At 49.7% G+C, this 245,435-nt stretch overlaps 11 protein-coding genes across 41 annotated transcripts; 3 read left to right on the top strand and 8 right to left on the bottom strand.

The window, feature by feature from the left end:
- Positions 1–5,291: 5,291 nt before the first annotated feature.
- Positions 5,292–34,185, top strand: KCP (kielin cysteine rich BMP regulator). Of its 15 annotated transcripts, XR_014016589.1 has the most exons (44): positions 5,292–5,403; positions 7,919–8,085; positions 8,975–9,164; positions 9,253–9,329; positions 9,937–10,021; positions 12,389–12,456; positions 12,672–12,768; positions 12,909–12,991; positions 13,197–13,290; positions 14,155–14,243; positions 16,386–16,479; positions 16,611–16,690; positions 16,767–16,860; positions 17,210–17,295; positions 17,370–17,451; positions 17,697–17,849; positions 17,939–18,045; positions 18,123–18,216; positions 18,891–19,064; positions 19,197–19,279; positions 19,432–19,525; positions 19,646–19,834; positions 20,097–20,267; positions 20,859–21,035; positions 21,728–21,813; positions 22,070–22,160; positions 22,267–22,349; positions 22,432–22,525; positions 23,563–23,736; positions 23,960–24,042; positions 24,630–24,750; positions 25,688–25,767; positions 25,971–26,070; positions 26,578–26,666; positions 26,987–27,089; positions 27,192–27,334; positions 27,590–27,762; positions 27,848–27,959; positions 28,054–28,155; positions 28,943–29,107; positions 32,512–32,598; positions 33,665–33,732; positions 33,819–33,910; positions 34,108–34,185. XR_014016589.1 is itself a non-coding variant. In XM_081243549.1 (42 exons), exons 1-42 carry the CDS (start codon positions 5,325–5,327, stop codon positions 30,259–30,261), a joined length of 5,082 nt encoding a protein of 1,693 aa, XP_081099675.1. In that variant the 5' UTR covers positions 5,292–5,324; the 3' UTR covers positions 30,262–30,925. The 15 variants fall into 15 exon arrangements, 6 of the variants coding, with proteins under 6 accessions (XP_081099675.1, XP_081099680.1, XP_081099679.1 ...); XR_014016590.1 differs by lacking the exons at positions 33,819–33,910; positions 34,108–34,185 and adding an exon at positions 29,548–29,854; XR_014016591.1 differs by lacking the exons at positions 33,665–33,732; positions 33,819–33,910; positions 34,108–34,185 and adding exons at positions 29,548–29,854; positions 29,993–30,391 and having other exon boundaries at positions 32,512–32,576.
- A 1,977-nt stretch (positions 34,186–36,162) lies between these two features.
- Positions 36,163–38,592, top strand: LOC308623018 (uncharacterized protein). Of its 2 annotated transcripts, XM_081244851.1 has the most exons (5): positions 36,163–36,234; positions 36,535–37,733; positions 37,805–37,894; positions 38,121–38,212; positions 38,297–38,428. In XM_081244851.1, the coding sequence occupies exons 2-5, from the start codon at positions 37,179–37,181 to the stop codon at positions 38,397–38,399; spliced, it is 840 nt and encodes a 279-aa protein (XP_081100977.1). In that variant the 5' UTR covers positions 36,163–36,234; positions 36,535–37,178; the 3' UTR covers positions 38,400–38,428. The 2 variants fall into 2 exon arrangements, with proteins under 2 accessions (XP_081100977.1, XP_081100978.1); XM_081244852.1 differs by having other exon boundaries at positions 36,169–37,733; positions 38,297–38,592.
- Positions 38,593–38,598: 6 nt separating this feature from the next.
- Positions 38,599–41,145, bottom strand: SPMIP1 (sperm microtubule inner protein 1; the record flags this gene model as incomplete). Its single annotated transcript, XM_081244853.1, has 2 exons — positions 40,263–41,145; positions 38,599–38,708 (listed from the first exon to the last, which is right to left on the bottom strand). Exons 1-2 carry the CDS (start codon positions 40,684–40,686, stop codon positions 38,599–38,601), a joined length of 534 nt encoding a protein of 177 aa, XP_081100979.1. The 5' UTR covers positions 40,687–41,145.
- Positions 41,146–41,232: 87 nt separating this feature from the next.
- ATP6V1F (ATPase H+ transporting V1 subunit F) lies at positions 41,233–43,819 on the bottom strand. The gene is made up of 2 exons (XM_081244854.1): positions 43,586–43,819; positions 41,233–41,701 (listed from the first exon to the last, which is right to left on the bottom strand). The coding sequence occupies exons 1-2, from the start codon at positions 43,741–43,743 to the stop codon at positions 41,500–41,502; spliced, it is 360 nt and encodes a 119-aa protein (XP_081100980.1). The 5' UTR covers positions 43,744–43,819; the 3' UTR covers positions 41,233–41,499.
- Positions 43,820–47,178: 3,359 nt separating this feature from the next.
- On the bottom strand, positions 47,179–75,455 carry FLNC (filamin C). Of its 3 annotated transcripts, XM_081244682.1 has the most exons (48): positions 74,763–75,455; positions 70,176–70,424; positions 68,509–68,606; positions 68,207–68,357; positions 67,994–68,112; positions 67,740–67,817; positions 67,369–67,531; positions 67,019–67,219; positions 65,460–65,597; positions 64,979–65,105; positions 64,689–64,825; positions 64,263–64,456; positions 64,059–64,172; positions 63,274–63,417; positions 62,922–63,045; positions 62,599–62,759; positions 62,288–62,378; positions 62,030–62,199; positions 61,687–61,804; positions 61,328–61,590; positions 59,972–60,569; positions 59,131–59,304; positions 58,856–59,018; positions 58,446–58,606; positions 57,507–57,674; positions 57,304–57,427; positions 56,598–56,754; positions 56,333–56,522; positions 56,221–56,244; positions 55,858–56,105; positions 55,330–55,410; positions 54,912–55,011; positions 54,450–54,590; positions 54,044–54,172; positions 53,792–53,965; positions 53,044–53,205; positions 52,718–52,921; positions 52,121–52,273; positions 51,902–52,024; positions 51,513–51,758; positions 51,085–51,354; positions 50,849–50,986; positions 50,458–50,573; positions 49,665–49,797; positions 49,401–49,577; positions 49,014–49,232; positions 48,186–48,395; positions 47,179–48,079 (listed from the first exon to the last, which is right to left on the bottom strand). In XM_081244682.1, the coding sequence occupies exons 1-48, from the start codon at positions 75,115–75,117 to the stop codon at positions 47,892–47,894; spliced, it is 8,166 nt and encodes a 2,721-aa protein (XP_081100808.1). In that variant the 5' UTR covers positions 75,118–75,455; the 3' UTR covers positions 47,179–47,891. The 3 variants fall into 3 exon arrangements, with proteins under 3 accessions (XP_081100808.1, XP_081100807.1, XP_081100806.1); XM_081244681.1 differs by lacking the exon at positions 55,330–55,410; XM_081244680.1 differs by lacking the exon at positions 55,330–55,410 and having other exon boundaries at positions 53,792–54,172.
- A 5,696-nt stretch (positions 75,456–81,151) lies between these two features.
- CCDC136 (coiled-coil domain containing 136) lies at positions 81,152–107,799 on the bottom strand. Of its 13 annotated transcripts, none has more exons than XM_081244683.1 (19): positions 107,672–107,799; positions 106,790–106,897; positions 105,007–105,264; positions 104,849–104,923; positions 98,916–99,239; positions 96,577–96,688; positions 95,827–95,995; positions 95,437–95,577; positions 94,958–95,116; positions 94,508–94,678; positions 93,912–94,097; positions 91,859–92,053; positions 91,170–91,397; positions 89,221–89,682; positions 88,628–88,849; positions 87,288–87,548; positions 86,294–86,605; positions 84,377–84,437; positions 81,152–81,493 (listed from the first exon to the last, which is right to left on the bottom strand). In XM_081244683.1, the coding sequence occupies exons 1-19, from the start codon at positions 107,727–107,729 to the stop codon at positions 81,192–81,194; spliced, it is 3,804 nt and encodes a 1,267-aa protein (XP_081100809.1). In that variant the 5' UTR covers positions 107,730–107,799; the 3' UTR covers positions 81,152–81,191. The 13 variants fall into 13 exon arrangements, with proteins under 13 accessions (XP_081100809.1, XP_081100814.1, XP_081100816.1 ...); XM_081244688.1 differs by having other exon boundaries at positions 87,267–87,548; positions 95,848–95,995; XM_081244691.1 differs by having other exon boundaries at positions 81,400–81,493; positions 84,377–84,483; positions 87,267–87,548.
- An 8,106-nt stretch (positions 107,800–115,905) lies between these two features.
- Positions 115,906–120,982, top strand: OPN1SW (opsin 1, short wave sensitive). The gene is given in 6 exon segments (XM_081244142.1): positions 115,906–116,617; positions 116,620–116,710; positions 117,011–117,179; positions 117,487–117,652; positions 118,070–118,309; positions 119,302–120,982. Coding segments are annotated over 6 exon segments (1,038 nt in total). The 5' UTR covers positions 115,906–116,365; the 3' UTR covers positions 119,422–120,982.
- Positions 120,866–149,054, bottom strand: CALU (calumenin). Of its 2 annotated transcripts, none has more exons than XM_081244139.1 (7): positions 148,951–149,054; positions 139,643–139,874; positions 134,930–135,123; positions 130,854–131,020; positions 130,114–130,174; positions 124,884–125,083; positions 120,866–123,243 (listed from the first exon to the last, which is right to left on the bottom strand). In XM_081244139.1, exons 2-7 carry the CDS (start codon positions 139,861–139,863, stop codon positions 123,139–123,141), a joined length of 948 nt encoding a protein of 315 aa, XP_081100265.1. In that variant the 5' UTR covers positions 139,864–139,874; positions 148,951–149,054; the 3' UTR covers positions 120,866–123,138. The 2 variants fall into 2 exon arrangements, with proteins under 2 accessions (XP_081100265.1, XP_081100266.1); XM_081244140.1 differs by lacking the exon at positions 134,930–135,123 and adding an exon at positions 134,663–134,856.
- A 7,515-nt stretch (positions 149,055–156,569) lies between these two features.
- Positions 156,570–170,870, bottom strand: GARIN1B (golgi associated RAB2 interactor 1B). Its single transcript, XM_081244923.1, is given in 8 exon segments — positions 156,570–157,137; positions 160,059–160,096; positions 162,963–163,084; positions 167,105–167,221; positions 167,225–167,235; positions 167,238–167,356; positions 168,332–168,516; positions 169,881–170,870. Coding segments are annotated over 8 exon segments (1,083 nt in total). The 5' UTR covers positions 170,130–170,870; the 3' UTR covers positions 156,570–156,895.
- Positions 170,871–186,210: 15,340 nt separating this feature from the next.
- On the bottom strand, positions 186,211–197,139 carry GARIN1A (golgi associated RAB2 interactor 1A; the record flags this gene model as incomplete). Its single annotated transcript, XM_081244922.1, is given in 6 exon segments — positions 186,211–186,409; positions 191,042–191,115; positions 191,117–191,164; positions 192,728–192,974; positions 193,924–194,108; positions 196,987–197,139. Coding segments are annotated over 6 exon segments (906 nt in total).
- A 9,515-nt stretch (positions 197,140–206,654) lies between these two features.
- Positions 206,655–208,831, bottom strand: HILPDA (hypoxia inducible lipid droplet associated). The gene is given in 3 exon segments (XM_081244236.1): positions 206,655–207,376; positions 207,379–207,594; positions 208,673–208,831. Coding segments are annotated over 2 exon segments (189 nt in total). The 5' UTR covers positions 207,527–207,594; positions 208,673–208,831; the 3' UTR covers positions 206,655–207,335.
- Positions 208,832–245,435: the final 36,604 nt, after the last annotated feature.

Genomic DNA, 245,435 nt, shown 5'->3' with positions numbered 1-245,435 from the left:
TCAGATATGCACTCTGATTGCCCTGGTCTTTCTTTGCCAAAAACAAACACAGAAAAATATACACACACTCCTAAGATCCCAGCAGGTTCCATCTGACAAGGAAGTACTGCATTCCGCTTGTGATATTAACCTGTGAGTGGTGTTGGTCTAGTGTGTGAGCTGACGCTGGTACTTGAATAGGCATGCTGCAGCTTGGCACAGTCCCTGGAACACAGTGAGGTGGACCCCTGAAGGCCTTTTAAGGGGCAAAGGAAGTCCTTCCTGGAAGGGGGCTGGCGACCTAGTTATTCTGAATTGTGGGGAGAGGTGGCCGGCTGTGGGGTACAGCTGTGGAATTAGAATCTCAGATCTGTGATAAACAGCACATCTCCGCTCCCTGTCCCCCTGCCGCAGCTGCTCAGCTGGTCAGGTCAGCCGGGGTAACCTTCTCCTGGGGTGAACATGATGTTGTGAGCAGGGAGAGAGGGTCCTAGGGGAGTAGGGAGGTGGAGACAGGAGCCACTGAGGGAGGTGACTTAGGGGTAAGTTGGTGACTCGCAGGGGCAGATGGGGATGGGGGTTGGGATGCTGCACAGCCTGTCCCCAAATACCACGTCCAAACGACATCATGTGGTGCACACATGCTTGCACGCAGTTGTGTGGGCCACATGAAGGGTGTGGAAGAACAGACCTTGTTAACATTGGTTACACCAGATGGGAGTGATGGGCAAGGAAGGGCTGGAGCAGGTGTAATGATGGGCTTTGCCTTTATTCCCTTGTGGTAGCTTATTTCATTTGTTACAACTGGTGTGGCTTGAAAGGTCAAAATTTAAGTACAAAATTTAATCATTTACAAATCCCTTCTCTCCCTCCCTCTTTACAGCAAACTTTTGCTTCCAGCCACCAAAGCCAGAGGGAAAACCAAGCTGCTGCTATTGACAGTACAACCTGAAGGAGGTAAGGAACAGAAAGTAACTATGTTGGGACCTTCTGTGTACCAGGTGCCGCACATGCGTCAAGCACACATCACATGTTTGTTGCCTCATTAGACTCTCCCAGCCTACGGTAGCGGTTATTACTTCCTTTTCCAGATGAAAGATTTTGGCTTAGGGAGGTAGATAACTTAGTAGAATATGTGGTAAGGTTAGCATATCAGCTAAGGGCCCAGGAGAAAAGAGAATTCCCCCTCAAAAGGGTTTAGCTAAAGAGAACTTAAAGGAGGGACCATTTACAGATCTGCAGACATGGTATAAGAGAATCACCAGGGGGCTTCCCTGGTGGCACAGTGGTTAAGAATCCACCTGCCAGTGCAGGGGACACGGGTTCAAGCCCTGGTCCGGGAAGATCCCATATGCCGCGGAGCAACTAAGCCCATGAGCCACAACGGCTGAGCCTGCACTCTAGAGCCTGCGAGCCACACCTACTGAGCCCGCGTGCCACAACTACTGAAGCCTGCGCGCCTAGAGCCCTTGCTCCACAAGAGAAGCCACCGCAATGAGAAGCCCGCGCACCGCAACGAAGAGTAGCCCCCGCTCGCTGCAACTAGAGAAAAGTCCGCGCGCAGTAACGAAGACCCAACGCAGCCAAAAATAAATAAATTAAAAAAAAAAAGCAGCAGCCAACCCACAGCTGCAGCCAGTTTAAAAAAAAAAAAGAGAGAATCACCAGGGTACTAAAAATAGTAGGGAGCCATTGCCACTCCCTGGGCTGAGTGGATAAGGGGAAGGAATAGTGGTACCATGGGAGCTGTGCTGAGCAGGAGGAGGCCAAGAAGAAATACCCCAACCGCTCTCCTCCCCTGCCCTTCAGGCCCTGCCTGCGCCTCTCATTGGCTGACCCAACAGGAAGCCAGAGGGCACGAAAGCCAGAGTGATGCCGTCTGTAGGGGGTGGAGAGGGAGAATGAATGGAAGAGGTAGAAAGGGAGATCAACCAGCACAGACAGTCAGTGGTGGAGCAGGATTTGAACTCAGGACTCACTGACTCTAAACCCTGGAGCCCTTCTGCTGCTCTACAGAGCCACGCACGCTACTGTGCCCACACACCCGGCTGGGTCCCAAACACCACTCCATCCATGGAGACATCCTGTCAAATAAGGACTCAAGCCTGAGCCTGAGATATTCCTTCTTTCTCTAGCCAGAATGTTCCTGTTCTAAAGAAAGTACTGGATTTTGGTGAGGATGGTGACATCTGGCTCCACTAGCCCAGCAGAGAAATGTGAGCCCTTTATTCTAAGCCTGACATTTGAGTGCACCTGCGGTCATGTGCTCATGCCCTTCCCTTTGCCAGGATCCACATTCCCCTTCCCTTGGCCTGGCCCGGGCATTCTGGCCATTGCTATTCCTGATTCATTCATCCCTATATTCCTGTGTCTGGCTCAATACCTGGCACCAAAGAGGCTCACAGTGACCAGTCATGGTGGAAACTCAGCTGCTCTCCAAATAACACCCTTTCCTCAGCGATCTGGGATTTTATTTCACAGAGCAAGTTTTCCAGACGCTTCTGTACCTTCTGTTGCAGATAAAGAATGTGAATATTGCCTTTTCAGGTTGGGCCTCAGCAGGAGGTGATGATGATGTCAATAGAAATAATAATATATTTGGGGAGTTTAAAATGTGCCAGGCACTGTAAAAAGACTTTTATACTCATTGTCTCATTCGTCAGACACCGCTTATGCAAATTCTCTCAGCTGCACCTTATTCCAGTTCTCCACAGGCTGCAAGCGGCTCTGCACAGGTGCATCCCAGTGGCGTCTTGCCTCAGGCCCTGGCTATAAATCTCTCCTGTTTGGTGTTGGAATTTCCCTGTTGCACCCTTGGTAGCCCACTTGAGCACTCATTCACACCTAACTGGGAGCAGCTAATGCCCTCCGGTGCTACCCTAGACCAGTGGGGCACTGATGTCAATGGATAAGTGCTTCCGCTTTCTGGCTGAGCTGCTTTCATACAGATGGTCCTGTGGAACTGGACACACACATGCCCACAGCAGTGACCAGCTACTCCATGAGGCAGTCTTGTATCGGCTTTTCATCCTTCCCTGTTTTGCTCTTGCCACCCCTCATTTCTGCTCCCTGGGATCATATTCCAAAATAAACTTGCATGTAAGCCTTTGTCTCAGGCTCTGCTTTCAGGGAACCCAGGCTAAGACAATCCTTATAACAATCAGGATGGAGGTACTATTATTATCCCCACTTCACAGGGGAGGAAACTGAGGCTTAGGAAAGTTTTGTAACCTGCCAAAATCATACAGGGGGTAAGAGCAGAACCACTGAAACGTTTAGGAAGGAAGGAGAGGGTGTGAAATGCTCCTCTCCGGAGAGGGAGATTGGATTTACCAGGGAATTGTAATAGAATTTCTGGCAGTCTTGTGTGTCTGTTGAGGTTTGTGGCCATGAATTTGAAGCAAATCCAGTCACCCAAGGGCTGGGATGTTCTCCAGCGATACTCAGGTGCTCCGACCAAGGCACTGTGGGAGGGCAAGGGTGAGGCGTTGGGCAGAGCAGTAAGCAGCTGGGAGCCAGGGTGACCAGGGGTGTCGGGGGCTTGGGCTCCTGGGGATGATAAGGCATGTGGGCCCTGGGACCCCAAGGACCTGGCATTGAATCCAGGCTCTGTGGTTTACTCCCAGCGTGACTCTGAACAGCTCACCTGACTTCTCAGATTCCTCATCTGTAAAATGGGAATAAAGCCATCCTCGCCCGCATGGCTGGGGGGACAGTTAGAGATCCCATAAGTAATAAGAGCTAATGCCTACGTGCCCAGCCCCGTGCTGAGTGCTCTTTCCAGCCGTTAATTTACTAACCCTCACAAACACTCTGTGAAGCGGGTGCTGTTAGAGCCACAGGTCACAGAGAAGAAAAATTAGCCACTGTAAGTTAAATGACTTGCCTGAGGCCACACAGCAGAAAGCATCAGACTCCGGATTTGAGCTGGTAGCCCTCACCAGTCTGCTCTTAGCCTCTCCTCCACCCAGCCTCCCAGGAGACCTGCCTTCTAACAGGCACCATTTTCCTTAACCCTGGTGGGAACAGAGCTGCCACTTCCTAGCTCCTTTTCCAGCAGCCGGCTGGCCCTGGCTTTCCTCTGCTCCTGTGAGCCTAGCTCCAGGCCAGCTGAGGCCAGGTCTCAGCACTGGCTCACATTCTCCCCGTCCCCTGCCGCCAACTGCTCAGGGCCTATTAGGGGCCCACACTTCTGAGGAGAGACACTGCTTTCCCTTAAGGTGCTTGGAGAGTGGGCTCGAGGGACCTTTAGCCCTGACGTGGGCTGGGGGGTGGGAGCAGGGAGCAGGGTGGCTCTGATTTGCTGGCCTTTATGGGGAGGGAGACTGCTCTGGCGGGCTTCATGGCTCCACCCTCCATGTCCCTTTGCCTGTGAGCTTGGGGCCCATCCCCACCTCCCCTGCTTCCAGCTGCACTGAGGAGTTTCCCAGCCTTGTGGCCCACGTGACCAGCTTCTCCCACTTCCTCCCTTTGGCCCCCTCGGCCTGCTGAGCCCAAGGCCCAGCCCTGCCCCCCGCCCGGACTCACCCCCCTACGCACACACACAGGCCAAGCCTGAGCCCAAGAGCTGGAAAATGGGCTGGAGAAGAAAGGCCTTGGCATTTGGGGCCAAGCCTGGGGCTGCCGGGGTGGATAGGGATGGTGAGTAGAGTCCAGGAAAGAAATGTAGAGGTGGAGAAAGGAGACCGGGAGCCCTTGACTTCGGAGACCTGGAGCAGCACCTCTTGTTTTTATTTATTTACTGAGCACTTAGTCTCTGCCGACCACTACCCTACCCTAAATTCTTTATCTACCTAGTCTCTCTTAATCCTCACTGTAAGTTTATAAAGTAGATGTTATGATCCCCAGTTTACAAACAGGGAAACTGAGGCAACTAGAAGTTAGAGGCCTGGTGGAATTGGCCGAGCAGGGATTTGAACCCAGCTCAGTTTGCTTCTCCTGTAAACAGGTGAGGAAGGGAACCCCAGGGTGACGAAGTAACCCAAGGGGCTGGGAGACCAGCTGTCCCAGAGCCCAAGAGTGATGAGTCTGTGGGGTCTTTCGAGCCTGCTCCTGGATCACATGCAGGAGAAGTCTCCCCCAACCCCTCCCAGCTTCCTGCTCTCCCGGGGGCTCCCCTGCACCTCTGAGCCAGGTCTGGGGTCAGGATGGGGCTGGGCCCCGGGGTCGGGTCGAGGTGCCCATCAGGAAGGCAGGCGCCACGGGGCGGGGTGACAGACACCAGAAGCCCTCCCTGAACAAAGGCTGGGTGGGAGGCGGTCTGGTGTTTCCACACCCCGCCTCTCCCAGCGCCTGCTGAGCTGCGACCACGACCGTAGTCAGCAAGCCAGCAAGGCGGGGCGAGCATGGCCAGGGCCGCGGCCGCTCTGCTGCCCCTCGTCCTTCAGCTCACGGGCCTGGCACTGGCCCCGGGGACCGGCAGAGGTAGGTCGGGGCACCGAGGGCTTGGGGGCAGCCAGGCAGGACCTCACCTCTTGCTCAGCCCAGTCTGAGGGAACGGCTGGGGCCGGGGGCCGCCTCCCTGGGCCCTGCCTCGGGGTGCGTGCGCCTCCCAGGCCAGCCTGAGTCCTCCCCGTCGGTGGAGGAGCCAGCATGGTCGGGGCAGCACGGAGACTGTGGCATGGGGTCCCGGAGCAGGACGGGGCTTCCTGCTCTGGCCTCGGGAGGAATTCCTGCAGGCAGCAGTGGGGGAGAGTCTGCCCTGGAATCTGGGAGTCTGAAGTTAATTATTTGTCTTGAGAAAGGGGAAAAAAAAAAGAAGGCCCGCCATGGGAGCTGACTTTGAGTCTCTGTGTCTGGCTTTCATCCAGAAGGACAGGCAGGAACAGAGAGGTCAGGGCCGGGACTGTGCAGGGGGGAAGGGAGGGGGGCCGAGGACAGGTCCATGGGGAGCAATCAGGCTTTGTGCAACAGTCAGGAGCTCTTTCTGCAGGTCTCTCCAGGCAAAGGACCGGCCCGATCTTCCCTGAGGGTCCCAGAGGACCCTCAGCTTCTCCCCGACCCCTTTCTTGTGCCTGCTTAAGCAGGCCTGGAGGGAGTGGCCTGAAAGGAGGACTCATGGTCAGGGGGTGGGGGTGCGCTGTCAAGCTGGGGTGGAGGGTTTAAGATACTGGGACCCCATCCTTGGCCGCCCGTCATGGGGCTGGGAAGGAAGCAAGATACAGGGGCCATACCAAGACAGAGAGCCATTCCAAGTGACGACACCCTGCCCAAGGTAGGGGTGTGGGCGGGGGCGGGGGGGGTAGCAGCGTGGGCTGAAAAGATGAATGGCACCTGGGAAAGCTCACATTTGGACTTGCTGCTGGGAACCTTCAGATGTGTGATTTAGAAAGGCTGTGAAAGCAGAAGAGGAGTGCGTGGAGGCAGGGAGCCTTCAGCCTCCTGAGTGGCGACAGAGGGGAGAGGAGAGGAGCTGGGGGGATGGGGTGGGGGATGACTGGCTGAGACCAGAGACTGATGGACTCTGGGAGGGGTACAAAGAGAGAAGCTGAGCCCCAGATTTCTGGGTAGGTGGGGGTGGCATTAACCAAGCCGAGGAACTCAGGACAAAGCAGGTTTGGACAAAAGAAGATCATTTAGGTCTTGGACGAGAATCTTCAACCCCCTTTGGTGGAGGCAGTGGCGGGGTGGGGAGTGAGCAATATTGTTCCCCTGCTTCACGGGGCTAGTGTGCACGAGAAACCCTTTTAACCACCCCCAGGCCCAGCCTCACTAATGAGCTGCCTCGGTGGGAAGACCCTTCCCTCTCCCTCCTCCTCTTCCTCGTGCTCACTCACTTCCTGCTCCAGAACCTCTGCTGCCCCGCCCACCTCTGCTGGGAGGAGGGATGATGTTTGGGGGAAGGACGCCTGGAGTCAGACAATGACCCCCCCCACCCACCCACCGCCTTTATTTTCCCTACGGCAGGAGGGGGATCAGAGTCAGGTGAAAGTGGCCGTCCCCAACCCCAGGCCTGAACTCAGGGGTGCCCCCTCCTAGGACCCAGTGTCCTCTAGAACCCGGGACAACGTGTCTTCATTCTCATGGTGCCTTGAAATCTAGTTGGGGGCCCTACCAGCACCCTCCCCAAACCCTTCAAGAAATGCAGCCAAGGGCTTCCCTGGTGGCCCAGTGGTTGAGAGTCCGCCTGCCAATGCAGCGGACACAGGTTCGTGCCCCGGTCTGGGAAGATCCCACATGCCGCGGAGCGGCTGGGCCTGTGAGCCATAGCCGCTGAGCCTGAGCGTCCGGAAAGAAATGCAGCCAAGTCCCGCTTTCTGGAGCCCACTGCCCTGGGTGGAGTTCCCAGGCCCCTCTGCCACAGGCCTGGAAAACAGTGGCAAGGCTTGGGCGTGGCAGCAGAGGGGAGAGTTGCCCCTCCCTGTGCACGGAAGTGGTGCCCTTTCTGAAGGTGAAGACAAGCAGAAGGAGGGTGGGGTTTGCCCACAGACCCCAGGTACCTGAAAGCAGCCCCGCCTTTCACTCCCCTGTTTCCCTCTCCTGCACTTCAGCCTGTGCTGGCTTGTGGGCCCTCCCAGCATGACACATCAGCTCCCCAGGCTGCCCCTGGCCAAGTCCATGGCCTGAGTGAGGCTGGATGACCCTGGCACGGCCCCCGTGGCTGGGGACCCCTGCAGAGTCAGGGCAGGCTACAGAGAGGCCCTGATCTAGATCCTCCCCCCAGGCTCCCAGTGAGGCAGGGTCCCTGGGGCTTGCTTATACCCGCCTGAGGCTCTTACTACTTGGGAAAGCTGGTCTAGGTCACTTCCGTGCACCCAGGGCTCTCTCCTCCTCCTCCCATGCTTTCACTCCAGCCCCTCACAGACCACCTCTCCTTCCCTGGATGGGGGGTGGCAGGTGGACAAGGGTGGGCACAGGATAGACATCATTGGGAAGACAAACCCAGGAAGCCTTGCTAGCCCCTCACTGATAGGCCCTCCCTGGATTCTTGTGCTTTCAGGTGGGGCCGTCCCCAGGGAGCCTCTGGGGCTTGCTGACATCCACGAAGACCAGCTGCAGGCGCCGGCCCACTCCTCAGCCCCTGCTGGGGCCCCCCAGGAGCGGTGGCGCCCCCTGGAGGAGCGACTGGGAAGACTGGAGGCTGAGGTCACGGAGCTCAGAGAACAGGTACCACTGGAGGCAGTGGGTGTGCGTGGGGCAGGGCAGGCCTCATGCAGTGGGAGGGAAGGAGAGAAGGGGGGCCCGTGGGACCCTGAAATAGACTTTTATTTTAAATGCACATAGAAAGATTCTTATCTGAACGGTTCTTTTTCTTTTTTTAATAAATTTATTTAATTAATTAATTTATTTGTTTTTGACTGCATTGGGTCTTCGTTGCTGCGTGCGGGCTTTCTCTAGTTGCGGAGAGCAGGGGCTACTCTTCGTTGCAGTGCGAGGGCTTCTCATTGCGGTGGCTTCTCTTGTTGCGGAGCACGGGCTCTAGGCACGCGGGCTTCAGTAGTTGTGGCTCACAGGCTCTAGAGTGCAGGCTCAGTAGTTGTGGCGCACAGGCTTAGTTGTTCCACGGCATGTGGGATCTTCCCGGACCAGGGCTGGGACCCGTGTCCCCTGCATTGGCAGGCGGATTCTTAACCACTGTGCCACCAGGGAAGCCCTGAACAGTTCTTAACATCGGTTCTTTCATACCAGCGAAGAACCTCCGGGTATTTGTTTTGTCAGATTTTCATATTCTTTCATGTATTTGGCAAACATTATGGAGCATTATCAGGAAAGATTTTGGATAGATAAAAGTCTTTAACTGTTGGGTCACAGGGACTGAGTCCCCTTTTGTCTAAAGGAGAGGACTGGGGGCCCGTGTTCCCCTGGGAGCCTATCCAGACCCCAGGCTATGAGAACTGGGACTGTTTGAGCTGGATGCTGCCTGGAGGGGGACCCACCTTGCTCTGGAACTCTCACATTTCCTTCTCATCCTGGCTTGGCTTTCACACCCCACAAATCTGTGGGAGTTGGTGGGGGAAGCTGAGCCAGTGCATCTTACCCCCACTTCTCTCCCCAGAACAAAGACCTGCAGGGGAGGGTGAGGCAGCTGGAGTCCTGTGAATGCGCCCCGGCTTCGCCCCAGTGCTGGGGGCTGGGTCGGGCCTGGCCCGAGGGGGCTCGTTGGGAGCCAGATGCCTGCACAGCCTGTGTCTGCCAGGCCGGGGCTGCACACTGTGTCCCCCAGCCTGGGCTGCCCCATTGCCATGGTGAGTGCCATCCGCCTGCCCACTGGCACCACCTCAGGGCCCGGAAATGGCCCTGAGTGCCTGAGCGACAGCACCATCTCCTCCTCAGGCTGCAGCCACAATGGTCAGGCCTATGGCAATGGGGAGACCTTCGCCACAGATGCCTGTACCACCTGCCGCTGCCTGGTGAGCTCCTGTGACCCACCCTGGATATCCCATACCTGTTCCCCTCACCTGTCTGCCTCACCTCAGCTACCTGTCGCTGCAGCCTGGTGTGCTGAATGTTTAGAAGTGGGGTCTCCCTGCCCATCCCCCCAAGCCTTGCCACTGGCCGCCTTCAGCTGATTCCAAGGAGTTCTGCTTTCTGGAGCTCAATCCCCACGCACACAGTGGGGTTCTTGTCTTCCTATACCTGCCCCCTCGCCTGTGGACCCTCAGTGTCCCCAGTCACCCATCTGTCCCCGGCATCTACCTGCCTCTGCTCCCTCACTTCACTCCACACCCACCTATTTCTTTCCTCACCTTTCCACGGAGGAAGCCCTTGGTTCCCTTCCTAGGATCTCTCCACGCTGGGGAGTTTGCTGGCACCTGGAAGAGATGGCTTCCGAGGGTCGAGAGTGGCAGGAGATGATGGGGGAGGGGGGAGGATGTCTCTTTTCAACCCTTGGGCCAAGGGTAGCCCACGTAGTCTGAGCCAACTCAGCCTCTTGCGCCTCTGGTGGGTCCCAGCCTGGGGAGAGGTGTCGGTTCTGGAGGCCCTATCCTCCAGGGTTCTGATGCCTGCTTTCCACAGGAAGGAGCCATAACCTGCACCCAGAAGCCATGCCCAAGAGGACCCTGCCCGGAGCCGGGAGCGTGCTGCCCGCACTGTGAGCCCGGTCAGCCTTCTGCCAGCCCCAGACCCACCTCCTGCACTCATTCTGGGGCCCCAGAGCCTGGCCTGCCACCTGGCATGTGTCCAGAGGGCGTCTGCCCACTCGCTCTGGCAGTGGCTAGGGGTGTTCAGAAGCAAAGCCCAAGTCAGCAAATGCTGCCTCTGACCTGGGACTGAGCCAAAGGCTCTACATCAGCGGTCCCCAAACTTTTTGACACCAGTTTCATGGAAGACAATTTTTCCATGGACCGGGGTGGTAGTGGGGGGAGGTTTCGGGATGATTCAAGCTCATTACATTTATTGTACATTCTATTTCTATTATTATTACATTGTAATATATAATGAAATAGTTATACAACTCACCATAATGCAGAATCAGTGGGAGCCCTGAGCTTGTTTTCCTGCAACTAGATGGTCCCTTCTGGGGGCGATGGGAGACAGTGACACCAAAAGTGTGTTGCTTATGTCCAGTCTATTCCATAAGATACAGCTTAATTGTCACTTGCCACCCACCGATAGGGTTTTGATATGAGTCTGCAAGCAATTGATTTATTAGGGTCTCTGTGCAGTCAAACCTCTCTGCTAATGATAACCTGTATTTGCAGCCACTCCCCAGCGCCAGCATCACCGCCTCAGCTCCACCTCAGATCATCAGGCGTTAGACTCTCATAAGCAGCGCGCAACCTAGATCCCTCGCATGCGCAGTTCACAGTAGGGTTCGCACTCCTATGAGAATCTAATACCACCGCTGATCTGACAGGAGGCAGAGCTCAGGAGGTAATGCAAGCGATGGGGAGCGGCTGTAAGTACAGATGAAGCTTCACTCACTCACCTGCCGCTCACCTCCTGCCGTGCAGACCCGTTCCTAACAGGCCATGAACTGTTACCTGTCCGTGGCCCGGGGGTTGGGGACCCCTGCTCTACCTGATCTTTTTCCTTTCCTCAGGCAGCTTCTAATCTAGTGAGAAGATAAATGTCTAGAGCTAGTATAATACAAGATTTAAGAGCCAATGAACAGATTAAGAGGAGGTGGAGAGAGGTCATAAGTGGTCAATCGCCAGAGGAGGGGGCAGGAAGGCAGGGGAAGCCCACCCAGACTAGGTGATCAGGGAGGGCTCTACATACAACAGGTCATCCGAGCTGGATCTTCAAGGGAAAGTGGGTTTTCACCAGAAGGAAAGGGTGTACTTGAAGGCCCTCTAGGCACACAGAGTGGGGAAAGGTGTGTTGCAGGAAATCAGACTGGGAAAGCCAGTGGGAACAAACTGCCGTAAGCCTTACAGTTTGGACTTTCTTCTGTGGACAGTGGGGAGCCACTGAAGGCTGAAAAGCCAGAGTGTGTCATGTTCAAAGAGGCATTTTTGGAATTTTCATGTGGTATGGGCTAGATGCAGAGAGACCAGTTAGGGGGCTATTACAGTAGTTGCCTAGGCACAGAGCCAGTGATGGCAGTGGGCTGCAGAAGGAGGGGTGTTTCCAAAGAACGTAGTTGGATCCCATGGAATAGTGGACTCTGAGCTTGGGAAACTAGTGGTGCCAGTGACAGGAAGACAGCTGGAAAGGAGTGGAGGCAGTGGCTATTACTGGTTCATAGTCAGGAAGATAAGGTTGCCGGGTTTAGCAACTAAACATATAGGATACCTGGGACTTCCCTGGTGGTCCGGTGGTTAGGACTCCATGCTTTCACTGCTTAGGGCCCAGGTTCAATCCCCGGTCAGGGAACTAAGATCCTGCAAGCGGCACTGCCAAAAAAAAAAAGGATGCCCTGTTAAATTTGAATTTTGTATAAATAACACATTTTTAAATACAAGTATGTCCTGTGCAATATTTGGGACATACTTATACTACAATATTATGTGTTGTTCATCTGAAATTCACATTTAACTGGGCATCCTATATTGTCTCTGGCAACCCTACCCCGGGAAGAATGGCAGCTGCTAGTTTGAAAGGTGGGACAGAGGCTTAGGGACTGGTGGCGTCTGGAAATGTAGCCTGAGAGTCTTGGCCAGAGATGAGGAGTAAAGTCTTGGGAGTTGTTGGATCTCCCAACAAAGAAAAGGGACACACACACACACACACACATCGCTTGTAGGATATGTGGTGCCTCAGGGCCACTGCTAGCCCATATAATGTCTTTGATGAAAGTTTTAAAAAGGCACGCTTTCCTCAATGCTTCCATGTGTTGTAAAATAATGGGAATCTGGTGATTATTCGAGGCAGACACTATACTGCCATCTGCTGGAAAGTTGCAGTAAGTATACAAATCTCTGAGAATCACCTGAATGGTGCCCCTTTGATGTGGCGCCCTTGCCCGTGCTTTCGCCCCAGTTCTCTGGGTCTCTTACCTGGGGGCCTGGCCCCGGTTTTTCAGGCTGTACTGGAGGCCACAGGAGTGGGGAAACGTGGCAACTGGAGCCCTGTGTCATCTGTACCTGTCAGGTAAGGGAATCAGAGCCTTGTCCCGTCCACCACCCACGTCCCCACCGCCCGGCTTAACCCCAGGCCTGGCAGCGCCAAGCCCAATCTGGGGTCCTGGCAGGGCTACTGTTGCCACCCCGGCATTGAGGCCTGGAGCCTGCTAGGCCTGCTAGGCCAGCAGAGTAACTCGGCTTGGGCAGTAGAGGAGGAAGGAGGGCTCAGTGTCTACCCTGCAGGCAGGGACGGTGCAGTGCCAGGGGCCCTCATGCTCAGAGCTCAACTGCCTGGAGAGCTACACCCCACCTGGGGAGTGCTGCCCCATCTGCCGGCCAGGTGACCTCCCCCCACCCTGTCCCGCCATCCCCTCGGCCCCAGAGGGTTCCGTACCTGCTTGGGGTCATGCCTTCCCTCGGGTAATGTCCACCCACCCTGCTCTCTGCTGACCAGTCCGTCACTCTGGCAACCCTCCCCAGGCTGTGAGTATGAGGGGCAGCTTTATGAGGAGGGGGCCAACTTCCTGTCCAGCTCCAACCCTTGTCTCCAATGCTCCTGCCTGGTGAGTCCCCCGCACCTTCGCCCAGACCCTGATCTTCCTGGGACACCCCCGCCTACCCTGGGTCACACCTGCCACACTTTCAGCCCCTCACATACTTTCCGAGGCCTGGTGCCAGAGAGATTCTCCCTCCTTCTCCATTCTGTGGCCCATCCTGCTGTCTCTGGGAGCCAGACCCAGGGGCAGTACAGCTATGGGTGCATTACAGAGGAGCCTGGTTCGCTGTGTGCCCATGAAGTGCCCACCCATCCCCTGCCCTGAACCAGTCCTGAGGCCCGGGCACTGCTGCCCGACCTGCCAAGGTGAGAGCCCTGCCCCTTCCCTGGTAGAGCTCCAGGGAGGGCTGTTATGCCACTTCTTCAACCCAAAGCCCACTCTGCTGGCCTCTGACCTGCGGGTTCCGTCAGTGGGGGGAGCCATGCCTGGCCATCCCTGCTCCGGAGCTGCAAGGCCTGGGCTCAGATTCCGCCCTTGTCAGTGGTTATGTACCTCTGAGGGAGTTACTCCATGCTTCAGTTCCCCATTTGTAAGATGTGTGTAATGATATGTACGTCAATAAACACTGACTATTACCTGCTTTGTGCACAGAAGACACGGGGTGGACCCTCAAGGCAGACCACTAGAGGGTGACACTAAGTCCATGCCAGTACTCTCGCAAAGGCAGGATTAGATTACGCACAGATACTATGGAAACTCAGAGGAAGGAGACCTAATCCAGCCTGGGCACAGAAAGGAAAGCTTCCTGGAGGTGGCGTGTCGGGAGCGAACCTCAAGGTTAAAGAGCAGTTAGCAGGGTGAAGGGCGGAACACGGTGGAGGGCATTCCAGGAAGAGAGGGCAGCTTGGGACTGACACTCAGTGTGAGGTGGGTGTGTGTTAGTCAGGAAGGTGCAGGCAGGCAGGAATGGCCAAAGCTTACAGTGAGGCGTGGGGAGGGGCCAGAGACACGTGGGTGTGGCCATGCTGGCTCTGGAAGGCCTGGAAGGGCAGGCTAAGGAACTTGGGCCTTATCCTGCCTCGGGTGCTGGGAGGCTGAGGCGAGGGGTCCAGGCAGAGGCAGGATCTGGTCTGGTTTAGGCTCAGAGGAGAGCCCTCAGAGGGCATGTGAAAGAGGGTGTTCTGGCTGAAGCTCCCACCAGGCCTCCTCTCTGCCCATCGCCCCCCCAGCCCAAGGCTGCACAGAAGGTGGTTCTCACTGGGAGCATGGCCAAAAGTGGACCACACCTGGGGACCCCTGCCGGATCTGCCAGTGCCTGGTGAGTCCCAGTGCTGCTCCTGGGCTGCCCCCACCCCTCCGCGACCCCAGGCCCACCAGATTCATTCCTTCATTCCACTGAACACATCCCAAAAGGCACTGTGAGGGGACAGAGATGGAGGAGACCTAACCCTGAACACCATGAGGGTGGGAAGGGGTCGCGCCCTCAGTATGTCCAGTTCTGAGCACAGTAGGTGAGCAGGATGTCTGTGAACCAAACTCGAGGAGCTTCAGGTTACAGGAGGAGTGAGGCTGGGACAGGCAGCAGGCAGCACAAGCTCCAGGGAGGGAGAAACACAACTGACCTGAGGCATCTAGAACTCTGCTGTCTGATTAGGAGCCGCTACATGTGGACACTGAGCCCTTGAAATGTGGCAGTCCGGTTTGAGATGGGCTCTAAATGTAGAATATACATTGGATTTCAAAGACTTAGTATGAAAGAAAGGAATGTAAAATATCTCATTAACACTTCATGTTGATTACATGTTGAAATAATTTTTTGGATATTTTGGTTTGAGTGGAACATAATATTAAAATTTAGGTCCATCTGTTTCTTTTTACTTTTTGAAATCTGACAACTAGAGAATTTAAAATGACATATGTGGTTTGTGTTATATTTCTATTGGGCAGAACAGATCTAGAATATCTTCATGGGGGGGATGTTTACTTAGGTCTTAACAGGTGAGTAGGATTTGAGCAGGGAGAAATGGTGCTATAGACTGAATGTTTGTGTCCCGCCCCAAATTCATATGTTGAAATTCTAACCCCCAAAGTGATGGTATTAGGAGGTGGGGCCTTTGGGAGGTGTTTAGGTCATGAGGGTGGAACCCTCATGAATGGGATTAGCGCCTGTATAAAAAAGACCCCAGAGAGCTCTCTCGTCCCTTCCACCATGTGCAGACACAAGCAATTAGACAGCCATCTATGAACCAGGAAGGAGACTCTCACCAGACACTGAAACTCCTAGCACCTTGATTTTGGACTCCCCAGCCTCCAAAACTGTGAGACCTAAATTTTTGTTGTTTATAAGCCACCCAGACTATGGGATTTTTTATTACAGTGGCCTGAATGGGCTAAGACACCAGGCATAAGGGAAGAGTCAGGGCAAAGCCTGGGGGAGGAAGGGGGGCACACGGAGACCTAATGTCCAAGCAGGGTGCACGCCAAGGAGGGCTGTGGTTCATGGGGGCTGAAGCCAGTCACAAAGCTTCCTGACAGCTTGCCAAGGACTAAGGACTCTATTGTGAAGGCCATGGGGCACCCAACCCCTTGGCAACCATGTGCTTCCCCTCCCTGTTCACACTGACACCCCACCGCCCCACCCCCACCTGTGAGGAGAGTCACTGGCAGCCCAGACACTTATGGGGCTAAGGTAGTGAGCCCAGGTATAGGTGTGAACTCCAGGGATGGGGTCTGTCTGGGAAAGACCATGGGGAGTAGCAGCAGCTAGTATCTGTTAACTGTCAGCTTCCAGAAGTGGATGCCATACCGCACACTTATCTTATCCCCATAACAAGGCTATGAGGGCAAGTCTATTATTGTCTTTTTTTTTTAGATGAGTAAACTGAGGCACAGAGAACTTAAGTGGCATGCTAGGTTATACACCTACATTAGTTTCTTGGGCTGCTGTAACAAAGTACCACAAACGGAGTGGCTTAAACAACAGAAACCTATTATCTCATGGTTCTGGAGGCAGAAGTCCAAGACTGAGGTGTCGGCAGGGTCAGTTCCCTCTGAGGGCTGTCAGGGAGAATCTGTTCCAGGCCCCTCTCCAGCTCTGGCAGTTGGCTGGTGATCCTTGGCATCCCGTGGCTTCAGTCTTCATCTTCACATGCTTCTCTCCCTGTGTGAGTGTGTGTCTGTGTCCAAATATGCCCTGTATATAAGGACACCAGTCAATGGATCAGGGGCCACCCCACTCCAATCTGACCTCATCCCAACTTAAGTGATTACATCTGCTACGACTCTATTTCCAGATAAGGTCACATTCTGAGGGGGTTAGGACTGTAACATAAGAGTTTGAGGGGGACACAACTTACTCATAGCAATATCTAGTAAGTGGATAGCTGGGATTCGAATGCTGTTTCTGCCGCTTGGATGAGCTCTGATGGCCCATTCCTTTGCCTGCTCTGCCCCCTACCAGGAGGGCCACATCCAGTGCCACCAGCGAGAATGTGCCAGCCTGTGCCCATACCCTGCCCGGCCCCTCCCGGGCACCTGCTGCCCTGTGTGCGATGGTGAGTCAGCGGGTGGATCCTGGAGGGGCTCGGAAAGCTGATGGATGGCCCAGCTCGAGCCTCCCATGAAAGCCAGGACGCTGAATGGCATGGGTCCCTGAGGAGGGACTAAGGTACCCTCTTCCCAACAGGCTGTTTCCTAAATGGGCGAGAGTACCGCAGCGGGGAGCCCGTGGGCTCTGGGGACCCCTGCTCCCACTGCCGTTGTGCCGTGAGTGTGTCTGCCCGGCAGGGAGGGCCTGGCTTCTGGGCCTGCCTCTCACATGCTGACCAGGTCCTTTTGGCAGAACGGGAGTGTCCACTGTGAGCCTCTGCCCTGCCCACCGACGCCCTGCAGACACCCAGGCAGGATCTCTGGGAAGTGCTGCCCAGTCTGTGACAGTGAGTGGGGGGCTCAAGTCACCAGGGGGAGGGGTGGGCACTGCCCCGAGAGAGGCTCTGGGTCTCGGCGTGGGGTGGTTGCTTCCGGTGGACTAACAGGAAGCCCCCTTGAGCTAAAGTACAGGGGAAGTCCTTTCTAAAGCTACGCTCTGTTACCACGCGTGAGGGATGAGTTCTCACCCCGCCTCATGGCACCCTGGGCACGTGTGGGCTGGGGGAGGCTGGCAGGGCCTCCTGGAGGACAGGGGTGGCTGTCCTTGTCAGGGTGGAGGGTGGATGCCTCAGGTGCTCTGAGGCTTCCCCATCAGCCTCCAGCCCTGTGCCCCAGTCCCTCTGTCATCCTAGCCAGGCTGTGAGTACCAGGGACACCAGTATCAGAGCCAGGAGACCTTCAGACTCCAAGAGAGCGGCCGCTGTGTCCGCTGCTCCTGCCAGGTAGGCGGTGCCGCTGTCTCACGCCCCGGATCTGTCTTGTCCCTTGAGGGCCACTCACCCAGCCTCCCTCCTAGGCCGGCGAGGTCTCCTGTGAGGAGCAGGAGTGCCCGGGCGCCCCCTGCACCCTGTCTGACTCTGGCCCCCAGCTCTGCCCAGGTGTGTGTGTTGGGGGGCAATGACGAAAGGGTGCTGCTTCCAGCAGCTAGAGATGGAGGAGTGTTCCTTCACCGTAAGGGGAGGCATTCCTAAGTCCACCAGCCATTCCAGAGTGTGTTCAGAGGCTGCTGTGGGGATGGCAAAGCCAGGGTCTTGGGAAGGGTCTTATGGTCTGGGAAGGACAGGGATGGGTGGATGTGTCCAGGTTGCCATGGTGACAGCCCCCCCCCCGCCCCTTGCTGTAGCCTGCGTGCTTGGTGGAGAGGAGTTTGCTGAGGGGGCCCAGTGGGAGCCTGATGGTCAGCCCTGCACAACCTGTTCCTGTCAAGCTGGGGTGCCCGTGTGCAGGGCTTTGCTCTGCTCTGCAGCCCCCTGCCAGCACCCCACCAAGCCCCCCGGTGAGTGCCCTGCCCCCATCTAGCTTTCTTCCCCTGCCTTGCCCGGCCCACCCTGATCGGCTGGGCTGTGATCACCCTGCTCTACCCAGGTGCCTGCTGCCCCAGCTGTGAGAGCTGCACCTACCACGGCCAAGTGTACGCCAACGGGCAGAACTTCACAGATGCAGACAGCCCTTGCCACACCTGCCACTGCGAGGTACCTCCCCAGGCTGGCTGCTGCCCTGCTGAGCCCCTCCCGGGGCCCACCCCCATTGCCTTCTCACCTGCTCCCAGGATGGGACCGTGACATGCTCCTTGGTCAACTGCCCTCCCACAACCTGTGCCAGGCCCCAGAGTGGACCCGGCCAGTGCTGCCCCAGGTGCCCAGGTACGTGCTTACTGTACCTGTCTGGCTTGGTGAACCCTTGACCCTGCCACTCCATGGCCCCGTGGGCCCAGTGGATACCTTAGAAAGCAATGGCCTTCCGAACTGTTTTCAGTCTGACAGCTTGGGACTCTCTGGAGCTCACAGGGTACGGGTGGGAGAGAAGAGTAGACATTCGTTTGTCCCTTCATGTTACGACACCACCCTTCCCTCCTTTCCTACACTTCCTCTTCCAATACCCCCACCACGCACATCTATTCGTATATCTACCTGTTCATGCAACAAATGTTCAGGTTTCCTGCGCAAGAGACTGGGAGCTGGGATGCTGTGTGCCCTGATCCCCGCCCACACGGAGAGTGTGCAGGGCGCGTATCACAAACACAGGCAGGCACATGCATGAGCCCTTCATCCCTTCACCCTCAGAGGCACACACAGCTGCCTGCAGGTAAAGGAACTAAACACACACACACACACACACACACATGCACAAGTGTGTGCTCAGAGAGAGATCCTTGTCCGCGTACACAGCCCCTCCCCCTCCTCCTCTCCCTCCATGGGGACAGCTTCCAAGTGGCACTTCTGCAGTGGCTCTGGACTCAAGGGTAGAGGGACTGTCAGCCTGCTCCTTGCACTGTCAGTCTTTGTCCCCACTCCTGCCCCCCCGCCCCACTGCCCAGACTGCATCTTGGAGAAGCAAGTGTTTATGGATGGCGAGAGCTTCTCCCACCCCCGAGACCCCTGTCAGGAATGCCAGTGCCGGGAAGGCCATGCCCACTGCCAACCTCGGGCCTGCCCCAGGGCCTCCTGTGCCCACCCGCTGCCTGGTCCCTGTTGCCAGAACAACTGCAATGGTGAGGTGGACAGGATGGGGGGTGGTCCCTCGGGATGGCTTGGCCCCATCTATAGGCCTTTAGGGCTGGGAGGGCAGCATGCCCTGGGGGAAGGGGGGCCTCTCCCAGGCCCATAGCTTCCCCCTCCCCCAGGCTGTGCCTTTGCTGGGAAAGAGTACCCCAACGGAGCAGACTTCCCCCACCCCTCCGACCCCTGCCGCCTGTGTCGCTGTCTGGTGAGTCTGCCACCTGGATGGGAAGGAAGAGTGGGTGGGGTGGCGGGGGGCACTTGGGGAGACCAGGAGAGATCCGCCAAGGTGAGGGTGAGAAGGGGCGGGGTCTCCTCCACCTTCTACCACTGACTTGGCCTGGCCTCGTCCATCCGCAGAGCGGCCACGTGCAGTGCCCGGCCCGCCGCTGCCCGCCCTTGCCCTGTCCAGAGCCGCTCCTGTTGCCAGGAGAGTGCTGCCCGCAGTGCCCGGGTAGGAGCCGCACCCCTCGCCGCTTCTCCGGAGGGACCCCCTCAGCCTCCCTCCCCACGCCCCCCACGCCCCCCACCCACCCCCAGCCCCGCCTCGCTGACGGTTGCTCTCTGGCTGCAGTACCCGCCTCTGGCTGCCCTCGGCCCGGGGGCGGGGTCCCCGTCCGCCACCAGGAGCACTTCTCTCAGCCCGACGACCCCTGCCGCCGCTGCCTCTGCCTCGACGGCTCCGTGTCCTGCCAGCGGCTGCCCTGCCCACCGGCGCCCTGCGCCCACCCGCGACAGGGGCCCTGCTGCCCCTCGTGTGACGGTAACGCCCCGGCTGCACCTGCCCGCACTCCTTCCAGCTCCACCCCGGAGCCTCACCTGCTCGGTCCCCTCTTGCGCGGAGTCCCTCTTTACCTCCAGGCGGGGCGCCTCCCCTTCTCCCCCTTCCTCCTGGCCCGCCCCTTGGGGGCAGGGTTCTCACCAAGAAAGTGCCGGAACGGTGCCCACCCAGCCCTCAGGGTCCGGGAGGTAGTGCGCCTGGTGCGTCGCCTCCACAGCCCCCCAGCCCCTCGCCTGCCCCCCAGGCTGCCTGTACCAGGGGAAGGAGTTCACCAGCGGCGAGCGCTTCCCTTCGCCCACTGCCCGGTGCCACGACTGCCTCTGCTGGGAGGGCAGCGTCAGCTGCGAGCCCAGGGCCTGTGCCCCAGCACAGTGCCCCTTCCCTGCCAGGGGGGACTGCTGCCCTACCTGTGATGGTGAGGGGACGGGAACTGTACGCGTTGGGGCACAGGAGGGCGGGGTCAAAGTCATCTTTACTGCCCTAGAGTGGGTCAAAAATATTTATTATCATAAGACAAAAGCCCTGGACCAAATTCTGTGTGGGTTTTCCCTATAGATTGGACAGGGAGGTTTTTTTTGTTTGTTTGTAATATTTATTTATTTATTGGCTGCGTTGGGTCTTAGTTGCGGCGCATTGTGGCGCACCGGCTCAGTAGTTGCAGGCGCGAGGGCTTAGTTGCCCCACGGCATGTGGGATCTTAGTTTCCCGACCAGGGATCCAACTGGCGTCCCCTGCATTGCAAGATCGATTCTTAACCACTGGACCACAGGGAAGGCCCTGGACAGGGAGCTTCTTTACAGGCTGAAGGGGAGAAAGTTTGCCCTTTGGCCAATCCAACTGCCACCTCCCAGACCCCTTTACCCACCGGCCAAGACTGAGCCCTCTTCCCTCCCCACCAGGTCTTTGAGGCCTTGGGCTCGGGCCAGACCCAAGCTCAGAGCTGGATGACTGGTCTCCTCTCCCTGATTTCTGCCCCTCCGCCCGCCCTCCCTGTCCTCTCTCCAAGGCTGTGAGTACCTACGGGAGTCCTACCTGAGCAACCAGGAGTTTCCGGATCCCCGAGAGCCCTGCAATCTGTGTACCTGTCTCGGAGGCTTCGTGACCTGCAGCCGCCGGCCTTGTGAGCCTCTGGGCTGCAGCCACCCGCTCACCCCGTCTGGGCACTGCTGCCCGACCTGCCAGGGTAGACCTGCCCTCCCACTGCCCCTCTCGACTCCCGGCCTCCCTTCGGCTGCGAGTCCCCTGGTCTGGTCACTGTCACCCCTCCCCCGAGACAGCCGCGCAGCAAGCCCACAGCCTGGGTTTTCCTGGGGTTCCTCACCCCATACTCGTGCCCTCCTCTCCGTCCCTGCTATCACCTCGGGGCACCACATAACCAGCCCTGTGCTGCCAGACATTCCTGCTCTTCAGCTGCCCCCCTGCCTTCCTAAAATGTCACATCACCAGACTCAAAGCCACTCAGGGGCTTCCACTGCCCTTGAGTCACCCAACCACATTTGGGCAACTTCCTTCCCCCGTGGCTTCGCCCAGCCCACCTCTCGCCTTCATTTCCAGTGTGCCCGTCCCTCTCATCTTCCTCTCACAAGGGCCCGTGCTCTGTGATCCCACCCTCAGTCCCCCCTCCGTGCTTCACGCGTGCAGGTCTCACCACCGTGGTCTGGCTGAGGTCTTTCCTCCCGCCCCTCACCTTCCCAGCCACTCATCTCTCTTTCTGACTCTCAGCTAAGCTTTGGTAGAGGACCCCAGGCCCGGCTGTGTGTGTGTGTGTGTGTCTGTGTGTGTCTCTGTGTGTGTGTGTCTGTGTTGGCGTGTATGCGTGTGTCAGCAGAGGGATCCACTGATTGCGGCTCTGCCTTGTATTCCCCCCTCTGCCAGGATGCCTCTATCATGGGGTCACCGCTGCCCCCGGAGAGACCCTTCCTGACCCGCTCGACCCCACCTGCTCCATCTGCACCTGCCAGGTGAGGCGGTCCTTTAGGGGCTTGGAGCCCTTCATCCCTTGATCCTCCTCTCTGGCCAGAAAGAGGTCATCTCCTCCTCCCAGGGTACACACTGCCTGTGACATCCATCAGGACAGGATTGGGCTCAGGCCTCCCGGGCTGAGGGAGGGGGTCTGGGCCTGGCAGGTCAGTAGGGGCACACCCCCATGAGGCCACGTGTGGCCTGGTTCGAGGGTGTGATGACATGGGAAGTGGCAGCATGACCTCTCTCCCCCAGGGAGGCTCCATGCGCTGCCAGAAGAAGCCGTGTGCTCCAGCTCTGTGCCCCCATCCCTCCCCAGGGCCTTGCTTCTGCCCTGTTTGCCACAGTGAGCACACATGCCCCGCCACCCCCCGCGCCTCCCCCTCCCGCTCTGCCAGGCCTGACGCTGGACTGGTAGCACAGCCCCCACCCAGGACACATGTCACCCACAGGCTGCCTCTCTCAGGGCCGGGAGCACCAGGACGGGGAGGAGTTTGAGGGGCCCACAGGCAGCTGTGAGCGATGTCGCTGTCAGGTGTGGTAGGGAGGTGGCAGAGGGGACAGGGGCGGGGTCAGCTGGCCTGGGGAGCAAGTCACTGACCATGTATCTCCTGCAGGCTGGCCAGGTCAGCTGTGAGCGGCTGCAGTGCCCACCTCTGCCCTGCCCACTCCAGGTCACAAAGCCGGGGAGCTGCTGCCCTCGCTGCAGAGGTATGCCTGGCCAGTGGGGCTGCTGCCTTGTTTCCGCCTCTGGGTCCTGTATCCCTCCATCGGCCCTACCTCCCTCCCCTCAGCTCTCCTCCAGACTTCCCACCTCCCTGTCCACCCGTCTGTCCCTCCCACACCTCAGCCCTTGAGCTCTCACCACATTCACCTTCAGCTCTTCCTACCTATCCCTGCCCCTGGCCTATCCAGACCGTCTCCCCTTCTAGGTGCTTATTAGAATCTCCTAGAAGCTGCCCATTCCTAACCATGCCCCATTCATAATGATAATAATGATAATTAACATTTATTGAGCATATACCGTGTGCCAGATAATTAACATTTATTGAGCATATACCATGTGCTAAGCGCTTTGCACATACCTCATTTGATGTACACAACGATCTCATCAAGTAGGTAGTATTATTAACTTTTCCCATTTTACAGATGAGAAAACTGAGGTAACATAACTTACCTGTGGTCACTTAGCCAGTAGATGGCAAAGTCAAGATTTGCATCTAGGCCATCTGGTTCTAGAGTAGGGGACTTTTTCTAGCCTGTGTGGGCCCTCGCCCCATACACTGCCCAGCATGGTATAGGAACTGTCAGTGTCTCCTTGCCCTGAGATGAAATCCCCATTTAACAGATGGGGAGACTGAGACTTGTAGAGATTGAGTTACCTTGGGCACATGGTTACTGATGGAGCCTCTCATTCATCCCACGTGCATTTATTACACACTTGCTGCAGGCCAGGTACTGTTGCTGGCGCTGGGCTATAACACACAGTGCCTGCTGCCTGGCACTGGGTCTAGCAAGCAAGCAGACAAGGAATAGGATTAGAATCCAGGTGTTCTGACCCTGACCCAGTGTCTTTCCCCTCCATCACAGGCAGGAGTTCTGTCCCAGGCCACCTTTCCACTATATCCCTGCAGAAACCCCTCCTGGCACCCACATACCCTACTGAGCACCCAGGGTGAGAGGGGTGGGTCAGGGGCAGACATGCAGAACCCAGACTGAGAGCTCATCCCTGCCCACCTCGGACACAGGTTGCCTGGTTCATGGGGAGGAACACCCTGAAGGCAGTAGCTGGGAGCCCCCCGACAGCCCCTGTTCCTCCTGCGTGTGTCATGAGGGTGTCATCACCTGTGCCCGCGTCCAGTGTGTCACCTCCTGTGCCCAGCCTCACCTGGGGCCCCGTGACTGCTGCCCTCGATGCTCTGGTACTGGGAGCCTGGGGTCAGGGGGCGTGGGCAGGGAGGCAGTGCCCCATCAGCATCTCCCTGCCATTGCCCTGGGCTGGGCGGCAGAGATGCGTCGTTCCAGAAGTGGCCCCCATTCTTATGCACACCCCAATCTCTGAGGCTGGGGGGCCTGGCATTGCTGCCAGCCTGAAAGCTCCCTGATTCTGTTCTGCTCTTAACCCCCCACCCGACCCCTGCCAAGCCTGTGAGCATGAGGGTCGGAAGTATGAGCCCGGGGAGAGCTTCCAGCCTGGCGCAGACCCCTGTGAAGTGTGCACCTGTGAGGTAGGGGAGCGCAACACCGAGGGGCAGCCTGGACCCTGCGGGGAGCAGGCATTGTGGGGTCTCAGTCAGGAGTGTGTCCCTGTGGCCAGGGAGTGAGGCAGGGGCTTGGGGTGAAGAGCCGGCAGGGCCAGCAAGTCGGGGGGGGGGGTGGGTGGGGGGCGGGCAGTGGGCAGGCCCTCCTGGCTGGAGTGTAGGGTGGTGTGGGGAGAAGGTTTCGGGGAGATGCCTGGGACTTGGTTGGGGGCCATATTGGGGAACTTCTGTTTGAAAGGTAAGGGTGAGCCAATGAAAGGGTTTTGAGCAGGCGAATGACATCATAGATCAGGAGATTAGGCGTGGGATTGGGGAGGGGGATGGCATGGGAGTGCAGAAGGGTCAAGAGCCACATGAAGGTTCAGGCCCCAGTGCCTGCAGGCAGCAGGCACTGTCCTCTCTGGGGACTGGGGCATGGGGTGAGGAGACGCTCAGTCTCTCTGCACACTGTCGTCTGACCTGCCCAAGGCAGATGGAGGAGCCTGGTGTCCAGAGAAAAGAGGGTGGCTCTCGGCTTCCATGGCCTGGGACCCACCCCCTGCTCGCTCGTTCAGCTGCAGCCTGAGGGAACTCCCAGCCTTCGCTGTCACCGGTGGCAGTGTCCCAGCCTGGTGGGCTGTCCCGCCAGCCAGCTCCTGCCCCCTGGGCCCCAGCAGTGCTGCCCAACCTGTGCCCGTGAGTCCCCGGACTGGGGGATAAAGAGGGCAGGGCTGCCACCCCCAGAGTGACACTGGAAGGGCCAGCCAGCTCTCCTCCACAGTCCCAGCCCCAGCCCTTTCTTGAGTCCAGTGGATTGTTCTGGAAACCTGTACCCTGGAGGGTGAGACCTGTAAATACCCTAAGGGGAAACGGGAAGCTAGCAGGACCCCTTGACTCTGAAGCCTGGTGCATCTTGTCCAGCAGGTGGCGCTGCAGGGCTGCAGCTGTGCTGGCTGCTGGCTTCTTGAGGGCAGGGATATTAGGACCAGAGGGGCAGTGAGTCGCCCAGCTACAGAGGTGGGGAGAGGTGTTCTTGTCAACACTTGCTCGGATGTGCTGCTGCAGGGAAAGAGGAAAAGCACAATATTTACTAAGCACCTACTACATGCCACGCACTGTACTTGGTGCTTTTAATAAACAGCATCACATTTAATTCTCACAGTTACCCAGTGAGGAGGTGTTATTACTCCTTTTGTTAACAGATGAAGAAATTGAGGTTCAGAGAAGTTGATTAATTTGCCCAAAATGGCACAGACACTGAGCGCTGGAGCCAGGATTGGAACCTGGGGTGACTGGCTTATTGTGCTTCCTTTCGGACGATAAGTGGGAGGGTGAGCAGGGCAGGCAGCCCAGTGGTCCTTCGTGACCTCAGGCTGAGGAAGCCACACTTTGTCCGTTTTCAGGCCCTCCATGCTAGCAGCCTAGCAAAGTTCTTTTTCAAAAGTCCAAACTTTTCTTTGCTGGAACAAAAGGAAAAGGGATCTGTCATTCCTGGAATCAAGGTGTTAGGGCCATAAGTATGCCCTGGGCCCAAAAAGCCCGGACACGCAGTAAGGGGATAAGGGGTCAGTTAGGCTTTGTCCCCCACCCCCATCCCGGCAGCATCTCCCATACTGCGTTCTTGTCTTCACAGAGCCGCTGAGTCCCTGCACGGAGCACCTGCGGGGGTCTAAGCTGGCCCCACCAGACCCCTGCTACACCTGCCAGTGCCAGGTGAGCCCTCCTGCCTTGGGGACTCCTCAAGCCCCCTCTTCCTCCTCCGCTGTGGGCTGTGGCTGCGACTCCTCTCCTGCAGCAGCTCTGGGCTTCCTACTCACCCCCGACATTTGCCCACTTGTCCTGAATGTCACATTCTGCCTAGACCCTGCCCCCTCCCTGCTGTTCTCTACCTGTAGTGTTCCTGTGCCCTTCCACAGGACCTGACTTGGCTCTGCACTCACCGGGCCTGTCCTGAGCCCAGCTGTCCCCTGTTGGAGCGCCATACCCCCCCTGGGAGCTGCTGCCCCGTGTGCCAGGGTTCATGCCCAATTTTGTTCTGCATCCTCAGAGCCGGAGCCAGGAGGGAGACAGGAGGGGTGGCGTCCATGGGCCAAGTGGGCAACCTGGGGTGTGCACTCAGAATGCAGGCTTTGTTCTTTTGTAGAAAGGGAGGGCTGTTTGTTGGGGTGGAGGAGGGACCCATGAGGTAGAGGGAGGCAGGGAATGAAGCCTGGATTCTCAAGGCCTGGCCTGAGGCTTGGCTCAAGGACCCGAGGCCCACTAGCAGGGCATCACACTGCTGAGCGGGCAGCCGGCCCAGAGGAAAGTTCCAGCTTCTGGCTCTTGCGGCTTCCGGGACACTCTGGACATCCTGAGCAGTGGTGCCGGGTCTGCCATCTAGTAGGCCCCATGGTGCTGGTTGAAGAAATCAGCACCATCAGGGTGCTAATTGGATGGGGTGGGCACCACCTTGCCCTGGCCTTCAGGGTGAGCTCATGCAGGCGGAATGACAGTGTTCTCCCATCCCCATTTCTTCCTCCTCAGAATGTGTGGTGGAAGCTGAGGGCCGGAGAGTGGTAGATGGAGAGAGCTGGCAGGACCCCAGTGACGCCTGTATCACTTGCACCTGCCGTGTGAGCTGGGGGTGGGAGGGTGAGGGTGGGGGACCTGAGAGATGGATAAAGGGAGGAGCCTCCGGTCACTGGACCAGAGAATATGGGGTCTTCGAGGTAATCAGAAAAAGGCACCCCCTCTGGGCATCCCTGTGTGAGGGCAAGTAGCTGAAGGTGCATTTCATCCCCTACTTGAACATGAAGTGGCTGTTCTTGTGGGGCAGGGGCAGAGAGAGAGGGGGCTCCCGCCCCAGTCCCTGATCCAGAAGGTCTCCAAGAGTGTGAGGCCAGGGACTCCAGACCCTGCCGGAAGTCCCTAGAGCAATGGCATCTGTCCTCAGCGGGGCCGCATGGAATGCCGCCTGGAAGAGTGCCAGGCCCTCTCCTGCCCCCACGGCTGGGCGAAGGTGCGGGAGGCTGGCAGGTGCTGTGAGAGATGCCAAGGTGCGGGCCAGGGAGATGGGGGGGGGTCGGGGAGTGGGGAGGCGGGAGCGAGACCCAGTGTGAGGGATGGGCAGCGGACCCTCGCCCTTACTGTCCCCTCAGCCCCCGCCCAGTCGTGCGCGCACCAGGGCCGGCAGGTGGCCTCCGGGGAGCGCTGGGCCGTGGACGCCTGCACCAGCTGCTCCTGCGTAGCCGGTGCCGTGAGCTGCCAGAGCCAGCGCTGCCCGCCGCTCTCCTGCGGGCCCGTGAGTGCCGCTGTCTGAGGCGGTGGGGTGGGTGGCCATTTGGCACCACCCCCCTGGGTGCCCCGGGGAAGGAAGAGGCTGGGCTTGCCCGGGTCGTGCAGTTCCCGACGTAGCCACGAGGTGGCGCTCTGACCCCGCCAGCAGTAAGCCCACGAGCCCTGGAGCCTCCCCGGCAATCCTCCGTGCCCCGGGAGGCGCTGCGTGGGGCACGGCAGGGAGCGCACCGTGTCTGACGGTGTCTGGGGCGGAGGCCAGGACGAGGCCCCCGCCCTGAGTCCCGGCAGCTGCTGCCCCCACTGCCTGACCCGGCCCGCTTCCTGCATGGCCTTCGGAGACCCTCATTACCGCACCTTCGACGGCCGCCTGCTGCACTTCCAGGGCAGCTGCAGCTACGTGCTGGCCAAGGACTGCCGTGGAGGCGACTTTAGGTGCGCAACTCCCTCCCTCTGCCTTCTCCCTGCCCCCTTACACCCGTCCCTGCTGACCACTGCATCTGGGCCTCCCACGCCGCAGCGTGCACGTGACCAACGATGACCGGGGCCGGAGCGGCGTGTCCTGGACCCACGAGGTGGCCGTGCTGCTGGGAGACGTGGCCGTGCGGCTGCTGCAGGGCGGGGCGGTCACGGTGAGTAGAGCCAAGGACCCGGGGAAGGTCGGTCCCGCGCTTTCCTCTCCGCTGTCCCGACGTCGCTCCTCCTCCCGCCTCCCTTCTCCTCCAGGTGGACGGGCGCCCTGTCGCCTTGCCCTTCTTGCAGGAGCCTCTGCTGTATGTGGAGCTGCGGGGACGCACGGTGATACTACACACCCAGCCGGGGCTCCAGGTGCGGCTGGGGCGAGTGGGGTGCAGGGGATCCTCGGGCCTGTTCAGGTGTCTGTATCTGTAGAGGGAGTGGGGATACCAGCTACCTCCCAGGCCAAATGAGGCCACAGAGGTGAGAGAGTTCTGCTGGATTCTGAAGGGAGAAGAGGAATCCGGGTTAGAGACCTCCACGTGTGATGAAAGGAGTTCTGAGCCTGGTTTGCGATCTCGGCTCAGCCACCCACACACTGGGGCTCTTAGGCCATTACCTTAAGCCGATCCTCTCTGGGCCTCAGCTTTCCCATCAGTCAAATGGGGGAAGGGTTGGGAGGGTGGGCAATGTCAACTGCCGTCTCCTGGGTGGTTTCAGAGATTTCTTCCAATTCCCATGTCAAAGAGTAGTTCACTCCCTGGCCTCCAGCAACAAGCACATTTGTAAATTCATAAAATAAGGCTTGTCTACTCTTATAATACAGACTCTAATTATGCTTTGTCCTCGGTAGGGCCTGAATGCCCATGAGAGAGTGACTCTCTGGAAGTGGGTTGCATTTCATGGGGGCGCCGAGTTCATGGAGGTTGAGGGGAGAAGGTGCCCTTTTGAGGGAGCTGTGGGTGGCTCTTCATGTCTTCTGTGTTTGCCCCGGGCTGACAGGGCAGGTGCCTACTTGTATCCTCCCTTCCAGGAGACACCTCCACCCGTCCATTCTCCTCCCCTACAGCAGGGGGCGTGCTGACGCCGCCAGGATGGGCACTGGGCTTCCTGGGGCCCCTGCCTTTCCCTACTCTCCAGTCCCAGCCTCTCTGCACAGGTGCTGTGGGATGGGCAGTCCCAGGTGGAGGTGAGAGTGCCTGGCTCCTACCGGGGCCAGATTTGTGGGCTCTGTGGCAACTTCAATGGCTTTGCCCAGGATGATCTGCGGGGCCCTGAGGGGCTGCTCCTGTCCACTGAGGCTGCGTTTGGGAATAGCTGGCAGGTGAGTGTCACAGGAGCTGGGGGGCAGCGGGGAGGCACAGTTGAGCATGAATCTCAGAGCAGCCCTCCGGTATGGAAAGGGAAGTTTGCACACAAGGTGGGCTTTGGGGCTTTCAAGGAGGTTTGGGGATTTCTTGCCTGCTGTGGTGCTGGGGGAGGCAGGATGGCCTGTTGAAAGCGGTCTCATCTGAATCCCCAAGCCCTGCTTTACCGCTCACGGATTGTGTGACCTTGGACAAGTCACTTACCTGCTCTGGGCCTTGGCTTGTCCATCTGTAAAATGGGAACAAAGGAAAAGTAGCTGATGCTTCCTTTGCTGTTCTTATAGGGAGGTTTATGAGGCTAAAACAAAATATTTGGTGGAAAGTGCTTTGAAGAACATAGCACACAAAGGTCGGTTGCCAGTGGATGCTGCCATATGGAGCCGCTTTCCCCACCTAGGTCCCAGAAGGGCCAGGACCTGGTCGGCCCTGTTCCAAGGGCCGTGAGGTGGATCCATGCCGGGCAGCAGGGTACCGTGCCAGGCGTGAGGCCAACGCCCGGTGCGGGGTGCTGAAGTCCTCCCCGTTCAGTCGCTGCCATGCTGTGGTGCCACCAGAGCCCTTCTTTGCCGCCTGCGTGTATGACCTCTGTGCTTGTGGTCCTGGCTCCTTGGCTGACACCTGCCTCTGTGACGCCCTGGAAGCCTATGCCAGCCACTGTCGCCAAGCAGGGGTGACTCCTGCCTGGCGGGGCCCCACACTCTGCGGTGAGGGGGCAATGCCCAGTGCGAGTTGGGGGAGGGGTGACACGGAGGGCTCAGGTCTGGACAGCATAGGTACAGGGAGGGTCACAGCGGGTGGACCTGGGGACTGGACAGTGACTGTGCTTTCCACTCCACCTGCAGTGGTGGGCTGCCTCCTGGACCGTGGCTTCGTGTTTGATGAGTGTGGCCCACCCTGTCCCCGCACCTGCTTCAACCAGCATGTCCCCCTGGGGGAGCTGGCGGCCCACTGCGTAAGGCCCTGTGTTCCTGCCTGCCGGTGCCCCGCAGGCCTGGTGGAGCACGAGGCCCACTGTATCTCACCCGAGGCCTGCCCCCCAGTCCTACTCACTGGGGACCAGCCACCCAGCACTCTGCCCAACCCCAGCCGGAAGCCCCAGGGGCCACCCTGAGCCAGGACGACACCGACCAGGATTCATCAGGCTAGAAGTCTCCCCCCGGAGAGAAGCTCCCACACTGCCCAGGCATCGGGAGCCTGGGTCTGGGCCCCACAAAGACCCCAGCCGTGTGGAGTCAGAAGCAGTAAACTCGGAGACTGCCCTAAGGTTTCTCTGTGTGTATGTGTGCTGCCTCTGGGAGCTGCGCTGGTGGTGTGGGCTCTTTGGAACATGGGGTCCAGAGGTCAGTGTCCCCAGAGTCAGGGTGGTAGCAGCTGTGGGGTGGACCTTGCCCACTCTCTGCGCCTGCATCTCTGGGCTGCCCCTACCTGCCACACCCTGGTGCTGCCTGGGAAACCCTGAGATGGGCAGAAGGAGAACCCAGGTGTCCGGGTCCCAGCCCTGTGTTTACAGGTAGCAGGCACGGCCTGTGGCCCCCGTGTGCGGCCCTCTATGGGGCCCTCTGTGGATCCATGCGGAATCCTGCAGGGGCTGAGGAGCACTGGGAAGGGGCTCAGTGCCCACATGGCATCCCCCTTTCCTTGGGGATATTGAGTGCTCAGGCACCTCCTGGGCCACCCTAAGAGCTGGTGACACAGGGACCCCACGCCTGGGTGGGGAACAGGAGAGACAATATGTCTGTGATTACATACAGACACATGTGATGAAACACACACACACACACACACACACACACACACACACACACCCCTCAAAAACCCAGATAAACACATGCATGTATCCCGCGTGTGTTCACAGCTACACCCACCCCTGACGGACATGTGGGCAGGGGACACACATGTGACTTTCGAAGACATCCTTATAGGGGAAAGAACATGGGTTTTGAAAGAGGAAAGAAAAATCTTTCTTTGACAAGAAAAGTCTCTTTTCAAAGAGAACTGTATTTTGAGTTCTCTCTGCCACCTACCAGCTATGTGACCTTGGTTGTTTTAGGGACCTTCGCTAAAGATTGGGGTTGGGGGGACCCTAGTATTCCAACAGGGAGTGAAGGGAGGGCGTTGGGCTGAACCAACCCCCCCCCACCCCGCCTGCTTGCTCAGCCTGCTTCTGCTGGGGCCCCTTTCATGGAGTGGTTACAAAGCGGCAGGCAGGCCAGGCTGCTCATGACGGCAGGGGATGCGAAGACTACAGACCATCACATATGCCTGTTCCCTCCCCTTGTCATTTCTTCTACAAACTGTGTCCTCATCTGCTGTATCTCGTGTGTTGCGGAGAATAAACAGAGTGACCCATGGACAGCCTGGAGCACGCACTAGGGAAGCGCGTTACTACTCACGCTCGGGACCACATTTTCCCAGAGCCTGTTTCTCGTGTTGTCTGTCCCCAGATGAGGGAGACAGTGCCATGTGTTAGGTAGGACAACTTACTCTCTGGGGCCCAGTTTTCTTTTCTGTGAAATGGGGCTGAAAACGATACCACCTACTTCATAGAGTTGCTTCAAGGAAGGATTACATGTACGTAGCATTTTGTGTCCGGGCATACAGTTAGTTGTTGGAAGCTGCTGCCTGTATTGGGCATATATCACATACCATATAATGCAGTTGCAAGCTTCATATATACAGTTGACATTTGAACAACACGGGTTTGAACTGCACGGGCCCACTTATACTCAGATGTTTTTCAATGGTAAATACTACAGCACTACACCACCCTAGGTAGGTTGAATCCTCGGATATGGAGGGCAGACTATAAGTTATATGTGGATTTTTGACTGCAAGGAGGGTTGGGCCCCTAACCCCCGTGTAGCTTAAGGGCTAACCATATGTATAAAATAGATGCTCATTTGGGACTGCAAACACATGCACACACGTCGTTCTCTATCAGGGCCACAGTCCTCACCCCACACTGCCACCCACGTGGCCGAGAACCCTGCATCAGAGTCAGGTTTCTATGAGACTTGGCTGAGGCCCAGGCCCTGGCTCAGATGTCAGGGCCCCTCGTTACTGAGCTCAGGAGCCTTTGTCTCCTCCTTGCGCCTGTCCCCAGCTCCTCCTCCTCCTCCTCCTCTCTCCAGGAGCAGCTGGGGGAGGGGAGGGGGGTGGACGTCCTCCCTGGCCCCCTGCGCCTGGGGGCCTAGGGCTCCCCTGTAGCCCCAAGCAGGCCTTGGCCCTGTACCAGCACCTCTTCCGGTGCCCTGCAGGCCCGGGCCAGCTCTGGGCTGCCCTGCAGCAGGTGAGGGTGGCAGGGCACCGTCTACGAGGGGGCAGGCTCTCCGTGGGGTCTGACTCTATCTTGCCTCCCCAGGTGGGAGACGGCCGGACCTGTCCCTCAGGCCTTGAACTGCCCACCGTGCTGCTGCAGATGGAGCCGAGCCGGCGGGCCCAGGAGCAGGTAGGCGGCCGTCGGCCAGGGAGGGTGGCAGAGGGCAGGGTGCGTGCCCGCTCACATCCTGGCACCCCACCTTCCTGCAGCTCCTGTGGGATTTGGAGCTGCTGACCGGGGCGGGGCTGGGCCTCTCCTGGCCCCCCTGGGCCCAGTTCTGTGGTCTGAGAGACCAGGCCCAGTGTGCGTGGAGCCAGTGCAGCAAGCCCCGTGGTAGGAGGGATGGGGGCTCTGAGCGGCGGACGAGTGGGGTGAGCTGGGGTGTGGCTGAGGGCGGGGGCGTCAGTGAAACACTGGGGCACTTGTAGTGGTTGAGAAGTAGAAGGAATGTGGGCTCTGGAGACAGATGAATCTGGGTTCAAATCTCTGCTCTGACGCTCCCTGCGGACTGTAAGCCTGTTTCCTCAGCTACAAAATGGGGAAGATAACAGCACTTTTTCAGAGCGCTGCTGGGAGGGTTGTGTAAAGGATTTAGCACCATGCCTGGCACACAGGACCATTCTGGCTTGCTACCATTCCACAGTGAACTATCTTGGTCAAATCAACAGTGTGGTGACATCCAGAAGCCTTTAGACATGGCTGCAGCAAGGGAGGAAAGCAGGCCTGGCAGGGCCCAGAGGGCAGAGGCACTGATGCCCAGGGTGCCCCAGAGATGAGACCCTGAGCAGCCCCAGCCCCAGGCCCCTCCTTCCGGGGCTGGTGGCTGGTCCCACCTTTCTAGGAGGGAGGGTGCTGTGGTGACTGGGACCTAGGATGTGCCTCGAGTCCCGGCTCAGCCACCAACTGCCTGAGGCCCTTTGGGCAGGTTAGTAGCTTGTAGCAGGAGGGGGTGTTAGTCATGACCACTAAGGAAGTGTCCAGCCAACACTTTTAGCCAAGACTGCAGTCTCATCTGAAGGCTTCAGTGGGCAGGAGGGATCCATTTCCAAGCTCCTTCACTTGGAGGGGAAGGGTGGGGGGATCACACAAAGGCACAGATGCCAGGAGGAGCGATCACTGGGGGCTGTTTTAGAGGCTGCCTGCCACATTGGGGGATGATGCCCTGTAGACTAGGGAACCCCCCCAGTCCTTCCAGAATTCCAGGCTGTGCCCATTGCCCCAGGCTGAGGACTCCCTAAGCCAGGACCGTTAGCTCCTGGAGGGGTGAGTCTCCCAGGGAATTCCGTCCACTCCGTGTTGCCACACAAAGTGACCAAACACTGGACCCTTTGCCCCGTCTCCCTCCACAGCCCTGCCCAGCGACCCCTCCTCATGCCCCCAGATCCTCCTGGGGTTCTCACTCAGTTGTACCCATATGGTTGCCCCACAGCCTCTGGACAGGGTAACCTTGAGTTCCAGCTCCTGGAATCCAGTGGTGGGTGCAGGTATGGGGAAGGCCTCCATGGACTGAGTTTCGGTCTTGGGGTGGGAAGGTTCCGCAGCCTGCTGTGGATGAGGAGTCTGGCAGACAGGCTGCCCCCAGCCGATCGGAGCCCAGATGCAAGAGGTGCACCTGAGGCAGCCTTTGCATTCCTGCAGGGGGCTGGCAAAGGACCCATCATCAGCCCTGGATCTGAGTGAAGCCAGGTTCGATGCAGACCCAAGGTGGGAGAGCCCTGGCATGCCTGCAGAAGGCATTGACCCTACGTTGACAGCAGGGGTTTGCAGCCAGGAGAACAGGAGCCCCTGGGCTCGAGTGGCCAGCCTAGGTTGGGAGGAGTGGGGAAGCCCTCACCCCAAGTCCCAGGATTCCAGTCCATCCTCACCTATTCTTTGCCTCATACCTTTTTGTGGGCTGCCAGGGGCACCCAGAGACAGCAAGTAGGTTTTCTTTTATATGCCAATTCCACCTGATTGGTGCCAGCTGTCTCAGGCACTGTGTCCAGGAGGATTCTGAAGCTCAGCTGGGGCTCAGAGGAGAAAGTGCTGGGAATGACTGTCCGTCCTCCCTGTCCTCCAGCGAGGAGGGAATGGAATGGCAGCTCCAAGCTGCCTAGCTGCCACCCTCATGCCAGGCACTGGGGAGATACAGGGCACAAAAGAGACTTGGCCAGTCAGTTGTCCTCATCCCTGAGGAGATCACAGCCTAGTGAGAGGGTGTGACAATAAACAGGCAATTAGAATTCAGTGGGATGGATGCTGTGAGCCCTGGGCCTGTTAATTTAATTTAAATGAAACAGGCTGTCAAATGATTTGTTAAATAATAAGCCTAGCAAAGTCATAAGCTTTTTTTATTTTTATTTTTTTTTATTTTGGGCTGCGTTGGGTCTTCGTCACTGCACGCGGGCTCTCTCTAGTTGAGACAGACGAGCGGGGGCCGCTCTTCGTTGCAGTGCGCGGGCCTCTCACCGCAGTGGCCTCTCCCGTTTCAGGGCACGGGCTCTAGGTGCACAGGCCTCAGCAGTTGTGGCTCGCGGGCTCTAGAGTGCAGGCCCAGTAGTTGTGGTGCACGGGCCCAGCCGCTCCGCGGCATGTAGGATATTCCCGGACCAGGGCTCGAACCCGTGTCCCCCGCACTGGCAGGCAGACTCCCAACCACTGCGCCACCAGGGAAGCCCGTCATAAGCTTTTAATTGTGACATCATGCATGGGAGAGAGGAGGAAAGTGCTGATGATTATTTTCTGATTGACAGAAAAATTTTTACAAGTATATTATCTCTTGAAATACATTGATGGGAGACATCTATTACAACATTATAACCAGTGAAATAAATGATCTAGTAAGACAACAGATCAGAATTACAGAGGGACAGGGTTGGAGGTTATTTTCACAGTTCATGGCAATAATTTCTGAGGGCTTGGGAGTCTTATCAGCCCTCTTTGTTCAGAACTCTTCAAAAGACAGATTTGTTTTCACAGAGAACATTCCCATTTGGTTACTGTTATGAATATTCACACGTCCATATTGCATAAAGATGGTATTTCTTGCGAGAGTTCTCAATTTAAGACCTTACGAGATCAGGTTCTTCTAAGTAGTTTCATGGATGCAAAACGATGCTCCTTCCTCCACAGCTGCAAAGGAGCAGCGACATTTCATCTCTTTTTTTAGATTCCTTTCGTTAATTATGAAGACTTGCAGTTTTTAGGCTAGCCTCTGGCCTAAAATTCCACTTCTTGAATTTCATTTGGTTTTGCTGTCGGAAACCAAGAAAGAGCTAAAGAGGATTATCCTAATAATAGGAAAGTCAGGTGCATATTGTGGGGCTGGACAGGCACACAAGGACAGAGGGCGGGTGTCCTTATGAGGGACTGAGGAGCCTGGAAACCAGTCCCTTCCTGCTCCTGGGCCTCCCCTAGCGGTTTTGAGGAAGAGGGTGTGCAGGTTCCCCGGAGGTGGTCCTTGGCTGGGAGGATGAGGAAGATGGGGTCGGCTGCTGGCAGGCAAGCCTGAGAAGCAGGCACATAGCAGGCTGTGTAAATAAAGGTGGAATGAACTGCGACGGCCTTGAAGTTCCAACACCAGCCCTCAGGGTACCCCACCACCACATCCCCTCACGTGCTGGGGACTCCCTAGGCTTCTTGGTTCCAGTTCTGTGGGATGTGTGTGAGGGCCTGGGACATGAGCAGAGGGCTCTCAACATCTGTCTCTCTCCCTCAGGTTGCTCACAAGAGCTGAACCTCACCACCAGCAGTAGCTTTGGAGAACCCGGAAGCTCAGAGTTCAAGGTGAAAGGGTCGAAGCGTCCTGGGCAAGACCCCTCTCAGATTGGGGATAGCAGAGGTGGGGTCTGCCTGGGAGGAGACTGCAGGGGTGAGAAGCCCACAGCCAGGTGGAAGAAGGGGCCATCACTGAAGCACCTTTTACACTACATAACATGGGTTTTACGAATGTAGGAATCGGGCAAGGGCCCTAATGGAAGTGAGGCCCACTGGGGCAGCCACTGGGGTCTCCAGGCTCCCCTGGGGGAAGTGGCTCTGGCATGAGGATTCCCTCACAAACCTGGGAAAGGTGCTCTTCCTTCCTAGGAGCTGGCCCAGAGGGAAGACAGGGAGCTAGCAGGGCCCATGCCCCAGAGGCCGCATCAACCACCGTCCAGAAGCCTACAGGAGAAGCTGGCTCAGGGAGCCCCAGGGCCCTCAGGCCTCCTCTCCCAGAGCCTGCCAGAACCCCAGGATCCCCTGGAGGGGCTGGGCTGGAGCCTGGGCCAGGAGAGAGCAGAACTAAAGAAACTGCTAAGCATTGAGATTCCTCAGAGTCAGAGAGAGGGGGGCCCTCAGGATCAGAGGGGGAAGGCCTTCCAGAGGGAGGACAAAGAAGTTCCTCCAAGTAAGAGAGAGAAGACAAACGAGGGTCAGAGTGGGGAGGCCCCTCAGGCTCTGAGGGAAGAGGTCTCGGAAGGTCAAAGGTGGGAGGCCTCCCAGGGTGAGAACAAAGAGGCTCCTCAAGTCAAAGCGGAAGGCGCCTTAAGTGCCGGAGAAAGGAGGCCCTCCCGGAGCGGAATGAAGATTCTCCTCAGGGCCCGGAAGTGAAGACGCTTCAGTCTTCCGAGGGCAGAGGCCGTATCTCACAAGCCTGGGAGGTGGCTCCGGGAGAGGCACCTACACCGCCCCGGGAGGAAGGCGGCTCCCTGGGAATTCCGGGGGGCTTCTGCAGGCCCCTGGGAGAACAGATGCTACAGCCTGGGGGAAGGGAGGGCCCGGACCCGCGGGGAAGGACCACCCAGCTGAGGCAGGTTAAGAACGGTGGCCCGAGAGGAGAGAGCGCAGCGGCCGTGAGAGAGCAGGGGCCCGCCCGGGAAGGGGCGCCGGCTCCCCTTACGCCCCCGGGGCCTCCGGCCCGGCCGCCGCTCCCACGCCCAGGAGCGGTGTTGCTGGCGGCCCTACGCACTGGTGGTTCCGAGCAGCGGGAGCGCTCCGCAGCTCTCCCAGGGCACCCGGGCCTGCTGAGCGATCCGCACTCGCTTCGGGGCCCGGGAGGAAGCCCTGGCCCCGCGGAGCAGGAGCTGGGCGGCTCCATGGGGCTCCCGGGCGCCCTCGGGGGGCGGAGGGGAGGTGCCGAGGCCCCCAGAGCCTCGAAGACCGCGTGGCCCGAGTCCCCGAGCAGGGACAGGCGGTCGGCGGGCGTGAGCGCGGCGCAGCAGGGGACGGCTCTGCAGCGGCTGCTGAAGCTGCACAGTGAGGCCAGGCGTCGGCGGCAACAGGACCGCGAGCAGCAGCGGCTCCGGGTGCGCTGCCGGGCCGGGAGGGCGGGGCACCGGGGGGCGGCCGATCGGCTGCTGACAGAAGCCTCCTCCAGGTCTTGGGACGCCTCCGCATCGCCAGGAACCGCCACTGCCGCGTGCACCCCTTGAGATCCCCACCGAGCCCGGCTCAGCTCCCACCACAGGCAAGACCCCTAGGAGAAGGCGGTGGGGCCGCCAAAACCCTGCCTGGGCGGGGGGCGGGGCGGGGCGCGACCTGGGTCCCTTTGACTTGCTCGCACCGCGCACTTGCGATGACACCTGCGGAGCGGGAAGGGCCGGCCTGCCCGGGTGCTGCCCTCTGCTGGCCGCGTCGAGCCCCGGGGCTGGGAGGCGCGGGCGCTCAGCGCTCGGCACTCGGCCCCGCCCCAGGAGGACGCAGCCGGGCAGCGGCGCGCACTGCGGGAGCAGCCGAAGCAGATGCAACGGGGGAGGACCGGGCGGCTGCGAGCCCTCGGGGCCAGGTGAGGGGGCGGGCGGGGAGGCTTGTGGGGTGGTGGCGGTCCCTTTTCCCTGGCATCTGGGATGAAAGGCTACTCTTTCCGCAGGGACACCCAGAACTTCCAGCAGCTACTGTGGCCCCCTGGCTCTGAGGAGCCTGCGCCTGGAGAGCATCGCTCACTCTTCCTAGCCCCCTCTGGTCACTGCTGAATCCTCAAAGGGACGACTAAAGAGACGGGGATTTAAGGAAAAAGCAAGAGGGCAACCTGTAGGTCAGAGGTAGCTTCAGAAAGGCCCAGAACGCAGCCTCAGGGCCTGGGAGAGCCAGACACAGACACACATGGCACTTTCGGCCCACCAGGTGTGTTATTTCTTCTTCCCTCCCCTAAGCCCACTGCCTGGCCCAAGGTCAGAGGGCCAGGTCCTGGGGGTCAAGCAGTGCGAAGGCCCCATTCTTGCGGAAGAAAGATTCAATGCGGCACATCTTGCAGGAGACCAGTTCTTGCTTCACTGGGGGGCCTGGGAAAAGATGTCAGAGGCCAAGAATGGATCCCTGGGAAAGGAACTCGCAGAGCCCGGGAGCCCTGCCTGCATAACCCTAGGAATCTGCCTGTGTTGTATCCACTTTGTAAGTGTGAAAAAATAAAAAGAAGTGCTTCTGAGGAGTGGGGGCTATGGGGAAACAGGGAGCTGGCTGGCTGCCCGGATCAGCAGTGATGGCCAAATGCCAGTCAGCTGTGTGCCAGCATTTCCCCCAGCCTCAGAATCCTCCATGGAGGCGGGTGGTGGGACTCCCAGCCGTGCTTGTTACAGACAGAGCTAGACTTCTCTGGGGCAGACAAGGCTTCTTTCTACCTCCTGCTCTCATTTGGAAATTGCTCCCTTTCCTCCCCATTTAGGGCCCTGGGGAAAGTAGGGGGATTTTTTTTTAGGCAAAATTTCAACTGTGTTTATCACCAACCATCCACCTTTTCTGTGCAGGAGCTGGAGAAAACATGTGACTGAGTAGTCTCACTTGAAATGCATGACCACAGACAGCAAAGGGACATGTCTCATCACCCAGCAAACCCACAACACCCCCTGGCATATTCTTTTCCCCACACCTTGACTCTTCATCTCCAACTGCACCATTGCCTTCGCTCCTCTCCTGCCCAGCTGATGACCATGACTCAATCCAGATGGACAGCCTTCTGGCCAATACCATCTCCCTACCGCTCGCTGTGTCCTTTGCCTTCTCCAGTTTGATCCAGCCTCTGGAGCTCCCTGGGTAAGCCCACCCAGTCTCGGGGCTTTAAAGAGTACCTATATTCTGATGACCCCCAAAACTGCATCTTCAGCTCTGACCTCCCTCCATAGGGCGACTCCCATACACAGCTGACTCGCCGACACCTCCAGCGCAGAACACCCAACACTGACCTGTCTTCACACAGCCCCAGCCCTGCCCCCGCCCCAGTCTCCCCTGCTGTAGCTGCTTCAGCCAAACACCTGGGCATGGCCATTGCATTCTCCTTCCTTGTCTTTTTCAAACCAGTAAGTTCTCTTTGATTCTTCCTCCAAAACATATCTGGAATCTATTTCAGCTCTACCGCTAATCACCCTAGCCCAAGCCATCATCATCTCTTGCCAGGATAGCTCAGCCATCTGCCAGAGCCTACTCTTGTCCCTAAAAAGGCCATTACCTACAGAATATTCAGGGTGATTTTTTTTTTAAAAAGTGTATCAGTATCATTTGCCTGCTTAAAACTCTCCATGGCTTCCCCTCAAATTTAGAGTAAAACCCAAACTCCTCCTACTTGTCATTTAGCTCACTCAGCCTTTAGGTCCCCAGAGAGGCCTTTCCTGAAGGTCCAGTCTAAAGCCGCACACGCCCCCTGTCCCCCTCCCCCACCAGGCCTAGTTTCATCATGGAACCTGGCCCTCTCTTGCTCTTATGGCCTGGACCCTCCACTAGAGTGGACGTCCCCAGAAGGAGTGTCCACGTGCCTTGTGTGTCTAGTGCCGAGAGCGCTGCCTGGCTTGTGGCAGGTGCTCTGTGTTTGTGAGGCGAATAATTTCTGGGAGGTTAGGGCTCACCCAGCTGCCAGCCATATGTGAAGTTGGTGGTGACGGGGAAGAGGTAGCGCCTCTCTGGCATGTCCAGTTTTCGGGTGTTGAGGTAGCGGTAGCGGCCCTGAAAGTCGTGGGAGATGCCTTCATACAGCAGGGCCCGGGTGGCAGGCAGGACTGGGTACATTTCTGACTGAATAGGAGCCTCCAGGGCAGGGCTGGGGGCCTTGGAAGGAACTGCTTTGGGGGCGGGCGGGGGTGAGAGTGGGGCTTTGGGGGGCAGGGTGGGCAGCTTGAGGGGTACGTGGGCTGCAGTCTTCTTAGCCTTCTGCTTGGCCTTCACCATCGACCCATACTTGTGGTGCCATTCACAGCGCAATATCTTCTCCCTCAGATACTCCTCCTTCCAGAAGTTCTGCTGCACTGTGTCCATGTTAAGTTGCCGAGACATGGTGGCAAAGGAAGGAGCAGGACCAGGGTGACTGCAGCTGAGGGGTGAGCGCAGCAAGCAGAGCCCTTCTGACAGCAGGTGGCTGCCCAGCAGCCAGTGGTCGCTAGGCAACCGAGCCTCACCTCACACAGGGCCATGCCCTCAGCACGCCTCACATGCCTTGCTTGCTGAGGCAGCCTCAGGCCGGGGCCCACTGGCTAAGAGCCTTGATCCCCAAACCTCTTGCTTGACCCAGGCTAGTATCACAGGCTTCCAGGTTTCCTGTGATTTCTGCTTCCTTCCCTTGAGGTCTGGTCCCCTCCCAGCCAATACAGACTCAAGCTGGGGTGCCAGGGGACTGGACGCGAGCCTCCTTCCCTTCCTCCCCGCCAGAGCTGGCTACCTTTAATTCAGAGGGCCAATCTGGCACAATCTTCCTGGTCCAACTCCTCTATGCCTGGATCTTTGGCAAAACCTTTTCCAGCCCTGCCAGTCGAATCCACTCCCCCACCGCCTCCCCACAACAGCCTCATCCCACACGTGTCCTTTCTAGCACCCAGCCTCAGATCAGAGAGAAGCAAGAACTACTTTAATTTAACATCAACAAGGACACTGTATAACAGCACAGGGAAGAGGTAATGGAGAGAAGACACTCAGACTTCCTATACCCTAACCAGCCTTGATTTGAATGGCAGAGCCCCAGCAAACTGGAAGCATCTCACCTAGCCTCTCAGTGGAGTGGGAAGGGGCAGGGAATTGGAACTCAGAGGATCGAATCTTAGAGGAGGGCTGATGGCAAGCCTGGGGAGAGGCCACATGGCTGAGGGGAGTCCCCTAGCGCAGGTCTTCGGCCGTGAACATGCCCCTGGCCCTGCGCAGGATGGAGTCCTTGGCAGCATCATAGGGGTGCTCCTTGGATGGGATCTCCAGCACGGCCGGAATGGAGCGCTGGTGGGCATCGAGCGCGTGCCGCACCATCTCTGCGATGTACTGGTTGATGAGGATGATGCCGATGTCGTCCCGGCTTAGAAACTGCCTGTAGGGAGAGATGAGAAGGGAGTCCAAGGCAGCCCACTCTGAGTTGGTGGGCTGGGCTGCAGAGGGGAAGGAGCTCGATCCAGAGAGTGCAGTGGACAAGGATGCTACACTAAACTCTCTTCATTCTATTTAGAATCAATTTCAGTCCAAAGCTAAGGGCCATGGCTTCTACCTCCCCTGCCTGGAAGGCTCCCAACTGAACTGCTAATGAAGATGAGGGTGCATGCTGGTGTATTCCTTACACTGCCTTCGGGTAAAAAAGGGAGAGGATAAGAATATATACATTTGTCCCTTTGTATCTGCATAAAGAAAAAGAAAGATAAGGAAAAAACTAAGTGGTTACAGGGTGGAGGAAGGAGGTAATGAAGTAGAAGAGGTCGGGGTGGGAGTGTGACTTCTCAATGCATGTGCCTTTTAAATATTAATTTGTAAACCACATGAACACATTAACCTTTCAAAAGAAAACATTAAATTTTTTAAGGTTGAGGGGGCGCTGTACAGACTACTCAAGGTCTATGCTGATGAGGGCAGGGGGTGGGTCAGAGGGGAAGTTTGGCCTGAGCCAAGAACACAACACAGGAAGAAGAAAATTGGTAACGAAGGAATCACACAGAGAGAACCCCACACTGGGCTCTTACTTTCTTGTGATCAACCACCCATTCATTAATTTATTTACTCGTTAAAAACTGAGCAGCTTACTCTGTGCCAGACACTAGGGCAGGTTAGACTTAATGATTTCTGAGATACCTTTGGGTTAGAAAGTTGGAAAATTCTTGAAGTAAAATTTGTCCTTCTCTCATGAAAACTTGGGTCACTTTACCAGACTGCTTAGAGAGCGGCAGAGATCAGCCTCCCGGGTCAGGGCCTATCACACCCCAGGCAGCAGGAACCAGTCTCAGCCGGTAGCTCAGGGCTGGGCTGTTTAGGGGGAAACAAGCGAGAGTGGTTTGTTCCTGGGACTTGGCACAGGGGCCCTAGAGAAGGGGTGTGGGAAAGAATAGGGGGCTGGCACCCTCAACTCTAGTCACCAGGACACCTCCTGGATTAAGGGACATGCCTGCACCCACATTTTGAAACTATTGCTCTTAACCCAGAACAGGAAGTGAAGATTTGAAGTGCATGGTCTCAGCAGAAGGTAGGACAGTCCTGATAGTGTCCGCTGGGCTCAGGACAACGGGAAATTCCGAAGCCAACTGAGGAGAGCTACACAGAGTGTAGCCCTGGCTTAAGAAAGGCAGAAAGGGTGGGACGGGGCTCAAATCCCTGCTCGCTCTCGTCTGAATCACAGAGTGTGCCTTAACCTCTCTGAACTTAATCTTCTCACCAGTAAGTGGGAATAACCCCTACCTCACAAGACGATTGTGAGCCTCTGAGGGAGATGAAAATACAGGAAAGCCCGAGCCCCCTGCCCGTGTGTTCACTGAGTGTGTGGTTCCTTTAGGTGTCAACTCGCAAGAGAGTCGAGTGCTTGCAATGCCCGGAGCCTGCTCTGCGGGTGAAATGGGGGAGCCCCTGCAGGGGAGCTGAGACTAGCCCCCTCCGGGCCTGGACCCTCCGAACGCTCAGCTCTGGCGGGCCCGGTTGGGCCAAGGGGCGGCGCCCGCCCGTCACGAGCTCTGTTCCCCTTCTTTCCTGACACACGGTCATGTGACAGGGGGGAGTTTGTGGACCCGACATAGCCCCGGTCCCACCGAGGCCCAAAAGGGAACTTGGGACGCAGAGGCCCCCTCTCCGGAAGGGGAGGTGGACCGACTTCCTCGACCCTCGAGGACGGGGTCTGACACTTCGGCCAAGGTCTGGAAGCCCAGGGCCGCCCCCGCCTTCTCCCCGCGCTCCCACCAGGCAGCTGAAGGTCCCGTTCAGGCCTCGCGGGTTACCGTACCGGAAAGTGTCTTCGATCTCATTGATGGTAGTATCTTTCTCCACCACCAGGAAATTAGGGTGGCGGTTCTTGTTAAGCTCCCCTATGCCGCCCAGCAGGAAGCCAGTCACCGTGTCCTCGTCTCCGATCACCGCAATTAGCTTCCCCCTCCCCGCCATCCTCACAGTCCGGCAACGATCAGCCGCAACCTCCGGGTGTCACCAAAGCCCCGCCTCGGCAGTGCACCTCCTTTTCGGCCGCCCCCCCCCGCCCCCGCTCTTTAGACATGCGCAGTTCCACCACTCCGCCTCCCGGGACATGCGCATTAAGAGCAAAAGCGCCTGAATCCGAATACGGCTGCGCCATATAAAGGGAGGTCCGAACCGGGGAGCTACGGTTCCCAGAAGTCCGCGCGGCACAGCCGTCTTTCGGAGGCGCGTTCGATCGGTAAGTTCGACAAACGTGTTGAAGCTACTGCTGTTAGACGCCGAGACGCCAAAGAAAAGACGGTACCTGTTCTCGAGAGTAAGGTCCGAGTCTGTATCGTGTATGTATGTAACTATGACACAACTAGTGTTATTTATTCAGTTAGTAAAAGGATGGGCAAGTAAATGATACTCTCTAGTGAGGTAGAGCGTTGACAAAGCGCTGTGTCAATTGCTAAAACGTTAGAAGTACGTGGAAGCACACATCAGGTGTAACTAACCCATGGGAGAGGCGGCGCGCAGAGAAGGTCGCCAGCAGGATGAAGGGCTAGAGATGAGGACGAGAGGGTGTTCTCAGGAAGAGGAGCAGCACGTGCAAAGACTTAGCGGGGACTAGAGAGAATAAGTGCCTTTAAGAAAAGATAAAGAATCTGGAAGTTATCCTGAGGACAAAGTTGTTCTGAAGCCACTGAAGGATTTTAAGCAAGAGAATGATACGGCCAGGTTTATGTTTTAGCGATAGCATTGAGATCGTGCTGTGTGTGGAGGTAAGACTAAGGTGGAGAAACCATTGTGGTAAGAGATGGTGGTGGCCAGAAAGAAGCCAGGGAGTGGGGATGGGGAATGTGAGAGTCAGGTGGCGTCAAGAGATATTTAGAGACAAAAATGGACAGAACTGAGTTTGGGATTGGTTATGTCTGGGGAGTTAGACCAGATGACTTCCAAGTTTCTGGCCTGTGCAGCTAGGTGGACAGGAGTAACATTCCTCAGAGAGTGAACTCTCTGTATGAGATGAACATGTCGAAGGAGAGAGGTCCGCTCGCTCCTCCACCCTTTTAACAAAAAGGCATCCTGCATCTGGCATGTGATTTGCAAGTTTAGAGCACTTGAGACATCCAGATGGTCTGGTCTAGTGGTGATCTCTGTGATGGGCCTGGGATTTGGACATACCTGGTTTGAATCTCGACCCTGCTCCTTAGAGGTGTGATGTGGGACTCATCACCAAAGTTCTCAGGACCTTGATCTCTTCAGATAATACTATGCCCACCTCATAGGCCGTTAGGATTAAGTGAGGGAGAGGCACTAAATGCTCAGCACCTGTGGCCATACTGCAGTTGGGGGAGAGCAGCTGAGCTGGATATCCATAAACACATCCACTCACAGGTGGAGGGCAGCTGAAGCTGAGGAGGCCAGCAAACCTCCCATCTGGGGGCGAGGTGGGAGGGAAGGCAGAGAGTGAGGAAGAGTGTGTGTAGAAGCACCTGGCTCAGTGCCTGGCACAGAGCTGACCCTTAACGGCCACGAATGGTTGGGTACTTGAGAAGGGATTCTGCCTTTAAAGGGTCTGTCAGGTAAAGTAGGGAGCTGAGACGGTGCCACGTTTATCACACACGCCTTCATTCAACCAGCATTTGTCAAATGTGGTCATGGAGAGGCTGAGGACACAAGATTGATAAAATACAATTTCTGTCCTCAACTCCCTCGGGACTGAGGGGAGAGTAAAAAATATCACAGGGAGGGAGGTAGACCTACAGAAGAAAGTGAGGCCCTAGAAGGGTCTTGCAGGGGAAAGGAAAGAAGAAACTTAAAGAGGAGCCAGGAGGCAGACAGCCTGTTGAGTGAAGAGGCGGGGGTGGGGGGTGTTTGGAGCCAGGCCACGTGTGTTGGGTTTTCTTTGGCCTACCCACCACCGTGTGCCGAAATGTCTGGGATGAATTTAGAGTTGGGGGATCAGTTGAGTGAAGTGCTGCTTTGCCCTGCTCTGGCTACTCAGTTGCTCATTTACTCATTGGTCACACTTGTCTGTGTTGGACCTCCCAGGGTCAGGGAGCACAGTCTGGTGAGGGACACAAGGTCACAGATGAGGGTAGTAAATGCAGCCAGAGATGTGCCCCAGGGCAGTATGAGAGCTGGGGGGCAGGTCTGGGAGGACAGGAAGGGGTTCGGGAAAGCTTCGTGTTGGCCAGGAAGATGAGGAGGGTGGAGAGGCAAGGGTGTTCCTGGGCAGAGTCCCAAACTGCAGCACGGCTGCCTGGGAAACTAGAGGTTGTGGAGAGGGTTAGAGGTTGTGAAGCGGGTTAGAGGTGGAGGGTGCAGTGAGGAATGGGCACAGTGCCCGACTGGGGGCTGGGGGGCTTTTTTTTTTTTTAGATGTTGGGGGTAGGAGTTTATTAATTATTTATTTTTGCTGTGTTGGGTCTTCGTTTCTGTGCGAGGGCTTTCTCTAGTTGTGGCAAGCGGGGGCCACTCTTCATCCGCGGTGAAGCGGGCCTCTCACTATCACGGCCTCTCTTGTTGCAGAGCACAGGCTCCAGACGCGCAGGCTCAGTAGTTGTGGCTTACGGGCCTAGTTGCTCCGCGGCATGTGGGATCCTCCCAGACCAGGGCTCGAACCCGTGTCCCCCGCATTAGTAGGCAGATTCTCAACCACTGTGCCACCAGGGAAGCCCCTGGGGGGCTTTTTGAATGAATTGGGTAGGAAGGCTGGTGTCTGAACCTATAGGCCTTGGAGGCCTTGTTAGGACACTTAGACTAGCCTGGAGAGAAGGGAACCACAGAAGGGCCCTGGACCAGAGGGGTCCATAGTCCCTGTGATGTGACCCCGCCCTCTGGCTGCAGTGTGGAGGGCTAGTTGGAGGGAGCTGGCTGGTGGGCCAGGAAGGCTAGTGGAGGGGCCAGTTCAGGAGGGAGGCCCTAAGCCAGGTCAGGGCTGGAGGTGGGGAGGGAGCAGGCCCAGCTTTGACCCAGGACCTGGCTGGAGTGAAAGGTTCCTGGGTTTGTGCCTGCCTGCTGGGTGGGGAGCATTCCTGCTTGAGCCAGTGCTGTTTTAAGGTCCTAAAAATTTTGAGAACATGCTTGACATCAGGCTGAGTGGAAAATGGCCTCCTGGTGGTCCTAGGGCAGTCTTCTAGAACATAGTGTCCACCTCCCTCTCCCACCCACCAGCTCTCCAGGAATCTGAGGACCAAGCCCACATCCCTGGCATGCCCCCCCAGCCCCTTCTTTCAAGCATTCTGTCAACATTCCAGACCTTCCCAAACAAACAGATGGCCCAGAGGGGGGCTGCTGTCTGCCCCAGGCCCTCCCCCTTGACCTGACTCAGTCCTCCAGGAGAGAGGCAGCCAGCCTCTGCCTCCCAGGGCCTGGTGGCCAGCCGTAGGGAGCACACACACAAGGAACAGCCAGGTCTCTGCGACAGGCCGCACTTTATTTGTTTTCCACCTAAACGGCTCCCAGCTGAGCCGCATGACATGTGCAAAAGCCCCCCAGAGAGCTGGGCCTTGCAGTGGGTAAAAAAAGGCCCCCCATGGGGCAGAGCTGTGCAATCTTAAAAAAAAAAAAAAGAGAGAGAGAAATCAGTCCCCCAGGAAGCCTGGCTGGGATCTCAATTGCCCGGGGCCAGGACACGCACCAAGCCTGCTGCTGCTGGGTCCATTTTTTCCTGCGATTGTGCTTTCTCTTCCAAGTCCTTAACGCTCTGGGGTTGTGGCCACCAGAGGGGCCGGACGCAGTCCTCAGCGGTAAGGAGGCCCCGCTGGCGGTGCGGTTTGAGGGCGACCTCTCTCACACATGCAGACACCCCCAGACATGTGCTCCCCCACTGGCCTCAGCCCCGCCAGAAAACTCAGGGCTTCCCTGGCCCCCCAACCTCCAGTTCGCCCTCATGTCACGTCTGAGGCAGGGACACTGCCCTGAGACGGACGAGGTCTTCCAACCTGGGAGCCCGGCAGGGAGGGGGCAGTGCCACTCCTTCCACCCCCAGGGCAGGTGTTTGTGGTGTCTGATTCTGCGTGCGTGCATCTGGGTGTGGCCTATTTGTGTGTGTGTGTGTGTGTGTGTGTGTCTGTGAGTGTGTTTGGCCAGGAGGTGGGGGCCGAGGCTGGGGGAGGCACTTCTGGGATTCAGGGCACGTTGACTTTGAAGGGGCTTCCAGGGACACTTTCGTCGCCCCACTTGACGATGAGGATGTAGTCCCCTTTCTCCTTGACAGTGTAGGTGACATTGTACACCCGGTTCCCCATGTGCTTCACATACACCTCCTCACAGGGGGTCTTGGGCCCGTGCACACCCACCATCATCATGTTGGTGCCTGGAGAGAGAGGGAGAGAGGGACAGGCTCACCCCAGGCCCTTGGGCCCACCTTCCCACGCACCTGCCCACCCTGGGGGTCTGCCCCCTTTCCCCCCGCTGCCTGCCTGCTTTGCTGCAGTCCACGGTGAAGGAGTTCTTCTGGCCCACAAAGGCCTGGGACAGCCCAGGGCCCCGTGTCACCACCTTGCTGGCATCTGAGGAGAACTTGGGGATGGAGCTATAGCTGGAACCCCGACTTGAGGACGACTTGGTCACAGTCTCCACCAGGACCGTGGATGTTTCGTGAAGGCTGTGGCCTCCAGACAGCCGGGGACCTGAGAGGCAGAGTGGGGTGGCCACAAGCCTAATCAGAGGCCTGCTCTTCCCCAGGCGGTAGGCCGTGTGCCAGCACCGACAGCCCCGCGTTCCCTTCCTCAGCCGCAGCATGCTAGGAGTGGCAGCCCGTTCCAAACAGGGCTCCAGGGCAGGCTTATCTCGAGGTCTGGAGCCTCGATGGCTCCCCCCCCCCCCCACTTCTGGGCTTTGCCTGGGACCCCAAGTCACAGGGCAGCGTCCTGCTTTAAAAAGGAACATGTATCCAACTAATCCTTCACGCAGCTTCCAAAAGGAAAGCTGGCTGAATCTTTACTGAGCTCTGTCTTCTTGGAAGCCAGAAATGTGGGAAGAGGAGGGCAGCAAGTTAAGTGAAAGCTTGGGGAGCCGCCGCAGGGAAAGATTAGTCAAGTGATGGACAACAAAGAGGAAGGATTTGAGTTTTTTCAGTGATGTACCTGAGTCCACGTGGAGGATGGGGTGACGTGTAAAGCCAGGCCCACTTTATTCCTGGTAACCTGACCCCGGTGTTTGGGGCCTATGACCCGGATGTGAATGGCTACTGGAGCCAGCCAGTATGGAATGAGCTGGAGGGACCTTCCCCCACCCAGGACACTCACCTGTGACTTTGGCCTTGAAGGGGCTGCCCACAATGTGCTGGGGGCCACCATACTTGATGGCAATGAGGTAGTTGCCAGGGGCCATGGGAGTGTAAGTGACCACGTGGCCCTCAGGACATTCCCGACAGTCCAGCTGCACCTTGGAGGGGCCGTCGATGGTGACAGACAAGGCCCCCGAGCCCGCATTCAAGGTGTTGACAATGAACTCCGATGACACTCCTGGGGACCAGAGGTAGCAAGGGTGTAGACAGGAAGGGCTTGGGGCCCAGAACGGGGGTGGGCCCAGGCTCCCCGGAGCAGGTCTGTGCCGGGACTCGGGCTCATCAGCGCTGCCCCGCCTCTGGGGCAGACCAGTGTCCAGCCCTCCTCCCCAGCCCAGGCGCTCACCTGTCGTGCCTCCCTCGAGCCCAGGACCACAGGCTGACACCAAGCCTGGGTCCCCAGCCTGGCTCTGCTCCCCAACGCGGATCTTGAAGGGGCTGCCAGGGATGTGGGCGCCGCTGAACTTGACGTCAATGGAGTGGACGCCATTCTCATGGGGGATGAAACGGATGGTGTGCTTGTCTGTGGGTCAGACGTTGGTGGGTGAGCCTTTGTCCTTTCCTCCCCTTCCCAGAAGGTCCTAGCCTGGCAGGGACAGGGCCACCTCACCACTGTCCAGCTCGGAGACGTAGCACTCCTCCACCGCACCCGAGGGCGTGTGCACCCTAGCATCAATCACGCCCCGTGCACCGTTCAGCTGCACCGCAAAGGACGCCGGCTGGTTCACCTTGAGCCCCGTCTCCTGCAGAGGCCACAGAGGGTGCTCAGACTCCTGGGAGGGTCTGGAGGGTTCGTCTCTGCAGCCCGGCACTGATCTCACTGCACGCCCAGCCCAGCTCAGGGAGGCTCTGAACAGGGCTGTGATGGGAGGTGGAGGCTGGGTCTGTGGCCTTGGTATCCACCTGCTATGAGGTGGGGCCACCTGGCTGTGGCTGGGCATGGTGGGGACGACACACGATGTACCCTGTCCTGGTTGAGGAGGTAAGACCCAGAAACCATAAAGCAGGCCTGCCAGCAGAGAAGCCAGTGCTAGGACGGTGCTGTGTGTGGACTGCAAACACTCAGTAGCTGGGATGAGGAAGGAGGGGTGTGGCCTAGACTGCCCTGGGGGCACTCGATGGGGGAGGTGGGCCGATGGGGAGGCTCCCAGGGGAGGTGAAGATTGGGGCACAGAGCCCAGTTCTAGAGTAGGGGTAGGGGACAGGGGAGGAGAGGCACAAGGGCTCCTGAGGGGCAGCTAGAAGGGGGAATGGAGCCCCCTGCTGTACAGACACTGGGAGAGAGGGGACATCTGTCTGGACCCTCCAAGGTCACCGCTAAGTCCCTGGCCACATGGGCCTGCCATCCTCTACTTCTGCCCATCTCTCAGGGTGGCAGAGGGGCCGCACCCCCAGGCACACACCTGGAGGCTAGTGACAGTGAGACGGCGAGCGTCGTCTGAGAGGGAGGCCACGGGTACCACAAAAGGGCTGTCTGGGATGTGCTCATCGTTGAACTTGATGGAGACCTCATAGTCACCTGGGGAGGGAAGGCCAATCAGCACAGGCCCCAGGACTGGGGACAGCAGGGTGGAACCCCCTCCACCCTGGCCTCATCCCAGAACAAGCTCCTGGGTCGGGGCTCAGCTCTGGAGACAGACGTGCATTCCCAGGAGTGTGGGGTGGAGGGAGACAGGACGGAAAAAGAGCGGCAGCCCAGGTGAGGAGTTGGTTCAGTAGCCCCATCTCCTGCCTGGGCGAGCAGAGACCCAGTGTGGAAGGTCAGGCAGGCCCAGCCCCGTGGTGGACACCCACCTGGCTCCTGGACAACATAGGAGACGCCACAGGAGCCATCTTTGCGGTCCTCAAATGCAATCTCCGCCTTGCTGGGACCCTCCACAGCAATAGACAGGCCCCCGGCACCCGCTTCTCGGGTCCAGATGCTGAACTCGGCTGGAGATGGAAACGGGACAGGGGCAGCTCCTCAGCACCATCGTCCACCCTGGTGGCTGCCCTGCCCCCGCCCCCCGTCCTGGCCCCCTGCCCCTTACCTGGCATGCCGGCCACCCCTCGCTCCAGCCCTGTGCCTCCAGCTCGCACCTTGTGGGCACCGCCTTCACCCAGTGGCCCCACGGTGAACTGAAAGGGGCTGCCTGGCACATGCTGGCCGCGGTACTTGACAGTGACCGTGTGGGGCCCCATCTCCTGGGGCACAAAGCGCACACTGTACGCGCTGTCCTCCCCCTCCACGATCTCTGCGGCTTCCGTCTTGCCTGACGGGCTGGTCACCTGTGCAGTCATGTCCTGAGAGCTGGCCTCACCTGCAGCAGGTGGGGAGTGTCAGGGCGACACGGGGGCTGCTCCCGGCCCTGGCCCTGGCCCTTCCCTTCCTCCCTCAGTAAAACCCCCTCCTCCACTCAGACCAACAGCCTCCCCCTCTTGTCCCGAGGAACAGAGACCCCAGCCCTGCCCCACTCACCCTCCTGCTGCCGGGTGATGCTGCCAAAAGAGCCCAGGCGTTCCCGGCCCAGGAAGTCCCCGAAGACGGTGGCGGGGAAGGGGTCTCCGCCAACCTGGGTGGACTCCTCCACCCGCACCTCGCGCTTGGTCTCCCCGCCCCGAGTCTTGCTGATCTCCGTGCGCTCTGTGCGGGTGTACGTGTGGCTGCTGCGCGTGAAGGTGCGCGTCAGGCGCTCCTGGGCCGACACCATCTGGAACCAGTTCCCTGTGGGACGCGTGGAGCCCAAGGCGGGGAGGGAGGTGAGAAACAATCCAGCAGGACAGAAACCGAGGGGGCAGGCCCTGGGCCTTCCCCATCGCCCTGCCCCCCCCCCACCCCGCCCCGCCCCGGCTCCCTCTGCCTCCCACCTGGGATCTTGAGGTTGAGGTCACAGGTGCTGCCGATGGTGGCAATGGACGGCGCCTGCCTGCGCCGGGTGATGCTTTCCTTCATGCGGCCTTCGCCGGTAACCTTCACCGTGAAGGGGCTTCCTATAGGGGAGAAAGGGAGGGTCGGGCGTCTCAGGGCATCTCAGGTCACTCATCGCTGGCCTCCTGGCCTGTCCCAGCAGCAGCCCAGCACCTTACCAGGCACGTGCTTGTCGGCAAACTTGATGTTGATGATGTAGGTGCCGGGTTCCGTGGGGCAGTAGGTAACTTTGCATGTGCCGTCCTCCATGTCCTCACAGTTGATGTCCACCTTGCTAGGGCCTTCAATACTCAGCCCCAGGCCCCCATAACCTAGCGGGGAACAAGGGACACGTCTCCCTCAGTCCCCACTGCTGTTCTGCTCTCCCCTCCCCAAACTACAGGCTCCGTCCAGAACAGGCACCCAAGGTGTATCATAACCACTAACAAAAGATGCCTCAGCAGGAGAAGGGGTGAGCTGGGCACTGACCCAGAGGGTCGGGGATAGGTAGTCTGGAAAATTCCTTAAGGCGGGCTTCTTGGGTTCTAGTGAGCAAGGGAGAGACAAGCTCAGTAAAGCTGAGCTTTCTCTGAAACATGGGAGAACTGACGTGGGGACATTCAGTCTCCCCAAAGGGGCCCCAGAATGTGAATCTCAGCAGCGACGGGGCCAGGAAGCTCAGGGAGGAGTGTATGGCCAAGGGGCACTGGGCAGGAAAGGACTAGTCGTCACCGGCAGCACCAGCTGAAATGAGGGGTCTCTGGGGCAAGAAGCACCTGCATTACGCGTGTCCACGATGAACTCCGCCACCTGGAACGTGTGTCCCTCGGACAGGCCCTTGCCCCAGACCCGCACCTTGCTGGCATCCCCGATCTCAGACGGTCCCACCAGGATCTTGAAGGGGCTGTTGGTGACGTGCTTGCCGCTCTTGCGCACACTCACCACGTGCTCCCCAACCTCCTTGGGGGTGAAGGAGATGCCTGTTGGGGGGGGAGGTCAGGCATGAATGGAGCCCTGGGCCTGGCAGTGTTCCTTTGCGGCTGCTCCCGCCTTCCTCTCCCACACCGCCCCCGCCGGGCCCCTCCTGTGGCCCTGTGCTCACCGATGTGCCGGTTGGGCAGGCGCTTCAGCAGGCAGGGCTCCTCGTTGCCCGAGGGGGCGCGGATGCTGGCGGTCAGCAGGCTCAGGTCGCTCTCGGTGATCTTCAGTGACACATCCGTGGAGGTGCCCACGTTCAGCTGTGACGTCCTCATCGAGTCATCGCCTGGGGGAGAGTTGGCAAGTCAGGCAGTGTGACTCCAGGCAGGCCCTGCCCTCATGGAGATCAGGAGACTTCCTGGCAGCCCCTGCTGGACTCAACAGAGACTGGGGACCACCCAGAGGCACAGAGAGACCAGGGACGGTGCAGTCTCCATTCGCACCCAGCTCCCCTAGGGATGCCCCAGTCCTGAATGGGTTAAATCCCTAATTTACACGAATGTAAATCCTGAGTCACGTGATTGTGTGGAACCAAAAAACTAGACTGGGCCAGACAGCCCAGACCCCTTTCCCGCTGTGTGGCTCTGATCAAGTTGCTTAGCCCCTCTGGGCCTGCTGGCTTCCTCATCTATCAAAAGGGATTATCAGTACCCTGACCTAAAAGACTCAACAAGATGTGTTTTCAAAGGCTGGCTGGATGTTTCTCACCTGCTCTAGAGGATAGAGTGTTCCTTACACTTATCCAAAAATTGACCTCTTCCACCTTGAGGGGGCCCTACCCTAATGCCCCGGTGACTTGAACATGCTGGGCTTGCACATCCGTTGTGTGCTGGGGTGTGTGTGGCAGGCCATGTGCCCACACATCCACCCACCTGTGATCTTGGCTGTGAAGGGGCTCCCCGGAATGTGCTTGTCGTCAAAGCGCACGATGATGCTGTAGTCCCCAGGCGCCGTGGGGAGGTAGGACACGGTGCAGGTGCCATCCTTGTTGTCCTTGCAGGTGATCTCTGCCTTGGACGGGCCCTCCACGGCCAGGGACAGACCCCCTGTGGGTGGAGGGAGGGCTGAGATCAGAGGTCCTGCCCTCACCCCTGCACTGGCCGCCCTCACCCAGCTCCCCTCACCTTCCCCAGCATCCTTGGTGACAATGGTGAAGGTGGCCGGCTTGTTGACCATGCCATGGCTCAGGCCTGGCCCATAGGCACTGACGTGGCGGCTGTTGATGGCATCGACGTAGAACTGCAGGGGGCTCCCTGGGGGTGGTCGGAGAAAGGGGGCTGGGTCAATAGTGAGGACAGGAGCTGCCTGAGCCCACCTTGGCCCCTGCACCTCCCCACAGGCTCCCTGCTGAGCCCTGCACCTCTGCCACAGGGGTCTCCCACCAGGACACCAGACTTCCCAGGCCTCACATGGTGTCTGCACACAGCAGGTGCTCAATAAAGATGTGTTGAAAGAAGGCAGATGAGGATGAAGTCACCATGGGCTCCTCTCAGCCCAGCCCAGCCAAGCCCAGCCTGGCCCCCGACTCACCAGGGATGTGGTTGCCGTCATACTTGATCCCCATCTGGTGCAGGCCTTTCTCGGTGGGTGCGTACCTCACCGTGATGGTGCCATCCTTGTTGTCAGTGATGCTGGGCCGGGCGGTCTTCCCAGAGGGCATCCGTACCTCCCCTGCCAGGCAGAGGGTTAAGTCGGGGACGCCAGTTTCTCCTACCTCAACCCCCTTTGCTGTCCCAGGCTCCCACTCCTGTGTGGTTCTGCTTCTACCCCAGAGGTGAGGCACCAGGAGACAGCCTGGAGCATCAGGATGAACCCTGAGCTGGGAGACAGAAAGCTGGAGTCTGAGTTCCAGCTCTGCTCAACTTGCTGTGTGACCCTGGGTAGCTTGCTTCCCTGCTCTGGGCCCCAGCTTTCATCTCTAAAGAAGGCGCTGGGCCTGGACGCAGGTGTCCTCCCTTTGAGCCCTCATGCCTCAGGGCCCCGGGGCAGTACCTGTGAGCTCCCCTTTCTGCACAGTGAAGGGGATGACCAGGTTGAAGGGTCTCAGCATGGACTCCATTGGCTCCACGGGCACCACTGGCTCCTCTGTGGCCTGTGGCAGGTGAGAGGGAACAGTCATTGGCTGGGGAAGGCCTGGGGAGCTTGGCCTGAGCCATGACTGAAGTCAGAGAAAATGAGCAAAGAAAAAGATGGTTAATGGTGAAACCAGAGGGCAGGAGAGGCACGTCAGCTGCAAGAGAAGACGTGCCGTGCCCAGCTTGGGGATCCGTCTGCCCAGCCTGACTCCCGCCTGCTCCCCCAAGATGACCCCCAAACCATGCCCCAGTCCTGGCCCCTGAAGAAGAGAAGGAAGAAATGAAGGAAGAGGAGGAGGGGGGCGAGGTGTGGCCCGGGTGGGCGGTGGCAGTACCCAGTGTGCGGGGTAGGTACTGGGCCTGTGCAGCTGCAGCAAGTCAGAGGGCTCCTCCACGCAGGGCATGGAGTCACACGCCTGGGAAGCCAGGCGCAGGAGGGCACAGGATGTAACACGCCGGTACACGCCAGCTCGAGTGACCACGAGCTGACAGAGAATGGCCCAGGGACCTGAAATCCCAGGCTGCCCACAGGGCAGGATGGATATCTTGGGTGTTTTACCCTCTGGGGGGCTTCATCCTGCAGGGCCACCCTGGGGAGATGTACAGGGACAGTGGGCCTGAGGGTCAGAAGGAACACGGCATGTTCCACCAGAGAGCTGACCAGCCACCAGAGGGGCCAGAAGCAGACCTGTGCTCACCTCCTGGGTTGGGAGACTGCAGGGAAAGCAAAGACTCGACTCTGGGGCACTCTGGGTCCCGGATCCATCAGACGTGGGGACAGGTTCTGGGATCCCCTGCTACCACTAAGAGGGCCCGGCCCACCTCCCCAGCCGCCCTAGTCCCACTGTGGCCGCGGAGCTTACCAGCACGTGGAAGGGACTGTTGGGGATGTGCTCGCCTCCAAAGCGGATGGTGATGACGTACTTGCCCGGCTTGGGCGCTGTGTAGTAGATGTCGAAGGTGCCGTCGTGGTTCTCAACCACATCCACGTCGAGCTCCGCCCCATCCGGCGTGGACACTGTGCACGTCACCTTCCCCTTGCCTGCTGCCTTGGCGTCCACCGTGATCACCGTCTCCTCCCCAATCTGGATGCGGGGGCCCAGGCAGGCACCTGCCACACAGGAGTGTCCGGTCAGGGGTCCGTGGGCCTGTGCCCAGCCCCCTGCAGTTCCCAGCTCCCCCACCACCTCAGCCCACAGCAGGAAGAGAGGAGAAGGGGCACTTACCCAGGCCATGGCCTCCAATGGACACTGGAAATGGAGAAGAGTGTAAGCCACGCAGTGCTCAGGATGGGGGGTGGGGAGGGGGAGGGGCAGGGGAGGCGGGGTGAGTGCTCACCTGTGACCAGGCACTTGCTGGCGTCCCCAGTGGGCAGGGCGTGGATGCGGAAGGGCGAGTAGGGGATCTCATCGCCGCCATACTTGATGGTGATGGTGTACCGGCCACTCATGTCCGGGAGGTAGGACACGGTGTACGTGCCATCCCCATTGTCTCGGATGTTGGCCTTCTTGGGCTTACCCTCAGGGTCCTGGGCGAGGAACAGAGGTCAAGGCCGGCCTGTGCCCAGAGCCTGACCTGAGAGGGGGGCGGCACATGGACTCACCAGGATCTGGACAGTGAGCAAGCCCTCCCCAGCATCCCGGGCATCGATGGTGAACTCCACAGGCAGGCTGGCAGGGATGCCAGAGGCATTGAGCCCGGGGCCGCTGGCCCGCACCTTGCTGGCATCGTGGGCTGGAAGCACCTTGATCTTGAAGGGGCTTGAGGGGCAGAAGGGATGGACAGTTGGCTCAAGCTCTGGGGCAAAGGGAATCCCGTCTCGTTTGGGGCCTGGAGTCCTCCCCACATTCATGAGCAGGGGAGATGACTCCTGGCAGGGAGGAGGGACCAGGTCACAGCCTGAGTCTGGGGGAGGGTCACACAGGTGTGCCCCTGTCAAAGCCTGAGCAGTTCTTCTCCATTCTCCAGGAAGATGCCGTGAATTGTTTAGAGGAGGATGCAGGAGGCTGCCCTCTCCCACCTTGTTGTAGCTACATGGTGCCTTTTCCCAAGGCACTAATTTTGTAAATTTTGTATCTACATGGGGGGACAGCCCAGCCAGAGGAGAGCCCCTGGGGCTGTGCCACCTCCAGGGTGGAGAAGACAGGCAGGGGGCCCTGAGGAAGAGCGGGATGGGGCAGCAGAGATGGGATGAGGCGAAGACAAGTAGGAGGGGTGTTTCCAGGCCGCTGCAGTGGCCCTGCAGGTGCGGCCCTGGTGGGAGCTCCCCAGAGCTCAGCACAGCACAGGAGCCCAAAGCTGGGCCTCACCTGCGTGGCACCTCCTGGTCGGCATACTTGACAGCTACTGTGTAGGGCCCATCAGTGGCTGGGGTGTAGTGGACGGTATGGGTGCCATCTCCATTGTCACGCACCTCCACAGGCTCAGCCACACCTGGGCAAGGGGAGCAGGGTCATCAAAGCCTCTTGGCATCCTTTCTGCCTCCCTCCACCCTGCCCCAGACATTCCATACCTGTGGGGCTCAGCACGGCCACCTGCAGGGCGGCCCGGCCAGCTTGGCTGCAGTCCACCTTGAAGGTCTGGGGTACCCGGGCCCTGACACCGGCTCCCAGCCCTGGGCCTGAGCACTTCACCTTCCCAGGGTCCACCACATCCTTCACTGGCACCCGGAATGGACTCCCTGCAAGGAGAGGGACATCAGCCCCTACCCACCTGCCCGGGAGGCTCTCCCTGACACCGAGGAACGAGGAGGCCGCCTTCCCTGCCTTTGAAATGCCCCAGGGAGACCAGACCGAATGTGCAAACGCTTAGGGACTTGCTAAGAAAATGTAGACAAGGAAAATAAACTTGGCTACTTGGCTACAGACTGCGGCTGGGCAAATCCACTTATTTAGACCACAAGCCTGGAAGAAGGCCTTCCTAAATTAATAAAATGTTAAAAGTGGAGTATTTGTAACAGAAAATGCATTTTTGCCAAAGTGAAATTAGGTAAGGAGGAGAAATGTCCAATTTCAGCAGGCCCGAGTTATGCGATAATTGAAGACATAACCCCGCCCTCCCCACCCCTACCCCTGCCCTGAGCAACTCGGCCATGCAGGAGGGCAGGGGCGTTCCTTGCTTTGCACAGTGAGAGGGAGAGGGTGTGAGAGGCTGTCCTTGCTGAGCCAGCGACAGAGGCTTGGACTGTGTCTGAGTGACCGAACCCACGAGGTCTGGCGCTCCAGACAAAGGGCCAAGACACCAGTGCTGGACCTCTGGGAATGAACTGCGCCCACCGCCCTGCCTCTTGGCCGTGACCGCAGCACCTGCCTGCTCCACGTCCTCCCTGCTGGCTGGGCTCGGGGCTTTCCTGCTCTAGGGATGAGTCCCCACACCCGACTTCCTTCCAGGTTCTTTCTCGCTGAGCAGGCCTCCTGCTGCCCTCCCCGAGTCCCACCCACCCCGGGCACACCTGGGATGGGCCGGCCCCCGAAGGTGATGTTGACGTCGTAGTCTCCAGGGGTGAAAGGGATGTACTCCACGGTGCAGCTGCCATCCTTGTTGTCCTTGCAGGACATCTTGGCTTCCGACGGGCCCTCGATGGCTAGGCCTAGGCCCCCAGTGCCAGCTCCCCTACAAGATGACACCCCTATATCAGCTCCGCTAGGACCAGTGAGTGGGGATGGAGAAGTTGAATGGGGGCTGGGGGCCCAGCTGAGAAGGGACCAGCTACAGGGGTTGGGACACTGGGGGAGGTTTGCACCCTTGACAGGGGATAGGCCGGGGATGAGGCACACACAGAAGGATTGGGAGGCCAGGTGGCTGGGATCAGGGTGGCCACAGCATCAGGGTCAAGGTTAGGAAAGGCAGGGGGAGGAATACCTCGTTTCCACAGTGAAGCGGTTAGCCTTGTTGACCAAGCCACCCTCCAGGCCTGGCCCAAAGGCCCGGACGCGAGTCGGGTCACAGCCCTCAGTCACGCCCACTCGGAAGGGGCTCTTGGGCACAGCTACATCATCATACAGCACCTCCACCAAATGCACTCCTGGAAGCCAGCCACACGGTGCAAGTCAGGGTGTGCGAGGCCCTTACCTCCCCAGCCCCGTGAAAATGCTGGCATCAGACCCCCACCGTCCCGGCTCAGCCCAGCCCCTCACCCTCTTCATAGGCTGTGTACTGCACTCGGTAGGTGCCATCCCCGTTGTCTGTCACGTAGGTGTCCGTCTTAGCGCCCGAGGGGTTGAGCACGCGGGCCGTCACGTGGTTCCCACCCGTGGCTGTTAGGGATCTTGCGTCCACAGTGAACTCAGTGGTCACCTCACGCAGGACACCTGGCTCCCAGGAGACGAGAGCTCAGCATAGGTTGGGGGCAGCCTTCACACAGCTGCTCACTCCTGCGCGCCCTCCCTCCCTCCCCAGCTCCGAGGCCTCTCCTCCTCCCCACCTGCTGCTCCCCAGCCTGAGCCCTGCCCGCCTCGGCCCTGCGAGCTCCGGGCCCCGCCTCCCACTGCCCACGCCTTCCCTCCCCTCACCACATACTGACTCTGTTCACCTGAGTCTCCCCACCAGGCTGTGCACCCCTTGAGGGCAGGTCTGGGTCTTATGTTCCTTTGCACCCCAGCCCCCATGCCTAGCCCAGGGTCTGGCCCCCAGCAGATGGTAACTCACAGGTACCGAGCTGAGCTGAACTGTCCCCTGACTCTCGTCACCCTCAACCCCAAAGCTTTCCCTCTGTGCCATGGAGAGCAAGGTCCTTAGCTTTCTCAGATCAGCTGATGAAAGTTGAGAATCTCCCCAGGAAAATGCAGTTTTGCCACAAGACCAGAGGTGAAGCTCCACGTCCTGCCTTTGGCTTAGGCGCCTTCTTCTGGGGTATCTGAGCCCTAAAGACTCAGCGCTGCCCCAAAGCCCTCCCTTCCCCCTGCATAAGCCCTCAGCCCTGCTTCCCTCCCTCCCTGACTGGCGATGTGACCAGCTCCAGGCTCCTCTCTCACTCACCGTGGGGCTCCACACCGGGTCCCGAGACCTTGACTCCACTGGTGTCGACAGCGGGCTGCACATGGACTCGGGTGGGGAATTTGGGTACGGGGTGCCCGCCATACTTGATGGTAATGGTGTAGGTGCCGGGGAAGGCGGGGCTGTAGGTGATGTGGTAGGTGCCGTCGGCATTGTTGTGGATCAGCACCTCGGCCTTGACGCCGGCGTCCGACAGGATCTCGATGGTCAGCTCAGCCTCGCCCGCCTCCGAGCAGTCCACAGTGAAGGTGGCTGCCTCGCCAGCCTTGCCGCGCTCCAGGCCTGGACCACTGGCCCGCACCTTGCTCGGGTCGAACACGGGCCGGATGGTAGCCTTGAAGGGCGAGCCGGGGATGTGGGCTTCGGCAAACAGGATGTTGATGGTGTACTCGCCCGGCTCCGTGGGCAGGTAGCTGACAGCACACGAGCCATCGCCATTGTCCTGGCACTCGATCTTGGCCTCGCAGGGGCCCTCCACGGTCAGCCCCAGGCCCCCTGTGCCCGCCCCCTTGGTGTCGATGGAGAAGGGCGCTGGTGCGCCTACCAGCCCGCCCTTGAGACCAGGGCCGTAAGCACAGACCTAAAAGGAGGAATAGGCGTGTAGGTTACCTACACCTGACCTCGCCCACGAGGTCTTCATGGCTCTCAAATCAGCTAAGCGCTTTCAACTGTAGCAGCTACCACAGGCTGAGTCCTTATAACAATTCCAGGCGAGGAAAAGCAGGTAGAGCGATTAAATAATTTGTCCCAGCTGGTGGACCTGGGATCGAAGCCCAGGTCGGATCCAAGGCCAGGCTTTTAATAGCTGAGCTGTCTCGATATAAGCTTTTACATGTAGGATGGATAAACAACAAGGTCCTACTGTATAGCACAAAGAACTATATTCAGTAGCCTAAGACAGGGACTTCCCTGTCCGTCCAGTGGTTAGGACACTGTGCTTCCACTGCAGGGGGCACAGGTTTGATCCCTGGTCGGGGATCTAAGATCCTACATGCTGCTCAGTGTGGCCAAAAAAAAAGAAAAGAAAACTCCTACGACCAACCATAATTGAAAAGAATATTAAAAAAAAGAATGTACGTACATGTATAACTGAATCACTTTGCTGTACAGCAGAAATTAACACAACATTATAAATCAACTATACTTCAATAAAAATACAAAAAACAAAACGAAAAAAAACTAAGCAGTCTCAAAGGCAGGTCCTGAGGTGGGGGACTGCCTCGGCCCTGGGTCCTTGGCTATGCTCACTCCAGGACACAAGGACCTCTGGCCTCTGCCCCTGTGACTTACCCATCTTCGCTAGAAGCCCCCAACTCCCACCAGCCCCTATTTCCTCACCTTGGAGGGGTCAGGGGGCAGGACACCCTCCACGGTGAAGGGGCTGCCAGGCACCGGGTGACCATCGTAGGTTATGTCCACCTTGTAGGGCCCCTCCTCAGGGGGCATGTAGCGCACAGCCTGGGCTTCAGCTCCACCCCCGGGCTCCAGCTTGCAGGGGATGGGTCGTCGGGAGGGTGAGGTCATCCGCACGTCCAGCTGGCCCTGACCGCCAGCCCCTCGTGTGTTCACAGAAAATGCCTGTTCTTGTCCTACAGCCACCTCTGTGTAGACAGCAGGGGACACCGTGAGCAGAGACTGCAACCCACTGCCCCCCACCCAGCTCTCCTCACTCCCAGGGCAGCTCTTGCCCCACTTACTGCTGTTGAGGCCTTGAACTTTGACTTTGCTGAGATCCAGCGGGGGTGCCACATTTACCACAAAGGGGCTCTTGGGGACAGGGTCTCCACCATAGGTCACTGTCACTGCCATGTTGCCCTATTGGGTACAACAGGAGGTCAGAACTGGGTGGCTGAGGCACAGCCTGGCAACATGCCTTTGGCCGATGTGGACCAGAGTCTCAGAGATCCACAGCAAGAGGAGGGAAGGCAGGAAAGGGCTAGATCTAGGAGGCTAGATGCAGAACGGGCCCTGTGAGACTGAAGGAAGGAGACCCGCAACCCCATAGCCGGGACGGGTGGAGCATGGAGGGGGCGGACACACCTGCTGCACGGCCGTGTACTTGACAGTGTAGGAGTAGTCGTGGTTGTCGATGATTTCAAAGTCTCGCACAGCTTCTCCCTTGACAGCCCCGGCAAAGTGCACGTCCAGCTTGGCCTTGCCGGCTCCCTTGGTCAGCACCGTGAAGTGAGTGGGCTTCCCAACTTCCACACCTGGGGAGTCACCCCGAGATGGTGGTGAGGGGCTGGCGGCCACCTAGCCCCACCCCCAGCCCAGGCCAGCCCCGACTCAGACACCTACCTGTGCGGTTCAGCCCAGGGCCCTCAGCCTTGACCTTGCTGGCATCATGGGATGGGTCCACCTTGATATGGAAGGGGCTGGCAGGGATCTCCTGGAGGGAGAAAAAGCTTGGTCAGGGTGGACACGAGCAGTCTCTGAAAAAGTGCCCTTTGTTTCCTCTGAGGCACGCTGCCTACACATAGGAAGTGCGCAACCAGTGGCTGTAGAATTGTCCCCAAACGACTGCCTCTTAAGCTGCTGACTGAGACGTGGGCCGGGGCAGGGTGGGGTGTGCAGCCACCCGTGACAACCAAAACACAAGCGTAGGGTACCTGGTTGGCAAACAACACCATGATGGTGTAGCGGCCGGCCCCTGGGGGCGTGTACTTGACTGTGAAGGTGTCATTGTCATTCTTGATGATGTCAAAGTCGATGTCAGCCTCTGCAGGGCCCACCACACCGGGGGCACACTTGATGCCAATGCTCACGTCGCCTGAGGGGAGGCAGGCACGAGGCCATGAGTGGGGGGCTCAACAACCTCCTGCACTTGACCAGTCCCCCCACAGCTGGGACCAGGTGGAGGGTACCAGCGCCTCCCACCCAGACCCCGCCCGGCCCCGCCCGGCCCTGCCCCACTCCCTGGTCCTCCGCGCACCTTGCCCCGCCTCACTGCAGTCCACCGTGAAGTAGGTGGGCTCATTAGCCTTGAGGCCTGTCTTCTCCACGCCAGGGCCGTACACCTTCACCCGCTCGGGGTGACTGCCCTCTCCCACGTTTACCTGTGGGGAAGAGTCGATGGTCAGCACAGTGCCCCTTCCTCAAGATCTATCCCTTTCCCCAGCACTTCCGAGCCCAGCCTTAGCAGGACCAGTCTTAGCATCTTCGCAGGGGCCTTGAGGTGGGGAGCGATGACAGGGCCCAGGGACAGCCAACATCTCCTGCGTGAGGCTCTGCCCTCCCTCTGGGGCCCCTGGCAGTGGGCACGGGGCAGGGAGCAAAGGACATACCCGGAAGGGGCTCTTGGGGATGTTGACGCCTCCCCAGGAGATGATGATGGTGTGCTTAATGGGCTTGGTGGGCACGTAGGAGCAGCGGAAGGTACCGTCGCCGTTGGGGATGACCTTGATGTCAATGGGGCAGCCGTCTGCGTCCTGTGGGCATCACCCAAAGCAAGGTTCTTGGAGTGCCCCGGACTCCTAGAGCACCAGCGCCCTCTGCTGGCCGTGGGCCATCCTCCTTACCCACCGCCAACCCACTCACAGGCCCCGCCCAGCCACAGAGCTCAGACCAGGAGAGCCTAGTGCCACAAGCTCTGGTGGCCAGGGCGCACCCTGGGAACAGGGAGGCCAGGCTCTAGGCCATCTGTGTGGCCTGGTCTCGCAGCCTAGGTCTCTGAAACGTGTTGTCAGGGGAAAGGCTCAGCTAAATCAATGTTCCTAAAATTGAATAAATAACCTTTTAAAGAAGAAATCCTCTTGGACCCAAGAACATATTCATTAACCTCTAGGGGTCAGTGGACACCACTGTGAGAAACTCAGCTGGGAAACCGATGTCTTACTCCGTCAAATCATCTTTCAATTGCAAATTATTAGTACAAAAATATACATTTGGTAAAATATGTTTTTAAGATTATCATCAATAAGAAAACACAAAACTTTAAATTTTCCATAGCTCTAATGGATCCATGAGAATCAGTCCTGTGATGCCTGGAGGCCCCTTTCTCTAACTTGCCCCACCCTCCCAGGGTCCCTGCTACAGCGGCGAGGGGCACAGAGATGGGGCAACACCCCACCTGGGCATAGAGCTTCAGGTCTCCCTTGCCAGCAGCACGGGCATCAATGGCGAACTCTGCTGGCTTGTCCACGATGCAGCCAGTGGGCTCCAGGCCGGGCCCAAAGGCCTTCACCTGCACAGGGGCAAGAGCGGAGGGCTGGGTTGGGGACTGGAGGAGGGCCTGTTCACCTTGTCCCAGGCCCACGGGAGCTGGGACCCCCACCTTGTCCGGGAAGCAGTCGGGTGGAGCTGGCTGGATGTGGGCAATGAAGGGCGAGTCTCGAATGTCCTCATCGTCGCAGATGACGTGCACGGCGTACTCCCCTGGTTCTGTGGGCCAGTACCGCACGTCGCAGGAGCCATCTCCCTTGTCATCACACTCGATCTTGGCCTGTGAAGGGCCCTCAATGGAGAAGCCTAGGTGAAAGATGGGGAGGGTCAGAGGGCACAAGAAGCAACTTGGACACTCAGGCAGGTCCCCGGGGCATCGCTCTCCCGGCGTCACCACCCCAATCACCCCACGTCCCATCTCCCAGTCTCATCTCAACACTCGCTAGCACTCCCGCCTCCTGACCCCAGTCACCCCCACAGTGTCCTTCCATCACACCACTCCCCCGCATTCCCACCTGTCACCACCCCAGCCACTTACCCAGCGTCCCCACCTCCGTGCCAATGGCCTCCACCACAAAGTCGGCTGACTTGCCCACCTGGCCAGTTTCCAAGCCAGGACCCCAGGCCCGCACCTTCTGCACTCCTGCCTCTGGGCTCACCTGCACCTCAAAGGGGCTGGGCAAACAGGGGGCTGGTGTCCATGCTGGGAGCTGCCCCCACCAGAGGTACTCGTCCCCCTCCCTTCCCTCAGAGTCCCAGGCAGCCCGCCTCCCTCTCCCACCCTCTGAGGGCCCAGACCTGGAGGCACGGGGGCCGCATGGTGCTTACCTGCGGGGAACGGCATAGCCGCCCCATGTGATGGTCACCGTGTACTTGCCAGGCACCACGGGGTAGTACTCGCACTCGAACACACCGTCCCCAGCCTCCCGCACCTTCACCGGCTCCTCTGTGCCTTCTGAGGAGGTGTGGGAAGTGGGGGGGTCAGTGCTCTGCGAGTCCCAGCTGCTCAGTCCCCTCAAGGACCCTGGGGACCCAGGCCCAGCCTGAGGATAGTGCTGCTGGAGGGCACTGTGTAACAGCCCAGAGCCGCACACCGGTGAGAGCAGCATTCCCAGCTTGCACACTGGGAGACTGAGGCAGAGGTCAGACAGTGTGCCTAAGGTCCCAGGGAGCCTCCAGTCAGGGTCTCTTTGGAGCCCCCCAGGGGGGCGTGGTGCTGGCCGTCACTGCCCTCAGGGGCTCAGAACCACTGGCTGTATTTCCTCCCTGTGCCCCGACTCCCACCACGGCCCTGGGCCCTGGCACTCACTCGGTCCCTTGACTGTGACCTTGAGCTCTCCGCTGCCAGCACCCTTGGTGAACACCTTGAAGTCAGCCACCTCTTTGACACGCACACCCTTGGGCTGCAGGCCCCGCCCAGAGGCGCGGCAGGCGTTGGGGTTACAGGCTGGGAGGGAGAAGAGAGGCGAGGCTGGGGGCGCCGAGAGGCCCTAAACATAGAGCCTCAGCCCTCACCTCTCATCCCCCACCTCACTGTGCACAGTCCTCCTGACGCCCCCCAGGCACAGGCCATGGCCTCATGCAACCCTCCCCTGTGCTCCCTGGTGCCCCCGACACAACTAGGGCTGCCGAGACCATGCTGGGCAGGGAGCTGGTCACGGTGCCCCCAGCCCCCCTCATCAGGCTGCTCACAAGAAACCCTCCCCATCGGGCTCCTCGGAGTCAGTGTCGCTTGGGACACAGGCAAGGCAGAACCTGAGCAGAGACTGGAGCAAAGAGAGACAGGGAAGGGCCTTTCACCTACCCCAAGGCCACCCACCTAAAGCCATCTGAGCCTTCTCAGAGCCACCAGAGCAGCTTTAGGAACTAAGTCATGCCACAAAACACTCAGCAACACCATGGAACAAGAGCTATGCATATAACCAGAAGCCTGCCACAGATCACAGGCAACGCATGGAAATCAGCCTGCCACAGAACACTGCTAGTGGCAATGAACCCAGACTTTGCTACTGCACACAGGCCAAAGAACAGTGATCTCAGCCTGCCACGGGACCCATAAAATGGCATGGAACCCACAGGCTGCCACCAAACAGGCAATGACATATAATCCAGGCCTGCCACGGGACACAGACAATGGCAGAGAATCCAGGTACTGCCACAGAACAGGCAACGGCACAGAACCCGGAGCCTGCCACAGAACACAGGCAATGGCACGGAATGGAGGTCTTATATCACGGAAATCATCAGGCAAGTGGCAAAGAAACTAGATCTGCCACAGAACATAGGCAAAGGCACGGAACTTGGGGCCTGTCACGGAATGCCAAGGAAGGGGGTGGGGGCGATTCCACACCGCTTGGGCCATGCCACACAGCACAGGTGAGGCCAGTCAGCTATGGCCATGCCCGGCTCCGCCTTCACTGGAGTGTACTAACGTGGCGCCACTCTCTTGGCCTGGTGGACGATGGGCACGGAGGGGGCGAGCGGCGGCAGGGGCTCTGAATGGCAGAGAGAGAACCAAGTTGGGGGGGTCACTGCTTGAGGGCCTGGCGTACAGGTGCTCACGTAAATGCCCCCCACCCACGTGGCCCCGTCGCTTCCCCCTCAACCCTTCCACAGTGGCCCCTGTCTGGTATCCTTCACTGTGGCCTCCTGAGCCTCCTTGGGGGCAGGGGCTGGACAGACGAGCTCTCGAGAGCCCCACCCCTTGGCTCGCTCTTCTGCCCATTTTAAGCCTTCAGATGGCTCCCCACCCGCCCCTGGAGGTAGTGCATCATTTCCCGTAAATCCTCAGACTCGGAATTCGATGGCAACGCTCTCTGTGTCCCGGCGTCAGGGAGGGGATCATGTGGATGGGTGGAGGGCCTTTACCTTCTGCCACGTGGACAGGGAAAGGGCTGCGGGTGATGGGGGCACCGGCGAAGGCCACGTGCACCGTGTGGGGTCCCTCCATCACAGGCCTGTACGTGCAGCGGAACGTGCTGTCGCCCTTGTCCTCCAGGGCCACCTCCACTGTGTCCCGCCGGCCCTGCGGGTCCACGATCACCACGGCAACATCACCAGTGCCGGCCCCTGTCGCGACAACGGCCATCAGCCCTCATTCTGCTTAGGGCTCCCTCACCCTGAGACCACTGCCCTCTGGCTGGGACTCTGCCCCAGGCCCCTATGCATACGCCCCACGCCCAGTCAGGGGGTGTCAGGTATAAGGGGGCCGTCCTCACCCGCGGTGTAGATGTCAAAGTAGGTGGGTTTGTTGGCCACGTTGCCCACGGGCTCCAGGCCAGGACCACGGGCTGATACCTTGTTGGCATCCCCCAAGGCCATGCCCACGTTCACCTCAAAGGGGCTGCGTTCGATGTTCTGGCCAGCAAAGAGCACGGTCACCTGGGGGTCAGAGGCCAAAGGTAAGTTTTTAGAGGACAGCAGCTCTGAGAGGGGATGGAGGAGCATAGCAGAGCCAAGGAGGGTGGGAGGCGGTGGCCGATGCACGGGGGTGGGCGGGGTGCGAGCCGAGACAGGGGTCCATTCAGCCAGAGCCGAGGATGTGAATGGAATAGGGAAGACGGCGGCGGGGGGGCCTATAGGGAGATACCTTGTGCAAGCCGGCGACCTTGGGCACGTAGGAGACAGCGTAGGTGCGGTCCTTGTCGTTGTTGGGAACCACCTTGGCCTATTGGGAAGGGAAAAGATGGGCAGTTAGAGCCCTTCCTGAGCCCACAGCTCCTGCAGCCCCCATGGTGAGGCGTCCCCCATCTCCAGCATAGAGGGTAGCCCTGGCAGCCATCTCCAGGCCACTCCGGTTGTTGGCCTGTGGTCTCTGTCCAATCCCCAGTGGCCTCTCCATACCTCCTCGGTGTGGCCCTCGGGGTCCTCAATGTAGACCAGCACCTCACCCACGCCAGCATCCACTGTCTGCACGGTGAAGTGCGCGGGCTGCAGCACGGTGTTGCCCTGGGGCTCGATGCCTGAGGGGCAGAAGGCAGAGCCAGGGAGTTTAGGGAGATCCATCCTAGCCTGTGCCCAGCTGCCCGGGGAGGGCTGTTAGGGCTCAATACATACCAGGTCCGTAGGCAATGGCCTTCTTGGGGTTCAGCTGCTTGGAGCGAACGGGGGCACCAGGTTTGAGTTTGGCCTTGGGGAACTGGGACAGGTAGGTCATGACAGAATGCTCATCCACGTTGGGGTCCACGATCTCCTCGGGAGCAATCACCTGCCATGAGGAGGAAGGGAGTTAGAGGATGCCCTCTTTAGCCAGGAACCCCGGTTCTCACCCACATCCTGACCAGGTACCCTTATAGACCCAACTCCACCCTTGGCCCACTGGCCCCTTTACTCTCCCACCGCCCCGTCCGCCAGTGTACCTGGGGCACCCCGAGCCAGTCGTCCGCCTGCTGCATGGCCTCCCGGGCGTTCTCCACAGGCTGGTTGGGGTCCCAGGCCTCCCAGTCAGGGCAGAGGCCTGGAGAGATGGCGGAGGGAGGCGATGATTAGGGGAAGCAGTCAGCCATCATGCAGAGCATTTGCTCATCCAACACCCTCATAGGCTGTGGGTTCACACTCCCTCCCATGCAGCCCTAGGTCCCTGACCAGCCAGGTTCCTGCTGACCCCCGATGTTATAGCCCATCAGCTGGGATGCCCATCGCTGTTTAGAGGCACGGCAGCCCTCCCTAGCACCAACAATGAGGGCTTTCTGCCCCGGCTGACGCAGCCTGGCACCAGCCCTGCCAGCCGGCCTCCTGCCTACCAGGCCCCAGCACCGACCCTGAACACCAACCCCCTGTGAGGGCATCCCTCGCAGACCTCTCCTGCCTCATCCCAGCTGCCTCCGGGTGGGCAGTCCCCGTGCCACACATGCTTCTGCCCCATCGCCTCAAAGGTCTCCTCACAGCTGCCCTGAAGTCCTAGGTCTCCAAGCACTTCCCACAACAGCCTCAGAGCATAAGACTCTCTCTCCTTCCTGACTTCCCCCTTGGGGAAGTGGAGGCACTGAAGGGCCTGTTTGGAGAGGATGAGTTCTTCTCTCCAGCCACCCAGAACCCAGCCCTTCTGATGGGAGGAATGCTGAGGCGGCCGCAGGTCACTCCTGGGAAGGGGTGCAGGGGTTAGGGTGTGCTTGGTCCAAGCCAGAGCTGGAGGAGGAGGGCGCTGCTCACTGGCGGGGAGGGGGCCAGCTCAAAGGCTGGAATCCATGACTGGCCAGAACAGCTGAGCTCACTGCTGGCAGCCGCACCAGCCGTGGGCAATGGCTCAGCAGCTGGGAATGCTTCCCAGGCGGCCAGTGCCCCCGCCTCCCACCCCCTGCTCCCCAGCTGACCCCAGGCTGGGGGAGGATTCACCCAAGGGGACATGGCTCCCCAGAGGCAGAGCTGGCTGATAGGGGTGGAGAAGACCTATGTTCTCAGGAGATGAGGGTCAGAAAGGGAGCCGCACGTGGGGTACGGCTCTCGCCTGTGATGCCTCAGTCTTCTCATGGGCCCTCAGCTGCCCCCACCTGAGCAGGCCAGGGCCTACATCGAGAGAGGGCAGGGCTGGGTCACCTGCCACTGGGCAGTGTCACATCAGCCCCAGCCCACATCATCCTGGGCTTCAACTCCTTCTCAAGGCTGTCCCAGGGGCTCACAAAGAACAGCCTTCTCTGGGTCTAAGTCCTGGCCTTCTTTGGAAAGCCAGAGTCCCACCACACTTGCTTTCTGCTGGCTGAGCAGAAATGACACCCATGTGGCAAAGTAGGAAGCAGGGAGTTGAGGCCCTGGGCTCTGGTTCAGTTCTGCCACAGATAAGCTGTGTGATCTCGGACAAGTCACTGGCCTTTTCTGAACCCCAGTGTCCTTGCCTGTAAACCCTTTTCCTGCCACTGCAGGATCTGGCAACTCATCAGGAAGGGTCTAACTCCAGCAGTGATTCTCAGCTGGGGCAGGGGGTCCTGATCCCCCAACCCTGGTGACAAACACAAGCCTCGGCATCACCAGCTCACCCCAGCTCCCCTTCCGGGCTCAAGGATCCATGGTGTGCTGCCGGCCCACTTACCAGGGGCACAGTTGTCCACCAGGGCGCCCAGAGCTTTGCCATCCTGCCAGTCACGGTTGAAGTTGGTGATGGGCAGCTGGGGCACCTTGTTCTGGATCCAGCCGAGTAGACGCTGCTTGGGTGTCTGCTTTCGGGCATCCTCATCATCCTCATCCTCCCACATGGGCATGGAGATGGAGTAATGAAGGATCAGTGTCCAGATCAGGCCCAGGATCAGCTTCAGGTTCCCATCTACGATAGCCTTGCTGTCTGCAGAGCGGAGAGGCAATCTGGGCTCAGGAGGGCTCCACTTCTAGCACAGTGCCCTCCCCTCCCCCGCCCAGCTCCTGAGGCTGCTGCTTGAGCGCTGGGTCAGGCCTCCTTCTTCTGGAACCTACTCCTTCTCTGACTACCAAATTCTCCATCCTGTGAGGCCCGGCCCTTGATGGACCCCTCCTCTCCCTTCAGAATGAGGCTGCCTCCCAACGTGTTCCTTCAGCGTGTAGTTTCACCTCTTTCACGGCACTTGTGCGAGGCTCCTAGCAGGCTACAGGCATCCATGCAGTTATGGAAGACTAAGCCTCTCAGGGGCGGACGGACCCTGTTTTGTTTCGTTTCCTTTCTTTTTCAAACAGTTTTAATGAGGTATGCTTGATGTACAATAAACTACTTATTAGAAAGTACAACTGGGTAAGTTTTGACACGTATATACCCACAAAGCCATCACCACAAATCAGGATAATAAACATATCCGCCCCTCCTCAAAGTTTCCTTTCCTTTGTGATCCATCACTCCTGGCCCTCCTGGTCTATCCTTCCCAGGCAACGACTGACCTGCTCTTGGTCGCCATAGATTAGTTTGCATTTTCTAGAGTTTTCTATGAATAGAATCATACAGTATATACTTCTTTTGTCTGCCTTCTTTCCCTCTAGATACTGTATTTTATGTCTACTCGGAGCCTAGAACTGAGCAGAATCTCAATAAATACTGGTTGAATGAATGAATATTTTAAAAACTGAAGTTGGAGAGGAGTGGGACCAACCTGGTTCCAGCCAAATTCTACTCTGGACGCTATAAAAGGTTTTTGGAATAAAGTTCTTGGAGGAGGGGGTGGGTACAGTGCACATTCTGTTAAGGCTTGAAAATCATGTTTTCAAATGATAGGGACCGGTAGGATTTCACAAGAGCCGGGGGGAGTGTTACCCATGTGGACCCAAGTCCACATGGGGGCAGCCGAGGCTCTCGACCCCTCCCCTCCTTTGAGGAATACTATGAACCAGAACTGGTACCCCAAGATTTTGGGGGCCTAGTTCCCTTTTAACAGCCAGAGAGAAATATCCAGGAGCCAGGAGTGGCCTGGAGTATAGATCATTGGAAACCAGCTTACTTGTAAAGGACAATGCAGGCCTGAAATCCATCAGCTTCCCTGAGCACTGCTCTTAGGAGGTTGGGAGGAGGTGGAAGACTCAGCCTTGTTTACTGGTGTCGCCCAAGAGATGGGAAAGGGTGGAGCTGAAGGTGCCCCCTTATGTATCTTTTCCTGCCCCCCACCAGATCTTGGGGGATGGCCTTTGGAGGGCAAGGCCTGGGGAACCCCAGTATCCCCCCTCAACCTGCTCCCAGGAGGGGAATCTCAGTCTCTCTGTCCCTCTGGCCTCGGGCTCTGGTCCCCTTGGCTCCACCACCCTTTCACTGATTCATCCTTCCTTCCCCAGCAGCTCCCCAGGCCCGCCCCCTCTACCCCTGGCTCCACTGCAGCACAATGGTTTGGCAGCTTGCAGATTCCATGACACACTCACTCCCAGCCTCCTGGTGCTTTGGTGCGGTCTCTCTCAAACACACACAGGCCCACAACACGTTCACACAGTCTTGACACCCCGGGCCTCCTCACAGCCTCTCACAACCCTGACGGCCTCCAAAGCTGGTGCTCACCCGCCCAGAGTGCTACTTGCAAACTACAGCCAGATCCCTGGGAGGGAGGCCTTGAGGCTGCTGGGGCGGGGGGCGGGGGTACGGGGAGCGGGGGCGTCAATCCCATCTGCCGCAGGGAGAGGTTTCTCCCCAGCAACTGGCCCTGGGCCAGACAGCAAGTGGTCCTGGTCGGCAGGAGAGGGGTGGACCCGGAGTCCCACTCTGGGAGCAGTGACCTTCTTCTCCCTCCTCCCCCTCAGAGGCCAGGCAGAGGAGGGGAGCTCTGCTCAGGCCAGGTTCCCTCCTTCCCACCCCAATGGGGATGCCACCAAAGGGGTGGGAGGAGCCCCAGAGCCAGTCCCTGGGCCACCCCAGGCCTCGAGTGGAGGGGGAGAAGAGAGGGCCCAGTGAGGGAGGTGCCAGGACAGCTGCTGCCCCCTCCAGCCCCTCCCTCGGTGGTTGGCTCCAGGAGAAGGAATAGCAACTGGGGAACAGCTGCGGGAAAGAGCTGCCGCATAGGCCTCTTTGTTCGGAGGGGCTGGCGGGGTAAGGAGGGCACACAGCTCCTTCCAGCCCGGCTGAGTACCCCTACCTCCTTCAGGGGGACCGCTCAACGCCCAGCTCCCGCCCCACTCCTAGAAAAGGATGCGGGGAGCCGTTCTGACCTCCTCCCAGGTGCCCAGATGCTCAGTTTCAGTCCTGAGACGATGCCCAGAGACGGCCCCTGCCCCAGCCCCTTTCCTACCACTTAGCGGGACAGAGGAAACTCGAGGAAGCACGATGCCCGCCTGGCGGGGAACCATCCGTTACACCTTCTCCGGGTTGGGCAGCCCCTGCCGCCTGTGCCCCCTCCCATCCAGCCTCAGCCTCAGCCTCAGGCCCCAGCAGCTGAATTGCTGACAGCTTATCTCATCGGGCGGCGGGAGCGAACCACTTGGCCCAAATGGGGAACAATTCCCTGCAGGAACGGGAAAGGAGGGTTCCCTCCCGCCCCCAAACTAGCTTTTGCTTCTTCCCCCTCTGTTCTGAGCCGGCCTCTCCAAACACAGTTGAGCCAAAGGGGCCGGAGCCAGGCACCACCATGGGGGAGGGGAGAGGTGTGCTCTCAGGAAGGACGGGGCCTGGAGAGGGGCCGAGCGCCCTGCAGAGGGGAGGGGAGGGGAGGGAAGGCTGAGCCATTTCCTACGAAGTCTTGGTGAGGCCCCAGGCTCTCCCCTTGAGACCCCACCTGGGACCGTCAGTCCAGTCGGTAAAATCCCAGCTGCTGGGGGCTGACAGGCCCAGGGCTGACTCCTCTCTGACCTCGGCCCCCAGCAATCCCACGCGCTCTCAAGCAGCCCTCACTCCCACTACACACACCAGGGCCCCTCCCCACGCCCTGTCCTCAGGCTTGTCCTTCTGGAGAGCTCAGAGACATCTGCTGTGTCACAGCGGCAGGGCTATTTCCAGGCCAGAGCGGGTGGGGTGGGGGGCAGTATTGGGGCAGGAGGGGCTGAGGCCTAGAGAGGGGACTGGCCGGGGCAAAGGGCCCCGGACTGAGCTCAGCTGCTAATTCCGGAGGCCTAGCGATGCCCCGAGGGAGAGTGGAGGTGGACAGACCTTCCATCATCTGAAGAAGTCTCTGGGGCAGCCTGGGGGGCACCGGACGCCCTGTGAAACTCCCCTCCTGTGGCCCTGGGGTGCACCCCGCCAAGGGGCCCTTTCCTGCAAATCCCATCAGGGCTCTTAGGAGCTCGCCACAGGGGTAGGGCTCTGTCCCAGGCCCCCGGCCTGCAGGGATGACGGCAGGGCGGTGAGGGGAGGGCCAGCTCCTACCCTCTCAGAGCCCATCCCGGGTTCCCCAGCTCCCAAGCCTGGGGTGCCTCCCCACCCCCACCCAGCGCTGACACACCTTCCAAATCTGGTTACACTCAATGACTTCCTCCCTTTTTCAGGCCTTCCCTCCCTCCCCTCAGCCCAGACCATTTGAGCTGCAGCCAATCGGGGCTTAGGGGGTGGGCGGGGGCCGGGCGGGGACGGAGGGAGCCCCCTCCCCGGCCGGCTGAAGCTGGTAGAGGACAGGCAGGGGTTAACGCTCTCGGAGCTCGCTCAGAGCCTTTTTAGGTTTCCGAGGCTGGGCCCTGCCGGCCCTGGCCCCTGGGCCTGAACCCAGCCGCCGAGAACATATGCCCACGGGGGACCCGGGCCCCGCGCCCGCCCGGCCACCAGCTCTCCCCCTGCTCCCTGGGATCGGGCAGCGATTGGGACCCGCCTTCAGCCGCTCCTCCCCGGTGGAGGTGCTGGGAGGCTGGGAAGCCATTTGCTTTGTTTGGGGGGAGGTGCCCCCGGGAATCAGTAATGGGCATTGGCCCAGTCCTCTCAAGCCTGGGCTGGGGGTGCGGGTGGCAGGAAAGGGGACGAAGGGGAGAGGCGGGTTGGTGAGAGTGTGCGAGGGAGGCTGAAGCTGGAGGGCTCAGAAACTGTCGGGTCTGGACTCCCCCGGGGCCCCCTCGGGATGCCGGCCGACCAGAGAGGGGTGCGAAGGCAGGACCCGAGGGGGCCTGCGTCGGCGGGCGGGAGAGCGGGGACAGGGTCCTCTCCCGGCGCCGGGGCTCTCTCTGCCCTCTCTCGGCTCCCCGCGCGCCCACCCAGCACCTGAGTCCTCTGTCCCCGTGGGCCAGCCCCTCGGGGCACTTCCCCCTCCCCGCCCACACTGACCGATGGACACGAGCTTGATGTGCTCGCGCTCGAGGAACTCGAGGGCCACGGACACGTTCTCCAGCTTCATCTGGCGGAAGTTGGGGCGCGGGTGGAACTTGCGGTACATGCGTTTCTGGCTGAGCACCTCGAGCAGCGCGATGAGGCGCAGCCCGTCGCTGAGGTCGCGCTGCAGGTCGGTCAGGCGCTTGCCCACGCACTTGAGGTGCTCGTTGCACCAGCGCGTGAAAGTGTTCTGCTGGATCTTCTTCCACGGCGCGTCCTCCGCCAGGTCCTTCTCCGTGGACGGCATGTCGTCCGCCTCGTCGCCCAGGCCGAGGCCGGGGGCCTCGGAGTAGCCGCTGTTGTTCATCATGCTGGCGCGGGCTGGGGCGGGGGCTGCGCTGCCGGCTGGGCTCCGGCTTGGCTGGGCTCGGGCTCGAGGCGCTGTCGGGGCGCGATCGCGGGACTCGCGGCTCTGCGCTGCGCGGCTCTCAACTTCTTTCGCGCCCCTGGCTGGCGGGACTCGGCGGGACTCCTCGGCTCCTCCGCCGCGCTCTCTCTGTCTCTGTCTGTCTCCCTCCGGGGGCGGAGCGGTGCTCTGGAAGTGCGGGCCGGGCAGGGGCGGGGGGTTTAAGAAGCCCCCGGGCCGCGTTCCCCCCGCCGCGCCTGCGGCCCCCGGCTCCACGTCAGAGCGCCGGCCTCCCAGGAATGCCGCTCGGCCCGCGGGTGGGGGCCGAGGCGAGCCCGCCGGCCCCGCCTCCCTCCCTCCCCTCCCCCACGCGGCCCGCCGGCGGGAGGGGGCCCACGCCCCTGGCCCGGGTCTACTACCCCAGGGAGGCCCGGGCCCCGGAGCCGCCACGCTGGAGAGATGACTAGCGGAGCTGGAAAATGGGAGTGAGGGCTCCCAACACCCCAGAACTAAGCTTCGCCGGTCAGAGATGAAATATACCCCCGCCCCGCAGGACTAAAGAGACACAAGGGGAAACTGAGGCCAGTGGTTAGGGCAAAACACACTGATCTGGTGTTGACAGAATCTTCTGGGTTGTTTGGTGGCAGGGCTGTTCACAGGGCCTGGGAGTCCTGGCTCCTAGCCCAGGGTATTGTCCACCTGCGGACAGGGAAGGGAAGTGTGTGTGCTTGTGCGCAGACGCACTGAGAGGAAGTAACGACACTGCCCACGCCAATTAGGGAGAAGGCTTGGGGTGAGGGTGCCCCACTTTACAGGTAGAAAAGTTTCACTTGAAGCCCAAACCCAGGGCCCCAGGGAAAGGACTGCGTCTACCCCTGACTCAGTGTCCCTGTCACCAGCCCTTTTGTCCTCATCCTCTCAGAATGGAGCTGAGCTCAGGAAAAGAGTGCCCAGTGAGTCACAGTGTGCTTCCCCGCGCCCCACCAAAGTCTGACTCAGCCAAGGTGATGAGAGGGGAGGGAGAGCCTCTGCCCTGTAGTACCAGGGACCCCCCTGGGCGATGTGCCCATTTGGGTCACAGGGCAGATCCTTCCAGTCAAAGGCAGGTTAGCCAGCCAGAGACAGAGAGAGTCCTGCCCAGAGTAGTCAAGGGGAAACGTGACAGGGGCTGGTGGGCAGGGAGAGCCCCAAGGAGCCAGCCAGGATGCCTGGGCAGGACTGGGCTCAGGGTAAGCCAAGGGCAGCTGACAGCAGGGAAACTGAGGCACTCAAACAGAGGAGCTGGCCTGGGATGAGGTGAAAGAGCTGTAGAACCTACTTTATATAAAAAGAATATATATTCTGCAATTCTGTAGGATACATGTATTCCACACCTCCTGGCACCCCCTTTAGGCCAAACTTCCTCAGCTTTCCCATGCTTCTGGACCCATAAGTTTGGGCCCCAACTCAAGTTGTGTGATGACTGAAATTTGGCAAGTTTCTGGTGAATCATCTGACATTCCTCTTCCCCCACCAGGCCCGGTGAAAAGGACAGGGAGAGTGGGCATCTTTGGGGTCAGAATGAGGGCAGTCCTTGTTATAGAGCTTGGGAAGAAGTGCAGGAGCTTTGTGGGGGGCAGTGCTTATGGTGAAAGGGGTCCTTGAAGGCTTTCTTTCCCTTCTCACTACTGAGGGAGGGGGAGGAGTAGAGAAGGGACCAGAAACAGAAAAGGGACCTGCTGTGCGTGACTTAGGAGGGGGGAGCTCTGGGGGCCCTGATAGTGACAGGCGAGATATAAATAGCTTGGGCCCTGCGGCTCATGTTCTCTCGGCTGCTTGTGATGAGGCGCTTAGGAATTCCACCCTCCTGCTGGCACCCCCTTCCCTATCTCCAGAACTCCCATTCCCCCATGCCACCTTTATACCATGGCCAAAACCAACCATCAGGCATCAGTGCCGTCGGTCTACTTGAGAGGCTGAGCTCTCCTGTGCAGAGATGCCCACCTCCTGGGGACACATGACATGTAGCTGGGTTTCATAAGGGAAGTGTGTGTGTGTGTGTGTGTGTGTGTGTGTGTGTGTGTGTATAAAAAGGCAGACTTCTGATACCCAACCTGAGGTGCCAGCTCAGGGTTCAGTGATGAAGAAACTGAGGTATAGATCCAAGAAAGGATGGATTCCTTTCCCTGAGCCTCTAGGGAGAAGAGAAAGGGGTAAAGAGGGTTTGCCTGGAGCTGACAGCCCTGCACAAACCCTAATGGCTCACACTCCTGTTTTGTGGGCGTTACCTGAGGTCCCTCAGTAACTTGAAGGCCTTGCTTAAGGTGGGGGAGTTCAGAGGGAAGCCAGCAAGTGGACAAAGAACTCCCTTCTCCCCCTTCTCATTCCCTTCCTCCGAGAGGGGTGTGTGTGTGTGTGTGTGAGTGTGTGTGTGTGAGTGTGTGGCCCCAGGGGAGTGAGTGAATGGTCGGCAGAGGGTGCCCAGTGCCAAGGATGGTTCCTGGCACCCTTCTCACCCTGCCTGCCCCAGAAACCAGAGCCCGTTACTCTCCAGGATAAATCAGGGCCTGACTCAGGCCCCAGCCAGCCAGTCAGAGTCAGCCTGCCCAGGCACAGGCTGGTGACTCAGCCCTCAATATAGCCCATGAGCCTAGGCCCCAGGCCTCGCCATGAGAGCTGGAACAGACCGTGCACAATGCTGGTCCAGGGACCTGCCAAGTGAGGGCCCCTCCCTGAGGAGGGCTGACGTGCTCCTCTCAGAGCCTGGCAGGGGCTCAGAGAGGGGCTTACAGTGGGTTTCATCAGCTGAGTTTTTGCGGCAGTGCTGGCGGTGGCCAAGGCTGTATATAGCCCCCTGACTCACCACCCGCTGACCTGTTTCAGGAGACCTGGTTGCCTGGCCGTTCACCTGGCCCTGCCTCTCCCATCAAGGGGCACTGCTGGTCAGCCAACATTGGCCATATTTAACTTGAGCTGAGCAAAATCTGAGTGAGCGTGTCCAATGGGCCATGTTTGAAAATCCTGCTTTTCTGGAACCAGGGACATTTCCATAGCCACCTGTGATGGCACCAGGCTGGCCAGGCTCACAGCAGGCACTCTGTTCAATCCGTGATACTGACTGTGGCCCTGGCCCAGGTGTGGCAGGGACAGTGTAGTAGGGTGGAAAGATCCATAGGCTGAATTCCAGCCTCTTCACCTCTGGTTCTGTAGCCTTGGTCAGGTAATGGAACTCTTTGGGGCCTCAGTTTTTTCGTCTGCAAAATGGAGTTAATAGTACTCTCATAGGGATTTTTTTATGCGTGAAGATGAAAGGAGATAACATGTAAAGTGATTAGCATGGTGCTGGGCAGCTAATAGGTGATCAGAGAAAACCAGTTTGCTTCCTCTGCTGGTATCCTGGGGACCACATGGGTTCTGGTGAGCTAGGCCTTCCTCACAGCTGCCTCTGTCCCCTGTAGAATCCACTGCATCTCCCACTGCTCCCCTCTTCCCTTCCTTGCATCCTAACACTCCACCTGCCAGAATCAGAACCAGAGTACTTCTGATCTTTAGAGCTACCCACCATGCCCCCCGAGAGCAGCTGGGCCTTGACAGGGGTGGCAGGTGGTGTGCTCTACCATGTAGCCTGGGAAGGGAAAGCAGAGGGGTCCGTGGTGCAGGGAGAGGGCAGAAAGGAAGCAGTTATGCAGAGGGCAGGAGAGGGGGGAGATGGAGGCCACTGGAGGTGTTTTGAGTCCTTGGTTCTATCTGTACCTGGGCGCCTGCCTGCCTGTGGCTTCTAAGAGACACCCCTGTGGACTCAAAGCTAACTCCAGGGACTGTTTCACATTCAACACAGGCAGACCTGTTAACTCTGAACAGTGTATCTACAAGACCAGAGAGCACAGAGCCCAGATCAGTGAAGAGGATGGCCTTCCAAGATGAGCCGACACGGGCAAGTGACCTAAAGGGAAGAGCTCTGTATTCTAAACAAAAAGGCTGAAGAAAAGGACCACTTCCCTGTCATTGCCAGCTCTGGGTTTGGGCCTGAGAAGCACCAGATGAAGTCCTGACTGGGGGCCGACTGCCTACCAGACCATGACCTCCATGTTGGCTTCAGATACGAAGTTAAAACAGTGATGCTCAGTGGTGGGTAATCTTTCAGTCCTCTCCACCACATATGTTCTCCAGCCAACTGGTGGCCGGAGTAAAGTTGGTAAAAAGCAGGGTCTCACTACACTCAACAGCAAGGGGACAGTGGTAGCAGGTGGATTGTGAAGGAATTTCAATTAGGTTACAACTGAGAATACACAGTCTAATATAGTGAGGGGCAGTGCTTCTCAAATTTTATCGTGTGTACTAAGCAACTGGGGATCGTTAAAACGTAGATTCTGTGTCAGTGGGCTTGAGCTGGGGCCCGAGATTCTGCCTTCCTAACAAGCTAACAATGCTCATGCTGCAGGCCCGTGGGCCACAACTTGAGCAGCAAGGAGCTAGGCCACCCTAAATGAGCCCTATCTTTAAACAGGAGTCATTTAGAGGGAGCAAAGGGGACCCACGGCACTGCCCTCAATCTGCCTAGGTACAGCCCTGCGATAAGGGCAGGTCACGATTTCAGCCCTGGCCCCAGGTCTGCTAGGAAGACTCCCAGTCAGCCTTGTCACTCCTCTGGGCTGCACACAATTTAAAAACCTCCTCATTCTAAATGTCCTTGCTCCCACTAGGAAAACACTGTGGAAGAAATGAATTCATTTAGTGCTCAGCAGTGCCCACCTCAGTACACACTCTATAGGTACGTGTTTTTTTGTATATTGGGGTGAATGAAACAAACTCCTTTGGTATCAGGTAGAAAGGAGGCAGAGAGAGGGTCCCAGGAAACCAGCAGTCACGGGGGCCATTCTGCCCACTATGGCTTATGAATATACTTGGGGGCTTTCATATGGAAACATTCATGATGAGAACAACCAATCACAAAAGCTTCCGCAGGAATGAAGGTCAACGGGAACACTCATAAATTATCCTCATCATTCTGCTTATTCCCACTTAGATCCATTCTCAATCCTCTGCCTGGCTGGCTCTGAACTCCAGGAGGCTGACCCTGAAAGACTATCACCTGAGCATCTCTGCTCTCTGGCTCCCAGGTGGGATCAGCCAATGAGACACACCAACAGGGAACTGGAGAGTGGGAAGAGAGGGTGGGGGGAGCACATAAACTTCCCACTTCCTCAGGGCTCTGATAAGGGCCACACCCCCCTATGGCCACCATGTGTGTCTGGGGCCCCGTGCCAGGCCTCCAGCTCTTGCTTCCTCCCTTTTCCCCTTCAGGCCTGCGACGGTTGCCAGATCCCCCGACGGTTGCCAGTTCCCCCCGTTGCTGGTGCCTGGGGACTTCACTATTCCTCGTTGGTTCTCCTGCCTTCTGTACATAATCTGTTCATTAACAACCCTTAGGTTAAAGCCTTTTTTTTTGGCTGCACTGTGCAGCTTGTGGGACCTCAGCTCCCCAACCAGGGATTGAACCCGGGCCATGGCAGTGAAAGCCCGGAATGCCAACCACCTGGCTACCAGGGAACTCCCTTCAGTTTACTGCTGGGACCCTGAGTGATCATTGAGTCATCTCCGAGAGCAAATCCCTCGAGAAGTCGTAAGAACGAAGCCACGAAGGCCTACACGCAGATCTTCTCAGGGCACCCTTCTCACAGTAGACAGACGTGGGCACGAGACCCAAGGGCAGGTCATTTGGCCCCCCATCACACAAGTACCCAGATCATTCCATTTCTCTGTGCTTAGATAAGTTCCTTGAGATTAGGGTTAGTAGGTACAGACCAATCCAGCTGTGATTCGGCCGGCAGCACAAGAAGCCAGCATCATTTCTCTCTTTCTTTTCTTTTTTTTCCTCAGCCTCATTTCTGAGGTCATTTGTAGGGTGAGAAATCGTACGTAGGAGCCAGAGCCTTAATTGAGCACCTGGTTAAAGGGGAACTGCTCTGTTCTGGTTGTGCTGTGAGGTAGTTAACAAATAAAAAGCCACAAAGTCTCATGTGATTCAGTCGATATTTAATTACAAGGAACCCAGGTTCTTACACGAGGCAGGAGATGGGAGCCGGCAGTTCCCCACAACAAGCCTTTCCGGCCTGAGTGGCTGAGGCTAAGGAGATGGGGACACATGGAACACACGGGTGGGGTGGGGGCTCTGGCACAGTGTGTCCTGCCCAAAGCTGAGGGTAGTGGCCACTGCGGATCTGCCCCCTCGGCTGGCCCAGGCCTGCCATCACTCCATGAGGCAGAACTCTGTCTCCTGCGGTCGCATGTTGGGTAACACATACAGAGCCACAGCTGCAAGAGCCAAGAACACCATAGGCTTCCACATCCCAAACATGTTCTGTGGGGACCAAAGACAAATGGTGAGTGCCCAGCCTTCTGAACTCCTCCCTAAGCTAGAGATCCCCTGCCTACTGGTGCTGGAGAGATACCTCAGGAACATCCTAACGGTCCAGTCTCTCTTATCTCCTGGGTGACTGCTGCAGACAATGTGGGCTTAGTCCTGGCACCATCAGGTATCTGGAACAACACTACGTGGATGACCTGAGCTGGCTGCCTGTATTCATGCCCCGTGGGGTGAGAAGAACCAGCTCCTGCGTGTAGGAGCAAGCTCAGAAGCAGATTTCAGAGAATCCAGATGGTTGCAGCAAAGGATCAGATGCCACGGCAAGAAAAAGAGGGTAAATTTGGGCCCTTGGGAAATGCAGCAGCATCATTAACTGCTTGACGGAGGAAAAGTGGACTCAAGAGGATGGTAAGACTAGGGGGGAAGCGAAGAAAGTGCACCGGAGTATGGCAAACATGAGGTTCTCAGGCAGCCCAGACCGTCTGTGGAGAATGAGGTCCTTGAAGGAGACTGAAGGAAGTTGGTCACTGGCCCCGGGAGGCAAACACCAGGGTCATTAAAACACCTCCTTGGAGAAAACAGGAGAAGAAAAGAGCAGGCTGATGGCAGCCTGCTGTACAACCATTTGTACGTGACTGATAAGCTGGATGAGGGCCTGGAGAGGAACACCCTAGAGGCTCGCCCTCACCTGTAACTTGGGTGAAGATAAGAAGGTGGCTGGTCACCCCTGAGGATGAGGTGAAGTTGGCTGTAAAAGTGAGTACTTTGAAACTACAGGGTCAAGATTAAAAATAAACACAAAGCTTCATAGGTGAGAACAGTGGACAGTGGACTAGATCTAATAGAGATGAATGGAACATTCTGCCTTGGATCCAAAAAATCAACTGCAGGCAGAGAATGGGGAGAGAACGCTTAGCATATGCAGTGTGCAAAGGGCTTTTATAAACAATACATGAAATAAGTTAGCAATGTGATATTAGTTATCAGAGAGCTAACGTGATCTAAGGCTGCACGAAGAGGCTGCTGTATGGTGTCTTCCTACTTACTTGGGAGCAACCAATGAAGAGAGACGAAAAGGGGAAACAGGATTGGAATTTTATCTGATGCTAGTATTAAGTCCTTAGAATCTGATTCACAATTTACTGGCTGTATTACATAACCCCTCTACGCCTTAGTTTTATCACACGTAAAATGATAGCTACCTCAATGGGTTATTGTGAGAATTAAATGAGTTAATACTTGTCAGATGATTAAACAGTGCCTGGCATATAGTATGCATTACGTAAGAGTATGCTCTTTTTATTATTTATGTGGTGTTCTATCATTTATAAAGTACCTTCATATAAATGAACTCATCTGTTCCTCACATGAGGAAGCCAGAGGATTTATCATCCTTTCCTTACATTTGAAGAAACTGATGTTCAGGTTATGCATTTTGCCCACTGGGACTAAGCTCTAAGAAACAGAGACAGACTCACCCAAGTTGTCTGCCCGCTTGTCAGCCGCACTTTCTACTCTACTCTGCTGCCTGAGTTTCTGGATGGGAGCTGCATGCTGGGCCATAGCCAGGCTCTGGGTATAACAGGCTCCTCCAAGAGGACGCTTACCCAGGAGTTCCTTCCTCTCACTCTGGTCAGGCCTGGCTGGGTTTGAGTTGGTGAAAGGTTATGGCTGAATGCTTTGGGTCTCATCCCATACGGACCCAGAAATCTGGGAGTGTACAGGGAGCAACAGGTACAGGGAGAGACCCCTCTCACCAAAGGAGTTAAAGACTGACCGTGGTGAGTAACTGGAATGTCTAAAAGAAGAAAGGAGAAGGGCTGAAGAGAAAAAAAAAAAAAAAGTGAGGAGGAAAAAAGGCAGGACAGAAAAGGAAATAGCGATAAATGCTACCCACAAAGGCTCCAGCGGTCACTCTGAACCTATGCAGTGAGCCAACTCCATTTACAGGGATGTTAGAAGAGAGGGTGGGGGAGTGGGAGTGGCAGGGGGAGTGTGGGAAAGGAGCCAAAACAGGCCAAGAGAGAATAGTTTATGGGTCTGGAAGGGCTCTACCTTGGGCCATAAGACTACATTCTGCCTCCTGAATTTGGTGCCCTGTTGACAGATCAGATTACATGGACTGGTGCCCAGAATATATCAGTTTGGTTCCCTGAAAACACTGCATTTCTGGTTAGTGGAAACTTCTCACCAATACCACATTCTCTCCAGAAAGCCTAGCTTGGGAAGCCAATTACAATAGAATCTGACCCCCAAAAGGGATGTGGCATTCTTGTTCTGATTTTTTGGAGACTAGAATCCCCAAACGAGAGAACTTCTCAGTAGAAAGTATATAATATGATGAGTTTGATGCCAAGGCTGAAGGACGAATCGAGGTTGTCCTCATACAAATGACCTTTGGGGAGCACAACTCTCCAGACCTCCTCTCTCACCCAAGTGGGGAGGCAGCGATTCCTTATCTTGCCATCCTGGGTAGTGACCATAGTGAGAGCTTGGCTCTGGGGCTAAACAAAGACAAAGAGCAGCCGGGCCAGCCTTGCAGTCAGACATCAGCTCATCAGAAGTAGTCGAGGGAGCTTTGAAAGTAGCCACAGTGCTGGGATCATTCAAATTTTTCCCAGCCAGAGTACAGAAAGTCAAACTATGTCAATGGCGAGCATTCCAATTCCGTACAAGTTAGGGAGACGTTCTCCGAGATGTTATGGGCTTTGCAGTAGCCCAAGGAAAAGCCAGGGCTAAAACTCAGACCTGACTATCACCTGTTGTAAAACGGCAAAAGCAAGAAGCAAGCGGCTCAGAGAAAAGGGAAAGAGGAGAGGCCAGGGCAACCTGCACCCTCCCTCTATCCCTCAGAAGGAGGGGACGCAATACCAGTACCTGCGTTAGGACGACGTCTCAGCCCACCAGCACCAGAGCAAAGCCGATATGACCACCAGGCCTACGAGAGGCAAGGAGAAGATGGGGGGATCGGGGGCAGGGGATGGCTGCAACATATCAAATGAGAAAGAGGCACGAGGAGAGACCAGAGATGAGAGATGGTATAAAAAGACATACACACATGAATCCAACAGATAATGAAGATGATAAAACAAAGGGAAAAGAGAAAGAGATCAAGAGGTTAAACAACAGGTAAGCGAGAGCAGCGGTATTTCTTCTCCGCTACTCGGGCCTGGTTCTCCCCGTCGGTCGCCTACAGGAGATGCAAAACCGCACAGGTTAAGCAGCGGCGTGGGTCCAATTCGGGGCCACATTTTTGGCTTGTCATATCCCTCTTATATCTTGTCAAGCAAGGGTTATCTGCACCTAGACCTTTCTTGTAGGTCAGTAACTGGAAAAGTGAAGCTCCAGAGAGTAAAGCTGGGCTTTCCAGAGGAGCAGGACGTCTACTTTGCCTGGGTCACTCTAGGAAGGGTAGCCTCCTGCCAGGCCACCTGTCCCTTTGTTAGCCGCATGTTCTGGCTGTTTTCCACCAAGTCTCAGTGTTCTGGGACATCCCCTAGGAGTCTGATGCTGTCGTTGTGAGACAAAACGCACTAAAACAAGCTGACAGTGGAGAAGGGCTAGTTCTTAACTGCACCCATCTTCCAGGGAGAAAATGAATTTGCGGGCGGTAACACATGCTACCAGAGCTGCCTGGAAAAGATGCAGGACCCACTGAGGCAAAGGGACACCTCCATATGCAGACACAAGGAATGTACTTGATTGTGATGTAGAAAAATCCAGTTTCGTGTTTAGAAAGCTGGCACATGAGGCAAGGAAATCTATGAGGCTCTGAACCAGCATGTGGCAGGGTATGAAGAATTCAAAGAAACAGAACACTGGGGAAGGGGCTATGGTTACTCCTACTTTTCACATCCTGAACAATGGTCCTCTGCCATGAGGTTGACAGAGAACTGTAACTGGGTCCGTAGCCAGTGCTGCAGACTGAACTGACTGAGCTGCTGAAAATTCCAGATAACCTTTGAGCTGACTGGGACATCCCACCACAAGAGACTTATTTTCTTCCCCTGTGTTTAAAAGGACAGAAAGAACCTGTACTGCAAACTGAGGACTTATTCAGGTACTACTCAAACCCTTCAGAAATCAGAGCCCCCAGTTACCTTCAACCAGGGCAGAGATTCAGCTAGTATGTTCCTGTATAGATGTACCAGTTGTTAAAATACAGAAATATTTTTGTACAGTTGGTACATTACCCAGGATACTCCCACCCGACCTCTCCAGATCTGGTAACTAAGGGGTCAGGGCTCTGGCTGGTCTCCCAAGACTGGCCAACGGCCCTGCTGTAGAGACGGAAACACTCTATCACTTCCGATCGGCCCTGCTCCCCGCTCTCATGCCCTGTAATATCACACAGACCCCGGCAGGCGACAGTAGCCTCTCCACACCCCTCACGGCAACAGAGGTCAGCCCTAATAGGGCACCTCGGGAAAGCAGGACTGGGTGACTTGCCCAGGCTGACAGAAATGCGTGGTGCGGTGCTAGGGGAGGGTGAAGAACCCTCCAGAAGTGAGTAACGAGGGGTATTACCACATAAATGAAAGGAGGCAGGACTCCGACCAGCACGCCCCGGTTCCCAGAGAAGGTTCTCTCCGTTAGACAGTTCCACAGCCTTTCCCGCAGAGACTGCTCTCTCCGATCCCACCTCCACCTCCACTTTCCCCAGTGCGATGCCTCAGAGCTTGCTGGCCTCTACTCCTGTAGAAGTCCATCCAAGGGCTGGGTCACACCTGAATGCTGGGCACCTGCGCCCAAGAGCCCATTTCCCACGTGATCCTGCCTTTGGGCTGTGGTTACCTTTTTGCTCTCAGAGGGCTTGAGGGGGTTGCTTCCCTCTGAAGCTTCATCCTCCTCCTCCTCTTGGTCGTCTTCTTCTTCCTTACCCTCCTGGCTGTGGAACTCTTCATCTCTCTCCTCCTGGTCTCCTTTGAATTTAACCTCTCTAGGACCTGATGGCTCAGAAACTAGTTCATCCCAGGACTCCTTCGTTTCATCAATTGCCTCCTTCGTTTCATCAATTGCCTCCTTCGTTTCCTCTTCTATTTCCTCTTTCGTTTGATCTTCCAAGGCCATGTGGCTGGCCTTGTAGTACAGCACCACCTCCAGACTCTGTGGGGCGGAGGCAGTGCAGGATGGGGGATGCTGTTACCTGGGAAGATGCCCACCCTCATGACGATGCTTAACTACCTCAAGAACACGCTGCTTCCCACAGTGCACAGACAGCACTGTGTCCTGGGACTGAACTGATGTCCCGCACAGTGTGGAGGGTAGCCACACCCGGACTCTCTGGACCCGTACCACATCTATCTGGCCAGTAGCCACTTCCAACCGTTCCCAGAGCTAAAGATTCTGCACCTCAACTGCTGCTTCCTACCCCTGCCTGGTGACCCCCCATTTTATCCAGTCCTCTTCCACCTATATGTACACAACTGCTTTGAGTAAATCCCTCTTTCCATCCGTTTGGTCCTTCTCTTGGGCATGTGACCCAAGAAGAAGAACAGGGGCCCCAGAAAATTGTACTGGTCTAACTGAGACAGTCACCCAGCCTAGGGGCTCCAGGTCTGAGTGGTCTGTATTCCACTCTCCCCTTGACCTCACAGGAAAAGGGAGTACCAACCTGCTATTAAGATAGAGCTACTCTAGACACATTAGAGATCCCAGAAGCTCCTGTACAAATACCTCATCTGGTCGGAATGGTGGTGAAGGTGATTTTCCTTCCTAGGATCCCCTTTAACTTTCTGCTTATCTGGCTACCAAGGTTGCTACTCACCCTTCTGGGCTCAAAGCTGACCTCAGAACTCTCCAGGCTTGGCTTGGCCACCTTTTTACTATTAACCCCATTGGCATTCTTGTGCGTGTTCTTATTGCCATTCGTTCCCTTGGTTTCTTTGGTAACAGAGGACCTCTTCTCTTTGAGCTGGTGAAACTCTTCCTGGCAGCACTGCAGCTGCCCCTCCAACTGCTCCTGCACGGCCAGGAGCCGCCCCTGCTCATCCACGCTAGCCTGGTACTGTAGCTGCAGCTCCCGCAGCTTGGCCTGCAGTTCTTTGATCTGTTGGTAGTGGAGGCCCAGTTATCCACAGCTGGGCCTACATGCTCAGCCTGGCCCCTGCTTCAGAAATCTGCCTGCTAAAGCCCAGGGGGATGTAGGTAATACAGAAAACATTAAACTGTTGAAAAGGAGCCTCTAAAGCAGTTTTAGAGGTTCTCCCTAACTTGAAGTACTTGATGATTTACATCTAACATGATCAAAAAAGGATGACTAAAATTATGTTTTTACTGTGAACTGTCAGGGGAATGACAAAAGGGCTAACCCCTTCTGAACCGTGGGGCTTTATTACGTAGTTATTTTTGACGGGAACTCCTACTTTGCCCAAGCTATTTCTCTAATAGGTACAATCATTACTATAGGAACTGTGTTGTATACTCCTGAGACTGGGCCTGGGCTCCTGCACCTCACTCTGGAAACAGAGGCAAGTGCCAAGCCTGCTCCCTACTCCCTGGTTTTGTCTTTCCTGGCCTCTGGCAGCACATCATGGCCTCCTTGGGTAGGTACCAATACTAAGCAACCTAGGCCCACGTGTTTCTTGCTCTCTGAGCCTCTCCCATGCGTACAGCGACCCCCACTGGACAGAGGACTTCTCTTCGTCAGAGACAATGCCCTCCGTCCCATTCCTAGTGGATGCAGAACACTCTGCTTGGCATTACGAGAGATCCAAAAGAAGACACAGCCCTGGCCTTGAGGTGCTTACAATCTAGTTGAAGAGAAAAGGTGGAACACACACGAACTAAAGAAAATTGGAGGTAACAAAGATACAACTCTACAGAAGTGCTCTAGGACAAAAGAGAACAGAAGCGGCAAAGGGGAAAAAAAAAAAAACCATTCAAGGAGTCTTGATGATCAGTAAATCCCAGCACAGTGGGCGCCTGACAAATGTCCCTCAGTGGCACAACAGACTGCCCAGCCTCTTGGGGCTCAGCCCCTGCTCTGTCCCTCTGACCAGGAGGAGGGCAACTGTACAGAGCTGGCAATGAGCTCCTGTCTCTCTCCTCAGCCTCTCCGAAAGGGCTCCGACCTCCTCTGGCTCTAGGGACTCCTACCTGAAACCCTGCCTCCCTGAAAGCAGTTACCTCGTGCTCCTCATTTTGGGAGGCAACGGTGTTCTCGAGGCATTCCACGCACTCCTTGAATTCCTTCTCGCAGGCATCCAGCTCTGCCTTCAGCCCTTTCTGCTGGTCTAGCAGGTTTCTCATCTGCTGCTGCAGCAGGTCGTGCTCCTCCTGGCTGAGCTGGTACATGGCCTGCACTCCCTGCAGCTTGATCAACACCTTGGCAACCGTGTCCTCAAAGCGCTGTGGAGGGCAGGGGGGTGATGACGGCACCCCGAGAAGCCCCTGCCCTCCGCCCGCTCTCTTCGCTAGGCCCTTTCTTGGGTACAAAACAGTGGTCACAAGGATCTGAAGCTGCCCAGGGGGAATCCTGTATTTCTTCCCATAAAGAGCACCATGACTGTGTTGATGCAAAGTCCTGAATCTTAGACTTCCATCCAGATGGAGCATCTCCGTATGAGGCGGGCAGAGTACCTCATTTATTTCCTGTGAGTTTCCCTGCTCAGCTCTGAGCCCACTGCCCACTTCACCTCTTGTGCCCTTCCCCGTGACTTCTCTCTTAATAAGACAAGCACCTTCTTCCCCTATCTGACCTGACATCTGGTGACTTTTACCTCCATATCTTCAGGCTCGGCAAGTTCGTCGTCCGTGCTGCTGCTGACATAACTCTTGTGACAGGTGTCAGAGCTAATGCTGGTGCCGTCACTCCTCCCATAGGACTCCCTGGTACTGGCGCTCCTGTCATAGCTCTTGAGGAGGCTCTCTTCGCTGGCCTGGCTGCTGTTGTAACTCCCGTGATAGCTCTCGTTGTCATCAATGTTACAACCTCTGCGACAGTTCTCGTTGCTGGTGGCCGTGCTCCCATAACTCTTCTTGTAGGACTCAAGGCTCATTTTCACAGACGGGGACTGGACGTGGAGCACGTGCATTTCTTCCAGGCAGAGCTGCAAGTCGGTCTGCAGCCTCTTCCGCTCCTCTAGAAGCCGCTCCTGCTCCTGCTGCAGCAGCTCCTGCTCAGTCTCACTGGCCTCGTACAGCTCCTGCAGAGCCTGCATCTGGGCGATGATCATCTTGGACTGCCAGGAGTGGGCGGGGAAACAGCATCGTTACTCTAGACACTGCGCTCCTTCTAGCTGCACCCCTCCTGGTGCGGATGTCTGAGAGCACAGGTCAGAGCACTGCACACCTACCCTCCCGTCTCACCACAGCCTAGATCTTTGACTTTGCCTACAGGTAACTGGCATGGGTCAATTTCTTGCTCACTGGAGAAAATCTCCCTGGGACAGATAGTCGACGATTTCTGGCCTCCCATTTCTGCTGGTTTCCATATGCTCTGGTAACTTCCTCTCTCCCTGGAGCAGCACTGAGTGGATCTCAAGGTCACTCGGGCTCCCTCCCCTCCCCTCAAGTCAGGTGTATCCATTATCCTGACCTCTGGGGCTCAGTCCTCTCCGCCACCCCCAATTCTAAAATCAGCCCTGGCCTTGAATGTGAGCATATGAAGAACTTCTTCCTCAGAAGATGCAGACTTGGAATCAAGGTCTCACTACAAGTCCCTGTCCGTAGTGAGGGACTCCTCCTGCCTCAATTCTGAATCTGGCCCCTGGGCATGTTTCCCAGGCCCTCGGGGCCTGGCTTCTTGGGAGCTGATGCCCAGGATGAGATCTGATTGGTTAAGGGAATATTTTATACCTGGTTCCTGGTGTCTGCTATCCAGGCTGAAATCTGACACCCCTGGAATCTGACCAAATCTCAGTTTGGACTTCCGCTATTCCCTACATATATCTGCCTGTCTAGGCTAATATCTGAACGAATAGATTGAAATTGAATAAATTTCTATTTCAATAAATTGAAACTGTCTACCTGCTCTTCCTTGTCCCCACTGAGGCCTCAGACCAAATGCATCTCCCAACCCTGAACAGACTTGTCTAGAAATCTCCTTCAGTGTGACCCCAGAGGCATGACCACTTGCTGGTGCTTGAGACCCATGGATTCTCTAGCCCAACGCCTCTGACCTGGCTGTTATTGCCACAAAGTTCCAATGAAGACAGTGAGGTCAGTACCAAGAACCCCACATGCTGGGAATTCTTCCCTTGGAAAAAAACGGCCTCAGATGTGCCTCATGTAGAACGCCAAAAGGTTACAGATTTTGATCACTGGAAAGCTTACTTCTCGATTACCAACGAGTTCATGAGGAAAGGATGGCATGTTTAGTCAGTCCTAAGGAATCCAAACAAACACTAAGTTCATCTACTTCCAAATACATCTGGAAAATGAGATGTTGAAGAGACTGAGTCAAATTATCAGGAGATCACAAACTTCCAGGTCATCTGGTTTCTAAGTGTTCACAGTGCTTCAACTGGGCATCCATCTGAGGGAGCAGCTAAGGCCGTACCTAAAGCCACATCTTAATGAGCCCCTGAGTGGCTGAGAGGGAGGAGCTTTAGCTTCATCCTTGCGCCTGGCAAAACAGGGCTTCAGAACTCTGACCCCTCTGTGGAGCCCCATTTCCCTACCATGCTGTTGCCCTCAGAACTATCTCCCTGCCTCTTGCTATAGTTACCTTGTTATAACCACATTTTGAGGACTTAGGCCATTTGGGATCCTTCGGATTCTCCAACACTTCCTGGAAATCAGACTCCTTGAAACGTTGCAGCGCTCCGTGCAGTTCTAATTGTTCCTTTAATACACTTTCTTGATTCTCTATCAGTTTTTTCTGCTCCTCCTGCATGCCTTGGTAGAGCATCTGTAGTTCACACAGGTCTTGTAACTTTGTAAGGAGCTCCTGACTCTGTGAAGCAGAGTGGAAGGGGGCTAGAACTGTGGTGGTTACACAGCAAGACCTCTGCCTCCTTCCTGCCCGGGACCCTTCCCTTAGGGGGGCCGGCTCTGCACAGCCCATCTGGGACAGGAGGGGAGTCTCTCTTTGGAGACCTGCTAGTTGAGTAGTAAATGACCTCATATGTTTGGAGGCATCTTGCAGTTTGCAAAGTGCTTTCAAGTACATTTTCTCCAGACGGACTGAATATCTAAATATAAAATGCTGGACAGATTCCAGAGCATAGGATGTATTTTAAGATTTAGAGCCCTAATCAGCTATATTGAACAGTTCTGTTTGAGGAGGTTGGTGAGAAAGGAAGGAGTGGTTGGTTAAGAAGAGAAAAAGTTCCATCCCCACCCTTCTACTTCTCCCAAGCACAGTCACATCTGGGCAGCTCCTCACAGCCAGCAGCCGCCCCTGGCTGTGATTACCTTGTGGAAGAGACCAGATCTGGGGAGCGGGAACGTGAGCCTGTGCAGCTCTTCGTGCAGCTGGCCCTGCGCCTCCTGTATCCTCCTCTGCCTCTCCAGGAGCTCGCGCTGCTCCATCTGCAGCTGCGCCATCTCCTGCTGGCTGGCCTTGTACCTCTCCTGCAATTCTGTCAGTCTGAAGAGCAGTGCGTCACACTGTGGACGGGGCAGGGCGCGCAGGGGTGCTTACTCTGGGAGGCAGGCTCCCTGGCGTTTCTCTGCCCCGTGCGGTCAGCAGAGCACCCCGTGTGCTCTTACCGCTTGTGATTCACCAGGGTCTCCCACCCTGTAGTCACCTTAGACTCATCACCCCAAGCCACATTGCGCCCATACAGGCCTAGATGCTGAATGGGCACCCCAGCAGGCTTCTCAGGACTGAAGTTTGGCTGTGCTCTAAATTTTGCCTACTAGTTCTTTCTGAGGGCGGTTATCAGCGCCCCTCCCTTCTCATTTCCCCACCTCCACTTCCTCTGGTAGATACCATTTTCTCACCCTGCAGGGAATTCTAGTTCCTGTTACTCTCCAGTTGTTTCTATAACTAATTATGCTCCTATGCTCCAGTAAGGACTTACTTTCACCCTAATTTTTCCCATTTTTGTTTTCATAATCAGCTTTAAGAATCTTTAGAGAAGTATGAGCTATTGCTGAATTTGGGTTGAGAGGACTAAATCATCCCATGATTCCAAAAACCCAAATCTTCTAATATCAAACTAATCTCAGTGTCCTTTTAGGAGGAGAGAAGAGGCTGGCTCTGTAGGCCAGCATGCTTCTCCCTTCCCATAGTTTCTTCCACTAGGAGAGAAAGTGATGAGCAAGTTATGGACCCCCTGGACCTCTAAATGGAGTGGGAGTGGCGGGGTGTGGAGGGAAAGTGAGCCTGGGTGTAGAAAGGCAGGTGTACTATTGGGGCAGCCCATATAACGTCCCCAGTTCTGTGTCTTCTGAAGGCCTTTCCCTGGGGACATAGCCTACTGTTGGCTGTGGCAGGAGCTACTGAGTATTCTGGCGGAAGGCGACCAGCTCCACCATCGTTTGGAATCTTGTACCTTTTTTGCATCATGCTTCAACACTTTTCCATTTCCTGTCAGTGGTCAGGAGCTGAAGGTACTCAACAAGGCTAACTAATAATGACTCGCATTTTACACACTATGGAAAAAAGGCTAGGGCCTCCCTGGTGGCGCAGTGGTTGAGAGTCCGCCTGCCGATGCAGGGGATACGGGTTCGTGCCCCGGTCTGGGAGGATCCCATATGCCGCGGAGCGGCTGGGCCCGTGGGCCATGGCCTCTGGGCCTGCGCGTCCGGAGCCTGTGCTCCGCAACGGGAGAGGCCGCAGCAGTGAGAGGCCCACATACCGCAAAAAGAAAAAAAAAAAAAAAAAAAAGAAAAAAGGCTAAGTGAAGAAGGCAGGCCTTATTTATCACTACCAGGATTTTGTACTAAAAGAAGGTGAGATAACAGTAGTATTCTGTTCAATTTAAAGCGGGTAAAATTCAAGTTTAGAATTTAACTACTCTGAAGCCACAGAATAAATCCTGAAAAAGCCTAGGTCCTTCTAGTACCCAAGTAGCACTCTGGGCACAGACCATGCCTTTTCACAAGAGCACCTACAATCTGCCTCAGAAAACTGGACCTTCTCTTTCTAGTTCTAACAATCATAGTTGTGTATATGGGCCTATGTATATGTTCTTTTCCACGAATGACAAGGTATCACTACAGTTCTAACAACAAGGTATAAATGTCTACACACGTGAAATCATGTGTGAAATCTTCAGGTGTTCAGACTGGATCCAGAGGTATTGATTCTACTAAGCTGTGGCTTGGGCTCAAAGTCAAGGTCAAGGCAAAGTTTTAAAGTTAACAGCATGGGGCTCTGCCTCTGTTTTCTGCCTTTCCACATTCATCTGTGATTGGACAGGAAGTCCACCGAGCCTCCTGGTTGGATGACTTCATCTTTTGCCTCTATACCTCCTCTCTCCAAGGCTCAGGAGATCTCACCTCTCTTAATTACAATTACCTTATCAGCACACATTCCCTTGTCCTCTGGCGTGGACTGGGTGGTCTTGAGCTGCTGCAGCTCCTGCTGGCAGAGCCAGAAGTCCTGCTTGAGCTGATCATACACGTGCCTTTGCTGCTCCAGCGCATCCTTGCTGGTCTGGTACAGCCACTTCATCTCCTGCAGCTGCGCGTGCATCTCTGCATTCTGGGGCAGGGGGGGCAGACCCCGCCGTCATCCCAGAAGCCCCCGTGGCTGCACTCTCTCCTCTCAGGCAGGGACTAAAGGGTCCTGTCCTTTCCAGTTCCAATTTCATCCCAGCGGGGACTACCTGAGATGGACCAATCCCTAACAGGCTCTATACAGAGACCTGGGACTTCCTCTTTTGGAAGGTGGGGAAGGGAAACGGCTTCCTTTTTACAGCCCTTTCTGATTTAAAATCGAAGGAGGCTGAGCGCATCGTGACCCTGTGAGATCACGTTTCCATGAAGCACTTTTTTATCTCCCTCATCGACAGCTCCTCCACAGAACTCCACCACCCCACTCCTCCTGTGGGCTTGTCCTCTCTTGGGAGGCTCTGCCGTGCTACGTTCTCCCTCATCTGAAGCTTCTTTTACCTTCTCTCTGCTCTCTTGGAAGGAGGCCACGATGCCCTTGAGGTGCTGCACCTCTGCCTTGTGGCAGCACAGGCTGTCCTGCAGCTGCTGCTGCACGGCCAGCAGCTTGTCCTTCTCACACGTGATGTTCTGGTACTGCAGCTGCAGCTTCTGTAGCTGGCACTGTAACTCCTGCAGTGGAGGGGGCCTTGGGCAGTACCTCTGGGATCCTCAACCCACTCACGCTTCTGCTTGAGTCACTCTCAGACACAGACAGTCTGAGAATCCACTTCCCCCTGCCCTGCACTTACGGGTGTCCTCTCACCTAACAGAGGACTCGAGGGTGGCTGGAGTTCTGTACCTGTGGTGCCGCACAGCGGGCAGCTGGAGCTATTTCAACACTCAACTCTTATCCCCCTCCCCGCAAAACTCTGGCACCTAAGCAGCCCCTCACCTCGGGGTCGTTGTTACCTTCTCACTCTGGCTTTCTACGACTGTGGGTTTCATAACTTTGAGCTGCCGGAGCTCAGCCTGAAGTTGTAGCTGCACCTTCAAGAGCTCATTCTGCTCATCCTGGCTAGCATCATACTTTTGCTGCAGGGCACAGAGTCTGGTCCTCAGCTCCTCGCTCTGCGGTGGGGAGGATGTGGGAAGAACGGTTACTCTCATGCATCAGCTGACCCCTCTCCAGACCGGAGTGGTTCTTTTCCAGACGCAGACATCTTGAGGCACTCCCACAGGCCTATGGTTTAGTTTCTTTTCTGCGGCAGACACTCGATAGCGACTACCATTTCTAGAATGCGATGCTGTGTGACTTCTCCAATTGCTCTCTGGTTGCAGGGCAAGAGTCAGCAGAGCACAGCCTTCCTCTGCGTGCATCCTCCCCTGAAATGGCGACTCCACGTAGGCCCTTCTGCCCTCCCCGATGCCCTTCCCCCGTCAGTGTTTACCTGGGTGACACTGTGGGAAGTCTGAAACCGAAGCACCTCATTCTGTGCACACTTGAGCTCCCTCTGCAGCCGCCTCTGCTCCTCCTCACTGGTCCGGCGATGATGCTGTAGCTCTTGCAGCTCACAGCTCAATTTCTCACACTGTGTGGGAAGCGGAACAGGAAGGCGGATTTACGACAGGTACCACAGGCTCTCTGGGAACAGGCTTGGGCAGAGTATGTCATTCCTTTTACCGGAATATTCAGGAAAAGGCAAGCAAGGGAGACCCTGGAGTCCCATCTCTTGCCACAGCACCTGCTTCCTTTGTCAGCCTCGTGTCTAAGGAGATGCTGCTGCTACAGGCCAGGAGAAGGTGGGAGCGAGGCCGTAAAGGGGCCTGCCTTTCCCTACCTTGTCCTGCATGTCATGCACCTGCTCCTCAGCTCCCAGCAGCTGCTGTCGCAACAAGTGCATTTCAGGATCAGGCTCCAGGAAATCCTCTTCTGAAGTCTGAGTCTCTGCTGACTTTGTACTCCGTAGTGCTTGGGACTCCAGCCACCTTTCTGTTGCTTTTTGTGTCCTGTAATCCAGAACCCCCGAGTCACGTTTGGGAGAGAGCTCTGCCCAGCACCACCTGCCAAGTGTGCTTGGTCCTGATGCCTTCATTTTAGGCAAAAGGAGCCTTCTATAGTGATTCACCTCTCAAACACACCTAGGAGATTATAGAAAAAGTCCCCAGCACCTCAATCTGCAAAGGCATGTCTGGCTCTGGGAGACCCTAAGAGTACTAATCCAGTCGGGCTCGAGGCTGGGCCTGGAGACACGCTAGCTCCAATCTGGAGGTAATATACCATTAGACTGAATCAAGCCTGGGAGGACAACAAAGGAATTGCTTCTTATCTGCTCTAGGGCAGAGCAAACCAGACCTAATGCCTAGAATGGAAGAAAACTAAATTTTAGAACTCACTCAATTCTAGTCCTGAGACATCTGGGTTGGACCCCAAGACCTACTTCTTGGCAGTATCCATATCCTTTGGATACCATGGAAAGGACCGGCTCACCAGGACCGGAGGGAGGCTCATTAGCCTGGCATCTGCCTTCATCAGTTCTACTCAGGGGAAAGCCCAGTCCTAAAGAGCCCCGCCAGCCTCCAGGCTGTACCTCTCACTCTCCAGATCCGCAAGCTGTCCTGTGAGGCTGCTGTTGCTCTCCTGAAGGGCCTGGTACTCCTCGTTCAGGGAGTGGTAGCGGTCCCGCAGTTGCTGCAACTCTTCTGCAGAGGACAGGCAGAGAGGTGAGATCCCAGGGAGGAAGCACTGATGACCAGCCCCCCATTTTCCTGCCTAGAAATCTGGCTGCAGAAAGCTGAAGAGTTTCTTTTTCTAAAGACAGATGAGATACCACATGCAGAGGCTTAGAAGACAGGGCCCGGAAAGTTCCACGCTGCAGTGAGTCTTTGTCCTCTTTCAGTGAGCTGCCCTTCTTTTCAGCTTCCCAGAAGATTGCCCTGTGTGCCCATCTTCAAAACCCCAACCAAGGGGTTGGGTAGGGGTGGCAGGGGGTAGAAAACCAACCAAGACAGCCTTGAGATTTTTGGGAGCTTGTGAGGGTTTAAGTAAGTTTTTGGTTTACTGTGTTGAAAGCTTCCATTCAACTGTTTACAGTTAATCTCCTCTTACACTTTTAGTACAAAAAGCTGAGAGTGTTAACTGCCAGATGTCATACTGCCAGTGCCAGGCTTTCAGAGACAACCCAGGCATCCTTTTACTTCCTTTATGACCACACCAAATCCATCGGCCTGCACATGGCCAAGAATTCTTTCTAATGATCTTTTATCTCTGACAAAAAAGCCCACCCCAACCAAACCTACAAATCATCCACAGGCATCAGCAGAGATCTGGTTGAAATGTCCCAGCACATGTCCCTGAGTTCCAGATACCAATACTTTTTAGTGCTGTGATAATATCAACACCCATATCTGTTTTGTTTCTTCATGATTAAGAATTATTTCTCTCAGAATACTAATTTTGTTGATATTTAGAGAATACTAACTTGCTCGAATTAGAACACAAGGCCTATCTTACCTGCTTTGAGATTCAACACCCTGAAATTCACTTCTAATGTTCCCTCTTTAGTCCAATCAAAAGTCCTCGGCATACTCCAGATTATCATAGAAGGAAGGAAGGAAACTAATCTTTAATGAAAACCACCCATGTGCTAAGCATTAGACTTGATGAGTCCAGCCTCTGATTCAGTTGTGTGTGAGCGCCTTCAATACACTAGGCATTTCATTTAATCCCCAAAATAGTCCTATAAGGTTTTCTTTTTTTCTTTCTTTTTAAATAAACTTTTAGTTTTAGAAGAGTTTCAGATTTACAGAAAAGTTGCAAAGATAGTGCATAATTCCCCAGGAATGTTCTCACCTAGTTTCCCCGATTGTTAACATCTTCCCATGGGTACATTTGTCATGACTAAGGAATGAACACTGGTACTTTACTGTTAACTAAACTCTATACTTCATTCAGATTTTTCTACATTTTCGCTAAGGTTCTTTTCCTCTTCCAGAATCCCATCCAGCTATAAAGTTTTATTAATCAATTTTTATAGCTATGTAAACTGAGGTCCAGGGAGATAATAACCGGGCTATTTATCCTGCTAATTAGCAGAGCTGAGATTCTGAACTTGGGTCTGTTTAACTCCAGCCCAAGCGTTCCCACTGTGCTGGCCTCCCTCTCCTAGTACACCAGTCCAAAAGCGCTTCTGAGAGGCCTGCTACAGCTGGGAAAACTTGCAGTTCTTTGATTCCTCGTTGATTGCCTCTGCTTGACCTGGCCTAGTACAGGGCCTCGCATTATACCCAGATCATAAATCTAGCCGCAGAATAAAGGCAAACACTCTGATGTCATGAAGCCTAGCAGCTAGCTGGGAGACTGAGCAGAGCTCTTAAGCTTTTGAGGACTCACGTATTACTGGAAATAACCTCTGTTCCTCTCCAGCTGTCTTGTGCTCTGGTTTGCTGCCCCCTAAAGCTTCTACTTGGGGAGGACTAAAGAAGGCTAAAAATTAGCATTGTGGGCATTCTGGGACTTGGGAGCAGGACTGGGAACCCCTCACCCCAACCCACACAGAAAGTGACCCAAGCAAAGCACCATGATGCCAGAGCAGTGGGAAGCTTTCCAAGGTGACAGGCCCCTATACGCCCACCCCAGAAATGGAAACTTTCCCAGGAAGGGCTTTAGCACAGGCAAATCAACAAATGCCCAATGGCTCTCTGAGGAAGAATTCTCAGGGTACAGCTCCATGGTGCTATTTCTTACACCATTATGGACTGGTTATATGACATCAAGTTTTTCTCTCTTACAGTCTTGAATCCAACATGGAAGCTTTTTCTAGAGGCTCCCAATTCATGATCTAAGCCCACCTTCCACCATCTTCTTGAATATTACTTCCCTCTGCTTGATTTGACTGACAGACCAGGAGGAGGGCTGGCTTTCTCATACCTTGCATCTCAGAGAAATCTGAGAGACTTAAACTGTTGGATGGGTCAGAGTTCTTCATTTCTATTTCTGCACGGAGGGAGGTGATCTCCATCTCATACTCTCCTCGGACGCGCTCCATGTCCTCGAGTTCATTCTGCATCCGGCAGAGATCCTCCTGCAGGGAGGCTATGTCACTCTCATGTTCAGTCGCAGAGTCCTCCGCTGCTTGCCGCAGATTCTGGATCTCAGCCTGGGCCAAATGCAACTCCTGCTCTACTTCCTGAAGTTCACATTCTTTTTCATGCTCTAACAGGGAAATCTCCTCCCGTAGAGACCGCAGCTCACCTGCAAAGCCCAAAGACGATCTTGAGATGATCAAGAGGACAAGTGAACTGATCTACCATATTCTAGAAGCACAAAGTTAAAGGCAGACTTATTTCTTAGCTGGAAACTCCTGACAACCCGCTCTCTACCCCATCAGAGAAGTATAGCTTCACCTGATATGGAATAAAGGGAATACCTAAGAAGAGAACAGAGTGAATCTACGTAGCAAGGTGCAGTAGAAAAGTAGATCTTGAGGTCGGGCATCAAAAACAAATTAGGCTACTCCAAACAAAAAGTATTAAGTGCTTCTATGAAATCGCCTGACAGTTAAAGACCAAACCTAATTTACAGCATTTTACTGATGCCCTGAGTCTTTCCAAAAAGCCCCTTACTAAAAAAATTTACACAGACTATTCTCATCTATTCAGTCTGGGAGCTTAGAAATCACAGAGCCTCAGATCTCCCATGAACTGCCTGTGTAAGTACTGGTCCCAAAACAATGTGTATTTAGAGCTCACAGCTGAAATTCAAATATAGGTTCATCTCATGAGAACCAAACATGAGAAATAACCTAGATGCCAATCAATAACGGATAGCTTAAATTGAAGAAGGTAAAACAGAATATTGGCAGCCATTTAAAGGAAAGTGGCAGATCTATAGAGAAGACATGAGAAAGTTTCCATAATATACTAACTAGGAAGAAAAATGAGCTGTAAAATACATGGTATTATCTTATTTTTGCAAAAAATATTCATATGTATAATATATAACACAAATATACAAAGACATAGAAAAAGTTCTGGAAAGATATATGTCCTAAACCATACAGCATAGCTGCTTCCGAGGAATGAGACAGCATGTGAGAGGGGCTTTTACTTTCCACATCATATATATCAGTGCTGTCTGACATTTCACAAGCCTATATTTTATAATAGGTTTTAATTTACAAAAGAAACGTGTCAGAGCTCTCAGTATCCGTGGAGCATCTCAAGGTTTCTGGACAGAGGTACCCATCCAGGATCAGGAGAACCTAAAAGTGGAGCGAGAGTAAAAGGCACTGCCACCAACAGAGAATTCAAAATTTGGGAGTCAGGATTCAGGAATTAGTGAGGATTGGATTGGGAGGGTCAGGACCTTCCCACAAACTCTTTGCAAGGCACACTGTCCCCATCCCTTGCCCCCAACTCCTGTTCATTCTACAGATTTCAACTTTCCCTAGCCTCTCCCCCAACCTCCTCAAAAAATTAAGCAAAGCCCTCCATTAAATGCTCTCATAGCCCCTTGTACTTTTTGCAGTGTGTGTGTGTACATAAAACGTTGGTCTCCACTTGTAAGCTTCAGGAAGACAAGAAACATGTCTGTTTTTCTCACCATTACAGGTTCAGGATCTGCCAGAGAACCTAGCATAATGCACTCAATAAATATTTGTTGTATTCATGCATAAATGAGGCAGGGATACATTTAGTCCACACACTTTTACTGAGGACCACGGGTACAGAATTACATGTTCGGGGTGGGAAGGAGACTCAAGAGGGAGGAGATATGGGGATATATGTATATGTATAGCTGAGTCACTTTGTTATACAGCAGAAAGTAACACACCACTGTAAAGCAATTATACTCCAATAAAGATGTTAAAAAAAAAAGAATTACATGTTTGGGTATTTTTTTAAAAACTAGAACAGAACATGGAGGTTTGAGAAGAAAAACTTGGACACACTGCAGACATAAACGCTGAGCGGACCAGGTGTCTCAGAGGCAAGGGTGCGGGGTGGGAGTGGCACGGGGGTAGGTCTTCTGCCAACCTCACACGGGCGGCTCCGGCCACATCTTTGCCAGTCTCTCCTTCTCTACAACCATCCAACCATCCTAGCTGTCCCCTCTCTTCAGTCTATTCGACAAGTATTAACTGATCACCCCTGTGCCAAGTCCAAACATCTCCACTTAGATTCTCTGACTTCCTTCCTGTTTGAAGGAAACAAAGTCCTTGCTCTTTCCACTACTGAACGGACACACAAGTCAACCGGCCATTAGGATAAAGGCCTGGGTGGGTTTTCTGTTGGAGGGCTGACCAACGTCTACTTCCCCACTTTTTCCTCAATGTTCGGGTTCAAAACTCCCTTAGGTTCTCCTCTGGGGTCTAACCCTAAAAAATGACATTCTCAGATGCACTGGGGAACGGAGAAAGGTCGCGCGCTCAGCCTCAGAAAGCTCTTAACTAGAAACACAGAGGGGCGGAGGGGTGGGGCTTGCAGGCAGGCCCCAGGGAGGGGCTTATCGGGAAGATGGGCGGGGCGGGCCCGGCTGGGAGGTGGAAGGGCCTGACCAGGGTTCCGAAGAGCTGGCGCCGGTTGGCAGTGAAGCTGGGGCCGTCGGGGCGAGGTCGAAGACCCGGGGAGGGGGACACAGTGAAGTCAGTTCTCACTCACTGGTTATGGTCTCCATCTCGCCAGAATCCACCCCCTACCCCGCAAGCTGTCTCTCGGGGGGCCTCCCGCCGCCCACCGGTCCCAGCCCCCAAGGGGCTGTGGCGGCCAGAACGGCCTCTCAACACCAGCTACCTCTGAGGCCGCGCGCGCCCCCTCTTGGCGGAAACGGGCAACGCGCGTGCGCAAGGACGGTTTCCTCCAGCGAGGTGGGGTTTGGGCGCCTTCACCAGACCCGCAGCCCCAGCCCCACCCCCACCCCACCCCCGCGCTCAGATGAGATCCAGTGCTCTACTGGATCCTTTCCTCCATCAGACCAACATGATCTACTGTGACCCATCCCCCCCAAAACCCAAGCACCAAAAGCCCTCCCTTGACTTCATTTCCCTTATTTCTCTGCTTCTCTTCAAGACATGACTACGGGAACTATGGGTACTCACCTTCTCCATTTCACCTCCCCTTTCCTCTTCGATCCCGATACAATCAGGCTTCTATCTTCACTGAAATGTCTCAGAGCCCTCCATCTTGCCAAATCCAATGGCCATCTTACTTGACTTAGCAACTTCTGACACCGCTGATCACTGTCTCCTTGAAGCACTTTCTGCTCTTGGCTTCCAGGTCATCAGATGCCTCAGTAGTTCCTCTTACCTCAGTCTCTTGTTCATTTCTCCTCCTCTATTGGACTTTTAAATTCTAGAGTATCCCTGGGACTAGACCCTTTTCTCTCCTCTTTCTATATCTCTCCATGTGATTTCATGGTGATCTCGCTTGGATTCAAATGTCATCTATATGCTAATGACTCCCAGATTTATATCTCCAGTCCTGATTTCTTCCCTGGTTCTAGATTCATATATCCAGCTGCTTCCTTAATATATTTACTTAGATGTCAATAGCCATTCCAAACTCAACATGTAGAAAACGTGTCTTAAATGGTTCCCCTAGCCCCAAAATTTGTTCCTTGTCAAGTTGTCCTCATTCCAATAAATGACACCACCATCTATTCAGTTTCTCAGGGCAAAGTCATCTTTCATGTCTCTCTTATCCCCCAATCCAATTCAGCAAGTCCTGAGAACTCCAACTTCAAATTATATTCTCAGTCATCTCCATTTCTACTGCTCTAATCCCTCTAATCCAACCAACCATCATCTCTTGACTGGACTATTGCAGTTATTTGCTGACCAGATTCACTGTTTTGACTCCTTTCTCTTCATCCAATTTCCACACAGTAGCTGAAGTGCTCTTTTAAAAATGTAAAGTGGGGACTGCCCTGGTGGCACAGTGGTTAAGAATCTGCCTGCCAATGCAGGGGACACAGGTCCGAGCCCTGGTCCAGGAAGATCCCACATGCTGGGGAGCAACTAAGCCCGTGCGCCACAACTACTGAGCCTGTGCTCTAGAGCCTGCGAGCCACAACTACTGAAGCCCGTGTGCCACAACTACTGAAGCCCACGCACCTAGAGCCCGTGCTCCGCAACAAGAGAAGCCACCGCAATGAGAAGCCCACACACCGCAACGAAGAGTAGCCCCTGCTCGCCACCAGCCCGCACGCAGCAATGAAGACCCAACGCGGCCAAAATAAATAAATAAATAAATAAATAAATTTATTTTTAAAATAAATAAATAAAAATGTAAAGTGGATCATATCCCTCCAGCCCTGGCTAATACCCTCCCATGTTTTTCCACTATACTTAGAATAAAAGTCAAACCTCTCAGCTGACCTATAAGGCTCTCTGTAATCTGAACTCTGCCTGCTTCTCAGAACTCTCTCTTACCCAAGTCCTCCACGTGCACTTTGCTCCAGCCACAATGGCCTTTGTTCTGTCCCTCAAACACATGAAACTCATTCTTGCCTCTGACCTTTTGCAGTTGCTGGTTCATCTGCCTGGTGTGCACGTCCCTCAGATCTTCCTCATTATTCAGGTCTTAACTCAAATGTCCTCTTCTCAGAGGACTTTTATAACTACCGTATCAAAAATAAACTTCCATCTTACCCCGTCTCTCCATATCATATTGTTATATTTTCTTCATAGCATTTATTGCCACCTGAACTGGTGGTGTTTGTCTATTTTCTGCCTCTCCCCATTAGAATGTACTCTTCATTAGGGGAGGGATCTGGTCTATCTCGTTCATAGCTGTTCCTCCAAGTATACAGGCACTCAATAAATGGTTGACAAAACATTTAAATTAGCCCTATTTCACAGTTAAGGAACTGAGTCTCAGAGAGATAAAAGTGACTTGCCCAAGATCACAAAGCTTGTTATGTGGCAGAGCTGGGCTCAAGAATCTAGGTGACCTGAGACCAATGCTCACACTCTTTTCCCTGAGCAACATAGCTCCTGCAGTTTCTCTCCTTCCCCTCCCCTCCCACCTCAGCCTGTTTACTGTCTACTTTTCCTGCATCTACCTTTGCTTACATCTTCCTTCCCTTCTCTTTCCCTCCTCCTCTCCCAGCTTGGCTTGCTCCTCTCCAGGCCTGCTTGCCGGCCTTCCTTTTTTTTCCATTTATACTTCTCTTTTGGCTTGATCTCAGTTCTCCCTGGAGAGTCCCTGCAGTTTTCTAGGACAGCTCCCAGGAACCTTCCAAAAGCCCACAGATATAACAAAACCTGCCTCTTTATTTGGCGGCGCATGTGGGACGACTGCCTTGCTGCTTCCCAGACAAAGGCACGTGGGTGTTAGAAGAAAAGGCTTTTGGGGCCACCAGCTCGGTCCTAGGGAGCAAAAGAAGCGTTCTCATCTGCCTCCCTTAAAAGATGCAGAGTCCCCTCCAGGCACTTCTCATTGGCTCACTGCTCTTCCCATGATGCCCTTGGAGGGACAGGCAAAAGCAATCTGGTTTGGAATTCAACCTTGACTACCTACCTGTGGCACTGACCAGGAGAACAAAGAAAAAGGGATGCAGGTGTGAGGGGGAGAGACTGAGGAGAGAAAAAGGAGAGAGCCTCGGAAAGGGGGTGAAATGGGAGGGCAAGAAAGGGAAGGAGGGGGAACAGAAGAGCCAGTTAGAGGTGGAGAAAGAAAGGAAATTAGGTAAAGAGGAGGATGGAGAGGCAAGGAGAACAGGGCAAGAATAGTAGAAGAAAATGAGGAGAAAGTACCGAATTCGGTTCCGATGGTCTGCTATGTCTGCTATGCCTCAGCCACACCCTCAAGAAAAAAGTACTTGGATGACCACCTGCCTCCAGTCCGAGCGCTAGGATTTACCTTGGAGCTGCTGAATCTGCTTGGTGAACACCTCTGCCTGCTGGGCGCTGGCCAGCCGCTCATCCTCCAGGAGCCCTGCAGTGACGGGGAAGCTGGCATCAGGCCTGGGATCCAGTGCCTTTGGGCCCAGGCCCTCCGGCCCCAACACAGGCACTCACCCTGCAGCTCCAGCGAGTCGTCCTCATGCTGCCCTGCCAGTTCCCGGGTCTCCTCCAGCTCTGCCACCAGCTGCAGCACCTGAGCCCTCAGCTCCTCCAGCTCCGTCTCCGTGAGGCTCAGGCCCCGGTGCTTGCCAACCGACAGGGAGCCCACGTTGCCACCTTTCTGCACCTGATCATCCTCTTCTTCCACCTCTTCTTCCTCTTCTTCCTCCTCCTCCTCTTCCTCCTCGTAGAGAGCTGGGAGTAACACTTCCCCTAGGAGAGACCCACCCCCCCGCCACCAGCGAGTAAGAGCCAACTTCCTTTCCACAGTCCTTAGAGGGTCCTCCAACTCACTGTCCCAGGGCAGAGATGGTATAATAGTGCCACCTGGTGTCCCCCAAGGAGCCCCTGGGCAGGACGTGCATGCATGAGGAGCCCTCAGGTGTGAGAGTCAAGTTTGGAGGTAGCCCATCCCCCTCCCGGGCCTTTTCTGGACCAATGTTGCCCCTGGTGGCCTCCAAGTACTGCCTCGGGCAGACTGGGCAGCCAGGTGCTGGCTCAGCCATGTGAAGCTGGCACAAGGATACCTGATTCTTCCATCCTCGTCTCTGGGTAGCAGGACAAGTAGTCAAGAAAGATTCAGACACTGGGTGTATCTTTAAGCCAAACAGGGCAAGAATTATAGTTCGGGGGTTTGTACAAAGTTTACAAATGATCCGGGTGGCTTGTGAGAAATTAGCCTTTCCATAATAAGAAAGGGTTGCCTGTCAGTAGGTAGAGAAAGAGAACATCTGAATGAAATGACTCTATATGTTTTATTGGACAAACACTAGGCCCCTTTCAAATATACTCTATTTAATAGTCTTTTTGGAATTTTCTACCAGGTCCACTTTTCATTTCCCTGCTGAGTGTCAGGAGATCTCCCTGCTGACCACAAGGCAGTTTTAAGGGGGAAGTCATAGGTTGTACTTGGGTGTAAAAGATAGCCTGACATTTCAACGCATTAAGAAACTGGGGTGTGCTAGTCCTCAGCCTCTGGCTGGCGAGCACGCCCTCCTTTGCTGCAATGCAGTTCCTCTAAATAGAAAATCTTACCTGGATGGTAATAGTTTGCTTTGTTTTAAAATTTGGAATCTCTGATCTTTGTCCAATAACCACAGCCTAAGGTTCACCTGGGACCCCTTGCATCATCTGTCCCCCTTGGGGGAGCAGGGTTGTCCATACTGAGTGTGCATAGGGACCCTTCACAGGAAGTCCTGGAAACGGGACCAGCATCCTTCCAGGCTCCTGGTGTTGGTGGAGATACATGTGTGTTGGGAGGTTGGCCTTCTCACCGGCCCCGCTCCCAGGCTCCCTCTTTCAGGCGGTAAGATAGCCTAGAGAACCAAAGCCGCAAGGCTTCCATTTGAAGTTAGTGGTGGTGGCACCAGAAAGACAATTCACATGCTCACTTCCCTGCTTTTCAAAATAAGAGACAGCTTGGGATCTGGGTCTGGAGGCAGTGAGAACAAACCCCCTACTGACAGGCTGCTTCAAAGCTCTGTCCAACAAGGCCTCTTTCTCTGTCCGGCAGCTCCCCCGGGACACACAACCTGGTTAGCTGGTGATTAGGACTCCAAAGGGATGTACCCTGAACTTCCCTCAAGGCCTGAGCCCTGAGGAGGGGTGGAGGGGGCTCAGCTGAACTGCGGGGAAGGGCTATGTCCTGGCTTAGAGTTTTGGGGGTCAGAGGGAGGAAGGAGAAGTGAAGGGAAATTGGGTGAGGGGGATGGAAAGAACGCTTTTTGGGAAAACTCACCCTCCATAGCTTGCATCCCCCGCCGTTCCAGGGGCCCCCAGCGTTGGCCTTTCTTCCTCTCACAACCCTCTGACACCTCGTAGGAGCCTGAAGTGGTCACTGTGGGTCCTGTGAGAAGGGAGAGAGGAGGGCCTGTAGGGGAGGTAGGGGAGGCTGGGGCGCAGAAGGGACACACCTTCTAGCCCTTTGGAGCCCTGGGTTTTTCATCCCGGTGGAAGTACTTGGCTCACTCTGCCAAGAGCTGCGATTCTCCTCCCCAGGCCGCCCCTCAAGCTGGGCCTACGGAGACAGCGCCCTGCACTGCCCAACCTCGCCCGCATCCCCGTTCCAGGCTCCTGTCCCCTGCACAGGCAGAAAGGGTGTGTGTCTCTTTAGCCCAGAGGGGACAGGGGGGAGATGGGCAGGGATGGCAGAGGGCGCGACCCAGTACAGAAGAGGCTGAAAGAGTGAGGTGGAAGGGGAAGGGGTTGATGGCGGGCAGGGGTCGTGTGGGAAGGGGCTCTGCACCGGAGCCGCTCCCCTGCCCTACATTCTCTCCCTGGACTTCGTCCACCCCACCCCCGCCCCGCGCTCAGAATAGTTGGGGGTCCGAGCGGGTGCAGGGTCTGGAGCCCCCAGGGCTGGAAGCACCGTTGGTCTGGAGAGACGAGACTGACAGGGCTCAGGGGAGGGACTGCTAGGGAGGATGCGGCCGGTGTGGGGAAGACCCAGCCCGGAAAGATGGGAGACCGGGCCTGGGTGGGAGGCGGGATGGAGGGAGGAAGACTTAGGACGTAAAGGTGGGGAGCAGCGGAGGGGGGAGAGGACGTGGGGGTCTGGAGGGAGGAGAGATGGAGAAGAGGAAGGAGCGGCGATGGAGTGGTGAGGGAGGGGCGCTCTGACCTGGGCCCGGGCAGCTCCAGCCCGCGGCGCCCGCGCCGGCCCCGGCGCCCGCCTCCATGGCCGCTCGCGCCGCCGCCGCCGCCGCCGCCGCCCGGAGCAGACGCCGCCGCCGCCGCCGCCGCCGCCGCCGCCGCCGCCGCCGCCGCCGCGAGGCCGGGGACCGGAGCCGGATGCTCAGGGGAAAGGAGGGCGGGCCGGCCGAGGGGGCGGGGCCTGGCCGGGCCACCTGACACCTCCCCCGCCGCCGCCCGGAAGCTGGCCCACCACCGGAGCTCCCGGACCCTGTGCTGGCGGGAGGGTGCCGGGAGGCCGAGCGAGCGTGTCCCCCGACACGCCCCAAGGCCCGCGCCGAGGGAGCGACCAGATGTCCTGGTCTGGCAGTGGGTCCTGCTGGCAGTTGGCTGAGCGGGGAGACCGCTCTGCGCCATGTGTCAGGGCCCCGTTCTGCTCGGTGATGGGGGAGGAAAACCACAAGGATGGACAAATCCTCCCGGCCTGTTTTCTCCAAAAGCACGGATGCTTACATTCCCCTCGCTTCCTACGGAGCAGGTCGGAGCTGCCGCCCAGCTCGGCAGTAAGCGCGGACCCCCGGCCGCCGGCCTCAGCCTCAGAGCTGCGTGAGGGCAGGAGGAGGGAAACCAAGGCCAGGATACTCGAACCTCGGGGCCCTGATCCCTCTGCTGTCCCCGCGCCTCCACCAAGCCAGAAGCAGGGACCCTCTTAAGAGGGGCCGCTCCGTGGCCCTACGCAGTCTTTAGTGTCCGAAGAGCGCTTTTCTCCACCGCCTGCCTTCCCACCTGGCCCCATGCCCGCGGGGCTGCGAGCCATGACCCTCACTCAACCTGCCCCTCCCTGTAGCCTGCTCAGAGTGGGCACTGCTGATTTTCACTCTCATGGAAGGGAGATATGAAAGCTCATAGAGGGCTTATTCCCTTACTTCATCATTCACTCAAGGAACGTATATGCCAGATCTTGACGAAGCAATTGCTCTCACATCTCTGCAGGTCTCAGCCAGGAAAAAAAAAAAGGGTACACTTGGGAACCGGGGCGCCCCAGCACATCCAGAAAAGCATTGGGAGATTCCTAAGCCAGGGGCGCACACCAATCCCTTCTCTTGTGCATCCACTCACAAGGTCATTGGGCATATATTGTCAGTGTCACCCCCGCCCCCAGGCTCCCAGGTTCACAAGCGCTCTATATTCCTCAGAAGGGAGCCCTTCTTTGCCTGGACATCCCCTACTTATCCTTCAGCACTCAGTGGGGAGTCATCTCTAAGCAGCTGTGCCTGATGCCCCACTCCAACCCCATTATATGCCCCTGCTGTGCTCTGCCCTGTCCTTCTTCCCTCTAGGGCAGCGCCAGTCACTCTGGGTTGTCAAGGTCAGGTTTTTAATTTTCTGTCTGCCTAGCTTCTTGAAGACTGGGAAGTTATCTTAGTCATTTTTTGTATCTCCAGCATCTAACAAAGTCCTTTACACGTAGAATAAATGAGTAAAGGTAAATTTCCCAACAACACAGTCAATGCTCTGCTTATTTTAACATATGATCTCACACTTAAGGAGTTCAATGTTGCCTCTTAACCATAATGTTGCCTCTAAGCCTCTCTCTGTCTCTGTCTCTCTCTGTCTCTCTCTCCTCACCTTTCTTCTTCCCTCTCATACCCCCAGCCTCGTATGTGCTCTGAGAGATGGTGAGCACAGATCAAGATGTTTCGTTTGCTCCCCAGAGGACAGGGCTCCACTCCAGACCCTGTGGTTAAGGTGATGGAGTTGTGGGGAAAGACTGTTGAGCAGGCCCACCCAGACCCTTTCCAGAGGGTCCGCTGCCGATTTCAGGCCTGTCCAGACTTGGGGAGCAGGGCAACTTGTCAGGGATGATGGAAAGGGGTCGGCGTTAGGAGGGTGGAGGGCATAGGGCTCCTGGGAATGACAGAGTCTAATGCTGGAAGCAGAGTGGCTGTTTGTTCTGCCCCAGCACAGCTCCTTCTGGTCCTGACTGAACCAGCAGGGTCAGATAGCAGACCTTGACTGCTGACCTCCTGGCTAATGGAGGGAAGGACAGGAGAGAAAGTTGTCAACTGTAACATCTAGAGGTCCAAGCTCTCCTCAGGGGGCTCTCTTCCAGAGTATTAGGACTAATCTCTCCCTGGCTCCAGGGGTGCAGGTCACGATTCACCCTTGATTTGAGGAGCATTCAGAGGAGATCTGAACCAGTCTATTCTCAGGACCCAAATATGAGTAAAACCCAGACCAGTACTGGGTTGAGGGTGAGAACGAAGATAGGAGGCTGGAGGAAAGGGCTTAGCAGGTATGGGGGGGAGGTGGACTGTGGTCCAGGGATGCATCTCTGAAGGGCTAGGAGTGGTGGGGATGCCAGCCAAGTGATCACTTTAGGGGGATAATCTCAATTAATCCTTGTAATCCATGGACCCAGGATTCAGCTTCCCTCCTAATCCCATCCCAGCAGATCATCCTCTCTGAGGACTGATGCAGCCATTTATCCCCCTTTACCCTGATTTCTAAATGCCTAGATTCTTTCATTAAAAAGAAAAAGTGAATCTTTTAAAGATGCAAAAAGTACAGTATATTATACACATTCTTCTGCAACCTTTCTTTTTTCCTTAACTTTTTTTTCTTTTTACATTTATTCATGCTGTTTCGTACAGCTCTAGTTCATGGATTTTAACTGCTGAATTTTGTTCCATTGTTTGAATATACCACAATTGATTTATCCATTCTCCTGCTAATGAGCACTTGGGATATTTCCAATATTCCCTATTGTAAACAATGCTGTGATGGACAGTGCTGTGCATGCCTCCTTGGCATATATGTAAGCACATCTCTAAGGTAGATACCTAGAAGTGGAATTTCTGGGTCATAGAATATGTGCACCTTAAACTTTACTAGGTATTGCCAAATTGCTCTATAAAGCAGCTGAACTGATTTTTACTCCACTAACAGTGGCTGTCAATGCTTTTTTATTTTATTTTTTTAATTAAAAAATTTTTTTAAAGATTTTTTTTATGTGGACCATTTTTAAAGTCTTTATTGAATTTATTACAATATTGCTTCTGTTTTGGTTTTTTGGCCACGAGGCATGTGGGATCTTAAGCTCCCTGACCAGGGACCGAACCCGCACCCCCTGTATTGGAAGGCGATGTCTTAACCACTGGACCACCAGGGAAGTCCCTCAATGCTTTTTTAGATTCACTAACACATTTATAAATTTCTTTGCTCACCATTCCTTCTTGCATTTCATTCCTTCCTTCTTATTTCAGTTTCCTTCTTACGAAGTATATCCTTTGGTAGCATTTCAGTAAAAGTCTTTGAGTGGTAAACATTCTCAGTCTTTGCCTTAAAAGGTCTTTATTTCACAACACTTAAATGGAAATTTAGTGGGCATAAAATTTTAGGTTGACAATTCTTTTAGATATACTTTTGAAGATATTCTATTTTTTTCTGTAATCTTTTGCTGCTAATAAGAAGTCAGCTGCCAATATAATTGTCTCTCTAGGCAAACAAGTTTTAAATTTATTTTTTGTTGCTTTTAAGATTTTTCTTTTTCTCTTCAGTATTCTCCAGTTTCAGCACAATGTGTTTACAAGCTCAGTTCTCAATCTGAGGACTGTGTCTTTCTTTTATTTTGGAAAATTATCAATCATTATCTCTTGGAATATTATTGTGTTGGCCAAAAAGTTCAAACATAAATCCAGATGCAACACAAGCATTTTCTCAGGCTCAGACTTCAATTTCTCAGGGTTGACTTGGATTTCTAACCCTTTTCTCTGCTTCGTTGAACTGGTGTGTGCCATTTTAGTCTTCTTTCCATGGATAAGGTAGATCTTTGATGTTCTGAGCTTTATGCAGGGGGTTCAGTACCAGCTCTTTGTCTCTGGTGGGCTGAGGGCCCATAGCCTATAACTGAAAGCATTAGAACACATCTCTATGTCCCTGGTATATGTCTGTGATCTGTGTCTGAAATGAACCATGGGCTTCTGTGATAGTCCCTCCTCCTTCTCCTCCTCCTCCTTCTTTGTTTAGTCTTATATTCTTTAATTCTGATATCTGGGAATTTCCCTTTTTAAACCAATTTTGCAAATGTTCATACGTTAGTTTTTAAATTCTGTTTTATGTAGTATTTCTGTGTGTGTTTTAGGGGACACTGGGTGAAGAGAAACTACATTAGTTCAGTCTGTCACGTTGTCAGAATTTCCTTTCCAGATTCTCTTTATCTTTAGTAGTATTCCTAACAATCCCTATGTCTGTACGGTGTGTTATAGTTTGAAAAGTGTTTTCACATACAGTTTCTGATTTAATCCTCTCAACTTTAAGAAATGAATATTATTGTTCCCATTTTACCAAGAGGAAAGCTGAGACTAAGAATTGTAACTTTATTCCTAGCTTTTGGACTTTGAAGCCAATGCATTTCATAGCTTGGGTTTTACATGGGGAGTTTGCCTTTTCTTGACCTCCAGCTCAGGCCCTGATTGTTCTGACCACCCGCTCTTTATCTGAGGCTCTCTGAGAGGCTTTCTGCCTAACACGAGGCAACCCTTTGGCTCTACCATCTCAGGTTCAGCTCCTGGAGCTATGTCAATCCCCTTCTGCTCGGCTTGGCCTCAGTGGAAATAATGGGGTATATACAGGCCATGACTAATGGGGAGACTGACTGGCAGCTTGTCTTCAGGGTCCTTTATTCACTCACCACTGGGTCATCTCTGTTTCAACTTGAGAAAGGGCAGGCAATGTATACTTGTGTGGCGGGGAAAGGGGAACAGAAAAAAAGAAAAATCCAGGAAAAGTAGGACTCGTCTGGGATTTGAACCCGGGACCTCTAGCACCCTAAGTGAGAATCATAGCCCTAGACCAAAGAGCCACTGAGGGTTACTCTTTGCCAGCTGTGTCTTCTTTGCCACATCAGCAGTAGCCGCAGTTTGTGGTTCCTAGAAGGGCCTCTCTTCTCCGTCCAGGCTGGCTCCCAGCCCAGGTCGGCTGCACTGCAGCAGGCCTTGCCCCTCGGCTCTCTCCACTGCTCCCTGGCCCACTGTGGAGCCACACAGTGATTAGGCAAGGTCCCATCTTCCCGGTGACCATCCAGTTCTCCCTCAGGGCTGCCAAGTGGAGTTTCGTGGGGTGCTGCTGGGGAAGGGCAGGGAGGGAGCCAGTCTCCAGCCAGCCCCCCTTCCGGGAACCCCAGGGCTGAGGGGGTCTGCCTGGCATCTCCTGCACCCATGAAGAACCACTCTTCTTTCTTACCTCATGATCAGACCACCAGAAAAAATCCTCCAAACTCATCTGCCTCCTAGGTGAGGACTAAGAAGTCTGTCCCAGATCACCCTTGACTGGGTGATATTTGCTAAATTACTCAGTTTCTTCATCTGTGGATGAAGTCACACCTGCCCTGTCTGCCTTACAGGGTAATTTGAGGATCAGGTGAGTAAACGTATGTGAAAGCACTCTGCAAACTGTAAAGTGCTGTACAAAGGAAAGGGGTTATTATGATGGCAACATGAGGGCAAGGAGAAAATACATGAGAGGAAAGCTGCCACTTAATGCTTACTGTGGGCTGAGCAGTGTGATCTGTGCTTTACAGATCTTACTTAACCTCGTAACAGCCTTGTGAGATAGCTGTCACCCCACTATAAGAAAAAGAAACGTGCCCAAATTCGACTTATACGAAGCACATTTATCTGAATCCAAAGCGTGTTTTAAATGCGATACACACTGCTATCCAGACTTTCTAGAAAACCAGAGATGGGAATACATCCTGTAAATACCCACAATTCCTCCCTCACCCCAGCCTGCCCTGTTCATCCCACCCAGGGAAGCTTCAGGGAAGAGCCTGCCAATCAGCTAAGGGTGGCCTGGGTGGGGTTCTTCAGGCTGGGATTCCCCAGATGAGAGTGAGGGGAGAGGTCACACATCAGAAACGGGGGCCTTGTAGGAGACCCAGTAGGCTCTGTCTGGCTCTCTCTTTTGTGCTGCTACTGTACCACATCCATCACACCCCCAGGACCCTTGTTTGCCTCCGGGTGGGGGGGTCCCCTCTAGGAGGCTGGGAGCTTCTGGGGGGACAGAGATCTGTCTTATTGATCTTTGGATCCAGCCTTGTGTCTGGCACTTGGCAATCCTGCTGACAAAACAAACAACTCCCAAGCATTTCTGTGTACCCGGCCTTAGATAGGCACTCTACCAGATTAATCTCATGTCACCCTCACAGCACAACTGCTGTTGTAGGCATCTCTTAGCAAATGTCTGTGGAATAAATGAATGCGTGAATGAGGGAAAGAAAGAAAGCCAGGAGTGTGCACCAAAAAACCACCAGGGGCAACAGATATTCAGGTGGATCTTCATTACTTGGCTCGGGGTAAAAGCCATAAACCTAAAGAAACCCTCCCACCATCCATGCAAAAGCAGGCTTCCTAATAAACCAACGCGTCTGTTGGATATGGGGAAGAATGGCCCTCGCTTTAGAGAACATATTGGCTGACATTCCTTTGTACCCAGGGGATGAAGTTTTATTTTCCCCATCCAGGAGTGTCTGGACCAGATGACTGGCTCCACTAACCAATCATGGCCAGAGAGAAAAGCAACACCTCATCTATTCTCAAACCAAAGGGAGTTTTTGGGTAGCTGTTTCCCAGCTTTAAACTGGCTTATAAATAAAAGCCACTCAACGCGTCATTCCATTACCTCAGTACACATTTCCTAATTGTTTCTCTCGCTGGGTGTGCCAAGGAGTGAGGTGGCTCCAAGCAAGGGCACCAGGGGGACTTTGCTGAGAATGTTTCAGGGCTGAGACCGGGATTGGGTCCCAGCCAGTGCTTCTCTCTGGGGGTACTATTGGAATTTGAGGCAGGATCATTCTCAGTGTGGCCTGTCTAGAGCAGTGTCCTGCCCACTCAATACCAGTAATTCCCTTCTTTGCCAACAGCCACAAAACACCCCCCTCCCACCCCACACACCTCCAAATGTCTCCAGGGTAACAGGGTGGGGGAGAGGAGTGCCGCCCTGGTGGAAATCCCTTGCCATCTACCATGCATTGTTTTCCAGGCTAAAAGTACTGTGGCCTTGATCTAGGCTGTAGGAGTTTAGGCCCTCAGTGGTTCATTTGTCTCTGTATTTCAAAGCCAGCAGATGAAATTCTCTAGGAAGCTTCATGGCTCTACCTCGGGGTGGGGTGCGGGGGTTCTGCTCTTTCCTCCCAGGCGTGAGGATGGCATTCATTCAGGCAAATCCTTGGACGATCCCTCATTTTCACAAGAGCATGTAGAACTTTCCCGTATCTCGCCACTTGTCTGGAGAGTCTGACGGGTCAGTATTTAACAGACAACACTGTCACAACACATTTCAAGCTCAACACATCATTTCATCCTACGTATCAAAAACACAGCAAAAAGTGAACACTGGTTGCTTCTGGAGAGGGGAGCTGGGAGCCTGGGTGGGAAAGAAATGTATTTTTCACTGTATATTCTTTTGTACTGTTTGAATTTTGAGCCCCAGGCATATACAATCCACTTGAAACAGAAATCCACTTGAGAAAAAACTAAGCAGGGAGAAGCAATGATTAGAGAGGCTAGGGAATAATGCCTTTCAAGCCTCTAGAGAGTTGAAATGTCCTCTGGATTAGAGTAGCCTGGCAGAGCTGGTTATTTGGCCCCCAGCCGAATGGTTCTGGTTTATGTCCAGTTCTGAATCGTGCTTTGTGTGGAGCCCATATTGAGGGTAAGTCAGCAGGAGACCCAATCCTGTGAAGCTGCTTGTTGTGCTACTCAGGAATGCTGTTGAGGACATTGTTGATTACGTCACACCGATGTCTCCTTTGTGAAACCCCATTCTTGTCTGTCATAATCTGAAGAACAGTTGGTTTCTGTTGACTTTCTGGACAGTGAATTATGTAATTCACTGGGCAGGTCTTGGATGACTGGCAGCTTGGGCACTGCTGAGCTAAGGGCAGGGGCAGGTGTGAACATGGTGTGAGAGGGACAGTGAGCAAACTAACCTCGATCTGGCTGGGGGAGGTCTGAGTAGGAAAGGTACCCTCTCTGGGTAGACTCACCATGAAGAAACTGGCAGCCTGGGATGCCTTAGACCTCTAGGCATTGTCGAGTTGCCCCTGAACTGTTCCATGAGGGCTGTTACTAAGGTGCTCCAGGGAACTCTCCATTCCCTGCCCCTTCCTGCAGCCTGAGGCTGCTTCCCAGGCTGGCTGTGAGCCCAAGATCCCTGGAGAGGGACACTTAGGGGGCACCTTCCACAAAGGGGCAGATGGGGTGTAAACACCTACAGGGATATAGTAGTGCCTGAAGTCAAAGAAGGGTGCCTTCCATAGGTCCACTCAAAGGGGAAAAAAAAAAGTGATGGAGGGTCTTCATTAAATATGGGTCAGCATCTCCCAGGCCCTAATGAGCCCACTCCTATTCATTCCAGCACCTGACCATTGCATGTCCGGATTCTTTGAGCCCACTCTTTTATCCTCTGAAGAACATACAATCGGCTTTGGGGCCACAAAAGGTTTAGGTGGAGGCTTAGGGTCTTTAATCCCAAGCTTTGTCCTTAGGAGGCTTAGGATCAGTACTGATCTTTCAGGGAGCTCCAAAGTGGCTTTGGAGGAGAGGTTCTTTGGCAGGGTCGGGGAGAAGTGGTGGCGGGAGGATGATCTGTAAGAGGAATCAGAGCGAGTGGCGGACATCCCATGAGCAAGATGTCAGAGGAGGAGGAGTTTTTTCTGTTCATCTCCTTGGTGGGGCCGTGGGATGGGCCTCAGCACTACCTTGCCCCTGTCTGGGCCTTCCACCTCCAGGCAGCCTTCACGGGCTTTGTCTTCTTTGTAGGGACGCCACTCAATGCCACAGTGCTGGTGGCCACACTGCGCTACAGAAAGTTGCGGCAGCCACTCAACTACATTCTGGTCAATGTATCCCTGGGGGGCTTCATCTACTTCAACTTCTCTTTGTCGTCTTCATCACCAGCTGTCATGGATACTTTGTCTTCGGCCACCATGTTTGTGCTCTGGGGGCCTTCCTGGGCTATACAGCAGGTATTGCAGGAGAAGGGGGCTGGGGGGAGGCAAAGGACACTGCTCCATGATTGGGACCAGGGGCCAGGCTGTTGGGTGAGAGTGGGCCCCAAAGAGGAGTCTGGGGGATAGAAGTTTGGTGCTCTTTTGAATACTGAGATATAAAGCCACCCAGACTAGAAGTTTGACCGAGTCCCAAACTCTACTTCACTCACCACTCCAATCTTCCCTCCCTGTGCTTTCTCCACCCCATCTGTATTCCACTCTGCCTGCCAGGATGAGTGGGGCTGTTTACCCTCTTACCCTCACATTTCATCACAGGTCTGGTGACAGGCTGGTCACTGGCCTTCTTGGTCTTTGAGCGCTACATCAGCATCTGTAAGCCCTTCGGCAACTTCCGCTTCAGTTCCAAGCACGCACTGATGGTGGTCCTGGCCACCTGGACCATCGGTATTGGTGCCTCCATCCCACCCTTCTTTGGCTGGAGCCGGTGAGAGTGTGGGGCCGTTGTGCTGACTTAGCTAGAAGCTCAGGCTGCGAGGGCGGGAAGAGAGTTGGGTATAGTCTTTGACCTCTAATTTTTAAAGAGCTGGTGGAATAAATAAGGGAAAGGGCTGTGGGAGACAAGTGCTAAAGTTTACCCTGCAGTTGCAATTGCTAAAGGCTCGCTGGTGAGGACAGAAAATACCCACTGCCTGAAGTCACTCTGGGTTCTAAGTGGAGAACACAACCCAAGAATCTCATCTCCCTCTCTACTAACTGAGCCTCACAGTGAGCAAGTGCTTGGTCCCTTGCAGGTTCGTCCCCGAGGGTCTTCAGTGTCCCTGTGGTCCCAACTGGTACACTGTGGGCACCAAATATTACAGCGAGTACTATACCTGGTTTCTCTTCATTTTCTGCTACATTGTGCCTCTCTCCCTCATCTGCTTCTCCTACTCTCAGCTGCTGGGGGTCTTCAGAGCTGTGAGTGCCTTTCGTGAGGGTCAGGGAGGAAGGGATCACAAGGCTCTAGGTGAGAGGGAAGAGCGGGTAAGTGCTCTAGAACATAAAACATTTGGAAATGTCCATAGTCAGGTAGAGGGGTATCAAAAAGCAGTGAAGGAAGTGGGGACAGGGAGATGATGAAATGGAATGAAGAATAAGGCGGAGTCATCCCTGCTCAGGTATATCAAGAGATGCATGTGATCTTTTCCATTGTCACAGACCAGAGAGCTGCCTCCATCTTGCCTTCCTCAAGGAGGGGGCAACAGAGGGACTAGGCCAAAAGCTGGGACAGCAGAGAGACAATTAGAGTAGATGGCCCCCTAGTTGAAGAGTCCAGAGATCTGGGAGTTCAGGGCCAGGGATAAGAGGGTGTGATGTTTTCTGTGTTCTTTCCAGGTTGCAGCTCAGCAGCAGGAGTCAGGTACAACCCAGAAGGCTGAGCGGGAGGTGAGTCACATGGTGGTGATGATGGTGGGGTCCTTCTGTCTCTGTTACACGCCCTGTGCTGCCCTGCCCATGTATATAGTCAACAACCGTAACCACGGGGTGGACTTATGGTTTGTCACCATTCCTGCCTTCTTCTCCAAGAGTGCTTGCGTCTACAATCCCATCATCTACTGCTTCATGAATAAGCAGGTAAAGCTCTCTATTTATATTCCTAAGACCTGGTTCTTCCCAACAACGACTTTTAACTCCAAGCACCTGGGACTCCACTCAAAGGGTTTCTAGGGGTGAACAGGGAAGGCATGGAAACCCTCAGCAGGCTAGAAAGCACTTGGTAAGCAAGCACAGGGATGAAGGCGTGGTCATCCAGACAAGATCACAGAACCCAGGGAAGACAACTTGAGCCATAAAATTCAAGTTGCTCCAAAGGGCAGGATGAGATGTGAAAAGGCTTTCCGTTTCACTGAAAAACTGATAGATCAACAGTGACCCTAAATTTCCATTTCACGAGTTCTTAATCCTTTCCAACTTCTAGTCTGCACGACCATTTATGTGAAACACAGAAATCACAACACATGCATAAGTTTCTAAAACAGCTTATCATCTGAAGGTACCAGGTGGCTTCCTATCCCAAATCCTGAATCTAAGCTAATAACCCAAACTCAGACAAATCAAGGAGGGTTCCTGTCTTGTAGAGCTAACACTCTGCTTTGAGAATTGTTACTTTGTTTCCTCAATTCCAGAGATGGATTCAAAACTAATGTGAAACCTCCTGGACAGAAACAGAATTGGCAGTCCTTCCCCATTTGGGAGCCCTTTCAAGTAATGGTGGGGTGGGTGGGCGGGGCTATTCTGGGGTCACTTTTGACAGTGCTCTTATGGGGCAGGGTGGTTTGTGAGGTTTCCCAACAGTGAAATTCTACACATTCTCAGAGTTAGCCAGAATGTGTAGGGATTATCATTGTAGACCCAAGAGTAGTGAGTAGTCTTAGCCTGGAATATAGCTAGCTCTCAGTATTGGGAAGATATAATCAAAACCACCTGAGGAGATCCTGTGTCTAAGGCATTGTGCGAGGCTTTGAGGATACAAAGAATGAGATCTTTTTTCCCCTATGCTTCCTGATGTTATCTCCTCTGTACTGGTCTAGCAAGGGGACTATCTCCAATTCTGCTCTTTCCTCCAGTTCCGAGCTTGCATCATGGAGATGGTGTGTGGAAGGTCCATGACAGATGAGTCTGACCTGTCTAGCTCCCAGAAACTGGAAGTTTCTACCATCTCTTCTAGCCAAGTTGGCCCCAACTAAGGAGCCATACTGGCCTGTTTGCAGCAACAAGGATTTTACATTTAAGGAAACTTCTACTTTCTACCTTCCCTGTCAAAAACCAAACTACTACAACACCGAAAATGGGAAGGGGAGTGACAGCAATTTGAGGTCAATTTTCCATTTTCCTACTATTTCCTTCCTACCTACACAAAGCTACTGTTCCAGCTGGGTCTACTTCAGACCACCCCAAAGGCCATTTCAACAATCATCAGTTTCTACTCTTAAGTGGCAGAATTTATAGCACTTGGAGAACAGATTTCTACATACAAGGCAACTGTAAAGCAGTCTGGCTGATGATTTTTCAGTGTATACACAACAATTATTTTCCTTTTTAGTAACATTTTTTCCCTACTGGGGATCTGTTCAAAGATGATATATTTTGAATTAAAACAAACTTATGAAAACACTTTAGAAATGGGAGAGACATTAAAAAAAAAAAAACCTTTAGGGTTTCCCTGGTGGCGCAGTGGTTTAAGAATCCGCCTGCCAATGCAGGGGACACGGGTTCGAGTTCTGGTCTGGGAAGATCCCACATGCCACAGAGCAACTAAGTTCGTGCGCCACAACTACTGAGAGCCTGTGCTCTAGAGCCCGTGCTCCACAACAAGAGAAGCCACCGCAGTGAGAAGCCCACGCACCACAACGAAGAGTAGCCCCCGCTCACCGCAACTAGAGAAAGCCCAAGCAGAGCAACGAAGACCTAATGCAGCCAAAAATAAATAAATTAAATAAATTAAAACAAAACAAAACAAACCTTAAAAAAAACCCTTCAGTAGGTCCCAAATGAGTTTGGAAGCACTTTCTTATGCTGTCACTGCCAGTAATTTCTACCGCTTTGGCTGCGACAGCCATGCCCACAAACCCCTGTACCAGCATGAATATTCCAGGTGCTTCCTTTCCCCCCACACCTCCTATCTGGCTAAACCTATATATCTGTCTTAAGCTGTGTATTTACTAAAGTTAATAGTTTAATTCCCTTCATGTTCTCAAAATGAATTTGCACATCTCAATACCATTTATAAACTATACAAAATGTTCAAAAAACTGTTTTACCTTATACTCCCTCTCCCCACCCCCTGAAGAAGAGACTTTTTGAAATAAAAATCAAGATAAATGTGTGTACATTCAGAAATGGCTTGTGTTTGGTATCAGGCAATTATGTAATGAGCAGCTGGGCTCCTCTCCAGTTATATGGCCTAAGGGAAGCAGAGAAGGGTTACAGCTGTAGAAGGATGCTAGAAGACTTCAGGAATAGGAAGAAAAAAGTAACCAATTCGGGAGAAGGCAGTAACTTCTCTGGGTTGGGGTGGGGGGTATGATAAACCTTTTAGGAGAGCTCTTTTTCTGTGCCATTTTATAACACCCATAATTCTAAGCAAGAGTTCCATTTCTTAAGAAAATAAAGGACATACATAACCCACAGTGAATGTAAACAGTTTTATTTAGAAACAGATAGGTACCTGTTTGCATTATAGAATATAAAACTGGGTTTACACTCTATAAAAAAAAACCAATATCCAAATTCAAGAGAGCTAGCATTCACAGAACACACAATGTGGGTGTGCAGCTACTGTTCACCAGCCTCAGGCTTGATTTAAACCAAAAGAAAAAAAAAAATCCAGGGGGATCATTAGAGATTAGAGTACAATGCTTACTGATGAGCACCCAGCATCCAGAAGTTGCTGTCTTAGCAGATGAAGGTTTGCTTTCTAGGTGCGTGACTTTAACATAAGGCCTGGGTTCTCTGTACCTAGTGACCTATGAGGATCTCCTGCCACACAATTCATGATGTGCCCTCTCCAAGCCAGGGTTGGTGGGCATTATTAATTATCCCTGATCTTCTTAACAATAAAAATGGGGAATCTGGAAGGCAGAGAATTTCCACTCCCTTATATTGGGGCTAAAAGAATGTATCCACTCTCAAGAGCTCAATGCAAAGGCTGGGGTGGAGTTACACGATATCCGGCTTTTTACCAGGCCAAGTAGCCCACCTCAACGTGATTGTGGAAGACCAAAGGACACACCTAGGTTCAGATTATAATAATCACCCAGCACCACCTGAATGTATTATCCAGAAAGATATATGAAATAATAACAGATATATATATATATTTGTCTTAGTAACCTGAGGGCTAAAAACTTGGAATATAATAATTCTTCTCAAAAGAGGTCCATCTGTATGAAAGGGACCAAAAAAAGACAGTTTCCTGTTACGTAAAATATAGGTAAAGTGAGTTGGGAAAGAGGTGGTTTCTTCAGCTCCTTCTACAATGTCCCTCTCTTTGATAAGGGTTGGCCATGTTGATTCATGATAAACTTTTTTTTGGCAGTGGGGAGATGGGGACATAGCGGGTGATGGGTCAAAGGCAGGAAGGGTGAGCGATGGTCCTCAAACCAAAGAGCCCTCTCGTCTTTGAGTCTTAGCTCAGGCTCTCCAGCTGACACAGAAATAGGCCTGGTAGTAAGTGGTTAGCATTCTGAGGTATGAGGATCCCTGGTAAATTCAGCAGCATGTGGTTTTTGGAAACCAGCCCACAAGATAAGAACACTGCAACCAAGCCCCTAACTAATACTGCTATTTAACCACCATCCAAAAGAGAAAGGAAAGAAAAAAATCCCACCACACTAGGAGGTTCTAAGCTTTCATTTAAGGTGGTCCAAATAATCTTCTCTTTATCTTCGAGTTTCTTAAGAGAATCCTCATTCAGTGATCATTTCTCTCATTAAAGGCACTTTCAATGACATGATTGGAAAGGAGTACATTTTAACTGCAGTGCAGATTAATGCCTTGGAACACCTGGGGAAACAGGAGCTGAATGGGGGCACTTACAGTGATTCAATAGGCAAGACAGTCTTGAGCACTTCAATAGATGCATACCCAGAAAAAAGCATGTGCCCTAAAAACACTTGTACTTTTCCTTTAGTTTTCCAGCTGTTTCTATGTATAGCTCTGTAAAGAGAACACACTCAGTACTTGATTGATTTTCAAGACAGTGGCCCCAACTCTTCCCACCACAGCTGTGCTTGACAAAATTAGCAAACAGCTAGTCTTACAGGGAAGGAAAAAAACGAATGAATGAAATCAAGTTGAGCCAAGCTTTCTTACAGCACAGGGATCGGTCCTTGACCAGACAATGCCAGGACCTGGACGTGGAGCAGATGAATGAAATATTCGGCCCCTACTCCTTATGCAGTATACTTTTCAATAGGCAAGTTTAAGGGTTATCTCTCTAAATATAAATTGTGGGGACTATTTCTTCCCTTTTCTCTCTCTTGAACATTTCTTATTGATCTCAGGCTTAAAATTAATTAAGTCAGAATTATAAAAATTATATGATAAGGGTTGAGACAGAGTGAAGGGCTAACGTTTGCCTACAAAGTGTGAGTTGAGGATCTTGATCCTTCATATCATACTCCCAACCAGAGAACAAATACAAAAATAAACACACATGTTATACATAATACAAAGTGTAAATCTACAAACACAAGTGTACTAATTAGAGTTTTTCCTCAGAAGCACAGTTTCCCTCCAGTCCCTCAGAGAGGAGGAGGAATGGGGACGGGATTTTTAAGACAGCTTTTCATGTCTTAAAAAGTTTGTAATAACAGTCTCAGTAGCGCAAACAATTTCATGTGAAACCAGAAGCTGTAAAAATAAATTACTTTTGAAGAAATGTAGGTTCCTCTGTCTGCAGCTCAGAACTCGTCATGTCGTACTAAGGCCTCACCAAAATCTGTGGCCTGGCTGCCCACAAATAAATCATACTTGTCAACAATCTCCTCCTTGGTAAGCTTGCCATCCTGAAAGTAGAGAGAACAGTGAATTGATGCAAAATATATTTCTCATTTCAAATTTAGAACACTGTTAACGTACAACAGGGGTTAGTCAAGATTTACGATTCTAATTCCCACTAAATTAAATGTGAACTCAATCCTCACTGCCCACCCCCAACACACACACACACGCACACACGCAAAGAGGGAAGAAAACAGCAGTTGATACATTTTTCTTATCAAGGAAGTTAAAAGTGGAAGGATGGAAATAATATAGCTCAAGAGCTCAGTGCTAGGGATATGGGTTTGTTTTTTGAGAAGAAAATGCTCCCTTCCAAGCAAAATGTGGGACATCTCCTAGATATGGGTAAGAGATAGTCAAGAAGAGCCAGGAAAAATACTTCAAAGTGAATCAAGTCTTTGTCTAACAGGAACAATGAAATATGCTAATATCAAGCACAGTCTTCAACTCCAAAATGACCTAGTCACCAATCAGATTCCAGACAGAACCCCAAATGAAGGCTCAGATACTCATCTCAAGAATTATCTAGGCCAGATTCCCAAGGGATGACTACATGAGTTTCCTTTTCTCACATGTCTCAGGACATAGCACCTGGCTACTGAAGTGACTGAGTAAGAACTCAAAACAGACTGACCCTCAAAAAGGCTCAATAAGAAACTGCATTAGGGGCCTCCCTCGTGGCGCAGTGGTTAAGAATCCACCTGCCAATGCAGGGGACACGGACTCGAGCCCTGGTCCGGGAAGATCCCACATGCCACGGAGCAACTAAGCCCGTGCACCACAACTACTGAGCCTTTACTCTAGAGCCCACGCGAGCCACAACTACTGAAGCCCGTGCCTAGAGCCTGTGCTCCGCAACGAGAGAAGCCACTGCAATGAGAAGCCTCTGTACCGCAACGAAGAGTAGCCCCCGCTCACCACAACTAGAGAAAGCCCGCGTGCAGCAACAAAGACTCAACGCAGCCAAAAATAAATAAAATAATTTAAAAAAAAAAGAAACTGCATTAAAACCGAAGATCAGTCTAAATAAAAGAACATTTAGAATTCTAGAATCCCCCAACTTTAGACTGATTTTCAGTTTGCTCTAAGGAGAGCATTCAAATCTCTGAAAAAGGTGACAGGGGTCAGTAGTAACACCACTCTTTTAATGAAATGAATGCCTTCTCAGATAACTGATCAAGGGTAATTTTAACAGGTTTCAGAGAAAAGCTGATTTATAAGCTCCTACAAATGACTTAATTTTAAAAAGCATACTTGATTTAAGAAGGAAACAACCAGCTTTGAGTAGGCAAAATGAGCCTGTAAAAGATAAAAGAACAAAGGAAATAACAACAAAAAAGCAAAGAAGATTTCTTGAGGTTCCAAAGATAGCAGATGATGCATGCTGGGCACAGGCTATATCCAGAGGCTCTTTCTGAGGCCTAAATTTCTCCAATGCTGGGAACATTGGGCAAAAGGATTTCTAAAATGAGATCAGAGAGCTAGCACTGCCCTGTAAGTTTTCAATCGCCAACTTTAGATCCATAGCAGACTCAAACTAATTAAGACCTTAAATGCTCTATGTACCTCAACAGGAATTTTTTAGGCAATACCCTAGAAACAGACTTCGATCACTGATAGATTGTTTGGACCTGGACAGACTTACCTTGTTTTGGTCGGATTCGTAGACTAGGTGCCTGGCTTCTGCCTCTGCATGATCATAGTCTGAGGGAAGGATCCAGTCTTTGGTCTCTTCCTTATCCATCTTCCCATCACGGTTCTTATCTCGAAACTCAACAAATTGTTCTCTCTCAGTCTTTACCCATTCTGGCTCATCAGCATTTCCATCATGGCTGTACATGTCACCTGTGTGAATACACATCCATACAAAAGATGAGTTTGTCTTTTCTCAAAGACTGCCCCATACAAATCTGACCTGACCCTTTTTCCTCCTTCATCAGTTTGGAACCTAATAGCAGTTGTAAGGGTATTTTAGGTCAGATAGACCTTAAGAAGCAAGGCGTTTTCCTGATGTGTGATTATTGATCTTGCAACAAAAATATTTCCAGCTGTTGGTCTTGAATGATATGAGAGCAAAGAGAATCCTTTAAAAAAAATGCAGAAACAAAGGGAGATGACTAGCGTCAAGAAAGGTGAAGACCAGGACTTCCCTGGTGGAGCAGTAGTTAAGAATCCGCCTGCCAATACAGGGGACAATCAATCCCTGGTCCAGGAAGATCCCACATGCTGCGGAGCAACTAAGCCCATGTGTGCCACAACTACTGAGCCTGCGTGCCACAACTACTGAAGCCCACGTGCCTAGAGCCCGTGCTCCGCACTGAGAGAAGCCACCACAATGAGAAGCCTGTGCACCACAACGAAGAGTAGCCCCTGCTCGCTGCAACCAGAGAAAGCCCGCGCAGCAACGAAGACCCAACACAGACAAAAATAAATAAATTTCTTTTTAAAAAAATAAATAAAAAGGTAAAGACCAACTTTCATAAGATAGTTGTTCCCTACATTTCATTTCACTACTAATTAACCCGACCACTAGTTTTAGAAAGATGTGGTTTTAAATCCTCAAGAAAACTTGAGAGGTCTGTAAGTCAAACTGTCCACCAACCAATTACAGAGTATACTTTAATTTTTTTTTTAAGTATTTAAAAAAAAATTTTTTTTTTTTTTTTGGCCACGTTGGGTCTTTGTTGCTGCGCGTGGAGTTTCTCTAGATGCGGCGAGCAGGGGCTACTCTTTGTTGCGGTGCACGGGTTTCTCATTGCAGTGGCTTCTCTTGTTGTGAAGCACAGGCTCTAGGTGCACGGGCTTCCGTAGCTGCAGCAAACGGGCTCCGTAGTTGTGGCTCGCAGGCTCTAGAGTGCAGGCTCAGTAGTTGTGGCGCATGGGCTTAGCTACTGTCAATATTTTTTTAGGAATTACCTGAGTGAAAGTCTGAAGACTCCTAAATTATACTATATCAAAGTAAGTGTACATGCATTTCATGTAAGGTATGGGAACACACCTAATATAAGTCTAAGTAACTTCTAAAGAGTTATTTACTTGTGATAAAAGTAATTTGTATGTTGGGACCCATAAAATGGAGGCTGCCCCAGTGGCCCGGCCCATGCCACAAATCTAAACCTAAGTCAGCCCACACTGCCAAGAAAACCTAACATATATCAATCACAACCCTCCAGCTCAGCTTCAGTCAACTTACCTTACCCTTACAAAAGACGACCTGCTATCTTTATATGGAAATCCCTGACTTCCTAGCCAATCATGTCCTGCATCTAAGTTGCCCCTTTAATGTTTTATAAAGCCTGCTCTTGCCCAAAACCCCCTAGGAAGAATGCTCTACTGCTTGTGAGGTACTTGACTCCCCCAATCCATGAATTGTTTTCCCTTGAATAAAGGACATCAAACTTGTTATTAAATTCTACTATTTCCAGCATTTTACAGTTGGCACTGTCATCTTCCTGAACTTGAGGGTTAAGAGTAGAACTACTCCTTTCTGTCTTAAACACAAATTGGGAGTCTCAGAGCAGGTCTTGCCAATTCTTTTTTCATGTTACAGCACATTCAGAAAACACAGTATTTGGGGCTTCCCTGGTGGCGCAGTGGTTGAGAGTCTGCCTGCCGATGCAGGGGACATGGGTTCGTGCCCCGTTCCGGGAAGATCCCACATGCCACGGAGCAGCTGGGCCCATAAGCCATGGCCGCTGAGCCTGTGCGTCTGGAGCCTGTGCTCCGCAACAGGAGAGGCCACAACAGTGAGAGGCCCACGTACGGCAAAAAAAAAGAAAAAAAAAAAAAAGAAAACACAGTATTTGTATGATCCACTGGCCAGCACCCTGCTCTAGCTGTCCTGAGGGTCAGGGAGACCTTTCACTGCATACAGACTGGGAAATTCTGAATTAGGGAATATGTGAGTATTAGGAAACACACGTTAGGAAAACATGTGTTTAAAAGACATATTTTTCTTTCTTTCTTTCTTTTAATTTGGCCACACCACACGGCATTCGGGATCTTAGTTCCCCAACCAGGGGTCAAACCCGGCCCCCACAGTGAAAGTGCCGAGTCCTAACCACTGGTCCGCCAGGGAATTTCCTGAAAGACATACTTTTAATAGAAGCTAGAATATACAACATAATGTACGTGCATCTTAAAGCTAGAAAAGTAAGGATAAGAATTAATACTATTTAATTTTCTATTAAAAAATTCAACCTGGGCTTCCCTGGTGACACAGCAGTTGAGAATCTACCTGCTAATGCAGGGGACACGGGTTCGAGCCCTGGTCTGGGAGGATCCCACATACCACGTGGCAACTAGGCCCGTGAGCCACAACTACTGAGCCTGCGCATCTGGAGCCTGTGCTCCGCAACAAGAGAGGCCGCGATAGTGAGAGGCCCGCGCACCACGATGAGGAGTGGCCCCCGCTCGCTGCAACTAGAGAAAGCCCTCGCACAGAAATGAAGACCCAACATGGCCAAAAACAAACAAACAAACAAATACAAATAAAAAAAATTCAACCTATATAATGATATTAAGGAATTACTAATTTTTTTATTTTATTTAAAAATTTTTAGAGATACATATGTATCTTAAGAGAGATATAACCAAATGTTTACAGATGAAATGAGATGCTGATTGGGATTTACTTCAAAATAATAAAGGAGGTAAGACGTGGATATGGATTTAAAAGGATTGGCCATGGGTTGATGGCTGCTGGGACTGGGCGTAAGTACGGGGGATTCATTATACTATTCTATTTAATTTTGTGTATGCTTGCAATGCTGTATAATAAATTTAAATGGTTCAACAGTATAACTCTGGGGACTTATTAATGCTAAATGTAAGAGGCAAAGACCATTTGTTTCTTTTTGATCTTTCTCCTCAACAGGGCAGAAACTAGCATACCCCAGGAAACTGGAAGATACTGTTTGGGAGACTTTTTAGCTTTACAAAGCCCAGCACCCAAGATGTAAAAGTGTTTGCATTAGTTGATGATTTGCAAAACAAAGTCATACACACACAGTTGATAGTTTTAGTAGTTTCAAGAAACAATTGATCTATATGATGGGAGGGAGATAGAAGTATCTCTTTATTTGGCCCCAATGCTTGATAAATGATGGTACTTAACCGTTATAAAACTTAATTCCTCTCAAGAGGTTCAAAATGAGCTCCTCCGTTTTAGCAATGGTGATAAAATGGCAAAAACCAAGAATTAAAAGATAAAATATTAAAAAAAAGAAATAGTCGACTTTGAAATGGGCTCAGTAAATGCACCAGACGTTTATTTCCACTGTGCTGATGAATTCCACAAAAAAGTCATTTTGGAAAAAAATTCCATCTTCCCACTGCTCACCCCTCTCAAAGTACATCATGGAGTCTTAGAAGAAAAGAGTATTCAAGGAGTAATTCAACTGGAATAACTCTAGAAAATAAATAGCAGGTATAATTAGACAAAATTTGAGTAAAGGAGTGACTTGTTCAATGGGCTGAAGTGACATACAGGGATAGAGGTAAGGGCTTAAGTCTCCCTTTCACACTTAAACATTCCAGGTAAAGATTAGAAGCATAAAAACAAATTGTCTTAAGAAACACAAAACCAGTGGTGCACTAGAATTAAGTTACTATGAGTAAAAATCATAATTGGAAATATAAAATTATCTAATATCTTTTAAAATGGAAAGACATTTGTAACAAAGACATTTGTAGTATCTTCCATCTCTTCTCCTTTACTTATGCTAATTTCCATCACACTAATTGTGAAACGATTTGCTCAACTACTTGGTAAGAGGCAGCTCCTTTTTTTAAAGCAATGGGAAAATCTTGAAATTATTTTGAGGATAATAAAAATAGCTTTAGGGACTTCCCTGGAAGTCCAGTGGTTAAGACTCTGCACTTCCACTGCAGGGGGCACGGGTTCGATCCCTGGTTGGAGAACTAAGATCCCACATGCTGCACGGTATGGCCAAAAAAAAAAAAAAAAAAGCTTTACTTGAGAGAAAGGTATAGCATCTAAAATAAACAGACAACTTGAAGGTATAGTAGCATCTAAAATAAAACAGACAACTGGGAATTCCCTGGCAGGCCAGGGGTTAGGACTCCGAGCTTTCATTGCTGAGGGCAACGGTTCAATCCTTGGTCAGGGAACTAAGATCCCACAAGCTGAGGTGTGGTCAAAAAAGAAAAAAGAAAACAAAAAGGAAAAGAAAACAAAACCAGACAACTAAAAGGAAAAATGGCAGAAAGGAGTGATTTTTAAAAAAAGACGAAAGGAAACAAATTAGAGAACCTAGACAGAAAACATGAATAGAATACAGCGAAAAGGAAAGACTAAGAGGAATCAACAGCTCTTAGTCACCCAACTGTCTCTTTTGTTCTATTTCCGTTTCCTAATGCCAGTATAGGCTCCCTGCAACTCCTTACTGTCGATTGCCCAGGGCATCTGGGATGCACTATTTCAGTGCTGTCCACTACAGTAGCCACTGGCCAATGTGACTGGTCCAAACTGAAATGTGCTATAGTGTAAAATAAACTTTTGAAGATTTGTAGAAAAAAAAAAAACCTCAATGATTTATATTGACAACATGTTGAAATTATAGTATTTTGGAATCTTAGGCTAAATAAAATATACTATTGAAATAAATTTCATGTTTCTTTTTATTGTTTTTGATGTGGCTACTAGAAAAGTTAAAATTATATATGTGGCTCACATTTACATTTTGATTTGCCAGTGCTGCTACAGACACTTTATCATGACCCCCTATTCCTCACGTTGGTCTGACTTAATGATGTGCTAAGAGTTGACCCATGGGGTAAATTGTTTCTATTGGTGAACGTATCTTCCAAAGCTTCTCAGCTTCTTCTAAGAAAAACACTAGAAATAGACTTACCAATATACTCCTCCAGATCAATGAAACCATCAGCATTCTTATCTATATCTTCCATTGTTTCCTAAACAGAAGAGAGTAATTAGACTTAGTATCTGGATGAGTTAGTTTAGGCAATTATTTGTCATTCATTAAAATACACACACACACACACACACACACACACGTTTATGTAGATGTGTGTGGGTATGGTTAATCCATAGGAAATTGTGGTTTTTCTAGCTGAAAGAATGGTAAAATATTATCAGTTTTTTATGCTTCAGCTTAAAATAACCAACAGTCTTCTTGAAGGAACACTTAATAGTGAACTACCCCATGAAGCCCATGATGATCTGGTAGCCCTAGTCATGCTTAACTCTAACAGGAGATGTGACCAGTGAGTACATCTACAGCTACAGTCTATGTTTTATCAGTAACTGCCTTCTGTGAAAATTCTTTAGTATCACTGTCATTACTCAGTGCCTGATATTTTAAAAAATAGGATTTCCCCTCATGCTTACAGTATGAAGCCACCAATGAATGGCAAAATACATAATCTGATGGTACATATTGTCATACTAAACAGAAAGCCTAAAGCACCATCGAGATCACAGAAAAACAGAGTGACAGAGCTTGGACTCAATCTGGCCAGCACTTGTATAGCAAGTCATTCTTCTAAATACAGAGGAAAGGCTAAAGAGGAAAGCGTTAAGCAACAAAAAGAGAAAGTTTCCACTGAGAATCCTTGCTCTCACCCCACCCACCTGTACTACTATATCCTTCATGTAGTCATACTCCTCAGGGTGCAGGAAAGCTGTGAATTCCTCCTTTGTGGCAATGAGGTCTCCATCCTTGTCTGCCATTTTAAACCTCCGCTCATCTCTAACCATCATCTGTTTATAGTTAAATCCATCATCAGGGTCTGGATCATCTAGAAAAGAAAAATTTAGGTCAAATCTTAAAAGACTTCCAGAAAACATGAAAATGTATGGGGAATCAATTTCCAAGAAAGATAAACCAAGCACTGAAGAATTAACTCTTGATTACTCAGGTAAAATCGCAGCAGTATAAAGACATTCAGTTTTGGTAATCAAAGACCTCAAAATCAGGTCTGAGTTGAATGTAAATGCTTGCCATTCAACATGGAACCCTGGCTCCTGGACTGTGTAATCCGTTATGTAATGCTTCACTGTCACTGCTCTTGGGGCAACCAAAGAGCTTGAGTTTTCTAGATATATCCAAGGGGCAGCGGTGGTTCTAAAGTCATACTGAGTTTGAATCCTAACTCTACCACTTCTTAGCCATGTGACCTTGGGCAAGCAACTTGACTGTACTTCAATTTACTCATCTGTAAAATGGAGATAATAACAGTGCTGGCCTCATAGGATTGTTATGAGGCTAAATAAGCAAATAAATAGAAGTGCTAGAACAGTGCCTGGCACAGAGTTGGCTTTTAATAAATGTTAGCCATTGCTATGTTGATTAAACATTAGGTTCTCATTAAAAAGCCAGATATCAGGAATTTCCCGGAAGTCCAGTGGTTAGGACTCCGAGCTCTCACTGCCGGGGGCCTGGGTTCAATCCCTGGCCGGCAGAACTAAAATCCCACAAGCCGCGCAATGCAGCACCCCCCAACCGCTCCCAAAAGAAGCCAGACATCAAAGGCCTTCTATCCCATTATAGGCCATCTGGATTCAAGTACCAGAACAACACCACTTTGAATGGTCACACTTTAGTTTCTTAAGCCAACTCAGAAATATACCATGATATACAAATACTGTTCACTACCCCCCCTCCCCAATTTTTGTAAAATTCTAGAAAATGCAAATAAACTCGAGTTACAGAAAACAGATCAGTGGTTGCCTTGAGGATTATAAAGGGACACAAGGAAACTGTTGGGGGTGATGGAAATGTTCATTTATTTCGATTGTAGTGCTGAGCTCACTGATACATACATCTGTCAAAACTCATCAATTGTGCATTTTAAATACGTGCAGTGTATCGTATGTCAGTTATACTTCAATAAAGCTGTTACAAAAGATAAATATTAGATTACAACCAAATTAAATTTGGATTTATCCATCTGTTAGGATGTTGAACTGCACAAGCAGTAGTTATTTAGTCTCTCCGTAAGATTCTAGAAAAATGAAATTTTGTTTCTTTAAGTTGAAAAAATGTGGACTTAATGGCAGAAAAGGAAAAAAAAAACTTTTCAATCTGAGTTGCTGTATGGACCTAATAAGGTAACATGTGAAGATATTCTGAAAGGAAAAGACACCATATTAAAGGTAAGAAATGATTGTTCCTACAACATATTGGTCAAATTTTTTAAGATACAGCACTAGTTTTATAAAAATGACCCACAGGGTCCCTTAATAACATTACACTGCTGACTTTCGATACTGTAGTTCAATCTTTCCATACTTTAAGCACAGTCAAAAACAACAACAATAAACTACTGCTCTATTTTGAGAGGTGAGCAACTTGAAGTTTCATTCTTTGTTGAGTGTCAAAATTCAGTGAGATAGTTGACTGAATCATGAGGCTTTGCGGACCCTATACGTGTATACTCAAAGCCGTAACAGGTTAGAAACAAAGAATTTAAGGAAAGTACGATCTTTCTCAGATACTAAGTCATTTCTTCTCAACAAATAAAGCTTCAGTACAAACTACGTAACATAAATAAGAAAGATAACAGAAGACAACTTATAGATTAAGAGTAGATTCTTAGCTAAGAGCCCTTCTCTCCTCAATTAAAACATGGTGACTGGAATCAAGTAGCCCGATAACATGCACATATATAAGGATGAAAAAGGAAGCTTTAAAACTTTATATTTAATGACTAAACTCATGTGCGTATCATCACTGCTCAGAGTGCCATTATCTGTCTTAAGCACCAGTTTACTGGGCTATCTGGCCTGGGTAGGCTCTTGATCTAGTTTTGGTATAGGCAGGGTGGATCGTAGTATCTCATATTTCATTTGTGGCAGAGACAGGGTTAATGTTCCTTTTGTGGAAAGCAGACTAAAAGCTAAAATGATTTATACCTGAACTCAGCTGAACCAAGAACACGCTTTCACAAAAACTCCTCAGCACTTTTGTAAGGCACCTCATTACCCCGAGCACTGTCCAGCCACAGGACTCCAGGGAAAGATGCCTTATAAAGACATTGTTTCTCCAGCCAGAGCTTCAGCTTATGCAGTCTCAGTCAGTAGAAATACCCATTACATTGAATCATTTGCCCTGTGAGGCAACAAAGCTCTCAACAGATTTTTATGCACATAATCATACAAAGAGTTTAAGATTCATTCTGGACAGCAAGTGAGTGACTAGGTCTGAGCTGAGATTCATTAACACACCATTCTATTGAGATCACCAATAGCCTACCCACTGCTTTACATTTATAATTAATTCCAAATAAATCAGGAGGGTGTTGGGTCTCAGCCAGAGAGCAAGAAGCATGGATGCCTCTCTATCTGCACTGACTTTTTAATACACGTGTTTTTAATTGGGTGAAGGATATGTTTGGTTCTTGGGTAAGTGTCAAGCGTAGAGAGAGACTGCCACTCTAGTCTTAGGAATGAGAACAAGCCTGATACAGAAATAAAAATCTGTTCAACAGAAATGCATGCAGTCCTGTAATTAACAGGGACAGCTGGCTATCCAGTGGGGGAAACAGACCATCATACACTCACTGCTTGTTAGTCGGTGATGGAGAATGCCTGCTTTAACCCAGAAATTTACTTAATTTCCAGAATAAAAATGCAAGAAGTAACATTTATACATTCTTGCCTCAAACTGTAACCATGTGCAATAGAGGAATCTCACTAACAAAAACACCCTAAGTCATCAACTCAGTAAGATCGCCACCTAGCATTCAACAGCAGGCAAGTGTAATAAGTAAAAGAAAATTACTAACAGGTGGCCCAAGCATACAAGCTACCAAATCAACAGAAAGCAATCGAAGTCACATTTATTTGCCTTGAAGCATTTGCAAAGCAGGCTGATAAACTCATGTGCCAGAGAACACAAATGGGAAATAATTCATTTCTAAACTACACTAAGCAGACATACTGAAATAGTTAAATTTCATCAAGGAAAGCTATTATATTTGATCTTTATTTTATTAAGGGAAAACAGTAATTTTCCTTCTATTCTCACAGGTTACAAAGAAATCTAATTTGGTTTGAATTTCAGGTCCAACACTTTAATGTGACCATGTCAGGCTTTGAGACATCTCAAAGCCTCTTGCTTTGCATTGTTGGAACAATGCAGCCTTTTAAACAAGATCTACTACAAAAATGGTCTCTCTGAGGGATGACAGCAAGAAAAAATGGGGAAATATATCTGAAATGCTAATGATGTAAAAGATGTCAGACCTTAGAAAACCAAAATAAAACAAATTAAAAAAATACATAATATACAAATTCAAAATTAATACAGGGAAGGAGAATCAGCTCAGCATCAAACTATCTCAGATAAGCATAATTTCTTCCTTTCCTTCACTGTGTGACCCATTTGTTTCTTTGACTCAAGACCATGGTCTCTGCCAGGCTGACATCTTGCCCCTTACCCAGGTAAGTGCCATAAGTCACGTTTCTGTACTCATCCCAGGAGATTAAGCCGTCTTGATTCAAATCAAACTCCTGCCATTGGTTTTCAACATTGTCATATATGTATTTCTTCTGGGCGTGCTTAATCCAGGATTTCAGCTCCCCCTCCGTCACAAACCCATCTTTATCCGCGTCTATTTTATCTACAATCATTCTACAAGACAAAACAGTTACGTTTCAAGGTGCCGGCTCCACAAAGCTTTTTCCCCCAGATAGTAGGGACCTACCTAAAACGTAGCCGTAGGTGGCATTTTTATACTCTTCCCAGGAAACGAGGCCGTCCTCATTGAGGTCATGCCCCTTCCACTGTCGCTCTACATCCTCGTAAATCCAGCGCTTTTGTGCAAATTTAATCCAGTCTTTGAGCTCATCCACAGTGACAAACCCGTCCTTGTCGCCATCTATTTTACTTACAATCTTTCTGTAGAAAATGCAGAGAAATCCAGCAAGAGGTTAAAAGGACACTAGGCTCTGGACTTAGCCAGGTGCGTGCTGTGGCCACAGGTGTTGCCCAGAGCTAAAGCATGGAAATAAAAATTGTTTCCAAAACAAAACTGCCAGACAGGCCATTGAAAATTTTTCTCTTAAGTGCCTGTTGCTGGTCTGAAATGAGCCATCCAGACAAGGCAAGCACAGTCCATGGCTGGTGTGCTTGGATTCAAAAGTGAATCCGGACTATCCCTTTAGAGGTAGGTTTCAGCCGATGGTCAGAATTCAGGAGTGAATATCCATTCCTATCTGGGTTCTCCACTCTTAGTATCAAACAACACACAAATCTTTATACTTTTTCTTTATTGATTTTACGAGAATCTCAATTTCTGGGTAAACAATCACAACCACTGACTTGGTTTTCTAAAAATTCAAAAATTTAAACCAGACTTTAAAAAAATTCAGCTGTGTTTAAAAAAAAAAAAAACCAAAACACTTCTGTTAAAAATACAAAGATATCAAATATAGTTCCAGGATCACTTATACCTAAAGTCAAGATTACTTTTTTTAAAACCCCCAAACAGGTACACAGAGACAGAAGCATGCTTATTTTTAAAAATGACTAGCAGTTTATTATACACTATGTTGAAATGGATTTTTACATATAACCACAAAACCAGAGAGCTCTGAAGAAGTAATGTGGTAAGAATGTATATCCCTCATTATGAGAATGTTAATAAGCTGAGAGGGTTAGGGTGCAGATGATAAAGCAAAACTACAAAGCTAAAGAATCAATATACTTTGCCCTCCATGAGTTTCTTTCTTCTAGATCTGTTATGTTAATGACAGACATTTTTAAAAATGATTTATTTAAGGATTTCAAAATATGTGCATGATATGAAAACTTCTGTTTAAAGATGCAGTCACTTACTTATAGAAGCTAAGACAGCCTATGTAAAGTCACAAGAACTTTAAATCAAAACTTCCAGTGGGGGACTTCCCTGGCGGTCCAGTGGTTAAGACACTGTGCTTCCACTGCAGTGGGCACAGGTTCGATCCCTGGTGGGGAACTAAGATCTGGCATGCCGCACAGTGCGGCCAAAAAAACAAAACAAAGAAAAAACCCCAACAACTTCTAATGGAATTGAAATCTTGGCATACTCCTATGCTCTATTATTTGTAGGATTGAAAAAGACTGTCATTTGGTAGCAAATAATGTTTTTCTCCAGTTTGTATTCAACTCATGAATACAACACTGGAAAGTGATTAGAATCACAGAATACAAGCAACACAAATTCGTCTTGATATTGACATGCTGTTAGCCATGATTGCCTATTACTTAAATCTTATAATTAACAAGCATTTTCCTTCAGAGAATCTTACAGCTTTTGCTCTAAAATGTTAAAAGGTAAAGCAGTAGGAAGTCACCTCAAATATCCTCCTCTATCTACATGGACACGGGACAAAAATTTTTTGCAACTTGAACCTGTATAATTTTAACAATATTAATAAATTAAGTTTTAACCGCCCCCAAACTTCTGCATTATCTATTATCAGAAAAAATGGGCAAGGTACTTATTCCCGAAAGAAAATTTTAAACTATTAAAAACAGCCTAAAGAGAAGGAACACTCAGATAAAAAAGGCATATGACTGTTTAAGATGGGCTTTTCCTAATGAAGTTGGCTAAATGCCATTCTATTCATCCCAACAGAAATATCCCAAATGGTCTAAATCAGAAGTTAGCAAACTTTTTCTGAAAAAGGACAGATAAGAAGAAATTTTCACTTTGTGGGCCACATATGGTCTGTCACATATTTTAAAAACAACAAAAATAACCACAAAACCACTTAAAAATAAAAAAGCCATCCTTATCTTGCTAGCTATCCAGCCTGCAGGCAGTTGTGAAAGTACATTGGAAGTGGGCATGTCCTATTTTAGGCATGAAGCTCTAAACTCTGATCTTTGAAAGCCTGTGTAAATTTATGAAGCTAATGGTGTTATATTTCTATGACACTGGAGAACCCTACAGATCCATGATGCCACTAAATAAGCACTCACTCCAGGACAGACACAATGTACCTAGTGGATCTTATATTATTTCTAAGAGGTAACATATGCGTCTACATTTCAAAAGGCACCAAACAAATCCTTTGACTTTTTAAGAACTGGGTCAATAAATGGGCTCCAGGAGGGTTCAAAATATTCCAGAAATTTTCAGCATGCAAAATTTTATATATATTCATATGTATGCACTTTCCCTTAGCTTTCACTAGACTGCCACAGGGACTGGGCTTGTGACCCAAAAAAGGATGATGAACTGCTCTAGTTCATTTCTACAGCAACTATATCAAGGGTGAAAACTTTATTAAGGACCACCACCTCAAAATAAATAATCGTTTGAAGGACACATAAATGAAAATTAAGTATATGTAGACTTCTTGGGGGTGGGGTTGAGAATACATACACAAGAAAAAATCTTCTATCTGTCAACATTCTTAATAAGAAAAAGGAACAAAAAACTGGATATTAAAATTGTTTTTAAGTGCTTCCTGAAGTCTTATATAGGTATTATAACTAAGGATTTAAAAACAGTAGTGAATTTTTGCAACTAGACGTATAGACAATGATCTTATCTCCTAATAATTACTGGCCTCCTAGATAGATGGAAAAGGGGGAATCTGTTGTTCCCAACCTCTGACGTATAGTCACGTACCAAATAATGTTTAGAAATGCCACAGTAAGTTAAAAGAAAAAAAAAGTTCACCTGGAATTCTTGCTTGCAACAGTACATCACCTTATAAACTGGAAATATTTGCCATTATCTCCAATTTGGGAGAGAAAATAGTACTTGGTTCATTCATACATTCCATGAAAAACATGATTTTAACCATCTTATTCTAATCAAATATGGAGTCGCTCATGTGTTGAACTTTTGATATTTACTGATGACAAAAAGAAACATTTTCTCTCTACTGAAGACTGTTAGCAGAGCTATTCCAGTACCTACACAGAGCCAGAACACCCAGATTGACACCAAACCTAAGGGCCCTTCATTATTTAACAGTAATTCTGCACAGAGACATGTGCAGACCAAAATGTAGGCTGGACATGCATGTTATGCAAGACACGAAGACTGAGAACGCCCTCATGCATCCCTATTTTCAGCCTGGAATGTTAGCACAGTTATAAGATTAAAATTAAAAGTGAGCATGGTCCCTCAAAGTTAGAAAAACAACCTAACAGAAGACTAACTCTTTGATAAATTTCTATTTTCTCTATCTACTTTCAAATGTTTTAGGAGTTTCTCATTCTACACAGCAAAATCTTTTGATTGTTTCTGTGAGTGTTTAAGAATAAAATATTATATCCTTCAGTTAGCAGAAAACCCGTTGAAAGAATAAATTTATTTTGAAGTACCACCCAAAGCAAATCTTATAACGTCTTCTAATCACAGCACTATCCATGGGCAAAATATTTTTGGAAATTCCTATGTGGTATAACTTTTCAGACAAATCTCTTGAATATAGTTCAGAAAGTTACACCAATGGTAGCCTTTCATTGAGGAGAAAATGTTCACTGAATTAACCTGCATTTCCTTAAAAAGCAAGGCTTTGAAAGAGCTAAAAAAGACATTCTCAGATCCTCAGAAATAATCAACTGGAATTATACCAAATCAACTCTTTAAAAAAAAGATGCCTGCTGAGAGAGCCACAGAACCTGACTACGGCCCAGCTGTTACTGAAATAGCAACACATGCTCTGACGTTAAGACCACTGCTTATTACAACCTTCTAAAAGGCAAGGTTGAGGGACTTCCCTGGCGGTCCAGCGGTTAAGACATCGCCTTCCAACGCAGGGGGTGCAGGTTCGATCCCTGGTCAGGGAGCTAAGATCCCACGTGCCTCACGGCCAAAATACCAAAACATAAAATAGAAGTACTATTGTAACAAATTCAATAAAGACTTTAAAAATGGTCCACATTTAAAAAAAAAAAAGGCAAGGTTGGTTTTGTTTTGTTTTTGGTTAAGCAAATATCTGACAGTGAAACCAAAGAGGGTGAAGGACATCCTTGGAAACCATAAACTCTACAGAAATTAGTCAGTCCAGGAGTCTAATTTGCAGTTTATTATCCACTCAAAGACTTGGTATGGTCAGTAATAAATAGGTCCCAGATAGTTTTTAAAAATTAAAAGCAACAGGTTTGAGAAAACCCCCATGTAATGCTCCTTTGGGGTCAAGATGATGCAGTTTAAGCTGAGTCCTATAGTATGTGGCAATTCTATGCATAAATGACTTTGCTTTGTAGAACGAGGTAAAAACTATTATTCAATGGAGAAATGCAGGAAAGCGCTTAATTAAATTTTAGTGGTAGCAATTCTATGGTTAGTTTTCAGAAGATGTAGTTCAATACAGCTTTACTGAGTGACTGAGCCAAAAGAGAAAAAAAGAATGAGTTGATTTATAAAGAAATGTCATTATTCTAACTAGCTCCCTGAGAGCTGGCACCTTACCCAAGTCTTTCCTTGCTCTCTTCTGGTGTCAGCTGATCAAAGGTTTTTGCTTCTTCAGCACCCAAGAAGGCATCATGGTCATAATCAAAACTCTGAGCATCATTGTGAACTTTGTCACTGAGCTGAGGCTCATGGTGTACACGGTCCTTCTTTTCCGTGGGCTTGCTCAAGGCAAAGGCTGTGCACAGGGACAGGCATGTAAGAAACTGTCTCAGGTCCATGATAATCAGATCTTAAAGAAAAAAGAAAGGTAGTTCATTCAGGAAGCAGTATGCTTAATAATGAAACAAGAAATTAAAAGCTCACATCCAGTTACAATATTAATTTGATACTATCCCAAATATTATTACTTAATCCATAAAAAAAAGTATGGTAGAACATCAGACTTTCCAGTTTTACTCTGAGAAATATTCACCAGTTTTCTTCATCTGATTGTAGGCTGACAAGGAATTACTAGGAACATCCACCTTGTAAGTGGTCTCATTTCAAAAACACCAAAGTAGAACTTTAATCCTTTTGCCCAAGTTCCTAAGATTTAAAAGTGAAAGGACCAAGATTTAAATCCAGACCTACTGACTCCAAATACTTTACCTTTGTACTACATCAGTGGTCTAGAGGTCTTCAAACCTGGCTGGTTATTAGAATCACCTAGGAAGCTTTATTAAAAAAAAAAAAAAAAGTTTCCCCTACTGAATTAGAATCTCTGAGGCTGAACCCAAGCATTTGTAGTTTTAAATGGTTCCCAGGTGATTCTGATGGTTGTCAGATAAGAACCAATGATCACCTTCAAAGATCAAACCACTGAGATGGTACAGTGATGGATAACTGCCTTATCATTCCGTATACTTGTGTTTCCCAAACCTACCCAGGTATAAGGACCACCTGGAATACTGTTCAAAGTACAGATTCCCCAGCTCTACACTGTACGTTCAGAATCTCTGCAGTCACAGGTGATTCTGATGAACAAGCACAAGGCTGGAACACTTTATCGAAAACAGTGACAAAAAATCGCAGAGAAGCTGCAGGATAGAAACTGTTTAGAACTCTTGACAGATAACCTATAGTATTGTCCAGAGAGGTTAAGGTTTTAGAGAAAACAGTAAAATTAAAAATCAAGGTGGGGGGTGGGGCGGGGGCGACTTCCCTGGTGGCACAGTGGTTAAGAATCTGCCTGTCAATGCAGGGGACATGGGTTCGAGCCCTGCTCTGGGAATATCCCACATGCCATGGAGCAACTATGCCCATGCGCCACAACTACTGAGCCCTCGTGCCACAACTACTGAAGCTCTTGCTCCTAGAGCCCGTGCTCCCCAACAAGAGAAGCCACCGCAATGAGAAGCCTGCGCACCACAACGAAGAGTAGTCCCTGCTCGCCACAACTAGAGAAAGCCCGTGCACAGTAACGAAGATGCAACACCGCCAAATATAAATAAATAAATAAAATTTAAAAACCACAAAAAAAATCAAGGGGGGACTTCCCTGGCGGTCCACTGGTTAAGACTCCATGTTGCCACTTGCAGGGGGCATGGGTTCGATCCCTGGTGGGGAACTAAGATCCTGCATGCTGTGCAGTATGGCCAAAAAATAAGATAAAAAATAAAAAAATCAAGGGGAAAGAGTTTCCCAGGCTTTCATATTTTAACTAATCCTTTATCAGTAGAACACAGATTCTGAAGGCTTCTCCCCTTGTGGTGAGTATAAACTTTAATAATTTCATATTATCACTTACTCGTTTCCTCTTATGATCAGTGACTCCCTTACTGGATGCGTAGGTGGTTACTGGGCATGAGGCCTGTTGTAGGTTGAACTGTGTCCCCCCAAAAGATACGCTTTAGTCCTAATCCCTGGTGCCTGTGAATGTGACCTTATTTGGAAATAGGATCTTTGCAGATGTAATCAAGTAGGATGGGCTCTAATACAATGGCTGGTGTCTTTATAAAAGGAGGGAAATTTGGATACAGACACAGAGAAGATAGTGCCACATTATGAAAGAGGCAAAGATCAGAGTGATCATCTATGAGCCAAGGAATGTCAATGATTGCTGGCAACCACCAGAAGCTAGGAAGAGGCAAGGAAGGATCCTCCCTTAGGGCCTTCAGAGAGCATGCCCCTACCAACACTCTGATTTCCAATTTCTAGCCTCTAGAACTGTAAGAGAAGAAATTTCTGTCCTTTTAAGCAATGTAGTTTATGGTAATTTGTTACAGCAGCCCTAGGAAACTAATACAAGGCTACAGTACAGAGGGACACAGCATCACATGAAAGTTAAATGCATTATCTTGTCCTAATCTGCAGATTAAACTAGCCACAGGCTTCACCTTCCCCAGGATGTCACCAGTGGAACTACCTAATCTAAGGCTCATTTTTTATATATAAAATTTTTTTTAATTATAAAAACTCTTTCAGCATTGCTTGTAACTCAGTGATCTCAACCTAGACTGTACCCTAAAATCACCTGGGGAGTTTTTATAAATGATCACTGAACCCCACCCTTAACCATAAATATTTTTAAAAGGCAGCCAGGTTGAGAACCAGCATTCTAACCAAGTTCTCAAATGGCCATAATAGTATCTTAAGAAATGTGACTTGAGAGTACACTTAATACGAAGAAACTGCACGCATCTGATCCTGCCTCAAAGTTTTGGGAATTAGAAGGAAGAAAGTGAATTGTGTCAAGGGATAAAGAAGTCAAATACGCCAATAACTTAGACATATTTTAATGTATCCATCTCCTTGTAATCCCCCAAATAGTAACTAAAAGAAGTTACATTGTATTTGCTTGGATTTACAAAGCATTTTGGATTTAATAAACGAAAAAATGCTTAGCGCAGCTAATGGTGAGCACGTTACGTTATATAAAAATTCCTTAAAAGTGGAAGGAAAGCAAATAGAGGAATATGTTTAATGCTAACACAATTTAGCTGATTATACAAAGGCACAACCTGAGGCCTCCTTGAGTGACTTTCAGGCTGTAAAAGGGCATACAAGGGCACTATTTGTGTACAATAGGAAAGCAGCTAAGCGGGGAGGTCCAGAAATGGCAGAGAAGGATACATCAGTAGAGAGCAGAAAGTGTTCTAGAGTAACTAGGACAATGCCAAAAAGACAAACAGAAATGTTAGCTAAGGAGATACTGGGAGGCAGTCGCTTCCCCAAGAGCCCATTTCAAAAACACACAAAAACGGTAATTTTGCTGGACAGTTGTTAAGACTGATGAAAATCCATCGGAGGAAACAATGTGGCAGCACTGTCCTAAGGCCCACAGAGAAAGGGGAAGAAGGTGGTACTATTCTGAAGCTGTTCACCAGTGTTAGGACTTGGCTATGCTTCTGAAAGTTTATCAATGTTCTGTTTCCTGCTATCCCAACAAAATACCCAAATGTGTATACAAAGATGCTTCAATTCAGATGTTCAATGATAAGTTTATAATGATTTTTTAAAAAAGGAAAATGAACTAAACCTAAGAAGTGGTAAATACATATTAAATCTATACTGTGGAACACAACACAGTTTAAGAAGAATGAAGCGGACCCATTCACACTGAAACTGACAAGGCACCAAGATATGTTCAGTGAACAAAAACAACAACAATAAGAAAGCATGTTGTAAAACAATATCAAGATCTCATTTATATAAAGAGCAAAATCCAACAACCTCCCCAGCTTGTTTATATTTGTATAAAATATAACATATATGCACGAAAATGGTGTGGAAGGATAAACATCTACCTGTAAACAGCAATAAGCCCTAGGCTGAAGGGAGAAGAGATGGGGTGGGGAGGTAAGGTTCATGGGGAGTGAACTTCACTACTGTACTGCTGTGTTGTCTTATTTTTTGTAAATGAGCACATAGTCATGTGTATTATCTTTTTATGTGTATTACTTTCTAAACAATAGCATAAAAATTCTTTGCATTTTTAGGTAGCAAAGCAAACATTTTCAAGCCATTTCTCCAGACTGGAAAAGGAGACTGAAGGACAAACACATATTTATTCTTAAGACACAAACCCTATTTTATAAAGTAAAATAACACTGCCCTAGGAGAATAACACTCCAGCCCACTCTTCAATAATTGAATCTAATCAATCAGATCAGTGGAACAGTAAAGAGAAAATTAGATTCAGTGGCTCTCTCAAACATCACAGTATGCCTTTATTTTAGGACAAAATGAAACTTCCATTTCAAACTACAAATAATTCTTTAGACAAATAAAATCCTTTACAGAGATAAGGAATAAGATTTATGTTGTTATTTTGTGATATATCCAAATAATATCTATAATGTTAGAGGCTTACAGAATCAAGTAAAATCAAGAGTCACTGCAACAGATGATTTTCCTTATGTCTATTAACAAGGGGGCTTCCCATTCAGGAAAATTTTATAAGTGACTAATTACATCCCGAGAATAATACTCTAACAACTCTTGCATAATACCCTGACAACTTCTGCAAACCCCAAATGTTTTAATATGAATTAATGCTTAAGCCCACTAACACTATCAGGGCCTGGGAAGGATACTGTGTAAAGTTTTGATACTGTGTAACATAAAGAAATGCAACAGATTGACTCACTGTGATTCTAGAGGGAAAACTACATTTAAGATTGAGGTGTGACATCTTGATACAGTGATAAAAGAAGAATTTCAGAAAAAAAGCCAAGTGACTCACCTTTATCATTTATCCATCTCTCTATCCTTTCCCTTCTCAATTAAACTTTCAATCCTGCCCCTCTACAGGTTCCTCCATTCTGTCAATCAATACTTCTCAGGTCTTCATAATCCGAAATCAGTCTTTCTCAGACCCCGTTATTCCTTCAAGCATGCTCTTCCCTTTCCTTCACCCATACGGTCTCTAGAAACTGCTCTCTCTGCTTCCTCACCACCTACTGTCACCCTGAAATGTGGGTTTCTATCACTACTGATGAAACTGCCTAAAAAGGTCATTAAGGACCACCTGCTGGACAAAGCAATGGTCCTACCTTTATCTCTCTGCAGTGGGCAATGAAAAATCTGCATTTTAGTAAGTTTTAAAAACTATGCACTTTGTGCCCACATATAATATATCAACTCCTGACTATTAGAAACTAACAAAAGGCCCCTTGTTTTATGATTACAGACACTAAAAAAAGAGACTACTAAATGTATCTAAATCCATATACACATAAAAATGTCCAAATAGAAACAAAGGATATCTCCCAAGACAAAGGATATATAATGTGGGACAATGTGAGAAGGAGTATAAAACAACTTCTTACACAAGGCATCTGAAGAACTACATTAGTGCAGTTATTTCTGAAGCATCTTTCTCTTTTCAACCAAATGGAAACCAAATAATAGAAAGCTAAGACCCTTCTCTTTCTCCGTCATGAGAGCTATTCATCAATGGATAACAGAACATTAGGAAAACATAATATACTACATAAATGAAGGACTTGGTTGTATGAGTTTTTACCATATGGTCTAGGTGAGTCTGGCCACAGGTTTGTCAATTTTGTTTACCCTTTCAAAGAACCAGCTCTAGGTTTTGTTGACTTTTTCTATTGTTTTTTAAATCTCTATTTCCTCTCTGATCTTTATTATTTCCTCTTTCTGTTGCCTTTAGGTTTTGTTTGTTCTTCTTTTTCTAATTCTTTCAGGTGGTAGGGTTAGGTTATTTGATATTTTTTTTCTTTTCTGAGGAAGGCCTGTGAACTTACCATGTGATCTAAAGGTAAATCAATGGCTGTGAAAAATGCATCTCCCCATCTCCCATTTCTCAAATGACCTATAAGTTTCTCTTCCTCAAATTCTGTCCCTCCCCCACCAAGGGTAACATTTAATATTTTTTCTTAAACAAACAGAAAACTAGACCTGCAATGTCCAGGACAAGAGCTACTAGCTACATGTGGCTACCAAGCAGTTGAAATGTGGCTAGTGTGAATTAAGAAGTGGTGTGTTACACTTTATGTCAAAAGAATGGTATTTTTGTATGTACTGGATTAAATTATTAAAATTAATTTCACATGTTTAAAATATTCACCTGTAAATCTAAAGTTACATATGTGGCTTGTATTATACTTCTTATCTACTGCATCACACGATGTTAGAGACACAAATAAAGGGCTAGAACAGAAAAGGTATCAAGTTACTATCATACTTTTGCAGCATGTCACCAATAACGGTCTCCTGCAAAGTTATTTTCATGAATTGTTCCACTTAATTTATAAGGAAAAAAAGGTAACAGCATAGACTTGAATTTCTTTCAAAAACAATGATAAGCCTTAAGAATTAATTTTATCCATTCAAAAATTTCCTTGACGGCTCTAAATTCATGCCATTTCTCCCCTCCTTCCCAATCATTTTTTATAAAAATCCATAGGTCACAGAACACTTAAAAGTAAGTTTTTTCAGGGGAATTTAGATGTCTAGATTAAATTCAACTTCTCAAGAACATTAACAGTGGGTGACTCCACAGTTATTCTGGTTGACCAAAGACCCACTGCTCAATGTTAATAGTGGGAGAAATGGGTGTGGTGGTAGAATTCCAGTTCTGTGAGTTGGATATTTGGCTGGGGGGGGCGGTAAGGCATTCCTTTATAGTGCAGCAAAAGCAGACTCTCAATGCTTAAGTGTCTACTTCAATTGGGGATTGAGGACAAGAGCCTGACAGCAATTTAACTATACTAAGGCTCAGGTTATAAAGTCTAGGAATTAAAGGTATCTGGTTATCTATCTGACATTCTTCACTTACAGACTTTAGTACAAGTACCACCAATGGATTATCATATTAAAGTAATAATGACACCCTTCATGATTTGATAAAAGTTATGATAATGACAAACCATTTATTCAACATTTCTCTAGCGATCAATGGAACAAATTTACATTAATATATTCTAATTCATTCTAGTTCATTAATATATTCTAATTAAACTATTTGTGTAACTGAGGGCATACGTTTATAAGATAGTTGAGTATATAAAAGTGCAAACTTTGGCTGTAGAAGAAAAGCTTTGAAATGACAAACTATTACTCAGGTTTCATTAGTTCTATAACCAAAGCAACCCAGTACAAACTTAAAATTTTTCTTGCTACAGAGTAAAGAAAATTTTCTTTAAGAATTAAGTTCTTAGAAACTCTGGAGAATCAAAGTTTCCTTTTGGCAGATGAAACTTCAATACATAATTAATTACTATAGGAATACCATGTAAAATGTAGGGAAAAGAGTTTTGGTTTCTAGTTGTAATTTGCTGTGCATGTGTAACATGCATAAAATGCTTGGGAATCCTTGCTTTAGTGCCAAATGTAAATAAATGTAATTTAAAAATCCTAGGTGAAAAGACCTACCTACTATGATCACTCCAGCTGGAAATGATCTGCACACATTCCTCTCAACTTTTATAAGACTTGTTTGTACCATTCCACAATAAGGATCATAGGCTATCTTAAGTTGTCTCCTTAGCTCCTCTGTAGATGTACATTTTTGGAAGGCAGGGATCTCAGCTAATATAAATTAATTCCCCTCTGTAGTCCTTAACACAGTGTCTTGCACTTTCTGTACACCAAAACATTTTATTGGATTAGTTGGACTGTACTTGGGAGCAACAAAGTTCCTGCCAGCTGCCAGTGCTCCCCAACCCCCAATTCCCCTTACCGGATCTGGCCATCAGCCAACAGCAAGAAAAGTGTTATTTCAGCTGTCTTAACTCTAATACATAAATCACAGCAGCAACAACATCCATATTTAAGAGTTCATAAAGACAGGGAACTAGGACCTTACGGCCTAGCAAGCATCTCCAATGGCTATCCCTGGCTACACCATGCGTGTGCCACACACAGAGAAAATGTGTGTTAAAATCAGTGTACTGATCTCCAGTACTGGTGCAATGTACCTAAAATGCCATAAGTATCTTTTGACACGTCATTGGATGAATGGAAGCAAACGAATATATTAACAGTGATGATTAAGAGTTGATTTCAAAGCTGTATCTGAGTACTACTATCTATCCACTCAGGCATACTCAATTCATCTTTGTTAGCTCATGTTTCTCCTAGTTGTGATTCTCAAAAGAATCCTATTGGAGACCACTGAACCCCTGTAAATCTCAGATTAGGCCCAGGTAAACTCAGATCTCTCGCCACACAAATACAATTTACAGGTTACCTCTGGACCCTCATTTGTAGTACAATACATAAATTCTTCAATGATGACCACCGTTTGGTACCCGGTTAACTAAATCTACTGAATGAGATCAAACATGCATTTGTCTTGTGTCAAGTCCCATTCTATGGCAAAGAATAAATTTATCAGAAATTCCACGGTTCTCTACCTCCAGGCTACAAAAACAAATCAGAAGCAATCTTATTCCTGACTCATTAACGTAGACTTTATGGTTCATGCCAGGAAGTGAATGTAATTCAACTCTCAAAGACACTATTCTGGGACTTTGTACACTTAGGAATTCAGATCAAAGGCCCTGAAGTTTTAGTAGGAGACCCAGGGAGCTTTTTGCCTTGATGCAAAAGCAGCTTTTGGAACTGCAAATCACACGACTCTTAATCAGGGCAGCTGTAGGGAATTAAGTTTATTGATGAACACAGTATGCCAAAAATCAGAACTAGGGTGTGGAGCTAAAGCAACAAAACAAGGTAAAGATACAATCCTTTAATGAAGCTTTTAAAACTACTTTCCTTCGCTGACCGAAGCATGCGGCCAAACATGGAAGCTCGAAATATTCCGTCTTTTCTTTAAAATTATAGAGTTAAAAAAAAAATCACATAGTGTCTTCATGCTTTCTTCCCCCTTGTTTCTACACCCTCAAAGTCAGCGAACACGACCTTCTTGGCAGATGCAGATGTCCTCTCGGGATGTGGCCCTGGGGCGGAGCTGGCGGACACAAGCAGGCCCAAGTGTGGGAAGTGGCAGGGAGCTGTAACAATAACGCTATCTGACTGCACTCTGACCTTCAGGAGGTAAACAAGAGTGACCTTTTCGGACGAGGGGCTTGCTGACTGGCGGGGCCCAGGGCCAGAGGACGTGGCAAGCCAGGCACGAAACTGTACCCCACAGGACGCAAAGCCGGGAGCCGGAGTTCGCAGGGACCCAGGCCCCTTCCCAGAGCGCAAGGGAAGGCGAGAGGCGGCCTCCGACCCACGCTGCGCACCGAGGGTCGGGCAATCGCGAGCAGCCTCAGGCCCCAGAACCCCGAGCTGGCAGAAACAGGGGCCCTGAGACAAGGAGGCCCTGCCGCGCCGGGAGCGAGGCCCAGAGAACAAAAAGAAAGTGAACAAGGGGGAGGCGGCGGCGGAGAGATGTGCACCGTGGTACTTACCTCTCCCCGTTGCGCCCACTGCCCAGGATGCCGCGGCTGCAACTCACCCACCGGCTCAGCTCTGGCGCGCAAGCACCGCCCAACCGGAAGCGGTTCCGCGCCCCGCCGCTGTCCTCCACGCCAGCAGCCTCCGGACCAATCACCAACAAACCCGCCGCGGACGCACAGCTTCCCCGGACAGCCATTGGCCCTACGGTCTCGTGGTCCGGATTGGCTGGAAAGCGCCACGTCCCCGCGAGCGCGCCGAGTTACGTGGACAGGATTGCCTCCCAGCTCTCGTCCCTGGACTTGTGGGGTTGGCGGGCCACAGCCCCTTACTCCGGGGGGCGTGTGGGCGCGGCTGTCCGACCGCCACGTCCTGGTTCGCAGCGCTTGACTCGGCCTCCATAGGGCTTCTTAAATTATCCTAATTATCTTCATGCCCACAAGAACCCAGGGCCGAATTAATCCGACTCTGTCAGTCGCCAACTATTGATATATTGAATAATCCCATTCCCTCCTTTCCCTTCAGCTCTACCGCCTAAATGGGGTATCGTACAGAACTTCAGTCGCTGGCTCCGGCTTCATCTCCCACCACTTCTCGGGTGTCGCGCTCGGTCCACCACCATCTCGGTGTTTCCTAACTGCCCGCCCTTTCACATCTCCATAGTCTTTTATTATCAACCAGGAGTGAGGGCGTTTTCCAGATTCTCTGCCTTGTGAATGACAATAGAAGTCCCGGTTCACAGAAATCACGGTTTAGATGTTAGCTCTAGAAGCCTTTCCTGACCTCACTAAGCATAGTAATTCCTCCCTTATTTACCTTCATAGCACTTTGCATCTTTGGTACACTTTGCCAAATTTTGCTATATAATGCTGCTTATCCATTTGTCCTCCTCCAGACTAAGCTCCAGGGGAGAGATCTTCCTTTATTCATCTTTGTACCTACAGCTTTGAGCTTACTGCCCAGTACAAAGTAAATGCCTAATAATGTTAAGTGAACTGAATGGGTGGAACCCATAGAATGTCCCTGATTGAAGAGGAACACAGGAAATTATTAACTTATTCATTCATTTTCACATCATGAAATTAAAGTTAAATAAGGGCTACTATGTTTGCAATGTCAATGGACTATAAACCTGTGTTCTTAGCACATAAAGCCTCTATAGTTTAAAATCCAGTTGAGACATGTAGTATGCTCATGAGAGAGTTAAATAGAAAGCAACTTAGTTTACTTTAAACATCAAGATGAGAGGTTGACAACCAGTGGGAATTCAAAGTTGTGGCCCTGACCCTTGGTGGCAACCAGAGAGGGCTTCCTAAGAAGGTGTGACTCAGGCTAGACTAAGAAATTCCTGAATGCCCTATTCATCAAAAGGAATAACAGGAACAAGGGTAAGCAGGGGACAGAGTAGGAGGTAACTTCTTAGGTCAGGTAGGGGATGAGGGAGGTAAAAAAAAGGGGGGGGAGGGGGGAGCCTGAGCTCTGAGGAGCCTGAGCTGAAGGCAGTGGGAATTGTGGGTCTTCTTCTGAAGGTTTCTAAGCTTGTACCTTTGTGGCAGATGGAATGAGGTTGAAAGTGTTCTTTCAGGGAGGTGCATCTCCTAATAGGGGTTAACTATAATAGAATAGGTTGCATCAGGAGATATTTTAAAAACTATTTTGAAAATGCCTCCTTGAAGTCAGGCACTGCACTAGGTGCTGGTGAACCCACAAAGAATAGGACATGGTCCCTGCCCTCAAGGACCTGCAGCCTAGTGGGAGAGCCACCATCCTGGAAGTGTCCTAGAAGAGGCTGGATAAGCTAGTGGGACTCTGCCAGAATGGGGCCTGTCAACCCTGAGATTCCCTGTGGATGAGGGCTTGGCCTAGGCAAAGCAAGAGAAATGCAAATGAACACTTCTATACAAGGGAATTTTAAAAAGTGGGAACAACAATTTCCTGGACTCAGTCACTGCTTGGAAGAAGGAAATGAAGAAGGAGCACTCAAAAATTTAAAGCTGTAATCATAGGAAACTGGGAGAACGAGCTAGATGAGTGGAAAACAGGGGAACTGAGTTGAGTTCAAGACATGATGAGTTAAGGTGATGGCAGAACATTGAAAAAGAAAGAACCAAAAGGCTGGAGGAGATACTTAGGGTCACTGGCCAGGCAGCAGCTGGTGGAGCCATGAGAACACATGAGCTTTCTGAGGAGAGTAAAACAGATTAGGCCTCATGGGAGCCCAAGAGTTAGAAGGAAAGCAGAGGAGGAAAAGGACATGAGGGCTGACACACATAAGAAGTGTCACCATAGCTGTATCAAAGGCCCATCTAACCGTGGATTCTGTCTCTGAGAGAAGCACTGAGGGACTGTTTATGGCAGGTATCGTGATGTCAGCCTCAAAAGGCTGATGGTGTTCTTCAAGCATCCCAACTCTGCTCATGTGGCGCTACTGAACATTCACTCCACAAATGAATGTATTGTTTCCTGTATGCAAGACACTGTTCTAGGCACTGGGGATACAGCAGTGAACACAATGGAACAAACTCTCTCATGGTGCTCATATTCTGCTATGCGGCCAATAAACAAGATAAAAAAGCAAAATATGTAGAATGAGAAGTGGTGATAGGTACCACGGAATAATAGAAGGCAGGAAAGGAGAAAAGCGGGTGTCAGGACTGTCAGGAGTGGTGCTGCAGTCTTTGAGAGGGTGGCCAGGGACGGCTTATGGAGAGGATGACATGTGAGTGAACATCTAAAGGTGGTGAAGAACATCCCGGGGAAAGGGAAGAGCAAGGGCAAAGGCCTTGAGCTGAAGCCTGCTGGAGTGTTTGAGCAGCAGCAGGAAGTCAGGGTGGCTGGGTACAGTAATTGAGGAGAGTGGAGGACATGAGGTCAGGGAGGTAGTAGCAGGGATGGCGGTAAAGGGGTCAGGGACACCAAGCAGGGCCTTTAGGCCATTGTAAGGACTACAGCTGCTACTATGAGTGAAGTGATGTAGAAGACACTGGCTAATTATTTACCAAATTGTTTCTTCTTCATCCTGTGACACAGCTAGACTACCTTTCCCAGCCCCCTTACAGCATGGCCATGTGACTGAGCTCTGGCCAAGGGAAGAGAGGCAGAAATTATGTCCACTACTTCCAGTACTGGCCATGCAAACCTGCCACATGCCATTCTCCAAGCTCTTTCTCTGTCTGTGGCAACCCTGGAAACTGTGTAGTGCAGATAGCAAGTCACAGGATAGAAGGAGCCCAGGGTCCTGTTAAAGAGCCACTCCATGAACAGGAACACCCTTTCTGGACTTTTCTGTGTGTGAGAAATGAACTTCTGTTGGTTATTTTATGCCATTGATATATCGGGGTTTTTTATCTCTTACAGAGGTAGCATTACTTTAACTAATACAGATGGGAAGCCATGGGAAGCCACTGGAGGGTTTCCACTTCTCATTGGAGCAGAGAAGTGACATGACCTAAGATTTTAAAAGGGTCACATTAGATTGAGGAGGTTAAGATTAGAAACAAGCCACCCACTTAGGAGGCTTTTGCAACAATCCAGGTGATGATGGCTTGGTCCAAGGTAGTAACAGTAGAAATAGTGAGAAGTGTCAGATTGTGCATATATTTTGAAAGTATCAATAGTTTAAAGGGGTTCCCTGATGGGTTGGAAATGGGGTGGAGAGAGAGGAGTCAAGGATGAGGCAAGGTTTTGAGCAAGTAAAAAAATGGAGCTGCATTTACTAGGATAGAAAAGACCTTGTGGGGAGCAAGTCTCGAGGGATACTACTGAGAGATTAGTTTTGGACATATTGAGATGCCTATTAGATATTCAAATGGAGATGTCAAGTAGGCAGTTGGAGCTCACAGTGTCTGGACTAGAGATATAAATTTGGGAGTAACTGGTTTATGTGTGGTATAAAACCATGTGTTTTGATTAGAAGGGACCCAAGACTGAGTCCTGGAAATTTCTAGTGTTTGGAGATGGTGGTGGGGGTGGGGGTGTTGATGAGAATGAAGTAGCAAAGGAAACTGAGGAGAAAAGCCAGTGAAGGAGGAGGAGAGCATAGTGTTCTAGACGCCAAGTGAAGGAAGTGTTTCCAGGAGAAATCACGTATGTTACGTGCTAACAGTGAGCTGAGGACAGATTGACCATTGGCTTTAGCAATGTGAAGATCAGGTTTGGTGGGGTAGTGGAGGGGTTAGAGAGAGAATGCGAAGCAGGTTGTTGGAAACCCTTTCAGGGAGTTTACTATAAAGGGGAGCAGAGTGGGCAGAGGGGCCAAGAGAGGTTTTGTTTTATTTTGTTATGTTTTTAAATGGAAGAAATAACAGTTATGTTTCGGAGAAATACCAGCATGTTTGTTACTGATGGGAAGGACCTAGGAGAGAGAATCAAACTGATGATGTAGGGAGAAGGGAGAGTTGCTGGAGCAATGTCCTTGAGAAGGGGAGATGGGATGGGATCCAGTACAAAAGGGGAAGAGTTGGACTTTGCTTAGAGTGAGACAGTTCCTCTATATTAATAAGGAGAGAAACTCGATCTACTGGTCCAATTCCAGGTAAGTGGTAGGCATCGTGGTGAGAACTTGGAGTTCTCTTTCAGTTGCTTCTATGTTCTCAGTGAAATGGGAAGCTGGGTCATCAGGAGGCAGTGGGGGGTTTAAAGAGGGAGAAGATGTGAAATAGCCATTCAACAGAGAGAACATATGAGGGGAACATAGTATGATCTCCAGGCAACATTAAGGACCCTCTTGAGGCCTGAGATGATGACTTTGAGGTGAAAATGGTTAGTATGGCATGTGATTTTTCTCCAGGCAAGTTTAGTGGCATGGTGCAGTTGGTGGAGAGTTGGACTTGGTCGGTGAGTAGAATAAAGTGGAAGAGACACAAAGGTGCTGAGGGTACTTGCAAAGGGGTGATAATATTCAGGATGGATTCTGGAATCTAGGCTGGAGGGGAAGGGACTGAGGATGTGAGGAGAGTGAGGGATAGTGAAAACCCAGAAGGAGCAAGAGATTGCAGGATTGGTGAGGTTGAAGGATTATTGAACTCAGGGAAATATAGGAGATGGTATAGTTGGAGGGTAGGAATAATGGGGTGGGGTGCCGTTATTAATGACAAACTCTAGGGTAAAATCAGGGGGGTCAGTGGCTGAGGAGGGTGAAGGACAGTAACAGCGACCAGGGTATGGGAAGGATCATCTATGTGGATATTGAAAGCAGCAAGAATTAGGACATAACTCATCCTTGGCAAGAGTGATGGTGGTCCAGGAACTTACCTTTTAGCCCTCCAACCATTTCAGTCTGAAAACCACTTCAGTGAATGGGGGGAAGGGATAGTTAGGGAGTTTGGGATTGACACGTACAGACTGCTGTATTTAAAATGGATAACCAACAAGGACCTACTGTATAACACAGGGAACTCTGGTCAATATTATGTAACAGCCTAAATGGGAAAAGAATTTGAAAAATAATAGATACATGTATATGTATAACTGAATCACCTGAAATTATCACAACATTGTTAATCAACTGTACTCTAATATAAAATAAAAAGTTAGGGCTTCCCTGGTGGCGCAGTGGTTGAGAGTTCGCCTGCTGATGCAGGGGACACGGGTTCGTGCCCCGGTCTGGGAAGATCACACATGCCGCGGAGCGGCTGGGCCTGTGAGCCATGGCCGCTGAGCCTGCGCATCTCCGCAATGGGAGAGGCCACAACAGTGAGAGGCCCGCGTACCACAGAAAAAAAAAAAAAAAGTTATTTTGTCACTGCATCCCCCCCAAAAAACCCCACCACTTCAGTGAAGAAAAAGACCCTCCTAGGGTATCCTAAATCAAAGCAAGACATCCAAAAAAGCTTTCCAATTAGAAGGTTGGGTAGCTTTACTGAAATACTCATAGTCTGGTTTTTATTGAATGTGAAATATTGTGCATTTTAAATAGAGGCCAGTCCATGGGCCGTCTGGCAGACCCTCCCTAGTGACTCTCTTGATCTATAATTTGTGAACCCCTGAGTTTACCTATACTTCAAGCCTGGAACCTCTGATTTACCTGTGCTTTGAGCCTGTGTCTCTTCTCCTTGGAATCTCTAATAAGCATTAACAAGATATGTCAACATTTCAAGGGGGTGTCATATGCAAAAGAAAGTGAGCCAGTGTTTGTAGGGCTGAGACAATAGTAAACTTTGAAAGTTTGAACACAAAAGAGAAACTCCGCCTACTTCACAGACCTTGTCTTACAACCTCCTGCAGGAACCTTTCTTCAGCCTCAAACCCAAACCGCCATTTGGAACAGCAGGGCCAGGCTAGCAAGTTCAAGTTAGGGAATGCACTAAGGAAGAGAAGGTCTAAAGCTTGAATCAGAAAAGAGGTATTAACAAGAGAAACTGGCAAAAAGGGACATTTAAGGAGAAGCCTTTGGCTGGAATTCATTTCTGTCTCTTCATCCTTATCCAGAGGAATCTGAGCGGAGAAGAAAACACATATCTCTTTTGGTATACGGCCTTACTTTCAAGTTTTAAATTAGATAAATAGAAGCTCGGTGAAGCCTCTCTCAGAGGTGTACTTCTCTTGTCCTCTCTTCTGTTTCTTTCTGTCACCACTTTTCTGCGTCTTCCTTCTTCTCTGATTTCCACCCTCCACATTCCTCTTCACCCCCATTTTGTTCTCTTCCACCTCTCCTCTGGTCCTGGTTCTCTTTCCTTCCTTCTCTCCATCTCTTGGTCCTGGTCCTTCTGAGAGCACGTCTTCTTGTGCTGGAATGGAGGTGAGGTGTGGTGATGTGCAGTGGTGAGGACATGAAGTTATGGACTGGAATGATGCTGGAATAATGCTTCTCATCCAGGAGCCATGCTCCCAAGTGGTTCTCCAGGGAAAGGCTATGTTGTCAGCGTGAGATTATTCTAGTTTTTCCTTAGTTACAGCTTTCTCCACCCCTCCATCCAGATAGAGTCCCTCAGAAAGCTGAATGCTGCAGAGTGGCGTTGGCGAGGGCTGCATAGATTCTCTCCAGTGTGAAAGTGTGGCTCAAATATAACTTCCTGTAGGTGTAGGAGAGAAAAACTTTCAATAAGATATAATGCCTTAAAAGCTCTTCTGTGGGCACCTAGATACTTCTGTTAATTTTTAAAATTGTCAACTACTAATAACAGGTAACTTGTAAGAGTTAGTGATTTATTGATAGTATTTTACTCTGGAAAACATATAACCACTTCTACCTTCTTTAAGTATCTCCCTCTGGTCAGACAGAGGCACAAAGGAAGTACTTAATGAATAACTGTTAAATGAATACATGGATGGGTGGATGAGGGTTGGAGCTTGGGAAGATAAGGGCTGCGCCCCAGCTAGGGCCCCTAGCTCCTTCCCACGCTCCTCAGTGGAAGGTTGGGGCTCCCAAGGAGCTCAGGGAAGGAAAAGGAGCTTCCCCCTCCCCGCTGCAGAGGCAGACCCTCATGCCTCCCACACTGCAGGGAGAAGGCAGCTCTAGTGACGACAGCGTCCTGCTAGTCTCTGTCCCTTCAGAGCCACTTGCAGGAACTCCCAGGAGCCTCTGGTGGCTCTGGAGGTGTCATACTTAGGGTTTCACTCAGGCCAGTTGGAGGTAAAGAAGAACAGGGCAAGAAGAAAGAGGGCTGAGGGCTTCCCTGGTGGCGCAGTGGTTAAGAATCCGCCTGCCAATGCAGGGGACACAGGTTCGGGCCCTGGTCTGGGACGATCCCACATGCCACGGAGCAACTAAGCCCATGCACCACAACTACTGAAGCCTGAGCACCTAGAGCCCGTGGTCCACAACGAGAGAAGCCACCGCAATGAGAAGCCCACGCACCACAACGAAGAGCCCCCGCTCGCCGCAACTAGAGAAGGCCTGCACGCAGCAACAAAGACCCAACACAGCCAAAAATAAAAACAAATTTATTAAAAAATAAAATAATAATTAAAAAAAAGAAAGAAAGAGGCCCCCCACTCCCACCCCACAGCCTCCTGGAATCAACCCCAGGACCCTAGGACCTGAACCCAGACCTGAGGTAGAATTCCAGGCCTGTCCCAGGAAGGCAGCTGGATTAATCCCATCACCGTACCTGTGAGTGGTGCCTGCTGGGGCCCGGTGGAGGCTGCCAGAGTGCTGAGGAGTGAGAGGGGCTGCGGCCAAGCGGGGTTCTCTCTTTCCCACTCCCTCCAGCTGAGGTCACGGGTGCAAGGGATGGAGTCTTCACTGGGACGGTTTTTTTCTAGGTCAAAAAGGGAATGAATTTGTGTACTTTAGTTCCCAGAGCACTCTCACAGAGGCCAGCCAACATTTGTGAGGTGCTTATTATGGGCCAGGCACTGTTTCAAAAAGTTATAGGCGTTAATGCTCTTTTAATACTCACAACAACCCCCGAGAGGTCAGTGCTGCCATAGCCCCCATTTGATGCATGAGGTTTCTGAGGCCCAGCAAGGTTAAGTCACTTACCCGTGGTCACAAAATGAGGAGGAAAGGCCAGAATTCAAAGCCAGATAACCAGGCAACAGAGCCCATGTTTTTACCACTATGTCATGTGAACAAGGCAGTACCAGTAAAAGGAGGCAACCAACGTGGCTTGGAGAGGTTAACCAAGTGAATTTCCCTAGGAGATTCAGCTAGCTGAACTGGCAACGGCCTTGAACCCAGATGGCCTGAAGCCAGAGCCTGTTCCTGGTCCACTTGGCTTCAGCTACTCAAAGGGTGGCTTGCAGCCTAGCAGCCTTGGCATCACCTAGAGCATGTGAAAAATGCAGTCTCAGGTCCACCCAGACCCACTGAATCAGAATCTGCATATTAACAAGATCCCCAGGGGATCATTTGCACGTGAAAGTTTGGGAAGCACTGTGATAGGTCACACCACCCACTGATAGGGAGTTGAAAGATTCAACTACACAGGTAAGCTTGGGGAAGCTGGCTTTTCCAAATGTAGCGCCCACGCTCTCTTTCTCTCTCTCTCTCTCCTTTCTCTTCTCTCTCTCTCTCTCTCTCTCTCTCTCTCTCTCTCTCTCTCTCGTCATCCAAAAGTTCCAAGAGGCTGGGGTGTGACTGTCCTTCCAAACTGAAAGGGTACACTACCTGGCCCAAAGAGAAAAGAGGGGTTCCTTCAGCTCCAAGGAAAGAGCAGGGTCTTGAGGACACCCCAGGATGATTAATTGAAATCAGCCTAGGGGCATCTTGGGAACAACAGTTCCCATGACACAGATGTCCTATGAGTCTGAAATTCTAGCTGTTCTCTCAAGTCCTAGAAATAAGTTTGAAATATTCTCTGTCTTCTTCAACTCTAATCTCATGCGGTATGTTTTGAGTGTATGTGTATGTGTGTGTGTGTGTGTGTGTGTCTGTGTTTGAATGTATGTGGAAAAACATTAATGAATCACCATTGTATTAGCAGTCACATAATATGAGAAAGCACTTCTAGACTTGGAGAAAACGTGGGCCAGCAATCAGCTCTATTTACCATATAGAACAGGGGTTGTGAACTGGCAGCCTCCAGGCTCACTTTGGTCTGTGGATACCTTTGTTTGCCCACTAAGTGTTGGCCTGTACTGTACTTTAGTATTTTATGAAGCGGGGGGGGGGAGGTATGTGATATAAAAATTCAGATTTTTGTTTTTTCTTGAAAAATCAGAGTATCTGACAACCCCAGGCTTGTGTTGCAGCGTGGCAACAATTAGTTGAAGCTTTAATTGAAACGTTCACTTTTTCATGCCACTCTCCCCACCACTCCCTATTGTCTCCTCAATGCTGAAACCAAGTGTCAGCCCAGCTGTTGTTTTACCAATGATAGAGTTGAGAGAAAACCCAGCCATTTCTTATGACACTTAGACTCTTTACTCCTCTATAGCCCCTGCAGATGTTTGAGTTGCAACCCCTGGTTTGGATAAAAGTTGGCACAGCTCCCCTGGGACCTACACATTCCTCTAAATCTCTAAATATAACATGATATTCTGGCTGCCTCCTGAGCCAATTTGGAGGAATAATTTCTTAGTGGTGTGGTGCACAAATATTTATTGAGCTCCTATTGTGTTCCCAGCCCTGTGCTTGCCACTGGAGAAATTCAGAGGCACCAGAAAAATCTAGTATTGGTTGAAGAAACAAGACTTAAGCCTATGAAACAATTAGGGACAGTATGTTGTGCCAGAGAGGTTATGAGCAAGGAGAGATTTGTCTGGGCAGGAAGGTGTCGTGAGTGGACCTGAAAGGTTAGGTAGGATTTAGGGTGGCGTCAGGAGGAAGGGAGGAGAGGGGGATGAATAAGGCATGGGGAAGGGTAGCTGAGGTTTGACCAGAGCAGAAGATTTGGGCTGGAGAACAGGAGGAGTCAGAGGGCTCCCATTTGAGGAGGGGACAGTGATCAGGTGAGATGGGTACGAGGGGAAAGTTCATGCAGGATCATCCATGCCAAAATGAGTGGATCTGGGGTAAACTAGAACCCAGAAATAAATCGGGAACAGGGCTGCTGTTCCAGAATGGGTCATGCTGGCTCACACAGACTCTGCGTCTCTTCCTAGAAACCCCGCCTCCTCTGCCTTGGCCAGCCCACGCGTACTCATCCTCTCTGACTCAGCTCAGACCCCAGGCCTTCTGGGACAGCTTCCCGGGAGGAGTGAGGGAGGCCTGCCTTTGTGCTCCTGTGGCACCCCAGGCTTGAGCTTTGAATGTTGCCTGGAAGGAGAGGTTATGTAATTTGGGGATTTACCCATCTGACTCCAGAAATTATAAACCCCTTGAAGGGGGTGCTGTGTCTTTCTTCACTGTGATTCCAAAGCCTTCAACAGTGTTTGGCACTTACTGAGTGCTCAGTGCATGCTTTTGAATGAATAAATGAATGAATGAACTAGCAGAAGATTGCTGCCACGGTCCAGGCAGCAAAGAGATGATAAAGTGGACTAGGGTGTGATCTGTGGGAGTAGAAATGAAGTAAAGAATATAAGAAACATTTGAAAGAAAGGAATTAATAGGATTTGATGCCAAATTGACTATGGTGGCCAAAGATCCTGGAGGAACTCAAACTAAGGTACAGGAGGATGATGGCAAACCTGACAGCACCAGGAAAGCTGGGATGGGGGACTAGAGGCAATCTTACTCCTATATCTGCAGAGCGGAAAATTCTCCGAGACAAAGGTGCCCCGTGCCCTCCGTTACCTGGACTGTCCTTTTTTTTCTCTGTCTTTCTGCTGCTCCTGGAACTCCAGCCATTTCAGGATCAAGGAAATGGAAGTCCAAAGGAAAAGAATAGAGGATGAAGCTCTCATTTTAAATCTTGTTTCTAGTTATATTTTTCCTGATGCAACAAAAGCGTTAGAGGCAGATATAAATGTGAAAAAGGCCAGCTGTGACTATACTGGGTGGGTGTGACGCATATTAAAGTACCCGAAGAAAAAATAGGGAAGGGGGAGGCGGGATGGGGTGAAGTTTGGGCAGCAGAACCCAGGCTGCTGATTTTGCTGAGGTGGAGTGGGTGTGACTCCATCTGTTTGGTCCTGCGTCTTGGCCATTTATTTTATTTGCTGTACGTTGCATGTTGCTGCCAACGTGCAAAAACTGCTATAACCGCAACCAGACTAGAACCTGCCTAAATGAGGAGAAAAATCATCACTCAGGGCTTCATGCTGAAAAATTAAAGAGAAGAAACTAAATGTCTGTACAAAGCAGTTATTGAGATAAGGAAGCAAAAATTCCACGTTCCCTGTTTCTCACATCCCTCTGATCCGTCTTGTACGTGACAGCCCAGACTCGGTTGCCATAGCTCCCTGGCTGGTCCCTCCACACCTAGCCTCCCTCTCTTCAAATCACTGTCACTGCAACAACCAGCATGACCTTTTAAAAATGTAAATGGGATCACGCCACGTCCCTGTTTAAAATGCTGCTAAGGCTCCCATTTACACTTAAAGTCTAAATCCATTCGCATGGCTTCCCAGCCCCTGCCTGGCTTGGTCCCTGCCCACTTCTACGTGTGTCGTCCTACCACCATCCCCACTTCCCTACTGGCCTTCCTTCCCTTTCTCAGCACTCACCAAGCTTCTTCCTCAGGGCGAAGCCTCATTTGTTCCCTTACCCTGCACAGCTTTCTCTGCCCTTTATCTGGCTTGTGCATGTTTCTCCTTCAGGTCTTTGACTCCTCTGACCTCCCGGAGATATTAAAAGCTGTCTGTGCCAGAGATTGCCAGTAGGTCCCCAGCATGCCCTTTTCCCTTCTCCCTCCAGGGTAGATCATCTAATTTTTATTTATTTATTTTTTTTTTTTGCGGTAAGCGGGCCTCTCACCGCTGTGGCCTCTTCCGTTGCGGAGCACAGGCTCCGGACGCGCAGGCTCAGTGGCCATGGCTCACAGGCCCAGCCGCTCTGCGGCACATGGGATCCTCCCGGACCGGGGCACGAACCCGCATCCCCTGCATCGGCAGGCAGACTCTCAACAACTGCGCCGCCAGGGAAGCCCAGATCATCTAGTTTTGTGTTGGGCCCATGGCTATGTGGAATGGAGGCTGCATTTCCCAGCCTCCTTTGCAGCTGGGTGTGGCCATGTGACTGAATTGTGGCCAATGAGGTATAAACAGAAGCAGTCCTTCCCAGAGTAATAAAGAAAATCTGTAAGTTAACATTCTGAGACAGTCAAAATATCTTGCTATTAGATACCAAATATCTTCCTCCATTAGAGTCCAGGGCCCTCCAGCTCAGCAATGTGACATCTTACCATCTTACATCTTCCTTCATTACAGATCTCTGTATGATATACAGAGTGACAACCCCAGTATAAATTCTTTAACAGCGGGCAACTAACAAGTCTTTTTCCTGTGTTAATACTTTTTCTACTTCCCGCTCAAGTTAGAATTAATACTACAAGCTAATTTTTTTTTTTTTTTGGCCGCGCCTCACAGCTTGCGGGACCTCAGGTCCCTGACCAGGGATTGAACCCGGGCCCTTGGCAGTGAGAGTGCAGAATCCTAACCACAGGACCGCCAGGGAATTCCCTACAAGTTAATGTTAATTGAGAGTTTATTACATCCTCCTGTAAATTTGCTGAGGATGGGCCAAGCACTTGATGCATGTGAGCTCATTTAGTCCTGATACTATCTGCTTGAGGTTGGCAGTACCGCAGTTTCTACTTTATAGGTGTAAAAACCGAGGCCCAGCAGAGTTAAGCAATATGCCCCCAAGGGCTCATAGTCAGAGTGGTGACTTGGGCCCAGGGTTGTGTGAGCTCTTACCCATTATGAGAGATTGCATCCTCTGAGCTCTCCTGGTTTTTAGTTTATTACTGGCATTCACAAAGAAAACTTTCTTTTTTTTAATTCTGTCTCTGAGTTGCTGGTCCCTGTTATGACAAAAATCTCCTTCTCTCTGACACCTCGTTTTTCTCTTCTGGTGACATTTACTAATTTTTTTCTGTTCTTCCTTTTCTTTGACACCACAAATCAAGTTCACTAGGACCCCGGTTCCCGTTTTATCTTTGCTCTCTGGCCGTGGTGCCCTGTGGTCTAAGTGCTCTCGACCTCTGTTTCTCTCATACCAACCAGTCTTAAGACGCAACCCTAAGTCATCTGTACGTGTAAGGATATTTCCTCAGGCATGGAGAAGACAGGCCTGCATGAGGGAGCTTTCCAAAAAACATTAAAAAAAAAAAAAAAAGTGACCATAGAAGCTCCATAAAGTTCAAGCAGAGGCCAGGTAAGTAGGTAAAGGAACCCAGTGACAGATGATGACATTTTAAACAATGTTTTGATTACTTTTCTGTAGGACTAGAAACTAGTTTAGAAATTAGCTTTTACTTTTCCACCTGTGTTACTAATTTATTCTTAATATTGAAGAAGCTACTTTTCATTTTTTATAAAATTCCTCCTCTGGGGTCAAGCCCACGATGCTTGTGGAGAAGGAGAATTAGGCAAAGAGACCAGGCAAAGGTTGCCCTGAGTCAAGAATACAGACTGGATACTGAGGGGCAATACTTCATGCATCTCCCTGTGCCCATTAACCAAGATAACTTGGTTTCTGGATCTCACCGTGCAGACCATCTGGGGACGTCATGCTGGCTGGATTTGAGTCATGCACCTGAACTGGTTGTGCTGGTGCAAGTCGGGAAAGATCTGAGAGAGGGCCTCACTCTCCCCCTTGGCCATCAGCTGCGTGAGGCTCTCGCTGGGCTGGGAGGCTTGGAGTTTCTTCTGCACTAACTAGATGGAGGAAAAAAAGCAAAACCAGGTGGTTAAGTTCTCAGCGTCTCTGCATTTTCCTAATATCATGGTCCAGACCCTAAGGGTTAGAACTCAGCTGTCCTATCAGACAGAGCCACGCCAACTGCACAGAGAGGCAATTCTGAGGCCATACCTGTTTGTTTATACCCCCGTACTGTTATAAAGATCCTTTGGTGTCCCAAGAAGAACATTGTCTCTGAAAACTTTAAACATATTTTAGTAGATAAGCTATTCTTATTAACATACTTTCATATGTTATTGAATAGCCTATTAATATAAACTTTAATAAAGCTCATGCTACTTGGTTTTATATTTAAATGGAAGGGGATTAAATGTTTATTGTAGGAATTTAATGTTTTTCAAATTCATTTCTCTAAGAAATATCCTACGTTGAGCTACTTTTTATGCCAGAGTAAAACTGCCTTTTTTCCTGTTGCCTGTGATACCCCACAGATGCCCCAGTTGTGCACACTGCTCATACTCATTCGATATTTATTGAATATCAACTACGTGCCAGGCACTGGGGAATCGAAGTGAAGAAAACAGATAAAAATCTCGGCCTTCATGGATTTTGTGTTGTAACTCAAGTCAGGCTTCTGTTCATTATACTCTAAGACCTGGGGCAAAAAGGCCCAGGTGGCTTCCCTGAATTCTATCAAATATTTAAAGAAGTAGTAACACCAATCTTCACAAGCTCAGAAATAGAGGAGGAGGGAACATTTCCCAAATTACTCAATAAGGTGAGTATTACCCTGATACCAAAGCCAGGCTATCACAAGAAAACTACAGACCAATATCTCTAATGAACATAGATGCAAAACTCCTTAACAAAATGCTAGTGAACCAGACCCAGTTATATATAAAAAGGATCATACACACCGCAACCAAATGGAATTTATTGCAGGAACACAAGGCTGGTTTAACATCTAAAAGTCAATTAATGTAATATACTATATTAATAGAATAAAGGACAAAATATGTGATCATCTCAGCAGATGGAGAAAAAGCATCTGACAAAATTTAATACCCACTCAAGATAAAAATTCTCAATAAACAAGGAATAGAAGGGAATTTCCTGAACCTTATAAAAGGCATCTACAAAAATCCCATGGTTAACATCATACTTAACAAAAGACTGGATGTTTTCCCCTAATACGAGGAACAAGGCAAGGATGTCTACTTTTGCTACTTCTATTAAACATTGTACTGAAGGTTCTAACTAATGCAATAAGGCAATAAACAAATAAATGGATCCAAACCGGAAATTAAGTTAAGCTGTCTTTATTCGCAGATGACATGAATGTATGCACATATGTAGAAAATCCCAAGGAATCCACAAAAACTACTACAACTAATAAACAAGATTAATACACAAAACCCAATTGTATTCCTGTACACTTTCAATGACTGATGCAAAAATTAAATTAAGAAAACAATTCCATTCACAATAATATCAACAACAATCAAATACTTACTATATTGAACGAAAGAAGTGTAGAACTTGTAAACTGAGAGCTACAAAACATTGCTAAGGGAAATTAAATTAGACTGACATAAATGGAAAGACATTCGATACACATGTATTAAAAGACTCAATATTGTCAAGATGGCAATTTTCCCCAAATTGATATATAAATTCCACATGTCCTTATCAAAATTCCAGGAGGCCTTTTTTTTTTTTGTAGAAATCGACAAGTTGACCCTAAAATTTACATGGAAATGCAAAGGATCTGGAATAGCCAAAACAATTTGAAAAAGAGCAAAATTGGAAGATTTACAACATCCAATTTCAAAACTTAATATAAAGCTACATTAATCAAGACATTGTGGTATTGGCACAAGAATAGGCAAACGAATCAATGGAACAGAATTGAGAAGCCAGAAATAGATCCTTACATTTATGGTCAATTGATTTTTGGCAAAGATGCCAAGACAATTCAATGTGGAAAGGATAGGCTTTTCAACAAATGGTACTAGGACAGTTGTATAGCCACATGCTAAAAAAAAAAAAAAAAGTACTTAAAAAAGTACCCCTACCTCACATCATACACAAATATTAATTCAAAATGGATCAGAGACCTAAATGTAAGAGCTAAGTCTTCTACACTTCTAGAAGAAAATATAGGATAACATCTTAGTGACTTCGGGTTGAACAAAGAGTTTTTAGATACAACACCAAAAGCCTGATCCATAAAAGAAAAAATTGATAAACTGCATTTCATCAAAATTTTAAACTTTTGGGCTTCCCTGGTGGTGCAGCGGTGAAGAATCCACCTGCCAATGCAGGGGACACGGGTTCAAGCCCTGGTCCGGGAGGATCCCACATGCTGAGGAGCAACTAAGCCCGCACGCTGCAACTACTAAAGCCTGCGCGCCTAGAGCCCGTGCTCTGCAACAAGAGAAGCCACCACAATGAGAAGCCCGTGCACTGCAAAGAAGAGTGGTCCCTGCTCGCCGCAACTAGAGAAAGCCTGCGTGCAGCAACAAAGACCCTACGCAGCCAAAAATAAAAGTAAAATAAATAAATAAAATAAAATTTTAAACTTTTGCTCCTCAAAAGACATCATTAAGAAAATGAAAAGACAACTCACGGACTGGGAGAAAATATTTACAAATCATACATCTGATAAAGGACTTGTATCCAAAATATTCAAATAACTCTTACAACTCAATAAGAAGAAAAAAATCAATTTAAAAATAGGCAAGGGACTTCCCTGGTGGTCCAGTGGTTAAGACTGCGTTTCCACTGCAGGGGGCCTGGGTTTGATCCCTGGCCAGGGAACTAGATCCCACATGCATGCCACACTAACAGTTTGCATGCCACAACTAAGAGTTTGCATGCCACAACTAAGGAGCCGGCGGGCTGCAACTAAGAAGCCGGCCTGCCTCAACTAAGACCTGCCACAACCAAATAAATAAATAAAGTAAATATTTTTTTTTAAGTTTCAAGAAAGATTTGAATAGAAATTTCACCAAGAAGATATATAAATGACTAATAAGCCCATGTAAAGTTGCTCGACAGGAAACCCTAATTAAAAACATAACACATCCACTAGAATGACTTTAATTAAAAAGATAATACCATTGTTTTGTTTTTGTTTTTGTTTTTGGCTGTGTGGCTTGTGGGATTTTAGTTCCCTGACCAGGGACTGAACCCAGGCCCTCAGCAGTGAACAGAGTCCTAACCACTGAACCGCCAGGGAATTCCCAACAATACCATTGCTGGTGAAGAATGCAGAGAAACTGAAACCCTCATGCATTACTGGTGGGAATGTAAAATGGTACTGTCACCTTGGAAAACAGTTTGCCGGTTTAAACATAAGCTTACCATATGACCCAGCAATTCCAATTCCTTGGAATCTACCCATGACAAATGAAAACATACCCTAACATACATCTATACAAAAATTTGTACACAAATGTCCACAGCAGCATTATTCATAATAGCCCCAAACTGGAAACAATCCAAATGTCCATCAACTGGTGAATAGATAAAACATGGTGTATCTATACAATGGAATACTATTCAGCAATTGAAAGGAATAAATTATTGATAATCTGTGACTCTACCCTAGAGTTGGCCCCATGCTATGATATGGATGAACTTGAAAAACCTTATGCTAAGTGAAAGAAGCCAGACACGAAAGCCTATATATTATAGGGTTCCATTTATATGAAATGTTTCAGAAATATGAGTAGAGATTGAAGACAGATCAATGGCTGCCTAGGGCAGAAAGTAGGAACAGGGAATGACTGCAAATGGGCATGAGGGAATTTTTTAGGGTGATAGAAATGTTCTAAAACTGGATTGTGGTGATGGCTGCACAACTCTACACATTTACTGAAAAATCTGAACTGTACACTCAGGTGAATTTTAATCAGTAAAGCTGGTTAGAAAAGGCCTAAGGCAAGGCTTCCCAGGGTGCTGCCGTATCAGCTCACCGAAGCTCTACAGCTCAGCTCTGACCTTGGCTGGAGGAGCCAATGGTGCCCACTTACCTGTGAGTCTCCTGAGGGACTGCAGCTGTTCTTGGGTACCAGGCAGTGAGTGACGAGAATCCTAGGGTCTTTGGTGGTGATGGACAGGCCCTTCTGCAGAATTTGAACCAGTCGGATCTAGAAGTGGAAGACGTCTCAGGATGGTCAGGGTGGAGCCTTAGGTAGTAGATCTTCTCCGTGACTGTCCTCAACCGCAGGATATGCTGAAAGCGGTCACAGACCTGGAGCTCCACAAACTTCAAAGGGAGAATCCTGAAGGCGTGAGGGAAGACACACACTGACAACCCCATTGCTTCTGATCCAACACTGTCTTCATTAAAATGAGGAGTGTCTCCTTCAGAACTGAGGCTTTGGTGGGTAGGAGAGAGAATGCTCAGCACAGTGGTGCTCAAACTTTGGGGAGATCAGATTCACCTGGGGAGCTTGTTTAAAATGCAGACGCCTCAAGATACCCCCAGAGATTCAGATTCAGTAGGTCTGGGGTGAGCCCCTGGAATCTGCATTCTAACCTCTACCCCTCCTGCCATGATTCTCATGCTGGTGTTCCCTGGATCCTGCTTGAGAGGGACAGCCTGGGAGTAAGGTAGCTGGGATCATAGGGCTTTTCGGTTTCCTTCTTGACGGCACAACAGGAGCTGGGTCCCACTGTCCAGCTTGTCCATTCATTGACCTCAATGCCTCAATTACTCTTCCTAAAGGAGCTAAGATTCAAGGGGCTGGCTTTGGATCTAGTATTAGTCAGCTGGATCTGGGCTGTACTTGCCATAGGTGTACCTAGAATATAATGGAGAGGTCTATCACTGAAGCAACATGGAGCAATGAAGGGTTTACTTGGACTTCTGGGAATATCTAGAGATTCTTGAGATATCCTACAGAAGAGGCTCAAACATCTAAAAGGGCCGTTTCATCCCCAACAAGCATAATGTTACAGCTCCAAGTGAGACTTCGTTCCACTCACTTTACCAGTAGGAAGACTGCAATGCAGCAAGTAACTTGTGACTCAAAAATTATTTGAGTCTAGTTAGTTGCATAAGGACTAGAACCTGCATCTCCCAGCCAGTGCTTCATCTGCCAGACTGCCTGGCTTCCTTGCCCCTTGGCCCAAAGTGGAGAGATTTCCTAAGAATTCAGTGCAGTGAATGCAGCGAGAAGGAAAGAGGGCATGTAGACTGGCCCTCACTCCTATCCACTTTATGGCCCCCCTTTGCCCCACTTCAGGATGCTTACCTCTTCAGGATGATCTTGGGGGCTGTAGTTGGTTGGTTCCATGTCTGGCTCTGCCCATGGTGCCATTTGACGTTGGCCATGAAGAGGATGTTGGGAAGAGGCAGGCGGGGCACAGAGGAGGTCACCCCAAGGGCCGTGGTGTTGGAGGCTTTGTAGATGTCTATCCAGTTTCTGCCCTTTCTGACCTGCAAAGCAGCACCCCCAGGGCACAGTCTGAGCACTGGCAGAAGCAGCAGTATGTTTTAGGCGAGAGTTTCTCAGACTCAGCACCATTCACATTTTGGGCTGGATAATTCTTTGCTTGGGGGAGGAGCTGTCCTGTGCATTGTAAGATGTTTAGCAGTGTCCATCTATTGGACCTCTGCCCAATAGATGCCAGGAGCAATCTCCACCCTCCCCCCACACAAATTGCGATAACCCAAAATGTCTTCAGACATTGCCAAATGCCCCCTGGTGGAAAGGGCAAAATCATCACTTGTTGGGAACCACAGTTTAACCTATATTGGTTAAACAACTGTACCAGTATTTACTTTACCTACTATTAGCAATTGCCCACAAGAGTTCCTTGATGTGTGTCACACTTCTGTGAATCCTCCCCAGACTGTTTCCTGGATTTTCTTTGAAAAACCTGTCCTTTGGCACTTTCTTGAGGGGCCCTATTATCTCCTGCACCTTTTCTGCATTGTCAGGTCCCTGTAACTTCCAAGTTCTGTTTATTCTGGGTTCCATCTGGCCTGAGGGGAGCCCAGACAAGGAAACAAAAATGAGTGCCGTTGCACTAAGGCCTTTGCCTCCTGTGTTTCATGGAACAGCCAGGTCAGTCCCACCCTTTTTACAATAGAGGGAACTGGGATTAAGGGTGTGCAGGTCACCTTCCTGATGACACCTCCTGATAAGAATGCAGTGGACCGGGATCTTCCCTGGTGGCGCAGTGGTTGAGAGGCCGCCTGCCGATGCAGGGAACATGGGTTCGTGCCCCGGTCCGAGAGGATCCCACATGTTGCGGAGCGGCTGGGCCCGTGAGCCATGGCGAGCCATGGCCGCTGAGCCTGCGCATCCGGAGCCTGTGCTCCGCAACGGGAGGGGCCACAACAGTGAGAGGCCTGAGTACCGCAAAAAAAAAAAAAAAAAAAAAAAAAAAGAAAGCAGTGGACCAGACTCTGAGCCCAGATCTCTCTGGGCTTCCGGCTCCTATTCTTTCACCCACCAACATTTCTGTTCTGAACCCTCAAAGGGCAGCTCATTTTACTGCGTCTTTGTTCATCTGCTTTGAGCTGACAGCCTGGAGGAGGAAGTAAATTGAGGGGGGAAGCTACCTAATCCTCCGCTCAGAGCAGACAACACTTGACCTCTCTCCCCAGAGTGACTGCAGGAGAAAACCTATCTGGAGCTCTGCAAAGTCAGGGTCAGATGGGGGTGGCCTTGCCTTAGGTTCCTCTCTTTGCCTCAGTTGTCACTCCACTCCAGTTCCAGGGACAGACTCTCCGTCACATTGTGGGAACAGATTTAGAGGAATCAAGGAGTGCCATTCTGAGCGGCCCGAGAGTACCTGGACAAAGTTGCTTTCAAATACCACTGATTCAGGAAACAGGTTGAATTCTGGAGAATGAACCATCTGGCAGAGCAGTCCCTCCTCCACACCCAGGCCCACTCCAGGATTTGGTTCCCTATCCACAGGAAAGAGGTCCCTGAATTCTTCCCAGGCATTCAGGGAAGGGAAGGTTGGATAGGATCTTGTGACTTTTACTGTCTTCTTCGATTTGTTCCAAGTCTTTCTATGTGGAATTGATGACAACATTTCCGCACATGCTCAGGGGCCTGCTGCGCATTTGTCCTGGGCTCTCTCTCTTCCCTTCTGGCCTTGGGCAGCTGGCCAAGGCCTGGGACCACCAATCAGATCACAGTGATGCATGGATGACATCATGAAAAAACAGGGCAGGCCTGCAGGAAAGGGAAATGCAGAGGAGCCTCCCTTTTCCTCCAGAGTGCTTTTACGGCTTGTTTAGTGCCCTGACAGGCCCCAGCCCTTCTCAGGACCTGAGCTCCCCCAGAACTTGCTAAGAAAGTATTGAACCAGGCACAAAGCAAAGAAGGAAGGCTGTTAGGAAGCTCCTTCTGCTTCTAAGAGGAAAATACCCTCCCTGCCTTTCAACCCTCCCTTACTCTGAATGCGACTAACCCCAAAGAGTTCTTTTATTATTTTTTATTTTTTATTTTTCCCCCAAAGAGTTTTAAAGGCTGTTGTCAATTTAAAACCCAGCCTTCCTGAGCTTTGTACCATGTGGGTCCCACATGCCCTGGTTTATCTGCAGTAGCCTTTGCTGTTTCTGGAAGGAGTTGAGGGGCTGTAGGTGCCTGCTCTGTGTTCTCCTACAGCTGGCTGGCTACTTCTGCAGGCCTTATTTCCCTGAGGAAGTCAAACTGAAGAACCGTAGAAACAAGTAGTTTCTTACCCAGAGGCTGGCTTGGTGAGGGTACCAGCTGAGAGGAATAGAATCCCAATGAGCAGCTCTGCTGGATCAACAAGGCCTGCTTCCTCATCCTTGAGCCAGAGGAAGAAAGAGCCCAGATCTTGGGGTGGGTAGATCAGAGGCAAAGAACCAAGCAGGCTGACTGCTACTCAAGTCTATTTCAGGGAGAAATCACATTCTAGTTTGGACAAAATTCCAGAATCTATTAATCATCAAGGTACATTCACCATCAAGGTTAAATACAGTCAATTTAGAAAAGCAATTTGACAACCAACATATGCAAAGTACAAGCATGGAGGTTTATTTTTGTGTTTCATTATCAAGTCAGGGAGAAGGCTGAAAGGTCAGAGGCTTTCCTTATCTGATTCCATCAGCTCCCTTTCTGAGTCGTTTCCATTGCGCCCCTGCTCTATCGGCTCCCTCATGGCTAAAGCAACTTCTGCACTCACGTTCCTCATTTTCTTTTGTTTACCATGTGGGAGAAATGTCCTCTATGGTAACATTCTCTAAGGATGGGGTCAGATACCGCATCCTGTGGTTTACATTTCCCTGGAAACAACATACAGTACAAAAGTGGTGGCAGTTAATACGCTGATATGATGCTTTTCACAGTTAAAGCTTACCTGCAACAGTAAATCTTATTGGCTTAGATACATAGTTTGGATATATTTGGCCATTGAGACATTCAAAAATTCCCTTCAATATGGAAGATGACTTTTTCTCTTTACAAGCCTGTTGAGCCCATTTTTGTGGTGTGTAGAGGGTGGCTTTTTAGCACCCAGTCTAAATAGCTAATTGTGAGGAAGCAAGCTTTCAGCTCTAAACAAAATGCTAAACAATGATAAAATGGTGCCTTAAGTTCCTATTCCTTCCTACCTGCCCCCATCAAACCTCAAAAACGAGTACATTGAATCTTTTAAAAAAACATTTGACAGGGCTTCCCTGGTGGCGCAGTGGTTGAGAGTCTGCCTGCCGATGCAGGGGACATGGGTTTGAGCCCTGGTCCAGGAAGATCCCACATGCCGTGGAGCAACTAAGCCCGTGCGCCACAACTACTGAGCCCACGTGCCGCAACTAATGAAGCCCATGCACCTAGAGCCCGTGCTCCACAACAAGAGAAGCCACCACAATGAGAAGCCCGTGCACCGCAACGAAGAGTAGCCCCCACTCGCAGCAACAAAGACCCAATGCAGCCGAAGAGAATAAATAAATAAATAAATAAATAAATAAATAAATAAAATTTTTAAAAAAGGAAGACATAAAACATAAAATTTGAAATAAGAAAACACAAATCAGTACAAGTAATAAGGAAGTACACGCTGCTGGGTAAAAGTAGTAACATGAAGCTGTATTACTTAGAGTATAATCTAGGTAGTCAAAAGCCCCCAAAATACAGTGGGTTAAACAAAACAGAATTTTGATTCTCTCTTACATAGTGGTCCAAAGGTAAGCAGTCCCTAGCTGGTAAGAGTATCTCTGCTATTCTCAACAGGTGGGTTCCAAGGTGGTTGCTCCAGCTCCTGCCATTATGTTTGCATCCTGGCCAGTGAGAAGGGGAAAGGGGAAGGGGAGTGTACACTCTTTCCTTTTAAGGGCATGGCCTGGAAATGGCATAATCACTTTTGCTCACATCCCATTGGTTGGAATTCTGTCACATGGCCACACCCAGATACAAGGGAAGCTGGGAAATGTAGCTTTTAGCTGAGTGGCCATGAGCCCATGTAGAACTGTAGAGTTCTATTCTTTATTATTTAGGGATGAAGGATATTGGTGGATTATCAGCAGACTCTGCAAAGAAGCATGTCACAGAATTACTCCCTCTGACATCCACAGTAAATACATATTTTTTTTAACAGCAAAATTTTAACTAGTGACACTCTAACCAGGAAAGAGGTTACGTGGTGGCCAAAGGATAGGGAAAACAGAAGACCCGGGTATGGCCTGATAAAAAAGAAAGCAAGTTAATATAATTGTGTGTGTTTTCACAAATTACCCACCACCCCCCCCAAAGGAGACAGGCAGCCAGAGGGATGAGTAATCAGCTCAGGGAAAACAACAGTAAGAAAAATCTTCAAGAGTAGAAGCCCTTATTGATCACAGCACTGCCTCTGCAGAGGCAGAAAAGCTCAGCTGAGCTCACCGTTTTTCAGATCTCCGGGCTGAATTGACAAAGATTATTCCATGAGAACAGGATGCCTCTCCAACTAGAGAAAAGGACATTTAAAGGGCCATCAGGAGAGACAGCACAGCCCAAGATCTCACCTGGACGGACAGTCCAGAAGAGATTGGAGATGAGAAGTGAGTTGGAGTGAGGGCCGAACAGGCAGGATGTAGCTGAGGGGCTGGGAAAGGGCGGGAGAGAGGCTAGGAGGGAGCGATTGCATTCATGGGATTGCACCAGGGCGCGAGTGATGCTGTCAGGGACTTGCTTCCCTGAGAGCTACGGAGGTGTGGGACCAGCAGAGCAAAGGAGCAGCCCCAGGGTGAGGTGAGAGCAGGAGAAAGTGGAGACAGCAAAGTAGGCTTAACGTTGTTGTCTGTTCAAGTATCATCAAGTCAACCAGGAAGCATCCAGGAGAAGGTCAATACTCCCACAGGATGGTCCTCAACCGTGTCAGACCCAAGTCCCCTTTTCATGGCAAATGTTTCGTAACACCTCTTCTGCTGTTCTGAAATAAAATACAGTGATTATACCATATATAAATATAAAAATATACACATACAGGTTTTCAAAGTCGACGTGCTAGCTCAGCTGTCACATAAAAGGAAAAAACTATCATAAAAAATCTGCTCTAATATGTAAATGCTTGTGTGTGACTCTTAGAAGTCAGAATGAAAGCTAATCAGAGAGCTGTACTCAGAATGCAGTAGTTACAGAAAAAAAAAAAAATTACCCTTGAAGGTGTATTGAACTGGCTTCTGAAAAACAGTAAAAGCCCACTATAGTTTGACAGGTGAGGTCCCAAATAGTCAATCAGGTGCTGTGGCGTGATTCTGAAGTTAATAAAATACCTGGGGTTAGCCTACTCAGCCAAGGGGCTGGGAGGTGCAGATCCAATCCACTGGGGTCCCGTCTGCAGTGTGGCGCCACCTGGTGCCAGTCATTCGCTCTGCTACATTGTCAAGAATCCGGGTCTTGGGGTTGGGCTGGGCCCCCGGTTTAGCAACTAGGCTGGGCTGAGCCTGCAACCAAAGGTCTCAGGGATGATGGCTGACAGAAATGGGCGCAAGAGGGACTGACATTTGTGAGAAGAGGCCCAGAGACCATTGGCCCTACTGCTCTCTGGACTTTGAGACTCACAAGCTGCCCAAAGTTCCTGCCAAGCTGTTCTGGGCTTTACTTTTCTCATCTGTAAGGCATAGTTCAAAATAACAGCTATCTCACACAATTGGGAAAACTACATTAGATTGTAGAAGTGGAGACAATTTGAAAAATTCGAAGCATTTACAAATGGAATGTCCCGAGTGCGTGTGGTGTGTGATGATCCCATACCACTAGTTGCCACATTCTTCTTGCATCTAGGCATGGCCCTTGAATGGTGGCGAGGGGAGGGATAGATATGACAGAAATTCCTTTCGTTCTTTCTGCAAGGCAGCGTGGAGACTTTAGGGGGCTGTAAGACCAACTTAGAATAAATTATGACTACTTCTTTGTTTGTCATGGACACATGGTGTGTTCCTGGTTATTGTTGCAACTATTAACATTCAAAAACAGGGTTTTGCTTGGAGGCATAGCAAAAAAAACATATCTCTCCAATGGGGAAATGAGTCGATTTCTCCTAAGTCAGGCAGGAATCAGAGACAGATTCAAAAACCTGAACCATCCTCTCTTGGTGTATTTCTAGATTGTTGTATTTCTAGATTGCTGTATTTCTGGTTGTTTCCATTCAAGTTATAGCTCCTGAAAGTGGCCTTAGCCTTAATAATTCTAGATTTTCATTTATTATTATTTTTAATTGCCATTGGTAATTTTTTAAATATATACATTTATTTATTTATTTATGGCTGCACTGGGTCTTCGTTGCTGCATGCGGGCTTTCTCTAGTGGCGAGCAGGGGCTACTCTTCGTTGTGGTGTGAGGGCTCCTCATTATGGTGGCTTCTCCTGTTGCGGAGCACGGGCTCTGGGCACGCGAGCTCCAGTAGTTGTGGCATGCGGGCTCAGTAGTTGTGGCGCACGGGCTTAGCTGCTCCGCGGCATGTGGGATCTTCCCAGAGCAGGGATTGAACCCATGTCCCCTGCACTGGCAGGCAGATTTCTTAACCACTGTGCCACCAGGGAAGTCCCTAGATTTTCATTTAAAATGCTCATTTTATGAAGCTTTACCATTCTCAGTGGTTGTTTTTCCTTTGAAGCCATAGTCTTGGATATCTCAAGATTGACCCCTTGTGGGCTTTTTTTTTTTTTTTTTTTAGCAAGATAAAGAAGACTTTATTTGGGACAAGAGGGGTGGGTGGACTAACACAACAGGTGGAGGGACAACCACAGTGGAATTTTGCAGCTGGGGAGAGAGATCGGGCTCAACTCTGAATGCAGGATGGATAGGTGGCAATTTATAGCCAAGGAGCAGGGTGAGGAAAAGTGGACAGAAAGTTACTAAGAGGAAGCATCAGGGGTAAGGAGGATTCTGGCTAAACTGACCGACAGGAGTCTTTGTGAAGATGAGACATGTTTTGTTTTGTTTTCTAAATCAATGGCCTGTGGTTCTGAGAATTCATTAGTGGATCCCTTGGTGGCCCCAGGATACAGGCCAGGACCTCTCATTTCTACATATTCACTGTCCCCAGGTTCTCTGCTTCCCCTACCTGCTGTCTCGTCAACACCACTAGGGTCTTAATGGACCCGCTGTTGATTATTTCTCTTGAGACTTACGAGGGCGTTTGTGAAGCTTTCATCTCACTTCCATCACACATTTTAAGTGAGTGCATCTTGGTATTATTCCTTGAGGACATTCTCTCTTTTCTCTGAATTCCATTTCAGAAACTTGAAGATGCATTCTTACATTGTTTGGGGGATTGTTTTTGCAAATGTCGTGTCCTGGTGGGCTCTAAATGACTTTGGATAACAATGTTTTATCCCTTCCCCCCCCCCCTTTTTTTTTGCGGTACGCGGGCCTCTCACCGCTGTGGCCTCTCCCGTTGCGGAGCACAGGCTCCGGACGCGCAGGCTCAGCGGCCATGGCTCACAGGCCCAGCCACTCCGCGGCATGTGGGATCTTCCCGGACCGGGGCACGAACCCGCGTCCGCTGCATCGGCAGGCGGACTCTCAAACCACTGTGCCACCAGGAAAGCCCCCTTTTCCCTTTTAAATGATGTGTTTATTGGCCATTAAAAGCTTTACCAACCCCTTATGTTGTGTTATTTTCATCTAAGAAATAGTCTCTGGGAAGTCAATTTCACTAAGTTCATTCAGCAAAGGCTGGAGTTTCTTCCCTCGTTTGCGGGGAGGAACAACATGGGGCAGCCAGAGCTGCCTGTGGCAGAAATGGATTTACTTAACAACCTTTAACTGGGTACCTGGCAGAAACCAGGCACTGGAGGAAACACAAATGAATAAGACACCTGTGGTTGCCATGTTTACATAGCATCCACTTTTCTGGGGATAGCAGCACATCGATTAGACTTCATGGTTGTAGGCACAGGAAATGACAGGCCAACCTAAGCCAAAGAGAATTCTTTGGAAGACTATTGGGAGGTCTTGACAACAGCTAAAACTTAAGGGAACCAGACTCGGGGGATTTTGGGCTCTTGTCAGGAATCAAAAGAGGAGCAATAAGCCGGATGGATGCCCGGCCCCTGTCACATAGCCAGCAGTGCCTGGTCAGGATGCTGCCCCCACTGCCACACCTTCGTTTGTGGGGATGAGCGACATCCTTGCTCAAGATATAAAATTCAGGAGGGAGCATCCAGTTAGCTAAGTCCAAATGGACCTGAAGGGTGAGGGGAGGGAATGGTTACTGGAACCAGAAAGAGATAGTTGACTGGAAGAGGCTGCCATGAGAGGAGCAGTTTCCTTCTGTTAAGGGACACACAGCCAGCCTTATGCTACTACAAGGAAGGGAATAACTGTCTTGACCCCATCCTCCCCTCTCCCTCTGATCTCCTACCCGGACTTCCCACTGGCCAAACCCACCTGGAGACCACAGGCAATGGGCCCTTTGATGTAGGCTATACAGATCAACTTGTACAACAGGCAGGAACCATAGGTGTTCTGGGGCATGGAGAGGGTGGAGAAGGGAGAGAGTGGGTTTGGAGGGAAAAGGGAAGGTAACTGGCACAGGTAGGTACAAGGCCAAAGCTAGGTTCCTGGGTCATTGAATGTTAAATGGAAAACCACAAGGACAGAAAACATGGCGGAGACATTAAAGCCAGTGACAGTGTCCCAAACAAAGTGTACATTAAATCCAAGTCCTACCTCCTTGATGCTGCTCTGGGTCTGCATTCTCTAAGCCTGTTTCTCCAATTGTCTCTGATTCTGTGAGTCAGCCTCCAATGGCATGGGGTGGGGGATACAAAACCCAAGCTTTTTCTGCCGAAGATAGAGTAGTTCCTATTGCTTGCAGCTGAAGGACTCTGATACGGAAATTGGTACTAGAGAGTGGATTGCAGGTTATAGGTCCCCAGGGAGTTGATTACCCTAACAAGATGGAATAGAATGTAGCAAGATTCCAGCAATATTCTGGGAGGGGAAGTTAACTGTCAATGGCCCACAGCTAATGAAATTATAAGTTGTTGATAATGAGGACCATTTGTTGGCTGAGGGCATCTGGGGAACAAGGTGGCTGCTACCTTAGGACAATATAAAGGGTATGAAGACTTTCAGGACACTGGGGTACAATGGGTGCTTCTGATGACACTGAATAACTCAAAGAAAGAGAAAAAAATTTCAAAGAACTCAGAATCTGGTTCTTTGGGTTGTTGAATTTTGAAGACTGCCGAAGTCACAGCTTCAATCCAGTCTTTTATGTAAAAGAGAGGCACAATGAAACAGAGTGAATCTCTAACAACTGGAACAGGAATAGCTGACAAGACTTGGAAGACCCAAATCCTCAAATCCTTCTGGAAATTTCCCACTGCCTATCCCTTGTGAGAGGAAGCCTTTCCTTCTTTCAGGAGGATGCTAAAAATTCCCCTCAGTGTTAGGAGGCTGATTACCAGAATTCGATTCCACTATGTCCAGTGGGTGTTGGGTAGATAAGTGTAGAAATAAATGTAGGGAAGAGAAAGTATTTACCCAGGAAAACATATTGTAGAAATTTGACAATTTGTATCTGTAAAGTCTGGGAATATCTATTAGAATAAATTTTAAGGCACTCCATCAAAGAGGGAGAACATAATTTTAGATAGGATTGATTTTATTGATATGGGTGCTCTTCCCAGAGATTATGTAATGATTGTGCTATTTCTCACAGCTCTGTCTGTTTCTAATAGTTTCCTGTGTTGGTTAAAGTGAGCTTGGATTCAACCCAGTTTACATTAAAGAACAATGAGAGATAACTAGTAAGAACCTGCTGTATAAAACAATAAAATAAAATTCAAAAATTAAAAAATAATATGTAAAATATACAAGTGATGGCAAATGTCCTTTCAGTGTAAAAATCCCCCATAAAAAAAAAAAGAACAGTGAGAGGCCAGAAATTCCTTGATACGATGTAGAAAGAGGAACTCAAAGGCTTTGGGAGGCAAGAATACTGACTCATCTATCCTGTACCTGTCCTCATCCAACTCTGTCCTTTGAGAAGACCCTGAATACTTGTACATCTCCAAGGTTTTTTTGTGTGTGTGTGATACGTGGGCCTCTCACTGTTGTGGCCTCTTCCACTGCAGAGCACAGGCTCTGGATGCGCAGGCTCAGCGGCCATGGCTCACAGGCCCAGCCGCTCCGCGGCATGTGGGATCTTCCCGGACCGGGGCCTGAACCCATGTCCCCTGCATCGGCAGGCGGACTCTCAACCACTGCGCCCCCAGGGAAGCCCATCTCCAAGGTTTTGAGAAAGCATTAGAATGTTTAATAGGCTCTCTGCAAGCCAGTAAATGGGCTCCAGTGGAGATCTCAGTGGGGAAAAGAGGATTCTGGGGAGCACTCCAGGAGCAGAATAGTCAGGCTTGTTAATCAGAGCTGAGAATGGTTTGACCTTTTGAGATCCGGGTCTGTAGTTAATTAATTAAGGGTGCTTTGGGGACATTTTTCATGGCTTCTGGCTGCTCGTACTTCTACTTGGGGATTTACACTTTGTGAGTTTTACTCCGCCTGGGAGGAAGCCAGACCTTACTTAGCTAGGCTCTGTTTCAGCTCAGGTACACCCTGCAACCTGGGTTCTCCCAAGCAGACTCACTTGCTTGGGAGTGAGAACATAAGGACGCCAGCACTGCACAGAGTCTCGTTTTCTGGGCCAGGTGGCAGTAGAAGTGTCTGATTTTAGAAGACTCCTGGCCCAGGGTCACTGGTGGGAGCTGTAATGTACGTGCAATAGTGGGGAGTGGGGTGTTTGTTGGAGCAGTCCTGCCGTGGTTGGACCATCATTCTTCGTCCTCGCTGTGTAAGCCTTCAAGCCATTTCTCTCTTACCTTTCTGGAGAGTGTGTCAGCTATTGGATAGCCTGTCCAATGTTCATTTTATGCCTGAACTAGTGAGACTTGGCTGTTGACAACTAAAAAAATCAGGGCTGACTTAAGGTCTCTAGGAATAAAATTGATAGGCAGTGACTAAGGTCATCTGCATCATCAGAAGAATGATGATAGCTAGCTCGGAGGAATAAGGTTCAGAATCATGGCTGCTCACCACTTTTCAAGCCTCAGTCAGTACTCAGACCCAGAGCTCCTCAAATGAAGGGAAGGCCAGAACCCTTAACCAAGAACCCTGTTATAAACACCATAGAGCACCTACTATGAATCTTTCTCCTGGGCATCCCCAAAGAGACTTGAAGCCACTGACAAGGATAATGTGCCCTCGTAAAAGGGAAATGCACAAACATTCAGGGACCATGGGGACTCTGAGTTAACACCAGTGAGGGGACCCAAAAGGCTACTGTGTAGTCTTCCAGTCAAAATGGAATGCCTCAGATTCAATGTTGAGTAAAAAAACTGTTTCAGAGGAACATACAGAATATAACATCATCTATCTAAACATTTTATCCCTATCTGAAACATGCACTTGGGTAAAACCACCTACAAACCACTCAAAGATAGGTAGGTGGTAGGTAAGTAGGTAGGTAGGTAGATAGATATACAGATATAATATATGGACAGATATAGAGATACCTAATGATATATATGGATATACATATCTATCTGTTATCTATTGCTGCATAATAGATTACTCCCAAAACTTCATATGTTTATCCCCAAAACACACATTTATTATCTCACAGCTTCTATGGGACAGGAATCCAGGCATGGCTTAGTTGGGGTCTCTGCTTCTGGATCTCTTATGAGGCTGCAATCAAGGTGTTGGCCCAGGGCCTCTCATGAGACTGTAATCAAAGTATTGGCCAGGATCACCATCACCCAACAGTTCAACTAGAGCAAGATCTACTTCCAAGCTCACCCCGTGATGTTGACAGGATCCAATTTTTTACTATCTGTTGGCCTGAGGGCCTCAATTCCTCGCTGGCTGTTAGTTGGAGGCCACCCTTGTTTCCTGGCCAGGTGGTCTTCCCTATTGGAGCAAGCATATGAGAACAGCCAGAGAGAGAATGCCAGCAAAATGGAAGTACAGACTTATAATCCAACCTTGAAAGTGACTTGCTATTCATTAGAAGCAAGTCACTAAATCCAGCCTACACACAAGGGGAGGGAGGATTAGGGATATTACAAAAGGGCAGGGAGGCTTCTAGAAGGAGATATATATATATATATATATATATATATATATATATATATATATATATATAAATTTTTTAAAAATTGTAAATTATAAGCAGCAAATTCAGGATAATAATCATCACCTCTGGGGTTCAAGGAACTGAGGACCTAACTGATTAACGAGGCAGGTGACAGAGGGACCTCAGCTGTACAGCCAATACTTCTGTTCATGAACTGCATAGCAAGATGCAAGTTTCTCCTGCATAATTTCTATTTTACCTTAATTTTTAAATTATTTTCATCAGCATTTTACATGAACATGGTATACAAAGTCAAATCAAGGCCTGTTATCAAAAATAGCAGTCACAGGACTTCCTTGGCAGTCCAGTGGTTAAGACTCCATGCTTCCACTGCAGGGGTGTGGGTTCGAACCCTGGTGGGGGAACTAAGATCCCACATGTCACGCAGCCAAAAAAAAAAAAAAAAAAAAATAGCAGTCACTTGTCCACATACCCTCCATTGCCTCATTCATTTCTCAGAAATAAACTCTCTTAGATATTTCTTTGAATAGTTATCCTCGGATCTCTCAAAAACACACTTACATTGTTACTTCTTGATTTTTCAGTTTTGGGTATTAGCTACTGATTTCCAACTATAAAAGATGAAGATGTACTCTTTATCACCTCCCTCCTCTCCCACACCTTCCCCCCAACCTCCACACAATTGCCTTTCACCCATCCTCCAAATACAGCTCTTGCTATCTTTGATTAAATCTATATTCTATCTAAATGTACATAGTATTATGAATAGTCACAGACAAAGCATATACTTGAATTATATTTCTTTTTAGTACAATTTTTCTTCTTGGAGTTAATAATTATAGCATCGTTTTGGTTGCTTGGTTTTATATACTATTCTTAATACACCCCTAAACTCTGCCATATGTGTAAACCTCCTCTCATTACACTCAAGCACATCAGGTATTCCACCAGTGTGATCTCTGTGGAGACACATTCAGGCACATTTAGTTCCAATAAGAACTAACTGCTCTGCTGTCATTCCAGGCTCTCCCTTCATCGATATCTTGGATTTCCTTCACTTCTCTCCTACTTTGAACTCAACCCTTTCCTGGGTCCATGTTTTCCTCCTTCTGAGGAATTTTAATGGAGTGCATCTTCCAGGAGTTTCCAAAGAAAGAGTTGTATGGAAAATTTTCATAAGTTGCATGTCCAAAGTTTGGAGATTTTTATACCTAAGGATGGAAATGATTCCACCAGAGGCACAAAAATCATCCCACTGATTGAAAACTGAGCCTGATGCTGCTCTTTTGGGCTCCTCTCGCCATGAGGGGAACGTGGCGATTATGTATAAAAGGGGGTCCTGGAGTTGAGAGCACTGACTCACTATCAAAGGCAAAAAGTGTTGCTTCTACACGATAGGGGCAGCGAGGAGTAGGAATGGAGCCCAGATGTTCCTTGAAATGCCTCTTTACAGCACCTGCTCAGTTAACAGAAGAGCACATGACCCTACACAGCAAGGCCAGCGAGGGCTTAGGTTTTTCAGGAATTAAGTTTTGTGGTCTCCCTACCAAGAGAAGAATCCCATCCGGCTGAGGTGCTCGTTAAAGCGAGATGTACCTGAAATGGAAGGTCATAAATACTAGCTACTGCCTGGTTACCAAGATGCAGAAACAAGAACTTCCACCTGTATTTCTTTCTTTGTGGTGAAATATATAATTTATGTTATTCCTTCTCTCATTATTATACATAGGGTGTATTTGGAGCATTTCAATTTACCATTTGATATAGAAATTTTGGAATATAAAGGCAAGATAGAAACAAACCGGGGGAAGAATAGACATTGCCCAGTGAACCCAAATTTGGAAATGGATGCAGTAATTGAGGAGGCTTTGTGTTTTCCCTATAAAGAGAGATTCCCCCACCCCACCCCAAACACAGGCATTATGTTAGTTGAAGATTGTTTTTAATAGTGAAAATAACTATAGAATAAGAGTGTATACAAGGGGTTTGGACAGTATCAGAGAAGAACCCAGGTCTCACAGAGGATGGCAAGGAGAAACAAAGAAATGACGCCAAAGAAAACGACTAAGGAAGCAATCAGATGGACTTACCAAAAGCCCAAAGTTGCCCAAAGTAGACAGCAAGAGTCAATAGATCGGGACTTCCCTGGTGGGGCAATGGTTAAGAATCCGCCTTCTGGGCTTCCCTGGTGGCGCAGTGATTGAGAGTCCGCCTGCCGATGCAGGGGACGGGTTCGTGCCCCGGTCCAGGAAGATCCCACATGCCGTGGAGCGGCTAGGCCCGTGAGCCATGGCCACTGAGCCTGCGCGTCCGGAGCCTGTGCTCCACAACGGGAAAGGCCACAACAGTGAGAGGTCTGCGTACCACAAAAAAAAAAAGAATCCGCCTTCTAATGCAGGGGACAAGGGTTCGATCCCTGGTCCGGGAAGATCCCACATGCTGCACAGCAACCAAGCCTGTGTGCCACAATTACTGAGCCTGTGCTCTAGAGCCCGCGAGTCACAATTACTGAGCCCACGTGCCACAACTCTGAAGCCTGTGGCTCTAGGGCCCACGTGCCACAACTACTGAGCCCACGTGCTGCAACTACTGAAGCCTGCTCACCTAGAGCCCGTGCTCCACAACAAAAGAAGCCACCGCAGTGAGAAGCCTGGGCACCACAACAAAGAGTAGCCCCTGCTCACCACAACTAGAGAAAAGCCCAGGCACAGCAACAGAGACCCAATGCAGCCAAAAAAAAAAAGGAGTCAATGGATCAAAGGAAGACAGTTTGTTATAACAGCACAGCAAACAGCAGGAGCATCAGCATGGCAGTGCCAGGCCCCCAATCCCCACAGGGCAACATGATGGGCCCAGGTGAGGGCTATGCCTGCAGTGGATTACATTGCAGCTGAGGAACCCAGGTCTAAGGGCTCAGCAAACAGTAACTAAACAGTAACCAAACCAGTGTCCTTCCCCAAGAGCAAGTCATCGTAAGGTAGTCATGTGTTAGTCACCTTGATCTATCTAACTGCCTATGTGACTAGCTATACAAATGGCTCAAGGTCAGAGGACAGTTAGGCCTTGAGATCTGGCTTCCTCAGCAAGGATGTACAGAGATGCTTGAGGCTATGGCAGAGTGCCTCTCTGAACACAAAGTCAGACTGTGGTGGACATTTGTTATTATCAGCCACCAGACATCCATTCCCCTAATTGTTCTTTTGTAACAGCCCTCAATTTCCTTTGGGGAAACCACCCAGCCTGCTGCAGCATTTGATGAAATGTTCAATTAGCCATCCTTACCTGAATCCCCAGAGCTGTTCTGGTGTCAGTGCGTTCCAAGACTGACTTTTCAGCTGTCCCTTTGATGCCGTGAGCCAACTCATATTTTTCCAATAAATTCCTTTTGGTTTCAATTAGAGTCAGCTTCTCCTACTGGCAATCAGAAAACTTTAATATAAAATGGTATCTCTTCTCATAGTCCCACCAAGGAAACAGACAGGTAAGCAACTACAGTGGTGTGAGACATGCTGTAAAATGGGTACATGCAGGGCACAATGGTAGCATAGAAGAACTCCATCAATAAGGACAAGTATCATGAGAGCAACAGGTAGAAAATGCAAGGACAGGTATTTGAATAGAGTGAAGGATGTGCAACATCCTTGCACTATCTAAACACGCGGTGTATTATGGAAACCACAAGAAATCTGGCATGGTGGAAGCATGAGGCTCAAGGTGAGCAGTGGCCAGTGGAGAGGCTGGAGAGAGAGGCCTGGTCATTTTGTATCAAAGAGTTTGCTTTTATCAAGGGTGAAGTGATGGATTTATATTTCAGAAAGATGGCTTTTTAGAAGTACAGATGGGAAATGGATTGGGAGTAAATCGAATTCATAAGAGTATGAACTTCAGAGTTAGACGGACTGGGTTCAGATCCTGGTTCTGCTACTCGCTCCCTATATGACCTTAAGCAAGTTCTTGAACCTTTCTGTGGCTCGGGTTCATCATCTGTAAAATGTGATCATAGATTATCTACATCCTAATGAGTGTGTCGCTTAAGTGATCTTTGTAAAGTCTTAGCATAGTGTTTGGCATATAGTAAGTTTCTAATGAAATTAGCTATTATTGTTACAATGATGACAGAATCTGGGAGACCAGTTGGGGTTACCACAATAATCTAGGTGAGAGTTGATGGAGGCTTAAACCAAGGCAATAGAAATGAGGATGGAGATCTCCTAAATGTTTGTAAACTTACCATATTAGGGATACTTTTGAGAGTGGAGTGCGTACACATTAATAATGATGCTAGAACAACAGGCATAAATTGCGAAGGGTGGTCCCCCTTCACGTTAGTCTTCTCTAAGTTCTGCTTCTAGACGTCCCTCACCAGCACCAACAATGCTCAGCTTGTTTGATTGTAACATGCTGAAAGGAAATTTGTTGCTTTAATTTTTATTGGAGGCAGGAAGAAATCAACAGACACTAGGCATCCTCTCAGCTCAGTCTTTTCTGACTCAGTCTAGCTAGGATTTACCACTCAGCCCAACTGAGCATGCACAAGGGGAGGGCAGTCATGTTCCTTCTCCTTCCATCACTGTATTACCCACGTGTGAACTATAGGGAAGCAGGTCCTCCAGCCTTGATTTGCAGACCAGGTGGCTCAAACATCATGTCAACCTAAATGGCTTTCCTGTGTCCCCAAAACAGGGCTCAGTATCTCTCCCATATGCTCCCTAAAGGCAAGTATCATGTCCATCTGTCTTGTTCTCTCTAATATACCCAGCAACTAGTGCAGTGTCTGGCACCTAGCAGGAGCTTGATAAATGCCTACTGAATGCTGTGGTAGTATTCCTCAAGTCAGTATTCCCCATTTGTCCAGAGGTTGGTCAAGGGTCCTGTTTTATCCCTGATATACACAGACACTGTGTCTTCCACTTGGGTTTCATTAGGTCCTGAGTAGGAAGAGTCAATCAATTAGGACTTCCAGTGATGGGTGGTCACCATCTTCCTTGACAGAAGCCCCATCTTCATTAGCAACCGAAGTTTGCATGGCCAGGATGACCTTTCATAGCTTTACCTTAACACAGGGAATGGGACAGGAAGACTCACGTTCTTGTTTGAGGTAAGTGGGGCAACACAAAAACATCTCCTAGCTGATCGCCATCATTCTCAGGATTCTTTCACTTTGGGCTTGTAGCAGCCCTGTCTCTGTTTCCCCCCATCCCTTTGTAAGAGGAAGTTGGATTGCTCCCCAGGTCCTTTCCTCTGGACTGGCTTTCTTGGTTTTGCTTGGCTGTTTGGGGGTTTCAACTGAGCTAACAGAATGTTTTTTCCATTTATATCCCAAGGAGTGAGCTATTGCTCCTAATTAGTCCTTCTCCAGCCCCTCCCCACCTCCACCCCCCATAGCACAACCTATAACAATTAGGGACTCACTTGGAGGTTTATTGGTGGAAGTACTGGAGCACCTTGTTATAAACACCATCTCCCATGGTCATCTGGGCCACAATAGGAAAAGAGCATTATAGAAGGTTGTAGCAAGTGGACTGAATGAAGCCTGGGAAGATGACCCTGTTTCAGCTAGGTGTTAGGGTCCCAGGAAGTTCTCTCCTAGGGAACTGGCTACAGGAGCCTGCAGGAAGTGCTCCTCTGGATTCTTTTGTTCCCAGAGACTGTGGCTCAAGGTGGCTCTCATGGGTATATTTGAATTGACAGGGGATGCCACTGGAGAGGATGTCTTGTCGTAGCAGTTGAAATTGTCTATTTCAGTGGTGGTATCGGTGTTTCTGGAGTAGCCCAGGATATCGGGGTCATTGAAAGCAATAGAAGAAAAAGAAAGCATTGTTAAGAACCTGATTTTGAAACTTTTAAAATTACATCTTTTCCAGCATGAGTGCCTTGAACCTAGATCTAAATATGGAAATGATGGGCAGTGACAACACGTATTTATGGCATGAGGTACCTACAAGCAACTTGAGCAGAGAAAGCCAAGCGGGAGGGAGGCTGGAGCGAAGGCATCTCTGCTGAAGTGGAACAGATACCCCTCCAAATCTTAAGCCTTGCTTTTATGTGTTGAGAATGTAACATGTTATGAGTCAAAGGCAAGACCTGAACCCACTGGGACCTGCCTGATGCCCACTATAGCCTGCCAGGTATCAGCATAAGTGCAAAGAAAACCTCAGACAGTTCTCCAAAACAATAACAACTGAAAAAAAAAATCACAACCACTTGTGTGTCTAGAAAAACACATCCTGGGCTAAAATTTTTAAAAATTTTGATTTTAAGTGAAATACATGCTTATTTTAAATGAAAAAAAACCCTATAAAAAAGCACCCAAAAGAAAATAAAAATCACTCACACTTACTATTCAGAGATAAGTACAGTGAGTTCTTTTTTTTTCCAATGAAATTAATTTTAGGGTTATTTAGCCAGAGACTGGCAATATGGCCTAATATCTAAAAATGTCTTTGCCACAAAACACCTAGAAATGCTGAATAAAATATAATCTACACAATTTTAAATGCATTGTTAAACTCACAAAAAAGTAAAGTAAAAACCCCAGGGACCAAAATTAAAGATCAGTGAAGTATGAGTTAAAGTGGGGCTGCCTGAGGGACTGGCCAGTCTTGGTGACCCAGGCCTTGGGTTTTTATGGCCACGTGACACAGGAGATAAAGTCTTGGGCCCGAGGTAGGTAGGGCATTAACTGAGGTATTTACATAAGTCCAGGACTTTCAAAGCCACCTTCTCGGCACCAGAAAGAAATCTGGGACACCAGAAAGAAATCCATCCAGTGCCACAAGCTCATCTATATCAACTTGGATTCTGGGTCAAAACAAAAATCTCTGCGGAAAATTCTTATCTTTGGGACTGTCCCAATACTGGTTTGAGGACTGAAACGATATATGGTACGAGAACTTCCAAGCTGAGAAACTAATATAAAAACTTTTGGACTTACATGGTGGTGCAGTGGTTAAGAATCCGCCTGCCAATGCAGGGGACACGGGTTCGAGCGCTGGTCTGGGAAGATCCCACATGCTGCGGAGTAACTAAGCTCGAGCGCCACAACTACTGAGCCTGCGCTCTAGAGCCCACGAGCCACAACTACCGAGCCCATGTGCCACAACTACTGAAGGCCGCATGCCTAGAGCCCGTGCTCGGCAACAAGAGAAGCCACTGCAATGAGAAACCCGTGCACAGCAACGAAGACCCAATACAGCCAAAAATAAATAAATAAATAAAATTTACATTAAAAAATTTTTTTTTTCTCCTGAACCAGTAATATCTCTGATATGGAATCAAACTTACAACGGCTCTTTGGGGTTAACCCCTCCCCCTCCAATTTAGGCCAACATGGGTCCCACAGATAAAGGCCTGTTTGAGAAAAGCTCGGATAAAATATTACAGCTACAGACAGCTCCAAGGCCCACAGGGTATCAGTATCTGTGTGAGAGGAAGCAGAGAGAAGCAACAGGGCATCTGATGTGCCTGTAAACAGGAGAGCTCCTACATCTCCCTCAGCTTCTCAGTGGCAAGTGCAGCCAGCCAATTTGAGAAGAAGGAAACTGGAAGTAAGTGCAAGGGGTCCATGGTACAGTCTGAAGAGGCTGGTGAAGTATGTGCCTTAAGAACTCTCAAAACCACCAGAACACTCTCCCTTGCAGGACGCGTCCTCAAACAAGGAAAAACCACTGGAAATGGAATCCAAATTGAGTAGGACAGGAACAATAAAAGCAAAGGAAAGAGAGAGGTCAGGGAAAGATAGGAGAGAGGAACACAGCCCTGGAATCCTAAAAAATACAAGGCCATAAACACTTCACAAAAATGACACAAGAGGGAGCTCTGGAGCCCAAACCAGAAAGCTGCCTCGACCAGCCCCTCACCCGCAAAGGTTCAGGAAAACGTTCACATCAGAGATCATAATCCAAGGCAACACAAAATTATATAAGGAGGAAACAGGTTGGGACTTCCTCAGCGGTCCAGTGGTTAAGACTCTGCCTGCCAATGTAGCAGGGTGCGGGTTCGATCCCTGGTTGGGAACTAAGATCCTGCATGCCGCCCAAGGCGTCCAAAAATTTTTAAAGAAAGAAAAGAGGCTATGAAGCACCATAAATCCTTATAGACAATGAATGCACACTAAAAAGATGTGCCTGCAAGACAAATGAAAAGTGCAACCTCGCATTTCAAAATGAGCTAAAAGAAGTTAAGACAATGACAGAACATATGAGAGAACAACTAAGTCAGAATTTAAAAGATTTATAGGAATTCCCTGGTGGTCCAGTGTTTAGGACTCTGTGCTCTCACTGCCAAGGGCGGGGTTCAATCCCCGGTTGGGGAACTAAGATCCCACAAGCTGCGTGGTGCAGCCTAAAAAAATAAAAATAAAAAATATAAATAAAAGATTTATAAATGCGGTGATAAAACTGAGAAAAGAATTAGACATTTCTAAAGAAATAAAAATTACTTCTTAAATGAAGCCTAAAGCCAGAAAGAACACAAAGACAAACAAACAAAGCAGATAATGCCTTAAGAGAAACAGAAGTTTAGAAGCAGGAGAGTTTCAAGAATAAAAAAGAGAAAGTGGCAGGTAATTAGATACGCAAAGATGATCCAACATACAAATAGTAAGAGTACCCAAAGAGGAAAATTTTACATTGTAATTCAAGAATACCATCTTGAGGGCTTCCCTGGTGGCGCAGTGGTTGAGAGTCCGCCTGCCGATGCAGGGGACGCGGGTTCGTGCCCCGGTCCGGGAAGATCCCACCTGCCGCGGAGCGGCTGGGCCCGTGAGCCATGGCCGCTGAGCCTGCGCGTCCGGAGCCTGTGCTCCGCAACGGGAGAGGCCACAACAGTGAGAGGCCCGTGTACTGCAAAAAAAAAAAAAAAATACTATCTTGAAGTTGAAAAAAAACAAAAAAGGCTGGAAAGTACATATAAAGGCTCACCATGACCTGGGAGAACAGACCCAGCATGACCACGGCTGGGACCCTGCCCCAGAGCAAGGCTGTGAAAGCACTGAGAGAGAGGATGTGTGGAGAGTCCTTTGTATAGAGCTTCTCCTTTGTTCCCCTCCAGCTGAACAACAGAGGCTCCCTGGGAACACCCAGAGACCTTGAGCAGTGGCCCCTGGGGTCTGGGAGACCCAGTAGGTGGCGGGGCACAACTCCCACCCAGGAAACATGGAGGGTGGCGGAACCGGGAGAGCAGGTTTCTTTGATGACAGAGTGAAGAGGAGCTGCTCTGTGTCCAGGAGGCACAGTCCTCCCTCCAGTAGCTGGTCAAGGTCTGAGAGGACATTTCCTGAGGACAAGATGTCAACTGTACCGGAGAGAAAGAGCCTGCCTGGAGCCACTGTAGACCCTACCCGCAAGGACTCCCTTAAAGGTGAGGGGACTCTGACAGCTAGTGCCTGAGTGCATGGATGCCTGCAGAGCCAGGGCCTGAGCGGGGGTCTTGCATTGGGGTGAGGACTTCAAGGAACCCAAGAAAGCTCCTAAGAGAAAAAGCCAGCTTTAAAATCAGGAAACAGAAGGAGAGGAGTGACAGTCCAGTCCCCACATGAAGGGCCATCTTAATATGAGGCCAAGCTGACTGAAGGGGGGGTGATGTGATCACTTTAGAGTTTTGATAATTTTCAGGCACTGGATGTTTTAATTTCAGAACTGATGCTGCTTTTGCAGTTTAAAGGGACCAAAGAACTCTTTTATATTCTAAGAGGGAGCCCATATACGCTATGGGGCCTGCCCAGAGACCAGCTTTTATCCAGGGGCAAGAAGACAACTTCTCCCGCTGAAAAAATTATAAAGCAAAGGAAAAAATTTTGCATTTTGATGATACCCTACAAGTTGTACTTCTTCAATGTATCGATTGAACAATCTTGCTTTGGTTTTCTCTCTCTTGTTACAGAAAGAATCTAACACAATGACTTAGTAGATTAGTAAAACTTCGGAGCCAGCAGTGGTCTCCCATGTGGGTTAATGTCTATTCTGTCCATTTTACAGAATAGACAAGTGATGCAAGGAGGCCTTGGGATTGTCTTACCCAAGGGACCCTTGCGAGTTGGGGCTGGAGATAGTCAATATATAACTCCATGAGCCTGCTTCATTGCCCTTCTTTGAATTAATTTATTCATCCCTCACTCCTTTTACTGAACACCTTCCATATGAAAACACTGGGGTTTACCTAGGGACTATTCAGATCAATCAGCCACTGACCCTGTTCCCAAGGACAGGCTTATAATAAAATTAAGGGGACAAGTCACATGCAGAGGTCTAAAGTGAAGAGAAGGAACTGAGATGGGTAGGCAGAGGGTGTCACTGACCGCCGCCCCACCCCCGCCCCCCGCCCCCCACCCCTCCCTGCGCCATGGCTCTGTGCTGCGGGAAGGGATGCCGGCGCTGCCTGCACGGAGGACCCGCCTGTCTTCTGTGAGCTGGGACCTTCCTGAGAGATTTGAGAAACAGTCACTGGTCTGCTCGGCTGCCAAGAGCTTTCATGGAGCTTTCACTGGACTGGCAGGATGACAGGAGGCTGCTTCCAGACTGGATGGAGAAATGTGCAGTCAGATGGCCACTTCTGCTCCCTGATAGCCCTTGGCTTCCTCGGGCCATAACCTTGAAGGAACTCACTTGTGTCTGCCAGCCTAGTCCTGGGAACCTGCTCCTTCAACATCAAGCCCTCAAATCATCAGACCAAAAATGGGGCCTAGCAGGATCACCTCCTCTCCCTGATGGGCTGCTGTGGCTATCTGCCCAGAGCACAGGCTCTGACCCTTGTGAAGCACAGCAGTAGAGCTGACTTGCGAAGTCAGCGATAGAGTGCCTGACGTATGCCACTTACATGAGACGAGGCAAGTGTTTCCATCCTGAAATCTGAAGGTTTAAGGCTGTCCAATCTATCAAGCTTTTCCTTCCTGACCTTCTACCCTAAGCAGGTACTGGGAAAGCCTTCTATGGGTCAAAGGAAAAGAAAAAAAACCCTTAAATAAACTAAAAGGGAAAAGCAAATCCTTAGGGGAAATATTTGCAAAAACTTGAGATTAAAGGCTTAAAAATCCTGATATATAAAAAGCTCTGGTTTACAAATCAATTTAGAAAAATGCAAAGCTGCCAATAGAAAAATGGCCAAAGAACACAAGAACCAATGCAAAAAAAAAAAAAAGGTGAGTGTTCAAATTCATTGAAAAATCAGAGAATCCACTTTTTTTCAGCCTATCATACTAGAAAATTTAAATGTATACTTCTCAATTGTGATAAGGATACAGTGACACAGTCACTCATATTATTGGAGAGAGTATAATTTGGTATGAACTTTCTGGAAATAATCTGGTAGTATGTATCAAGAGCCTTAAAAATGTCTGTACCCTTTGAATTCTGCTTCTAAAAATCAATTCTGAGAAAACAATCAGAAATGTGGACGATACATAAATGCTTGTTGTAGCATCAGTTACAATAATGAAAAGTCAGAAACAACTCTGAATGTTAAACAATGTTAAATGAAATAACTCTGAATGAATGATATTAGGGGAATGGTGAAGTAAATTTTAACCCATTTATACAACTGAATAGCATGAAATTACCAAAATGATGTATATAAAGGGCTTCTAAAAGAAATGGGAAAATGCTTATGATATAATCTAAATTGGAAACAAAAGCAACATTCAGAAATGTACATATATTTAATGTCCTCAAATATATAAATTAAAAATTAAGATGAAAGAATAGAAGGAAATATGCCAAAATGTTCCAAGTGATTGCTTGGGGCTGGAGAGAAGTGGGGGTGATTTTTCTGTAATTTTCTGATTTTCTTCGGTGAGCATTATTCCTTTATAACACTGAAAAAAAAAAAAAACCCAGCAAAAAACAGCAAACAATTTTTAAGTGAGTGAAGTACTTTATAGCTCTTTTTTTGGAAGACAAAATTAATTTACTTTTTATGTCTGTAGACCTCAATTTGGTGTGTGCGTATCATTGGCCCTTGAAAAAGAAGTCTGCTCATCCCCACACAACACTAGACTGTAATACCCATCAATTCTCGGGAGGTGATATGTTTCCGATCCCCAGCTGACCCTACGGATCTCTTGGCGGGATCTTGGTGAAACTTACTGTTTTGGTGGAGCTGCAGGGCAACTTGGGCACCAGGCAGTGAGAGAACTGGATTCTTGGGTCTTTTGTGGTGATAGACAGACCTCTCTGCAGAATTTTCACCAAGCGGATCCAGAATTGAAACACAGCCTCTGGGTGTTTTTCGTGGAGCCTCAGGTAGTAGATCTTTTCAGTCACTGTCCTAACCCTCAGGATGCGTTGGAGCCGGTCGCAGATTCGTAGCTCCACGTACTTCAGTGGGAGAATCCTGGACACAATCAGGAAATTCCCATGGCAGAGGCATCAGTGATTTTAATCAACCAAGCTGGTGCCTTCCTAGAGCTTGGGTCAACCTCACTAGGTGCTCACTTCTGCTTGGGGGACACCCAAGGGAGAAAGCTCATGGTCTGAGAGTGGGAATGATCACTAAGACCGACTCTTCTCTGATTTCCAGGGCCTTAGTTATTAAAGAATCTGCCCACACCAATAACAATGGCTGAGAGTCGATGTATAATATCTTGTTTTGTCCTCACAACAGCCCTTTGATGAAGGAAAGATAAGTAGCATTAATTCCATTTTACAGAATTTGAAACTGTGGCTCAGAGAAGCTAAGTGATTTACCCAAGTTTAGATCTTCTTCAGTAGGAAATCGAACTAAGGTTTTCTGGCTCTATTTTCAGGTCTCCTCCTCCCTAGATCCTGATTAACTGTGCTGAAAGATTAAGAAAATGGACGGAGGTCTCCTATACATCCAGTATTTTTTTTTCAATCTCAACACCTCATAATCCTATTTGACTATCATATCGCTCACCTTTCTTTTTGAAAACCTCTAAGTCAATATTGACAAAAAAAAATAAGCAAAAGGAAGCCAAGATTCTCAAAAACTAGGCCAAGCCAGGGATTGGTGCCCTACCACAGCGCCAAGCACAGCACTTGGTGCACATAGATACTAAGTAAATACTTGTTAAATGAATGAATGAAGTCTATATAGTTCATCAGCTAAAGAACACTGTTTTTGCTTCTCAGCTAAAGTCCAGCAAAAACTAACACAACATTGTAAAGCAATTTTACTCCAATTAAAAAAAGAAAATTATGTTGCTAAAAAAAAACAAACAAACACAAAGGCCACAAAATAAAAAAAATAAATAAGTCCAGCTGCAAAACAATGCAGTCATTCATCCTGCCCCTTCCGGCCCCTCCCTCAAGCCTTTCTTTACCTGCTGAGGGTGATGACTGGGGCACTACCAGGTGGGCTCCAGGTGGAAAACTGACCCTGGGGCCAGGTGACATTGGCCATCAGGAGGACGTTGGGGAGTGGCAAGGACGGCACCGAGGAGGTCACCCCGAGGATCACAGTGGTAGACCCTTCACAGACATCCATCCAGTTCCCGGGCTTAGTGACCTAGAAATCAGCCCCAGGCACATGGGTCAGAAAGAAGCAGAAGACAGGGGTGGAAGGTTACAGATGCTAGAAAATGGCTCTGCAACTTGGTGACAGGCTTAGAGCACCTGTGCTTCTTGCAGGTGTGTGGCACACTGGACCGGGTCATGACCTGAATGTGTCCTTCCTGTGGGTCTCCCCAGAGACTTAAGTTCATTGGCAACAGGAACACTGTGTGCCCTTCTTCGAGTCCTTTGCATTACTAATTTTAAAAGGATGCACTAGTAAGAAGCCAGCACAGGTTCCTTTCTTCCTTCCTTCCTTTTTCTTTCTTTTCCTCCCTTCCTTCCTTCCTTCCTTCCTTCTTTCCTTCCTTCCTTCCTTTCTCTCTCTCTCTCTCTTTCTTCATTCATTCATTTATTGGCTGTGTTGGGTCCCTGTTGCTGCATGCAGGCTCTTGTCTAGTTGCGGCGAGCGGGGCCTACTCTTCATTGCGGTGCGCGGGCTTCTCACTGCGGTGGCTTCTCTTGTTGCGGAGCACGGGCTCTAGGCGCGCGGGCTTCAGTAGCTGTGGCTCGAGGGCTCCAGAGCACAGGCTCGGCAGTTGTGGAGCACAGGCCCAGTTGCTCCACGGCGTGCGGGATCTTTCCAGAGCAGGGATCGAACCCATGTCCCCTGCATTGGCAGGCAGACTCCTATCCACTGCGCCACCAGGGAAGCCCCAGCACAGGTTTCTAATGGTCTGGAAGGGAGATTGTGAGAAGAAAGTTCCAGCAGGGGAGGAGAGTGAGGAAAGAGCTGTTGAACGGAGAAGACCCAGGCAGCCCAACTTGAGGGAGGTTTGGGGAGCTTCTCCCAAGATGAGGGAGTGCCGGGCTTGTTGCTGGGTCTTGAGTGTAATAAGGACCTGTTCTCTTGCAGCACTCAGGGCTGTGGCAGGACAGGGAGATGGATGCCTGGCACTGGGGCACAGTGTCTCAGCTAAGACACCCCTACCTCACTCTCCAGGGCGGGCAGAGAAGCACCAGGTCTGTAGCCTCTAAGGAACCACAGGGACCAGGGTAAGGAACATCTGAGGAGTGACCCCTACGTTCCCAAGACCAGAGGGCCTTCTCCCAATATCCTAGGCTTTGTAAGACCAACAGGGCCATTCACAGCCCATGGTGGAACTGGGGACCAGGGGAAAGCCCCAGGAATGACTGAAATGTTAGCTCCCACAAGCCTGAGTAGATGGTGCCCCAAGAAAAGTGAATTTTGATTTTCGAAAAAAAAAAAAAGTAACATTTCTTGGAGCCCATGTTGTGGAATGAAATTCATATGTGCTACAAAACACAGAGGGCCACACACACTGAGAGTAATAAATAAATGTTTGCAGGTGATGTTTCTTGGCAGTGATGATAGTGATGGTGATGCTGAGGGGAGGGAGCAGCATAACTGTGTGGGCTGGATCAGTTCAAGGCAGCTTTTAGCTCTGCCGCGGGCCAGCTTCAGCAGGCAGTCTTTCCCCCTCCCTGGCACAGTCTGAGTCTCTTGCTGCCTGAGTCACCTAGCGTCCATCCAGAGAATCTAGACAGTTTTAATACTAGGCCAAAGAGAACATATTAGGAGAATAAACCTGCCGCCATAATCTCACACCCAAGGACAAGACTAGAATTTGATATCTTGAGTCTGGATTTCCCACGATACTGCTCATTCTCCTCTGAGTGTGTGTTAGGCATGAGCATGCCCCCCCACACCCCCCATGCTGCCAGCTGATCGCCCAGCTATGCAGCTCCCTGGGGCAGTGCAGGGACCACAGAGCACCCGGAGCCATGAACCTTTGGGGGACCTCGTCAGAGAGTAGCTCGCTGCTCTGTGAAGTGGTCTCCAAATTAAGCCCAACGCCCACCTCCAATTGTTCCCACCCTCTCTCCTGTGACTCCGCATCACTCTTCAACTCCACCGAATGGATTCCTGACTGCAGACCCTCCCGTGCATTCCAGCCTCCTGCCTTCACCCAGGAACTTGAAGTCCCTCTGCCTGGAAGGTCCTCCCCCTGCTCTTCTACCAAAGTCTCAGCAAGACCTCAAAGAATGGCTTCCGACCCCGTCTTCTGGGAAGCCTTCCACTACTGCCCAGGTTGAAGGAGTGCTCCGCTCATGCTTTGGGGTTCAGCTAGTCCAAACCCTCTGACACAGAGCTTTCGTAACAGCTACCATTTTATAGTATGTCCTTTAAACCTACAAATTCACAAGCTTCTTGTCCAGGGACACTATCTGATCTCTCTTTGCATCTCCTGCCTCTCACACAGCTTGCTGACTGGTTATGCCATACCCGCAACGGAGCACAGGTGGTCACCAGCCAGACCACTGGAGGGAAGGGGGTAGCACCTTGGTGAGATGTCACACGGATTGAGATGATCGCCCTGCACTCCTGGTGTCTCCATGCTTCCCAGGCCACAAACACTCACTTCCATAGGTCTGGGGGATGGTCGAATCTGGGCAAGGCTAATTTATCCAGGGACCTTGGTCTCATGCAAGGGTATTTGTATAATAATATCCCAGAAAGAAGGTTGGGTTTCAGAGCAGGGATTCCTACAGCTGCCTTCATCCCCTCTAATCAGCCAGTGTGGACTAGCGGCCCCGGGAGGGTACCTATGAACCCTGCCTGGAGAGTGGGTTCTGCTTTCTCCTTCTGCAGGTGTAACTCTATTTCCCGAAAGCATTTGACCTGCAGGGAGTCCCGTGAGGCTGTGGGCACAAACTGAGGTGGACTTGGGACCCAGACCCTCTCGTTTCTCTGGCTTTCCTGGCTTCTTCCTCCTCCCCAGGGCTTTCAAAGGCCTTAGCATTTTTGGACCAATCCTCAGGAACAGGTTTGGAAAGGGAAGGAGAGCTGGCCCTGAGCTGCACAAGGGTACCTGGATAAAGTTGCTTTCAAACACCACTGAGTCAGAGAACAAGTTGAATTCTGGAGAATGAATCAGTTGACAAAGGAGGCCATCTTCCACCCCAAGTTCCACTCCAGGGCCTGGTTCCCTGACCTCAGGTGGGAGGCTCCTAATTTTACTCATTGGTTCTTGGGAAGGATGGGCTGGGGAACATCCCTGGGGCTCCACTCAGACCCAGCCCAACTCCACGGTGTTGGTGTGACCACCACTCCCCCACCTCCACAGCTCCACCTCCCCTCCTGACTTACCGGCTGTCCCCCAGGCTGGGAAGGGCCTGTCGGCTCACAATGGCAGGAATTACATCAGGGAATGTGACCTGTAACAACAGGAAAGGGAAAAAAAAAGAAGAGGCAAGGAAGGACTGGGGGTGAGCAGGGTGTTTTTCTCCCCTTTCCTACTCACTACAAACGAGCAATAATGTAGCCTGCTCCATTTTTCAGTCCATCTCCCCACACACAGGAGGAAAACAACTCTCCAAGGTTATGGCCAGACTGCGAGCTGCCACAGCAGCAAGGGAGGCTATCAGGAAACCCACAGCCTTCAATCCTCCCCACTCAGGGCGAAGCCTCTCACAAAAATTTTCTCTGTAAATGTGACCTGTTCGCCTGATGTCAGGCCCTCACTGGGCCGGGAGAGCTCAGGATGGGGCCTGCAGTTCAGCCCAATCGTCCCCCCCCATCTCATGGGATAATTTTCTTTTTTTTTTTTTCTTTTTTTTAACACCAGGCTATTAACAAACCAAAGAGGTTTATTTGGAAACTGTGAGCAAATGAGGAAGTGTGATACAGTGTATGCTGGAGCATCACAAAAAAGACCATGAGAACCAAGTGTTAAATCTCCAGGTTTTTTTGTTTTTTGGGTTTTTTTGCGGTACACGGGCCTCTCCCTGTTGTGGCCTCTCCCGTTGCGGAGCACAGGCTCCGGACGCGCAGGCTCAGCGGCCACGGCTCACGGGCCCAGCCGCTCTGAGGCATGTGGGATCTTCCCGGACCGGGGCACGAACCCGTGTCCCCTGCATCGGCAGGCGGACTCTCAACCACTGCGCCACTAGGGAAGCCCATCTCCAGGAATTTTAATGAGTCAGTTGTTAAACACAGCCATTGTTAAAAATTTAATAATATAAACTTACAATTAAATAAGTTATATAAAAAACAAGGTCATAAATGCCCAAACTCATCACTTCTTAATTATTTTACTAGATTTCCTGTCTCTCTATCCCCTTGAGGTTGTCTGCATCTCTCATGTCTACATGGTAGAAATGATACATAAGGTTGTGCTACCACTGCCTCCCTCTCCTCAGTGTGTACAGAAAATTCATGGTGGTCACTGTCTCGAGACCAGCCATGCTGGGAGTTACTTACACCATGGAAATCAGCCAATGCTACAGATTTGGCCTTGATTTATTGTTGTTTTGATTGTCTAAGGTGATAGAGAAAATGCCAATGATGCCGATTAAAAGTGTGTCTGGGGCCTCCCTGGTGGCGCAGTGGTTGAGAGTCCGCCTGCCGATGCAGGGGATACGGGTTCGTGCCCCGGTCTGGGAGGATCCCATATGCCGCGGAGCGGCTGGGCCCGTGAGCCATGGCCGCTGGGCCTGCGCGTCCGGAGCCTGTGCTCCACAACGGGAGAGGCCACAACAGTGAGAGGCCCGCGTACCGCAAAAAAAAAAAAAAAAGTGTGTCTGTAGCTGATATATTGTGGGCACCAAAAAAAAAAAAAAGAAATCTGAGGAAATGATCTTCCAGTATTTGAAAGGTATTATCTAAATTAGTAAAGAAGTTGCTTGTCTTTAACATTAACAGATCAATTCCAACATGCAATTTTATTTCACATTCCCCTTATTCATTAATGTAAGTGGAAAAATCAGCCAACATTCATGTCAGAACTACACTGGCTTGTCAGGTACATAGGTTGGCTAGGAATACAAAGTTTGACAAAAATCCATGAAAGCTTTCTATGAAAATCAATTGACTATCTGAAAATTACAATAAAGAGTATTGTATATTCTATTGTTAGTTGTAAATTGTGTGCTATGTATAAAGTAAATTTTATTAAGTAAAATTTTATGAAGTAAAATTTACTAAGAAAAAAAACATGTATACTGGACTTCCCTGGTGGTGCAGTGGTTGAGAATCCGCCTGCCAATGCAGGGGACATGGGTTCGAGCCCTGGTCTGGGAGGATCCCACATGCTGCGGAGCAACTAAGCCCGTGCGCCACAACTACTGAGCCTGCACTCTAGAGCCCGTGAGCCACAACTACTGAGCCCGTGTGCCACAACTACTGAAGCCCGCATGCCTAGAGCCTGTGCTCCGCAACAAGAGAAGCCACCGCAATAAGCCCATGCACTGCAATGAAGAGTAGCCGCTGCTCGCCATAACTAGAGAAAGCCTGCACCCAGCAACGAGAACCCAATGCAGCCAAAAAATAAACAAAGAAATTTATTAAAAAACAAAACATGGGGCTTCCCTGGTGGCGCAGTGGTTGAGAGTCCGCCTGCCGATGCAGGGGACACGGGTTCGTGCCCCGGTCTGGGAGGATCCCACGTGCCGCGGAGCGGCTGGGCCCGTGAGCCATGGCTGCTGAGCCTGCGCGTCCGGAGCCTGTGCTCTGCAAGGGGAGAGGCCACAACAGTGAGAGGCCCGCCTACCGCAAAAAAAAAAAAAAACAACAACAACAACAACAACAAAACATGTATACTTATACGTATTATACATATATTTTTTCCCTCGGAAAGCTGGTTGTTAAACATTTACTATCACACCATTGTGGTGGCACCAACTCCTCCCCTCCCACTGTAGTCTCCTGTCCCTAGTATCAGGACAAGAAACTTTCACTTAAAGACTTCTTCAGGTTGCATGAAGTTGAGGAGGGATAAGCCATCAGTTATCCCTCTCAGACTTCGACTGTACAGCTACAGGCTCCCTCACTTTGGCGCTTATTCAAGGAAAAAGCCAAGGGGTTAAGTTAGTTCTCTTGTCTTTTAGACTCTCAAGACACACACTGCTGTAGTCCACACATGACTGGGGTTAAATCTCCTGGTGTTTCTCTTATCATCAGGAGGGAAACCTGCTTCTCATTGTTTTCCCAAAGCTGTTGTATCAGAAGCAGGAGCTTATATCTCATTAGCTCATTTCTTCTTAAGACTTGCTCATTAGAAGAGAAAACTTTTCCTTTTTATTGATGCAAAGTCTATAATACCAGGCATTTAAACATTCCAACACACTTAAGGTTATTACTTTTGCTTTCTTAATCACAGTTCTCTCTGTTCTTGACATTTTTTCTCCTTTCCTTTTTTCTCCTAACAAAAAATAGGAAATTTCTCTTACAATGTTTGTAGCATAAACCAAAAATTTAAATGACACAGAGAACATCACTATGACCACATGTGCTAGAGTACCTCACTTACTTGTGTAGAAAGTTCTAGTGTGAAATAAGTAGAACATTCACTGCAACATTGTTTGCAGTAACAAAAATCCATCAATTGGGCACCAGTTAAATTATGACACAAACCCTAACCTTAACCCTAACCATAACCCATATGATGTAATTTTTTTAAATTTATTTTTGGCTGCGTTGGGTCTTCATTACTGCATGCGGGCTTTCTCTAGTTGTGGCTTGCGGGCTCTAGAGCACAGGCTCAGTAGTTGTGGCGCACGGGCTTAGTTGCTCCGCGGCATGTGGGATCTTCCCAGACCAGGGCTCGAACCCGTGTCCCCCGCATTGGCAGGGCGGATTCTTAACCACTGTGCCACCAGGGAAGCTCCTTTGACTGACTTTTAAAAAACTGATTTAGGAAAAATCAAATATGTGCATCCATCAAAGACACTGAATTTGTTATCACACCACAAATAAAACTCTAGGCCCACACAGCTTCACTGGAGGAGCCTATCAAACACTTAAGGAATAATGTCAATGTAATACAAACTCAGGAAACAGAGTAGGAAATAGTTCTCAACTTGTTTTATGAATCCAGCATTACCAAAACCAGATAAAGACAATTTAAGAAAAGAAAGCAACAGACCTCAGACCAGCATTACTTGTGAACACAGACACAAAATTCCTTATCAGCACCACAGAAGGAGAGATATATCATGTTCATGAACTGGAAGATTTAATATTAAGATGACAATTCACCCCAAATTGATTTGTAGATTCAATAAAATCCCAATCGAAATTCCAGAAGGCTGGGACTTCCCTGGTGGCGCAGCACTTAAGAATCTGCCTGCCAATGCAGGGGTCAGGGGTTCGATCCCTCATCTGGGAAGATGCCACATGCCGCAGAGCAACTAAGCCCATGCGCCACAACGACTGAGCCTGCGTTCTAGAGTCCACAAGCCACAACTACTGAGCCCGTGTGCCACAACTACTGAAGCCCACGCGCCTAGAGCCCGTGCTCCGCAACAAGAGAAGCCACCGCAGTGAGAAGCACATGCACCACAACGAAGAGTAGCCCCCGCTCACTGCAACTAGAGAAAGCCCACGTGCAGCAACGAAGACCCAACGCAGCTAAAGATAAAATGAATAAATAAATAACTTTATTTTTTAAAAATAGACATTATAAAAGGAAAAGATTGATTTTAGGCATTTTTAAAAATAAAATTTTGAACAAGTAACACATTCACACATACAAACATCAAAAAGTATCAAAAGGGAGACAAAGAGTCTCCTTCCCACCCCTGTCATTGGCTCAGTTCCCATCTTTCTCCCAAAATGAAGCCATTGCTGTCATCTCTCGTTTATCCTTTTAGACAATGTTTCTACATATTTATGCCAATATAGTACATTTAACTTTTCCTACCCCTCCTTACATAAATATTCTAATTCTAATAAGTCTTACGAATATAATGTTCTCCAATTTAGAATTCCTCAGATTACATAGAACTACCTGCTTTTATCAATTATTTCATATGAAGCAAAGGGGGAAAAGGAGTCCAAATTGACATCATACTTTTACAATATATGCCTATGTGTATGGACAAGGTCTAGGAGAAAAGGGTAATAAAAAAAAAGAAACAGTAATAAAGACAGCACTCAAGTGATGAATTACGAGTTAAGTTGGTATATGTTTGCCATGTAAAGCAAATCAAGTTTGTTGGCATTACTGATATTCTATGAGCAAAGCAGCATGTAAAATAAACATCGTTAAGTTATAGCCATTTTATAATTTTAATTTTGTTACAGGAAGTTTGCTTAGAAACAAAATCTCACATGTGCCCACATAAGAATTACCTCAGGGGTGAAAAAGCTCATTGTTGACATATTTTGCTGTACTGAATTTTGAGGAATCCTTGAAAAAGAAAAAAAAATCATGCTGTAGACAAAAGAGCTGCATACTGGAAATAGACCACCAATTAATTCAGTGATATTGTCTAAGTCATTTAGTTTCCTTCTGTTTCCTCTGTAGTAAAATGAAAAGATGCCATCCAATACACTAGCCACTAGCCACATGTGATTACTGAGCACTTGAAATGTGGCTAATCCAAATGCAGAAGTGTTGTAAGTATAAAATACTCACCAGTACAAATACACACTTAGTACAAAAATAAAAGAATGTAAGACATCTCATTAATAACTTTTAATGTTGATTACATATTGAAATATTTTTAATATATTGGGTTAACTAAAATTTGTTTAAAATACCTTTTCCTATTTTTCTTTTCAATGTGATGACCACTAGACAATTTAAAATAATACATGTGGCTTGCATTATATCTTTACTGGACAGTGCTAAACTAGATCATATCTTCCAGTCCTTAATCTTCTGATACCTACCTTAAGCTTTAGGAGTGCAGCCCTTCAAACCCAGAAAGCATCACACAGCATACACTTGAAGTATTTCCTTCCTTTCCTTCCATTCCACGAGATAGCACTAGAGTTAAGGTTTCAAGCTAATAATTAATATATATTTTAAAATATTTAAATACATGCAGTTTTTTTAATATGTTGTGCTTAGTTTCATCTCCATGCCCTTCCTCACACTGTTTGCTCTACTGGGAAACTTTTTCCTAACTTGATAGCCTATTCATTTTTTAAAATTCAGATCCTCTGGGAATTCCCTGGCAGTCCAGTGGTTGGGACTCTGGCGCTTTCACTGCCGTGGGCCAGATTCAATCCCTGGTCAGGGAACTAAAATCCTGCAAGCCACATGGTTTGGCCAAAATAAAAAAATTTAAAATAAAATAAAATAAAATTCAGATCCTCTAAGAAGCTTTTCCTTAACATCCATCTCCTGCCGTAAATAACTTTACGTAGCCACTGTCCTATACACATTATTCTATAATAAAACCATGAAATATTATTTGTTTACATGCATCCCCCCTTTCATCTTGTGTATGTTATCTGAGGGAGGTAGTGATGAGATCTTAATCAATGCCTGGCACCCCGTAGGGGCTGTAAGCAACGTATCAGTCAGGATAGGCAAAGTTAGCAGAAAACCCTACGTCACAGTAGCTTAAGACAACGAAGGTTTTTTTCTCACAAACGCTACACGTTCATCAGGAACCAGCTGAGAGCTCTACCCCATGGCATCCTCACTCCAGGACCTACACTAAGGGAACAGTTCCATTTGGAGCATTGCTGGTCACTGTGGCAGAAGGAAAAAGAGGGCTTTGGAGGTTTCTGAACCTGTGCTTAAATGCTCCAACCTAGAACTGACACAAGTGACTTCTACTCACAGCTTATTGGCTGGAACTAATTACATGGCCCCATCCAACCACAAGGATGTCATGAAGTATGATTCTATCATGTGCTTGGAAGACAAGGGCAGAAATATTTGGGGAACATTAATGAGGACTACTAATGACCCTGCTAGTCAGTATTATCTCCCAGCTCACTATTCCTCGGCAGGTGGAATATATTCACTACATGTTTCCCCTCACCAAAGGAAACAACCCAAGAGTTCCGTATAGGGCTTCCCTGGTGGCGCAGTGGTTGAGAGTCCGCCTGCCGATGCGGGGGACACGGGTTCGTGCCCCGGTCCGGGAAAATCCCACATGCCTTGGAGCGGCTGGGCCCGTGAGCCATGGCCGCTGAGCCTGCGCGTCCGGAGCCTGTGCTCCACAACGGGAGAGGCCACAGTAGTGAGAAGCCCGCGTACTGCACACACACACACAAAAAAAGAGTTCCGTATAGTCACAACGTCAAGCTCAAATTAAAGAATCTGAGTGATGCACAGTAGTTCCTATACCAGTTTCAGATGTGGCGTGAGCTAGAGAACTATAAACTAAAAAGACAAGCCATGTGCTACACACCTAATATACACTGGTAGAACAGGGACAGGATAGATGCCCTAAGGAGAGAGGGGACAAGTGGGAGACACAGCAGCCTAGTGATTGTGATGTTCCACTGTGCAGATGTGATGAAAGCCCCTTACCCTGAGGGAAGGGGATATTTCTTGACTAGCCCCCAATTCTTTTTCTTGGGAGGGCATCCTTAGGCAATTGTTCTGTTTGAAGCTGCGAAGATTTTAGGGTTGTTGTTGCAGCATAACCTAATTTGTCCTGACTGATATGGAGATTGGAATCTAGAGGGGGGTATTGCATACTACAAAAAAACAAAAACAAAAACAAAAAACCCCAATATGTATGACAATAACATGTGGAGGGCAGCAAAGAAATCTTATTGGAGGCTGGAAGGATGGCAACCCATGTCATATAGTAGCAAAGTATTTGGTAAAACTGTTGCCTGCAGTAACTTAGAAGTCATACTTTAATAATCTACCTAATAAACTAGGAGAAAGCATCAGAAAACAGAATTTTAGCAGCAGGAATTGTATACAATTGGTTGTATTGACAAAGCACTGCAGGATGAGTTCAGAAGAGAACTGGCCAGCTTACAAGTAGCCATAGGGATCCAGAGAGACTACGGAAATCATACGGGTTCACAGAAGCAACTGCTTCTCATCCCTAAGTGGGAATAGATAAAATGGAGAAATGTTTGGAGTGACAAAAGTCACTCATATGACAATTCAAACCCCAGTGACAATTCAAACTCAGCTTTGTAGGGAGGGTGACCAACCGTCCGGGTTTGCCCAGAACTGTCCGAGTTTTAACACTGAAAGTCCTGCAACCCTGCCAGGCACAGGGACAGTTGCTTACCCTACTCATAAGAAAGATCAAAACAACAGTATGGCCATCATCTTTGTTAAAACCTCTGAGTAGTTTAAATTGTTTTAGAGCCAAGACCTCATTAAGGCTGTGGCACCCAGTAAACCGTTTCAATTAAGCTAAACTGCTTGGGGAAGAGACTTCAGGTGCAGCCATCCAAATGAAAAGATCAAAATGCCCCAAAGTAATTGGGGAGGCATGAGAATGAGAAAAGACATCAAATTTAAGAAATATGCCTAGAAAAGGGCAGGTACTGTCACATGACACTGCCTGAAATCAGAGATAAAAAGCGAACTATATTTTTGAGAGTACTCTGTTACAGACACAAGTCACATAAGACCAGCCAACCACAAAAGACCAGGGAGTATAATCTTATCATGTGCCCAGAAGGTGGGAAGCTGGAAACATTTGTAAACAGCTCTGACTACCATAGTGCAATAAATAAAAGTGATGCCCAAACCACTGGTTTCTTGGGTAGTGGCACTTAAGTTTAAGAACACTCAGGAAGTAAAACTGACTTAGCAGAGGACACCATGCACCATTCTTACCCTTTGGCAAAAGTAAATCAAACTCACTGTAAACAAAATGATGTGTACACCAACACGAGTGTGTAAATTACCATAGGCAGAGGAGGGAATGTGCTTCAACATGGGGTGGGGATGGAGGAGGGGTGAATTGAAGGAAAAAAAAAAAAAGACCTCCATTTTTATGGAAAGGCCAAGTTGCTAGGTCTGGGATAGCAGAAACAATCATCTGTGAGGTCCAGACATGTCACCAGCTGACCTGGAGAACAATCGTAACCGAGTCTGGTGGATAAGAACGTAGACACAAAAGCCATGGCCTACTGGACTGATAGTCTTTTCTCCAGAGACTGAAGGTGAGGGGCTGGAAGAAATGATCATTTTTCTTTTTCTTTAGATATGGACAGAGTCAAGAGAGAACTATAATGGCCTTGGCCTAGGCTCAGAAAACTGGTTAATATAGGGCAGACCCAAGCACACCGGCCTCCAAGTTCAGAGGTTTATTTACCTTATATTTTTTTGTTTGGTTTGGTTTTTTGGTTTTTTTGGCCACACCATGCGGCATGTGGGATCTTAGTTCCCCAACCAGGGATCGAACCCACGAACCCACGATCCCTGCACTGGGAGCACAGAGCCTTAACCACTGGACCACCAGGGAAATCCCTACTTTATATTTTAAACAAAGTGTTTTATGTACTTTTCTGCTCCAAAGGTTTTTTTTTTTTGCAGTACGCAGGCCTCTCACTGTTGTGGCCTCTCCCGTTGCGGAGCACAGGCTCCGGACGCGCAGGCTCTCAGCGGCCATGGCTCACGGGCCCAGCTGCTCCACGGCATGTGGGATCTTCCCGGACCGGGGCACGAACCCGTGTCCCCTGCATCGGCAGGCAGACTCTCAAACACTGCGCCACCAGGGAAGCCCTGCTCCAAAGTTTTAAGATGTGAAACCTCAGATCTACGAATTAAGACCCTTCCCTACCACTAATTTCAAGGGCAGAAGTCAACAAGACACATTGTAGAAATATACATTCAACTTTATTTCATTAGAAAAATTTATTTAAGCCACACGGTGGCCAAAATGCCCATGTCCTGAGCAGGCGCTGTCATCCCACTGCCCTCTTCAGACCAATACACACACACGTACACGTTATATTGGAGGAGTGACTTAAAAATGTAGAACAATGAGAACGGGACATAGAATACTCCACCTTCCCCCTTCCTATAGCCAATCCACACACCTCTTCAACTGTTATCCGCACAGAGAGGATCTCTCATGGAAGAGAAACTGAACACCAAATAAACTGACCGTAAGACACCCAAACCCAAAGGAACTCTTGGCAGATGCTTAGAAAGTAGGGTTGAAAATAACACGATCTCCCAACAGCTGAAGTTGCAGCACAAGTCCCCATCTAAGAGAAGAGAGAGCCATGCTGCCAAAGACAGCAAAGCATATGGTGGACTGGGGAGAAGAGTGAGATCACTCCATTCCACAGCCACAGGCGACCCACTCATATCTGTGTATTAAACAGGCTTTTTCCAGAGCAACGAGTATGCAGGTGGAGAGGCCCTTCAAGGGCCTAGTAACAGTTAGTTCTCTGATAACACTGATGCTGAGCTTGCCTACCCAGGAACTGGTACAGCTGGATGTATTTAGGCCAGTGTTCCAAGGTTACAGCTGGTGGAGGGAGGTCTTATCACACCCCTCTGGATGGATGGTCTGGAAGGCCCTTGGGGACTCTGTGTTGGCTAGTTGACCTCTGGTGGTCCAGGAACTCCCAGGAGATGGGCTCTCCAGTAAGCCCTCCAGGGACTCCAACAGTCTAACGAAGATGGAGAGCATGGTCAGCACCACACCTAAGAGATAGAGGTTCAACATATGCTTCATGGCTTAAAGTATCCCACTCCTTTGTAGAGCAGTAGAGCTGCCTTCTGCTTCTGGAAGGCCTCTGGATCCTGAGGAAAGAGAGCGAGGTTAATCTCCAGCCTTTTAGGATATGCGTGCCTCTGACCTTGACCCTGGAAATAAGCAGGAGGCTCAGCCAACCAGGGGGACAAGGACCACAGCAGAATCTCCAAGTATATTTACATTGTAAACTCCATGGCTGGGGAACTAGTCTAGCCTCTTGGACTAATTCAAGAGCATTCCTTAAACTTTTACTTCCCTTAAAGTAAAAAACTTTTACTTCTCCTGTCGGGTATGCACAATCCCTGTTCCACAGTCCACGGACCAGAAACCTTCCTGAAGTAAGGTTTTGGTGAGGGTGGGCGGAGGTGGGAATATAAGAAGACGCCCTTGAGAAAGCAAAAGCAACCTGCCTTGAAGTCTCCCTCACACCTCAGTCAGGTTCGAGTTAACCATAAACTTTTTTTTTTTTTTTTTGCGGTACGCGGGCCTCTCACTGTCGTGGCCTTTCCCGTTGTGGAGCACAGGCTCCGGACGCGCAGGCTCAGCGGCCATGGCTCACGGGCCCAGCCGCTCCGCGACATGTGGGATCTTCCCGGACTAGGGCACGAACCCGTGTCCCCTGCATCAGCAGGCGGACTCTCAACCACTGCGCCACCAGGGAAGCCCAACCATAAACTTTTTGAAAGTCAAAATAATTCTAAGGGAGTCAGATCTATCAAGCTCACCTACTTAACAAGCACACCTTGAATACCCACAACGTGTGAGGCACCTTGGAAGGTACTACGGCCACCGGAGCAGGGGGGCCCTGCAGACACGAACCCGGCCCTCACGGGCCTTACTGTCCAGGGGCGACAGGCAAGAAAACAGGCAGTTACTACAACAACCGGCCAAGGGCTGTGACAGTAAGGAGAGGCTAAGGGTGCTCTGGGAGGGCACGGCATGGGGGCCTAACCCAACGCTAGCGAGAAAGCAGGGCTGCGCGGCTGAGTGGGGCCCCGGGTGGCGGCGAAGCGATGGGGGACGCTCCCGGCAGCGTAGTCCCAGGCGGGGATTGCCAGGCGGCGCGTGGCGCAAGCAGCCTAGGGGATGGGGGCGGGCAGCCGGGAAGCCCACAGCGCCGCTCACCTCCAGGAGGAAGGGCCGTGAGTGGCCCGTTCGCTGTAATATCTGGTAGCGCGGAGTCGGAAGGAAAGTCGGCCAACCAGCAGCGCGAGATGACAACCCAAAAGCCTCTCCGAAGACAAAAGCTCAGCCCGCAGGAAAGCACGGAACAGGATGCACACCACGTACTTATAGCCGCGGTGCGGCCCAAAGCCCGCGCACGCGCACTGGAGCCCTGACTCACGCAAGACCGCCGCCCCGCCCCGCCCCTAGGCGAGGGCGGTTTGGGGTCCGGGGCGGTTGTTTGCGCTTGTGATCTGGGCTGTTTCGAGAAACCCACGTCCTGCGACTCTGAGTCATTGAGGTGGGCAATGGGACTAGGCGTGTGGGTTAACTTCGACTGCCTTTTCTTGCTGCAGGAAACTTTTGAAGGAATCAGAAAGCTCATTTTTCCCTCATACCAAGTCGGTGGAAAGTACACCTGAGACGCCCCAATCCAAGGCCCCGCATATAGCATGGGATGAAGTCCGGGCGGCTGGGGATGGGTTCTTCACCGGAGATTTCAACAAAGCACAGATTGTCAGAGGGCCTCAGACCCCCACCCTACCCTCTGCTCCCAGTTTTCTCCATTCCAGGGACTGAAAAGCTGACTTGGTTTCACTTCCTAGAGGTACCAGGATTCCAGACGCCACCCACTCAGCCTCCAAGTCCTGAGGTTTAATTTGCCATTGATATCTCTGGAATGGTGATTTTTTACAACAAAAATTCTGTTTTCTATGAGTTTGTCACATTAAGAAAATGTGAAATACTCACCTGGCCCGGGTGTCTGCGCTTAATTGCGTGTGGCTGAGTGAGTCCCTTTGCACGCGGAGTCTCAGTTTCCTCGTCTAAAATGTGGCCACTGAATGAAGTTTGAGGATGCTTTGCGATTGAACCAAAGAGCTAGGAGGTCACAGTCCAACTTTATGCCCAGATTTGGGTGCTGGGAAGCCATATTAACCACCACCCTCTGGGGAGGAACGTCCACGCGGAAGGCTGTCGTGGTTTCATTGCCTTCCTCCTGGGGAGGAGGAGGGGAGAGGGCTAAAGCTCGGGGGCTGGTGACTCTAGCAGGTCCACTGAGCTCTAGGACTGTCGATTCCGCGTGCCTGGACTGGACGAATGACAATCCAGGAACTCCCTCGTCTCTGCGGGCTCCGCGTGCTCTGCGGAAAAGGGACCAAAAGAGTCGGGAAGAGCCAAATTCCGGCTGCGACCTTTAACCTACTTTCCTGGCTCAATCTGCTGTCAGAGGAGGAGGGGCTGGAAAGGCCGCCGGGAAGGGAGAACGTTAGAGATGGAGACGTGCAGGCAGGCAGGCAGGCACTTTGAAATTAACTTTTCTACTCAGCCCGAAGGAATTTTTGGCTCTTCATTGTACTAGAGTTCCGTCTTTTTTTTCGCTGGACTCAGTGGCTCTCCTCTTGCACAGTTACTTAGGAGAGGCTCCAGCTCTGAAATCACGTTACCCGGTGTCCCCCACCCTTGCTAGTTAGGGGCCTTGGGCGAATCCTTTAACCTTTAAGTACTTTAGTTTCCTCAGTATGGGATAATAACAGTCCTCACCTGGAAATTAAATGAGTTAATCGACATAAAGCACTGAGAATGGTGCCTGGCACATAGAAAACATTGTGTATGTGTTAAAATTATCTGTATCCTCTACTGCAAAACTCCCAGTGAGGGACTTTGCTCACAGTAGACTATGTTCAGTGAGTGAAAACAGGACTTCCACAATAACCCTTTGGGCTCTGCTTATTGGGAGCTCTAAAATTTTATTTTCACATACTCAAAGGAAGAAATGGGCACCTCTCCAACAATTCCCTCCCCCATATTCACTGCCATTGTCTAAACATCATGCCAGATGGAAACAACCAGAGTTTGGGTGAATATAGCCCAGTGCTTTCCCATCTATCAACTACAAATACTATTGACCGTCATCTCTGGGTAGGTATCGGGCCTACCTATATCAAGATTCTTGTCCTGTCTCCACCAGCTTGGCCAAGTTAATTGATCCCTTTGAGCCTTAGTCTCCTAATCTGTAAAATGGGGGACATAATATATATAAAACAGAGTTGTTGTGAGGATTTGAAATAATGCATGTAAAGTATGTGTCACATAGTAGATGATTAATAAATATTAGCTCTTGCTTTACTAAAAAGTATAAAGGTGGGTTCTTATCCTAAAATACGCTTGTCACCTGGTTGGGTAAACAAGACCTAAGAAAGATAACTAGCAACCCAAGTCATGGTAGGGTAGTGGTTAGAAATTAGTCAGACTTGAGTTTGAATCCTGCTCTGCAATTTGCTAAGTATTGTCCTTGGGCTCTTCTTGCCTCGGTTTCTTCATTTATAAAATGGGAGTAGTAATAGTTCTTATCTACTAAGATTGTTATGAAGATTAGCTTAAATAATGGATGTAAAGTACTTAGTGTAGATTAGGGCAAGATAAGTGGTAGTTATTCATCTTATTAGCTTCTAAGGTGGACTGTTCTAGATGTACTGCAGTGCTTGGGAGCCCAAAAATGGAGGAAGAGAGAGAACTGGCTGATTGAGAAAAAGGAAGTAAGAACATAATTAGAGTGGCAATGCTTTGCTTGGGGATCTAGAATTTTAATATTCCTCATGACTGAATGGAACAGTGGAAACAAAATAAGCATTCTCCAAGTAACACATGCTAAGCATTTTGCTAAATACAGCACATAAATTATTTAAGTTAATTTTCATAACAACCCTATGAGGTAGGTATTATTACCTCCTTTCTTTATGTGTTAACCATGCTTTTTCCACCAAAAGAAAAAGAGACTTCCCTCTAGCTAGTCTTTTATTCATCCTTCATATCTCAATTCAAACATGTTTCCTCTGGAAACACTTTGCTGACCCTCAGACCCTTGCTACAGGCCCCAGTAGCATGATATACATTTCACTCACTGTTTGTTACCTTACTCTTAGTTGTGTTAATGTCTGCTACCCTACAAGAACCTGAAAACGTCAATTCAAGGAGTATCTAGTCTGATTTTGTTTTCATTCCATCCTAGCACCTAGCACCACGTTGGAGGCTTTCAGTAAATATTTGTTGATAGAAGGAATAAATGAACAAATGATTATCTTGCCCAGCATCTTCAGGGAGTCCCCACTGTTCCACCAAAGGGTGGATAGAGCTCCAAGACAAACCCGCTTCAGGGTCTACCTCCTCCTTGGGAACTGCTAACCAAGGAAAACTCCATATGAGGTGTATCCTTATCCCCAAGCCCCTCAAAAGAAGTGATTCAATAGTTGGCTAACACAGGAGTACATACTAGGAATACATTAGCTTCAGAAATTTGATCTTATGATCCTGGGTCCATTTAAAGAACATGTGCCCACATTGCTGATGAGTATAAATTGGTACACTCTCTATGGAAATCAATTTGGCAATACCTATAAAAATAAAAGAATGCACATGCCCTTTAATCTAGAATTCCACTTCTAGGAATGATCATTACAGGCAACTCCTGCATGTGAAGAATAGAATATGAGGCAGCCATTGCAGCACTTTTTGTAATAACAAAAGATTGGGGGAAAAAAATAGAACAGCGAGCTTATCAGTAGGGGACTGGTTAAGTCTATGACCAGTAGCAGGATTGCATGTTCATACAATGGGTTACCATGAAGCCAGCAAAAAAGAATAAGTAGTTTTGCACATATGAACATGATTTCCACAAAATTAAATGGATAAAGCAAGTGTATAGTGGGTGTAGAGTATGCTACAGTTTGTGTTAAAACAAACTCACAAGATAAGATGTACAAAATGAGATACCACCTCCTACCCACTAGGATGGCAGAAAATAAAATTACAAGTGTTGATGAGGATGTGGAGAAAATGGGACACTTATACGTTGCTCTTGGGAATGTAAAATGGTGCAGCTGCTGCTGAAAACAATTTGACAGATCCTCAAAAAGTTAAACATAGAGTTACCGTATGAGCCATCAGTTCCACTGCTAAGTATATACCCAAGAGAACTGAAGACATGGGTTTACACAAAAACCTGTACACAAGTGTTCATAGCAGCATTATTCATAATAGTTAAAAAATGGAAGCAACCCAAATGTACATCAACTGATGAATGGGTAAATAAAATATGGTACAATGGAATATTATTTAGCCATAAAAATGAAGTATTAATACATGCTACAATATGGAGGAACCTTGAAAATGTTATGCTACGTGAAGAAGTCAGACACAAAAGGACACATATTGCATGATTCCATATACAGGAAATGTCCAGAATAGGCAAATCCATAGACACAGAAAGTAGGTTAGTGGTTGCCAGGGACTGGAGGGAGAGGGGAATGGGGAGTGACAGCTTTTTGAGGATGATGAAAATGTTCTAAAATTAGACAATGGTGATGGTTGCACAACTCTGTAAACTGCTGAATTGTACACTTTAAAAGGGTGAATTTTGGCATGCGAATTATATCTGAATAATAGGTGTTATTCTTTAAAAAGAAGGACAAATTAAAGACATCTTCACAGACTCAGATACAGAGAACAAACTAGTGGTTACCAGTGGCAGGGGTGTGTGTGCAGTATAGGGGTGGGGGAGTGGGAGGTACAAACTGTTGGGTGTAAGACAGGCTCAAGGACGTATTGTATCATACGGGGAATATAGCCAATATTTTGCAATAACTGTAAATGGAAAGTAGCTTTTTTTTTTAGCTTTTTATTTTATATTGGAGTATAGCCTATTAACAATGTTGTGATAGTTTCAGGTGCACAGCAAAGGGACTCAGCCATACATATGCATGTATCTATTCTCAGAAAGTAACTTTTAAACTGTATAAAATTATTTAAAAAGATATCTTCAAATTATGTTCTTTTTTATAGAATGATGGATATATCAAATTGCTATGGTATTTAGATTCCATTGCATACATTTTGTAGTGTTATATAACAGCTTTATTTTTATTTTATTAATTAATTAATTAATTAATTAATTAATTAATTTATTTAATTTATTTCTGTCTGAGTTGGGTGTTAGTTGCAGCCTGCAGGATCTTTTGTTGTGGTGTGCAGGCTCTTTGTTTTGGTGCATGGGCTTCTCTCTAGTTGTGGCGTGCGGATTTTCTCTTCTCTAGTTGTGGCGCGCAGGCTCTAGGGCACATGGGCTCTGTAGTTTTGTGGCATGCAGGCTCTCTAGTTGAGGGGAGCGAGCTCAGTAGTTGTGGCGTGCTGGCTTAGTTGTCCTGCGGCATGTGGGATCTTAGTTCCCTGACCAGGGATCGAACCTGCGTCCCCTGCATTGTAAGGTGGATTCTTTACCACTGGACCACCAGGGAAGTCCCTAGCTTTATTTTTAAATGACCACCATTACAATATGTTGGAAAGTATTAATATATCCTTTGCACCTATTTACATTTATAATAAAAAAATTAGATGTCAAAAAAAAAAGATATCTTCAGATGACAAACAAAAACAGAATTAACCATTATAGAGCCTTTAAAATTTATTTATTTATTTATTTATTTTGGGCCCGCCACACATCTTGTGGGATCTTAGTTCGCGCCTTCACAGGAAAACGCGGAGTCCTAACCACTGGACCACCAGGGAATTCGCTATGGACCCTTATTAGGGAAACTTTTGAAGCATGTACCTAAGAAGAAAACTGAACCTTAGAAGGAAATAGTCAGATGCAAGAAAATGTGGGTAGTCATTTAGAAAACATATGAATAAATCTAAACAAATAATGACTACTTAAAACCATTTTTTTTTTTTTTTGGTATGTGGGCCTCTCACTGTTGTGGCCTCTCCCGTTGTAGAGCACAGGCTCCGGACACACAGGCTCAGCGGCCATGGCTCACGGGCCCAGCCGCTCTGCGGCATGTGGGATCTTCCCGGACCGGGGCACGAACCTGTGTCCCCTACATCAGCAGGCGGACTCTCAACCACTGTGCCACCAGGGAAGCCCTAAAACCATTTTTAATGATAATGATTACTTTGGCAAAATAAAACCAGCAAGATGAACTAAAGAAAAAAAAATGGTAAAGGTTTAAGATAGAACTGGTGAGCAGAGAAAGTTGAGCATGTCTTCTTATATAAGAGGAAGGTAGATATTGATTAATTTTAGACCTTTTAAGTCTTTATTAAAATGTTAAGCATGGCTTTTCCTCAACCTTCCTTTCCTGAACAATTCAGTCTTCAAGCCATTGGGTAGAATAGAGCAGGTGTCTTGCAGTAAAGAGAAGGACCATGGCCCAGGGTGGAAAGTCTCTTATTTTCTGCTATATACTCAGTGTCTAAAACATCATTCGATGTATATCTGTTGAATGCATGGACTCACTCTCTCCCTCCCTTCTGGACCCCGTCAAATGTCATCTCTCAGGGAGGGCTTCCTAATCACCCTACACAAAGCAACACCCCTCACCCTCTCCATCTCCCTGACTCTGCTTCATTTGTTCTTCATATTACTCAACACCACCAAACCTATTTTATATTTCCTATTTAATTGTCTATCTTCCCTCACTAGAAGGTAGCTCCTTGAGGACAAGGACTTGGGCTATTTTGTCAGTTAATATATACCTAAACCCAGAGCAGTGTCTGGCATATAGTAGGTGTTCAATAAATATTTATTGAATGAATGCATAATAATTTTTGTATATCAGATATTTGACATTTTTAAAAAAAGAACAGCTGCTCAATGATTGGTTCTATTTATTTGTATTTATTGTGCAACAACATTTTAACAATGATCATTTCTGGGTGATATGGTTATGGGCTTCTTTTTTCTTTATTTCCTCAAAGTTTCTCCCATATGCAACTGATATTTATACCATGAGAAGAAAAATTTTAACTTACTAACATTTTGTAAATTAATTGCTTATGCAGCACTGTGACCATGACACATAGGCAATGAGGGGAAAACAGCCGAGTGAGTTTAGATGGGGAAATCAGGGCAAGAGCCCCGGGAGCTGTGGGAAGTGGGAGGGCATGGGAGGGCTATGGCAGTGCAGAGCACTGGAGCAGGGTGCCCATGGAGGGGAGAGCCAGCCCTGAAACACGGGCAGAGGGCACCCGAGGCAAACAGTGGCTTCTTCACCCCTATCTAGGCCAGGGATCTCAATTCTGAGTCTGCTTCTGGCACTAACTACCCACTGACCTGGGGCAAGTCACTTCACCAGGCCTCAGTTTCCTCTTCTGTGAAATGCAGGACTAAGGGAAATGAGCTATCTCTACGTCTTTCTACCTCACAGATTTGTGGTTCCAGAACCTGCACTCAGAGGCTGGAGCCTGGATAGTGTGTGTGTATGTGTGTGTGTTATATATAGAGAGAGTCCTGAAGGCACAATAAACCTCTGTCCCCAATCTCCATTTGGGAAATGCTGGATGAACCATTCACAGTAGGAAAAACAGTATTTAAAACTACAGGACTTCCCTAGTGGCGCAGTGGTTAAGAATCCACCTGCCAATGCAGGGGACACGGGTTCAAGCCCTGGTCTGGGAAGATCCCACATGCCACGGAGCAACTAAGTCCAAGCATACAACTACTGAGCCTGCACTCTGGAGCCCATGCACCACAACTACTGAAGCCCACATGCCTAGAGCCCATGCTCCACAACAAGAGAAGCCACCACAGTGAGAAGCCTGCACACTGCAATGAAGAGTAGCCCCCGCTTGCCACAACTAGAGAAAGCCCATGCACAGCAATGAAGACCCAATGCAGCCAAAAATAAATAAATAAATAAATAATAGAATTTATTAAATAAATAAATGAATAAAACTATAGGACTTCCTTGGTGGTGCAGTGGTTAAGAATCCGCCTGGCAATGCAGGGATGCTGGTTCAATCCCTGGTCTGGGAAGATCCCACATACTGTGGAGCAGCTAAGCCCGTGCACCACAACTACTGAGCCCACATGCCACAACTACTTAAGCCTGCACACCTAGAGCCCATGCTTCGCAACAAGAGAAGCCACTGCAGTGAGAAGCCTTCACACTGCAAGGTAGAGTAGCCCCCGCTTGCCCCAGCTAGAGAAAGCCCGCACACAGCAATGAAGACCCAATGCCACCCAAAAAATAAACAAACAAACATAAATAAATAAGTAAAACTATATGGGCCATATAAGTTAACAGTGAAAAATTTATATATATTGAGAGACTGATAGGATATACTCTTAAATATTAACATTAACAGTATTTTTCACTAAACAGGGCCTTGTATCCATTAGTCACAACAGGCACAGTGCCTGCGGCCTATAGACTTTACAACAACTCTCAAAAATATTTCAGATGTGAAAATTGCTTCAAGATGGTGGAGTAGAAGGATGTGAGCTTACTCCCTCTTGTGAGAGCACCAGAATCACAACTAACTGCTGAACAATCATTGACAGGAAGACACTGGAACTCACCAAAAAAGATACCCCACATCCAAAGACAAAGGAGAAGCCACAATGAGACAGTAGGAGGGGTGCAATCACAGTAAAATCAAATCCCATAACCACTGGATGGGTGACTCACAGACTGGAGAACACTTATACCACAGAAGTCCACCCACTGGAGTGAAGGTTCTGAGCCCCACGTCAGGCTTCCCAACCTGGGGGTCCAGCAACGGGAGGAGGAATTCCCAGAGAATCAGACTTTGAAGGCTAGTGGGATTTGATTGCAAGACTTTGACAGGACTAGGGGAAACAGAGACTCCATTCTTGGAGGGAACACACGAAGTGGTGTGTGCATCAGGACCCTGGGGGAAGGAACAGTGACCCCACTGGAGACTGAACCAGACCTACCAGCTAGTGTTGGAGGGCCTCCTGCAGAGGCTGGGGGGTGGCTGTGGCTCACTGCGGGGCAAGGACACTGGCAGCAGAACCTCGAAGAAGTACTCCTTGGCCTGAGCCCTCCTGGAGTCTGCCATTAGCACCATCAAAGAGCCTGTAGCCTCCAGTGTCAGATCGCCTCAAGCCAAACAACCAACAGGGAGGGAACTCAGCCCCACCCATCAGCAAACAAGCAGATTAAAGTTTTACTGAACTCTGCCCACCAGAGCAACACCCAGCTCTACCCACCACCAGTCCCTCCCTTGCTTGTGCAAGGAAGCTTGCACAAGCTCTAAGATAGCCTCATCTACCAGAGGGCAGACAGCAGAAGCAAGAAAAACTACAGTCCTGCAGCCTGTGGAATGAAAACCACATTCACAGAAAGATAGACAAAATGAAAAGGCAGAGAACAATGTACCAGATGAAGGAACATGATAAAACCCCAGGAAAACAACTAAATGAAGTGGAGATAGGCAACCTTCCAGAAAAAGAATTCAGAATAATGATAGTGAAGATGATCCAGGACCTCAGAAAAAGAATGGAGGCAAAGATCGAGAAGATGCAAGAAATGTTTAAAAAAGAACTAGAAAAATTAAAGAACAAACAAACAGAGATGAACGATACAATAATTGAAATGAAAAATACACTAGAAAGAATCAACATCAGAATAACTGAGGCAGAAGAATGGATAAGTGACCTGGAAGACAGAATGGTGGAATTCACTGCTGTGGAAGAGAATAAAGAAAAAAGAATGAAAAGAAATGAAGACAGCCTAAGAGACCTCTGGGACAGCATTAAATGCAAAAACATTCGCATTATAGGGGTCCCAGAAGGAGAAGAGAAAGGACCCGAGAAAATATTTGAAGAGATTATAGTAGAAAACTTCCCTAACATGGGAAAGGAAATAGCCACCCAAGTCCAGGAAGCGCTGAGAGTCCCAGGCAGGATAAAACCAAGGAGAAATATGCCAAGACACATAGTAATCAAATTGACAAAAATTAAAGACAAAGAAAAATTATTAAAAGCAACAAGGGAAAAATGACAAATAACATACAAGGGAACTCCCATAAGGTTAACAGCTGATTTCTCAGCAGAAACTCTACAAGTCAGAAGGGAGTGGCATGATATATTTAAGGTGATGAAAGGGAAGAACCTACAACCAAGATTACTCTACCTGGCAAGGATCTCATTCAGATTTGATGGAGAAATCAAAAGCTTTACAGATAAGTGAAAGCTAAGAGAATTCAGCACCACCAAACCAGCTCTACCACAAATGCTAAAGGAACTTCTCTAAGTGGGAAACGCAAGAGAAGAAAACGACCTACAAAAACAAACCCAAAACAATTAAGAATATGGTAATAGGCACATACATATCAATAATTACCTTAAAGGTGAATGGATTAAATGCTCCTACCAAAACACACAGGCTTGCTGAATGAATACAAAAACAAGACCCATATATATGCTGTCTACAAGAGACCCACTTCATACCTAGGGACACATACAGACTGAAAGTGAGGGGATGGAAAAAGATATTCCATGCAAATGAAAATCAAAGGAAAGCTGGAGTAGCAATATTCGTATCAGATAAAATAGACTTTAGGGATTTCCCTGGTGGTGCAGCAGTTAAGAATCTGCCTGCCAATGCAGGGGACATGGGTTCGATCCCTGGTCCAGGAAGATCCCACATGCCACAGAGCAACTAAGCCTATGCACCACAACTACTGAGCCTGTGCTCTAGAGCCTGCGAGCCACAACTACTGCAGCCCGCGTGCCTAGAGCCTGTTCTCCACAGCAAAGAGAAGCCACCATAATGAGAAGCCTGCATACCGCAACAAGGAGTAGACCACGCTCGCCACAACTAGAGAAAGCCTGCGCATAGCAACGAAGATCCAATGCAGCCAATAAATAAATAAATAAATAAATAACTGAAAAGAGGGAGAGGACTCAAATCAACAAAATTAGAAATGAAAACAGAGAAGTTACAATGGACACTGCAGAAATACAAAGCATCATAAGAGACTACTACAAGCAACTCTATGCCAATAAAATGGACAACCTGGAAGAAATGGACAAATTCTTAGAAAGGTATAATCTTCCAAGACTGAACCAGGATGAAATAGAAAATATGAACAGACAAATCACAAGTAATGAAGTTGAAACTGTGATTAAAAATCTTCCAACAAACAAAAGTCCAGGACCAGATGACTTCACAGGTGAATTCTATCAAACATTTAGAGAAGAGCTAACACCCATCCTTCTCAAACTCTTCCAAAAAATTGCAGAGGAGAGAACACTCCCAAACTCATTCTACGAGGCCACCATCACCCTGATACCAAAACCAGACAAAGATACTACAAAAAAAGAAAATTACAGACCAATATCCCTGATGAATATAGATGCAAAAATCCACAACAAAATACTAGCAAACAGAATCCAACAGCACATTAAAAGGATCATACACCATGATCAAGCGGAATTTATCCCAGGGATGCAAGGATTCTTCAATATACGCAAATCAATCAATGTGATACACCATATTAACAAATTGAAGAATAAAAACCATATGATCATCTCAATAGATGCAGAAAAAGCCTTTTACAAAATTTAACACCCATTTATGATAAAAACTCTCCAGAAAGTGGGCATAGAGGGAACCTACCTCAACATTGTAAAGATCATATATGACAAACCCACAGCAAACATCATTCTCAATGGTGAAAAGCTGAAAGCATATCCTCTAAGATCAGGAACAAGACAAGGATGTCCACTCTTGCCACTATTATTCAACATACTTCTGGAAGTCCTAGCCACAGGAATCAGAGAAGAAAAGGAAATAAAAGGAAGACAAATTGGAAAAGAAGAAGTAAAACTGTCACTGTTTGCAGATGACATGATACTATACGTAGAGAATCCTAAAGATGCCACCAGAAAACTACTAGATCTAATCAATGAGTTTGGTAAATTTGCAGGATACAAAATTAATGCAAAGAAACCTCTGGCATTTCTATACACTAACAATGAAAGATCAGAAAGAGAAATTAAGGAAACAATCCCACTCACCACTGCAACAAAAAGAATAAAATACCTAGGAATAAACCTACCTAAGTAGGTAAAAGACCTGTACTCAGAAAACTATAAGACACTGATGAAAGAAATCAAAGATGACACAAACAGATGGAGAGACATACCATGTTCTTGGATTGGAAGGATCAACATTGTGAAAATGACTGTACTACCCAAAGCAATCTACAAATTCAATGCAATCCCTATGAAATTACCAATGGCATTTTTTACAGAACTAGAACAAAAAATCTTAAAATTTATATGGAGACATAAAAGACCCTGAATAGCCAAAGCAATCTTGAGGGAAAAAAGCAGAGCTGGAGGAATCAGACTCCTTGACTTCAGACTACACTACAAAGCTACAGTAATCAAGACAATATGGTACTGGCACAAAAACAGAAATATAGATAAATGGAACAGGATAGAAAGCCCAGAGATAAACCCATGAACCTATGGTCAACTAATCTATGACAAAGGAGGCAAGAATATACAATGGAGAAAAGACAGTCTCTTCAATAAGTGGTGCTGGGAAAACTGGACAGCTACATGTAAAAGAATGAAATTAGAACACTCTCTAACACCATACACAAAAATAAACTCAAAGTGGATTAGAGACCTAACTGTAAGGCCAGATACTATAAAACTCTTAGAGGAGAACATAGGCAGAACAGTCTATGACATAAATCACAGCAAGATCCTTTTTGACCCACCTCCTAGAGAAGTAGAAATAAAAATAAACAAATGGGACCTAATGAAACTTCAAAGCTTTTGCACAGCAAAGGAAACTATAAACAAGACGAAAAGACAACCCTCAGAATGTTGGAAAATATTTGCAAGCGAATCAACAGACAAATGATTAATCTCCAAAATATATAAACAGCTCATGCAGCTCAATATTAAGAAAACAAACAACCCAATGAAAAAATGGGCAGAAGACGTAAATAGACATTTCTCCAAAGAAGACATACAGATGGCCAAGAGAAACATGAAAAGCTGCTCAACATCACTAATTATTAGAGAAATGCAAATCAACACTACAACGAGGTATCACCTCACAGCAGTGAGAATGGGCATCATCAGAAAATCTACAAATAACAGATGCTGGACAGGGTGTGGAGAAAAGGGAACCTTCTTGCACTTTGGTGAGAATGTAAATTGATACAGCCACTGTGGACAACAGTATGGAGATTCCTTAAAAAACTAAAAATAGAATTACCATATGACCCAGCAATCCCACTCCTGGGCATATACCCAGAGGAAACCATAATTCAAAAAGACACATGCACCCAATATACATTGCAGCACTATTTACAATAGCTGGGTCATGCAAGCAACCTAAATTCCCATCGACAAATGAATGGATAAAGAAGATGTGGTACATCTATACAGTGGAATATTACTCAGCCATAAAAAGGAACGAAATTGGGTCATTTGCAGAGATGCTGATGCACCTAGAGACTGTCATACAGAGTGAAGTAAGTCAGAAAGAGAAAAACAAATATCTCATATTAACGCATATATGTGGAATCTAGAAAAATGGTACAGATGAACCGGTTTGAAGGGCAGAAATAGAGACACAGATGTAGAGAACAGACGTATGGACACCAAGGGGGGAAAGCAGGGGGAGTGGGGGGCGTGGTGGAGGTGGGATGAATTGGGAGATTGGATTGACATATATACACTAATATGTATAAAATAGATAACTAATAAGAACCTGCTGTATAAAAAAATAATAAAATAAAATTTAAAAAAAGAATAAAAAAGTATTTCAGATGTGGAAAACACAATATATTGGCTTCAAAATTTTTAAAAAGGCAACATTAAAATGAAAAAACATTTAATCAAAAGTCTCCAAAATATGACATTATCTCAACTAGACAATTTCAACTCATCTCGATAACCATCAATGTGGGATGTGGGTGTATTTTAATGTGATGGGGGCATCTTATGATAGGCATGTTGAGGGCCTGTGGAAGTTCTTAAAGTGGGTGGATGGTAGATTATGGATTCCTTTTATAGTTTCCTATCGTTTCCAATTTTTGACTATAAGCATATATTGTATAATAATAAGAAAAAAATCAATGAATGTTTTGAAAAAATGTTAATGAAAAAGCTTAGGAGGATTTGGGGTGAAGAAACCCTGTTTCCTCATCTCAGTAAAAGCTTGTGGACGGTCTAGTCTTCTCTTCTGTAGGCAATAAGCATCAAAGGGGAAACTCACTCAAAACGTGTATTTAGAAGTGTTTTCTCTTTCTGTGCTATCTACCAAACTATGTCCATCCAAGAGTCTGGGCTAAATCTGTGTGTTGACACTCTGCTCTCTCCTTCCTTCATGGAATCATAAAATTATTAAGCGTTAAGACGAAGTCTTTCCCCGTCCTGTCCTCTTGTCTTGCGATCAAGGTGAGCTCTCTGAGAGCAGGGGAGCCCAGGCCAGCTGTGACCAAGCCAGGCATGGAGTGAGCTTCATGCCACCTGGCAAGTGGCTGCGGGAGCTACAGGAGGTGGCAGGTGTCCTGCCATCTTATCAGGGAGCTGGCAGTTGGGATAGAGAACTTGGGAGGCAATGGGGTTCTCCCGATTTCTGTGCTGTTTTCATTCATAATTACAATAACACTTCCCCCTCTTCCGGGTATGGCTACACACACATGCCCTGTATTGACATATATGTGCACACATGGGCGCATTCTTCCTCTTCTTGGCTGGCTGACACCTTTCCCCCAGACACAGATGCCCAGCCAGTTCTGCTGCCAGCTGACTAACTCCTTGGCTCTGTTCTAAGTTGGCTAGTGAAGATGCAGGCTGCCTTGCTGCCTCTTATCCCAGCCAAGAAGGGCAGAAGCTGCCGTGGGGAAACTCTGTCCAGCCAGAATCTGCCCCTCCATTCCCCTCAACCAGGATGGCTCGGTCCCTCCTGAGCCTGCCCCCACCAACCCACTGGCCTGACGGATCCTGAAAGGCAACTAAAACTACTCAGTATCTTAGGCTCCCAGCTCTCTTCTTTGGCCCTGGAAACCTCCCCAGACCGCCACCAGTGGTTCTTTTGCATATTCAAGTATTGCTTCCTGATGTCATAGCATTCAGTGTTTATGCCTCTCAATTGATAAGCATGTTCTGTCTAGAGAACCTCTTGTACTGTTCCTAAAAATTATCACAAACATTTTGCTTATTCACTTCCCTCCACTGTTAGATTGTAATCACTTTGAGAGGAAGAGTTATTTTAAGACTTAAAGATGTATTATATCCTTAGTCTATGCCTTGTGCAAACCAGCTGCTCAGTGGTTATCTGTTGATCAATCTCCTATCACATGCAAGCACTGAAGGTCATTAAGCCCCCTGAGCTCACCAAACCCTTTAGCTAGACTGAACCTGTACTCTCTCTGCCCATCCCATGCACGTCACCAAACTCAGGCTCAGCCCTTCCCAGCCCAGAGCAATGGGCCAGTCTCTTTCTGCTTTCAGCCTCAGGGTCCTCACCAGTAAAATAAATGGACCGAGTTCTGTAATGTTCCTTCCAGCTGGTTAGATTCTATAACTCAGTGCTTTTATGAGGTCCTGGCAACCTCCCATTCTCAGCCTTCTGGAATGAATTCATAGCTGTCCCCTGCCTCTTCTCTCTCTGCTAAACAGGGAGAAGTCAAGAAGAAAGAAGAGTAGAGGGTTGTGGAGAATCTCCTTTCACAGCAAAAGAACCAAGCAGCTTTGGGACTTGCTCAAAATGGGGCCTACCCAAAAGAATGAGCTTGGTGTGTAGCGGGATGTAGAGCTCAGGGGGCTCTGAGTGTGCACACCAAGATGGGTGTGTGTGCTTCAGGGCAAGCATGTGCACACTAGGAACCTTGGCACCGTCAGTGGCTCCAAGCCTGTGGATGTTCTCATTGTCAGTGTGACTCCTGATGCCCAGAGTGCGTGGGCATGTAGCTTTCACAGCCTCCTTGTGCAGGTCACTTAGTCAAGGGGCATGTGACTATTGGTGATATGTGTACCTGAAACTATGTGCTGGGCTCATCACTGCAGGAAGTTGAGGTTCTTTCGTTGGATTAGTGAATCACCTGATAAATAGTGGACATGGGCTGCCTGAAGCTCCCTTACTTCTTCCAAGCCAGGAAAGGAGGGAAGTCCCCCAAGCTCCAGAGGCCAGCACACCTGAACAGCCCATTTTCCACCAAGAGTGTGCACTGTGAAAGTCACCCTTATCTCCTGGGGATGAGTTCTCAGTTATCAGACCCCTAATGGGAAGAGCATGAAGTCAAAGTCATTCCAGCATCTGGAGACAAGACTAGGGCCTGCAAGCAAGCTCAGTAACCAGTCCTGCACTTGCTAAGCCCCTGAGTCACATTGCTTCACCTGGTTTCTCACAAGGAAAAGATATTTTCACATGCCAGACATGTTGCTACTATCATCAGAGCCCAGGTTCCAACTCACCCTGCTCCCAAGGCTGGGCTCCTGTGACCTGTCAGGGCAGGACAGAGCTGGCCCTGCCCCTCCCCAAGCACTCTCCCCAAGACTGCTGTCCACCTGCTAGAGTTGAATTTCATCCCCAGAGGGTGAGCTCACCCTCCAACCCCTTCCCAGTAAAGCCACATTCCTGCTTCCAAATATCTCTGATTTTTCTGGCTGCTTTCTCCAACTTGCGACATCTGATCACCCAGTCAGTCGCCAGAGCAATCCCTCTCCTGCTCTCTCTGGCTTGTCTGAAAGAGGTCTAACCCAGCTCCCCTGCTAAATTCCATGCATTTTCTGATTACTTCCCTCTTCTCACATTCCTGAAGTCCACTTGTCCTCATATGGTCCCCAGTGCTCTCGTGCAAAATTAAGGTGCTAACTTCCAGGAGAGGCATCTCTCCGGTAGCTCCAAGCCAACCATTCGTTCATTCTTCATTTATTTGGTGTTTGCATTTTTCTATTAAAGATTTCATATTTTTTGTATCAGTTTTCCAAGTTCTTGATATATTTTCCAAGTTCTTGATATATTTGAGCCCTTCTTCATATATTGAGCCCTTTCTTATTGTATTTATGAAAATATTTCCCCAACTATTTGCTTTTAATTTTGTTTATGATTATTTCCTCCTTTTTACACGCATTTATTCAACAACTATTTATTAAATGTCACTACGAATAAGCATTGGGTGATGCATTTTGGAGACTAAACTACTTGCCTTTAGGACTCTTCCTCTCTCCTACCCCAGTTATTCAACTTATAGATCTAGAAGTTTAATAGTATAGGCATACTTTTAGTTGATAAGACTCTGATTTTCTTTAAGGTTTATCACTTAAATTTATATATAGCTCACTCATATCAATAAAATTTTGGAAAATTAACTTAAAATATAAAGTTAGTTATTATAACTCAGTATTAGTAAAACTTACACAAAATTGACATAAAAGTACTTATTGATTGATTTCCATTTATTAAATCTCAGTGAGGAGTGCTTTCTTTCCTCTGTACGGAAGTCCATTTGGGGATCCAACACATGACAGTTGGTAGCTCGAGGCAGTAGAATCAGAGCTGGGGGAGCTGGTGGGGCATCTCGGAGGTGAGCATTGCCAAGCTCCACCAGCCTGCTGTCCTCACTGTGCCTCCACGAAGAGATACAACAGGACTGGATTTCTCATGTAGGTGTTTCAGGGTTAAGAGCAGTGGCCTCCAGGAAAACTGGACCTGAGTTAAAACTCAGCTCCACTACTCAGTGACTAGGTGACGTTGGACAAGCTCCTTAATCTTTCTGAGGCTCAGTTTTCTCATCAGTTTTCTCTCAGTGGGATTAATGCTGCCTACTCCAGTAAGACTGTTTTTTTTGTTTTTCTTTTTTTTAGGCCCCACCATGTGGCATGTGGGAACTTAGTTCCCCAATCAGGGATTGAACCTGTGCCCCCTGCGTTGGGAGTACGGAGTCTTAAGCACTGGACCGCCAGGGAAGTCCCATGTTTTGAAGAATAAATGAAATTTATGCAGACGAAGCATTTGGTACAGTGTTTGGCACTGATGTGCTCAACTGATGTTAGTTATATTTTGTTATTATTATCCTTATGTTATGTGCCTGAGGCTGTAATGGGTGCTAGGGATGCAGCAATGAACAAGACAGGGTCCCTGCCCCATTCTAACCCCAGGCATCTAATACCCGGATTCAACTCCCACTGCCACACTTGATCAAATGAGATTTGAGTTTTCCACACCAAACTCAGATAGCCTCAATTATACACGTGGCCTCGTATCCCTTCCTGCACTGCCTTGTTGAGAAAAGTAAATTTAAATCAAGTAAAATCTTGAATTATAAGTTTTTTGAGGGCAGAAATTTAAATTACTTGTTCCACTGAAGAGCACAACAATACATGTTTGGAAAATTAATGAATTGTAATCATCCCTTACATATGCAGAGGACTGTTAGTTGTCAAAGCACTTTCTTTTTTCTTTTTAAAAAATTTTTTTAAAAATTTATTTTATTTATTTATTTTTGGCTGCGTTGGGTCTTTGTTGCTGCATGCGGGCTTTCTCTAGTTGCGGCGAGCGGGGGCTACTCTTCGTTGCAGTGTGTGGGCTTCTTATTGTGGTGGCTTCTCTTGTTGCAGAGCACGGGCTCTAGGCGTGTGGGCTGCAGTAGTTGTGGCACGCAGGCTCAGTAGTTTTGGCCCGCAGGCTCTAGAGTGCAGGCTCAGTAGTTGTGGCACATAGGCTTAGTTGCTCCGCGGCATGTGGGATCTTCCCGGACCAGGGATCAAACATGTGTCGCCTGCATTGGCAGGCGGATTCTTAACCACTGTGCCACCAGGGAAGTCCTATATTAGGGTTTTTGAAATATTAAAAATAGCCCTGGGGAAAGTTTTAGTGTGGATAAGGCTGATTTCCTAATTCTGAAGGGTGAACAGAGAGCACATTTTTTTTCTAACCTTGTGACCCCCGCCCTTCCTCCCCGCCCCGGCGACGTGCCAGGGACCCTTTCCATGGTTAGCTGTATTTAGCTTTGAGTTTCTCTGCGTCTGGTCAACCCCCGTGTGTATATAACCCAGGCCATTGCTTGGGAAGAAGCAGGGTGCTCACCCCTGCCAGTGCCTTTTTCTGGAGGAGAGAACTCCCCTGAGCGTTCTCCTTCCTTCTGCACCCCTCTCCCCACTACACCTTTGGAGAAAACTGAGCTGTTGCAAACCCCTGCACAGTGCCTGTCAGACAGACTGCAGGTGTTCTGTAGCTTCCTGAATAAAGGCCCTGGAGACCACGGTGAAAAAATATATATATATATGTATATTATTCCTTTGTCATTTAGCTTACATTAATCATAGAAGGTAAGGATTCATGTCATTCATTGCTTCTGGACAATCCTCAGCCACTATCTCTTGGCCTCTTTTTATTCTATTTTCTCCTTACAGAATGCCAATTCGATGAATATTAGTCCTACTCATTCTGATCATCATGTCCCTTAATTTTTCCTTCATATTTTCCATATTTCTGTCTCTCTCTACTACATTCTGTGTAATTTTTTAGATTTTTTTTTTTTAGTTCACCAATTTTGTCCTCCATTCTATCTAAACCTTCTGTTTAACTTGCCCATTTAGTTTTTAATTGTGACTATTATGGCTTTCATTTTTAGATGTTCAACTTGATTTGTTTTTGAAACCTTCTTCATCTTTTTTTGGTAGCATATGGTCCTTTTCTCATGTTTTCAGTTTCTTCTTAGTTTTCTTTAAACATTAAAAAAAAGTTTCTTTTTTTTTACTCTGTACCTAATAATTCTATTATCAGAGTTGGAAAGCCTCTTATGCAGCTATTTATTGGGTCTGCTGACATTTGTTCATGGAGATTTTTTCTATGTGTTTTTAGATTGTTTTTGGTTTTTTTTTTGGCTGTGCCTTGCAGCTTGCGCGGGATCTTAGTTCCCCAACCGGGGATCAGGGATTGAACCCTGAGCTCGTAGTTCTAACCACTGGACCTCCAGGGAATTCCGTAGCCTTTTTTTTTTTTTTTTTTTTTTTTTAATTTGAGCTCTACTTGTCCAAACTTTTTGTGTGGGAATCCTATGTAGCCTGGGATGAGGGGGAACTCCTCCAGAGAAGCTTTGTACAAAGCTCCTTCAAAGAACCACCAATCCATTTCCAATTTTTGTTAATGTTCCCTCTTGTGTCTTCCCAGACCACGCGTAGTATACATTTTACTCTCAAATTCACCGGAAGCACAGAATCGCAAATTCTCACTGGAAACTGTTTATTCAGATCAAGAATGCAGGTAGAGACAAACACATATCACTGACCCCTCCCTTTGCTGGTGGCCAGATTTCTCCTGGCCCACCCTTCCTGGAAAGCATAGCCTTGAGGGCCCTGCTGTACTCCAGGTTATCAGGATTGGTCAGCACCCTCAGGACAGCCACAGCTTCACTGACAACACCTACAACAGCACACGTTTTGATCTTTGCATGTTTGTTTGTCTTTTGCCCCTATAGATTCCCCCCCCCTTTTTTTTCTTCAAGCTCTGCTATGCATGTAAAAGAATCTTTGCTATGTTTTAGGTGTTTTGTATTGGGAAGATTGTCCTATTATCTAATTCTTATGTTTTCTGACATAGAACTCCTAGGGGAAAATGCACAAATTGACAAACACGATTTCCAGTGTTCACAGCCCCACCAAAGCCCTTTATGGAACCATTTGCTCCAGAAAATGGGTTAATCAGATAATGGAATTCTCACTGCTATTAAATATCTAATGTATGACCTCTCTGGGTAGCCTAGAACTTTGACCCACCAGAATGCATCACCCTTAAGAAGGGTTTGAAGAAGTGAAATCAGTGCTAAATCTTTCAAGCAGTCAGGAGGAGAAAGATTGGAGACAACGGTTGATCTTTCTGAGACTCTTAAATCAATCACCCTCCACCTAATTCTCCTGTGTGGGGCTCTAGGGGAAGGCATGTGAAACATGATGCCTGGCACATAATAAGTGCTCAATAAATACTTGCTGACAGAATGTTGAATGTATAACTGAGTCATTGTGTCACAAGAAAGCTCCTTGATTTCCTGCAGTAAACTTCCTTCTCTATTGATGTGACCAATTCCCCAGGATAGTGTTAGGGAATGAGTTTGTTAAAATGTTGATATCCAGAAATGAAGTGCATTTGGGTGGTATGCAACAGATAGGCATTTCAGATTAATCAAAGAGTTTCTTGTATAGGGTGTACTTGGGTTGAATGGTGAAAGAAAAAGGTGGGCTGCTCCAAAGCTTACATATGAATTGGGAATAGTAACATCTAACATTTATGAAACACCTACTATGCACCATCACTGTTCTAAGTTCTTTCCATATATCAACTTATTTAATCATCCCAACAACAATAGGAGCTGGGTATTATTACTATGATTCTATTTTATAGATGAGGCACAAAGAACTTAAGTAACTTGCTAATAAGTAATAGAGCTGGAATTCAAACCCAGGCAGTATAGCCCATGAGTTCACGTGCTAAGCTATTATGCCATAGTGCCTCAGCCGGGACCTAGATTCCTTTACACAGAGCCGGATATTATTCCACAGAACATGTCCTGGGAAGCCTCTGAGCCTTGCCCGTGCTCGTCTCAATACTTGAAATGACCTATTCTTTCTTTATCTGATGAACTCTTATTTATTTTTTCAGACTCAGCTGAGATTTTTCGTGCCTCCAGAAAACAACTCTAGATTAGACAATGGTAAGTTACAAGGACAAATGGGAGGGGAAGAATCTATACTCTGTGATTAAAAAACAAAATATCAAGTTCTCTGTTGGCCTAGTGGTTAGGATTCCAGGCTTTCACTGCCATGGCCCGGCTTCAATCCCTGGTTGGGGAACTCAGATCCCGCAAGCGGCGTGGCAAAATAAAACAAATAATAGACATTGTATGAAGCCAACATGGAGACATCTATGTTGCCTCTTGGCTTGTGGCTCTGGGGGACTGGGCTGAGACCTTGTGTGGGGCGGAGGGGGTTGGGTAGGGGTGGGGAGTGGCAGATGGGAGGATTGGTCGTTTCAGGAGTTTTAGGAAGCCCTCTAGCTTCCTAGTTCCTAGATGCCTTTAATTAGGATTGTTTTTGTTACCGAACCATACTTAGGTTCGCTTGCCCGCGTGCAGTAAAGCCAATCTACTGACCCTGGTTGTTGGTGTAGGAAAATGCAGCGTTTATTGCAGGGCACCAAGCAAGGAATCCAGGGCCGCTAGTGCTTAAAAGACCTGAACTCCCCGAAGGCTTTCAGGGAAAGGTTTTTAAAGACAGTGTGAGGGAGGGGGATTGTGGTATGTGTGATCAGCTCATGGACATTCCTCTGATGGGTTGGTGGGAGTGGATATCTTCAACCTTCTGGTTCCAACCGGTCTGGGGTCTATGTTCTTGTGTGTGGCATACAGTTAACTTCTTCCACAAAGAAGAAGTTTCAGTATCTGCAAAACAGCTCAAAGGACCTGGCTCAGAATATTACCTATGGCCCTTGAGGAGGAACTAAAGGTCCTTGACTTTGTCTTGCTTGACTGTTTTTCTTTCTTTCTGCATTTTCTCACCTCTCTGATTAAGTTTATTCTTTGACTAGTTCTTCTACAGACGAAAGGCAGGCAGAGGACGTGGGGGGAAAGAGGGGGAGTCCCGTTCCGGGAAGGCCCCATAGGGTCCTGCTCACTTACATTTTATCCAGGAGGGAAACTGAAGTGGCTGGTGGGAAACATGCTGTAGTCTACTCTGTGATTTGGGTGGCCATACAAAACCCGCCTGCTCAAATATATTTTCCTTTTGTGTGAAATCCCCACTCTTTGGGATGAAGTGCTGTCCAATAAAAGGCACATTTTACAACCACGTACTGAGTTGGTACTGTGTGCCAGGCACCGTGTTAAGCGTGTTCCACGTTTGTCTCATTTAATCCTCACAGCAATCCTAAGAAACAGATGCTGTAAGAATTATTATACATTTTGCAAATGAAAAAACTGGCCTCTGAGAAACAACAGAAACAGAACAGAAACTCACCTTGGGTGACACGGCTCAAAAAATGGCAAAGTCAGTACTCAAACCCAGGTCAGGATGCTAGAATCCATACTCTTAACTATTCCTTACACTCCCTTTCATACTTAAGCCTCAGGTGTCTAGATATCTTTTCCTCGTGCTTCTTGAGTGTGAAAGGGGCCATCAGAGGCAACAACTTCTTCCTTTTAGCAACAATAGTTACTTTACTAGGAAAGTCCTGATGGGGGAAATATCACTCTTTAACGCAAGCCCCTGGAGGATACTAAGTTTGTCCCAGGTGGGAAGGGAAATCTAATTAGGGCCCAGACTTGCTGGCGTCAAGGAGTCCCTTCTCTGGCTGGACAGCGCCGGCTTCCGGCAATCCGAGGGGCCCAGGACCCCGCACTCGCCCACCTGCTCCCGGCTCCCCTCTAGCAGGCTGGTGCTCGGGGCTCCCCCGCGGCCGTCTGTCCATCCGCCCATCCACCGGCCCGGGACCCAGGGGCGCGCCAGGAGCTGCCCAGCGCCGGAGGAGGGGAGTGGGCAAATCCCTGTTGGCGAGCCGAGCCCTGAGCTAGCCTGAGCCGCTCTCCCCCGGAAACTGACTCAGCCGGAAACTGCTCTGGGCTGCCCTAAGGGGAAGGAACCTGTCCTCACCTTTACCCTGAACAGAGACGTTGAGGCGGGGAGAGTCCCGCCCTCACCGACCTACCGACCTACCGCAGAAACCAGTATTCCTGCTCGCTGGGCGGGGCAGGGTAGGAGGACTCGGAGGTGGCTTGGGGGCACCGGGTCTGCCCTCTTCTGGGTCTTAGCAGAGGGGTCTGTCTGTGAGACCCCTCTGGGTACAGACTGTCCTTCTCGTGGAGGGGCCTCCAGCAGGCAATGGTCCCAGAGCCCAGTGAAGCAGCTGCTCCACCTTCCTGAGGACGGCCACACACAGCTACGCGTGCCCTAGGGAGCCCCCCAAACCTGGGTGGGCCAGAATCATAAACCCCTGTAGGGTGGCAGAGTCCTGTCAAACTCCTGTCCCCTGTCCAGCACACCATCCTCCCCTCCCCCTCTCCAACACACATCAGAGGAGCCAGGCTGTGTGTGACAGGTGTCTGCCTGCACTCTGTAGGAACCTGGCTGCAGCAGGGAAATGAGTGGGCAGGAAGGAGGTGAAAGGTCCTCCTAAGCCTCCACCTGCACCCATGAGGTCAGCAAAGCTGGGCTCGGCAGGCGAGGCCAGAGTGACTCTTTCCAAAAGCTGGGAAGGGCATAGGTCTTGCCTGGCTACAAGTAGGTCAAGGACTGAGCAGCCAGGCCTGAAGCCTTCAGTGGCTTCTCAGAAGCACTGTCTCCTTGGGGACCATTTCTATCCTGACTGATTTTGCTTATAATTTTTTTTTTTAAAGATGGTGAGTTTGGTGTTTTACAAAAGTGGTGAGGTGTGTGTTTTAGGTACTTGGAGTCGAGGGTGGGGTGGACATCAGGACTGGCCCAGGACATCCTGCCAGGAGCTACCACGTGGAAATGAGTTAGCAAGCATGTTGAGATTGGCTGTTCTGACAACACCCCAACCTTCTGCCTTGCACAACCTGGGAACTCCAAAGGTCTAAATAGAATAAGCCAAGTCCTCTCCTCAGCTGTGGTCAGAATGCTGGCGTCCAACCCTCAGCTACTTTTCTAAATATCACCTTTGCCACCTTTCCCTGTGTTTAAGTTTCTGATAGGAGCAATGAGATGTCTCCAGGCCTCTCAAGCTCAGAATGGGTGCAGTGCCACCTTGCCTTGTCCCCTCACTTCTTTTTTTTTTTTTTTTTTTTTGCAGTACGTGGGCCTCTCACTGTTGTGGCCTCTCCCGTTGCGGAGCACAGGCTCCGGACGTGCAGGCTCAGCGGCCATGGCTCACGGGCCCAGCCGCTCAGCGGCATGTGGGATCTTCCCAGACCGGGGCACGAACCCGTGTCCCCTGCATCAGCAGGCGGACTGTCAACCGCTGCACCACCAGGGAAGCCCTGTCCCCTCACTTTTGACCCCCTGCCTCTGGAAGCTGAGGGGTGAATCAATACAAGCCCTGCCTGAGGCTGGAACTCTCTCATCGGGGCTGCCAGAATGCAAAGCATGTCCATAGCTAGGACACATGAGAACCAAGACTCAAACCAGGCCTGCCATCAATGTAGGATGCCAGCCTGGGATCATGAGAGTCTTAAGGAGGTGGTGTCCAGATGTGGCAAGATAGGGAAGGTTAATGTGGGGCTCCTACTGTCGTGGTATGTAGGTTTCCTCACATACACACACCCTCCCCACATCAGCGGAGACTCTTTGCACGTGGTGGGAGTTCAGTAAATAGTTGTTACATGAAAATTTTGCCTGAGTTTGGACTTGAAAAGACTCAAAAGCAGGTCATAACCATGTCCCAACCCTTTGCACAATTGTAGGCACCTAATTCCCACTACGCTTTTCTATCCCTGGACCTTATCCTGTGTACTCCTGCTTTCTCTACCTGGAATGCTCCCCACCTTTTTCACTTGGCTAACTCCTTTTCATCCTTTAAGTTTCAGTCTAGATCTCACTTCTTCCAGGGAGTCTTTGCTGATTCTCTAAGTCTGGATTCTGTCCCTCTTATGTGCCCCCATATGCCTATACTTCCTTCCTGTATTAGCGTATATCACATGGGATATGTAGTTACCTGTTTCCTAGTTTGTGTCCTTTAGACCATGAGCCTTGAGGGCAGTGACTGAACTTTGTTCATGCCCATGCCCCTGTGCCTACCACATAGTAGATGCTCACTAGATATTTATGAGATGAATGTGTTTGGGACACTGATTCTTCTTTCACTTCCTCCCCAGAAGCTGACCTGAAGTTTAACCACCTGCCAGGTGAGACATAAGATTTACCTCTTACAGAGAGAGTTCTATTTTATAAAAAGCCTTCAAGCACAAAGAAATAATATCTAAAGGTGAAAGCTCAGGTACCTTGGCTGGTTGTAGGGGTTTCCTCCTGTGAGTAACATGTTGGGAAGGTGGTCACCTGTTCTGGGGCTGACGCTGCTAATAACCAATGGCGGGCGGGTGTGTGTGTTGAGATGAAATGGAAGATGTTTTTAGGTCCTGAGCAGCCCTTTGGTCCCGCGTCATGTACAGTGATATACTGGGCAACTGGAGAGGCAGAGTGGCATGGATCTAACTGAGTCTGCATGATACCGTGGGGCTGGCAGAGGATCTCTCCATAGCAGTAGCTATCCATGGAGGCCATGTGGAGAAAGGGGAGTGAGTTCAAGAACTTTATTTGCTTCATTGTTCTGTCGGTTTATTTTGTGCCGATTTAATTGCCAAGGTGCTGTGATTATAGGTATATATGTGTGTATATACAATGTGCTTGAGGTTGACGACTGGGCACAGGCAGATGGTTAGATTACATGTGTGTGTTTCACACCTCTGTGGACACTGGTGTGTCCCTCTGCCTCCAGGTCTGTCATGGAAGTGAGGAGGGAAGAAAGGGAAAGAACATTTATTGAGTACCTGTTCTATACCAGATGTTTTATGATTTTTATCTTGTTTAATCCTCACAACAACTCTGTAGTGTAGATGTTGCTATCCCCATTTTACAGATGAGGAAACTGAGGCTCAGGACATTCTGTAACTTGCCAAAGGACATGGTAATAATTTTTGGTCCCGATAGTAATGTTCAATTTATGTCTGTTCTACCATTTCCAGGCTGACTCCTAACTCAGTGTTTAAGGTTTGGCCTCTAGGACAGGACACAGAAGTAAAGCACTGACTGAGCCCAGTTAAGAGGAGAGGTTATGGACTTCCCTGGTGGTGCAGGGGTTAAGGCTCTGCGCTCCCAATGCAGGGGGCCTGGGTTCAATCCCTGGTCAAAGGAACTAGATCCCACATGCATGCCGCAACTAAGAGTTAGCATGCAACAACTAAGGAACCCACATGTCACAACTAAGACTAGGGGAAACCAAATAAATAAATAAATAAATATTTTTTTAAAAAGAGGAGAGGTGAAGTGTTCAGGCTCTGGGTCAGTTCAGACTGACCAAATTCAAATCCTCCCTCTGTGTCTTCACTGTGTGACTTTGATATTAGAGTGGATGCCCTTGGTGTGTCAGTGCCTTTTTTCCCAAATACCACAAATTTCCCTTTATTAAGTAGTCAGGTCCGAACAACTTAATAAATATTTTTGTCCTAACAGCATAGCCATTTGAAAAAATGACACAAAAGTTGAAAGAGAAAAGATTTTAATTCATTCTTAAATTACCACAGTTACTAATGGGATATCTATGACTCTTGGGCCTTGCCTTGCTTCTCTAACTTTGGAATCAGAGTGAACACCACCAGACTCATTTCCTGTTCCACACTGATTTCATGTTGAAAAATCCAGCTTTGCAAAAAAAGTGACGTCATTGGAAGGCATGTAGCGCCATCTACTGTAGAAGCGGTGAGTTGCCTTAAGCTAGTAGTGCACATGATGCCTGACAGATGACGAGTAATTTGTCCCTGAAATTTTTCAAATATCCTGTGGAACCTCACTGTGGCAACTTGGAGCACACAGTTTGGGAATTGTGGTAATAGGGACTATCCAAGGTGAGTTGGGCAATTGACTTAACCTTTCTGTGCCTTGGTTTCCTCACCTGTAACGTGGGTAACAATACCTAGCTGATGGGATTGTAATGAGGTTTAAATGAGGTGCTTATAAAGTACCTACACAATGGCACGTGACACTCTACATTGGAGTCACCTGGGAGAGTTAATGAAACTCATGGATGCCTGGAACCCTACCCACAGAGTCTGATGTATTCGGTTGGGGTGGTGCCCAGGCATGGGAATTACTTTTTAAAGTAGCCCGGGGGATTTTAATGTTCAGCCAAAGCTGAGAATCACTGACCAGTCACATCGTAAACAGACTTTTAAAAATAAAAGTAATATTTTTATTATGGTTAGGCAGAAAGAACACAAACCTAGGTAACCAAAGTCCTGGATTCTAGAACTTTTTCCCATTTAGGGGAGGTATGGTCTTAGGCAAATCACTTGCTGTCTCTTAACCTCTGTTCTTCTATGTAAAATGACAATAACTTTTGTCCAGTCTTAATTCACAGGGTTATGACGTGTCAAGTAAAGTGCGTGAAACTGCTGTTTAAACTGTACAGCACTATACCAATGTATCGTGGGGAAGTAGAAAATGTGATCGCTTTCTTCAACGAGTAACAAAACCCCAGGAAACTTGAGAGCCACTGTGTCTGCTGTTCTGTGCAGCATGGGGAGACCTTTAGACCCACAGCTGAAATGATGGAAACACATGGGCCCCTTCTCAGCTGGGGTGGAAGGCCCACAGCCTGCCTCTTTAAGGAATCATTACAGTATTGGAAAATTCCAGAAGGGGGCAGCCTTGCCTCAGCCCCAGACGGGTTTGAGTATAACCATCAGACAGACACATTTTGTTTTGAAAAAGTTGAAGTGAATGTTCACAGATTTTATTTATTTTTGTTAGCCACTATACCATAATACATAAAGTTTCAATAATTACAGACTCGAAAATTAAAACCTGAACAGCAATGTAAAAACTGTAAAAGACATGAAAGCTAATTTTTACTTGCTTAAGGCTCTTTGGCAGTAGATCTTAGAAAAAGTTTCTCTAGATTTCTTTTTAATCACCATTTGGACTTTTGCTAATTACATCTCTATTCATACTGGGCTTATATATCAGCCATGCAAATTAGGTGTGCACATGTAATGAAAGCAATAACAGTGAAATAGTTATTTCAATAGTTAGGAGACAAAGCACTAGTTTTAACCAATTAACAATAATACTCCATCCTTTCACTCTAAGCATACCCCAAGGTCAAGGGAAATCAAGTCCCAGGCCCCTAGAACTCACTCACTGCAGAGTCTGACTGAAAATGCACAGAGCTTCTATTTAGCTCTAAGTATCATGGTGATAATAGCTACCCTTTATTAAGCAAGTACTATGTGCCAGATGCTTCATTTACAAACTATTCCTCATAGCATGTTAACAGAGGTCATGATCTTCCTCATTTTCCAGATGAAGAAACAACTCAGAGAATTTCTGCTCATGGGCGCACAGCTGATGTGGGGGGAATGAGGGAGGCCTTCTGTCTGCCCAGCTCACCGTAATTCACGTGAGCTGTTCTAGTACTCATACTCAGCTGTTCTAATCCCAGTAGCTTTGGCTTGGAGACTGTCTGAGGTCTAGTCCAACGACTTAGGCAGGACCATGTAGAGGAGGTATCCTTCCCCACAGCTCCCTGCTCAAGCCCACCTGAGCTGCCCTATAGCTTTATGACCCTGAGGCTCAGAGGGTACCTGGCAGCTACTCTCAGAATGAAGGGCCTTGCCCATAGTCACAAATCAAGGGGAATTAGGGAGTGGCTGGAATAACAATATGAATCTGAGAAACAAAGTAAGGGGCTGAAAGGTTGGATTTTCAGTCCATTGCTGGGCCTTAATGGAAACTATGTTTATAAGCCATGTGGGCTCTTCCTGAATCCAGGGAAAATATTAGCAGGAGGGCCTGCCTGTGTAGTGGCAGGGCCTCTGCACCCAGCCAAGGCTTTCTGAGGCAACTGTGAAAAGCATGTTGAAAATCTTGGATAAGACTAACCTTTAGAATAATGCGATGCTTTATATGAACCCCTTTTCATTTAGCGTTACCTTGCATCTTCTGAATGATCAACAATTATCTACAATACATATAGTAGGTATTAAAGCTGTTCACCAAATTTTTCCTCTTCTCTACCTTCTGGCCACATGCTAGGATAGCATTGCCTGGTCCCTGGTCCCTAGTGATTAGGGGTGAACGTAGACTAGCTATGGCCAATCTGGTGGAAGTGGAAGTGATGGTATCACTTGCAGGCTGAAGCATTTAATCGTCTCTGTGAGCCCTTCTGAGCTCTCTTCCCCTCTGCAGAGCAAGTGGTAAAGCTCCAGCTAGTGGCTGCTCCATCAGCCTGAGTTTACAGTGAGGAGAGCATTGAGTAGAGGTCCCATCTGACCCACAGAGGACATGCAGAATAAATGAGAAAGAAACCTTTGTTATCTGAAGTCACTGGGGTTTGGGTTTTGTTGTTGTTCTTACTGCAGTGTGACCTAGGCTATTCTGACTGGCAGAGTGGGTTTACCAGCTACTTGCTCTGAGTCAAGGTAGAGGAACTGGATTATTTAAGGAGCAGTATGTGTAGAGGAAGGGGAATGGATTTTGGAGACAGAGAGATTACAATTAAATATCAGCTCTGCCACTCATTATACGTACGATTTTAAGCAAATTTTAAAACCCTCTTCATACATACTTATTAGAATGGCAAAAAAAGCAAGCAAAAACCCCTGACCATACCAAATATTGGCAAGGATACAGAGCAACTAGAACTGGGGATGCAAAATGGTATGGCTACTTTGGAAAATAGTTTAGCAGTTTCTTATAAAATTAAACAACACTCGTTGTGTATCCCACTCTTATTTGCCCAAGAGATATGAAACCTTATGTTTACATAAAAACCTGTAACCTTCGTCCCTCAGTATCCTCAGGGGATTGGTTCCAGGACCCTCAGCAGATACCAAAATCCACAAATGCTCAAATCCCTTATGTAAAATGGCATAGTATTTACATGTAACCTAAACACATCCTCCCATATACTTTAAATCATCTCTAGATTACTTATGTTACGGAATACAATGTAAATAGTTATAAATACAATGTAAATGCCATGTAAATAGACTCCACATGGCAAATTCAAGTTTTGCTTTTGGGAACCTTCTGGAGGTTTTTTTTTTTCCAACCAAGCTATCTACCGTTGGTTGAATACTGTGGATACAGAAGGCCGACTGCCCGTGAATGTTTTTTTTTTTTTTAATTAATTAATTAATTTATTTTTGGCTGTGTTGGGTCTTCGTTTCTATGCGAGGGCTTTCTCTAGTTGCGGCGAGCGGGGGCCACTCTTCATCGCGCTGCGTGGGCCTCTCAGTATCGCGGCCTCTCTTGTTGTGGAGCACAGGCTCCAGACGCGCAGGCTCAGTAGTCGTGGCTCACGGGCCAAGTTGCTCCACAGCATGTGGGATCCTCCCAGACCAGGGCTTGAACCCATGTCCCCTGCATTAGCAGGCAGACTCTCAACCACTGCGCCACCAGGGAAGCCCCGTGAATGTTTTTAGAGGTTTTATTCATAACTGCCAAACGTCCTTCAGATGATAAGTGGATTAACAACCTGTGGTTGAAGGAACTACTGATATAGGCAACAGTCTGGATGAATCTCAACTGCATTATGCTAAGTGAAAAAGGTCAGACTTGAAGGGCTACATATCGTATGATTCCACTTATAGGACACTCTGGAAAAAGCAAAGTTATAGAAACAGAAAGCAGATTAGGGGCTGCCATGGACCAGGGGTGGCAGGGGTACAGCTGGCTACAAAGGGGCAGCATAAAGTAATGCGGGGGCTTCCCTGGTGGTGCAGTGGTTTAGAATCTGCCTGCCAATGCAGGCGACACGGGTTCAATCCCTGGTCCGGGAAGACCCCACATGCCATGGAGCAACTAAGCCCGTGTGCCACAACTAATGAAGCCTGAGCACCTAGAGCCCGTGTTCCGCAACAAGAGAAGCCACCATGATGAGAAGCCTGTGCACCGCAGCGAAGAGTAGTCCCCGCTCACCGCAACTAGAGAGAAGCCCGCACGCAGCAATGAAGACCCAAAGCAGCCAAAAATAAATAAATAAAATAAATAAATTTATTTAAAAAAAAACCCTTCCTCAGCCAGTTTCCTCATCTATAAAATTAATATTTCTACCTGATAGTTTGTCGTGTGGAATGATTTAATATAAGTAGAGTATAGCATAGTGTTGGACGCTCAGTGGACAGTTAGCTCCTGCCAGGACACTAGATCTGGCTGAATCCCTCCATGTGGTCTTGGGAAGATCACTTCACTGAGCCTCATGTTTTTCATCTGCAAAATGAAAGAGTTGGATCAGATGAACTCTCAGATCCCTCTGAGTCTGGCAAGGACTTACGACACTCCTTGATGGTTGGAAGCACTAAGAATAAATAACATGTATGTGCAGCTCTTGACATTTGTCAAAGCTCTTTCAAGTAACTTACTTCATTAGTTACCTCACCTTTAGTTTAATATCTTCCGTCACAATGACAATCAAGCTTCAGAAAAACAAATGCTGAATTACCGGAAGCAGAAGCCAAGGTGTGATTGGCCGGGGAGTGGACACACACGTGCAGAGAGGCCCCGGTTCAGCATGGCTGCAGCAGCTCCCACCTGCTCCCGATGTTAGGGGCACGCTGCCCAGGGCTGGGGCCAGGTGCCAGGAACTCACTCCCCATGCCAGACCCGTGCCAGGGCGGCAATGGCAGAACTGCCAGGGAGCTCGGTGGTCTTGTCACAGACACCCCGCTCCAGGGTCCCTCCCCCAGCTGGCTCAGGTTTCTAGGCTGCAGGTCAGTGGTGATGTAAGCTTTCCGAACCACTTCCTAAATATGCTCTCAGTCTTGGGAGAGTTCTTTTCGTTAGCTGGAAGCTAAACAGGGCAGTATCTCCTAGCAGTTTAGGACTGCAGATATAACGCCCTTTTTCCTTTCTTCAGTGTACGGAGGGAGAAGGAGCCTAGGGCATCCCAGCACGATCTCACCCTGGCTTGGGGTCCTCAGGCCCACCTCTGTACCTTTGAGGGGGAGAACTGTTGCCTCCCCACCTCACCCCCAAGCTGCCCTTTTGGGTACTTTGGTGCCTTAGCCTCCCCAGCGGCTCTGGGCTGAGGTCCAGCTGCACCTAAGGGAGGGGAAGCCAGTGCTGTGGGTACAGGGCCTGCCTGCAGGTAACCAGGTGAGGCTGAAGCCTGCAAGGGGCCCTGGGGATTTGCCAAGAGGCCCAAGTCTCCAGCAGGGAGCCTGGGCAGCCCTCACCCTGAGGGCGGAGTTGGGGTCGGAGCTGGAGGACTTGGGGGCAGGGGTGGAAAGAGCAGAGCAGATGATTCCTCTCCAAGCATCCCCCTCATAGTGTTACAGAGTGGGTGGGTGGGGCAGGAGGGAGTACAGCCTGTGGGAGCCAGCAGGGTCTCAAGGCCTGGGAGCAGGGTGGGGAGGTGACACTCCCAGTGGTACCCGTGGATGGATTAGGCAAGTGGGAGGCTATGCCTGGGGGTGGAGGGAGGCTTGGGGAGGTGAGGTGGGCATGGGGCTACCACTCCTGTGACTGGGCCCTCCCCCTTGTCTTCCCCCCTCCCAACATCCAGGCCTTCAGTCCAAGGAGGAGGCGGAGGCCCCATTCACCTCTCTCCACTGCCCTCTGTCCCACTGCCCACTGTGACCTGGCAGGAGGCAAGAGGCAGGGGCTGGCAGGCAGGGAGGGAGGGGGGCTCTTTCCAAACTTGGGAAAGTTGATGCCCAATGACCCTCCCTCCCTGGATGGGCACATCATCCCCTTCCCGCCTTCAGTTCCCTCGGGGCACCCTGGGGACTGAGAAGCACCCACTGTAGCCACTCCCCAGGCCACACCATGCAGTGACCAGGGTGGGGGGGCCTGCCCTGACACCCTGGGCCCAAACTGGCCCCACCAGTGCCCTGCGTCCCTCTGCTCAAGCCCCGGGCAAGAGGCAGGAGTGGGTTGGGGTGAAGGCCGGGGTTTGTTGTGGCTGTGATAACGTCAGGGCCTCCCAGGCAGGAGAAAAGTGCAGTCTGCGCATTGTTTACATTTTTCTTATGCAGCCAGGCTGGGAAATGGTTGGAACTAAAAGCGTGGGAGGGTGGACAAACTGTTCTCAAAGACAGGATTTTGGTGCCACCTGTGCCCCTGGGGGTGAGGGGAAAGGCATCTCCGTGGGGATACAGTGCAGAGGATGTTGTGGGCATGGGCACAAGGAGTTGCTGTGGTCTTGGCATAGATGTTTCCTGGACCAGTGATCTCCACCCACCACCCCAATCCACGCTCCACGTTCACCCATGCACCAACCCTGCATGACCAGAACCTCATCCTCACTGGAGATGCAAAAGCAATCAATAACTGGGTGACACATGGCAAAGCTATCAATCTATTTAAGCCCTGGAGGCCAGGGCTGGGATAAGGAGGGGTGAGGGAGAAGAGTCGTGAGGCAGCACCGGGGTCCCGCTTCCTCCCATGGACCCCATCCTTGGATGTGGGTGGCCAGCAGGCGTGGGACTGAGACCCAGGTCTGGGGCTCTGCCTCCCGCAGGACCTCTCGTCTAATCTCCAGGGTGCTCCTTCACCTCTGACCTCACCCCCCTCCTCCTCAATGTTTAGGGCACAGGTGAATGATTCCTTGACTCTGTGAAGCCTGCAGCTGCCCCTGGCAATCCACTTGGTGCTTTCCCCAAGTCCCAGGCCCCGCATCATCTCAACTAGCCTAGAACACCTGCCCTTTGTTCTCCTTTTCACCCTTTTCTGACCCTGTTCCCAGATGCTTTGCCTCCGGGTCTTTTCTTCCCTAAATGTACACTGGAGAGGAAAGACTCCAGGTGGTCAGAACAGACTCGGGAAGGGGGGTTTGTGATGGTTCCCCAGGACCCTGGACCCTCCCTCCTCAGATCAGCATCGGCCTTTGTCCTCACAGCACCTTGGTCTAGTCTCCTCAGAGTGTCTGAGTGGAAAACTCCTGGTTCTCCCTTTCCCTCCACCAAGTGAGATTTTCTCCCCATTTCATCTGCTCTGAAGACCTACCTAAGACCTGCCTGTCCCTGCTCCTTGCCGCCCGCTCCCCCGCGCCCCCTTTCCCAGGCACGGTGACCATGTGACAACACCACAGCCAGCCAGAAGCTGCTCTGTTTCTATTGAGCAAGTGGCTGCTCTTCCCCCAGCTAGTCTGTTGACTGACTATTAATTTTGAGTTTGTGTTCTTTAGAACGTGATTCCATTTTCTACCAGCCTTTCTCTCCACTTCTGGCTTTAGAAGTGTGTGAGTGTGTGTATGTTTAGATTTCTACAGGGTGTCCTTTCAAATAAAGAAATAGTGCTCTTCCAGAGTAGGACAGCTGGATTCAGGACAGAAGGAAGCTTTTGTTTGGATGATGCGTCTCATGGCAGATACCGGTCCAGGGTAGGACCATGACTCAGGTGAGGGGGACTAAGGTGGAGAAAGCCCAGGGCCCGGGCAACAGGAGGACTGGCTTCTTCTCCAGCTCAGAGACCATCACAGGATCTGCTCTCAAGCTTTCTGTGCTTTGGTTTCCTCATCTGTCACCTGGAGATGTGACACCACCAGCCTGACCCAACCCACAGGCTGTGGAGTGGAGATGCTGCTCCATCCAGGATGGTCTGCTCACTGTTCCAGAAACCTCCTAATTCACCTCACCTCAGCACTTTCGCCCATGCAATATTCCCTCCTCGGAATGTCCCCTCTAGGTCCCCTCCCTTCCTAAATCCTAACTCCTTCAGAGACCCAGGCAGGTCCTTTTTCCTCTGTGAAATTGTCCCTGATTTCTCCAGCTATAGCGTTGGGTCTCTTCTTGCAACTTCTATAAACATAGTTGGCATTACCAACGAGAACGTAATTGCTTTATATTGGGGATTCTCAACCTCAGTGCTATTGACATTTTGAGCTGGATAATTCTTTGTTGTAAGGGGTTAGCCTGTGCATTTTAGGATTTCAGCAGCATCCCTGGTCCCTACCCACTAGATGCCCTTAGCACCCCTCTGGTTGTGACAACCAAAAAAACCAATTGCAAAAGTATCATTTCAGAACATGCAGGAGCATCCCTAACCAAAACATGTCTTCAGACATCCCAAAGTGAACCCTGGGGACAAAATTGTCCCCAGCTGGGAACCATTACTTTATATTGTTATTTAGCTTTTAATATTTCATTTTCCAGGCTCGATTCCTTTGTGTGCCCTAATGTGCCTAGCACACTATTATACACGTCAAGTGCTCCATAATTATCTGTTGAACAAATCAATGCACACTTTACAAATGTTAAAAGTGCAAGTAGAAGTTATTATGATAGCTACCTTTTCGCCTAAGTTACGCTTTTATGGGTTGGAGATATTCATATTTGCTCCTAAAAGGTCAGTCCACTTTCTTTCCCACCATCAGATCTTGAGGAACAATTGTTGGCAAGGAACTTTGCTCTATCAACTGCAGAAACTTTGTTAAAATAAATGGAACCCACAATAAAAATATTTCCAAGCTAAACTCCACTTATTTCAAGTGATACTTAGATCAAAATCTGAATCACAAAATAATCTGAACTATCTTTTGAAGTCCCCTGCGATGGGCTATATACCTTGTATTAGATTCTCCGCTGATGGTGTCAGGTTCTGTACGAGGGAAGAGAAGATGAGAGTTACTAGGAAGATATTTAAAGGCTCAGGTGTTGGAGGAAACAGGCCCAGGGCCTTTCCTGGGCCCCACCAATCATCGCTCTCTGCCTGTGGACAAGCTGCTTATCCTGCCTGAGCCTCAGTTTCCTTGCCTGAAAAATAATAAATAATGGGACGTAGGATTAATGAGAAAAGTATGCCAAGTGTCTACCCTAGTGTCTGATGCATATATACTCAATTAATTTTGGTCTTTGATTTGGTCTTTTAGTTATCCTTGCTTTTCCCCCCCTCTTACATTGTAGGTAACTCTAGGGCAAGAGCTGTATCTGATTCCTCTCTGCACCCCTCTAACACCCAAGCACAGCACCTTGCCCATAGGCGTTCCATACATTTTTTATTTTTTGGCTGCACCGCACTGGCATGCGGGATCTTAGTTCCCTGACCAGGGATTGAACTCATGCCCCTTGTAGTGGAAGCACAGAGTCTTACCACTGGACCGTCAGGGAAGTCACATTCCATACATTTTTTATAGATTTTTTTTATATGGACCATTTTTAAAGTCTTTATTGAATTTGTTACAATATTGCTTCTGTTTATGTTTTAGTTTTTTGGCCGTGAGGCATGTGGGATCGACCAGGGATTGAACCCGCACCCCCTGCATTGGAAGGCAAAGTCTTA

The sequence above is a fragment of the Mesoplodon bidens genome (genome assembly GCF_964165515.1).
Source record: "Mesoplodon bidens genome assembly, chromosome: 9".
NCBI classification, from domain to species: Eukaryota; Metazoa; Chordata; class Mammalia; order Artiodactyla; family Ziphiidae; genus Mesoplodon; species Mesoplodon bidens.
The sequence above is the reverse complement of the archived record's forward strand: the minus strand, read 5'-3'. Positions and strand labels throughout refer to the sequence as shown.

What these genes read in the sequence shown, in the direction of transcription:
- KCP (XM_081243549.1), top strand. Translation starts at nt 5,325, where the DNA reads ATGGCCAGGGCCGCGGCCGCTCTGCTGCCCCTCGTCCTTCAGCTCACG. An exon ending in GCTCCCACTGCCGTTGTGCC is followed by an intron (nt 16,691 to 16,766) that starts GTGAGTGTGTCT and finishes TCCTTTTGGCAG; the next exon opens with AACGGGAGTGTCCACTGTGA. An exon ending in CTGCTGCCCTCGATGCTCTG is followed by an intron (nt 23,737 to 23,959) that starts GTACTGGGAGCC and finishes ACCCCTGCCAAG; the next exon opens with CCTGTGAGCATGAGGGTCGG.
- ATP6V1F (XM_081244854.1), bottom strand. Translation starts at nt 43,743, where the DNA reads ATGGCGGGGAGGGGGAAGCTAATTGCGGTGATCGGAGACGAGGACACG. An exon ending in GAGATCGAAGACACTTTCCG is followed by an intron (nt 41,702 to 43,585) that starts GTACGGTAACCC and finishes CTCTCCCTACAG; the next exon opens with GCAGTTTCTAAGCCGGGACG.
- CCDC136 (XM_081244683.1), bottom strand. Translation starts at nt 107,729, where the DNA reads ATGGAGGCGGGCGCCGGGGCCGGCGCGGGCGCCGCGGGCTGGAGCTGC. An exon ending in TCCAAGAGAGCAGAGAGAAG is followed by an intron (nt 94,098 to 94,507) that starts GTAAAAGAAGCT and finishes CCCCTGCCCCAG; the next exon opens with AATGCAGAGATGCACGCGCA. An exon ending in AGGGAATGTGTGCTGATAAG is followed by an intron (nt 92,054 to 93,911) that starts GTAATTGTAATT and finishes CCCCGTCCACAG; the next exon opens with TGTGACGCACTGCTCTTCAG.
- LOC308623018 (XM_081244852.1), top strand. Translation starts at nt 37,179, where the DNA reads ATGCTACAGCCTGGGGGAAGGGAGGGCCCGGACCCGCGGGGAAGGACC. An exon ending in CGGCTCAGCTCCCACCACAG is followed by an intron (nt 37,895 to 38,120) that starts GCAAGACCCCTA and finishes GCCCCGCCCCAG; the next exon opens with GAGGACGCAGCCGGGCAGCG. An exon ending in CTGCGAGCCCTCGGGGCCAG is followed by an intron (nt 38,213 to 38,296) that starts GTGAGGGGGCGG and finishes CTCTTTCCGCAG; the next exon opens with GGACACCCAGAACTTCCAGC.
- FLNC (XM_081244682.1), bottom strand. Translation starts at nt 75,117, where the DNA reads ATGATGAACAACAGCGGCTACTCCGAGGCCCCCGGCCTCGGCCTGGGC. An exon ending in AGGTCGCCGGCTTGCACAAG is followed by an intron (nt 67,532 to 67,739) that starts GTATCTCCCTAT and finishes TCTGACCCCCAG; the next exon opens with GTGACCGTGCTCTTTGCTGG. An exon ending in CGTCTCCGAGCTGGACAGTG is followed by an intron (nt 49,578 to 49,664) that starts GTGAGGTGGCCC and finishes TCTGACCCACAG; the next exon opens with ACAAGCACACCATCCGTTTC.
- CALU (XM_081244139.1), bottom strand. Translation starts at nt 139,863, where the DNA reads ATGGACCTGAGACAGTTTCTTACATGCCTGTCCCTGTGCACAGCCTTT. An exon ending in CACCTACGGCTACGTTTTAG is followed by an intron (nt 131,021 to 134,929) that starts GTAGGTCCCTAC and finishes TTTCTTTTCTAG; the next exon opens with ATGATCCAGACCCTGATGAT. An exon ending in TGAAGGATATAGTAGTACAG is followed by an intron (nt 130,175 to 130,853) that starts GTGGGTGGGGTG and finishes TCTTCTGTTTAG; the next exon opens with GAAACAATGGAAGATATAGA.